Source organism: Electrona antarctica (genome assembly GCF_951216825.1).
Source record: "Electrona antarctica genome assembly, chromosome: 17".
NCBI classification, from domain to species: Eukaryota; Metazoa; Chordata; class Actinopteri; order Myctophiformes; family Myctophidae; genus Electrona; species Electrona antarctica.
Genome location: NC_136798.1, coordinates 30,930,772 through 31,165,560, shown reverse-complemented (window position 1 = coordinate 31,165,560; position 234,789 = coordinate 30,930,772). Strand labels below are relative to the sequence as shown.

Here is a 234,789-nt window from a genome sequence, read left to right as displayed (position 1 = left end):
AATATTGACGAATACTGGACAACTCATGTCACTAAAGGGCTAGTTCATTACTGTTATGGAGGGGAGAATGACTGTAATGAGGTTGAGTGCACTTTTGACTCTGAGGTGGAAAAGGGGTGAGTTGTCCTGTTACCATATTGACTAGCCTACCATTTTTTCATTTATTTTTCAGATTTATAGATTAATTTTCTACCATTCATTTTACACAGTGTGTTGCTGTTTCATAACCAATGTTCCTTGTACCTTTCCTTGTACCTGTAACTCTTGCTTAATGGACCAATGTCTGGTTGGAAAACATGGAATCATTTGCTTTGTTGTGAGATTTAATAAACTATTGTGTGGAAGGCATGCATTGGTCATATTTTGTAGTAAAAACAACTCTACCAGTGGTCCTTGAGGGGTTCCAACTTCCAGGTGGTCCCCACTCCCCAGTTAAATTATGGAGAGTTGGTAACCAAATGGACCCTTATCGGATCTTTAACTCGAGTGTAAAATGAAACCAAATGGACCCGTATTGATTGAGTTAAACATCTTACTTAATTTACAAGAAGTCTACACACCTGTTATCTCTCCTATGGTACCACATCAATAGGGTCATAAGTTTTGGGTCTGAGAGGCTGGTCCGTGGCTCAAATGGTGAATAAATAATGGACCTTGATATGAAAAGGGTTGAAAACCAAGAGGTCAGCAAGAGGAAAGCTGATAGGAAAGCAATGCAGGGGTGATAAACAAGTTTACACAGAGAGTAACACACAACTCATCTTGGTGGTCACCTCTTCACCCAAAACTGGACTATGAATAGGCCTTAAGGAGTAGTGAGAATATGGCTACATTATAACAGTGTGAAATCTACACCAAAGCACACAAATAAAATGTTCTATAGTATAGCTACAATAGCTGCCGCATTACCACCCTATTTCTTCCTTTTAGGAAGTCTTTGTCTATGTCTATATGTGGCTGTTTTCTTCAGCCTATTGCCTAATGGCTGATCTGATGTCATACAATGTATGACACGTACTTCCCACTTTCACATGATTTCATGTGATTTCATGTGAATCTCAACACAAAACAAGACAAAAATAGCATAAAATAGATGTAATGACAAGGATGAATAGTCAGCTAATAGGGAAGTACATCTGTGTGTTTAAGAGGCAGTAGATCAGAGACAGCAGAGATTAACAGAATAGAGTGTAGAAAGTATGGCCAAATTCAAGTGGACTGAATTATTATTATTGACAGCACTGCTTCATCTGCCTTCATATACCCTTAGTAAAGATGATTTGATTCTTTACCGAAGAGTTGGAGAAGAAGTCACTCTGTCTTGTGACTCAAGTCACTGTGAGGACGATGAATGGATTTTTCATGGGCACAAGGTTGAAACACTGGGTTTAGTTCATAGAGGGAAGATTGACAATGAAGGGTTGAAAATGGACATGGCAAGAAAACAGAGACTGAGAGTTGAAAGCTGTTGTTTGGTTATAAAGAACTTCACGGTTGAGGATGTTGGTCAGTATGTTTGCCGACATGAAGGCGAAAGTGTTTTCAAAGAGCGTTATTCTCTCCATCTCTTCACCAGTGAGTATCTTCTTTTCCGTTTATTAATCTCAATCCACTAAATTTGGTTTAGACATTTTGGTTGAAATCAAACGTGTCTTTGGCCAACATGTTGAACTAATATTCACTATGTTTTCTCTCTCAGTATCTCAGTCATCTTCACCAGTAGGGCCAGATCTCGATCCTAGCAGCAGTCAGTCGGTGTTATCCTGCTCTATACTGATATATGACCGGTCTGCAAGGTATAAACCTACTCTGAGATGGCTGGATAAGGACGATAAACTATTGAAGGAAACCGGTGGAAAACAGCAGAATCAATTTAGTGACACAGTGACCATTCACATCCCCGAGAAGAGGAGTAACAGTGAGGTGTTCAGCTGTCAGCTGACTGATGGAAATGGACGAGTGAAGCAATCTATTGATTTTACAGCCGTGCCCTCAGGTGGGAAATGCTTTCAAGTCGGAGTGGTTAAACCAGCCTAGGAAATACTACTTTAATTATGATGAAAATGCTGTCTGTAGGTGTTTAATATCTTTAATGATTCAAGGATTTCATAGATTAATACTACTGACAGGCAGGGGGGCATCGGTTATGGGCTGCTATAACAAAACAATGTGAGTAATGACTAAATTAACCACAGCATCAGAGAAAACAAAACTACTAAATCAGTGACGAATTTCTATCTGCAATGGCATGAGAATAGCATTCTGCACACCTCTCTCTCGTAAGATAAGTGATATATATATATATATATATATATATATATATATATATACACACACACACACACACACATTTTAGTCAACAATACATTTTAGTCAACAAAATCAACTGTAGATTTAATGCTACCATATTTAGCAGACTAAAACTAGACTAACACTAACACATTTCAGAAGACTTCTTCGTCATCTGAAAGTTTTAGTGTGTTTAGTCACCTAGTCGTCTTACTGAAAAGACTAAATCAAAAATCAAAATCAACACTAGAGCCATGAACAGGGACATTCTCTAGAGAACAACACATAAACTAAAAATAAAATGCATTTGATGTGCTGGACTGCACAACACAGCAAAAATATAAATAGAAAGCAGTGGCATATAAGTTGCAGTTTTACATAGGGAGGGATGTCCTGATCTGATTTGATTTTGAGTAACTGCCGATACCGATTTTTCCCGATCCGATATTTATATTTTATAGAACATGTTTATGCCATATCACAATAGTACAATATCCCAAATCACAGATAATATCATCTAATATCATGATATGGATATAATTTTTATATGTGGGATGTTCCGATCACGTTTTTGGCTTTTATCTTTCGTTTCTAGATCCCGATCTGATTCCGATCATTTGAAAATGACATGGCCCCATTTTCCGATCACCCGATCCGATCGGGACAACCCTAGTTTTACATTTTGAAATAATGAGTGTCGCGCCGTCAGACATGCGCAGCGCAGAGCAAGTTCCGTCAGGAAACTTGCTGGCGTTCGTTCATTGGGCCGCCTCAGCATCACGTTCTCATTCACATGATTCACTCATCCAATCAATCACACACTCATTCCATCTTCATACCGGCTTTTTAAACTGGAAGTTTGCACCGCTCATCCTGCTTGCTTGCTGCTGCACTCTAATTCTGCTGCGCTGCTGAGTGCTGTCTGCTTAAACCTTTGCTGCTCACCCTCCTCCACCCCAGCTACCACCTGTCGTTTTGGATCTGCTGTTTAGGTATGGGCGATTCGGAGTCCCTATGGTTGGGACTGATGCGATTGATCAGAGTACCTAAAAAGCAGATCCAATTCTTCGCCAAACCATAATAAATATATATTGGTCATTTTATATTCAATAAATATATATTCCATCCATTCATGAGTAGTATTCAAGTATAGTAGTTTATTTTAAATGCTTGCTCGTTTGCTTGTATATGTGTACTTTCATAGTTATAAGTTATCCATGGGTACATGTTTTGGGGACGTTTTGTTTGAGTGTATCGGTGATATGTGAGTTTTATTGAGTGGCAATGCAATCTCTAAAAACTATTAATAGTAATAAGGCACAACACTATATCAACTCACTGTATCACACCACCTTCAAACTCCATATATTAGATATGTAACTCAATATCTAACATAAGGGGACATTCAGAGGTGAAAGGTCAAGATCAAGATCAACTATGTACACATTGGGCCCGATTCACTAAGCAATTTACGCTCATATTTTGAGTGTACCGGGATTTCCGACCATTTCTACGTTACACTAAAACAAAATACGCAAGCCGCAACTACTATTATTCCCAAGTGGACATACAGTTGGAGGCCATCGATATTGTCCTTTTCTTTTTGCTGAGGTTTGCGTGATCTGCACAAAAGGACAGTTAACCCATTTTGGGCGGGAACCCCTTTTGGTGTTTTAAACATTATGTTATAATTTAGCTATTGAAAAATAGCAGATCTACAAGCTCATAGCGCGCCACCGAGTGGCGCGCTACGAGCTTGTAGGTCTGCTATTTTTGAAAAATCGTGAAAATATTTATTTCAGAAAACTGGAGGATTTAGAAGATTTTTTTTAAAATTTTGAGGTCAGGCCTAAATGGGTCAAATGATAAGGGACAATATCGGTGGCACCCAACTGTAGCAACAGAGGTCCTGTCATTGTGTTTGTCTTTGTCCTGGACTTGTTATTCTTGTTTCCTCATTTCAACCTATAGATAAGACAGCTCCCCCTGCAGAACCCCACACATATCTGACCTTCATCCTTGTGGCTGTTGTTGGTGGAGTTGTGTTGTTTTTCCTGGTCGTCATGGTAACCATCATGTACAGGAAGAGAGATAAAGGTGAGCATGGTCTCAAGTCTGATTCTGTTGAATTAAAAACATAACAATGGATTCTGAATTCTAATGTGATTTTGATTTCCCAGGGAGACAGAAACCAACTGATGGCAAGAGAGTGAGTAATACCATTGTCAAAGTCTGCAAACCAAATATATACAGTATATAATGCTTCAGCAAACATGATTATTTGGTATTTTATAATAGATAAATTATCACGTTAATTAATTTACACGGTACTGTGTAATAAAGTGCTGTGAAAATCTAATAGAATTCTATCCAAACATAGAATATAATCCCTTATGCTCTTTGGACAATTACAATTTAGGCATTTAGCAGACACTCTTAATCCAGAGCAATTTACAGTAAGCAAGAACAAAACATGGTAATACGTCAAATACATAAAAATAGTCAAGAATCATACATAAGCTAAGAACCTAGTTTAAGTCTGCTATTGTGCCAAATGCCATTTGGCACAACAAAACCTAACAAACTAAATGTGTTGCTGTAACGGCACAGTAAAATCCTCAGTGTTCATTTACATATACAGAGTTAAAAAATAACTGAAATGAAATGTCTTTGAGTACCAATAAAAGCACTATATATTATAAGTTTGATATCGTCTCTGTCGGGTGGTGTCCAAAACTGTTACTATTCAGGATTCAAAAATACAGTTAAAATATGGAGATAAGGTTGACAGCAACAATACATTATTATTTTATACAGGGTCTGGGGCGGGCACGTTAACCACATGATACAGCAACACCACAGTGAATGAGTCACAAATGGAAACTATTTCTCCATCAATATTGTCCAACACATTGTATTACGTCTGTTGGCCTTCATGCAGATTACTTTTTTTTTACTCTTTCCAGATGGAAACACAAACTATATCTTGCTCTGATACAGTATTTGTTTTCCCTAGATGGAAAATACAGTAGAATATAATAGAAATAAGAGTTAACCTCATGTCAACCATGTTGTCATTAGTCTGTGCAGGCTGATCCCGATGAGGGCCTCACCTATGTGTCAATCAACCACTGTAACAAGACTACTAGGGCACAGGTAAAATGACAATATTAGCTTCTTCTTTTTTAACTAATGTTTACAATCAATGTTTCATGTGCTGCATTACTGGATATCATTTAGGTTGTGTTGTGTGATGCCATCATCTTCAGTTTATCAAGATGTATTAGTTTGCATCATATGTTGTTGTTGAATGTTACACTTGTGTGTTAATTGTGTTGTTGTGTGGTGTACAGGTACATGTGAAACGTTAAAGTTAAAGTGTGTTATTGTGTTTGGATACATTGCTTTAGTTTACATTTTACTGTGTATTTTTTATAGGGTCAAAATAATTCTTACGATGGTACAGTGACTTACGCCACCGTAAAGGACTACATTGCCTCTGCTGGACTGTGACACTAACACTACCACCACCAACCTCTTCAACAATACCTGTTGGATTCAGAAACACAGAGAGCAAAACCATTGTGTAAACCCCATTTATACATAAAATAACATTTTTGTAATAATATTTGATTACAGATAGATCTTTCGAAGTTGTAACCAAGGATATTTTACGAAAATGTTATTTAATTGGAATAGAAGATGTAATAATCCAATCTCTTTAATTTTCTCACTTTGAAATGTATATTTTAACATACAAACATAAATTGTCATCGTTACATCAGGAGCAATGGAGGATGGACATTTGGAAAAAATGCGGCCTGGGCACCATGTGGTGCAGGACACTAAAATAAAAATCTACCTAACAACCAACTTCACTTCACTTTTTTGTAATATATTTATGAGTAAACTCCACCACACTGGATCTCATCCTCTTAAAATAATAACCATAGGTTGATAACTTGTTTGGTGTGATATTGGGTACCTATTGGTTTTATCAGTGCAAAAAACGTTTTGTCCACTAGGGTGCGTGGTAAACCAACTGGAGAGAGAAGTGGATTGACATTGGTGTATGTATCCTAGCCCTGAAACATGACTAGTACAAGCATCATGTGAACCATGGCTAGTATGATCCAGGCAGAGTGCATCCATTTATTATACTCTTATATTATTATGACCTGTTCTAAACTCATCTTTTCTCTCAAATGTTCTTTCTTTTCAAAAGTCTTTTTATTTTGGTTTTATAACAGTATGGATGTCAAGTCCCAGGTTAAAAAAAACATCAGATTTTAGTGTCAGTGACTCAGAGGTTAAAACGTATAAATCACAGAGATCATAGGCAGACATAATGAAATAAATGACTGTTGTTGTGCAAAACATGCCCCTTCAAGACAAAAGAAAAACATTTTCTCCCCTTCAAGTCCCAATTCCCCAGCCTCTCTACAAGTACTCCATCTCTTCTCTCAAATGTTCTTTAATAACATTGGAATTTGATGGGAGTGTTTGTGACATGGCTAGCTATGGTCAATGGTAACATATGGATATTGGAGTAAAACCGTAACAGTGTAAACACATCCAATAGCCTTCCACTGCAAAATAATCAAGTTCCAAATGTGGTTCACACTGTCACACATCTAATTTGCTTTGGAACATGGTTTAGTATCAAGTCAACAGCATTAATCATTGCAGGACTCACATATGCTGTATAATGCAACAAAGAAAAACCCCAAATAGTAACTTTTTCCATCTATGTCTAATACTAGAAGATGGTGAGTAGGTAGCAGTCTGTCTAGCAATTATCATGAGATACAGGATGTGTCTGTAGTTCATCTCCCACCACCAGCATCCTGTGCAGGAAATGAGACGTTTTTGATCTCTCTCACTCACACACACACACACACACACACACACACACACACACACACACACACACACACACACACACACACACACACACACACACACACACACACACACACACACACACACACACACACACACACACACACACACACACACACACACACACACACACACACACACACACACACACACACACACACACACACACACACACACACACACACACACACACACACACACACACACACACACACACACACACACACACACACACACAAGAGAAAGCTTTTATTCGCCTCAATCATTAGATTATATCGCAGCAATAGCAGGATACAACTGATAAATATTACTGTGTTTTAGTAGAATAGGCAAGCCTTCACAAAGTATTCCTTCATGTGGCGGAAGGAATAAAGTTGAAGACTGAGTGACTAATGAGTTTGACCTATGATTATTCATGAAGATGCATCATAAAACAATCAAAACACATCCAACATCTTAAAATATCAGCATACAAACTGTTCCCTGGCTTAAACCATGTACATACAACACCAGAGTTCAACAAACCACGTGCAACGCAGATTCTGCACAAACAAGGGACTAAATTAATTTCGCTCCTATGAAACCAAAATGTGGAACGCCCTACCAACAGTCATTAAGACATGCGAATCCCTTGACTCCTTCAAAACTGCTCTCAAAGGGCACCAGACGGCTGCAATTCGAAACTGGCCCCTGTAAAATCTGAATCCCCCCCACCCCTTTTCCCCCTGACTGTATGTTTCTGTTCCCTTTCTGTTCCCTCTATGATGATTTCCTGTTTTGACTATATAGTTGTGTATATTCGTACGTCTCTTAATGTTTTGATGAATTGAAAATGGTGGGCCCAATGCTTCATGGTGTCGTCCACTCACAGTTAACAGTTTTTGTATTGAGTTGTACTTGAAATGTACTGTAATTCTGCAAACTGTTCATAAATCAATCAATAATCAATAAGTGCATAGCTTTAAAGGACCACTTCACTTTTCAACTTATCTTCATATAATTGATCTTCACTAATGAATAATGTATGAACATTATTCATTCATTATTCATTCATAAAATACCATATAGGCTAATTCCTACTCAGTCTGTGTCTCATAAGCACGAGGGCTGTGGGCAGTTCAGAAACCTGTCCACCAGTGACATCATCGTTAGGCTAGATTTTTTTTAAACAAGATTTTTTAAAGAAAACATTTAGCTTTTTATTATGTGAGAACGGTGGCTTTTATGCATTGCAACTTTTCAGGAAAGCCTGCCGTTGGCCTGTGTCTATTAGCTTGGATTCCCCATCGATGATGTACTGGTGGACGGGTTTCTGAACTGCCTACAGCCCTCCTATGAGACAGCCCCGAGTAGAAAAAAATGTGGCATTTTATCATCATAATAGTGAGGACCAATTACATGAAGATAGGTTGAAAAGTGGTGAAGTGGTCCTTTAAAAGTTTAAACCACCTTGGCAGCTTATCAAAATTCTATATGAAAATAAACCACAGGAAACCTACAGTAACAATAAGACCATCGGACCATAGCCTATAGATTCACCTTGTCCCTCCCAATTCTCCTTCATGTTTGTACCGGTAGGCTACGTTCCATCGCCTTTCTATGTACTTTAATTCCTGTAAAGGGGGAATGACACTGTTTCATCCGTACGTTCAACAAACAAACTTGCCTAGTTGTGTCTTCCTGGCTTGCAGCTCCACAGCTGAGATTGGTCCCACAATTATTTATCACCCAATTTTCCTCAGCTGACCCAATAATGTAAAATTAAAGGGCCAGTAAGCAGTAATGCATGTCAACAGTTGCTGAATATCAAATGAGGTCGGCATGCCTGCGAAAGACCTGGTTAGTGGTAGCCATGGTTCACAAACTTCACATCATGACGCTCGTACTTCACAGTCATGTTTCAGCCAGGGCTTATAGGTTAGTGGTTACCACAGCCACACTGCGCCGGGTAGCGCACCCCTCGCGCCTCCGCCCCCCAGTTCTTCTGCGTGTGCAATTTGTGCACGTGTAGTGCACAAATTGTCAACTGTCAACCATGCCTGGTGTAACACACGCAGAGATGACAGACCAGAATCACACACACATCTGTGTGTGTGTGTGTGTGTGTGTGTGTGTGTGTGTGTGTGTGTGTGTGTGTGGACAAAGAGGAAGTATATGTGTGTCAAGAGGATGTAGATCAGAGACAGCAGAGATAAGAGAGAGAACAGAATAGAAAGTATACGGAAGGTGAAGTATGGCTGCATTCAATCTTCATCTGCCTGGTGTTAATACATTTAATGCGAGAATACATTTAATGAAGTATGGCTGCATTCAATCTTCATCTGCCTGGTGAGAATACATTTAATGCGAGAATACATTTAATGAAGTATGGCTGCATTCAATCTTCATCTGCCTGGTGAGAATACATTTAATGACATTTAGTCAATAGTATAGCAGATTTAAGAATACCATAACTACAGAGAGAGAGAGAGACACAGTGAATCCCTGGAAAAATGTCCCCTCAGCCAACTAGTTCTGGGACTAACACAAGCACAACCACCAGACAGAAAACAAACGGGACTACACCAAATCATAAGAAAACAAAAAGAAAGCTATCTCACACTGGAAAAAATCTACTCAAGTCAAAACCAGAGCAAAATGGAATGCTATTTAGCTCTAAACAGGGAATACACAGTAGCAGAATACTTGAGCACAGTAACTGACCCAAAACTAAGGAAAACATTAACTCGATATAGACTCAGTGAACACAGTCTTGCGATTGAGAAAGGCCGCCATAGGCAGACCTGGCTCCCAAGAGAAGACAGACTGCACTCACTGCACACAAAACGAGGTAGAGACTGAGCTACACTTCTAACCGTCTGTCCACTGTACCAAGACATCAGAGACATATACTTTCCACAGATTACAATCACCCAAAGAGAGTTTGAAAACATGACTAATGACAAAAAACTCCATATCTGTTGGGTGAAGTACAACAATGTGCAAACACAGCAGCGAGATTTGTGAGCTGCTGTGACAGGAGGATGTCAAATGGAATACAAGCACCTTAAGGAATACAAACCATATGTGTACACTGTTTATCAAAAGTATAAAGCTAACTTATTCTATATGGATGTATATTGTATAACTATCTCTGACAGAAAATGCACAATGTTTTTATAGTTTCACATAGTATCACCCAAAGTGCTAATATAACACAGCTCTGTTTAGGCCTTTATTTGATTCCTATTTATATCCAATATTTATACATTGTTCTATTTTGATTGTCTTGTCGTGTGTGTGTGTGTGTGTGTGTGTGTGTGTGTGTGTGTGTGTGTGTGTGTGTGTGTGTGTGTGTGTGTCAGTGTTGCCAACTCGTGAGACGAATAAGCAACCCACCTAAAAAAAAGCCAATAATATGGCCATATTCCTAATTAAAAATAATAGATGCATCATTATAATTACTGTAGGTCTATAATAATTAGAGATACTGTATCGGTATCGGAAAAGATCGGCCCTTATTTGGTCATATCGGTTCAACCACAGATCCGACACAGGGGTAAGGGGTTGACACTATAGGTAAATAACACCAGATATAGAGCTAGATGGCTATAAACACTATTCCCGGTCGGTGGACTTCAAAATAAGATCTTTTTTCTTTTTGTATTATTATAAATATTATTATCTGGTATCGGTATCCGGTATCGGTATCGGCTAACACAGAAATTGTGGTATCGAGATCGGATTGGAAACGAAAAAAGTGTATCGGGACATCCCTAATAATAATTTATGTTCTGGTTATTACCGTTATTTATTATAACATACATTACACATAAACTTTAGCTAGGGCTTAATAACTAGAGACACCAGACCGATTCTGTCACTCAATGAGATTCACACTCCCCCAAACCTATCAAAGAAATGTTGGCTTGCTAGATTTGCCAAAGAAGCTACAGTTTTTAAAACAAGCCCAAAAAAAACGCAACCCGCAACTCAGCATTTTTTCCCCCAACTCTGGGCGGAAAAAAGAGCCAAAAGTTGAAGGAAGGAACATGGTAACACGTGTGTGAGAGAGAGAGAGAGAGAGGGGGGGGGGGGGAGTAACTCCTTGAATTACCATGTGCTCACTGTGTGCCCTGATTGGCTCCTTTAGCATGAAATTACAATACTATGTACTCTGTAAGATGCTATAGGCTGAAATGAAACAAAACAGGAGTGGTCGGATAAGAGAAAATAGGAGGGGGCTCCACCAAAGAGGATAAAAGGATGCTGAAAAGAAGAAAGTACAGAGATCTTTCAACTGAATGCCACCACAATGATGCCTGTCTTATCTCAGACAATGTTTGGTTTTATTATTGCCATGATCTTAACACAGAAAATGCCTGTTATCCTTGCAGGTAATGATGCACAGAAGACTAAATATGTGGGCACAAGAGGAGCCACTTATGAGTAAGTCTTTTAATTTGTTGTCTGTAGGCTTTTCATGAAGGGCAAACGATGCAGAGCTACATAATCTTTCTGTGAAGAAAAAAAGTCCACAGCCTACCTACTGAGCGAGCAGCCGAGATGACTTCAAATGTGATGATTAGTGACACTCTGAGACAGACCAGTCCTGCATTGTTGGATTTATTCTATGTGTTCATTGCCCTTTTTATGATAATAATCTGATGAATCGTTTGTCCCCAGGCTGCACACACAAAACCAGGGTTACTGATGTGGTCTACAGTGAGCTGGTGAGAACCAGGTCTCTGGTGAAGAATCCTCCTTGTGGACAGCCTGTCAGCAGTGGTATGAGGCACACTGCAACCCTCCAACACAAGAACAGACAAGCTGGTATGTGGAGTAGGGTTGAAAATATTGATTATTCTTCTTAGTGATTTAGTCTATTGATTACTTGTTAGATTAATTGAGAAGCACATTTTAAATATGTTTTAAAGATCAACGCATTGACGCAAAAGGAGATTATAATTTATAATATAATCGACAAGCTGGCGTTTTGACCTTGTAGATCTGCTATTTCCACAATTTTGTTGGGGGGGTAAATCCTCGGGTTACCATGTACTCAGAGGACCCTTTTCCTCCCGGGTTAAACCAGTTCGGTTCTTTTCCCCGCCTAATATTGAACCAGTTCAGAGTGTTTCCACTGAAAATGAATTGGTTCAGAACAAGTTGATTCGGAAAAAATGGCCGTCGGTTGAAAGCACCAAGGATCCAAGAATGTAGAACGGAGCCAGTTCTAGAACCAACGTTCTTTTGGTGGAAAAGGGGTCTTTGTGTGCCATGTTTGGCTGCTTTAGCATGAAATTACAATACTATGTACTCTATAACAGGGGTTCTCAACGTTTTTGGCCGGGGACCCCCGGAAATGCTTTGGCAATGTCTCGGGACCCCCGCCCCGCCCCCTCCCGACCCCCAATATAAATTGACTGCTACAATAACCTTAAACCATTTTGGGCGGGAACCCCTTTTGGTGTTTTAAGCATTGTTATAATTTAGCTATTGAAAAATAGCAGATCTACAAGCTCATAGCGCGCCCCTGAGTGGCGCGCTACGAGCTTGTAGGTCTGCTATTTTTGAAAAATTGTGAAAATAAAATATTTTTTTTTAATTTTTTAATTTAATTTTTTTTGAAAATAATTTGGGGACCCCCTAAAATATTTTGGCGACCCCCCGAGGGGTCGCGACCCACGGGTTGAGAACCCCTGCTCTATAAGATGCTACAGGCTGAACTGGTCTAAATGTAAACAGGATTGGTCAGAAAGGAGAAAATGGAATGAGCCACCAAAAAGGATGGAGGATGCTACGAATTCCAAAGTACAGATTTATCAACTGAATGATAACTGATTATGATAACTGATAACTGATAACTGATAATGATAACTGATTTATCAACTGAATGCCACCACAATGATGCCTGTCCTATCTCAGACAAAGAGACTTGTGCCTAATGTTTGGTCACCGCAATAATAAATACAGCAAATGCCTGTTATCCTTGCAGGTAATGATGCACAGAAGACTAAATAGCCTACTTGGGCACAATGACAGAGGAGCCACTTATTAGTAAGTCTTTTTATTTGTTGTCTGTAGGCTTTTCATGAAGGGCAAACGATGCAGAGCTACATAATCTTTCTGTGAAGAAACAAAGTCCACAGCCCCTTCTGAGCGAGCAGCCGAGATGACTTCAAATGTGATGATTAGTGACACTCTGAGACAGACCAGTCCTGCATTGTTGGATTTATTCTATGTGTTCATTGCCCTTTTTATGATAATAATCTGATGAATCGTTTGTCCTCAGGCTGCACACACAAAACCAGGGTTACTGATGTGGTCTACAGTGAGCTGGTGAGAACCAGGTCTCTGGTGAAGAATCCTCCTCGTGGACAGCCTGTCAGCAGTGGTATGAGGCACACTGCAACCCTCCAACACAAGAACAGACAAGCTGGTATGTGGAGTAGGGTTGAAAATATTGATTATTCTTCTTAGTGATTTAGTCTATTGATTACTTGTTAGATTAATTGAAAAGCACATTTTTTATATTTTTTAAAGATCAACGCATTGACGCAAAAGGAGATTATAATTTATAATATAATCGACAAGCTGGCGTTTTGACCTTGTAGATCTGCTATTTCCACAATTTCTTTGAAAATGTGTGAAGATTTTTCAACATGGTAACGATTATGACGATTATGCGAAACATAATTGTGATTATTGCAGGTAATGATGCACAGAAGACTAAATAGCCTACTTGGGCACAATGACAGAGGAGCCAATTATTAGTAAGTATTTTAATTTGTTGTGTGTAGGCTTTTCATGAAGGGCAAACGATGCAGAGCTACATAATCTTTCTGTGAAGAAACAAAGTCCGCATCCCAGTTTCTGAGCGAGCAGCCGAGATGACTTCAAATGTGATGATTAGTGACACTCTGAGACAGACCAGTCCTGCATTGTTGGATTTATCCTGTGTGTTCATTGCCCTTTTTATGATAATAATCTGTTAAATCGTTTGTCCTCAGGCTGCACACACAAAACCAGGGTTACTGATGTGGTCTACAGTGAGCTGGTGAGAACCAGGTCTCTGGTGAAGAATCCTCCTCGTGGACAGCCTGTCAGCAGTGGTATGAGGCACTGAGACACAACTTCACAAGAAGCTGCTGCTATGTGGAGTAGGGTTGAGACTACAGGTTATTTTCTTAGTGATTAGTGTATTGATTACTTGTTCGATTAATCGGATAATTGAGAAGCACATTTTTAATTCAATGATTTAATGCAAAATGATAGTTTGATTAAACACTTGAGCTTTAGTATGTTTTGTTAACTGTTAGTACCCTATGTTTGGTTGCAAACTGTTTACTTCTTGTGTTATAAAGAACCACTTGTAGTTTAAGAATGGGGACAACAAATGGGGACAAGTCCTAAAGCTACTACTTTAGACGGAAGTTAATTAAAGTGGGTCATGTTTGCATGTTTGGAATTGTAACAGCTGAAATCAATAAAAGGAGACTTTTACAGGAAAAACTGCTTGGTTTCTGCTTACCTAATCATTAAGTGACATCATTGTCAGCCTCCCCCCTTTTTCCCTTTTTTCATAATAACATGTTAACTTCTGAACTGTCCACATAGAACCTTTTTTGGGGGGCCGGGTGAGTGGGGAACATAGAACCTGTAGTAGAATTTTGTAGTAATTGTTCAACATAAACATTACAGAGACTTTAGTTGGTACTGTACAATACTTTAAAACAGTTGGCATGTTGCACACATGGCTAAAATTGATCTTATTTGTGCCTCCCTCGTTGACAACAATGCATGAACAGCGCTCGAGCGCTTGGTTTCTGCCCCCTCAATATCGTAACTCTTCTATTAGATGGCTCTGCTGTCTACATCACCCTTTTTAAGCTCTGCTCATCAACCAACCATTTGACAAAATCCAAAACAAAACTTATTCCGGTACTGCATATAGAAAATAACCTGTGAAAGCACTTATTACGAGAAACATTTTTCAAATCTTTCTCTCTACATGAACACTATGGTAATCAGGAACAGATTGTCATGGGGCATCTGTTCCTGATTACCAGGATGTCCAGTTAATTGCATGTTTATGTGACCCTATAGTCTCGCATGGCCTCTTCACAGCTCTGCCTACTCTCTGCCTGATGACAGTGTTGCCAACTCTTGTTTGAGACATAAGCCAACCCACCTCCAAAAACAAGCCAAATAAGCCAAATCTCACCTTGAAAAACAAGCCAAAACAATTACATTCCTAATGAAAAAGGTCGATACTAGTTTATGCTTTGGTTATTTATTATGGAATTACACACATACTTTAGCCAGGGCTTAATAAATAGAAACACCAGACCGATTCTGTCACTCAATGTGATTCACACTCCGCCAAACCTATGGGGAATTATAGTAGGCCTATATACATCTAAAACATGTTTGCTTGTTGATTTGCCAAATAAGCCACAGCGGTTTTAAAACAAGACCAAAAGAAAAAAACACAACTGGCAACTCAGCATTGCCTGAGGAGAGTCTGGGAAGGAACCTCTATCCAGGACTCCGGTTTCCATTGCCTTTCTCTGTGAAAGGCCTGACCATGCCAGACTAATGACCTAAGGACGATAGTGACCCAGGCCAGGCCGGAGTAAAGGTCATGGAATGTGAGGGTCTCACAATAGGTGTTCTGTATAGGAGGGGGAGTTTGGGTTGATAACTGGCCATAGTGAAACAGATTTAAACCTCTTTGCCCAGCGTTGTGCATAACATCTTTTGCGAACCAATGCAGGCCTGATTTAATAAACCAAGCCAAGAGGAAGAAGAGTTTCGTATTATCAGGCTTACTTTGTTTGAAACGTCAATACAAATCCAAATGTCACATCATGCAGTTTCCAGTTTTTGGTGTTATCTTCTAGTATAGGAAAAGACTTCCTTGTATTTGAGCACACTTTGAGAATGTATTGTTAAATGGTTCATCACACTAATGGTGTCACACAGCAAAAACAGCTGATTTACAAGCTCAGTGGATTGTATCGTGACCATTTGTGAGCTTGTAGATTTCAGAATCATAACAAAATACAATACATTCACACATATATTACTAATGAGTGCCAAACATAGGGAAAATGTTTTTAGTGCTGGAGGAAGTGACATACCAGTAGCCTATAGCACAGGGGTGGGCAACTTTGACGATGGAGAGGGCCACTATATTTCCACACTCACTCCCTAGGGCCATATATTACTGTCGTCGCAAAAATAGCCGATCTACAAGCTCAAAACGCGTCGCGCTGCGACGCGTTTTGAGCTTGTAGATCGGCTATTTTTGCTATATTCGAATTGAAATCTTGAATTTTTGCTATTTTTTAATTGGAATCCTGAAAATTAACATTTTTATGTAATTTCAAATGCCTTTAATTATACTTGTGTTGAGCATTGATGAGCTACTAATTTAGACTGAAGTAATAACAGCGGGTCATGTTTGCATGTTGTGGAATTGTAAACAGCTGAAACCAATATTATAATCAGTATTCTGACATTAACCTGAGGGCCACATTAAGTGAAGGTGGGGGCCGCATGTGGCCCCCGGGCCGCCAGTTGCCCACCCCTGCTATAGCCTATATGCCTGCTTGTGTAGTCAGTTATTTTTCTCATCAGACCACTATTATCACACCACAATTGTATGGGTTTACAGACAGGCAAAAACAGGCAAAGAATAGGTATGGCTATATAAAACTGGCTATGCCAGGGGTGGGCAACGTCTTTTATGCATTTACTGTTTCCAAGGCTGGCATAATAACCCAGCCCCCTGTTTAGTATGTCGGAATTTATGCCTGTATCGTCCCAGCTAGACAATGAAAACCATGGCTTTTACATCAATATAAACTGCCTAATCCAGTCATTTCACAATACAATCTAAAAAAGACTCAGGCAATAATTTGATATATTAAATACATTTTCTGCCTATGAAATAATAGTTAACAATGGCTCTTTTCACCAGCCCGATCTGATCACCTGGCAGATCAAAAGCAGTCAGCGCCATCTGCTGGCAAAGTATGGTACAAACATTCTCCCTTTCTTATATTTTGCAGTGGACAGACTTCATGCTTAATTTGTCAATAGTTCATTTGATAAAGTACTTATGCACAATTATGTTTAGAACAAAAAGGGGTAGCCTACTAGTATGTGGATAAAATAATGTTAAAGATTTAAAATAGTTTGGATGTTAAGATATGCCATCATGCCAGCCTTTTTCATTTTTGAAAATGTGCAGAATATTTCTGGATCAGTAGCATAATGGCAAATCATTTTCTTAGATTCATATATATAAGATAACTGTATATGGATGGACATATTTTATCATGCTATTAGTGGTAACCTCTGGTAAGTATCAAACATTTCCATTAAGGACCCACACAGAATTGTATTTGGAGAAGGGCCCTCGTTTGAAAAGCTCACACTGTGATTCATTTGAGCATGTAAATCGGCTATTTTCCAAGATTAGGGAGCATTTACTAACGAATGTCCGTTAGCAATTAAGGTACTTTTTTGTGGATGAGTTTAATTCTTGATCTACCAAACACATCATGAAATGCACCAAACAGATTTCTTTAAGTTCAATTTAATATTCAGTACAACATATTGCGCAGATCATGTTTTAAATCTCAGTCAACTATTAATAATCTATGCCATATTTGCCATCTCTCATTAGTTCTTATATACCCAATAGCCATGAGAGAAGACTCTCGTGAGCAGCAACCAGCAGGTACTTGTTCCAGGGGTTCTTTATCATTTTTGTATTAGATTTTCTTCAGTTAGGTTTATAGGCATAGTGTTTGTGATGTTAGGGTTAAGGCTGTGTTTAGGTTTACAGCCATGTTGTAGACCGGGATCCCCCTGGCCTGGGCTCTATAGCCTATTAGGTCTGCTCCTTTCCCCCCCCTCTGCTTCAAATCTGGTCATCGAAAAAAGTAGCCGTCCTACAAGCTTACAGCGCTTCACATTGCGAGCTTGTAGATCTGCCATTTCCGTGAAAACGTTTGTCCTAGTAGAATAGGGATGCTGTAGGCTTCATGTGGTTAAACCTAATTAATTAGCACTGCGTGGGGCTGTAGTCATACATAAAACCTTTCACCACATTGCTCCAACTCTCACCACCACATTGCTCCAAGAAGTCCAGCAGGGGAAAAAAATGATCACAAAACAGCAGGGTTAAAAACATAGATCATTTGTTTTATTACAACAACACATGCTTGATAAAAAACAAACTGTAACAGTGGGAGAGGGCCACATATACTGCAACAGCAGGAGAGCTAGAACTATCCATGGCTCGTGCCCTGTCAGACCCTCCTTCATTAGGTTCCCATAAGAATACAAAAATCACACCATTATCCTCGCACACACAATCTGGGACGGATTCCACAAGGCTCAATTCAGAAAAAAGTGGAATGGATTCTTCACGTAGTAAATCCAATAGTGGTTTATAGTGTGGGTAAGGAAGCCAGTTCTCCAAAGCCCTACAATGAGGTGCTTCCATGTTTTCCAGTGCTACAATGAACAAACCAAAGTTTTGCTCAGTCTCATTCATTTGGCTCCAAACTAGCCCAGGGTTGTCCGATTAGTTCGAAGTGCCATGGTGGGAGCATTTGTTTGCAGTGGTTGTGGGTTTGATTCCCACTGGCCTGCACCACAAATACAGAATACATTACACTGCGTTTTTATTCACCTCCGCCCACGCCAGACTATGGACTTTGACAAAGAGCCGGGGGTTGTTGCGTTTTCACAGAGAGTTTCTCTACATTATGTAGGAGCATAGAAAATAGTCATTTTCGGGGGAAAGAATAAACAAAACTAGGCGCCAACATCAAAAATAACTTTGTTTGGACAGTGATTCTCAAACGTGATCTTGTGATCCATAGTACGGTAGGTTTCCGTTAACTATTTTTGTATTTGCATTTGTTGGCGTAGGCCCTTAGGGCCTCACCTTGGATGTGGGTATCATGGTTTAAACAGATTGTCTTTCTTTTTTGCCCAGAAATCTGCTGTGTGCAGTCAGTAGCACCACCTTTAGAATTAGAGCACTAAAGATAATATCTAGCATTAAGAGGAAGCTGGGAAACCAACTGACAGCACTAAACAAATCAAAGGCCTTCAACGAGACAAGCTGCTACAAGGAGTGAATGTGCTTTTGCATCATCATACATAGTACAATCAATGAATCAAACAGAAATGTGACTTTCATCAAAAGAAGGAGAGTTGACCACATCACCTCAAAGAATAAAGGAATAGGTAAACAAAAATAAACCACGTTTTTCACTCAAAAGAAACCCCAAACAAAGCATTGCATTAAAGCATGAACGTCAAGTAAAAAATGCTACATTGCTTGAGTGTTGAGTGCTGCAGACCATTCCCATAAAAAATAAGTTCACCCTGGCATCATACAGTGTGGTAGCCTGTGTCAGTACAGACAATGCTCTGTGATATTGGACACAAGTTTATTACAGTACTGTAAAAACAAAACATCCGAGTATTACAGTAAAATTACACGTCATCTGGGTGTAGCATTGCCGTTCAAAAACAGGTACAGCCCTCTGAACTTGGGAGTAAAATCAATTTCAAATCTTATTTTCATATTTGTATAAAAAAATGTCACGCTCATTTATCATTTAGACATTGAGGAAACCGTGTGTCCCTCTTGTGCCCTTACAGTGTGTTTTATCATTTCAAAAAGCACATCAGTAACCAGGCATCAATAAAAACATTATCATTACTTTTCTTCATTGGTGAAAAAAAGTGGTGAAAGTAACGCTCCAGTTTACTATTAAGTAAGCTGACCGCCAGGTATTTGTAATGTACAGTGGTGACTAAGGACCATGTAACCGTAGATGATATACAAAATACCGTAAAAGGTCCTGGCCGACTGGTTGCGTCTTTCGGGGAAAATGGCGAAAAAACGCTGCTAAAAATCAGAAAATCGCAGCAGTGTGCACTGTTGTGCAGACACCTTAACCCTAGTTCCTTGTTTGGCTGGTTATTTTGTGCCAGAGTTAAGAGACCGTCCTACTTGATCATGCGTGTGTGTCTCTGCATTGTGCTATGGCTGGCTGCAGTCCAAGTCCCAGAAACATGCATCAAGCATGGTCTGCTGTTCCTACCGCAGTGTTACTGCGTCAACCCATAAACATTCTGACCTTTATTCTGCAAGTGTAAGCCAACGATATGTCTAAGTTAGTAAGTTCAGTTGATATGTCTTCAATGTCTGTCTGCATTTACTGAACTTGGTGAGTAACAGTGATGTTCTTTAGTTTTGTTAGTTAGACTACATTTATCGTGATGACACAGAATCTGATGCAGTACCTTTCCTTGTGTACTTCTATACTGTATTTAGGATGAGAACCCACATTGAATCATAGAGGGTGAGTGGGGGTGGGGGGGGGGGGGGGGGGGCGTATATTATTGGGATTATCAAATATGCAATTATTATGCAATTATTATAGTGTATGCTACTAGTAACCAGAAACAAGCTCAATCTAACACCTCAAGATGCAATGCATCAAGACGTGTGGTCAGTGAGCTTATAGATCTGCCATTTATGCAACGTTTTGGAAATTCTTTGACATTTAAAAATAAGAACTGACATTTGTTTTTTCTAAATTGGGAAGCGAAGTGGTTAAATATATACTCTTTTACAAAAGTATGCAAAGTATACAATATACAGTAAGTTAAAAACGGATCCCCCCCTGTGTACTGTAAATTAATCTATGGACCCCTGCACCCATATGATTTATCATTCCTTGTATTTGGCTTGTGGAAGACTTTAGATTGTTATTTGTTTTACCCCCTCCATAAACGTTGATTAGCTCTTTGCGTGCATAGCTTGTTGTCAAACCAAAAAGCTACAACAACAACAAAACATCTGACAGCATAATTTTCAGTTTCAGATGGATGGACACAACCTGTCCGTGAGGTAAAAGACACAACCGAACATTAAACAACAACTAAACAGCGACAGACGCTTGTCAGCGCCTGTCACAACCGTCCTCGACACTCATTCATGTGGAAGCGAAACTGTTGACAGCGGATGAGACATCGGCGTGTGCGAGTCTTCATCTCAACGTTCAAACTAATAATCCCATACATTCTCTGGATTTTGACATGTTGATAATGTAACGCAAATACGCGTACACTGCCTCGCATATCGTCTCTGTCGGGAGGAAACCTCATTGTGTCCGAAACTGTTACTTTTCAGGATTCAAATTCAAAAAGAAATTAATTTACAAAAAAACCCCCACAAAAAGTTAGAATATGGAGGTTTCTGCCCGACAGCGACGACTTGAAGGTCCAGAAACTAAACGGTACGTGTCTGACATGAGATTCCAAGCGCGTGAATCATTCAAAAAAGGCCTCAATAGGAGAATCTAAAAATAACCGTAATATTAATATATCTTATCTTTAGGAACAACCCCTATCATAACTTGCTCAATGCGCCATGTGCAGCGCAGGACACACTGGTATAGGCCACTGGGTACTTCATCAAAGCCTCACAGAGCTGAAAACAGACAAGCAGGGGTCATCGCCATGTTGGCTTGGTGATGGAAATTTTTTGGCCAAAACTCAATTCTTGCCACGGACATATAAAATGAGTAATATTACCAGAAACACATAAAGAGATAGCCCTGAATGACCATAACAGGTCTGTAACTCTGAGAGTGTACATTTGTACACTCTCAGAGTTCTGGGGGTCTTTGCAAATAAAACGTTTGAGAACCACTAGTAGTAGTGGACTCATAACCTATGTGCCATAATATCGTAGTACATCATTGTCATACATATTTCGAATAAAAACCGGAGACTTGACATTCAGTAATTGGGTATTATAATGAAAGAAAATCTAAACTTTCCCAGGGACAAGTCTTTGCCATGGACACACATATGGACATATTGATGACCCCTGCAGACAAGACAACAACCCGCCTCTGTGAGTGAGTGCCTTTTGCTTTAATGTCTTCAATGACATGTACAGTATCAATGACCTCTCCCAGAAGGATATCGCTGATAATAATTGAAAAGATCAAACTAGCCAAGTCATACGATACGAAGCTTCCCCTTGATTTCAGATCGAGTAGAAAAGGAGAGAGCGAGCGAGAGTGAGAGAGGAAGAGCAGAGTTTTTGTCGCAGTATCAGTTCTAATGATCTCTGCTGAACTCTCCCACTGTATCTCGCTCTCCTCTCCTCCATTCCTCTTCTCTATCTCCTTTCATCCCTCTCTCTCTTCCCTTTCTCTCCCGCTCCCTCACGTCTTCGCTCTCTCGTATTCGCCCTCCCCTCTCGGTCTTTGATTTCTCAGCACGCAGCACCGATCATGTCCTCCACATTTCATTTCTCAGCATGCCGCAACAATCATGCCCTCCACATTCTAAACAGGCCCGCTGTGATCCGTTACGATCTCATTATGCGATGCCGGCACTTTTCAAAGCCCTCTCTCGCTCCCTATTCGCAAAGCCCTTCAGGAAGATGGAACAGACATGGTCTTCGTTCGTTAGCTTCTGTTTGTAGCTCATTTGGTATCGTCGCCAAGCGACAGCACTGGGAGCTCAGCATGGCCACTTGCAGAGCAACATGGCCTCTAGTAGGCTAATGTGGCTTTTAAACTTTAAGCCCACTTTCGCACTACAAAAACCTTGGCATCCTGCAAGGTTGGGCGCAAGGGCGAAAACACAGGCCTCAGGGGTATGTGGTGATTGGAAATACATACATTAATTATAATAGTGGCGAAAAAAGTTACACAACAGGCCCTCTGTGTGGCACAAGGTTGAGCAGCTGTTTTCAGTGCTTTGGCACAGACAGACATGTCAAGTGAGGGGGACCCTCACTTGACGGGGGACCCTCCAAAGAGGGGACCCTCCAAAGATGTTTGCCGATGTTCACCGGCGGTGGCTCAGGGGTAGAGTGGCCGGTTGCCAGTTCGAACCCGGGCTCCCCCAGAGTTAGTGTCAAAGTGTCCTTGAGCAAGACACTGAACACCTAATTGCTCCTGATGTGCTGGTTGGTGCCTTGCATGGTTTCCGCCGCCATCGGTGTATGAATGTGTGCGTGAATGGGCGAATGTAATGCACAATCTATGTAAAGCGCCTTGGATAAAGGCGCTATATAAATTAAAGTTTAATACGTCATAATAATTTGACATATAATAATTCCCCTGTTCCCCTCTTTTTCTTCCCTCTACATGAAAACAGACACGAGATGCAGCCTAAGAGAAAGAGATAAGAAAACGTTCGTAACGACAGCGATCTTTCACTGGAGGTCACTCTGAATAAGAAAGAACATCAGCCCCCTTTCACACACCTGCATGGCTTATACGGCCTTTTCACCCGGGAAGCGACTAAAAATTAACTCTCATCGAGAGGCCTGCGTTTACATAGGGAAGCGCGTGGTGCAATCTGACACTCCCGCGAAACTGTCGCCCGTTTCGTCTCGCGGCACGTGTGTAAACACGCCTGTTCACGCGAGGAGCGCGCAGGTCCAACTCCCCACGTGAAAGACCCTTTAGACTCGTCACAGACACACTGGCATACAGGAAACGTTCAGCTGGTTTCCGCCGCAATGGATCTTCTCATTGGAAGTGACTCCCTGTGTTCCATTTCCCGTCTTTCCCGTCCGTTGTTGCAGTTTGGAGAGGAGAGGAGAGGCTAGCGGAAAAGAGTGACCCAGTGGATGGACAAGGACTCGTCAGGGAGGCTGGTTTACCAAGGTGGAAATGAGGAAGAGGATTCATAGAGGCAGGATACGAACGCAGAGCGAGAGCTCGGAGGTTCAGATCCGGATCTGGTAGCCGTCGCTGAGCATGCTGAGCTCTGGGGGTTTCCTCTCCACCGAGGCGGGCCTGGTGGGACAGACAGACAGAGAGACAGAGAGACAGAGAGACAGACAGACAGACAGACAGACAGACAGACAGACAGACAGACAGACAGACAGACAGACAGACAGACAGACGCTGTTAGATACATAGCACAGTAAACAATTTCCTGCATCACTTTCTGATTTTTCATTTCTAGGGTGTCATAGCACTCACTTTGAGAAACCTTGCAGTAGAGAGAGAGAGAGAGAGAGAGAGAACAGGTGGAATGGAATTGAAGACAATGGGGCGATGGCCAGCGAAAGGGAAAGCAGTTCAGAGAGAGATATAGGAGGAGAGAACGAGGGACAGAGCTACAACGTAGTATACAGAGAGAGAGAAAGAGAGGAGCCTCTGCAAGAAAGTCATCACTTTTTAATCTCACTGTCAGCCCCCCCCCTACACAAGTCTTTTCCTTCTAGCACAAGCGCATACTAACTGTACAGTGTACACACACACACACACACACACACACACACACACACACACACACACACACACACACACACACACACACACACACACACACACACACACACACACACACACACACACACACACACACACACACACACACACACACACACCTCTCTGAGCTCGCACATCAAAGAGAGTGTGACTTCTTTAAGCTGATCTACTGAGAGGACAGGACATTAGAGGAGAGGAGAGAAGGTGAATAGAGGAGAAAGAAGGAGCGGACAGCTGGGCAGCTGACAGGTTCCCTCCTCCCTTATTACTTCTCATTCCATCCTCCCTCTCTCTCCTCTTCCTCCGTTAGCCTCCTTCCACTCTCTCCATTATTCACCCTTCTCTTCTTTCTTCCGCTTGTGTATTCACCTTCCCTAGTCTAATCACTCTCTCTCTCTCTGATTTAGTGCTATTGATTCCATCCTTCCAAAGACACCTGTAGACCTCACAGCCTTTAGCCAGCTCATCACTCACTCCTTACTGTGTGTGTGTGTGTGTGTGTGTGTGTGTGTGTGTGTGTGTGTGTGTGTGTGTGTGCGTGCGTGCGTGCGAGCGTGCGTCAAATGATGACAGATAAGGAGGTAAATTGGACAGATACAAAGAAATTAGAAAAAAATGAGGATGAGAGAGAGAGAGAGAGAGAGAGAGAGAGAGAGAGAGAGCGAGAGAGAGAGAGAGAGAGATCCTGAGTATCCATTTCACTCTGAGAGGGCAACTATGGACTCGTAAGGGGTCGGTTTTAAATCCGAGATAAAGTAACACATAGGCTTTTACAGTGCAGGAGGAGGATAAACATAGCATTGTGAGACACAGATGGTGCTAGCTAAGCTAACAGAGCCTTGTGTTAGCACAATGTTGTTGCAGCCACTGCATTCATATTGCCCTGCCTGCGCTATAGCGTCAAGCTTATCCACTTGAGGTGATTGAAATGTACTTGATCTGGTTTGTTGTGGGCTGACGAAATCAGTAGATAGGATTTTCTGAATCGTGGATGAATAGAAACAACATGCATCCTGTAAAAACATTAAAAGCTTCAAAAGGGCTGTTCACACCAAGCACTATATTTACAACAATAAGCATTAATCTCAGTCATTTGTAAACCACAAATGCCCGAAACTGTTACTTTTGACTTGAGGATTCAAATGAAAGAATAGCAAAACTAGTAGATTGACAAGCTCAAAACGTTTCCAGCTTGCAGATCTGCTACTTTTGTGTGACGCTGTACAATGGTATGATCAAGTAGGGCAAGAAAAGTTATAATATGGAGATAAGAGGTTTTTGCCTCGACAGCAACGACATCTATAACGATAACTATACAATTCACCGTTGTATTTCTTGAAGTTGTGGCGTAAACTCTGCCATCCACTTGACAATGATTCTTAAAACAACATCCCTTCATGTCACTTTCTGTAGGTACTGATTTACATTTACATCTAGCTGAAAGGCTGGACAGTGGACACACTCAACAGCATTAGCATGTCATTTTCACAGCCAGCTCTGCTCTGCTCTCACAAGCCCTGGCTGCTTGAAGCTAATGTCGACAATGATTATATAGAATCTTACGAGACTGCTCCAAGCACACACACAAAAGTGTGTGATACTTTGTCTGCTGTTTTTTCCCTCTATCTACACCAAACCACTTTGCCAGAAATAGCCAATCTGCAGGCTCACAACGCACTGCATTGTGCCCCTCACTCAGAATAGGGATGCGGGGCGCCCGCTGGCAAAGTGGTCCAGGCGCATGCCGCATATTAGGCTTTGGCCTGACAGCGCGTCGCCGTCGCATGTTCCGAGTCCCGTTCATGACGACCTTTGCTGCATGTCTCTCCCCTTCTCTCTCTCCCTCTTTCCTGTCAGTCTTCACTTGATACTATCAATAAGGCAGAAAAGCCAAACATCTTTTTTTAAAAAAGGAAAAAAAGAATAGGGATGCTGGGGTTCAAGAAACACAAAAAGTTTGAATATGGAAATAAAGAGTTTTCTGCCCGAAGATGCCAATGCATGTGAGAACTATTGGTCAACCCGCTGAGGAGAAAATGGATGAGGACGGATAGGCGGACGGACAGAGGTGTCTTCAATTCTGAGTAGGATTAGAGTATGTTATTAGGATAGGTTTATAGTAGGGTTAACACTGTATGGCTGGAACTAATATTTGACTAATCAGCTTGTTCATCCAATGATTGGATGCATAGGCTCTGCCTTTTAGGTTCTACTGTCAACTGATACGAGTTTGCTTGCGCGTACACGTACACACACACACACACACACACACACACACACACACACGTTTCCCCCCCAGTGTTGTCAGCTGTGTGCTAGGCTGATACATGACCTGCATTAGATCAACAGCTGCAGACTAGCTCCACACACACACACTAACATTGCCATCAACTGGTGTCAGCTTAACAGAACTGTCTTTTCTGCCCTGTGATACAACAGATGACACACACACTGCACGCTCTTCTTCAGTGTCAGCTGTAGGTCGATTTAGCCCATGTATGTAACACTAGTCTGCTGCAGTGTTTCCTTGCACGCACGCACGCGTGCGCCTCACACACACACACACACACACACACACACACACACACACACACACACACACACACACACACACACACACACACACACACACACACACACACACACACACACACACACACACACACACACACACACACACACACACACACACACACACACACACACACACACACACACACACACACACACACACACACAGCAGGTCTTCTACATGCCCTGCAGATGTTACACCACTAGGGGGCAGTTCTGTGTAAAATACGCACACAGGTGTCATATTGCTAATTTCCAACTAGTGATTGGCTCATCTCATCCTGCCAATCAGAAATGAAATGAAATGAAATGATTACTATATTTACCCAGGGTATCTGGGCTAAGCTCAAGAACTTGTTTCCAGCCAGGCCCTGCTCATAGAACATTTCATCGTAGTGGTTCAATGCCTTGTTCAAGGGCACTTCAGCGGTGGTAATTTTAACGTGTCGGACCGCTGATTCGAACTGGCGACCTTCCGGTATCAAGACCGCTCCGCAATCCGTTCGGCCACCGCTGCCACTTCAAAAGAGAACTAGGAACTCACATTGTGACGAGTTGTGAGCTTGTAGATCGCCTATTCTTTAATACAAATGGTTGAAACTTTAAACAGATTTTTCTGGGGACCCCGTGGAAGCCCCTCAAGGACCCCCGGTAGAGGAAAATGACACAGGAAGAGGATGATGAGAGGAAAGACCTCGCCAGTAAACATCAAAATTACTGAAGTATTTCCATTTTTCAGTATTTTTACAACATCTCAGAGGCAGTATTATACTTACTCCACTACAATTATTTGACAACTTTATAGTTGATTGTATTATTATTACAAAACATACATCAACCACTTCAGCTCTATACATTTTGGCCATTTGAAAATAGCCGATCTACAAGCTCACAATTGTGGCAATTATCGTCCCAATTATTTTCAAAAGATTTGTATACATTTGAAAGTTGTGAAATGGGACCTTCTGCACAATGAGACCAATATCTTTGTACTTTTGTACTATTTGTACACTGCAATATTGATGAAAAATGTGAGTACTTCTTACACACACACACACACACACACACACACACGGCGAGAAAACACGTACGATTTGTCTCTGCGGTGTCTGCGTTGGGGGCTGCTCTGTCGCCGCCGTGGCGATAAGGACTTCCCCCTGCTGCTGCGTTCTTTGATTGGTGATTGGGCGCTGGAGGATTTGAGGATCTGAAAGATAAACAAGCAGAACCAGAGACCGTGACGACGATGCCGAGAATATTTGGTCGACGACAGGCAGAAACCTCTCGTGTACATGTTATGTAGACAGCACAATAATTGCATTGTATGTAGTCATAGCACTTCATAGTATATATGTACAGCATAGTATAGTATATATGTATAGTTTATATGTACAGTGTCATTATATAGATATGTTCTAGCTACGTTCTTAGCTTACGCATGTTTCTTGATAATGCTTTTTATATATGTGATGTATTCCCATGCTTTTGTTCTTGCTTAATGTAAGTCGCTCTGGATTAAAAGCGTCTGCTAAATGCCTAAATTGTAAATTGTAAATTGTACAGGTTTTAACTTTTTGTGTTTTTACGTAAATTAACGTCCTACTTGATCATACTACAGCGTCACACAAAAGTAGCAGATCTGCAAGCTCGAAACGTGGCGCCAAGCGACACATTTCGAGCTTGCAGATCTGCTACTGAAACAAGGCTAATACTGAGTTGGTGTGTGCGATTGTAATGCCTAAGGCAAGGCTTTATTTTTATAGGACATTTCATTCAGAGTCAGTTCAAGGTGCTTTAAAAAAAAAAGCATAAAAAAAGCATTTAAAGACATTAAAGGGAATCCAGAAAGTCACTATGTACTGTATGTAGGGGCCTCATATAAAACATTTTGGACTTTTCAGGATTCAGATCCAAAAGCATCTAAAGTAGCAGATCGACAAGCTCGAAAGTCGAAACGTGTCGCTTTGCGTCACATTTCGCGCTTTCGTATCTGCTACTTTTGATGCTTTTGTGTGACGCTGCAGTAGGACGCCAATTTAAAAAAAGAAACACGAAAAGTTAAAATATGGACATGAGGTTTCTAACAGCGACATGATTATCATCTATGTCAGGTTGAAACCTTGTATGTCCAAAATCTACCTACAAGCACACATGTTGTGCAACACTCTTGAATTAATTAGTAATAGGGCATCAGTATATAAAAAAACATACGTTGAAATAGGTTTTTAGGCGGTTTCTGCACGGCAGTGACGATATGTTTTGGGAATTTGGGAAAGAAAGCCAGTGGAATGATACATTTAACCTGTTTCTTTTGTGATTTTGCAATATCCTGTGTAGTCAAGGCAACCCTAATATCAGTTTTTATGGATTGATGTACTCTCGTCTAAGCCAGTCTTAGATCCCTTTATATGGGGAGATTAAAAAGAAGAAAAGAAAAATAAGAAGCAATTTCCTGGAAAAGAAAAAGTAATTTCCTGAAAAATAAACCAGAATAATGTGTATATGTGTATATAATAATGGTTCCAATGTGGATCTGTGACCTCTGTCATCTACAGACCTCTGTCATCTAAAATATCTTTGAAGAATTTGTTTCTTGTTAGATAGATGTACTAAGTACATCTATCTATTTTTGTACAGCAATAAAAAATAACCCGTTATTTAGTTTCTGGACTTTTGTGACTCCAGCACCTCACAGAGATCTATCGGCAGATGAGCGGTGGCTTAAAAAAAAATCATATGTTTTGTCTGAACAGCCAATGTATAAAATATGGATGCAGGGGTTAATATGTATTCAAACATTTTCCTGGGGACCCCGTTGAACCACACCGCCTCTTAAATTAAGGACCCAGGAAGATGATTGTGCTGAAACTCAAGCCGATCTCCCTGCTCTCAATGCTGATTTGTTGAAAGCGCTTCAACTGGGTTTACTACTTGACATCTTCTTTGCTATTATTGTAGAGACGATAATGGACTGAGTTCGTTATTGACCGTTAAACAGAGAACAAAAACGAACCAGAGAGACAATGAAACAATGGAAGAGACAATATCCTCTCCAGTAGCAGCACAGACCACGAGGGTGGCTGGTGTGTGTGTGTGTGTGTGTGTGTGTGTGTGTGTGTGTGTGTGTGTGTGTGTGTGTGTGTGTGTGTGTGTGTGTGTGTGTGTGTGGCTGGTGTGTGTGTGTGTGTGTGTGTGTGTGTGTGTGTGTGTGTGTGTGTGTGTGTGTGTGTGTGTGTGTGTGTGTGTGTGTGTGTGAGTGTGAGTGTGTGTTAGAGACAATAGTAACTATAGTGGCTGACCTTGACCTGGATAATCCAGGTAAAAGACAAAGAAGAGGAGGGGAGAGAGAGAGAGAGAGAGAGAGAGTATATATGTGTGTGTGTGTGTGTGTGTGTGTGTGTGTGTGTGTGTGTGTGTGTGTGTGTGTGTGTGTGTGTGTGTGAGAGAGAGAGAGAGAGATACATCTTGTGGAAATGCTTGAGTTGCAGTAGTGCCCGCAGATAGAATGATGTCACTGCAGGTGAAACGCCTGCATGGCATGGCATGGCATGGCATGCATCGTAGAGTTACTGCACAGCCTCACACCACTGAACTGAACTCACATCTAATAGCATTTTCTTGCAGCGTTTCGACCTTGTAGATCTTCTATTTTAGACGCTTTTGCGTGGCACTGTAGTATGATCAAGTAGGACGTTCATTTACGAAAAAACAGTACTGATTGTTTTGTGTACTGTGTTTTGATTGTGTGAAGTTGTGTGGCTGTGTGTAATTCCCTCTCTATGCCAGTCTGTTTTTCATCGGTACTGTGTGTGTGTGTGATGAATACATCGGTTGAAGCTAACACAACTTGTGACTCAGTGTGCACACACACACACACACACACACACACACACACACACACACACACACACACACACACACACACACACACACACACACACACACACACACACACACACACACACACACACACACACACACACACACACACACACACACACACACACACACACACACACACACACACACACACACACACACACACACACACACGGTTTCCTGGACGGGGTGCAGGGCAGAAAACAGGATATAGCTCATATTCTACAGCTGGTCACATTACTCACATGCTTCTCATAATAATATGGGTCAACATGTTAGAGTGAGTGTGTGTGTGTGTGTGTGTGTGTGTGTGTGTGTGAATCTTATATATGGTTTCATGTTTTAACTATGGGTCTCGTGAGTTCTTCACATTCCATGTCTGCTACGGAAGCGCACGCACGCACGCACGCACGCACGCACGCACGCACGCACGCACGCACGCACTTCTATTTATAATCAATTAATTTTATATGGCTTATAACCAATTACAGTTTAAGTCCCAGACAAACCCACAGAACAGCTGACTAAAGGCTGTCACTGTGTGACAGCTGGGAGTGAGGACACTGACCCACATATCGTCTCTGTCGGGTGGAAACCTCATGTCACAAATCCTTCTCAGGATTCATATTAAAAAACAGCAAAAGTTGCAGAACTACAAGCTCAAAATGCGAGCTTGCAGATCTGCTACTTTTGACACTTTTGTGTGACGCTGATAGTATGATCAAGTAGTTCATTTAGGAGAACACACAAAAAGTTAGAACACGGAGATAAGAGGTTTCTGCCAGACAGCAATGATATCTTGCTGAATTGCACACACACACACACACACACACACACACACACACACACACACACACACACACACACACACACACACACACACACACACACACACACACACACACACACACACACACACACACACACACACACACACACACACACACACACACACACACACACACACACCCCCCTTAAGCCACTGTGAGGTGACGCTGTAAGGGTATTTTGGTATGTGTGTCAGTCACCAAACAGCAAAATATTCAGTGTTAATTTAACTCTGGCAGAAAGGGACCTGCAGATTTTCTATTTTTGTGTTAACCCATTTATGCTTTAGCTATTGAAAAATAGCAGCTCTACAAGCTCTCAACTTGTAGGTCTGCTATTTTTGAAAAATCAAAGAACGACTGACATAGAAACATAGCTTTTTCAGAAAACTGTCAGGAATTAGAAGACATTTTTAGAATCTGATCTCCGGTCAAAATGGGTTAAACCTCATTGAGATCTTCACTGTGTACAGTCATTCATATTCATAGTTTTAGACTTTAGACTTTCATATGGCTTTCACACATGGCTGTTCATGTGGAAGGAGGTTTCACGATTTACATATCTTCCCTGTCGGGCGGAAATCTCAGAAATGGTTACTCTTCAGGACTCAAATGCAAAAACAGCAACAATAGCGGATCAATAGCAGTTAAAAATGTGCCGTTTTGCGCCCCATTTCGAACTTGTGGATCTGCTACTTTTGATACTTTTGTGTGACACTGTAGTATGGGGTGTAGTGCTGCTCATGCTGTGTGTGTGGGGTTTGAGGTGTCATCCTCATGTTATGTGTGTGTGTGGGTTTTGGGGTGTCATCCTCATGTTGTGTGTGTGGGGTTTGGGGTGTCATCCTCATGTTGTGTGTGTGGGGTTTGGGGTGTCATCCTCATGCTATGTGTGGGGTTTGGGGTGTCATCCTCATGCTATGTGTGGGGTTTGGGGTGTCATCCTCATGCTATGTGTGGGGTTTGGGGTGTCATCCTCATGCTATGTGTGGGGTTTGGGGTGTCATCCTCATGCTATGTGTGGGGTTTGGGGTGTCATCCTCATGCTATGTGTGTGGGGTGTCATCCTCATGTTGTGTGTGTGGGGTTTTGGGGTGTCATCCTCATGTTATGTGTGGGTTTTTGGGGTGTCATCCTCATGTTATGTGTGGGGTTTGGGGTGTCATCCTCATGTTGTGTGGGGGGTTTGGGGTGTCATCCTCATGCTATGTGTGGGGTTTGGGGTGTCACCCTCATGCTATGTGTGGGGTTTGGGGTGTCATCCTCATGTTGTGTGTGGGGTTTGGGGTGTCATCCTCATGTTGTGTGTGGGGTTTGGGGTGTCACCCTCATGCTATGTGTGGGTTTTTGGGGTGTCATCCTCATGTTATGTGTGGGTTTTTGGGGTGTCATCCTCATGTTATGTGTGGGGTTTGGGGTGTCATCCTCATGCTATGTGTGGGGTTTGGGGTGTCATCCTCATGTTGTGTGTGGGGTTTGGGGTGTCATCCTCATGTTGTGTGTGGGGTTTGGGGTGTCACCCTCATGCTATGTGTGGGGTTTGGGGTGTCATCCTCATGCTATGTGTGGGGTTTGGGGTGTCATCCTCATGTTGTGTGTGGGGTTTGGGGTGTCATCCTCATGTTGTGTGTGGGGTTTGGGGTGTCACCCTCATGCTATGTGTGGGTTTTTGGGGTGTCATCCTCATGTTATGTGTGGGTTTTTGGGGTGTCATCCTCATGTTATGTGTGGGGTTTGGGGTGTCATCCTCATGTTGTGTGTGGGGTTTGGGGTGTCATCCTCATGTTGTGTGTGGGGTTTGGGGTGTCATCCTCATGCTATGTGTGGGGTTTGGGGTGTCATCCTCATGCTATGTGTGGGGTTTGGGGTGTCATCCTCATGTTGTGTGTGGGGTTTGGGGTGTCATCCTCATGCTATGTGTGGGGTTTGGGGTGTCATCCTCATGCTATGTGTGGGGTTTGGGGTGTCATCCTCATGTTGTGTGTGGGGTTTGGGGTGTCATCCTCATGCTATGTGTGGGGTTTGGGGTGTCACCCTCATGTTATGTGTGGGGTTTGGGGTGTCATCCTCATGTTGTGTGTGGGGTTTGGGGTGTCATCCTCATGTTGTGTGTGGGGTTTGGGGTGTCATCCTCATGTTGTGTGTGGGGTTTGGGGTGTCATCCTCATGTTGTGTGTGGGGTTTGGGGTGTCATCCTCATGTTGTGTGTGGGGTTTGGGGTGTCATCCTCATGTTGTGTGTGGGGTTTGGGGTGTCATCCTCATGCTATGTGTGGGGTTTGGGGTGTCATCCTCATGTTGTGTGTGGGGTTTGGGGTGTCATCCTCATGCTATGTGTGGGGTTTGGGGTGTCACCCTCATGCTATGTGTGGGGTTTGGGGTGTCATCCTCATGTTGTGTGTGGGGTTTGGGGTGTCATCCTCATGCTATGTGTGGGGTTTGGGGTGTCACCCTCATGGTGTGTGTGGGGTTTGGGGTGTCATCCTCATGCTATGTGTGGGGTTTGGGGTGTCATCCTCATGTTGTGTGTGGGGTTTGGGGTGTCATCCTCATGCTATGTGTGGGGTTTGGGGTGTCATCCTCATGTTGTGTGTGGGGTTTGGGGTGTCATCCTCATGCTATGTGTGGGGTTTGGGGTGTCACCCTCATGCTATGTGTGGGGTTTGGGGTGTCATCCTCATGTTGTGTGTGGGGTTTGGGGTGTCATCCTCATGCTATGTGTGGGGTTTGGGGTGTCACCCTCATGGTGTGTGTGGGGTTTGGGGTGTCATCCTCATGCTATGTGTGTGGGGTTTGGGGTGTCATCCTCATGTTGTGTGTGTGGGGTTTTGGGGTGTCATCCTCATGTTATGTGTGGGTTTTGGGGTGTCATCCTCATGTTATGTGTGGGTTTTGGGGTGTCATCCTCATGTTATGTGTGGGTTTTGGGGTGTCATCCTCATGTTATGTGTGGGTTTTGGGGTGTCATCCTCATGCTGTGTGTGGGGTTTGGGGTGTCGTGCTGCTTGCCTTCATCCTCATGTCTCGGCCGTGTTTCTCCAGCTCTTTCCTCATCTCCTGGGCTCCCAGCCTCGCCGCGTTCAACACCAGGTGCTTCCACTCGATTGGCTGGAAGACATGAGGGTCGTGGGGCACGTAGAGGCCTATCTTCACCTGGAGGGAGGGAGGGAGGAAGGGGGGGTGGGGGAAGAGAGAGAGAGAGAGAGAGAGAGAGAGACACCTTTATTTAATTCCTATTTATATCCAATATTTATTTGTAAAATAATTGTATTTTGTAAGTTTTCTCATGCCAATAAAGCTCCTTTGAATTGAATTGAGAGAGAGAAAGAAAGAGAGAGAGAGAGAGAGAGAGAGAGAGGAGGAGTTCATACATCTTGTGGAAATGCTTGAGTTGCAGTAGCGCCCGCAGACAGAATGATGTCACTGCAGGTGAAACACCTGCATGTCATGCGTCGTAGAGTTACTGCACCAACAGCCTCACACGAGTGATGAGTCTGCTATTTTCTAAACATTTTAAAACTTCCGCACAAGGAGTACTTTTATTTTGGTACTGTACATGTTGATGCCAACACTTTCATACTTTTACTCAAGTAAACTTTGAATACCGAACTTGTATACAGACTATTTCCACAATAGGGTACATTAAGTAAAAAATAATGTGAGTACTTCTTCCATCACCACACACACACACACACACACACACACACACACACACACACACACACAAACACACAAACACACCCCGCCTCTACCTTCTTCAGCGTGTGCTGGTACTTCTTGTAGGAGTTCTCGAACTCGGCCACCAGCTCCCCCAGGGTGCGGTGGACGAGCGGCTTGTCCATGAGGTCCCCGCGCCGGCTCATGCCCAGCGCGCCGTAGCGCCCGTTGAAGTACACGCCCAGCACCACGTGGTGGAAGCAGTGGCCAGAGAAGTGCGTCTTAAAGCTGATGGGGAAGCGCTCCAGCGACGTCAGGCCGTTGGTCAGGTAGCTGGAGGAGGGTCAGTTAAGGAAGGCAGTGCTTCTCAAATGGGGGCACGTCGTGTACCCCTAATCGGTGGTGGAAAGTAACTAAGTACATTTACTCAAGTGCTGCACTTAAGGTAGGTTTTGAGGTGTTTTTTACTTTACTGGAATATCTCCAATTTTCACTACTTTTACTCCACTACATCTCGTAGGAAAATATTGTACATTTATCTATTTTTTGAAAAAGTTTAGTTACTAGTTACTTCATAGATTTTATTATTACAAAACATACATTAACAACTTAATCACTATTTCAACTTTGGCTATTTGAAAATAGCCGATCTACAAGCTCACAACGCATCGCAAAGCGTTGTGAGCTTGTAGATCGGCTGTTTTCAAAAGATTTTAATACATTTGGACATTGGGGCGGGCCCGTCTAGAGTTTGAATGGACAGGCATCAGTCAAAAGGGAGACATCGAAGAGCAAGGACAGGTGGGGAGGGATCAACATATGTAATGTCAGAACAGGTCAGCTCCATATAAAGAAATCTAAGGGTTTGAGGTTTGAGGTCAGGTCGGCCGGCTCCATATATGCAGATCGAGGTGATGATCCAGTCTTCTCCATGTATGGTGGTTATCCAAGGTTTGATGAGGTCACGGCCATATATGGTGGCGTGTCACGAGGCATGACGGCAGGACGGAAGGACTGGTTTTCATCATAATTAAAAACAAAATGTAGGCATTGCAACAAAAAAAACGAAAGGGATCCATAACAACGTGTCAGTGACACACTGAATGTTTTTAAACGGTCAGGGTTGAATGTGTAGCAGTGCTGTAGTGGTAGTGGTGATGGATGGGTGGCGTTTCTCACTTGGAGATGGGTTGTTTTCAGCGAGCGGGGCGTTGGCGTGATGGAGTACGACATACTGTAAATGATCCTTCAGTGCTTCGACACTGTGGCTGCTCCAAGTGTAGCAATCTGTTCAACCTTGTGTTCCGTGCAGCGCCGCAGCCAATACAAGCTGTTCACGCACACACACACACACTTCGCCTGCTTGTCACCACCAGCCAACCATCGCGATTCACTCTCCCCACAGAGGAGCCCAGCCATTGGCCAGCGGACCTGTCCATCATCTCCACAGCTTGGATGACCTGGTCTGGCCCATGTGAATATTTGATGAAAACACAGCAGTACAAACAACCACAGGATCATCACAATGTGTGTGTCCCCATGGACCATTAACTGAGCACACTTAGATGCAGAACATTTGGAGGCAGATAACTCTGTATTTCTCTAGGAAACTCCTAATCTCTCTGATTAGGATTCGAGTCGAACCGACTCACAAAGCTGAACGCTCTCTCTCTCTGGTGCTGGTGGGTGGGTGCGGCAATGGTTGCCATAGAAACCCTGCAAAAAAGCACTGAGGTGCTGTTTACAACACTGTAGATTTGTCTTTTTAATAGCCAAAGTATAAAATATGGTTAAAATGGTTAAAATGATTGACTGGGGGTCCCGACCGGTCGGGGGGTCATCAAATTATTTTGGGGCGTCCCCAGATTATTTTACATAGTACATGGATTTCCTTTCCTTAATGATTATATCTGGTTTCAGTATTAATTATGTATTTTCTCTATTATTAAGGTTATTGTAGACTGGTCAATTTGTATCGGAGGTGGGGAGGGGGACGGGGCAGGAGTCAAAGCATTTCCGGGGGTCCCCAGCCAAAAGCGTTGAGAATCCCTGCACTAGAGCACATGAGAACTACAACAATGTAGCATCTGTCCTCTGTCATATCCCTTCCAGCTTTCTGCTAAAAGTACAACCAGCTGTCACTCAACTAAGCCAGCTCCTAATTCTAATCTGAGAGTTTGCGGTCCATTCCAGACAGTGACGCTAACATTCATGACTGCTTACATAATGAAGTGTGTTTTAGTTCAATTTAGTCTAATGGTGGCTTGCTCCAGCCCACATTAAAACCACTTTGATAAGGACGTTAAATGCCATAACATTAATCCACTACCATCAGGAGAACAATGATGTTCAACGCTGGTTAAGATTTCTGGCCAAAAGGAGCATGAAACCCTAGGCTGATTCTGTAGCTTGTTTTCCAGTTGAGGTTAAAAACTACAGCAGGGTAAAAACATGGCTAGTTAAACCCTATAGGCCCTACTATAGGGTTCAACCCTATACTATAGGGTTCAACCCTATACTATAGGGTCCCTATTCTGGCCATGTCATCATAATTGTTTCATCATAAGTGTTTCAGCTGAGAATTTGTCAACATTGGTGACAAGAGTTAATTGTGTTCCCTCTCAGGCTTAGTGGAGAGGTGCAGCATCCCATTATGTTAAATAAATAGAGTGTGAACGACAGAAGTGATGAAACATCACTGCGGTTTCGTAATGGTGTTCAGGAGCTAATGAAACGCATGTTTATGCTGTGACTGAGGACCAAGCTGTCTAGCAGACTGCTTCACCAACCTTTTCATGTCAAGGACCGCCAAATTGGCACCAATTAGCCCACGGACCCCCATTTGAAGAGTTATGCCAGGGACCCCCATAAGAGAATATTCTTTACGGCTCTAGCAGTGATTCTCAACCTGTTTAATTTCAAGGACCCCCAGTTTGACATGAATTAGGCTACGGACCCCCATTTAATGGCATTTCTATCTGAGACCCCAATTTATATTGTAAAATTAATTTAACTCTGAGAGTGTACAAATGGAACCATTTGGTTCCTATATATAATTTAGCTGGGGACCCCCTGGAACTCCCTCAAGGACCCCTGGGGGTCCCCGGACCACACTTTGGGAACCACTGGTCTAGCACAGTGCGTCACCAACCTTCAAGGACCCTGGAAAGTATTTGTATTTAGCCGCGGATCGACCTAACCTGACTCCGCCTGGATCGACCCCCATCCAGACAAAATGTTATGCCAGGTACCTTCAGTAGCAAGGATTTGAGTTAAAAAAATGTTCTCTTAAAAAATGAATTCAAGCTTCAAGTCTCACATCCAAAGACAATTTGTCAAAGATTTGGCAAAAACTAGGACAATATTCCTTTCCCCATCGTGTTCAAATTGCTGTACAGTGAGAACATGTAGAGCCATATAAATGCACATTGCTTGCTTGCCATTTTTGCCTAAAAGTATTCTGGGTTTTATTTTGAAGCACATCGAGTCTACTCCTATCATACAAAATGTGTCATTTAAATGTGACTCGACACGTTTCATCTCAGCCATTAGTGAGACTGTAAAGCACAAACTGTTTGTTGTAGGGACCCCAGGAGGACCATCTGGCATTCACGTGCCTACTAACGGGGATGCTAATGTATAAACAATAAACCCACAGGCTGTAAACAAACACAGCACATAAACAGTCCGTAACCAGGAAATGCCTGGGGAAGTGAAAGTTATCGCTAAGTTACAAAGAGACAAAGACCGCCACACTGGTTGACATGAAAACAAGCAGTTAGCAGCCTATAGTGTAGTGTTGCCAGATTTTGCGAGAGAAATAAGCAACCATGGTCTATGAAACCTACAGAAGCGTCACACAACCACAATGGAAACCTATAAACTGTATGTCCTTTTTTGGAAATAGCCGATCTACAAGCTTGTGACGTGAGCTTGCAGATCTGCCATTTGCAACTACCAATATTTACAAACCTATAATAAGCAGACGTAGAAACACTGTTCAGCAGTGGAGTGTGACTTAAGTGGCTTCTTTCTCAATGTGCACAAGATTGTATAGTACCTTCAATAGCTAAAGATTGGAAAGGTTATAAAAGACTAATCATTTAAAAAAAAATAATAATAATGTGTTTTTTCTACACAATAAAATAATTAACGTTTATTTTTTAAATAATGTGTTGTTGTTTTCCCTCTAAACTCACATGGTAGTTTACCAAGCTGAAATATATGAATATTTAAAGTATCCACTATCCATTTAATACAATGAAAGGGAGGCTAAAAGCACAGTCTGCACTTGAAGGTACACACAAATAGCCAAAACACTATAATGGGTAAGTTTAAACGGTACATTCCTTTTGGCATTTTAAAGACTTGTGAGGAATGGGATGGTGTAAGTTTTAGTTTTGGGGACCTGCAGCCGAGTGCTACTTCTGATTTGCTGATTGGATTGGATTTGAACTCTGGTGAGGGTGAATCCAGAAGGCCAAGGGCAGAGAAATCCCTACACACTATGCTTCTTCTGTCTTGAAGGGTGGGTAATAAGTCTGGTGTGCATCTACCTACGTAGATTCTAGGTAACTGAAAAGGAGATCATTGCCAAATTGCTCTCTCTCTCATAGCCAGGTCTGCCTATGGCGGCCTTTCTCAATCGCAAGACTGTGTTCACTGAGTCCATATCGAGTTAATGTTTTCCTTAGTTTTGGGTCAGTTACTGTGCTCAAGTATTCTGCTACTGTGTATTCTCTGTTTAGAGCTAGATAGCATTCCAATTTGCTCTGGTTTTGAGTAGATCTTTTCCAGTGTGTGAGATAGTGGGTGAGATAGCTTTCTTTTTCTCTCTCTCTCTCTGTAACTTTCTCGTCTGCTCCCCCCCCCCCCCCCCCCCCCAACCCTTCACAGTGACAGCACTAAGATAGAGGAGACAAACACAGAGGATCACTTTCATAGACTGTATGGGGTTCATTGTTTCACCGTTGGTCTTGCGCTGCTGCCTCCTCCGCCGTCAAGAGCTATAGCTACTGGAGCTGCAGGCTAAGTACTCTACATTCATATCCGTTTCCCAAAACAACAACTAGAAATGTGCAATTCTGGGAATTTCCCTCGAGCAGGCTCGCTAAGCACAGCATGATGATGATACATAATAATAATAATCTTTATTGTCCCACAGGTCTGTTCAACACCAACAACAAAAACAACACATAATACAGAAAAACATTACACCAAGACAATAGAAAAACACCAGTTCCCCACTGTGTACAGAACCATCCTATCGGCGGGGCAGTTTGTTTAATGCCGCAATTGGGTAAAAGTTGATACGGAATAAATAAATAAAGTCGGGCAATTACTATATTAGTCTGGTTGACCACACTAACAACAACAAGGCGACAGGGCCTTCTCTAGGGCTGCCCCCTCCCTCTGGAATGCAGTCCTCGAACATATCAGAGATGCTCCCTCTCCCTCCCTACGTTCAAAACCGCACTGAAAACCCACTTGTTTAGACAAGCCTTTCCGAGTTGACTTGATTTCAACTTACTTACTTTTAATTCTTATTTGTTTATTTTCCTAATAAAGTTGTCTATTTCTATGTTCTCTCCCCTGGCACCCCACATGTAAGCATCTCGGAGTACTAGTAGTAGTGAAAAGCGCTGTATAAATCCCAGATATTATTATTAACATCTTAAACTTGGAGGGAAGGAAGATGCACTAGCAAAAGGAACGTGCTGTTGATGTCATGTCGGAGTTCCTTTTAACCATGAGTTGAGAATGGTTCGGCAGCTAAACCTTTCTCAACTCATGTGCACCAGAACATGAGTTGGATCTCCATCACAGAACAACAGCAAAAGGGGAAAGCTAACTGAACATTATCTGGGTCAGGAGGTAGAGTGCCAGACACAATTTGGGAATCGAAAGGTTGCTGGTTCGATCCCCAGATACTCCTGTTTGTAGTATCCACTGAGCTTAACTGCTCCCAATGAGCAGGTCAGTGCCTTGCATGGTTTCCTCCGCTGTGTGAAGAACACGTGTGTGAAAATGGGTGAATATAACGCTATGTCAATGCACCATTTCAGGACTCTCAGTGCTGCACTAAATCATACAGATAGTCTCCGACAGTTAAGCCCTCTTCTTTGTATAAGAACAAATAACGAAAATAGCATGCCTGCTATTTCACTTATGCCCAAAATAGGGATGCCAGGTTGGAAAGTGGTTCACCTGTGACCTGATAATTAGTGCTAAATGAACTGCGTGAGACTAGCACTGTATGGAGTTGTAATCAGTTTACCGACAACATTCCAAGGATTCAAACCTTCAACCTTACAGAGAACCAAACTGGCTACCTCTAATTAGATAACGGCTCTTCAAGGAGCTCACTCAATCTGTTCAAACCGCCGTCGTCTTAAACCTCTGTAGCGATGCCTGGGGATTTGAACTCACGACTATATGGTCACATGCCTTCTAATCTAACTCTGCTCTAAATGGATTTTTTTAAAGCTCCTCAATGAACAACAAAAGAATCTCAGACTAGGCACTCACAACATTATCTATTCTACAGCAACCTTACACCCGCTGACAGGTTTATCTGAGCGTACACAAGGCTATGATAGTCCTATCTGCTCCTGCACCATTCCGCAAGGCTATTCACACAAGTGTTATCTGGAAAGACGCGCAACATTTCACAGGCCTGCAGCGGGCTATGGTGCCGCCGCATGCTAGCAGCTCGTGCACAGAAAATGCTGGGCTAGCTTGAGACATCCACTACACTAGACCTCTGTTTCCCAAACAGTGGTCTATTTTCACTAGCTTGGGTCCCGGGCAAACATCTAATCTCTCTCGTTTGTACTGTAAATGTACATAGTTACTTTACACCACTGCCAGGGGGTCCCCCAGCAAAATGAACAGTTTAATTTCACTAGGCTATTATTTCACTGGGTAGAAGTTAGCCCAATAACAGAATGTATAAGAAAGTTTCACTCTCTCCACTGCTACTGTATCTCCTCACCTACAGTATAGACAGTTACAATAGAGGTTTGTACTAAACTTAACAAAACAATGGTGGTGCAATGCATTTGTTGGTCCTCGACACTGATATAGTGATTCATCATACAGTATTAACTACAATAGAGCAAAGACTAGTGGAGGGTGAAATGGCTTCATGTTTATCACCACACAGGCTGTTATATCCATTTTTATGCTTACATTTTAAAGCTGATGAACAGGACAGTACCCTCACTACTACATACTGTAGTGCTCTCATAATAATGCTACTGTGACACTATAGAATGATCATGATTAATGCCTGGGGAAAGGACAGAACAGAGGGGGGACTTATAAAAGGGCTAGAGGCCGGGATTTCACATCCAACAGCTTATTGATTTGCTATACTAGTCAGTATGAATAAAACTCGTGCCCTCGAGTCAGAGTTAACTTAAAATGAAAAGCAGCAGACAAGCGAAATAAAAGCGAACAGAAATGCAAGCAGACAGCCAGGCAGTAAATGTAGGCAGACAAGACGAGAGGCAAAGAGAAAGAGAGAGAGAGTCGTACAGACAAACAGACAAGACACACTGACACAGACTGCTAGCTTTGTTTTTTACAGAATCTTCTCTTCCGAGGGTCCCTGGCACAAAACACTTTCAGATCCATATCAATTAGGGGGTCCTTGACATGGAAACGTTTGGGAATCACTGTTTTTTAGAGGTTAACTGAACTCAGAAAGTTAGAGGCAGCCCTTAACAAATTAATTATACCACACACCGTCACTCTCCTCCACTGCTCATCTCTCTCTCCAAATCCTCCCAGTTCCTCCTCCTCTAATTTGTGTGGATGTCTCTCTCCTCTGCCACTCCTGCACTCTCTCTGTGTGTGTGTGTGTGTGTGTGTGTGTGTGTGTGTGTGTGTGTGTGTGTGTGTGTGTGACAGAGAGATGAAGTGAAAGGCCCCGCGGGCAGCAGCCAGACAGCGCAGACAGTCTCTGGACACTTCTGCACACACAGAACGTGGCCACACACACACACACACACATATCGCCACTGTCTCTCCTCTATGGTTCTCAAACGTTTTGATTTCACAGACTCCCATAACTCTGAAAGTGTACAAATGAGTGTACAGTACACTCTCAGAATTACAGATACTAGAGCGGTGCCCATTGGGAACGATGCAAGTTGGAAATGAATGTCCCACCCAGTTATGTCTGTGTCCCTTTTATGCCCATATATGGAGTTCTTGGTCAGGCATGCCCAAATCTATGCAGATGTCAGAACATCATTGTCAGAACGGGCCAGCTCCATATATGGAGATGTAGGGGTGATCAGTCCTGGGCAGGGGCCAGGGGCCCTTTCCAGAGCCCGGGCAGAGGCTTCCCCCTGTGGGGGTGTGGAACGTGTGTCAAATTTGAAGTTGGTGAGGCGAATGGTTCTCGAGTTACGTGGATTACAGACAGAGACTTTGTGCATATATAGGAAAGTGAGGGGCGCTCTTGTCGTCGTTCATCATCCAATAAAAAAATGTATACTTCATGAATTCATTTGTCAACTTATGTTATTATCTTTTAACCATGATACAATGTTTAAAAAAACTCATCTTTTCACCATGATCATGTAAGATGACAACTGAATTTATGTGATTGGTTAGCCGATTTGCTCGTCTACATATGGCGTAAATCTTCCTTTCATTGTCAATAGCAAATGTGAGACGTGACGAAAAGCTTTATATAAGAGGGGCCCTTCAAAAAAACAGAGAAATTTAATCCATGTATGTATCAAATATGATCGTACCCTACAAACCCTCCCGCGCACAAAGATCAGCCAATGCAAGGACGCTGGAGGTACCTTCACTAAAAACGCCGGGACAACGCTCCACACGTCCCAAACTCTTCTCCCTTCTGGCTCCAAAACTATGGAATGCACTTCCCATCACAGGCAGAACTGCAGCCTCACTCCCAATCTTCCGCCGTGGAGTCTGAAAACCCACCTCTTCAGACTCCACCATGGCCCGTAGCACTTGCCCTAGCCTAGCCCCTTAGATAGCACTTTATGTAGACTTAGATAGTATTTTAAACAGACTTGTTACGTAGACAGCACTAGAATTGCATTTTATGTAGTCATAGCACTTTATAGTACACATGTATAATATAGTATAGTATGTATAGTTTACATAGATACTCCACGTTACATTCTTAGTTTATGCATGATTCATGATAACTACTTTTTATATATGTGATGTATGCCATGCTTTTGTTATTGCTTAATGTAAGTCGCTCTGGATTAAGAGCGTCTGCTAAATGCCTAAATAGTAAATTGTAATCCAAATCATCGTCTATGCAAAGTCAGAGATCCACTCCATTATTAGTGCCTGTGTCTCGTTTATTTCTTTATTTTAAGGGGGAGGCAGGTTTGGTCGTTTGGAGCGTGCAACCTTTGTTGAATGGCATGCCAATCAAACCCCTCTCTGCCCCTCCCCTCTCTAAACTGTCGCTATCAATTAGCGCATGGTGTCAGTTTACCACTACAGCCAGAGAAGGAAAATGAATGACTCATCTTCCTGGGTAAACTGGGTGACATGGTAACAGCAGTGGAACAATGGTTCACTGGCTGGTATGTGACTTTGGGTGTGGTCCCTCCCTTCTATTGGCTGACACCAGGTACACTATAGGCTACTGTAAGCATTGATGACAGTAGATACACACCTGATACGGCACACAGGGCCCCATAGCTCAGTGGTTAGAGCACTGGTCTTGTAAACCAGGGGTCGCGAGTTCAATTCTCGCTGGGGCCTATCAGCTTTTTAACCACAGAGTGGATGAAAACTGACACCACTCTGACACACACACACACACACACACACACACATAGCCTTTATCTTTAAAGAGAACTTTTACATTATATAATCCTATCCATTTCTCTACCGTTTTTTCCTTTTATCTAGACCGACTACATGTCACGGTAGAGAAGTGCGTCAGACGAATTGGGCTGACATGTAATATGGTGTTACCCAAGGTTCAGAGCAGCAGAAAACACCCTTTGACCTTTGGCTAGAAATGCTGGGCTAGCAGGAGGTGGGTATGTTTTGAACTGGCCTTGACTGCCAAGCAACAAGGGTCTTTGGGTTCTGGGGGGGAGGGGATTGCAACAACATGTCTCAACTGATTCCACTCACCAGGGTGCCTTCCAGCCCAGCCCAGCCCAGTTGTGTGTGTGTGTGTGTGTGTGTGTGTGTGTGTGTGTGTGTGTGTGTGTGTGTGTGTGTGTGTGTGTGTGTGTGTGTGTGTGTGTGTGTGTGTGTGCGACGTGCGTGTCAGTGAAGGATACATTCCCAGGATGACAGCTTCAAGGCATTTGATTGGCAGAGACTCCCTGACCATCTCTCTTGCTGTCTCCATCAACCTGCAGGAGGACAGGAGTGAAGAGGAGGAATTAGAAGAAGAAGAAGAATAAATTCATCTCGTCATTAATTCAGAGCTGTTAATTGAGCAATGGGATCAAACACAGATCAGCTCCGCTGCGTCTAATTATGTTTTATTTATCTTACAAATCGTTTTCACTGCGCTCCGTTTGTACTCACCCACACAGAGGACGACTCTTCTTGATCTCAAAGAACTGCGTTCCTGTGTGGTTGTATCTGTGACAGATTGTTAGGGACAATCCCACATTCTCTCTGTCTTCTGACTCGCCACAGTTTGTCCCTGTGGGTTATTTACAGACGGATGCATATTTTTTTTCCATCTATCCATCCATCCATCATCTACCCCCATCTACAGTACATACAACACATATCCATCTATAGTATCTATCTACACACTACAGGATTTTATCTACGTAGTACGTACAAGTCATACATTTCTACATCCTTATTCTTCGCCCGTTTTATTAACGTTTTACACCGAATGCCTTTCCTGACGCAATTACCCCGGCTTGGGACCACCACTAAGCACACTATAGTAGCTTGTGAGTTCACAATGGCAGGGTAATCTGTCATCAGGTAATCATAGCATCTACCTATCTATGATCTATGTATGCATCTAATTCTATATCTTTCTATCTATTATCTGTGATGCAGTGTCTGTCTGTCTGTCTGTCTGTCTGTATATATAGGCACAAACAACAGTGAACAGATGTGTCGCCTGGCCGCAGATACAGACAGTGAGTGTGAGAAGCAGAGACGCAATGTTTCTACTTTGTAAATGTTGACACCCGTCAAAACACTTTTTCTGAAGAAATGTTGACTGTCAAAACTCAACGGAATTCACCTGACATCTCGCCTGTGATCTCGGCTTAGCACATCTGTTGCCATGGTAGCATGCGCACGTGCCTGTGTGTGTGTGTGTGTGTGTGTGTGCGCTCGAGAGAGAGTAAAGGATACTGTAAAGTCTTCATGTAGTTCTGAATGGCCAGCAGCCAGTCTGGTACAGACATGGATGGCTTGAAATTGGGCACAGACGGCACAGGATGCTGCAGGTGGAGAGAGAGAGACAGAGAGAGAGAGTTAGAATTTCCTTGACATCACCATTATAAGTCTACAATATGAGGTAACATTCAGTTTTGTGAGTCGGTTCGACTCGGTTGGAACATTTCTTTCGCGTTTCCCCCCACAGGACTCTCTCTCACTCTCCACTTTAGCACAATAATGTTTTCCAGGTCATTTATTTGTGCTACAACTGAATAGACAAGACTAGGTCATCCTGCCCTCGCTTAAAAATGAAGGCACAGAGAGTGCTTTTTAGTATTCTTCAAAAAAAAAGGTATTCTTTATTAACACACACACACAGTAGGAAAGCTGAGAAGCCGTTAGTGTAGGGTGGAGCAGATGATACAAGATACATGTGGGAAACCTCCTATCTCCATATTTCAATTACCTTTTTACTCCTTTTTACCCTTAATTTAGTCGTTATGCCAATTAATTACTCCCCAAACACATTGCCGTATTGTCACTGCTGTTGTATCCTGCAGACTCACCTGCCAGTGAGGAGCCCTACTGGGAGTATTTGCTGATCGGTGCCACCCCCAGCCTGTGGTAGTACGCACAGTGACATATATCACCCTTCCCTTCCCGACCTCCCTCCCCCGAACATGGGCCAATTTGTGTTCGGGTCTAAACCATCGACAAAGCCAGACGCACCACGGTAGATTCAAACCCACAACCTCCGCGGCGGTGGGCAGGTACTTTATACTCACGCGCGCATTTCAACTTTTTGTTTCCCTTTCCCTGGCTCAGCTCTGACTAGGTGAACCATGGCCCGGGGAACTTCTGCCACTCTTTTGCGTACTTCCACTTTATTAGACAGGACATGACAGTAAAACAGTAAGACAGCTACGAGGACCAAGCAAGCAGATTTACACACATGATGTGATGTGACGGAACGAGTTGGTTGAGCTGAGAGCTGCCATATGAATCTGCAGTGATGGAAGAAGTAGGCTACTCACATGTTTTACTTAAGTAAAATAATAAATACTGCAAGATATAAATCTCACCTATAGGAATGGAATGTGATTCAAATTTGATTTGCGACAATCTGTTTCCATGTGTGTGTGTGTGTGTGTTTTTTAGCTATTCAGTTCAGGCTTGAAATAGTCCATGGAGGACCAGTGAGTCAGAGTGAGACGCAGACAAACACTTCCTCTGACACACACACTGGCTATGTGCAGCTGTGCGAGTGTGCGTGTATTTATAAGAGGCATTATATTTATGTGTGTGTTCGAAAGAAAGGTTGAATTAAGCATTATTATATGAGAGGATGTGCATTATCGTCATTAAAACACTTTAATTGCCCGGGGTTATTTAATCCATTACATTATAGCTCCCAGTCGATTTATAAACACGGACCCCTTTTCCGGACGGACCGGCGGAAGTTGTTGATGTGTGTGTAGCAGCTAACAATAGCCACACCACTCTAGAGTCGATCGACAACAACGGGAGACAAGAATAAATCTATCGTGACTAGCGACTGGACCACAGGATCTTTTTTCATAATTAGACGGGATGATTTAGATCGTGAGTTATGAACGTTTTAAGATTTTCGTTTTCATCAGCTAAACAGGGGAGGGAGTTTTTCGATGACGTCTCACTCTTGCGCGTCACCGAGGAGAGCCCAGCAGGCGCTCCTGGGCTATAGAGCCATGCGATCCGTTCTCATATCAATTTTGGACAATACTTTGTCCTGGGCGATTACGGTCTGGAGAGGCTCAATTGTACGCCCATTTCCTACACCAGAGAACTGGTGGCCAATTGGGACACGGTATGCAATATGGGCGGGCTTTGGTACAGTGACGTTCAATGCTTGAGCCCTTTGACTGACAGTAGCTCTGACCAATTGCGTCAAAGAGAAAATGTTTGAACCCGCCCCCCGGGAAACAAGATCCATACACAGCATCTCCAGACTCAAATACCACACGACGTGTGTGATTTGAGTCTGGCTTATTAGCCAGGCTACGTTTGAAGCACGGGTGGAGAGCTAGTTCAACCAATCAGATTGCTTCCTCGGAACTACCTGTTGTATAACAAGAGAGAGATGCGTGCTTATATGTGTATGTGTGTTTTTAACACAGTGTGGGGTGGGTGGAAGTCATGTCCGATGTGTTTGTGGGCGAGGGGCAGAGTGTGTGTACATGTGTACACAGGAAGGGTGCACCACAATAACAGCGCTCCCTATCATTTCCTGAGGTCTGCGTGTACACGTACACTAGCCCAGAGTGTGTGGAAAAGCAGGAGACAAGGCAGGCGATAAAGCTAACTGGAGTCTAACTGTGTAACATCACTACAGTTTACCAAACAAGACGAGGGAAGTTTATTTGTGTATTGGGACTGGTATACAAAATTAACAGCATGTATAGGCTACTGGTGTGACACCTCACACAAGACATCAGAGGGAAATATGTTTACTGATCTGAGCTCACACTTTGTGGGCACTAACAGAGGAACTGTGACAGCTAGCCTACATGCCTGCCTGTCACTTTTGGAACAGCAGAAAGCTCCTCTTGGTCAAGGGATTTTGTGTTAAACAATTGTCAATTGTGTCAAAGTAAGTAATTCTAACTTACATTACAACAACAAGAGAAGTGGTTTAGTTTTCACAAAATAAAATATGTGCAGTAAAAGCATTAAAACGAAAATAAACACCCAATATCCTTATTCTGGTGGAAAGGTTCGGCAAAAAAAGCAGATCTTGAAGGGTTTGTGAGCTTGTAAATCTGCTATGTTTGTCAAAGAGATTTGGTGGTAAAAAAAAGAGTGCACTTAGTACAGTGCAACGTTACTCAATTAGTATTAGTACTGCACAATTAATCGAAAAAAGATTCAGACACCTATGAGATCTCATTTTGTAAATAAATATTTTCATGGAAAGAAAATTGAATCGTGTGAAAATCGTCATTTAAATTCTTGTGGAGGAAAATCTAATTTCACTAGTCGTGCAGCACTAACTAGTATAGAGGGTTTAAGTGGTTAATACAATTTTAAAAGAGCCACCAAAATGTCACATAGGATATTTTAAAATCTAACAGGCACCATGAAACTTTCTGTGTACATACAGAAAGTATGCTCCGCTTTCTACAGATTTAGGTGACCCAAAATATGAAAATATGTCCACACAAGATTTACTATGTAACTTTCCTCTTCTACCCCGGATTTGAACTCTGTGCTGACATTTTCACCATTGAGCTAATAGAGCCTGCAGTGCTTGCTCAGGGGATAAATGTAATCTTGAGCACCAGGTCAAACTTTGTGTCAGAGCCTGTGTCTAGGTGAGACATGACCCTTGACACGATCTAAATGTCTCATTTCGGGAGACAAAATATAACCACCCGATTGTATAAGGTACAGTATATTTAACATACTCTACCATACAGATTGGATAAAATTACACTTTATTTATGAAAGGTAACATAATTCACATTATGAACATCCACCATACAGTACACATAGTAGGCTATTATGCAAACACAAAACTTTATGCAGACACACACACACACACACACACACACACACACACACACACACACACACACACACACACACACACACACACACACACACACACACACACACACACACACACACACACACACACACACACACACACACACACACACACACACACACACACAGTATATCCACACTGTATTAGAATGTATATCCACACATGCCCATGCACTCAGATAAGCTTCAGACTCAAAGTCACATTGCGTTCAATTTAATTCCCCATGAGAGCCGAGAATTAAAACTGTCATGTCAAAAAAAATATATATATATATAAAATAAAGGGGAAAAGGGATAAGTAAAAGCCTTCTCATCAGTCAGTCAAAGTAAGCAGCAGGTCTTAGTTAATAGCAAATAATCCAGCCCGTAGTCAAATCCCTGACAAGGCATAACACATACACAGACACGCAAAACCTGTGTGCTTATGTAACACACACACACACACACACACACACACACACACACACACACACACACACACACACACACACACACACACACACACACACACACACACACACACACACACACACACACACACACACACACACACACACACACACACACACACACACACACACACACACACACACACACACACGAGGTGATCTCTCGCTTTCATCATCATCCTCCCTCTGCTCTGACTAGCCCCCCATGCTGCAGTATGACAAGAATTATTCCCAAAAGAGCTTTTATTTCGTCGCAGTCTGTGGGGTTTTTTGGTAAATGAATGCCCGGTTTGATCATACTACAGTGTCACACAAAAGCATAGACAGATCTGCAAGCTCAAAACGCGGTTGCAAAGTGACGCGATTTGAGCTTGTAGATCTGCAACTTTTGCAGTTTTTGAATTAGAGTCCTGAAAAGTAACAGTTTGAGAAATGATGTTTCCACTCGACTGAGACGATTTGAGTGATGAACCGATTAAATATGGACAGGACAGCAATGCAACGTTAATAATCTAAGTACCTCAGTAGAGCATAGAACAGTGGGCTGCGATGGTATTGAAATTGGGCCCCCAAATAATTGGCAAAACACTAAGATTGTAATGATAATAGAGTGTCGCAGTCCAGTCCAGCCCCCTTTCAGAACGACGAGCGGCCCGGAAGAGAATTTCCCATTAATTTTTCCCATAGACGTTTCAAAAAGTATTTATTTAAAGACCTGTAAGCCTCGGACAAAGCCAACTCGACTCCTGACAAATCATGACAACAAACACACTTTTTGGGGCGAAAATGGTTGGAAAATGTGTCTTTCAACCAATCGGCTGATATCACTCACTCAACTTCTACAACAGCAAAACATCAATGCAAAAACGCAGCGTGTTCTGCAAGGTTAATGAGGCAACCGCTGTGGTGCCAGTGCTGATGGCTTTTCTCAGCTATAAGAACTCTGCCTGCCCCCCCCCACCCCCCCCCCACACACACACACACACACACACACACACACACACACACACACACACACACACACACACACACACACACACACACACACACACACACACACACACACACACACACACACACACACACACACACACACACACACACACACACACACACACAATGAGAGAGCTGCGTCTGTGTGACCCCTCCTCCTCCTCCATTAGAGGAGCTGAACAGAGTATCACTTCTTCACTCTGGCTACAGGCTGATAATTAAAGTGTCTCACTGTATCCTCCGTGGTCTCACAGCCACCCACTCTCTTCACTCCTGGCCTGCTGTCTTCAGTCATTTGGACCCGAGGACGATTCTACAAATGTCTTCTAAGTCCTGACAGTTTTCTGAGAAACCTTATGTTTCCATGTCAGTCGTTCTCAAACATTATCATGTCAAGGACCCCCAAAAATGTATGTAATTGCCCGCCTACCCCCATGTGAAAATATGTTGTTGCCTCCCCCCCCCCCCCCAGAAGCTCACTCGGAAAGAATATATATTCGTGGCACCGAGTGCCGCACTACAAGCTTGTAGATCTACTATTTTTCAATAGCTAAAAGCATAACATCGTGCTTAAAACACCGAAAGGGGTTCCCGCCCAGAATGTGTTAAAGCCTCAGTTACACTTAGTTGCGTGCCGGTGTCGTGCTCAGTAAATAGCACTAGAAGATCTACCACCTCACAATGCGTTGTGAGCTTGTTACAGTATTTATGGCATGCAATAACAGTGTGTTGCATGGATTAAAAGTAAAAATAAAAGACAGTGTGAAAGGAGCCCCTGAACAATTATCACAATTATGTACAATTATGTTTTAGTCTACAATCACAATTTTATTTTCGATGTATGACATGCTTCCATAGAAGACTCGCTGGCTTCTATGGAATCCAAATGAATCAAATCAGTCGTGGCGACGGAGAATGTTAATCCATGTACTCACCTTCTTCATGCATCAAAATCGGTCTGGTGTCTCTAAGCCCTGGCTCATATTTTCTTGTTTTTTGAGGTGAGATTTGGCTTGTTTTTGGGACGTGGATTGGCTTATTTCTCTCACGAGAGTTGACAATACTGATTCGTTTGTTTGCATCTCATCTGTGAGAGACGATCTGAAATTTGCCAAAATGTCCCCTAAACGTGACAATGCTTTAGTTTTTGGTCCGGGCCGTGTGATTAGTGTTTTGTTGATTACTTCTTTTTTTAGGTCTTCTTAAATTGTCACTTCAGTGTCATCTGGGGAGTGGGGACCCCCATGGGGTCCGCCGGACACACAGGTTGAGAAACACTGCATTAAAGCAAACCATCACCATGTTTAATATTGTCTCGACACCAAATTGCCTTGTCAATTCCACAACACACGCACCACAAAAACAATATGGCTGGCACCTGATAAAGTTTGTATATATATTCCACTTGGTCTCTGGACAGCATCCAGGGTTCCAGGCGATGTGACAACAGCAGTTGGTATTCATACCGTATACACCCCAAAGTACACTTCATTCCTCATATCTAAATTATCTATTATACACAGCTGGTGGAGTGAAGGGTCTCTCTCTCTCTCTCTCTCTCTCTCTCTTTCTCTCTTCTCTCCTCTCTCCTCTCTCCTCTCTCCTCTCTCCTCTCTCCTCTCTCCTCTCTCCTCCCCTCCCCCCCCCCCCCCCCCACCCAACTGAGGAAAAGACAGGAAGCAGAGCTGGAGGTAGCAGAGACTAAAAAAATGTTAAGGTTCTTTCTGGGAGTAAAAGGGATAGTGAGTATATCGGTACTATTCAGTAGAAGGATGTTGAGGTTGGAACTGCCAGGCAAGAGGCCTAGAGGAAGACCAAAGAGAAGATTTGTGGATGTAGTGAAAGAGGACATGAAGTTAGTTGGTGTGAGAGAAGAGGAGGCAGAGGACAGGGTGAGATGGAGGCAGATGATTCTCTGTGGTGACCCCTGAAGGGAAAAGCCAAAAGGAAAGGGAGAAGAACTTCAGAGTAGAGTCATATTGGAAATGTTCCGTATGACAGGAGAAAGAAACAGATGAGAGCGCGGCCGGGAATGGGGGAGGGAAGGAGAGAGCCCAAGGGAAGGAGAGAGAGCTGGGTGTCATATTTCCTGCTGATATCTTTAGAGCAGGATATCCCAGGCAGGGCTTGCCTCTCTCTCGTCAGCTAAAAAACAAATGATTCGGCCAAATTCTTCACAAGTGACGAAATACACCTCGTCTTGTCACCATCAACCCGGTGATTATGTGTAATTGTGTATAGCATCCTCCAAATGTTAGTTATCTGTCTAAATGTTGTGAGTTACTCAACTCTGTTCAGTCTGTTACCAGACAAAACAATTGCGTGCACTTCACTGGGCTAGCCTAGGAAAGATACAGTACAGACAGTGTGTTGTTGTTTATTAAGGTTGTCCCTTCAAAACAGTCCAAACGCAGCTCCTGCTGCTATGTGCATGACCTCACAAAACAGAAGCAAGCAACATGTACAGCCACAAAAGCCTGTAGTGTCTCGTGGACTGGTAAAAGTAGAAGTGAAACTTTAGAAGAGATGATGTATCTTCTTATGTTATTGGTCAAGTTAAGTATTTATAAAGATTGCTATTTGGACAAAGATTGGACAGTTGGTTCTCCTGAAATTATCCACTATTCCCAGATTGTAGAGGACGGATTATTTGGTATTGCTGTGCCAACCCAACCCTTCTAGTGTGAATTAATAGTTGCCTAGATTCAACTAAATCTACAGTTGATTTAGTCAACTAAAATGTATTTTGGCAGGCCTTCATGCCTGATTTTACACTTGGTTGCATGCTGAAAATAGCCGATCTACAAGCTCATAACGTGTCGATCTGCTATTTTCAGATCGAGCACAACCAAACATAAAAATACTTTTCTTTCTGTTCTACTGAATCTCTTTTCCACTATAGTCACTCCCTTACATTTTAGTTTAGTTTTTATTTGTTGTCAGTACATATATTTAGTCATATATTTAGTCATCATAGCTTAGCTTTTTGTTTTGTTTTTTATTTCATTTTCGTAGGTAGTCGACAGACATTTTTACTGTCTTAGTCGACGAAATCAACACTGGCGTACACCAACCAGTCCAGTCCCCACAAACACAGTTCAACCCAGGAAAGACCCCGCTAACGGCTCTTGCACCTGTCCATGATCCCCCACTCACCCTCCCTCTCTACTGTACCTTCCTCCTCTCTCTGCCAATTTCCTTCCTTCCCCTCTACCCCCCCCCCCCCCCTCTCTCAAAATGGAACAGTTAGCCTAACCCTAATCTAGGCCACTCTATCACCGACGCCGTATCTATGACGACCACTCAGTCCAAACACAACCCCCCCCCCCCCCCCCGAATCAAGTTACATATCAGCAATACTCCAATGGACACTGCACTGCGCACATCCAGCCATTTATCTCTAATACAGAAGCACGATGCCATACTCAAGATCCTATTCTACTTTTGATTTTAAGTCAAAATTCAATTTGATTTGAATTATTAGGCTATTGAAAAGCATAATAAAGTGTGCATATCCACTCACTGAAAACCAGGTTAGTTAGAATAAGATTTATTAAATGGTAACTACACCATGGACGTGACCGTAGGTCTTGAGCATGAGCCGCGGGTCTAACTATGTGGGACTCGGGAGTTTGGGATCTTTTGCTGGACAGGTGGGAAAATGAATGTTAATGCAGACAAATAAAAGGACACTCGCCCCAGGTCAAATCCTCAGAGCGGTCGCCAGGTACAGTATTGCTAAAATGTAACGGTAACCTCAGTAAAACTATACCCAAGCCTAACCTTATTCCTAACCTTGACCTCAATAAAACAAATACAAGAATACAAGAACCGCTGGGGGCGAGCGGTCCATTTTTTGGGGTGAGCTTTCCGGTAGTGCTCGAAAAAAGATTGTGATCTAGATTCAGAGATTTCAGACACCTCATTTCATTTCTAAATTTGAACAAGAATCGTGCAGCACTAGTTGGCCGTCCAATTCATTTGAGTTAGACTTATGTTTTTGCTACAAGAGAGAGACTTTAAGAAAGGTTTAAGTCAAGCACTTTGATGTTGTCTGTTTAAAGCCAAAGTAGTTGGCTCCAGGTGCCACATTTTGAATGGAGTAATGTTCAGCAACTACAGACTAAAGACAATAAATATTTTCATGGAAAGAATTAGAATCGTGTGAGAATCGCGATCTCAATTCTTGTGGAGGAAAATCGAGATTCACATTTGCGCAAGAATCGTCAGCACTACTTCCGGTTATCATGCAGACTGGACTCTACAATGCAACACTACCAGCGGGTTCTCTCTCTGTCAACTCGTCTGTGGCTCCATCTTTCCCCGTTGAAAGCACGCCTGTGCGGAATGCACAGAATAACAACAGCGCCCCGTGGCTTCCCTTGGACTTGCATGTGCAGGAGTAACATAATGAAACTAAAAAGATGCAATCCTGCGGAATTGAGAGTGTAGTTGCCTATCTCTATAGGAATATTGTTCAATTAGAAGAGTTGAGTCGGGTATGTCACCACATACTGTCCAATCAGATGAGGGCTAAAGCGCACAAATATCTTGGAAAGAATTCCAAATCACTGGCTTTTAAATGATTTAAACATTATTTTCAACAATTTAAAGCTGCAAAAATATGTCAACATTTGAATTGCCTTTTTCTCCCCAGCCAGGGACGGACATTGCTGTTCCTTGGAGTGGCTGCACCACTCAAAGAAAAAGGGTCATTCAAATTTTGACATATTATTGCATATACTGTAGCAGCTTTAAGCGCTGGAGTGCAATAACAATAGTCAGTTTGCCTATAGGCAACCACACTAATTACGTCTGGTAATTTTGATGTACACTGTATCGAACGTCAACTCCATAAAATAACATTCACACCTGGACCAGTCTGCTACTCATCCATACAATAACATTTACACCTTGGAACTGCTCAGTGCAACACACTCTGTACTGTTTGCACCTACTCCATTTCCTAAAATAAAGGGCAATACCGATACCATTGGTGTGTTTTAGGTTTTTTCAAAGGGCATACGATAATAATTCCCTGCACGACATGCGCAATTGCGCATAGGCTATACACTCGCGCGGTCAATGGATGACATAGGCCTACTTAGCAGACAGTATGCACTTTTTTTCTAAACTTTCTGCATGGCATACTACGTGTATACATAATACATATTCGTATTCCTGACATATTGTGGGCAGTAACGTGAAGTACACTGTGACTGAGTTTTAGTCAGTTGGACTAAACATGCCAAACCGCAATTTACAAATGACATCCTTGTAGTGTCTTGGTCAACGGCAGTGTAATGGTAATCACCAATATACACTGGCGGCCTGGACATTGAGTTCAGTAAACACAAATTTAATTAGATGTGTTTTCAACTCCAAATTAGAGACAAACTGTTACTGAACTTACTGAAGTCATCTTGGATTTTCCTCCTGTGTGTGTGTGTGTGTGTGTGTGCGTGTGTGTGTGATACTGTATATGGCAATTTGTGAGGAGAAGTTGAGCAGTAGTGTGTCTGCATACCAGTGTGAGAGAGAGAGAGAGATAGAGAGAGAGAGAGAGACACACACACACACACACACAAGTCCCGTCTCTCTCTGTAAGAGGAAACCTTGACTCGCTCTCATCCATCCTGCCTCTGTTCTGTCAACAACAACCCTAGATCAGGGGTCTTCAACGTTTTTCAGGCGAAGGCAAGGACCCTCTAGCTGAGAGTTGAAGCAGGGACTTTTCCCTGCTTCATGACTTCATGACAGTGAACCTTTGACTTTTCAGACAGTGAACCTTTGACTTTTCAGACAGTGAACCTTTTAAACTGTCAATAATTTAATCAACTTGACCGTTGGCTCTGCACTTGGTCTGCTCCTTTTCCCTCTACACACCAACTATCCGAGCTCTACAAGCTCAATGTGAGCTTGTAGATCTGCTATTTTCGGCTCAAGTTCCCCATCACACAAAGATTTGTAAGACTGTAGTAACTCCCCCCAGGGGTCTCGAACCCCCTGTTGAAGACCCAGCCCTGCCCTCGATCAACGACATTGACCATGCAAGCCTTCTCTGTTCGGCTCGGTTCTGTTGTACCTAGTCTACACAACCATCTGTGTTCATCTTTTCTCAAAAAGCACTTCAAATATGGAATGTTTTAGTAAATAATAAATCAACACCATCACAGTTAGTTGTAGTAGTTGCTATTGGTTGCTTTCGGTAGCCTTCCTTTCAGTTGTCAAATAATTCACCTAGGACACACACACACACACACACACACACACACACACACACACACACACACACACACACACACACACACACACACACACACACACACACACACACACACACACACACACACACACACACCTGGAATGACCAGCTGAAATGAACAAACTCAGACGTCATAAACTCATTGTCCCTGACAAAGTCAGCATGTAAGTTACAAAGGAGATGATTGTGTGTCTGTGACTGTCTCTGGGTATTTTTGGCTTATCGACTCATCATACCTTCTAGTCAGTTGTAACAAAAAACAGGCTTGTGGTAACACATTCAACTGGTATGTTGTCCTATGAACTGAATATGAAGGACCCCAATTTAAGCCACATATAGGCTTTCTTAGGTTTTAAATCCTCTTAAGCAGACCTAGCTTTTTTCTGCAAGGTGTCAAAGTATTCAAAAAAAATCAATCAATCAATCAATGTTGACTTGGTGCTCAACTAACTTACCTTTGGAAGGTAGGCGGCATTCCTTATCCTGTCCACCATCTCCGGTCCCTCGGGGTGCACGACCTCCACATGGGTCCACATCCGCTCCCAGGTGCCACCCTCGATGGGGAACCCGGTCCGGTTGACGTAGAACAGAACCCCTCCGTCCTTCTCCTCCTCGTCGCCCGGCGACCTGGGCCCGTTGTTCGCAGGGGGAGACACCGGGGACCCGCGGGTCTCATCCCCGGTCCTCCCGGTCCCGGCGCCGGTGCAGCGGAGCAGGCAGTGGGAGCTGGTGCTTTTGGACCGGCCGTGCCTGCTCAACTTCACGGTCCCGGTGCCGGTGGTACGACTCGGGGAGTTCGGTCCGGTCATTATTTGGTACAACCAGAGCTAGAAGAAGAGGAGGCTGCAGCAGGGCAGGTGGTCCTCCTTGTGTGTTAACGGTCTGATCAGTACATGTTGATCTATAACAGAACGGTCCGCTTCACACAGACAGACAGACGTTTCCTTGATACGGGAGAATCAACACTTGGAAATAGCACGGGAACACATTCTGTTTTGCATCATCAAATGCTTAATGCTTAAATAAGGAGAGGGGACAGGGGGTTATATTTATATATATAAAAAGCTGGCAATGCAGCAGCAGAATAATTCCACCCGTGGAAGAAGCAGCAGCAGCAGCGCGTTCCTTAGTAGTCCTCTCCCCGGGGTTTAGATTAGAACAGAGAGGAGAGCCTGCCTGGTGTGGTCCAAAAGCAACCTGATGAGGACCGAGGTGATGTGTTGTTCACGCAGTCCCCGTTCATACATACCACCAGTGTCGTTCGTTCCTAGTGAGGGTTTAATCATGACACCAGACATTAAGTTCACCCTCCTCTCTCTCTCTCTCTCTCTCTCTCACACAGTCACACACACACACACACACACACACACACTGCGGGGGCTGCTCTCCCTCCTCCTCCTCCCACCAGCGACCACCAAACACAGCCCTGAAGATCAGCCGAGCTACAAAGCATTCCAGTGTCTCTGCTGCTGCAGCCTCTCCGTATCAACTGTCTCTTTAAAGCCGCCCTTCATGTTGATTACAAACCAAAGTGATTAGTAGTCCATGTTGATTGTTTCTCGGGTCAGGATGATTCAATAAAATCGATCCCTCAGTCACTACTACTACAACAATGTTATTCTGTTGTTAGTGATGTGAATTGATACCCTCGCCCCGGCAGCCAGCCACCACCCGCTGATGATTGGTCGAGCCAACAAAGAAGGGCGGACACGGGAAGTGGTGCTGCCGTGCCATTGGTGGCTTTGGATCGACGGAGGCGTCAACAAGATCTGCAACAGTATTTGGGGGAATTATATAGCTGTCTATTGTTGCTGCACACCGTTACTTACTATTATGAACATATTGAAAAGCTATATAATAGAATAATTGTGTTATTACATCCAAATAGCCTACAACATAGAAAGACAGTGTCGTTTATTCGGATTCATATGCTATAAACACAAAGTTCTGAAAACTGATGTGCCTTTTCGGCTAACTCTGGCCCTGGGGTCAAAAAACAAAACAAACAAAATAAAATAAAAACATTACTAAATTAAAATAGTTATTCTAATGCTAGGCTCAAGTAAAATAAACGAATTTAACCTTTATGGGAGAACTTTATGGATGTGATTAAAATATATAAGCTACTTAGATTGCTAGTGCATGATTAGGATACTGAAGTGAATCAGTTTGCAGCTCCTCCAGTTTGCAGCTCCTCCAAGGAAAACAACAAATTAACGGAGCTGAACGTGAATCCCCCCCACCGCCCACCCCTTTTTTCCCCTCACTGTATATGTTTCTTTTCCCTTTTTACCTCCTTTATGATGAATTCCTGTTCTGTCTATAGAAGTGTCTATTTGTACGTCTCTAAATGTTTTGATGATTTGAACATGGTGGACCCTATTGGAAACAAGTGTAATGCTTAATTGGGTCGTCCACTCACAGTTATAACAGCCTTTGTATTGAGTTTGTGCTTGAAATGTACTGTAATTCTGCAAACTGTTAATAAATTCTTCAATCAATCAATCAATTGCCTATTCCACTAAAACACAGAGCAATATTTACAATCAATCATTTTATGCTATCATGTAATGCTATGGCATGACAATGGGACATCAGTTGTACAATGTACAGTACTGTACAGAGCATAGAGGTACAGAGTCAGACCCTTAGTTGGTTTACTACGCACCCTAGTGGACAAAAAGCTTTTTGCACTGATAAAACCTTTAGGTACACCATATCACACCAAACAAGCTATAGTTACTATTTTAAGAGGATAAGCATTGATCCAGGGAGGGTTCTGGAGTTTACTTGTCACATAAATACATTACTGACTGCAGCTTACTGACTGCAATTATTGTCTTTATTTTATTATTGACATGTTCTACTTGTATTGCGATTGTCTGTGAAAGGTGCTCTACAAATAAACTTTACTTACAAGAGAATAAGATGAAATCATCACACAACACAACACAACACAACACAACACAACACAAATTACATGATGTAATAATTATTGCTAGAGTGGTTGATAGGTGAGGCCCTCATCAGGATCAGCATGCACAGGCTAATAAGTAATAGCATGGTTGACATGAGGTTAACTCTTTTATTTCTCTAGGCTACTAGATTAGTTATTCTCATTCTCATTCTATTTTTCACAAGGAAAAATAATGTGTCAGAGATGGAGTTTGTGTCTCAACAGAACAAGACCTGAAGGTCCAAATGGTACTTGGAATGCCTATAGCATGTTGAAATCAGACAAGGGAGAAGACTTTGCAGTATCCCTGTCCTACTCTTCCCTCTTTCATGTCTGACCCAATCTTGGAGCAGATGTGACACTGACAACTCAGGGCCAAGGTCGTCAGGGACTCTTGCTTCAAGGTTATTCAAATAGTCCTGCACTGTGGCCGTCCGTACCTCATGAAGGTACGGCCACAGTGCAGGTTGGTCCACCGACCATTGGTTGGTCGGTGGACCATTCCATGCTCCAGCAATGGGTGGTGTCAAATAAAAATACCTTGGAACATGTGGAGGTAGCTTTTCAGCAGTGTTGGAACTAACGCCCTTACATTAAGGTACTTTACATAAAGAAACTACTTTTTGCTGTAACTTGTAATGTAACTCTTTACATTTTCCCATTCAGTAATGCCATTATAGTTAGTGTGTTTTCAATGGGTGAGTTAGTAGTTACCCACGTTACGTAATGTAATCCAAAAGAACCGTCTCCTCCTCCTGCCAGTGCAGTCTGTCATGTAAACTGACATGGTGCACTGAGTGCGCTCCCAGGGTGAAACACATTCCACATGAGAAAGAGAAAGTGGCTTCCACAGGGCATAACATCATCATAATGGTGATTGGTCAACATAGGGTAACATATAGGGTAATTACTTTAGGCCTGTCTGTGCATCATGGGCAGGGCATCAGTATTATATCCATATCATTAGACTGGATATGGTCTGTGATTTTGGATATTGTACTATTGGCATAAGTGTTCTATTCCTGTTTTTTTGAGTGGTGTAAACCACTCCTACAACTGGCTTTTGTGTGCAGAAAAAAATGAGCATGGTTGCTATGTTCAAAATAATTTCTGACGTAATTAAATCACACCCGGGTGAACTGGATGACCGTAGCAACCATGCTCATTTTCTCTGCACAAAAAAAGCCAGTTGTGAAATCACATCCAGGTGTGATTTCATTACGTCAGATCAGAGCTGATCAGGCTATATAATACCTTACCTTATATAATACCTCACATCGGACAAAAACTCCAGCTGAATCAACTTCATGGTCACAAATCATCACATCAGAAGACGAGTCTACCTAGCCAAAGATCTTTAACGTCAGACATTACGTCAGACCACAGCTGATCATGCTATATAAAACCTTACACCACTCAGTTCACACGGGTGTGATTTTTTAGAGTAGAGCTTAAAAGAAACCACAACTGGACCAGTGACATTAGGGAATATTTTTTCCTTGAAAACAATGTGTATGAAAGTAAAGTAACTAGTTACTTTCATAATTTAGTAACTAGTAAAGTAATTAGTTACTTTTTCAGACTAGTAACTAACTAATTACTTTTAAAAAGTAACTTGAACAACACTTTTCAGGTAGTAGAGGCCATAACATCAGAAGATGGAGAAGTCAGTCATCTCATGTTCAGACTAGATGTATGATATCAATATTGCAATCTGACTCAAGGCTCTCATCAGGTCCTCTGCCTCTCGTCCATCTGCGATCACACTCTGTAGCACTATAGCTCAGCCATCAACTGCAGGGCACGCACGCACATTCTGAAGGAACTTCCCCATTGAACATCTTGGCAAAAACATGACAGAACACCAGAAAGCCCACTTTTAGCTAATAGTGAACCTATACTGTAGGCCTATATACTGTATAACAAAGTCATCAAGGCATGCATAGCAGGAAAAAGGTTACACGGTTGTAATCTGTAGCCTACAGCAATGAAGTGATCATATTCATAGCTGTAATGATTTACAAAATGGTACTTTATTCAGCTTTATTCATTTTGGTGGAATAATATTTGTGTTCTATAGACCTGTATTATTTAATGGGGTTAAAGTACTCTGTCAATTCAAAACATTGAACATGACCATATGTATGAATACATCTTTATTTTATTAAATAGTACATTTTATTGGTTTTCATAGTATCGTTGCATGACACCTCATAACTATTATTGTGGTGCAAGATGCTCGATAGATGGCCTGAAAGGGTTCATATGCCACCACCTGAAAATAAATATGCTACAGTTTTACTAATATAGATTGTAGATACATTTCACATGATTATTGTGCATACAATCTCAAAAGATATATTTTATGGAATTTTGGGAGTTTCGGGCAAGGTCTTAATAAGCATTAATTAATAATGCATTAATTTTTTTCAATTTACTTTTTATTGAATTTTAATCAAACATACGTACAATACACACAGGGAGATATCTGCCTCTCTTCTCTATTGATGATCATAATACATAAGTACCTCAAAAGGTGCATCTGTTTCTACAGGTTAAACAGATTTAACTGAATTTAAACAAAATCAGGTCTTATGGTAGAGGCATGAGTAATCCATCTAAACCAGTTATCTGTGAAGACTTCAACTTGACCTCTAAAGATGAATGTAATTCTCTCCATAATAAATATACTATAAATTAAATCAATCCATTCATTTATAGTTGGTATAACATTTGTAAGCCACTTTTTTGTTAAGGCGTTTTTGGATGCCAACAGCAATACCCTCAACTGATCCTGCTTTGAAAATTGAAGTCCTTCCAGATCTGCAAGATACTTGGTTTTAAAATCAAAAGGAATGTCAACACCAAAAACTGCTTCCAGGACACTGTGGACACTTTTCCAAAATGGAACCACAGAAGGGCAACTCCAGAAAACATAATGAAAATGGTTTGCCAATGTTTCCCCACAGAGTCTCCAACAGTCCGACTGATACGTGTAATGTCTTTTCTGGGCTGGAGTGCAAAAGAAACTACTCACATTTTTCCAGCTGAATTCTCTGCATGTGGGGGAACTACTCATTTTCCACTGATGTTTACATATTCTTTCCCATTCTTCTGCTGATATAGTAAGGTTGCCCTCTGTTTCCCATCTTGCTTTAATATTCAGAGTATTATCTCCTTTCATGTTTTGAAGAACTACATATTTGAAACTATCTTTTGATAAGTAGAGTCTGCATACGCATTTTGGAAAATCTTAATGATCTCTACTCCTGTTGCATCTTCTCTTCTTAATAGCTTTCTATTTATAAATTCTCTGATTTGTAGGTACCTATAAAAAGGTCCCAATTCTGTAAATTAAATTTGTCTTTCAGGTCCTGGAAGCTCATCATATTACCCTGTTTTAAAAGAGTACAATATGCAGAGAGGCCATTCCCAATCCAACCTCTAAACCTCATGTCATGTGTACTAGGTCTGAAGTCTGGATCATATGCAAACATTTTGAGAATTCCAATTTTGTCCTTCAGCTTATATCTCCTAATTATTTCACATTTATCATCACATTCTGAGGATCCGACAAGTGTTTGACCAAGGATGGGTCTCCCACCAACATATTAATAGGTAGACCCCTTCCCATTGAACCCTCTATATCTTTCCATCTTGATTTATAACTTGGCTTACACCATCCAATCAATGGTCGGATTTGAGCTGCTCTATAATAATCTCTCAAACATGGAAGGGCCAATCCCCCTCTTTCCTTTGGTAGTTGTAATGTCTTGAGCCTCACTCTAGGTTTTTTCCCTGCCCAAATAAATCTGGATATAACTTTATCCCACTCAGAGAAGAACTGTTCTGGTTTTGAGATAGGGACTGATAAAAACAAATATAAAAGTCTTGGCAATACATTCATTTTTACAGATTCTATGCGTAAACTCAGATTTAAATATGGAATTAAATTCCATCTATCAATATCAGCCATTATATCGGGGTGGGACGATATGGGTACCTCACGATACGATATATATCGCGATATTAGGCCCTCGATAATATCACGATATTCGATATATTGTATGTTTGCGCTATATCGATATATTGTATATAATTTCATCAACGATATATCACGATATCTGCAACTACAAAATACTTGGAACTGAAAAAAATGCTATTTTCGTGCTCGGACACAGGGAGGGACACACACATAGCTGTCTATAGTGGTTGCACCACTCAAACACTAAATTATACTCAATAAACTCCCCCATTGCCTCATACCCTCATCATAATACCTCACAAACACCACCAACTGACTATTATCACTGGTATCAACATAATGCCTCACAAACACCACCAACTGACCATTATCACATGGTATCATCATAATACCTCACAAACACCACCAACTGACCATTATCACATGGTATCATCATAATACCTCACAAACACCACCAACTGACCATTATCACTGATATCATAATACCTCACAAACACCACCAACTGACTATTATCACTGGTATCAACATAATGCCTCACAAACACCACCAACTGACCATTATCACATGGTATCATCATAATACCTCACAAACACCACCAACTGACCATTATCACTGGTATCATCATAATACCTAACAAACACCACCAACTGACCATTATCACTGGTATCATCATAATACCTCACAAACACCACCAACTGACCATTATCACTGGTATCATCATAATACCTCACAAACACCACCAACTGACCATTATCACTGGTATCATCATAATACCTCACAAACACCACCAACTGACCATTATCACTGGTGTCAGTGGACTTGTCCAATGCTGGGGAAATGCATTCTGCATTTTGTATTCCCACAATGCTGTTTGGACAAATCACCATCCAGTAATTCAGTACTTAATTTCCTCCTTTTCTAAACATGTTGTTCATCACTTCATTATGAACAATATTTCAAATTTCCCAAAACAAATTCCCGATATCGATATTTTAATAATCAATATTGATTATTTATCGCGGGAGGACGTATCGATATATATCGCAATATCGATATTTCAGCACACCCCTATATCCCTCCTGAGAGGGTCATAATTTAACTCTTCTAATTTGGTAGAAAGGTAATTTGATTAATTTAGACCAAGTATAATGCATGAAATGCCATAAAACTATTTTGGGTGGATTTTTAGTATTTAGGGCATTAAGGGGTTACTAACAATACATGCCCAAGGGATATTAGTGGGCACCCTCTTGAATTCTTAAGAGGTGACACCAAGCTACAAGTTCAGTTGAGAAAAAAATCAGCCTTCTGCTCCCGGACTACTCGTCGTGACCCATAAAAATTGGCCACAAACATATCATGCGTAGGACAACGAAACAGTCAGCGACGTCCCTGACCACTTCTGGTTTTACCAGTGCTACTGCCACTGGCAGCGGCAGGGCTCACAACTCTGCTGTGCTTTAGCAACGCGCTGTGCAGCTGTGCCACTGCCCGCTCGTTAAGTGGGCAAGTCAGCAGGCCAGAAGGCCAGTAGAGCACGTTGACGAAGTCCTCGATGTGCCAGCTGTGGAGCCTGGGGTCACCGCCCAGCGAACTGATGATGTCTGGGCAGTCGGCGTCGTCCGTGAGATGCATCAATACCAGGATGACAGGAGCTCCTCCCGGGAGGACTTCTAGGCAGAATTTCAGAAAATGTGCTTCTTCAAAGTGCTGACGGCAAATCGTGTTAATTTGTAACATACAGTACATGCTTTCCAGGGGTATTAACCCATTAAAACTGGGAAGGCCACTTTAACCATTATTTTTTGGCTATTCCATAATAGCAGATATACAAGCTTGACATTGTGGTGCAGAATCTCATAGTATTTGAGAAATTGAAATAAACAAATTCATCTAATTAGCTTTTAATCTACATGGACACAGTCACACATCAATATACTGTATTCTTTTACACAATACATTGGTTTGTGACTTTTTAACCAAGGTTCATGTTTTATTAAAAATATGTTTTATCCTACGATTTTGTAACCCATTTTTCACCCCTGTGTCAATTATCTAATGTGATCCTGGGCTCTACACACCCTCCGCCAACCTAGTCCCCATATATGGGGGACATGGGGAGAGCAACGGTCTTGAACTCATGCTTCCTTCAGGCCCTGAGTGTCCAAGTTGCTCCTTTACACCTGACAGGGGGGAGTTTCCCTGGTTGGACGTAGCGCGTGGAAGGAACACGTTATTCCAACCAGTTCCTTTCCCCTCCATCAGGCAGGCAGTTTAGAGACCAGGATTACTGCATGTTTTTTGTGAGGGTACCTACCCTAGGGGACACGGGGAGAACATGCAAACTCCACACAGAAAGGCCCTTTCGCCCACCCCGCCTCGGCTATGGGCACTGATGACGCGGAGGAGGAAACACGCCGCCAGCAAGGTTCATGTTTTAGGTTGTTAATTGAGAAAGTAAAAGATCATTGGTATTTATTTATTTTAATTTGCTGCTTTCTTTCGTTTAAAGGGGGCGGGGGCATTCGAACAAGTCGCTAAATATATATATTTCTTTATTATTATTTACTATAGTCCTACTAGACCCCAGGAAATTACATCTGGCCACAGTAGTTTTCCGTGTATCTGAACGAACAACCAGGTACTAGGGGGCTGCCGGCCGTACTGTGTCGTAGGCTCAATATGTCACCACCTTGGCGCCTTCACATTCAATAGAATCCTGTGATCTTTTGTGGCCAGATGTAATTTCCTGGGGTCTAGTAGGACTATAGTAAATTATAATAAAGAAATCGACGTAAAACGTTACTAAAAAAGACACATTTAGCCACTTGTTCGAATGCCCCCGCCCCCTGTCAAAAATAGCTAAAATCGCTGAAACTAAAGAAAGCAGCAAATGAAAAAACAAAACAAAAACACTGATCTTTTACTTTCTCTAATAACAACCTAAAACATGGACCTTGGTTGAAAAAAAACCCCAAAGTTGTCCTTTAAATTAACTCTGAATTTCGCTGTGTATGAGAGCGCAGGACTCAAACGCATGTGATACATGATGTATCACATGCGTTTGACTTGCCAACTGTTGATGTGCATGATGCACATCAACAGTTGGCAAGTGAAGTGCAATAATTCCATTCCTAATTGGATGGATTAAAAAAAAACAAAGCCTCCTATTACCTGTAACTTTGGTCATTGCTATCTCAATCTCTATCATGTATTCAGGCAGGCAATAGGAAATCGGAGAGAAGACGACAGTGACATAGCTACGGGAAAAGTCCGCCGAAACATCCTCTACTCGAAGCCCACCCTTCTGCCTCACACGTTCCAACAGAGTTTGGTCGGAGCCAAAGAGATCACCTCTTACCACCTCTTGGATCCTCACTGTGGGTTGAGCTGCAACATTTTATGAAAATGAAACACTGTTTACGGAAACATATTTAAAGGTACTATCACCGTGCATTTATATGTGTTTTTAAGTTTATAATTGATTTTACACTGGGTAAAAAGTTAAAAACCTCACATGCATATTATTTTTAGTAATTGAAGTGGAATACAATATAAGGTTGCATCTGAGATGTTAGTGTAGTAGAAGTAAACGTATTGAAAATTGTAAATACTGAAGAAAGTAAAAAATAATACCTAAAAAGTACAGTACAATTTAGGCATTTGGCAGATGCTCAAGAATAAAACATGGTGATACATCAAATACATCAAAACAGTCATCAATTTAAGAAACATATGTAAGCTAAGAACCTTACAGTGGAATATCTACAAGTATATAATTAAACTATACGTATACACTATAGAGTGCTATATCTACATAAAATGCTAAGTTACTTAAGTTTAGCCGTTGCATACGCTTGTAAGGTCGCTGAGGCTAGGGAAATGCTATGGGCTAAAATGGAGTCTTAAGAGGTGGGTTTTCAGATGATGGCGGAAGATAGGTTGTGAGTCTTCAGTTCTAATTGCAATGGGAAGTGCATTCCATAGTTTTGGAGCCAGAAGGGAGAAGAGTTTTAAATTGGGACATGTGGAGCGCTGTCCTGGCATTTTTAGTGAAGGTACTTCCAGCTTCCCTGCATTGGCTGATCTGAGCGTGCGGGAGGGCTTGTAGGATCCGATCAGACTTGCCAGATATGGGGGTGCCATACCTTTGGTTGCTTTGAAGTCCAGCATCAGAGTTATGTACTCTGATGCTGGACGTGTAAACTTCTTGTCTATATGTATCTGCCTGAATAGCTCGCAACGCCACACCACATGCATCACTTACAGAATGAAACCACAAAGAAACCAAAAAAAGGGAGATGAATATTGAGTTTGAGATTAAGAGAAAATACATACAAATTCATGATCTCTGCCCCTAGGTGCTACAAACAAACAGTCTGGAAATAGAAAAACTGGAAATAGCGGTTTGATTATAGACGATGACATTACCTTTACCACAATCATCTGGGATGAAATCCAACAGCTCCTTTATTGGCATGGCATTCTACAATAGAATATAAAACAGAACACACCACACACATAAAAGATATACGGTAGTATGTGTATGTCACAAGGAAACTGGAGAGAATATTTGTTTCCATTAGGACAGACTGAAAATAACTTGTATACTTGGTGTTTAACCACTTAAAACCCAGCATCCCTATTATGTGGGGAACATTCACCAAAAATAGCCGATCTACAAGCTCACAACATGACGTGTTGTGAGCTTGTAGATCGGCTATTTTTTGGCAAAGAGACTTGGTGTACTGTAGGCTGAAAAAGAACGCACCAAGTACTGTTTAATTCGGGTCCTTTTTACTAAGTATATTGGGTTTAAGTATAGGCTCTAATATTATCAAAGCATTCTGGACTTGCATCAAGGCACCCTAGGGCTTGATTGATTGATTGAAAATGGTATTAACAGTTTGCAGAATGAGTACAGTTCAAGGAAAGTAGCCTACAGGTCAATACAAAAATCTGCTAAGAGGCTAAAACCAGAAAAAGCACTAAGACTAGTTTGCATAAGGGTCCACCATTTTCAATATAGGCTAACCCTATACACTTATGCAAAACAATAAATCATCATACGGTTAGAAAAAAGGGGAAAACGTGTACATTATAGAAATATAGGAGGGGGGACTTTAACTTTTTTACAGGGGCCAGTTTCAAATTGCAGCCGCCCATAAGTGTTCTTTAAGAGCGGTTTTGAAGGAGTCTAGGGATTCACATTTCTTAACAGCTGTTGGTAGGGCATTCCACATTTTTGTGACATGAGCCGAATGTGGGTTGAACATGGTTTGTGGAACTCCCTCTGGTGTTGTGATCGTGGACTTTGTTTACATTAGGGTACATGCATGGGTATCTTAGTGGTGTTGTAGCGAATATTGTAGACCAGGCCCATTGCAAGTTGCTGTACTCGTCAACCCTAAGCCATTCCAACCTATCAAAATGAGCTTTGAGAAAGCTCTGCTCTAGTTGGTCACCAAAGCTAGATAACCGACAGACTGTCACCTGTATGAGGTCACTGATGGTCTTCCTCAGCCGGAGACGCTTTGCTCCAGGAAACAACTCGTTCAGGTCCTGTCTGGTCAGTGACTGGATGTCGGGGTCACTGTCAAAACCTGCCTCTACATCGCACGCACGCACGCGCGCACGCACGCACGCACGCACGCGCGCGCGCGCACGCACGCACGCACGCACGCACGCGCGCGCGCACGCACGCGCACACACACACACACACACACACACACACACACACACACGATTGAGATTGATTGATTATTATATTATCATTAATTAATTAATTATTATTATAGCAGTTAACAGTTTGCAGAAAAAAGCACAGGAAAGTACAGTTCAATAGGTCTGTAATACCTAGCTCTGGTCCATAGCTCTAATGCCAATTAGAACCCTAACCTAACCTAATGCGAGCAGTCCCGCTACTTTCAGAACGACAAAGGCACCAGGAAATAATTCCCCATTCATTTTTCCCATAGACGTTTCAAAAAGTATTTCATTAAAGTACTTTTAAACTTCACACAAAGCCAACAGCGGGTTCATAAATCATGTCAATAAACACATTTTTTGGGGGCCAAACAATTAAATAATCCGAAAGAAAAAAAAAAGTGTACCCTGCCCTTTTCTTCTTCTTTCTAATTATTTGTTCGGCCCAAACAAATGTGTTTGTCATGATTTGTCAACTCGGCTTAAAGGACCACTTCACCACTTTCCAACCTATCTTCATATAATAGGTCCTCACTAATAATAATGATAAAATGGCAAAAAAAAATCTACTCTGTCTGTGGGCGCGTTCTGAAATAGCCCACTGACCGCACTGTGCAATGCAAACTAATAGGCGAGTGCGCTCCCGGTGCGCATTTCCCATAGACTGTAATTCCGAACGCACCCTGTGTCTCATAGGAGGGCTGTGGACAGTTCAGAAACCCGTCCATCAGTGACATCATCGATGGGGAATCCAAGCTAATAGAAACTGCAGGCTTTCTAGTACTGAAAAGTTGCAATGCGAAAATGGAAGCCAGTTCTCACGCTAATCAAAATCTAAACATTTTTGTAAATAAATATTGTTTAAAAAAATTCTGTCACTGGTGGACGGGTTTCTGAACTGCCCACAGCCCTCCTATGAGACACAGACTGAGTAGAAAGAAATTGTGCCATTTTATCATGATTATTAGGTTGAAAAGTGGTGAAGTGGTCCTTTAAATAAATGGGAAAAATGAATGGGGAATTATTATTCAAAATGGCGCACCCCCCCCCCCCCAAGGTGCGAGGTTTGCATGCCTATTCACACACACACACACACACACAAAAGTAGGCTAATTAATAAATAATTTCTCACTCTCAGACTCAGTTTCTACTTACTTCCCAGAACGTCAGCTGCAGCCGGGGAAATCCCTCTTATTTCTCTCAACAACACTGACATATTGCCTACAGGTGACAGATGACACTCAAAAAGAGACAGTCACAGTGGAGATGACTCTGTGTGCGTGTGTGTCAGCGTGTGTGTGACGTGTCGACTTTCTAAGAAAAGGAAACCTAGAGCAGCTGTAATGTACGCTCCGTCGCACGACGGGTCGAAAATAGCAGACCTACAAGCTCACAAGGCGTCGCGTCCACAACGCCTTGTGAGCTTGTAGGTCTGCTATTTTCTTCTTCGTAGCAGTAGCCTGCTCTGCCTGCTGCCTATCCTGATAAGATCCTGATCAACCAGATATATGCCCCGCCCCTTTAGTAACATATTCATGTATTTGCCTCATTTTACTACTGACGTTGATACAACATAATAATAAAATAATAATAATGCCTCTTCTAGGCAGCACGCCGCCGCGCCCACTAGAGCCACGCTGTAAAAACAAAACAAAAAGTAGAAAATGAACATCCTGTTAAGAACAAAAACGTATACTTCGCAACACATTCCATCAACTCACAATTTTATTAATAAAAAATAGATTGTTAAAAATCTTCCCTTCATATAAACACACCATGTGAGGGAAATAATAGGCCTACAGTGTAAACATAAATTCCAGATATTTTTAAAGAGCTTGATGGAAAATAAAACCCTGCGATTTTCATCCAAAATGCTGCAAGCATTAACAATTTCTCAACCTTCTCAACGTGGTTGGCACGAGGTTGTAAACAACCTCCAAATTGATACATCCTAGACTGTGGAACCCCCTCCCCTTTTTTAAAGTGTTTTGTACCCCTTAAGAGAATTTTATTGTTAGTTTCAGATTTCTTTCCTAAACAGTTTCAGATTTAGCACAGAATTATACAGCTGCCTATACTGGTAGGTAGGGAGATAACAGCAGAGAGAAATCATCTGAGGTGTCATTCTTTCTTATACATTCTCTCATTGGGCTAACGTCTGGCCCATTATATGCAATAATGAAACAAAATCTTTCCTTATTTTTCTGGGGAGCCCCTGGAAACTCCTCATGGTGGGGAACCACTGGATAAGATCAACAGAAAAAGCTGTACCAGCAATGGTGGGGAACCACTGGATTAGATCAACAGAAAAAGCTGTACCAGCAAGTGGCTAGTGGTCATTTACCATGGACCCCCCCCATATATAGATCTATATGTGTGCGTGAGATGTGCATTTGCACACTGGTGTGAGTAGTAGGCTACATTTATTATGTGTGAAGGTGAGTGTGTTTGTGTTATGAGCATGGATGTGCTGTGCGGTTATAGAGCTCAACAGGGACCACACACTACTTATTAACACACTGACATTGGCGAGATATCTCGTCATTTGAAATCCAACGGTTCACTGCCATTGACAGGATATGTCGTCCTTCAAGTGTTTTTAATTGATTACGTTACATTGCGCTCTTCACCAATGGCTCCAGGATGCTAGGAGATCGAGAAAAAAACCTGAAATGAACCGCAGTTGAAATCTCCATCCGCCTCAATGTAAATAGATTGACTAAAATGCATTTATCGCCGATTCTTTCCCCAGATTGCGTTTTTGGTCAAAACAAGCTTTATTCATGGCCCATAATAACTAAAGATCTGATGATCGCGTTTTTTTTCGGGTGAAAGAATATACGATCGCACATCACTTTACACAGCCTTTGTTTACTTCTGGTTCTGGTTCAAAATAAAACATTAGATTATTAAATTTGTATTAAAAATGTATTAGAAATTAGAATCGCCTCAATTTAATCATGCCATTGTGCCTAATAAGAATATCATCCTCTATGCAGAATTGCAATGGGAGTGTTACTTTCGGAAAAATCTTTGTTGAGCTCTATTCTCTCTACAACCCATTCTTGTATTTGCCCTCGCCCTGGGTTTTTAGTTTTTCCGTAACTTAATGCCCGGCCCTACTAGATCATACTACAGTGTAGACAAAAGCATCAAAAGTAGCAAAACCGCAAGCTCAAAATGTGGTGCGAAGCAACGTAGCCTACTACTCACACCAGTTGTGCGAATGCACATCTCACACACACACACATAGATCTATATATGTGGGGGGTCCACTGTAAAGAACCACTAGCCACTTGCTGGTATAGCTTCTGTTTTGGACATGAGTCAGTCAGTGGAGGCGGAAGCGAGCGAGGAGGGGCAGGTGGTCGGAGGAGTGATGCTTATTGGGCAGGCGGCTGACGGCATCCAGCTCAGCCTCGCCCACCAATGAGAGCCTGCCCAGCAGCTCTAGGCCCCGCCCAACAGGAAGCGGAGAGTCAGCAGCAGGACCAGGGTCTTTTGTGGCGAGACAGGAAGGATGGACGGAAGGAAATAGATGAATGACACGGATGAGAGAGCGAGAGGAGAGAGACCGAGAGGAAAGAAATACAGAGGGAGGGAGAGAAGGGGAGGTGAAGAGGTGGGGGAAAGGACAAAGACACAAGACAAAGACGGCGAGAGAATGAAAGATAGGAAAGACAAAAGAGGAGAAAAGAGACAAAATGAGAGAGAAAGGAGTACGACGTGAAGGAAAGAATCGAGTTACGTCTACTGTTCATCAATGTTCAGCATCAAAGATCTTTCTGCACGTGTGTGTGTGCGTGTGTATGTGTCTGTGTGTGCGTACCTGGTGTGTACATGATGTAGTCCACGGTCATGGCAGTCTGGGTGTGGCAGGTGGTCACTTCAAATGTCCTGTCATGCAGCAGGATGTGTTGGTAGGACGACCGTAGCTTCACACTGTGGTCTATTCGAGGTCTGTGGAGACACACACACGCTGTCTGAGTGTGTGCGGGACTGTGCTTATGTGTTCATGTGCGTGTGTGCATCTCATTGTGTACCTGTGTGAGTGTGTGTGTGAACCACGTTTACGGCGCCTTTCAGTCACACCAGTACATTTCTCAAACCACACTGCCATTGCTGTGATTTTGACACTAGGGCAGGTGAGCCGACAGCAAGGCCTTGAGGCTGGCGAGATGCCCCAGAGTGAGCCTCTCCAGGCACGTGAGAGCTTCAGCCGATGATGGCCTGATTTGATATGTCATGTTGCATGTTTAAATCTTTGTATTTTGGAAGGCAGAGAGAGAGAGACTTAAGGTCAAAGATGTGTTACCTGTTTACGTTTAAAGCGTTGGCAATTAAGTCCAAAATAGTTAGATTGGAGATGGCTCCCTCTACACCTGAATAGACAGACAGACAGACAAGAAGGTTAATAAGGACACAGTTGGCTTACTAAAATTCAGAAATAAAACAAATTTGTTGAAGCTGTAGAACAGAACTTAAATCAGGAACACTAAACTAGCGCTGAAGAAAGTTGGACAAAGCAGTAATCATACTTAACCTAAACTGAACGAAACCTCATCCGACCTGAGCCAAAAGCAAACAACCACTAATGTAACCCATTAAAACTGGGAATTTTAGATTTTACAGTAACTATATATATCTATTACATGGCTTGGTTGAATGCTTGATTCTGATTGGTCAATCGCTGAATTCAGTGGTCTGGTATTTCTGGATAATGACCGCTCCGCTCTATAACAGACCGATACCTAATCAAACCCTCGGAGCACCTGCTGCGCTCCGCTTGATTTACTGCTGTTTCCAACATGACAGCCATGTAAACACACACACAATGTGTATACATTGCTCTCAAAAATGTTTTTGAAAACATTTGAGCGGGAAATAGACAAAGCAGTCTCTATTTGATCAACTCACTTCCTTGTTTTCCGACAGTGCTGTAGCTGGGCAGACGCCGACCAGCGCGACACATATGGAATACTTTCATTACCGCAAGCAAGGAAATATCTCGCTTTGTTGTGTTTTGGGTCAGTTTATTAATTTATGTATTAAGTAGCCGTGTAATAAGCAGGATAATGTGGTGGTGGTTAAACCCCCTGTCGGTGAATTATCTCCCGACAATGACCACCTAGGAAGACATTATCCCTTACATATATCAACATCAGTTTCTCAGAAAACTCTTGGGATTGGTTTGGAACAGTGGTTCTCAAAAATAGCAGATGTACAAGTTCACAGCACACTGCACAGGATAGGACCAGATGGAAGCAGATAGTCACAGATTTGTAGAATCGGCCTCAGGTCTTAATCTCAGAGCACAGTGGAAAACAACAAACAAAATCAAATGAAATATATCCAGTTCGACAGCAGCGTACCAGTATTATTACCAGGTGCTGTGGAGGTGCTGCTGTGTTGCTGGGTGGTGTCGGGCTGACTTTGTTGCTGGGTGGTGTCGGACTGACTTTGTTGCTGGGTGGTGTCGTACTGACAATGTGTGTTGATGCCCAAACTCATGGGCCACAGAGGAGCCGTGAGGACACGCTGTTGTCTGGGACTGATCTCCTGACCCGACACCTGGTCAAGGGAAGAGATTGTGATTATCAGATCTTTTTAGGCCTGTCACAATTATTACATCTAATCGTCTAATCGCAATTATTTGAGATAATCGTCAATTGTTTCCATTTTCAAACATTTTCCCAAAATAGCCAAAATAGTTGATCAACAAGAGTGTCTGGAATTGATTGTAGATTAACTATTTTGGGATATTTTACATTTTTACACAAGTATTAAATTATTAGATTTGTCAGTAATTTCTTAAAAAATGATTTAAAAAAATAATAATAATTTAATAATTTATAATAATAATTTTCGATGTTTCAGTGTTCGGTGCCAAAAAACACAATTAAATCGTTAATCACAATTATTTGTGTGAAATTGTGAAAATTTGTAATCGTCAACATAAATTTGTAATCGTGACAGCCCTAAATATTTTATTTATGGAGTAAACAGTGTTTATAGTATTATAGTTCTAGATTGTTTTATTTATTGTTGCATTGCCTGTTCTGTGTTTTTGCGAGAATCATTTATTTAACATGTTTTTCTTTTAATCATGTCTAATGAATCAAATCAAATCAAAAAGAGGACCACAGTGGAAATAAGCCCTCAGGCTTAATTGTGTTTTCATCCTCTGTGATGCTACAGTATGACTGTATGTCTGGAAAATGCTACTGTGCTCTTTTTATGTGATATCACTAAATAAAATCAATCAATCAATCAGTCAATCTCTCTCTCTCTCTCTCTCACACACACACACACGGTTCCCAGTTTAATCCTGGGCTCCCCCTTCCTTGAACAAGACTCTGAACCCCTAATTGCTCCCGATGTGCAGGTTGGTGCCTTGCTTGGTTTACTCCACCATCGGTGTGTGAATGGGTGAATGTAATGCCCAACAATCTAGATAAAGGTGCTATATAAATGCACCATTTACACGCCGAGGAATTATTGTTTATGAGTGCAAATGTACTCACTGTCCATACACTGTGTGTGAATGAATGCAAACGCGCGTGTGTGTGCAGGCACGCGCGCGCGCGTGTGTGTGTGTGTGAGTCTGTCCCTCACCCTGCCTATGGGCATGCCCTGGTACTCCAAAAAGCCTGTGGTCAAGAGGCTGTACAGCGGACTCCAAGGGGTGGAGTTGAAATCCCCGCACATCACCACCGGATTGGTGGAGCCGTCCGGGAGGCGGGACAGCCGGCTGACCTCGGCCAACAGGACGGCCAGCTGGGCCAGCTTGACGTCGCCGCGGCGGGGGTTGTAGAGCAGGTGGGTGTTGGCCACGCAGATGAAGTCCAAGGGGTCCCGGATCTGGACACCGCCGGCGGGCCTGGGGTTGGGCTGCAACAGGACCACCAGCCCCACGTTGTCTCGGTCCAGCACCGAGATGCCGGGCCGCAGGTACTCCACGGGGTGGGCCGAGAGCAGGGACAGGCGGGACGCCTTGAAGATGACCGCGCAGCCGTCGGGCCTTCCACCCGTGCGCTTCTTGTACTCGCACTGGTATCCTGCAGCGGAGAGAGAGAGTATTTCTATGTTAGAAATAGGATGGGACGGGAGCAGTGTTGATTTGATAGCAAATTTCTATTTAGTTTTAGGTTTTGTTAGGTTTTAGTCATATTTTAGTCATCTGAAATGTTTTAGCTTTAGTCTAGTTTTGGTTGACTAAATATAAGATTTTAGCCAACTAAATCTATACTTGATTAAATGTCAAAATTATACATAATTTGACAGGGGGCACCCTTCTAGGAGTCCCTGGTCCCCACTTTGAAAACCACTAGACAGGCTAGTGCAGCCATCTAACACTGTAGTCGAAACATTCCAGATTTGAATCAAGCTTCCTGCTTCCAGGAAATAAAACGTCTGGGTTTCCGAGGCTACCTGCTTCTATACACTTTCCAGTCTGCCTAAAAATTGTTTATAATGGACTCTGGCTCCACCTGCTGTTGAAACTTTATATTGCAGCACAGAAAGAGTGAACACACACACACACACCCATCTCCTGTAGAGCTGGTTTAATCTGCTTCTCATAATGGTCCTCTTGCACCTCCTGAAGACACAGAATCTAGAGGAGAGACCAAGAGAAATTCCAAAGGCTTTCAGTTGGGGGTTGACTGCCTTGCTCAAAGACAGCACACACATCACATCCTGTATGCCAAATTGCCAATACTGCTTAAGTATGCCAGTCTATGCCATTCCAATACCACGTCATTTATCACATGATGATCTTTCATTTACAGTTATATTTTGAATGGGTCAGTTGATGTTGCATACTATTTACATTGTTTTACTAACTTGTAGCTGCACAGTTATTAATTAAATTTTGATTTATTCCTAGAACATAACTCTGAGACTGCACAAATGGAACCGTAATAATATAAAGGCAACTTTATAATCAGTCTTTAAGGACAATTTAGGACAATGTAAGTGTCAAACGATGTTTTTGGTGTATGCTACTGTAACTGTATATGATTGATTGTGTATGTTTGGTCTTTGGTGTATTTTGTATCACTGTACTGTTTTTAGGAGTTTTCATGGGATGGGATCCCTCCTCAGATAGCCTAGTACCTATTGGGTTCATTATTGATTAAATAATGACACCCACTTACTGACATTATACTATATATATATTGTTATTGTTGTTTATATCTAACCTTTATATTTTACCATCACTTGTAGTACTTATATAATATATTTATGATGACATATTTGGTAGCCTGCAGCAGCCAAGATATCTTCGCTTGGCCTGTCAGCTATTGTTTTTGTTACATCTGTTATAGTTGAGCTTGTCCTTGTAGCAGCTATGTCTATGGCTATGGTATGACTATGGCCTGAGCCCTGTGCTCGTTGGCAAGACTACTGTACCATTGATGTGTGTCAGACTGTGTGTCTCATCAATTACTGATTGATCCAGAATTCCATGACACCTACTTAAGGGTTCTATAACAGTGGTTCCCAAACGTTTTAGCACAAGACCCGAACGAAAGATTAGACATGACAAATGTTCCTCATAGCATCAATAAAGATCTTTCTACAGTGCCTAAAATGTAGCATGAGCAGCTCAATGCTCACACAATACAAATCTAAAGTGAACTCACATCTGCATCATAGTGGCCGATCTCATCCAGTAGGTTGGGTAGCCTGTACTCCCAGGGCAGCACCATGGGGTGACAGTGCCTATACAGGTAGACGTTGTCATGCAGCAGGTCCTGAGACAGAATGTTGTAGGAGAGCACCGAGAATTCAAACGGAGCAACTCCGGGAGGTCGTCGGCTGGCAGGAAGGACTTCCCAGTGTCTCTGCAGAGCTGAAGGGAGTCTGAACCATGGGTTAGGGTGGCTGTGAGTTGGCCCGCGTGCTTGGGGCGGGGGCTGCCGCCAGGGACCGCCCCCTCGACCATGTCCATCTGGCACATTGATGCCCTTCCCGGCCGCCATCCCTTTTGCCCCATCCTTGAACCAGGGGTTGGGTTTGTGGCCGCCGGGCGTGGGGCCGGGGTCCGTCCCTGCATGGGGCTTTTTCTCTGAGGAATGAGTCCTGGGCGCCCGAGGCTGCTGTGAGTCCCAACGGCTTCCCTGGCTCAAAGCACCCTTTCCCGTGGGGCGGCCCCATTTGTCTAATTTGGCATCTTTCTGGGCAAAACGTGTAGCTTCGTCTTTCTGCCCTGAGTGCTGCTTTGAGTTTTTGTCTCTGTCTTTATCTCTGCACTGTTCTTTATCACTGCTCTCTCTTCTAGCACTGTTTTTTCTTCTGCCCACCGTCTCCCAGTCTTGGTCCCGCTGGTCTGGACCACCCTCCTCGTCCCCGTGTCGGGGGCCGCCCGTTACGCCCGGATCAGACCGCACCTTCCTTTGGCATCTCTCCTGGACCGTGACACGAGTTCTGCCTGCTGAATCTCCTCTGGGACTATGATGTCCTTCTCTCTCCTCGTTCGCAACACTACTCCGCTTTTCGTCCTCCGTACTTCGCCTCCGTTTGTACGGCGGCTCTCGGCCTTGGTCGGCGCTGTCCATGAGGCCGCCGGAGGTGTGGAGGCCAGAGCGCGGGACGGAACCGGCGAGCGGGTTGGTGGACCAGAGAGGCGGAACGCCACAGGTATAAGTAGCTGTGAAGACAGCAAGGTTATTATAGTTAACTAAAACTAACAAAATAACGAAAACTAAAATTGAAAAAACATTTTCATTAACTGAAATAAATAAAACAATAAAAAAAACAATAACTAACTGAAACTGCATTGTGTGTTTACAAAACTAACTAAAATTAACTGAAATGATAGACAAAAATATGTCCTTAGTTTTAGTTTTTGTCCATTTATTTATAAGCTTAATCTGTAACTGAATATTTGTTTTTAAAAATGCTATATTTTCATTACACAATAATTACTCTTGCCCTTTTCAATCCTGCACCTGAAATATAAAGCAGGATTGAAAAGGTATGAAAAAACTAAAACTAACACTAAAAATAATAAAAAATAACTAACATTATTAGCATAAAATAAAAACTAGTTATGGAAACTAATTATAACTAACTATTTAGAAAACAATTATTCTAAACGAGAAAAAAACACCTTGGATGACAGTACCGGCAACGTTTTGATCTCGCGCTCTCAGTTGGGGGCATGGGTGAGACGTCCTAACAGGGTGGGAGCGGCGGGGGGCTCGGTGGGAGGGAGGGAGGGGAGGAGACCACCATGGATGATGAGGAGGGACAGGGAGGAGGTGGTAGGAAGAGGAGGGGGTGGCGCTCCTATAGCAAGCAGCTCTGATGAGGACAGGCTGGCTCTGGGGGCGGGGGAGGAAGGAGGAGCCCACGGCACTCAGCTGGCGCAGGAACATGGGTTGGCTGGAAGGGAGAGCAGTGGAAATGTTTAACATACAGTACAACAAGGGTTACCAAACTGTCAGCCTGCGATCCCCCCAAATTAATCACATTTGAACTGGGGATCCCCCATCGGTAACCCGGAAGGCTCGCCTTAAGTTAAAACGCCCTCATTGTTTTCCGCCGACCTCGCGCCAACCGCTCGGTGGGGCGGTTCTTGTATTCTTGTATTTGTTTTCCTGAGAATAAGGTTAGAAATAAGTTTAGTGGTAGCCATAGTTTAACTGAGGTTACTTTTAGGAATATGGTTAGGTTTTGGCACCGTTTTACTGAGGTTAAAGATGGAGTGCCACGATTTCTTCCCACCCTAAAATGATCATCAGGTATTATTATAATATAAGGAGGAAAAACTTTTCCAAAAAGTGTACAGTATTTGTTAAAATCATGCTTTTATGTGGACACGCCCACCAGTTCATTAAGTATGCCTGGTTTGCCTGGTGGGTGGTGATCCACCTGAACTGAAGCCGCACCCACAGCTGTAGTTGTATGATAATGATGATTGTATGTGATGTCACTATATTACTGTTTATTTCATTGGCCCATTTGACTGTCAAGGGTTCAGCCTCCAGGAAGAAACCCTAAATACAAAGTTAATACACCGTTGCACATACAAATGACTCCAGGGTGTCTAATGAAGTACTGTCACCTCATAGACACATGAAAAACTGGAAAAAATGCAAAAATTGTGGCACTCCATCTTTAAGGTTATATTAGGAATATTGGTTACAGAAGGTTTAACCGTTGAGGCATAGTTTGCTGAGGTTACGTTTAGCAGAAACCCTTCTACAGTTCTGCCGAATTTATGCCCAAGGGGACTGTGTTTTGAGGCGAGTGTTCTGGTATTCCGTGACCCCCCCAAAATAACCACATTTGAACTGGGGACCCCACCACCCTCACAAGCACTTGAAAATGTAGGCATTACATTTAGTTTGACTCAGTTCTACAGATAAATATTGTGAAAGCCAAACTACAAGCTATTTTCACATTGTTTGCCTCTTTCTTGCGTAAAATTTCACAATTTGGTATTAAGGGTCTTAAAAGTCATTACATTGTTGCTTTATAAATGTGAAGATACGCTGTATACACTTACTTACATACTGTATGTTTAGCCTTGGCCTTGACTGTCATAGAATAATGTATTTTATCGATTTTAACAAAATTGCATACGGTATATGATTATAGAATATTTAGATACGAAAGTATAAGTCAGACTCGATCAAATACATCTATGATAGTCTTGATTGACATGATGAGTGACAAAACACTAATGTGACAAAACACACACCATAATCATGGGGAATGGGATCCCCATCCCCTACCAAAAATAATCTTTTGGGGACCCCCCCTGGTGCCCCGACCCCCAGTTTGGGAACCACTGCAGTACCGGGCAGAAGAGGAGAGAAGCGAATGAATCAGAATGACTCTCCACAGCACATTTTGTCTGAGCTGTGAAACTGTCTGACAGCGAATGTCATGTTTACTACCAGTTAGCAATGTTAGCTAACGCTAGCCTATACTGTTTGTCTCTCATTTTGTCTGTTAAACTCCTCCTAGTATTACTTACTTCCCACCAGTGTTGCAAGAGACATGTCTTATACGTCGCTGTTGATACATAGCATGTTGACTATAACCATGACGAGGCTTTGAATTGTTTATATTCTACGATGAACTAAAGAGATATAATGTGAGTCGCCAAAATAGCACGACACACTGACAGAACAGAACGTCATTGTGTGAGCGGCGCGATTGGCTGTCAGGGATTTGTAGTTTTATCATGACGTATTCATTGCAGTAGGTGGAACGAAATGAATCGAGGGAAAACTACAGTGTGTAAGCTAAATAAGTGTCCGTATAGAAACGTAGCCCGGTGGTTTATGTAATGTGACAAAAGCGCCGAAAAAAAAGCAAATACAAAAAAATGTCACGCAATGTTTACCTTATTGTTAATAAATTAGGACTGAATTATGAAGTAACTAAAAAACGCCACCCCATCGCGTTGTTTTGACTTGCTTCTCATCAATAACCTATACATGACTAGTTAAAAGGTGCCACTGCCTGCCATTACTTGGCTTTCACTTACCATAAGAGCGAACCTCCCTCAGCACAACAGGGGAAGAAAAGCGTTTTGAAAGCCGAAAACATCCAAGCTAAAGCATTGTCCGCTATTCCGTCAAGTTAATGTTATTACTGAGCCCATATATGAGTGACTGAGTCACTGGTTTAAATTAAATGGGTTCTTCTGACTTGCAGAGCCGGGGTACAGACAGTGACAGGACTGAGCATCTCTCGCGTTCCATTGGCTGAAGTCCAATCAATGTCATAAAACATTTATTACACGTAAGCCGGGACATCAAGTCGGCTTAGTTAGCTCAGCTATCAGTTACTTTTCGTAGAAATATTAGACCTATTGTCAAATGTTCAATCATGTTCTAATAAATGTATAGTTTACAATTTACATTGCTTACAACAAGTTACAACCATTTTCCAAATCATTTATTTTGTAGCCTTTTGAGTAAAAAAAAGAAGAGAAAAAAAAAATATATATATATATATATATAATTTGAATCTTTATTTTTTTCAAACAAAGATTTTTCAAAAATGTCCAAAAATAGAAGATGTACTTGTAAGCTTGCAGCGCGGAGACCAAAGCAGCAGATCTACAAACTCACAAAAGGGCTTGTAGATCTGCTCCTTTTCCCGGGAATTTAAAATCCCCCACGCACGTGATACGGTGACACCGTCCTCAACGTCACGACGGAATGGCCAATGAGCGGCCACATGTGCGTTTGTGACGGTCTTTGGCGGCCAATCAGAGGCGGAGGAGCGGTTTGTTGAATGTTGACGGTGGAAGCAGCATGCATGCATGCTTTTGCAGCATTCTGTCTCAGCTGTTGAAGAGAACACACACATCTCTCCATCTCAAGCGATCTGAATCATCTGGTAGTTACTACATTCAACTCGACACACATTCAAGCGATTATCAGTTGCATTTCATATTCATTCAACGTTTTCATCGACTTTTCGGCGGAGTTCATTGTAAGGTGAGTAAAATAACTGGAGTTTAAGCTTGTTATATTCTACCATTAGCGTTTAAAGAGTACGGTACGTGTGTTGTCGGACGTTGATCAATGATCACTGCGGCTGGTTGCATGATCTTCCGAGGTTACAACGCGACGTTTTGTTAGTCGGCAAGCTACATTGATTTAGTCTTTTTGTGCTTATGTGACTGATATTATTTGTATCCAGTTTTGGTTTGTGTTCATGACATGTTGGCTGATTGTTCAACGGTTTATAAATGCTGGTTGTTGTCGAATGCATTTTGAATCTGTTGAACGTTAAGTGTATTTGGAACCTTCTAAACGTCAAATAAGTGCAGTGCATTGTGAACTTTCCTTAACGGTTTGCAAGTTATTTTGTTTAATTTGTCGCTTGTCGCCGAACACGATTTTACAACTCGACGCTTAATTCATTTGTTAGCTTATTGAAGCTCTTCAGTCCTATAGTTGGTCCGACTTGGTTGATTTTGACGTTATTGTATTCCAGTCACTCCATTTTTGGTTGGTTTTATGTTCACGTTGGCTGGTTGACGTTTAAAAAACGTTCAACAACCAGTTTTTTAAACGTTGGCTCCATTTAGATTTTAGAATCTTTTAAACGTTGCGTTGGTTAAGTGTATTTTGAACCTTCTAAACGTAAAGTGCATTTTGAACATGCTTTTTTTTAAAACTAACGGACAGTTTTGTTTTTTGTTTTCTGCTTTTGAACGTTTGTAGGGCCTAACAGTTGAACTGATGGAGAGAAAGCGAACTGGCAGCTCCAACTGGAAGGCCAAGCAAAGTTGGAAAGAAGACATCAAGGTAATGTTTAAACCAAACTTGTGTTCTCAACCTTTTCAGACCAAAAGATCCCTCAAATAATCATATTTTAACTGGGGACCCCCCAAAATCAAAACAATCATATTTGAATTGGGGGCCCTCCACCCTGACAACTACTTGGAATTGTAGGAGTTGAGGCATTACATTTAGTTGGATCGGTTATTCAGAAATATTGTGAAAATAGCCGATCTACAAGCTCACAGCAGCTCTCGTTGTGAGCTTGTAGATCAGATATTTTAAAAACGTTTGCCCCTTTCTTATTTATTTCTTATATTATTTGACACTTTAGACAAAGTTTGACCAGTTTTTATAGTATAGTTGATTACTTTTGATGCAGTAATGTTTTCTTTTATTTTTTTATTTTTAGGGTATTAAAACTGACACAGATTCTCAACCTGCCCTAATGGAATATTTGTCATTTGGTTGTAACCAATTTTTTTTCCCTGTTTTTTTCTGTTTATAAATGGACAGATGGTGGAGAAATGTCCACACTCGGGGAAGGCCAGCGGCTGTGATCCTCCAAAGAGAGCTGCCATGTTTCTTTGGAAAGCCAAGCTTTCCAAATTTTCCAGCAAGGCGGCTAAATACACCAAGGTAATGTTTAAACCACTGATTCTAAACCTTTCTAAACTCAAGGACTCCCAGTTTGAAGCCTTTTTGTTAAAATGTCTAACGGTTTTTAACGTTTTTTATTTGTATCTGAACAGGTGAGGAACGTGGAGAATGGTAACTCTGCACACATGATGGGGAAAGCCAAGGTCTGCGCTCCAAAGAGATCTGCTCTTGGAATGCTTCCCAACTTTCACAACAATGCAGCTAACACCACCAAGGTAATATTTAAATCACTGATTCTAAAACTTTTTCATAACAATTTGAATAACCACTAGTTTGATATAATGTTTTTAACACTAACATTTCCAGTGTTAATTTAAACAAATGGAACCAAATGGACACTTATGGGTCCACTCCATTTGGTTCCATTTGTACTCATAATTGCACACCTCTAACCTAAGCGTCTATTTGTACACACTCAACAGGACATGGATGATGGCGTAATGCTACATATGGCCAATGACATACCCAGGGTGGACCACAGAAGAAACGTGGACCTCGACAGAGTCCTCCCGGGTGTTGGGGACAAGGTCAGGGAGAGAAGTATGATGATGGCAGGACACTGTGTCACTGAGTCATTGACACTCGTGACAAGCAAGCTGGCACAGTGGGAGCCAATCCAAGGCACACCTAGGAGAAGAAAGAGGCGCACCGCCTCCAACAACACCGCAGAGCTCCTGATGAACGAGAGGAAGGTGCGGAGAGCAGCCATCCTGAAAACCAGAGTGAGTTTTTGGCCAGTGGCTCTAGAAGTACTCAATAGTATTGAACTCAACTAAAGTAAAGAATTCTCAACATTTTACTTAATTACAGTACTTTAGATTAAGCTATATACAGTACAAATTAGCTAAAGTTTAACCCAGAAGAAGAATGTCTTTTAATCATTATTTATTTATTTTCTTCCTTCTCAGAGGACTGGAGTGACCAATCCTTCAACTGAAACAACTTTGGACCAGAAACACAGAGTAGCCGTTGTCAACTCACCACAGCTGGCCAGCGTTCAGGCACCTCCGCAAGTTGCTCCGTCCACAGTTCCTGAACAACCCGCAGAACCTGTGATGGACATTGATGCAGGGGACTCAGACATGCCCCAGCTGTGTTCTGAATATGTCAAAGACATATATGCACATCTAATGGATCTAGAGGTAAAGTGATGCCAGAGGTAGGATAAGTGCTATGGCCCATAGCACTTATCCTACCCCCTTAGATAGCACTTTTTAGACTTAGATAGCATTTGAAACAGACTTATAGCATGTCATGTAGACAGCACAATAATTGCATTGTATGTAGTCATAGCACATCATAGTACACATGTATAGCATAGTATATATATATAGTTAATATGTATAGTGTCATTATATAGATATGTTCTAGTTACGTTCTTAGCTTGCGCATGTTTCTTGATAAATGCATTTTATATATGTGATGTATTCCCATACTTTTGTTCTTGCCTAATGTAAGTCACTCTGGATTAAGAGCGTCTGCTAAATTGTAAAATTGTAGAGGCATGTTTCTTCACTACATGATGTGACCTGTGGTCTTGCAAGAGTGTAATGAATTGTTTTGTTTGTACAGGTACAGCAGTCTGTGCGACCCGGGTACTTGAAGGGCTGCGACATAACGGCGCACATGCGATCTCTCCTCATCGGCTGGCTGATCCTGATCCGTTCCAGATTCCACCTGATGCAGGAGACGCTGTTTCTGACAGTTGCCATCTTGGACCGGTTTCTGCAAGTAAGTGCAACTTCTGAATGTGTTTGCCATTTGATCTGCTCTAGTGTTTTGATTTGTTCAGTTTTTAATAAGTTGTTGTGATGTATTACAGGTTCAGCCAGTTTCACGAAAGCTGCTCCAGCTTGTTGGTGTCACTGCCATGCTGCTGGCCGCAAAGTACGAGGAGAAGGCGTGGGGCACAGACACACCAAGCATCCAGGACTTTGCCAACATCACAGACAACACCTTCACGCCCGCTCAGATTAGAGATATGGAGCAAGTGATGCTGACGTCCCTCGACTTTGAGCTGGGGCGCCCGGTGCCGTCGCACTTCCTCAGGAGAGCTTCCAAGGCCGCAAACGTGAGTCTCTGTTCACCGATATAGAATGTGTAGTTATCACACTGTTCACATACTTGCTAACATACACAGTGTAGCGATCAGACTCGCCCCTCTGCACTGACGCTTTATTCCTCTAATCGGATATTTACCACTGACACTGTTTTGTATTCAGACAAATATAGAAGACAACTTGCCTCAGGCTCAGATCTTAAAACACTTCACAAACCTCAATGTGACATGTAGTGAGATTGGCTAGATTTGGCAAGCGCCATGGTCGTGCGAAAAAAAAGTATGAATCAGCCTTCAGTGTCAAGAGTGTCCAGACTGAAAGACTAATCAGATTTTAATGTCAGTGTCAATCTGCCTTAGAATGTGGTTCATAATCTGATTAGCAAGTACTTTGAATTTTATTTGCAAGCCGGTTTTCAATAATGTTGTTTGTTTGTGTATTCTAGTTGACTATGAAGACGCTCGCGCTGTCCAACTACCTGATGGAGTTGACCCTGCTGGACTATGACATGGTTCACTACCGGCCCTCTGAAATCGCCGCTGCTTCACTGTGCCTCTCCCAGCTGCTGGATGGCCTGCCATGGGTGAGTTGACTAGAATCAATGGGGCGATGTTGGCGTATATTCAGTGGTGGAAAGTACAATTTTCATGTATTTGTCCTTTACTTGAGTATTTCCAATTTCCAATACTTTTACTTCTACTCCACTTCCACTACATCTCGGATCCAAATATTTACTTTTACTCCACTAGATTTATTTGAAAACTTTAGTTGAATATGTCAACTTTAGTACTTTGTAGATTTAGATTATTATTACAAAACATACATTAACCACTTCAGCCCTTTTACTTGTAATTTTTTCTATATTTGCAGTATTAATATTTTACTTAAGTAAAACATTTGAATACTTTTTCCACCACTGCTTAGTACAAATATTAGATATTATTTATTACATAGCTAGCTTGACATTTTGTCTTTTGGTTCTAGTTGTTTTTGCTTTGTGTGTTACAGACTCCAGCAGAGCGGCACTACACAACATATGATGAGACTCACCTGGTGCCAATCATGCAACACATCGCCAAGAATGTTGTTTTCGTCAACGAGGGGAGAACGGAGTTCCAGGTGAGTTGGCAAACGAAGGCATTTGGAAGTCGGAGTAAGATGGGAATGTTTAAATAGATACTAATGGTAATTTTCCCTCTCCACTAGGTCGTCAAGAGCAAATATTCGGGGACCATGCTGATGAGCGTCGCCCTCCTTCCGGAGTTGCATTCCCCCGTCTTGGACATGCTGGCTGCTCCTCTGCTCGCATGCTGATTGTTGTCGTTTTCCCCATCCACACTTTCACCCCACAATGTGGTCTCATTTGTAAATATTTGTAAATATCCATGTAAATAATCTTTTATTCATTCATTCATTCATATTCATTAAAACTATATTTTGTGTGATTAACAGTGTTTGTTATTGTATCATCAGCCTGTTAGCTTCTGTTGACCAAGGGTTTCAGCAGTTGAATCTTTGCTCTAGTCTAAATGGTACGACTTGTTGGTGTTGAATGTCTGAACTAAGTACTGTCTATCCAAACCTTAGACTTACGCCTGTTAAATGACAATACTAAACTTTTCACTCAGTTTATTACTAAAATGGTTTTCTGCTGTGTTAATGATTATTTTAAAGGCACTTGGCTCAGAGGTAAAAGCTAGTCTTAAATGTGTTGAATTGTGGCTGACAAGCAGAGATGATTTTAATTACTTTTGTTTCCAGGAACTCAGAGCTCAGACAATGTCAGTAGTGAACTAGCAAAGGTCTCATGTAAATATCCATGTAATTATTTTAGGCATTCAACAGTCGCCCTTATTCAGAGCAACTTAGCAAGGTAAAAAAGGTACATTTTACTCCACTTCTACTTGACTGCTTACTTTGGCTACCAGTTTTAACATACCATAAATTAATCAAGTCCTATTTTATACTTTGTCTATTTGAAAATAGCTGATCTACAAGCTCATCATGTGATGATAGATATAGAAGTTTGATATTGAATTTTGATGAATTGCTTGGCAATTGGACTGCCTGGGATTAGCATTCTGTATGAGCTCTTATGTGTAAATATAAAAGTAGCCTAATATCAGTATATTACCAGTATATTAAACAACAGTGGTTTTAACAGGTAGGCTTATTTAAAAGTAGTCCTGGTACACTGACAGTTTATTAACAGTGGTATTAGTAGGCCTTAGTCAAAGTGGAAGTGAAAGCGAGGCTAGTAAGCCTAAATAAATAATATATCCACATAACCTGATCATATAGCCTACTTACTAGATGAAATCGTATGGCACTGCAGTTTCTTTACTTTGCCACAAGATGGCGGAGTTCACCATCAAACCAGAAACCACAGATGTTGCACATCAGCTTGTCAACTTGGAGGTTTGAGGAGCAAGTGAGCAGAGAGCAATACAACTAGCCTAGTTGGTTCACTTATCGAGTCAGAGATCAGTCTAACATTTAAAGAGCATTTCACACATTTTAAACCTTACCTTCATATAATTGGTCCTCAGTCACTAATGCACAATATAAGACAGGCAGCAGCATTTGTCTGCTCACTTGTGTCTCACTCTCTCATTTGTGACAGGTCAGAAACCTTAATCTAATATGACATCACCAGTGGTCATTTTAATGGATTTCATATATTAAAATAATAATAATAATGAATGAATGAATTGCAATTAAAGTAAAGCTTGCTAACTTTCGAGGAAGAGAAAGGCTGTAGCTCCAATTAGTTTGGAATCCTCATCGATTATGTCACTGTAATAAGCAGGTTTCTGAACCGTCCACAACCCACAAATGAATGAGTGGACAGAAATGGTGCCATCTTATGAGTGTTAGTGAGGACCAATTAGATGAAGATAGGTTGAAATTTGGCTTCTGTAATTTACTCTTTATAATGCTCCAGGTATTCAAAAATACAACAATTATTTCCTTTAAAGATTACACATTTTATTTTATACATCTCATAGTAAACAATGAGAGACAAAGTCTATGGTTTTTACTCCTTGAACACAAAAAACAAAGAATATAAACAATACAGTAATCCATAGCATACTATGATGTGTTTTGGAGGTGCCGTGTTTATATCCATGGCAAAACGATGGTAAACATGGACTTATGGTTGTGGGATACCCATTCAAAGTCAGCTCATAAATTACCAAGTTGTCACACAGAGCCAGGAGAATCAAACGTGACATTGATGAGCGGAGCTCCAATCCAGAAGTTGAGCTATTATCTACTTCAAGCGCCCAGGGCGCTCAAACAATAAATGCACTGAAACGCAATGCTCAGTGCTGGGAAGAGAAGCGCTTAATTGTGTTTTTTACCATAGCAATGCATGGCAGGGGAGCCTGGGATCTAACTGGGAACCTTCGGTTTCTCAAGTGGACGCTTTACCTGCTGAGCCACAATGACGTCCCCGTCAAAAACGTTGAGGGGGGTTCTAAGTGGCAACATTAGTTAACATAGCATCAAAATCAGTTAAACCACTTTAACTCTATATACATCGGATATAAAAAGAAAAGAAAATCTTGACAAATTTCAGACAAACGTGGAATATAAGGGGGGTCCCTGACACAAAATGTTTTCAGATTGGGTGTCCATGGCCAAATGTACTTTAAATTTACATTAAAACCGGGAAAGCATACGTTTACGCTATGTGTCATTTAAATTTTAGAGATTAGCGTTGGCTATTCAAAAACAACATTTCTACTAGCTCATAGCTTGTACTGCCCTTTTTTTTTACATTATTTTTTAAATCTTGAGAAAGTGTTTTTTTAACACAAATCTTCTCTTCTGAGGGTCCTTGCCAGAAAACATTTTCAGATGAGGGGGTCCACGCCACGGACGAAAAAGTTTGAGAGCCACAGTCTGATTTACAAGGCATCTGTAGAATTGGCCTCAGGTCTTAATAATGGCTGTAATTTTGTGGGATCGTTCCTCGACATGAAAACGCTTTGAGAAGCCACCGCTTTTAGAAGCGTGCGTAGGGGCTGCGCTGCTGGGGAGCAGGCTGGGCCTGTTGCTGCTGTTGCTGCTGCTGCTGTTGCTGCTGTTGCTGCTGCTGGTGCCGCAGCTGCTGAGAGTAGGGGTCCTCCAGGGACTTGACCGACACAGTGGTCCTGGGCCCAGTCTTCCACTCCACGCCGCTCTCGTCCACCACGGACGCCTCCACGGTGACGGCGTGCGTGCCCAGCACGGAGAAGTTGAGCAGGAATTGGGTGCTGAAGTAGTCGTTGTGGGGTTCCACCCGCTGCTCCATCTCGTTGGTCTTGGTGTCCAGTGGAATCTGGAATGCAGGGGTGGTGGGGGGAGGTTGTTGTGAGCTTGCAGAACGGCTATTTTCATTACTTCTTAAACAGATTTGTTTTCTAATTCTTTGATTTTTCTTGGATTTCCTCACAAGATTGCTGAAAAATATTAGCCCTGAATTTTTGTTTTTAATTCATGAAAATCTTTTTGGGATTTATTTTTATAATTAAAAACAAAATGTAGCAAACAAAAAAATATAATGGACTCATAAAAATGTGTCCGTGACCCACAAATGGGTCCCGGTGTCCCGGTGTGTAGTGTACCTTGAAGTCGGGCTGGGTCTTGCTCTGCAGAGTTGACGTGGCGTTCAGACACACTGACTGGATCTTCCTGAAGAGTCCCGGGGTGGATCCATGCTGCACCACCCCCTCCACCTTCAGGGTCAACTGCTGACTGCTCTGCACGGGGATGGGCTCGCTGGGGGTCCGCGGGGACGGGGACAGGGCCAGCTAAAAGCAAAAACAATACTGAACAATGGAGTCACCCAAGCCTGACATCACTGCCACTTTTTTTTGTAAACACAGTTCTTATATGACGCAATCTAAGAAGAGAAAGGGTAGAGGGAGTGATGTCAGGACTTTGTTACTCTATACTGCAACCTTTTAGCATTTTATGCTTTACTTTGATGGTGACAGCGATAGAGAGAGACAGGAATGGCAGACAGAGGAGAGAGCAAACAATCGGGCCGGAAATCATACCCAGGACACACTGAGGAAGGCATTTGTTTGTGGTATGCACCCCAAGCATTCAACTATTGGGTCTACCCCCGGTGTAAACTTTTATTTTATTTTAACCTCATCCCGAACCATTGATACAAGTTCTGCACGCACGTGGTGCACCTGTGGCCTCTGGCGTGGCCCCTGGAGTAACTAACTACTGCCACGGCAGGCCCCTGACCAGTGTTGGTGCCAAGTTTGGTGAGGATCGGATCAATGTAGTGCCTCGCGAGTATGCATGTTACGTTTGTGACGTCCACCGCCCTCCTAGGCAATTTTAATATAAAGGGTATGCACATGCATAACGTGAGTGGCAAATCGAGTGGCAAGGTGAGTTTAACGTTGTTTAATGCACGGATAGGACTTTTCTGTTTAGATGTATGGGCTGTCAAGGCCAGAAAGTAGTTTTTTGCCACTCAGTAGGCGTTCCCGCATAACCTCTGGGTATGATGATGCCACGCGCATACCCTCTATAGATGGACTTTGAAATAAGTTACCTTAATGCTGGTTGACTGGAGCTTCTGGAAGAAATACCTCTGGAATGACAGTGGCACCTTGAGCAAGGCTATGACAGCATCACACAGGCAACCTGTATGCTGAATGATAAGCAAACACATCACACTGACAATTAGGTGTGCACCGGTTGAACAAACGTATCAATTTTAATCAATTACAAAAAATAATCTATTACAATAAAATAATCGATTAATTGAGTAGTGTAGACTGTATGGACTGTGAAGTCAACCACTTTCATCCTGGCATCCCTATTTTAGGCATGATCATTCATTATAGGAAGAAATCAATTATTTTGGTTGATTATTTAAAAAAATAGAATTTGTATTTTATTCATGTCAATTTCTTGTTATTTATTTAAAAAATGTTAGACAAAAACCCTGCCCATCTCACATTTAAAAAAGTAGGCAATGGAATATACAGTAGTGTAAGAAGATAATGGACAGTGTGAGTGGTAAATGATACATGTACAGTATATAGCGCCTTTATCCAAGGCGCTTTGTTGTTTATATTCATTATGATAGCAGAGGAAACCATGCAAGGCACCAACCTGCTCATTGGGAGCAATTATGGGTTCAGAGTCTTGCTCAAGGACACTTCGACACTAACTCGAACTAGGAACCTTCCGATTCCCAAGCGGCATCTCTACACCTGAGCCACTGCCGCCACATAGTGGTTCTTACCAGGTAGGAGACAGGAGGATGCTTCTTGCTCAGGCCCTCCACCTCCTCCAGAACGTGGTTGAACACAGACATCATGCGTCTCTCATACTCGCTCTCCGTCTGCACTGAGCCCAGAGTGCCGCCCAACTCCTGAAAACTACATCACAGGGACAGAGGAGACCATCCGTTTTCAACCACGTCATCTATTTGTACATGCATGACACTGATGACACTGCATTGCTGATGTCTCACACAGATCATCAGGGGTTGGCACCAACATGCTGTCCTGGGCAAAACAGGAGCTTCTTTAAAGTTTTCTTTAAAGCCTAACTAAAATTTGCTTCTGGGGGTCCCTGGAACAAAATAATTTGAGATGGGGGTAGCTGCCAAATACATTTCATTTTGGGGGCCTTTGACTGACATGAAAAAGTTTGAGCACCACTGACATAGGAACATGTTTTTGTCATACTAGGTTAAGGTCCTATAGATGTTGTGTTGGCAGGATTCTCACAGAGATTAACTGGCTCCCTGTGGAATCAAGGGTGATTCTAGCAAGATTGACCATGACTCATAATATTTTCATTATCATTAGAAAACATACATTAACTATAATAATGCTGTATGTGTATGTGACACTAAACACCTTGGCTTGAACCCAGAACCTACACTGCCCTACAAAGCCAAAGTGCAGTAACAATGTTTTTGGACACACCGACTTATTTGTCTATCCCAAAGGTCAAATTAGCCATCGGAATTCTGGGGGATACACAATTACATCTCTTATAATGGCGATAAGCCATTTGGCTGACCAATTGAAACACTTTTAAATCCGTTAAACTATTTGTAGTTACTGTACTTTGACTTTGTAGGGCAGTATAGGAGTGCCACAGCACTGTTTCTCAATGTCGGGTCCAAATGGGACTGTACCTCTCAGGGGGTACAGTACAAATGCAAAAGGGGGTCCGGAGGCCAGATGCATATCAAACTGGGGGTCTGTGAAATGAAAGAGAATGTGCTACGGTCACTCAATCTCACCTGGCTGACTGCGGGTCCAGGACCAGAGCTTCTATGACATGAGAGACAAGCAGGCAGCTCTGCTGTTGTCTGGACAGGTGGTTAAGGACGTGGTTCTCAAAATGGTGTCCGGGGACCCCAAGGGGTCCTTGAGGGAGTTCCAGGGGATCCCCAGCAAAATGAGTAAATATACTGTAAAATCAGTTTAACCTCTTTAAGCCTATAATATAGCCCATGTATATTATACATGGGCTATTTGAAATTTCCAGTGTGACATTGTAGATCTATTGATACGCAAGTTCACAACACAGCCACCATCTGGGCTCACTCAGGCGCTGAACTGAACCGGCCTGGGTCGGACCAGTCAGTGGCAGCTAAGGGCGGGATCTGTCAATCACCTGCCAAGTAGCTTGAAAAACAAAGGGCCCGCCTTCTTCAGCGATTGGGCTACACTGTAGCCCAATCGCTACAGTGATCCCAGATGGAAGTAGTTGACTGTGAAACGAGTCTGAAGCAAACTTCTTCTTCAATCTGGCGGAGTCAGGTTATTGTATATCACCTATATTCAGAAATTTGAGTGCCTAGTACAAACCTTTTTCAGGTGGGGTTTGCAGCCAAATACATTGCAGTTCCATGACATATATATTTTACAATAATAACAACAACAACAATATATGTAATAATAATAATAGCTTGATTTTATATAGAGCCTGGATATAAAGGATGCGTTACATCAAACACGTAAGAGCTACTGTTCTAGGTAAACCAGAGGATACAGCTCTACGTTGCGGAGGGTGGCACAATCTGCGTCGAACGATGAGCGGTGCAGGTCAGCGTAGCGAGTGGCCAGACTCCTGAACTCATCCATACACACTTTCATCTGGAGAGGAAAAAACAACATGCAGAGGACAGGGTAATTATGTACAGCAGTGACAACAATAACCTGTTGGAACGTTGCGTGCGCATGCGTGTGTGTGTGTGTGTGGGTGTGTGTGTCTAATAAATCTGTTAACAATGACACATAGTCAACGCGCCAATGGACAACATATTGACATTTGACAAAAACGTCAATTATATGTGGGAAATGTCCATACTGGCTCCATTGCATGTCTTCATTGATTGAATACTTAATTAGGCATAAATGTAAACAGTACAGAGTACAGTCAAACACTTAGGCCCTCATTTATCAATGGAGTGTATATTCTACCTTAATTTCAAGCGTGGGTTTTGGCGTACGGCCACGTCAACGTGGCATTTATCAAGTGATCCTATACAGCCGATTCTAGCGTGAATTTGGTCGGAGCTTTGATAAATGTCACGGCTGAAACTGTCATTTACATAACACGCCCTGAAATATTCTCGAAACGAATTAACAACCTGAATACGACCAAACAACGTATGGAAAGCAGTTATATGATGAAAAGCCAATAAAAAAAAGTTACCCCCACTCCCCTTGCTGCCTGTCATGTCCACGCAAGTGCCCCCACCACCCTCACCCCATACACAGGCAACTTGCAAGCCTAACTGTGTGTTGTACTGTAAATTAAATAAATAATATATTGGCAATGGTTGCCCAGGTGTAGCCTGCAGAACCATTGCAGCTCAAGAATCCACCACTCCTGAATGAAGTGTCTGGTGCTGGGAGTCTGGTGCAACACACAGCAGGTCCTGGACCTGGTGAGAGCAGGAGTGGACCTGGTGAAACGTAGTAGGGGCCCAGACAGGAGTCAACCCACAGAGCTTAGTCCTTCCACGCGCCAGATTGATCTGGCTCCCAGTCCCGGCAGAGTAGTTCCGGAGCAACGGATTGTGTGGCCCTGGTTTTTCCCTAATGGGACTGATCGTGGGTAGCTACTGGGACGTAAGTCGGGACTTGATCACCCCGGCTGGGTCACCTGAGTGAGGGGTATGATGTTGCAAGACCCGAAACCCAGATGACCTAGGGATATATCACGGAGGATACGTCCCAGGTGCATCCATGCAATGTTTTTTTGTTCTAGTTATTCTATTTATAGTGATACATAGTGTGGCGTCTCCCGGCGACAACCACCGGCATACACAGGCCTACGTTGCCATGGCAACCAGTAGCACGCCACTCAGACCGGCGCGCCGAGTACAGAGAGCCGCTCTAGGCATCGTAGCAGAACACGCCTATCTGCCCAACCTCCTACTCGGCCAGTTGACACTAATGCAGCCGCCTACTCGTCAGGTAACCACACACACCTGCGCGTCTGAACCACCGCTATATAAACGCCGGCCGGCTCGCGGGTCAGAGCAGGTTGATTCACGCCACCATCTACCACACATGTCTGTAAGGCTGTCCGCATCCTCACTACTCTGTCCGTTTACAGGCTTTATGGAGCAGCAGCAGCAGTAATAGCAGCAACGCGAGCAGCAGCAATAGCAGCAGCGGCAGCGGCCCGGACGCCGAGGCGGAGGAGGAGAGTGACTAGAGGAGGATCCCTCGTTCCTCCCGGCTGCCTACCTGCCACTCAGGTCATAAGCCCACCTTTCTCTACTCTGGCATATAGAAGATTGTTGAAGATCACCATAGCAACTGGCCACTGAACTGTCCTCTCAGACTGCCTGAGAAACACTGAGAAAAGTGAGGCTTCCCCTCACTTCTGTGAGGGGAAGCCCAACAACCTCGCGGTCAGGACTTTAGGAGCCAAGCCGCAAGCCAAGCCGCAAGCAGAACCTAATTCAGTAAATGTAAATGACTCACATAGCGACATTTCACAACCTTCAGATCAGGTTGTGAAATGTAAACTGTAATCTGCCAATGCACTCTACTACACAAGAGGATAGGAGCTGAGCTCAAGATGCCACTAACTATGTAAGTGATCGAATTCTAGTGTCCATTATTTCCTCCTTTTTTCATTTAGAGAGATGAAGATATTCATTAGGCTGCATCTAAAGGAAAACTTAATTGAGATGAGATGGGAGAATTATTGTACTTTTATATGACTTATATTAGCCTAATATGCCATTGATGTATGTTGTATTTGTTTTGTCCTCAACAGAAATGTAACCATCATAATCTACTACAGATTTGATTGGATTTTGTAGTGTTAAAATGATGGCACTAACTGGAAGTATTGGTTGGAGATCTCCTTGATCAGAGCAGGGCTGTAACAGTTAATTGATCTTATCAATTTAATCAAATTATAAAAACAATTGTTTATTGACCATTTAATAAAATAATAGCTTTAAACCCCATTTTGGGCATGACATTGAAGTAAAAAAGTAAAGAAAAAAAACGCACCATTGTGCGACAAAGTATACAATGAATAAGCAGTTAAGTAGTTAAGTAGTTAATCAATTTGTATATATAATAGTTAAAAAACTGCTTCTTCATTTTTTGATGAATCAGAAAAGTAATCAATAATTGATAGTTCCAACACTTGATCAAAGCGTTTTATGAATCTGATACGGATAAAACATTATGAAAATAACATAATAGTTACTTCCAACATATACTTTAAAATGGAATGATACATGCATTATGATTCATTAAAGGTGGTAATCTTCTCTTCCCATTTTTACAGGGAGAGTGTGAAAGCAAAGCTTACTACGACAGAGATTGAGGTTGAACTGTCAGGTTTCCAACTCTCTACTGGTTGTTTGATCGCAATGGCAGCCTCAGCAACTGTGATAATAGGGGCAGGAGTTCTGTACAAATCTAAGCATTTCAGATGATCTACTACTGTACCTTTCTATGACTCAACTTGTGAGTCATGGATGCAACTAAAAGTTTTTATTTGTTTATTTCAGTGCTAACAAATACCTAAATAAGGAAGAACTGCGTCAGTGAATGCTGCTCTGACCATGGATGAGGTTGACATCTTCACATAACATCACTAATCATATTCAGCTCCTCATGTGCAAAGGAAATGACAATTTATGAATTTATGAACATAAATTCTAATAAAACTTTTGCTGAAATATGTTGTTGCATATTTTATGAACACCCCACACACACACACACACACACACACACACACACACACACACACACACACACACGGCTTGTACAGTACAACACCACTCTTCAGACACAGTCTTGGAACACCAGTTCCAGATCCCCACATTTTATTGTTTTATTGTATTGTTACAATGAAACTATAAAAGGAAAGTAATTGATTGATTACCTGTGTCAATTTTGACAGCAAATTTTGATTTAGTTTTAGTCATAGATTTTAGTTATCTGAAATGTTTTACCTTCAGTGTAGTTAGTTGACTAAATTGAATTTTGGCGGGTCTTGGTGGCACCGTAATGCCTGATTTATACAAAAGTGTGCTGAAGATTGCCAATCTACAAGCTCACAACACGTGTTGAGAACTGCTGATTTAGAAGACTATTTCTTCGGCACTGATTATGTCATCCATGGATTAACGGATTCTCACCTGCATGGAGATGCGTCCGCAGCGCTGCAGCTCGTTGCCAGAGGTGAGCGCCACGGTGGTGGCGATGGCGGGAGGCGGGCTGGTCTTCAGGCTGTTGCACGTGCACAGCAGCTGCGACAGGGCCTGCAGCGTGTCGATGCGCAGCTTCACAAAGTCACACTGGAACGCCAGCGGGCTCAGAGGGGTGCTGGCAGCCTGGACGGGAGCAGAGGGGGGAAGGGGTGTTAGTGGGCAGTAGGCAGAATGTAACTAAGCAAATGTGCCCAAGTACAATTTTTACTACTTCTCAGAGGCAAATATTGTACTTTTTAATCCACTGCAATTGTTGTGAAATCTTTAGCTACAGTCTTAAGTTTTATAATAATATAAATTGTAGATTTTGATTATTGTTAACACAATCATTCTTTCAAAATTCCTTCAAAATAGGAGCTCTGGGGTGCCGGAAAGAAAGGGCCGCTTTTACTCTGAAACCCCCCCCCCCAAAAAAAAGCGTTCATATTTTGTGGGAGAGACGGATGACGAGCAGAAATGAAGCGCTAGTATATCCATCAGATCAAAACCACAGAGAGCGCCCTGGATTAGGAGAGACGAGGCATTCTTTCTGCCGTGCTAACAGCTAAATCAACGGTAAGCTAATATGACTGCAGAGTCATACGGTACCCATACGGTGGCCAGACTGAAAATTTTTAAAAAAAGGTAAAAATTCAGAATATTCTTCTCTCGCCTGGTATCATTGAGGATGTGCTAGGACGTGTACACACGTCCAATGCATGCGTCGGTTGGAATCCCTAGGACGTGTGGCCACGTCCTACGGACTGAATGTGTTAAGGCGACCACCGTTTCGGTGGTCACCTACCTCATCACCTAATACTGGAGTATGAAAAGGTCTTTAGTCTTTACTGACTGTGAGCGAGGCGATGCCCTTCTGGTAGGAGCGCAGGGCCTCGGCGATGGCGGTCATGGCGTCGCTGTAGTCTCCGTCCTCCACGCGGCTCAGGCAGTGCTCAGCCTGGGAGAACTCCTTGAGGCTGTTGAGCCAGAAGTAGAAGTGTTCCGAAGCCACTCGGGTGCGCAGGCTCTGGTACAGCTCGCTGGAGAACTCGTGGCAACCCTGCAACATCCATGACGTTATTAGTCATAATGCACAGCCAATGCTGCCTATATCATATTTAAAAAAATATATATGTTTCATCAAGTCAAATGTTAAGTACATGGAGGTTTGGTTGACATTTTTATTGTCTTTTTTATGTCCAATGTATTTGTATTTAACTTTAACATATGTATAACAAAATGCATTTGAAATTAAATAAACTCTTACTTTTCAGGTTTCCAAAAAAATAGCAAAATAAATTCAGGATTCCAATTTTTTAAAAATAGCAAAAATAGCTTACAACTTTTGTGTGACATAGAATGACGAAGTAGGGCATTCATTATGAAAACAGTTCAAATACGGAGTTAAGAGGTTTCTGCCCGACAGTATATGCAATGTGCCTGTGGCCCTCTGGAGCGAGTGTGGAAAAATAGTGGCCCTCTCCATCATCAAAGTTGCCCACCCCTGGTTTAGTCCAACTGGTTAGATATATTGCCGAAACAAAATGCTTTTGTGATGTTCTTTTCACCCTTTTTTTCTCCCCAATTTAGTCCTTATGCCAATTGATTCCTCCCACACATATTTGTGTGTTGCTGGTAGATCGGCCATTTTCAAATAGCCAATGTACAGAATACAGATGTGCTCATGTGGCCTTTTGATTGATTGACTGAATAGTTTATTAGACAGAATCTATAAACAGCAACAGAGTACAGTCAAACACTGTTGTGCTATCCAAAAGGGATAGCACCAAAAAAAGTCCTTGCGGTCTTCTTCGACCAGAAGGACTATAGTCGCTTCTTTTGGGCTCATTTTACCTTTTATTTCAGTTCGGTGTGTTTGGGGTGTTATATAATCACCATGCGAGAGGCTTGGCGTGCGATGCGGTACACTGTCCAGCCATTGGCCACGCTCTCCAGCTGCTGTTTGATGACCAGCTTCACTTCGGCCGACAGAGACGACTGGCTCGCCACGAAGATCACCGTGGCCAAGGAGACCTGCGGCCGACAGGAGAGAACAATGAAGACATGCTGATCGTAGTCAATTTGGATCTGTACTTACCCTACAGAGTCAAACAACCAAGAAAAAAACCTAAACCTAAAACCAAGCCTCTTAAAACTCAAACTTACAAATCTTCTTTAAAAACAAATGAAAGTAAACTAAACTGACGAACAAAGGGAGTCTACCAACGTGCCTCGAGCCTGAAACGGCTGGTCCGGTGCACCACAGGAACAAGGACAACAGATGCAGGAGGAGGAGAGGACACTGGAGCAGCACAGACATTTCAAGCCTTTTTTATTAGGTGCTAGTACAAAACATAGTATGTGCTGGCAGAGTGGGGTTACTACCATGTAACATGGCTGTTGTTCATTGGCTCATTGAAAGCCGAGCCCATACCTACCGTATATTTAAACACTGCCCAAATGCTGCCATTCATGACTCTGATGAAGACCGTAAGGTCACTTTATTTTACTAGCACCTAATAAAAAGGCTTGAAATGCTCCAGTGTCTCCTAAACTAAACGGACATTGAAAACAACAAAAGAAATACACATGACCTTGCAGCCAAACTTAAAACTCAACAAGTTAAAAGACATTTGTTTTACAAATTGTCGCTGTCTGGCAGAAACCAGTTAACTCAATTTTAGGCTGACAGGAAATGGGGAGAGAGATGGGGGGGAAGACATGCAGTGAAGGCCGTCGGGATCGGGAGTCGAACCCGTGCCACACTGCCAGACTGGATTACCAGCCAAGGTGCCTGGACCATTGAGCCATGTTAATTGGCAGTTAACTCAATTTTTTAAATAATATTGAAGCAATGAAAAAACAAAAGTATCTAACACCACTGGATCCACCCCAAACTAAACTGGCTAACTCCAACCCCTCTGCCCCTCTCAAGCAAATATGAAGTCACAATTCCTACTTTGATGAGGCAGTATTAGCCTCATAAACCACCCCCTCCCGGAAATCGCCTGCATTTATTTTAAGGGGGAGTGGTTAAACCAGGCTAAGGCAGTACTGCTATGTTTTAAAAAAAATAGTTTTCTGCTCGACAGCACCCCATCTGAAAATATCTTTCTGATCTATATGACAAGCTCAATTGAAGTACAAAATAGAATCGAAGTAAAAAATAGGGTTAAAGTGTTTTTAACTGATTGAAATGTCCCCCTGGAACCCCACAAAGCACTCCTTGTTCCGTAACATGGGTTTCCCTGTCTCTCTCCAGCTCTTTAGTAAACACAAAACACATTTTCATGTAACAAGACCCACTGGCGTATTATTGAGCCTCTCTCACCAGGAGTTCTTGCTGCTTGTCGGTGGACGAGTGGCTGGCCACCCGGTAGAGTTCCACCAGATCTCCCAGCATGCCGTCTCCCAGCACGGGCAGGTGGCTGGCGATGGCCGACAGGGCGTGGCACATGAGGACACGGGCCGAGTCGCAGGCCGAGTGCAGCTGGCACAGTAGGAAGTCCACGGCCGCCTGGCTGAGGTGCGGGCGACTCTTCAGCAGCAGGACCAGGGAGGTGAGCGTCGTCTGACAGGAAAGGTTGAGAAGTGAAGCTGGTATCGTTTATTTATGCCGTTAGCATGACGAGTACACGAGTAAAATGTGACAGAAGTAGCATGTGCTTAAATTCATATTTAGAAAATGTTTCAGATGTAAAATAAAATGGTCATGGAAGGGGAACCTTCTGAAAGCTAAGATAATCAACTTCAAAATCTCAATAAATAGGTCAAAATGACCTCTCGGTCATGCTAGTGCTTTGTTTTGATGTAATCGAGTGGATGTACAGGTAAACAACAGTACATCTTGTACAGGTTTTCCCAATGATGCTACTTAAGGCTCTGTTAAAGTGCGACGTGTTGTGAGCTTGTAGATCTGCTATTTTCAGTGTGGGACGTATTATCAAGTATATCGTCTATGTTGGGTGGAAACCTCATATGTCAAAATTGTTACTTTTCAGGATTCAAAAATGGCAAAAGTAGCAGATTGACAAGCTCAAAACATGTCACTTCACACCACTTTTCGACCTTGCAGATTTGCTACTTTTGTGTGATGCTGTAGTATGATCAAGAAGGGCGTTAATTTCGCAGACTACAGAAAAGAAATGGACAAAATGACGCCTTTGTGTCTCACTGTCTCTCATTTGTGACAGGTCAGAAACCTTAATCTAATACGACATCACCAGTGGTCATTTTAATGGATTTCATATATTAAAATAATAATAATAATGAATGAATGAATTGCAATTAAAGTAAAGCTTGCTAACTTTCGAGGAAGAGAAAGGCTGTAGCTCCAATTAGTTTGGAATCCTCATTGATTATGTCACTGTAATAAGCAGGTTTCTGAACCGTCCACAACCACAAATGAGTGAGTGGACAGAAATGGTGCCATCTTATGAGTGTTAGTGAGGACCAATTAGATGAAGATAGGTTGAAATTTGGCTTCTGTAATTTACTCTTTATAATGCTCCAGGTATTCAAAAATACAACAATTATTTCCTTTAAAGATTACACATTTTATTTTATACATCTCATAGTAAACAATGAGAGACAAAGTCTATGGTTTTTACTCCTTGAACACAAAAAACAAAGAATATAAACAATACAGTAATCCATAGCATACTATGATGTGTTTTGGAGGTGCCGTGTTTATATCCATGGCAAAACGATGGTAAACATGGACTTATGGTTGTGGGATACCCATTCAAAGTCAGCTCATAAATTACCAAGTTGTCACACAGAGCCAGGAGAATCAAACGTGACATTGATGAGCGGAGCTCCAATCCAGAAGTTGAGCTATTATCTACTTCAAGCGCCCAGGGCGCTCCAACAATAAATGCACTGAAACGCAATGCTCAGTGCTGGGAAGAGAAGCGCTTAATTGTGTTTTTTACCATAGCAATGCATGGCAGGGGAGCCTGGGATCGAACTGGGAACCTTCGGTTTCTCAAGTGGATGCTTTACCTGCTGAGCCACAATGACGTCCCCGTCAAAAACGTTGAGGGGGGTTCTAAGTGGCAACATTAGTTAACATAGCATCAAAATCAGTTAAACCACTTTAACTCTATATACATCGGATATAAAAAGAAAAGAAAATCTTGACAAATTTCAGACAAACGTGGAATATAAGGGGGGTCCCTGACACAAAATGTTTTCAGATTGGGTGTCCATGGCCAAATGTACTTTAAATTTACATTAAAACCGGGAAAGCATACGTTTACGCTATGTGTCATTTAAATTTTTAGAGATTAGCGTTGGCTATTCAAAAACAACATTTCTACTAGCTCATAGCTTGTACTGCCCTTTTTTTTTTACATTATTTTTTAAATCTTGAGAAAGTGTTTTTTTAACACAAATCTTCTCTTCTGAGGGTCCTTGCCAGAAAACATTTTCAGATGAGGGGGTCCACGCCACGGACGAAAAAGTTTGAGAGCCACAGTCTGATTTACAAGGCATCTGTAGAATTGGCCTCAGGTCTTAATAATGGCTGTAATTTTGTGGGATCGTTCCTCGACATGAAAACGCTTTGAGAAGCCACCGCTTTTAGAAGCGTGCGTAGGGGCTGCGCTGCTGGGGAGCAGGCTGGGCCTGTTGCTGCTGTTGCTGCTGCTGCTGTTGCTGCTGTTGCTGCTGCTGGTGCCGCAGCTGCTGAGAGTAGGGGTCCTCCAGGGACTTGACCGACACAGTGGTCCTGGGCCCGGTCTTCCACTCCACGCCGCTCTCGTCCACCACGGACGCCTCCACGGTGACGGCGTGCGTGCCCAGCACGGAGAAGTTGAGCAGGAATTGGGTGCTGAAGTAGTCGTTGTGGGGTTCCACCCGCTGCTCCATCTCGTTGGTCTTGGTGTCCAGTGGAATCTGGAATGCAGGGGTGGTGGGGGGAGGTTGTTGTGAGCTTGCAGAACGGCTATTTTCATTACTTCTTAAACAGATTTGTTTTCTAATTCTTTGATTTTTCTTGGATTTCCTCACAAGATTGCTGAAAAATATAAGCCCTGAATTTTTGTTTTTAATTCATGAAAATCTTTTTTGGGATTTCTTTTTATAATTAAAACTCATAAAAATGTGTCTGTGACCCACAAATGGGTCCCGGTGTCCCGGTGTGTAGTGTACCTTGAAGTCTGGCTGGGTCTTGCTCTGCAGAGTGGATGTGGCGTTCAGACACACTGACTGGATCTTCCTGAAGAGTCCCGGGGTGGATCCATGCTGCACCACCCCCTCCACCTTCAGGGTCAACTGCTGACTGCTCTGCACGGGGATGGGCTCGCTGGGGGTCCGCGGGGACGGGGACAGGGCCAGCTAAAAGCAAAAACAATACTGAACAATGGAGTCACCCAAGCCTGACATCACTGCCACTTTTTTTTGTAAACACAGTTCTTATATGACGCAATCTAAGAAGAGAAAGGGTAGAGGGAGTGATGTCAGGACTTTGTTACTAGTCTATACTGCAACCTTTAGCATTTTGTGCTTTACTTTGATGGTGACAGCGATAGAGAGAGACAGGAATGGCAGACAGAGTAGAGAGCAAACAATCGGGCCGGAAATCATACCCAGGACACACTGAGGAAGGCATTTGTTTGTGGTATGCACCCCAAGCATTCAACTATTGGTTCTACCCCCGGTGTAAACTTTTATTTTATTTTAACCTCATCCCCAACCATTGATACAAGTTCTGCACGCACGTGGTGCACCTATGGCCCCTGGCGTGGCCCCTGGAGTAACTAACTACTGCCACGGCAGGCCCCTGACCAGTGTTGGTGCCAAGTTTGGTGAGGATCGGATCAATGTAGTGCCTTGCGAGTATGCATGTTACATTTGTGACGTCCACCGCCCTCCTAGGCAATTTTAGAGGGTATGCACATGCATAACGTGACTGGCAAATCGAGTGGCAAAGTGAGTTTAACGTCGTTTAATGCACGGATAGGACTTTTCTGTTCCAGAAATTAGTTTTTTGCCACTCAGCAGGCGTTCCCGCATAACCTCTGGGTATGATGATGCCACGCGCATACCCTCTATAGATGGACTTTGAAATAAGTTACCTTAATGCTGGTTGACTGGAGCTTCTGGAAGAAATACCTCTGGAATGACAGTGGCACCTTGAGCAAGGCTATGACAGCATCACACAGGCAACCTGTATGCTGAATGATAAGCAAACACATCACACTGACAATTAGGTGTGCACCGGTTGAACAAACGTATCGATTTTAATCAATTACAAAAAATAATCTATTACAATAAAATAATCGATTAATTGAGTAGTGTAGACTGTATGGACTGTGAAGTCAACCACTTTCATCCTGGCATCCCTATTTTAGGCATGATCATTCATTATAGGAAGAAATGTTCCCTGATCAATTATTTTGGTTGATTATTTAAAAAAATAGAATTTTATTCATGTCAATTTCTTGTTATTTATTTAAAAAATGTTAGACAAAAACCCTGCCCATCTCACATTTAAAAAAGTAGTCAATGGAATATACAGTAGTGTAAGAAGATAATGGACAGTGTGAGTGGTAAATGATACATGTACAGTATATAGCGCCTTTATCCAAGGCGCTTTGTTGTTTATATTCATTATGATAGCAGAGGAAACCACGCAAGGCACCAACCTGCTCATTGGGAGCAATTATGGGTTCAGAGTCTTGCTCAAGGACACTTCGACACTAACTCGAACTAGGAACCTTCCGATTCCCAAGCGGCATCTCTACACCTGAGCCACTGCCGCCACATAGTGGTTCTTACCAGGTAGGAGACAGGAGGATGCTTCTTGCTCAGGCCCTCCACCTCCTCCAGAACGTGGTTGAACACAGACATCATGCGTCTCTCGTATTCGCTCTCCGTCTGCACTGAGCCCAGAGTGCCACCCAACTCCTGAAAACTACATCACAGGGACAGAGGAGACCATCCGTTTTCAACCACGTCATATTTGTACATGCATGACACTGATGACACTGCATTGCTGATGTCTCACACAGATCATCAGGGGTTGGCACCAACATGCTGTCCTGGGCAAAACAGGAGCTTCTTTAAAGTTTTCTTTAAAGCCTAACTAAAATTTGCTTCTGGGGGGTCCCTGGAACAAAATAATTTGAGATGGGGGTAGCTGCCAAATACATTTAATTTTGGGGGCCTTTGACATGAAAAAGTTTGAGCACCACTGACATAGGAACATGTTTTTGTCATACTAGGTTAAGGTCCTATAGATGTTGTGTTGGCAGGATTCTCACATAGATTAACTGGCTCCCTGTGGAATCAAGGGTGATTCTAGCAAGATTGACCATGACTTAAACAGCAGACTTGAAGCAGAAATCATCAGGATTGGATATGCACTGAAGCAGCAATGGGGGAAAGGGGCACCGAGAGACGTTGGACTTTCTATAGGGTGAAAGGCCCACATGTATTTTCGGTTGCCTGTGCATAGGGCACCACAACCAGAACTGTGACAGGTGCTTACTGTTCACACCGACACTACACAGCACTGCAACACGCAGGAAAGGACAGTTTTTCCAGACAGAACTTTCATTGGTACGCTGTCAACTTGTAGCCATACAGGGGCTGGCATGCAGGGGCTGGCAACTATGCTGTTTTGCACAAAACAAGTTGGAACACCAAGGACTTGAACTAAAATATGCCTTTATTATGCGAAGCCATTAAGCTATAGGCTACCAATGAAATAATTTTAAATTGGATTTTGAACAATGACACCTGAGTTAAATGTGTTTTTGTATGTGTTTATGTATTTTGAATTTGTTTTTTGTTTTTCTATATGGCTCTTTGTACATTTTCTTGTCATTTTCTGCCATAAGCAATTAAGGGGCTGGTGTAAGAGCCATACGATGTCTACTGATTTTAAATGGTATATATATATTGATGACATCACAGCAGGGCATGGGCGAGGCCAAAGTTGCCATGGTTACCCAGGGTATTTAAGCCTAGTCCCGGATTGAGCACAGGTGTTGCAGAGTAGAGGCACACTGTTTTAAACTGTGTTGGAGGAGCTGTGGTCTGACTCTATAATATCTATGTGTTTGACGGTTTATTTATGTATTCATTTCTTACTGAAGTATAGGACAACGGTGAGAATAAATATCATTTATCAACTCAAAACGTTTGGTCTGCAGGTAATAGAGAGCACACGTCTGAACAACCTCCCAGCCGTCAGTAATCAGTTGTGCCAGAAGTATAGGGCTTCGGGCACTACATGCAGTAACAACGTTTTTGGACACACTGACTTATTTGTCTATCCCAAAGGTCAAATTAGCCATCGGAATTCTGGGGGATACACAATTACATGTCTTATAATGGCGATAAACCATTTGGCTGACCAATTGAAACACTTTTAAACCTGTTTATCCGTTAAACTATTTGTAGTTACTGTACTTTGACTTTGTAGGGCAGTATAGGAGTGCCACAGCACTGTTTCTCAATGTCGGGTCCAAATGGGACTGTACCTCTCAGGGGGTACAGTACAAATGCAAAAGGGGGTCCGGAGGCCAGATGCATATCAAACTGGGGGTCTGTGAAATGAAAGAGAATGTGCTACGGTCACTCAATCTCACCTGGCTGACTGCGGGTCCAGGACCAGAGCTTCTATGACATGAGAGACAAGCAGGCAGCTCTGCTGTTGTCTGGACAGGTGGTTAAGGACGTGGTTCTCAAAATGGTGTCCGGGGACCCCAAGGGGTCCTTGAGGGAGTTCCAGGGGATCCCCAGCAAAATGAGTAAATATACTGTAAAATCAGTTTAACCTCTTTAAGCCTATAATATAGCCCATGTATATTATACATGGGCTATTTGAAATTTCCAGTGTGACATTGTAGATCTATTGATACGCAAGTTCACAACACAGCCACCATCTGGGCTCACTCAGGCGCTGAACTGAACCGGCCTGGATCGGACCAGTCAGTGGCAGCTAAGGGCGGGATCTGTCAATCACCTGCCAAGTAGCTTGAAAAACAAAGGGCCCGCCTTCTTCAGCGATTGGGCTACAGTGATCCCAGATGGAAGTAGTTTGTGAAACGAGTCTGAAGCAAACTTCTTCTTCAATCTGGCGTAGTCAGGTTATTGTATATCACCTATATTCAGAGATTTGAGTGCCTAGTACAAACCTTTTTCAGGTGGGGTTTGCAGCCAAATACATTGCAGTTCCATGACATATATATTTTACAATAACAACAACAACAATATATGTAATAATAATAATAGCTTGATTTTATATAGAGCCTTTCATGAACCCAAGGATGCGTTACATCAAACACGTAAGAGCTACTGTTCTAGGTAAACCAGAGGATACAGCTCTACGTTGCGGAGGGTGGCACAATCTGCGTCGAACGATGAGCGGTGCAGGTCAGCGTAGCGAGTGGCCAGACTCCTGAACTCATCCATACACACTTTCATCTGGAGAGGAAAAAACAACATGCAGAGGACAGGGTAATTATGTACAGCAGTGACAACAATAACCTGTTGGAACGTTGCGTGCGCATGCGTGTGTGTGGGTGTGTGTGTCTAATAAATCTGTTAACAATGACACATAGTCAACGCGCCAATGGACAACATATTGACATTTGACAAAAACGTCAATTATATGTGGGAAATGTCCATACTGGCTCCATTGCATGTCTTCATTGATTGAATACTTAATTAGGCATAAATGTAAACAGTACAGATTACAGTCAAACACTTAGGCCCTCATTTATCAATGGAGTGTATATTCTACCTTCATTTCAAGCGTGGGTTTTGGCGTACGGCCACGTCAACGTGGCATTTATCAAGTGATCCTATACAGACGATTCTAGCGTGAATTTGGTCGGAGCTTTGATAAATGTCACGGCTGAAACTGTCATTTACATAACACGCCCTGAAATATTCTCGAAACGAATTAACAACCTGAATACGACCAAACAACGTATGGAAAGCAGTTATATGATGAAAAGCCAATAAAAAAAAAGTTACCCCCACTCCCCTTGCTGCCTGTCATGTCCACGCAAGTGCCCCCACCACCCTCACCCCATACACAGGCAACTTGCAAGCCTAACTGTGTGTTGTACTGTAAATTAAATAAATAATATATTGGCAATGGTTGCCCAGGTGGAGCCTGCAGAACCATTGCAGCTCAAGAATCCACCACTCCTGAATGAAGTGTCTGGTGCTGGGAGTCTGGTGCAACACACAGCAGGTCCTGGACCTGGTGAGAGCAGGAGTGGACCTGATGAATCGTAGTAGGGGCCCAGACAGGAGTCAACCCACAGAGCTTAGTCCTTCCACGCGCCAGATTGATCTGGCTCCCAGTCCCGGCAGAGTAGTTCCGGAGCAACGGATTGTGTGGCCCTGGTTTTTCCCTAATGGGACTGATCGTGGGTAGCTACTGGGACGTAAGTCGGGACTTGATCACCCCGGCTGGGTCACCTGAGTGAGGGGTATGATGTTGCAAGACCCGAAACCCAGATGACCTAGGGATATATCACGGAGGATACGTCCCAGGTGCATCCATGCAATGTTTTTTTGTTCTAGTTATTCTATTTATAGTGATACATAGTGTGGCGTCTCCCGGCGACAACCACTGGCATACACAGGCCTACGTTGCCATGGCAACCAGTAGCACGCCACTCAGACCGGCGCGCCGAGTACAGAGAGCCGCTCTAGGCATCGTAGCAGAACACGCCTATCTGCCCAACCTCCTACTCGGCCAGTTGACACTAATGCAGCCGCCTACTCGTCAGGTAACCACACACCTGCGCGTCTGAACCACCGCTATATAAACGCCGGCCGGCTCGCGGGTCAGAGCAGGTTGATTCACCACGCAGGGCGGCTAGACAGACAGCATGCTCGTAGCGAAAGCCTTGGGTGGTAAGTGAACAGAGTTACGCCACCATCTACCACACATGTCTGTATGGCTGTCCGCATCCTCACTACTCTGTCCGTTTACAGGCTTTATGGAGCAGCAGCAGCAGTAATAGCAGCAACGCGAGCAGCAGCAATAGCAGCGGCGGCAGCGGCCCGGACGCCGAGGCGGAGGAGGAGAGTGACTAGAGGAGGATCCCTCGTTCCTCCCGGCTGCCTACCTGCCACTCAGGTCATAAGCCCACCTTTCTCTACTCTGGCATATAGAAGATTGTTGAAGATCACCATAGCAACAGAGCCTGGCCAGCTCTTGTTTGAGTGTCGCTAAACGGGCACCGCCCCCCTTTGTTTATTCTACTGCGCTCTGAACGAAGAGAGCGCACCTTTGAAGAGACTTTAAAGAAGCCCGTTGGTTCTTGTTTAATTTGGCTGAAGAGTGATATGTGAGAACGCTGGGCCTAGAGCCCCCTACCCGCTGTCTGTTGGCCAGAGAGTGCCACCCAGCGGCTCGCTGCCGTTATTGCCGCCCAGAGAGAGAGAGAAAGAGGACAAGAAGAGAGTTTAATTCCAAAATCTGGTAGGCCCCAGTACTATTATTTCTGTGACTTATACAAAGTGTCTAACCGTGCATTCTCACCCCTGCAGCCTGGACGGACACCTGGAGCCCGAGGACAAAGAGCCTCGCCCCACGAACTGTCCACTGAACTGTCCTCTCAGACTGCCTGAGAAACACTGAGAAAAGTGAGGCTTCCCCTCACTTCTGTGAGGGGAAGCCAGACAACCTCGCGGTCAGGACTTTAGGAGCCAAGCCGCAAGCCAAGCCGCAAGCAGAACCTAATTCAGTAAATGTAAATGACTCACATTTCGACATTTCACAACCTTCAGATCAGGTTGTGAAATGGCCGGTTTCTTACAGTGCGTTACTGTAATCTGCCAATGCACTCTACTACACAAGAGGATAGGAGCTGAGCTCAAGATGCCACTAACTATGTAAGTGATCGAATTCTAGTGTCCATTATTTCCTCCTTTTTTCATTTAGAGAGATGAAGATATTCATTAGGCTGCATCTAAAGGAAAACTTAATTGAGATGAGATGGGAGAATTATTGTCCTTTTATATGACTTATATTAGCCTAATATGCCATTGATGTATGTTGTATTTGTTTTGTCCTCAACAGAAATGTAACCATCATAATCTACTACAGATTTGATTGTAGAGGGAATCAAATATTTTTTTGTAGGTGTCTTTCTGAACTAGTTGGATTTTGTAGTGTTAAAATGATGGCACTAACTGGAAGGATTGGTGGAGGGGATCTCCTTGATCAGAGCAGGGCTGTAACAGTTAATTGATCTTATCGATTTAATCAAATTATAAAAACAATTGTTTATTGACCATTTAATAAAATAATAGCTTTAAACCCCATTTTGGGCATGACATTGAAGTAAAAAAGTAAAGAAAAAAAAACGCACCATTGTGCGACAAAGTATAAAATGAATAAGCAGTTAAGTAGTTAAGTAGTTAATCAATTTGTATATATAATAGTTAAAAAACTGCTTCTTCATTTTTTGATGAATCAGAAAAGTAATCAATAATTGATAGTTCCAACACTTGATCAAAGCGTTTTATGAATCTGATACGGATAAAACATTATGAAAATAACATAATAGTTACTTCCAACATATACTTTAAAATGGAATGATACATGCATTATGATTCATTAAAGGTGGTAATCTTCTCTTCCCATTTTTACAGGGAGAGTGTGAAAGCAAAGCTTACTACGACAGAGATTGAGGTTGAACTGTCAGGTTTCCAACTCTCTACTGGTTGTTTGATCGCAATGGCAGCCTCAGCAACTGTGATAATAGGGGCAGTAGTTGTGTACAAATGTAAGCATTTCAGATGATCTACTACTGTACCTTTCTATGACTCAACTTGTGAGCCATGGATGCAACTAAAAGTTTTTATTTGTTTATTTCAGTGCTAACAAATACCTAAATAAGGAAGAACTGCGTCAGTGAATGCTGCTCTGACCATGGATGAGGTTGACATCTTCACATAACATCACTAATCATATTCAGCTCTTCATGTGCAAAGGAAATGACAATTTATGAATTTATGAACATAAATTCTAATAAAACTTTTGCTGAAATATGTTGTTGCATATTTTATGAACACCCCACACACACACACACACACACACACACACACACACACACACACACACACACACACACACACACACACACACACACACACACACACACACACACACACACACACACACACACACACACACACACACACACACACACACACACACACACGGCTTGTACAGTACAACACCACTCTTCAGACACAGTCTTGGAACACCAGTTCCAGATCCCCACATTTTATTGTTTTATTGTATTGTTACAATTAAACTATAAAAGGAAAGTAATTGATTGATTACCTGTGTCAATTTTGACAGCAAATTTTGATTTAGTTTTAGTCATAGATTTTAGTTATCTGAAATGTTTTACCTTCAGTGTAGTTAGTTGACTAAATTGAATTTTGGCGGGTCTTGGTGGCACCGTAATGCCTGATTTATACAAAAGTGTGCTTAAGATTGCCAATCTACAAGCTCACAACACGTGTTGAGAACTGCTGATTTAGAAGACTATTTCTTAGGCACTGATTATGTCATCCATGGACTAACGGATTCTCACCTGCATGGAGATGCGTCCGCATCGCTGCAGCTCGTTGCCAGAGGTGAGCGCCACGGTGGTGGCGATGGCGGGAGGCGGGCTGGTCTTCAGGCTGTTGCACGTGCACAGCAGCTGCGACAGGGCCTGCAGCGTGTCGATGCGCAGCTTCACAAAGTCACACTGGAACGCCAGCGGGCTCAGAGGGGTGCTGGCAGCCTGGACGGGAGCAGAGGGGGGAAGGGGTGTTAGTGGGCAGTAGGCAGAATGTAACTAAGCAAATGTGCCCAAGTACAATTTTTACTACTTCTCAGAGGCAAATATTGTACTTTTTAATCCACTGCAATTGTTGTGAAATCTTTAGCTACAGTCTTAAGTTTTATAATAATATAAATTGTAGATTTGGATTATTATTAACACAATCATTCTTTCAAAATTCCTTCAAAATAGGAGCTCTGGGGTGCCGGAAAGAAAGGGCCGCTTTTACTCTGAAACCCCCCCCCCCCAAAAAAAGCGTTCATATTTTGTGGGAGAGACGGATGACGAGCAGAAATGAAGCGCTAGTATATCCATCAGATCAAAACCACAGAGAGCGCCCTGGATTAGGAGAGACGAGGCATTCTTTCTGCCGTGCTAACAGCTAAATCAACGGTAAGCTAATATGACTGCAGAGTCATACGGTACCCATACGGTGGCCAGACTGAAAAATTAAAAAAAAAAAGGTAAAAATTCAGAATATTCTTCTCTCGCCTGGTATCATTGAGGATGCGCTAGGACGTGTACACACGTCCAATGCATGCGTCGGTTGGAATCCCTAGGACGTGTGGCCACGTCCTACGGACTGAATGTGTTAAGGCGACCACCGTTTCCGTGGTCACCTACCTCATCACCTAATACTGGAGTATGAAAAGGTCTTTAGTCTTTACTGACTGTGAGCGAGGCGATGCCCTTCTGGTAGGAGCGCAGGGCCTCGGCGATGGCGGTCATGGCGTCGCTGTAGTCTCCGTCCTCCACGCGGCTCAGGCAGTGCTCAGCCTGGGAGAACTCCTTGAGGCTGTTGAGCCAGAAGTAGAAGTGTTCCGAAGCCACTCGGGTGCGCAGGCTCTGGTACAGCTCGCTGGAGAACTCGTGGCAACCCTGCAACATCCATGACGTTATTAGTCATAATGCACAGCCAATGCTGCCTATATCATATTTAAAAAAATATATATGTTTCATCAAGTCAAATGTTAAGTACATGGAGGTTTGGTTGACATTTTTATTGTCTTTTTTATGTCCAATGTATTTGTATTTAACTTTAACATATGTATAACAAAATGCATTTGAAATTAAATAAAAACTCTTACTTTTCAGGTTTCCAAAAAAATAGCAAAATAAATTCAGGATTCCAATTTTTTAAAAATAGCAAAAATAGCTTACAACTTTTGTGTGACATAGAATGACGAAGTAGGGCATTCATTACGAAAACAGTTCAAATACGGAGTTAAGAGGTTTCTGCCCGACAGTATATGCAATGTGCCTGTGGCCCTCTGGAGCGAGTGTGGAAAAATAGTGGCCCTCTCCATCATCAAAGTTGCCCACCCCTGGTTTAGTCCAACTGGTTAGATATATTGCCGAAACAAAATGCTTTTGTGATGTTCTTTTCACCCTTTTTTTCTCCCCAATTTAGTCCTTATGCCAATTCATTCCTCCCACACATATTTGTGTGTTGCTGGTAGATCGGCCATTTTCAAATAGCCAATGTACAGAATACAGATGTGCTCATGTGGCCTTTTGATTGATTGACTGAATAGTTTATTAGACAGAATGTATAAACAGCAACAGAGTACAGTCAAACACTGTTGTGCTATCCAAAAGGGATAGCACCAAAAAAAGTCCTTGCGGTCTTCTTCGACCAGAAGGACTATAGTCGCTTCTTTTGGGCTCATTTTACCTTTTATTTCAGTTCGGTGTGTTTGGGGTGTTATATAATCACCATGCGAGAGGCTTGGCGTGCGATGCGGTACACTGTCCAGCCATTGGCCACGCTCTCCAGCTGCTGTTTGATGACCAGCTTCACTTCGGCCGACAGAGACGACTGGCTCGCCACGAAGATCACCGTGGCCAAGGAGACCTGCGGCCGACAGGAGAGAACAATGAAGACATGCTGATCGTAGTCAATTTGGATCTGTACTTACCCTACAGAGTCAAACAACCAAGAAAAAAACCTAAACCTAAAACCAAGCCTCTTAAAACTCAAACTTACAAATCTTCTTTAAAAACAAATGAAAGTAAACTAAACTGACGAACAAAGGGAGTCTACCAACGTGCCTCGAGCCTGAAACGGCTGGTCCGGTGCACCACAGGAACAAGGACAACAGATGCAGGAGGAGGAGAGGACACTGGAGCAGCACAGACATTTCAAGCCTTTTTTATTAGGTGCTAGTACAAAACATAGTATGTGCTGGCAGAGTGGGGTTACTACCATGTAACATGGCTGTTGTTCATTGGCTCATTGAAAGCCGAGCCCATACCTACCGTATATTTAAACACTGCCCAAATGCTGCCATTCATGACTCTGATGAAGACCGTAAGGTCACTTTTTTTTACTAGCACCTAATAAAAAGGCTTGAAATGCTCCAGTGTCTCCTAAACTAAACGGACATTGAAAACAACAAAAGAAATACACATGACCTTGCAGCCAAACTTAAAACTTAAAACTCAACAAGTTAAAAGACATTTGTTTTACAAATTGTCGCTGTCTGGCAGAAACCAGTTAACTCAATTTTATTTTTTTTAATGTTTTTTGTGGCTTTCGCATTTATTTTATATATTTTTATGGAGGGACAGACCCTAGGCTGACAGGAAATGGGGAGAGAGATGGGGGGGAAGACATGCAGTGAAGGCCGTCGGGATCGGGAGTCGAACCCGTGGCACACTGCCAGACTGGATTACCAGCCAAGGTGCCTGGACCATTGAGCCATGTTAATTGGCAGTTAACTCCATTTTTTAAATAATATTGAAGCAATGAAAAAACAAAAGTATCTAACACCACTGGATCCCCCCCCCAAACTAAACTGGCTAACTCCAACCCCTCTGCCCCTCTCAAGCAAATATGAAGTCACAATTCCAACTTTGATGAGGCAGTATTAGCCTCATAAACCACCCCCTCCCGGAAATCGCCTGCATTTATTTTAAGGGGGAGTGGTTAAACCAGGCTAAGGCAGTACTGCTATGTTTTTAAAAAAAAATAGTTTTCTGCTCGACAGCACCCCATCTGAAAATATCTTTCTGATCTATCTGACAAGTTCAATTGAAGTACAAAATAGAATCGAAGTACAAAATAGGGTTAAAGTGTTTTTAACTGATTGAAATGTCCCCCTGGAACCCCACAAAGCACTCCTTGTTCCGTAACATGGGTTTCCCTGTCTCTCTCCAGCTCTTTAGTAAACACAAAACACATTTTCATGTAACAAGACCCACTGGCGTATTATTGAGCCTCTCTCACCAGGAGTTCTTGCTGCTTGTCGGTGGACGAGTGGCTGGCCACCCGGTAGAGTTCCACCAGATCTCCCAGCATGCCGTCTCCCAGCACGGGCAGGTGGCTGGCGATGGCCGACAGGGCGTGGCACATGAGGACACGGGCCGAGTCGCAGGCCGAGTGCAGCTGGCACAGCAGGAAGTCCACGGCCGCCTGGCTGAGGTGCGGGCGACTCTTCAGCAGCAGGACCAGGGAGGTGAGCGTCGTCTAACAGGAAAGGTTGAGAAGTGAAGCTGGTATCGTTTATTTATGCCGTTAGCATGACGAGTACACGAGTAAAATGTGACAGAAGTAGCATGTGCTTAAATTCATATTTAGAAAATGTTTCAGATGTAAAATAAAATGGTCATGGAAGGGGAACCTTCTGAAAGCTTCATGGGCAAAGATAATCAACTTCAAAATCTCAATAAATAGGTCAAAATGACCTCTCGGTCATGCTAGTGCTTTGTTTTGATGTAATCGAGTGGATGTACAGGTAAACAACAGTACATCTTGTACAGGTTCTCCCAATGATGCTACTTAAGGCTGTGTTAAAGTGCGACGTGTTGTGAGCTTGTAGATCTGCTATTTTCAGTGTGGGACGTATTATCAAGTATATCGTCTATGTTGGGTGGAAACCTCATATGTCCAAAATTGTTACTTTTCAGGATTCAAAAATGGCAAAAGTAGCAGATTGACAAGCTCAAAACATGTCGCTTCACACCACTTTTCGACCTTGCAGATTTGCTACTTTTGTGTGATGCTGTAGTATGATCAAGAAGGGCGTTAATTTCGCAGAAAAGAAATGGACAAAATGACGCCTTTGTTTTTTACAGACCGTAAATGAAGCCTATTCAACGCTCATGATGATGATTTAAAATACTTTAAACTAGCGATTGAAAACACAGCGTGTTTATGAAAAGGTTTACTACGGTAATAAAGTCAAGTATAAAGTTCGCCCAAAACCTCATTGATACACATTGAGATTATAGATGTATTGCAAAGGGTAGAACTAGAAGGTGAAATAGTGACTTCTGCTGGGCCATTAATGGAAACAGCAGGCTGAACAAGAACCAATAAATGGGCTTCATTTCCAGCGAACAGGGTTTCAAAATAAAAACACAAAACGTTAAAATAGGGAGATGCCTGCCAGCAACGACATGTAAACAGTCCTCACCTTGAGTGTGGCGTGTGCACTGGCACTGTGGTCCTGACTGCAGAGCACCAGCAGACACTGCACTGCCAGGAGGCTCTCCTGTTCCAACTGCACGATGTCTGGAGACAAAAATTAACTTTCACACACTGTATAATACAGGTGTGTAGCCTAGTGAAACCACTCCCCCTGCTGGACAACATTTGCATTCTGCCAGCAGGGAGAGTCTGGGAACTCTCAGGCAGAGATGATGTACTCCGGTCCAATTCTGGCCGGAGTGATATGCGGCTGTATGAGGCCGCTAGAGGCGGGATCAACGCGAGACTTATGACATATTGAAGCTGTGCCACAGCGCAACGTAAACACAACCTGACTACAACTCGAAATTATTATGGAGATATCAAATGTTTGTCCCGCTGCTTCCGGGTTCATCGTTTCTGCTTGAGAGATCCCAGATACAGGCAGGAGGGAACTGGTGAACTCAATACTGCCGCAATCTGGCAGAGTCAGGTTAAAACAAGTGCACATCTATAATAAAATAATACACCCCCACACTGCCCAACTGCACAGTACAGGAGTAGATTTATTTAAGAAGAAGCAATGTTTCGGTCAACGTGTTCGGTCTTCATGGTAATCAAATGTAATCGATCTACCAGCACAAAACGCCATGCGATCGATGACAGATCTGCTATTTTCGCAATATTGTTTTTATATCTCATGCGACGGATAGCGAGGATAGCTGCTCAAATAGCTCTCAACGAGTCACCTGAGCTTGTAGAGCTCCTATTTTTCCAGGACTCTTTAAAATGGTAAAAACGTAAAAACGGGTTTGTTGCCCTGAGTTTTCTTTTTTACGGTGTGTGCGCGATGTGACATGCGATCTTGTAGATCTGCAATTTTTCTTTTAAACATTTAAAATTTTGAAGCTCTTTCCAAATTCTTGAACTTCAAATTCTTGTAATGACATGCCCAATATAAGACTGCCAGGTTTAAAGTGGTTACACGGTGTGTGCTGTACGTATGTAGCCAACCTTTGTCTTGACAGGAAATGGTGATGTTGGTGAGAAGGAGGACGCCGTGCGCTGCCACCGCCAGGTTGCTATGGTAACAGCATTCCTGCGCCAGCTTCACCAGGTCGGTCTGCCGAGGAGGAACCGATGTGCTGCCTGAGGAAGAGGAGGAGAAGAAGCAGCAGCAGAAGACGAATAAGAGAAGAAGAAGCTGAAGAAGACGAAGAAGAAAAGAAGAATGCGCCTGTGTTCTGCTTGTGGATCTGCCATTTCTGAATTTGAATCCTGAAAAGTATGTATTTTTCCACCCGACAGAGACGATATAAAAACAAGTATGTTTCATTTTTGCAACTGCACTCTCTACCTACGGTACCAAGGTTAGGTTATATTATTATAGTTAAAAGACATACCGTGTGACAATTTAAATTAAACAAAAGTTAGTTTTGATATAAGACATTATCAAGTTATAGTTATATTTATTTTGTAGGTCGGGGGGTTCAATCCCTTGCTGAGTCATTAAATTGTAACTTTATAATGGGGCAGATACCCTACATACATTTCAGAGGTGTTAAAAAGGTTTTAAAAGTCCTTAAATTGTCACTTTAGAAATGTGCAGATACTTTTTATACACACTGTATGTTTGTTTACTGTTGAGTGAGAAAACTATGTTGAACATTAAGCTAATCATCCCCCCCAAAGTAATTTGGGTTTGCATCACAGTACCTGTAACAGGGCTGAAGTACTGCTTGATGGCGATGGCACCAGAGAGCTGGGAGAGGACAGCCAACATTCCCAGCTTCAAGCTGATGTATGGGCTGGTCAGAGCACACTCACACAGCGTCTGCAACACAAAGGTTCAAAACATCGCATTCATTAGTATTACTAGGGTTGGCACAAGGCAGTGTTGATTTCGACGAAATATGTTGGCGGACTACCTTTTTCCACTGACGAAAACTAAATAAAATCTAAGCTATGACGACTAAAACTAAGACTAAATACTGTATATTGACAATTTTGTCAACAAATAAAAGCTAGACTAAAAGAAGAGATTCAGTAGAACTAAAAGACGAGTCATTTTATATTTGGTTGTGTGCAGGAGTCACTCTCCAAAAATAGCCAATCTACAAATGGTAAATGGTGCATTTATATAGCGCCTTTATCCAAGGCGCTTTACAGAGATTGTGCATTACATTCACCCATTCACACACCGATGGCGACGGAAACCATGCAAGGTACCAACCAGCACATCAGGAGCAATTAGGGGTTCAGTGTCTTGCTCAAGGACACTTCGACACCAACTCTGGGGGAGCTCGGGTTCGAACTGGCAACCTTGCGGTTACCATCCAGCCACTCTACCCCTGAGCCGCCACCGCCGCCCCGAGCTCTGCAATTTTTGGCACACAGCTGAGTCTGACATTTCAACACCATCACACCAACACCATCCACCAGCCAAAATGTTGGCCAACTTCTCTCTCCTGATTGGATTAAATTGTTATCCTGATCTGAAAATGTATTATGTTCAGGTTCAGGTTTATTTTCTTTCTAAATAGGAGCTTGGGGTGCCAGGCAGATATGGCAGCTTTTACTCTTAAAGCCCCCCCCCCCCCCCCCCCCTTTACGTTCCGTACAAAAAACGGAAGGCTCACAATGTCACAAATAACGTCTCTCTAGAAGCGTTAATATTAGTTAAGTTAATATTCCAAACACAACATGTGTTGTTCTGTAAAGGCCACCTGAGTGTTTCCTCTGAGCCAGAGGTGAGGAGCCTTCTTGGCCAAGAGCTTCAGGTCCTGGACTGCCAGTCTCTTCACAGCTCTACGGGGGTCGTCTTTCAGGTACTGAAGGAGAAGCTGCAACTGGAAGGGGACAAATCAAATATACTACAAGTTAAACAAAAAAACGAAATAAAAGTATCAATATTCCAATGTAGAAATACTCTCTTACAAGTAAAAGTCGGGAACTCAAAATATGCTTGAGTAAAAGTACAAAAGTAGAAAGTATGCATTATGTAGAATGTCCCGTTTTTTTCAAATGTATACAAATCTCTTCAAAATAGCAACTCTACAAGCTCACAATGCTTGTTTAAAAATCAAGCATTGTGAGTCCCCCCCCCATAGTCTCCCTGCGGTCCTCCCTACCCCCGTTTCAGCCAATCAGGAGCCGCGTCTGCCTAGCTCATCCTAGGGACCCAACCACCGCGTCCCAGTACCTGCTTAGGGATGTCGATGAGAGAGGAGGCCGCCAGCTGGGTGAAGGTGTGCAGGGTGACGATGACCATGCGGGTGGACGGGTACGAGTTGACCAGCCGCTGGAGCAGCTCCCTGCTGCTGGACGCCAGGCTGGCATCGTGGTACATGTGCTGCATCACTGGGATCAGCTTCAGCTTCAGGTCCACGGGGGTGTCCAACCCTGGGGGTGGAGGAGGAGGTTATTATAGTTAACGATAACTAACAAAGTAACGAAAACTAAAATTGTTCACTTGAACAACTCAAAACCAACACCTGCATGTCTGTCTCGACAGTAGAGCTCCACCGCTTTTTGGGGGATTATACTGTTTAGACTGATGGTAGGTCCTTGATTTACCTATGATCCTAGATCTATGCATTTGGTGTATTACCTTGTGTTTCGACTTGCTAAATGCCTAAATTGACATTTTCAATGACTTTGTGATGACTTTCAGTGACTAAGTCTTGCGGTAAGTGATGGTGGGTGTTACACTCCAACTCAGCAATCCATCTCCCGGGGGTCTCTAGTCTAGACTAGAGCATGAAAAGGCTTGGCCGCTCCGAGATTATTCTATCAACGTAAACAATGTCAGGAATGTTTCCTTTTTGTATTTACCTTGAATCATCTCACTGATCTTGTTGCAAATGCCAGCTGCAAAGTCCCTAAAATCATTGAAAAAAAAATAAGACAACATAACAAAAGCCTCTTAAAAGATTGCCAACAGCAATGATACAGAATTAAATTAAATGCAAGAAATGGATTTATACTCCGTCACACTACGGTGTTGCATGCCAAAAAGAGCCGATATATAGGCCAACAACGCGTTGCGGGTTGCCCCAGATGTTATATACACATTGAAAACGTTGAGCTGTACACTTTACTTTGACTGTGCAGAGAAGCTGGCAGCAGCGAATATGGCCGCCTCCACTTCTACGTTGTCGTGAGAATCCAGACTTTGGCGAATGCTGTGGTGGGCGTTCTTCCTCTCTGGGATGATGGAGGCCAGACTGCCAAGCATCCTAAATCCAACCAACACCAAAGGACAAGATAAAGAGATTCTGTAAAAGGATACTTATACACATACACAGTACAGTACTGTAGCGTACACACACACACACATGGATAACATTTAGAAGTTGGATGGAACCGTACACACAGCAGCACCTTCAAACACCTCAATCAAATTGTGACCAATGCATGACAATGTTAATAAACCGACCTGAATAACCTTGATGGAATGTAATTTCATGGGTTGCTTGTTTTCAGTAAGACCGTTACATGTCTTTATTTTGTTGTGTTATAGGCTATAATGTTCACATGATATCGACCTACCTCAGAGTGATGGCTCTGGCCACGGGGTCATTGCTGTGGATGACAGAAAACACCCTTTTGACAAACTCATCCACGTTTAGGATCTTCTCCAAGTGCTTCTCGCTCTGCTGGGTCACCTTCAACACACACAGGCGCAGGAAGTTGTTCCTAAAAACAAAACAAAACAAAAATTATCAGGAGGTCGCAACTCTATCTACAGCAGGGGTTTCCAAATTTTGTTCGGGACACTGATGGTGTGGTCGCGAAATTAATTAATGGGTTCCCACTGATTGAACTACAGTACACCCTACCCCGAGTGTGGAAGGCACAGTGGCACACCCACACCTTTCCCACAAAGCACATTTTCTTGCACCTACAGTATGGGTGATTGGACTGACATGCACAAGGAGGACCGTTTTTTTTTCTTCTCTCTTTTTTGTTGCACCATTGGTTGCGTGGGATTGAGTGCGAATACACACACATCATCATTGGAAATAAGCCGCTGTTTTTTTGTGTGGCATTTTATCCTTTTGACAAATATGTATTTTACATATCGTTTCTGTCTTTTCAGGATTCAAATTAAAAACCAGCAGAAGATCGACAAGCTCAAAACGCGTCAAGCTTGCAGATCTGCTACTTTCAAATGCGTTTGTGTGACGCTACACAAAAACATAGAATATGGAGATGGCAGGTTTGGTTTCTGCCAGACTGCGACAATTATGTGTATTATCAATTGTATTAAAGAGGTCAAACTTTAAGGCAAACATCATCAGTTTCCATTTCCATACCCGAGTCTGAAGATGTCTGCCAGCTTGAGGAAGGCCGAGTTGATGAGGATGGGGAAAGGATACTTGTGGAAGAGTTTGGGGAAGAGCACCACCGCCTCGCACTGCTCTCCCAGCTTCCCTGATCTCAACCCTGCAGTGGACAGTCATTCATTAATTCATTCACAATTCATTTACCAGTAGTCACACAAACCAAACAGTTGTACATGTTGTGCCATAAACCTAATTATTAACATTGATGAATAACAATAACAAAGGGCAAAGGCTAATGAATGACTACGTATATAATAAAGGCAAATCACAGAACAATTTGTACATAAAATACGGTATTTATTTCATATTTTCAAAAAGCATCTCTTGTAAATTAGATTTTGTGCAGAAATTCAGGGGAAATCGAAACATTTTAGCAGAAAAAGTGAAACAATTTGGTAGGTCGAGACTCGGGGTTTTAAGCTTGTCTACCAGATGCTCCACACACACACACCTTTGTCCAGCTCCATAAGAGCAGAGTTTGCGTCCAGTTCTTGTTCTCCATAACCAGCCTCTGACAGGAAGGATCGTGCGGTTGAAAGCGACATCACTGTGTGTATGTGTTTGTTTGGTTTTACGCCACAAACAGTTTATTGAATAGTAGTTAACACATCTAATCTGCACTGCAGTGTGTATGGAAGCGGCTATACTTGTGTGTACTGTGTAAACTCATTGACGTTTCCGTTTACCACAACAAAACTAAAAGAATGCTTCCTTCCGATTTTTCAAAATATTAGTAATGTCTGTGTGAGTGTGTGTAACTAATAAACCTGTTATATATCATAATAACTTTTTTATGATGACAACTAAGATAAAATACACAATTTTAATTTCACCGAAGAGCTTTTAGTAGACAGGCGTGTAGTCCACGACTACACCGGACGTACTATGTGCGAAGAACGTTGGTTAACTTTACAGAACTACAAAGGAAAAAAGGAAACGGAAGTCGCGTAAAGAAAATAGCAGATCGATCTACAAGCTCACAGCTGTCGTGAGCTTGTACATCTGTTATTTTCGACGTGCGACACCGTCGTGCTACGGAACATACATTAACGCTAACTTAAAAAAAAAAAACATTTCCCCCCATACACAAATGGCACGCGCGCACACACACATTATATATTAAAAAAACGCTACCTTGGTATTAATTTAATATAGTTCAGTATTTTGGATATTCTGTTTAATACAGGTCTGTGCGATTAACCTAAACAACATAGACCCACAATGTTGCTGTCAGACTGCTTTCACTATTCAATCACAAAATTACCCAAAGCATGTAATTGTCTCCACCAGGCCGAAGGCATGGGGAGAGAGTATGTTTTGCACTCCGTCCGTCCGTCCGTGTGTCCGTCTGTGAACAGCTAATCTCTGGCACCGTTAACCCGGTCGATGCCACATTTTGCACACACACTCCCTGGATGCCAACGATGAACCTCTGCCCCAAAATTTCCAGAACGGCCTGTTATAGCGCCACCAGGAGGCCGCTTTGTGCAAAACAAGTTTTTGGACAGTACACCTACAGATTTTGTCCAAACATCACGCAAATTGGTACACAGTCTCTCTAGAGCCATTCAACGAAACGGGTCTTTCAGATTTCTCAGACTCCATCCTGATTGGCTAAGATTGGCTTCCAAAGTTCGCAGGAGTGCTCAGTTTCAAACAAAATGCTGCAAATCATGAACACATCGTGTGATTTCCGTGAAATTGCGCACGCACATTCCCACTAGGCCGAGGAAGAAATGCCACGTGAACATTTTCAACTCAGCCTCATGGTGGCGCTATAAAAGTGTTTTTACCTCCAACTGCACGGATTTGTGGATAACTTTGTATGCCAACTCCCTAGAGGCCAAGGAAAAACCTTTGCCTGGAATTTTTCACATCTGCTCTTTATAGCGCCACCAGGAGGCCGACATGTAAAACACATTTTCTAATATTACTCCTTCAGATGTTATCCAAATTTCACGCAAATCGGTACACATGCTCTCCATAGTCATGTGATCAAGACGGGTTTGTTTGATTTCTCATAATCCACCTTCATTGCTTACGATTGGCTTCTAAACTTTTCAGGAGTAGCCCGCTTTGTACAAATCGCCACAACGACTCAACGCAGCATCCGATTGCGGTGAAACTGTGCATGCATATTCCCACTAGGCTGAGGAAGAAATGCCACTTGACAGTTTTCAAATCAGCCTAATGGTGGCGCTACAACAGGCCAAGCCATGACACACACACACACACGTTTATATTGCTCCTAAACATTTTGCCAAACATCACACTCACTCCTATCCTCCTGGTGGAGACCTGTGCCCAGAAGGGCACTTTTTCTAGTTTTAACATTTTTTCACTCAAGTAGGCCATTTGTATTAGAAGATGTTGTGCCTTGTTGTTTCATGTAGGCTATGCAAGGTATACAACATCATCGGCAGTGTAAAATAAAGAATCTAACATGTTTGGTCAGAATCGCTAGGTAAGACTAAGATATAGGCCGATGCTGTTAAAGCCTCAATGTAGCATTACGGTCCTCGCCAAAAAAGAACAGATCTAGCAATGCATCGCAAAACCACCTAACTCAAGAGTGTATAAATATAACCAAATGGACCCTTAAGCCTGGCTTGTAGATCTATATATTTAACACTTATTGTTATCAAGACAATCACTTACCCTACCTTTAAATGGCTCTTCTGCATTTTCACACATTTTCAACATTTGCTTTTAGTTACAGCCAACTATAGTCACAATCAAAGATGAATTAACTGTTCCAACTACTACTAGAGTTAACTAGTCATCATAAGAACAAAACAACTTCCTGGAGGAGACACAATATGGACCATCAAAAATATTTATTTCACTGTAAAAGAATTCATTTAACAATGACATTTATTTTATAGAAAAAAAGAAAAGTACAAAAACAAACTGGTGTGAAACATCAATATCAACCGAGAATGATTCCTTTGGAATCATGTTTTAAACAAAGACTCCCCAATCTTTATTTACCAAAAGCAACAGATTCACAAAATTATGGAGGGAAATGTTTTTATGTTTGTGTTGTAGAAAAAGTCTGATTTTGTTCACACTGACAGTGTAGATGTTAATGAAGCATTACGATATCATATACTTACATCCTACACTTAAACCAAAAATCTACATCTTTAAAGGCCAGTACATGCTCCTCTCCGACATCCAAACCTTTGGACATGGGGGCGATATAGAACTTAAAATTAACGTCATTCCGAACTTCTGACGGTCAGTCTGTCCGAAACGGAAGAAGCATGTCATCCCTGTCGGGGCAGAAACCTTAAATTAACACCCTACTTGATCATACTACAGCATCACAAACAAAACATCACATGTAGCATATCCGCCAAGCAATGAGCATTGAGCTCGTCAATCTGCTACTTTTGCTACTTTAGAATTTGAATCCTGAAAAGTAACAATTTTGGACTTATGAGGTTTCCACCCAACAGAGACGTATTGTGGTCTTATGAGCTCAAATAGAAAAGGTAGAAAAGAAAGCTCTCCCTCTCTTTTCCGGGTCCGAATATGGCGATGGATTGGGAGGGGTCTCCATCGTGTCTGCTGGTCAGATGACGGGGTTGAGGGCGTCGTAGAGACGCTGCACAGCCACCTCCACCATCTCCTTGAGAGACTCGTCATCAGCACTGCCTTCCTCATACTCCACCGCCTACAAACACACAATACTGGTTACTATCACTGCTACCATCTCTATTATTTACTTTACTATCATACATGTACTTTATCAGACTTTTTTCTCCCGAAGGGCCTAGGGTCCCTCATTGTATTTGTATGTTTTTTTTTCTTCTTCTGCCAAATATTGCAGTTCTGACTTAACCGTGCAGTCGGTTTTTGAGAAACTTGGCAATATGGTAGAGGTCTATGCCAAACGGTGAAGACACGAAGCCCACAAGTATTGGCCAAAGGGTGGGCTCTATAGCACTCATTTGAATATGCAAACTTTGACGAGGCATAGCTCATGAACCGTTTGTGACCGTTTTGGGTCCATTTGTACACCCTCAAGCTTCCCAGCCTGGAGAATAGACTTTCACCAACACGAAACAGGCTTTGTTTTGGTGAGTAGTGAAGTGGTTTAGGTTATTTTTGGTAAAGTTGAACACCTCGCACGGGAGTGGAATTTTCACCCGTGTGCACTGTGCACCCCTGGCAGGGTGTTAGTGAGAACTTGCTAACGCCAGGGCTAGGTCCTGAGAGGATTCTCAGGACCTGAATATGGATATAGATAGGTAAACACATTATTCTCTGGCAAATACAAAGACATTATATTTGAACACATATGGACAAACCCGATACAAAGTCAATGTTGCCGTTTACATTTCAATATACTTCGATTCTTGAAATAAAAAGATTTTTCGAGGCAGTTGCTATATCATTATAGTCGTAGTATATAGCCACATCTACTCTGAAGTGTTTCTTACCCTGGTCAGTGGGTTGATGTAGGCCGTGGTTCCATCCACTGTCACACTCAGGCCCTTGTTTTCTTTTAATTGAACACATTCCTCCCCAAACATGTCCCTGATATGAGAAACACACACAGGAGAGAGAGAGAGAGAGAGAGAGAGAGAGAGAACGAGAGGCCTTATAGATCTGAATTCATTGTACATTTATATAGAAAGTCATGTTTACATTCACAACAAGATCCTACATTGACCACATAAATCATAAAGCGTAAAATAGCAGGCCTACAGGTCACGTTGCATGGAGCTTGTAGATGTGCTATTTCTGCCAATCATAAACATTACTGGAAGGTTTGTAAATTGGGGAAGCAGCACATACTGTAGCATGAGCGCCAGTCTCTGAATAAATAGATCCAAGTCCACCTCTTCCTTCTTGGAGTCTAGAACTGCAACACAAATTACAATTTACAATTTAGGCATTTAGCAGACGCTCTTAATCCAGAGCGATTTACATTAAGCAAGAACAAAAAGCATGGGAATACATCACATATGTAAAATGCATTTATCGCGAAACAAATCATCATCATCCTCATCACCACCACATTAACCCATTAAGACCTGTCCTATTCTACAAATGCCTTCTAAATCAGTGGGTTCTCAAACCTCCAAGGACCCCCAAATCGATGTACTTTTGGCCACAAATCAATTTTGATGGGTCGCAAGTAATTATCCCCGGGTCTTGAAATGTGTTTAGCATGACTGTACTATGTTTTCATAGTGTTGCGTTACAGTAGCTGCTACTTTGGTGGCAGCTAATGGGGATCTGAATGAATAAAGCAGTGGTTCTCAAACATTTTTGTAACCCCTGTAAATTACCCTTTCATCCACGGCATTCCTGAATTACATTGTTACTCTATAGCACCTATTGTCATATTAACGGTGCGTAGATATACAATTCTTTCCCCCAAAGATACAGTATGTCAAGAGGAAAACTGGAGAGAATATTTGTTTCCATTAGGACAGACTGAAAAATAATACTTGGTGTACTGTAGGCCGGTACACTTGAACTCAGGTCTGTTTTACTAGAGGATCTAAAGCGGTTAAACTGAAGTGATTAACCGTTTATTGATACATTCCAAATATCAAAGTATTCGGAGGCATTCCTGGACTCGCGTCGAGGCACCCACTTTGAGAAACCCTGGAATAAAAGAAAAACTGAAGAAAGAGCGCAGTGTGCTCGTTAGTGTGTACTGACACTTCTGGGCCTTTGGGTTGGACTGGACCTCCAGGATCACCGTGGTAACAGCATCAGCGTACATGTCATTCAGAGGGTTGGCCATCCACTGGAGACACACAATGAAACAACCAACCAATCAGATTTGGTTATGCAGTCTGGTTGTCAAACCTTTTTTCATTCCAAATCCTCCGGTTTGGTATGCATTAACAGGTTCAGTCCATCCAACGTGCCCACACATCATAAGCAATCCAATCGACGGGTTGCAATGACGTGTACACGTCCTAGCGCATCTTTAATAATATCAAACGAGAGAAGAATATTCAGATTTTTATTAATTTTTTTGAGTTGCACTCTAAGGCCACCATACACTTCGCTCTTCGTTCATGTCCGGTCACTTCCTAGTTTACCGCGGCAGAAAGAATGCCTCGTCTCTCCCAATCTAGGGTGCTCTCTGTGGTTTTGATCTGATGGATATACTAAGCTCTTCATTTCTGACTTCTCACCTGCCTCTCGTTCAAAAATATGAACGCGAGGGATCATCAGCGTTTTTTATCGGATTCTTAGCGAGGTAAGCAAGCAAAAAAATATCTCGTTTTTTTTCCGGAACAGAAGGGGGGGGGGGCTTTACAGAGTAAAAGCGGCCATGTCTTCACGGCACCCCAGAGCTTCTATTTTGAAGGAATCCCGGCGCTGATTGTGTTAAGGACGTGGTGAAATGAAAAATACAATGTTCACACTTTGACCATGTAGATGCTAAACAAAATTCGTTTTAATTACTTCATGTAAACGCAGACATACTGCGTGATGAAATAGATAGACCTTTATGACTATAAATGAACCTTGATTTTTTATTACAGAGCTACTGCGCTTTGAATCTTATTCAAGATGACGTCCAGAGCTCCAGACGGTGCATATATTACTCTAGTTTTTCAACAAAAAACTTGTTTTTCATTTTAACATGTCTTTAAATAACGAATTAGAAATGTTGAATAGTTAGTAAATGTTCGAAACATATTTAACACATAAAGAGTCTTCAGCAGTGCATTTCGTAAAGTATACTAGAAGGTTTTCTCACCTCCAGAAGCACCATGCCAGCTTCATGGATCAGAGTGATGCTTTTAAACACCTTCACTGTGACCTTCTCTGTTCCCTCCATCACCTCCACATCCCCTGTACACACACACACACACACACACACACACACACACACACACACACACACACACACACACACACACACACACACACACACACACACACACACACACACACACACACACACACACACACACACACACACACACACACACACACACACACACACACACACACACACACACACACACACACACACACACACACACCCCAATTTAGGCATTCAGCAGACATGACACTCTTAATCCAGAGAGGTTTACACTAAGCAAGGAAAACATGAGGTAATCTATCTACCGTATCTATAAATGCACCATGTCTGTAATCCAGGTAACTCGAGAACTGCTCACCCACCGACTTCGAATTCGACACACGCGTTCCACACCACCACAGGGAGTGCAGTGCAAGGCCTTGGGATACACCGTTGTCCAGAACCAGCACAAAAGCCTCTGCCCAGGCTCTGGACAGGGCCCAAATTAGCCAATTGATCCCACCTGATCACCCCTAGACCTCTACATATGGAGCTGGCCTGTTCTGACATCACAATGTGTTCTGACATCTGCATAGACTCCATATTTGGACATGCCTGACAAAGAACTCCATATACGGGCATGAAAGGGACACAGACATAACTGGGTGGGGCCTGCATTTCCAACTTGCATCGTTCCAAGTAGGCCGGTGCCCAACGGGCACCGCTCTAGTACATCAAATGCATAGAAATAGTAATCTAGTAATCTAGGATCTGTCTACATAACATTCTATCTGACATTTTAGCCTTTGCATAAGGCTGCAAGGTCGTCGAGGCTATAATAGGTCAAGTGCTACGGGCAAAGGTGGAGTCTGAAGAGGTGAGTCTTCAGATTACGGCGGAATATTGGGAGTCCATTGTGTTCTCATAGACGCTAGACAAAGCCGGACGCCGGATTGGAGCCAACAACCTCCATGGTGGTGGGCAGGGACCTTTCCACTACGCCACCCGAGCACTCGAGATAGAAGTGTTCATCATTAACACCACCACCACCGCACAACCAACACTCCCAGCTGAACACCCGAGGGGAGGGCGAAAACCAACTAACCTGCTAGGTTTTGCAGCTGGCTGACCAGTAGAGAGATGGAGCAAGAGGAACTAACCTGCTAGGTTTTGCAGCTGGCTGACCAGTAGAGAGATGGAGCAAGAGGAACTAACCTGCTAGGTTTTGTAGCTGGCTGACCAGTAGAGAGATGGAGCAAGAGGAACTAACCTGCTAGGTTTTGTAGCTGGCTGACCAGTAGAGAGATGGAGCAAGAGGAACTAACCTGCTAGGTTTTGCAGCTGGCTGACCAGTAGAGAGATGGGACCAGTGAAGGGAACCGCCTGGGTCTGTTTGACTGTTCCCATGGCAAGGTCTGTGTAGTCTATAGGACAGACAGACAGACAGACAGACAGACAGACAGACAGACAGACAGACAGACAGACAGACAGACAGACAGACAGACAGACAGGGTTGTGAGGATCATGAAATGTTACTTGATGATTCATTGTCATCATACAAATAACTGCAATTAACAATTGAATTGTGTTTCTGGCATCGGACATTGGATCATATAAATACAAATTACATTTATACGTTTGCCTTTTAGGCTTTGTAAATAAACATTTCACAGGGCAGATCTGACAAATAAAAATAAATAACGCACTGTGGCTAAAATAGGCCACCTATACTATGTTTATTCTTTCAACAAATGTAACAAAATAGTTAGTGGTTATAGCCATAATGAATACGTTATTTTTATCGCAAAACAACCATTCATCTTGTGTGGACACACACACACACACACACACACACCACCCTTACTGGAGAGGTCGGAGGGAGTCAGGATGTGGTAACTGAAGTTGCGTTTAACGAGGATCCCAGACACTCTCTGACCCTGAGCAGTCTTCTTGTCGGCCAGGGAACCCATCACCTGCAGCAAAGGATCATGAGAGTCGGTATGTTTTGTGAAGCAGTGGTTAAAATAGGGACACATCTGCTGTATACATGGAATAAAGCAGAATTATCTCACGATAATTCTCAATTGAGGTTCATGCCGTTATTTTTTTTTCTTCTGTTATTTGCTTTGATTATATTCTGTTCCAAAGATAAATGTATTTCTTTTGCAGCGCAACGCGTTGTGAGCTTGTAGATGGTGTAGCTGATGTCGTTAAAAAAAAGTCCAATAATGGCCAATATATCTGAAACTCAAAAAATAAAATGTTATTTTAACCAATGGTAGAGTATGTTGATACAGTATAACTGGCACACATAGGGTTCATAAGCCTATTATCTACACCCTCCAGAAAAACGCGATTATGCGATCGCATAATTCATTGCATAATCAGCCATTATGCGCTGATTATGCGGGGATCCATTTATTTCTAAAAGGGCGCATATTTCCCGCGATAATCGCATATGTCCGCGCTAATATGCGAATTATGCGGGGCTCGCTTGATTTCACAATCCCCGCATATTTTCGCATAATCGCAACTGTCCGCATATTCCGCAACTTTCCGCATATTCCATAAATTTCCGCATATTCCGCAACTTTCCGCATAATCGCAACTGTCCGCATATTCCGCAACTTTCCGCATATTCCATAAATTTCCGCATATTCCGCAACTTTCCGCATATTCCGCATAATCGCAACTGTGCATATTCCGCAACTTTCCGCATATTCTGCAACGCTCCGCAAATCCCGCAATTTACCGCATATTCCGCATAATCGCAACTGTCCGCATATTCCGCAACTTTCCGCATATTCCGCAACGTTCCGCATATCCCGCAATTTACCGCATATTCCGCATAATCGCAACTGTCCGCATATTCCGCAACTTTCCGCATATTCCGCAACGTTCCGCATATCTCGCAACGTTCCGCATATTCCGCAATATACCGCATATTCCGCATAATCGCAACTTTCCGCATATTCCGCAACTTTCCGCACATTCCACAACTTCCCGCATATTCCGCAACGTTCCGCAATTTCACCGCATAAAAGCGCAGAAAAACCCCGCATATTTAATCGCATAATCAAGGATTTTGGCCCGCTAAATCAAGGATTTTAACCCGCACAATCAAGGGTTTTTGCCCGCGCTTTTCTGGAGGGTCTAATTATCATGTTCGTTCAATAACCGCCTATCTTTTAGGTTCTGTCCTATGAGGGGGATTTATAAATCCATTATCATGTTAATTTTAATAAGCATGTTTCTGACAAGTGGTGCGAGGCTAGCGTTGTGGTGTCACTGTCACCTTGGCCAGTTTCTCTCCTCGGTAGTTGAGCGTGACAGCCTCGGTGTTCCTGGGGCTGTGCACCTCGATGTGCACCTCGTCGTTGTCCTCATACTCTCTGATGAGGGCAGCCTTCAGGCGGGCCATCTCGTTCTGCTCCCCGTGTACCAGGATCTGAACACACAAGGAAAGGCAACTGGATTTGTATAGCACACATTTCAACATGCGATCCAATGTGCCATCAAAATGACATTGGGATGCATAAAACAAAATATTAAGTAAAAGTGAATGGATACAGTTACAGTGCAAAGGAGAAAAGAAAAGAGAAAAAAAGATAAAGAGAAATAACTCAAAGCGGCAAACAGAAAGGTCTTCAGTTGAGTTTTAATCCATTTAGACCTGAGGGCAATTTTTAAAGGGCCTTCTAAAACCTGAGGTCTTTCTGAGAAAGTACAGAAAAAGACAAAACTACATATAAGGGGAAAGTAACGTGGCCGCCCGCGGCAGCCCGTCTAAAAGAAATAAGAGTGGCAGCAGACTTGCTCCAGATTATGTGGTGCATAAATCCTGCTTCCCCCACGTTTATTTATGTTTGTTTTAGGGGCAGAAAGCAGACCTTTTCCCAGAGGTCTGGATGGTTCATGATATCGTACAAGATCGGAAATGTGTTTTGCAAGCTATATAGACCAACAGTAGTACTTTGACACGCAGGGAGCCAGACAGAGGAAGGCTTTAACAACTGGAGTGATATGCTCCACTTGCTTGGTATTAGTAAGGAGTCAAGCAGCAGCAGCGGCATACAAATAGTTGTTCCGATACCAGTATCGGAAAAGCTGCCTATATACTGGTATCGGTGAGTATACCAGTCTATACCATTCTGATACCATGTACCGTAATGTTTCACATGATATGTCTTTTACAGCCATCAGGTAGTCATAAGGTGGCTACCGTCTTTTTACAAGTCATCAGAAGCGTGAATATTGTAGCGGCGGTGAGCCACTAACATGAATGTTCTGTTCAAACAACACCTGAGTCTGAGAAAGGTTTCAGAGAAAAAAAAGCGTTTTAAGATTGCAGTTAACATGGCGGTGGACGGCGGGGAATCGTTTCATCGACAGATCACAGGCGAGCCGAGCGTTACCTAGTGACGGGAACGCTGCTAGACGGTGGATATCAGCGAGGCCATTCTGAATCAATAAACCTAAAAAGACGTCAAAGACGTTCTTAGTAGTAACTCAATAACCACTGATGTAGGGACACACAATATTGAAATATTGGCTGTTGTCTGACAACCGATTAATTATGGTGATATTGATAGTCCGTACAGATATTGCAAATTTTGCAATGCAACTTTCCAGTGCGATTCACCATGCACTATTTTGTTTTCCCCATGTGGTTTGGGGAGCGCTTGTTTTTGTTACTTCAACAAAGGCAGCTGTGCTGAAAGAAAGGCCTTGAGACGCCAGGCGTATCGAGTGCCCACGGCGAGCAGCTGACGGAGTGTCCGAGTTGACACGCCACAGTGGACGGAATAGTTTATCGTGAAGCATAAAACCGTCTCAGCCAATCACAGGACGAGATACATAAAATACGGTAATAAAAATGTTTGGCTTATGACCAAAAGAGGGAGGGCAGGTTTGTGGCGTGTTCTTTTTTTAAGTGTTGTGAAGGTAGAAAGGGTATTATTAGGTATAAGTTACCACATGAGGAGGCTTGAGGGCTCTGATGAACTCGCTGGTCTGCTGGTAGTCAGTGTGAGCCGAGAAGGAGATGTAATCCACTGACATCTTCAACTGTAGCTTCTGACCCGACATGGTGGCGATCTCCTCTGGTTCTGTCATGATGTGCTATAACACACACACACACACACACACACACACACACACACACACACACACACACACACACACACACACACACACACACACACACACACACACACACACACACACACACACACACACACACACACACACACACACACACACACACACACACACACACACACACACACACACACACACACACACACACACAATTAACACTATTAATATATGATGACAAGATTTTAGGCCATTGTGTTTTAGGCCATTTTAGCCGTTTTTAAACATTTCACAATGCGATGCATGATTGTAAGCTTGCAGATAGTCTATTTTTGGCGGCCGGCACACAATTAACTATCATCAAAATGTCATATCCTAAACCTCAACCCGAATATTTTCCAAACTGTAAGTAACTTGTAACTGTTCTTCAACCATAAAACAACGGTTATCTTGTCAAAATTGTCAGTTTCTCAAATTCTACTATACTTACACAAGTATTGCAATACAAGACAAACACACATACTGTACACACAGAGAAGTCACATGTTGATTAAAGCGAGAGTACCATGCAGAGTAAAAGCCCAAACCGACTTAAACCCTTATGGTTCACCTTATGGAGTCTCTCAGGGCTTTATACTAGTGTCTTTTCGGTTTTCGCTCTACATCGACAAGGGGTTGACATGGTTAACAGGCTCAGTAGTACCGGGTTCCAAAAGATGGAACACCAGTTTGCTGTTCCGGTTCATTTTCCCATACCTTTTTGGGGGGTGCTAGCCCCTCCTATATTCAGCTATAGTAGATTTTTGTCCTAACACAAACATGAAATGCCATTGACAATGAATGGCGAATTGACATCATGTGTCTGAGCAAATCGGCTATTATGTCCTATTAAATGCCATTGACAATGAATGGAGAATTAACATCATATGTATACGAGCAAATCAGCTATTTTGTTGTAACACAAACATTATGTGATGATAAGAGCACCCCTCACTTCATACGGGTGTGATTTTTTATTATTGGCTCAGCTGCAGATTTGACAGATTCCTCCGCAATCGGTGTATGAATGTGGGTGTGAATGGGTGAATGTGATGCACAATCTATGTAAAGCGCCTTGGATAAAAGCATTAAATGCGGCATTTACCATTTATTAGTCTGTACTCTGTAGACTCACGTAGGAAGATGATCAGCAATCTCTGCCTACTGAGATATGTCTGGAGAAATCTAAAATCAATTCATGGGTTTGGACACTGGAGTAAAACAGGGATAAAAAAGAACTACACCCTATTTTGTACTAGTGATATAACAATGTATAAAATGCTGCCAGTCAACTTCTGTCTTGTGACTCTTGTCCACACTGGGGAAATTGGAGGAAGCGAAAAAAAAAGGACAACTTCCGGGGAAGTTCAAATGCTGGAAGCCTTGCTTCCGGCTAGACACAGTCTGTCTCAGGTCGTAAACCTTTTCTCTTCACAGAGGAGTAAGGCTTGTGTGTGACTCTGTAGTATGATCAAGTAGGGCATTATTCATTTAAAATATGGTGATAAAAGGTTTCCGGCCGACAGTGACGATATGTGAATTGTGAATGTGTCCCAGACGAGAGGTTCTCATAGTTGGGTACAGGAGACAAGACAAGTCTGTAACTCTCCCCAGACAGTTAAGGACAGGAGTGAGTCTGTGTCGATCTAGTCTCGCGTGGCCAGACAACCATTTCACAATCTCCAAATGCTATAATAGTCTGGAACTACACCTCCTGTAATCCGAGACGAGAAGCTGTTCTTCGTTCATCATTTCCATTCACGAAAATATCTTAAAATAAATTTAAATTACTTTTTTGAGCAGTGCTAACCGCTCCAACATGTGGCTTTGTATGCATGTCCATTCCGCCCCCTGTGATGTCGTGTGTTATATTATTCTGCCCCCAATTCCCATTCAATGGCATAATAAATGACTATGACATCAGTACTTGATGCAGCAGATCTCCTCATCAAGGGCACAACTCACTTCACATGAGTGTGATTTCAAGCTAAATTATGCTTAGACGATTTATATGGTGATAATGTGTCCGCGACAGATAGGACAGCTGTGGTTCATGTCGCTCAGGTCGTCGATCAGACAGGGAATGAAACAACAGGCGTAGAGCTCCGCAAAGCAACACAACAGACACAGCAGCGTGTTGACGAAGCCCGGCTGGCAGCAGACGCGCGTTACCACGGTCTGCTGACAGTGGGGACACACCAGGGACACCGGCTCCCTCCCAAACACCACCTCCTGTGCATACGGAGGACACGGAGGGTCCCTTTCTGGCAGGGATAGGGCTCCTTCGCACGGAGGGCAGGTGTCCCCTTCTGGTCCTGGGACATGATGGTAGGAGGCCTCGTAGGCGGGTGGGGGACCTTCAGGTGGGAGATCTGTTCTCACAGGAGCTGTTGCTCCAGATGGAAGAGGTTGACCTCTGGTGGTCTTCTCGTTGGGAACTCCAGGGTGAGGAGGAGGGGGGTTTCCTGACATGCTGGAGAGTTAGAGGAGAAACTCTAAACGGCAGTGGGGGGGGGGGGGGGTCTCAGGACTCACGAGGGGTCTTCTTCGAGATGACACTGTGTCTTTGCTTCTTTGTAGCTGCTGTTCCTGCTGTAAACTGTAAAATCACGGCTGCTTTTTTGCTATGTCGTTCTTCTGATGTATTCAATATAGATGTCATCACCTTATACGGTATATACACACAGACCAGAGAGCCGAGTGACGACACACAAGACTAAGCGTTGTCATGAATGTTTAGCGACGACTCGTTGCATGAAGATACCAATACCTAGCCTGAGAAGCATTCCTTTTCGGCTTTATGATCCGGTCGGGAGCGGATGGTAACTTACGTCATGTTGTAGAATGTAGTCACTGACTGGTAATCATCAGGCAGGACACCACAAAGCGTGCAGAATCAGAGGTACCCAGAATTCCCCGTGATCAAGGGCATCGTAATTTTAGGGCCTACCCAATAAAAGCCTTGATGTGGCGTATGAATCCGACACGTTGGAATAGTTTGTTTGGTATAATATACATGTTTTATTCCGAGATGTATCCCAGGTAAAGTAATGTCACTTTGCAAGTTAAACTAAAGTTTTCCAAATGTCCAAAGAAATTTCTCATACAGACATTTTAATCACCCTGACCCTATCCTAATAATATAACATTATGTAGTGATATCTAACTATTTATCTATCTATCTATGAATACATGTGCCACGTCTCTGTATGTCTGTAATCCACGTAACTCGAGAATCATCATGTGGCAGCCAAGTCTATGGACTTTTTATGGAACTTTTTATTCTGTAATACGTTTTCAGGTCATGTGGAGCTGAAAAGGAATGTATGATCTTTCCATTTCCGCTAAGCAGCAAGCTCAATTATGCTTGGACGAGTTAGATCTATATGGTGATAATGTGTCCCCGACAGATAGGACAGCTGTGGGTCACGTCTAGGTCACCGATCAGACAGGGAAGGAGACAACAGGCGTAGAGACCCACGAAGCAACAAAACAGACACATCAGCGTGTCAACCAAGCCCGGCTCGACGCTGACGCGCGTGACCACGTGCTGCCGGCAGTGGGGACACTCCAGGGGCACCGGGTCCCTCCCAAACACCACCTCCTGTGCATACGGAGGGTCCCCTCCTGGCAGGGACAGGGCTCCTTCGTACAGAGGGCAGGTGTCCCCTGGGACATGATGGTAGGAGGCCTCGTAGGTGGGTGGGGGACCTTCAGGTGGGAGATCTGTTCTCACGGGAGCCGTTTCTCCAGATGGAAGAGGTTGACCTCCAGGTGTCTTCTCGTTGGGAACTCCAGGGTAAGGAGGAGGAGGAGGGTTTCCTGACATGCTCTGTCTCTTTGCTTTCAGCTGCTCTCACTGGAACCTTTGGTCCAACTGTAAAGTCGCAGCAGCCTCTTTGACGTTCTCTGACGTGCGTCCAATGTATTCAAGATCATCGCGTCACCTTATATTAACAGACCAGAGAGCTGGCATGATGTCACACTAAACAAGGCGCCGTCATGCATGTTTAGCGACGCATCATACATCACATTCCGTGCTCAGCCAATCAAATCATCACTATGGGGTACACAGTACACACAAAGCTGGGCATAGGAGGGCCTAGCGCCCCTCAAAAAGGAACACTTCACCCATTTTCAACCTTCATATAAATGGTTCTCATTAATGGTCATTAGAAGACGGAACCATTTCTGTGTGTATTTACTCACTGTGTCTCAGAGGAGGGCTGTGGACAGTTCACAACTTCACAAACCTGCCTATCGGTGAAATCATCGGTAGGAACTGGTTTTGTCAATTTGAAGATTTTGTATAGCCTACAAGAGTCTATAAATCTAGATTATTTCTATTATCTTAATTAAAAGTCTTACATTTCCAACATTTTCGGCCCATTTGTCGTTGCATCTACCCAAATTGCTCATATATGGAGATCTCTATCTGTCTGTCCATGTCCATTTTATGCCCATACGTGTATGTAGAGATCCCTGGTGTCATCCATATATGCCCTTAATGCCCATATATGGGCATATACTGATGACATCAGGGATCTCCATATATGGACATGGGTTATGGACAGCCACATAGCAGAACTACTCGCCGGCGGGCACCAGTCCCTTGAGCCGATGCCACGCGGCAAGTTTGAAGGTCAGACCCACATATGGAGCGGACTTTGTTGCGCACATGGGCATACCCCGTTTTGTGTCCAGCTCAAAGTGCATTGCTTCACACCACGTTCCAAGCTTGTATATCTGCTACTGTTGATGCTTTTGTGTGACGCTGTAGTATGATCAAATATATGGCATTCATTTAAAAAAGAATGTGAAGTGAACGGTGTCTTTTAGCATGATGTTGATGTATGATGGATGTATTAGACCCACATCATCTCTCATGGCGGAAACCACAGTTAGCTGCTACCGACTAATAGACACCCAAACACACAAAGTCACATGTTGGAGAGGTTAGCGCAGCTCAAAAGCACAAAACGTTAAAATATGGAAAGGATATACATGTTTTATGTCCGACAGCAACGATATATATATATATATATATATATATATATATATATATATATATAGGATTTAGAGGTCACCAAGCCAAGTCAGTAGATCTCTGATGGTCTGCTTACGCAAGGCTACTGTAATGGGCTCTATGCACACACGCCATGTTGGAAAGAATTTGGGCCCATTCCCTACTTCCTTCATATGCATTACCGATGATACTAATGAAGGCTCTGTTCCATTCCGGTCAAACAAAGAGTCAGGGTGCTGCTATTGTGCATATTGGCTCACTGGAAACATGGAACGGAGCCTTAATTTAGTATCATCGGTAACACAGACGACAGAGTACAGCATCTTGCAATGGGTCTGGTCCACAAGATTCGATACACCACCAAGATACCCATGTACCTGTCTAAATACTTCCTTAATGTTAACGAAGTCCACACCCACAACACCAGAGGGAGTGCAACAAACCATGTACAACCCAGATTCGGTACAAACAAAGGACTAAATTATTTTCGCTCCTATGCCACCAAAATGTGGAACGCCCTACCAACAGTCATTAAGACATCTTGAATCCCTTGACTCCTTCAAAACCGCTCTCAAAGGGCACCTACGGACGGCTGCAATTCGAAACTGGCCCCCGTAAAATCTGAATCCCCCCCCCACCCCTTTTTTCCCCTCACTGTATGTTTCTTTTCCCTTTTTACCTCCTTTATGATGAATTCCTGTTCTGTTCTTTGACTATATAGAAGTGTCTATCTGTACGTCTCTAAATGTTTTGATGAATTGAACATGGTGGACCCTCTTGTAAACAAGTGTAATGCTTAATTGGGTCGTCCACTCACAGTTAACAGTCTTTGTATTGAGTTTGTGCTTGAAATGTACTGTAATTCTGCAAACTGTTAATAAATATTTCAATCAAAAAAATCAAAAAAACTGTGAAGGAAGTAGGAAGCGTTATTTTGAGTGCATAGAGCAACATTCGTCTGTTGTATACCTTGGCCAGAGTTCCCTCCACACTGTACCCGGCGATGATTACGCCATTCCTCTTGTCAGTACACCAGCTCTCAAACAGCTCCCTGGACAGTCCGCTCTGCATCATGCCGGGCGACGCCATCACCACGCTAGGGCCGATGTCGTCGAAGTGGTCCATGCTCTGTCACACACACACAGTACATGACACACAGGTGGAACGGATGTAGGTATTGTTTTTTTGTTGTTTTTTTTAGTTGTTTTTTTTTGGCTTTTTCTGCCTTTATTGATAGCTTGAAAGTAGACTGACAGGAAATGGGGAGAGAGATGGGGTGGTGACATGCGGCAAAGGCTGTCGGGATCAGGAGTCGAACCCGTGGCACGCATTCAGGCTGGCTTAGCAGCCTAGGTGCCCAGACGGTTGAGCTAACCGTCCGGGCCAGGATGTAGGTATTGTTGACGCATTCTAAATCCTAACAGTTTTCTGAAAATGTCCATGTCAGTGGTTCTCAAACATTTTCATGTCAAGGTCCCCAAACATTGTATTATATATTTTGTTCCAGGGACCGCCAGAAGCAAAGATTTAAGTTAAAAATGTTTGCTTTAAAGAATTTGTATATCCAAATTTTGCACAAATGTTCACAACTTAGTGGTTACAATCTAAAATGACACAGATGCCTTCACGGTTTTAATGGATCAAAGCAAAAACAACTGAAATCACAATCACGACTGAAAATGTGTCATTAACAGTGTGAAAACAATTAGCACAATATTGTAGAATAATGACGTTTAGGTATTACCAAGTTATTTGAATTACAGTGGAGATGAGACTCACCTTGAGGTTGCTGATGTGTTTGAAGACAAAGGGGTTGTTGATGTTGATGGCCTTGCGGATCTTCTCGTTCATGGCGTTAACGTATGTCTGGTAGACGGCCATGCACTTCTTAGCCAGTGCCGAGGCGTAGTAGATGGGGATGTCGTGTAACTCCGGGTGGTTCTGCCAGTACTCATCTGGTATAAACCCCGCCAAAAAAACACCACTTTTAATTTAGGTTGGGTTTTCAAACAATTTGATCAAGCCTTATGTTTATGGGTTCTCGTACGTGTCTTCAATCCCCACGAATAACCCAATTTTGAACAATCAGGTTTTCTCATCATATTTGGGTTTTTATGTAATGTGGTCTGAAACATGTTATCAGGGTGGACCATGTTATTTGCTCTGCGGCATACTATGTCAACTGATTAAAAGAATAATTAAAAGTGCCTTAAAACGAGAGTTCCGTGAGTGCTGGTTTTCTCTTTGAGAAATGTTCTTGTTAATGTACTGTGGTCTCACAACAGGCCAACTGATTTGGTGCTACTCTCGTGATGTCATAGGCATCTCCCTACTTTGTATAATCCCTCCCCCTCTTCAGTTCTAAATTTGCATTTCGTCTTTGGAGACTGTAAGAGGGGAGGGGGAGGTGGGCCTTATTATAATGAGTCAAAGATGTGGGAGGAGAGTAGCTGGGATGAGGGTGTGGCGGAGAAAATTATTTGCATACACAGCACCCCCACCACATCAGGACGGTATTGCAACTAAAACTGTTTTAGAAGCCAGACAGAAATGACATTAACTGGTGTGGTGATTTAGGCTCAAACCATTAGAAATACGTTTGAGGGACATAAACAATATGATATTAAATATTAGCTTTAAAATGCATGTTGTAGTTCCTTTAAATCAGAATTATTTTGATGACTTTTAGCTTTTTTGGTTTTTACACTTAGTCTAGAATCTAGATTGTTCAAGCCCCAGTGAAGCGGAACAAGGAAATTACGTGGTCGCAAAAATCGTACCCTCACAAAAAACATGCTCTAAACTACTTGGACTCCTCATGCATTGAAGGAAGCATGAGGTCAGTCCGTTGCTCTCCCCAGGTTGACAGAGGGAGTGTCGCGCCCAGAATTACATTAGACAATTGACACTGGGTTAAAAAAAATCGTGGGATAAAAAATGATATATAGAAATGGAGGGTATTTAACCCATTCAGGCCTGACGTCGAAATTTAAAAAAAAAGTTTTCTAAATCATGACAATTTTCTGAAAGATTTGAGGCACATTTTAACGATTTTTCAAAAATAGCAGACCTACAAGTTAGCTTAGATCTGCTATTTTTCAATAGCTAAATTATAACATAATGTATGTAACCACCAAAAGGGGTTCCCGCTCAAAATGGGTTAATAATAGTTGTATAAATTGTGAAGATCATCACCCAGAATGAGCAGTAGTTCCTGGGCTCTGCCCAAGGCAAACACGGGGATGAGACATCGGCCTTCTCTGTTGACGATGTCATGGACTGTGTTACAGAACCGAGCCTCTCTCTCCTCTCTCTTCTCGTGGATGTGCGTCCCATAGGTCGACTCCTACACGGGTACACACACACACACACACACACACACACACACACACACACACACACACACACACACACACACACACACACACACACACACACACACACACACACACACACACACACACACACACACACACACACACACACACACACACACACACACACACTTTACAATTTAGGCATTTAGCAGACGCTCTTAATCCAGAGCGATTTACATTAAGCAAGAACAAAAGGCATGGGAATACATCACATATATAACTAGAAAGGTCGCAATTTAAAAAAATTGCAAAGTGTGGTTGCCGCAATGGCTTACATATGCCCCTCCCACTGATATTGCCAGCGAGTTACAATGTCACGTCACCCCTGCGATCATGCGTAAGTAATTCGGAGGGGATTTATCCCCCAAAAATCATGTTTTTGCACCATACGGTTACATTTTTGGCATTTGCGGTGCCCCCTATGGATGAAAATAGAATTGCTTTTGGAACTTGGTTGATTGGCGTTTTTTGTAAAGTAGGCCCCTCCCACTAACTTCGGAAGCCGATTACGGCCGAACGATACGCACTATCAAAATTTTGCCGTTGGTATTTATCGGAAAAAAAGACTACTCCAGAAAAAAAAAGAAAAAAAAAAAAGTGTTCCAATTACAATAGTCTGGTTGCCCTTTTAGGGCAACCACACTAATAAAGTGTTCCAATTACAATAGTCTGGTTGCCCTTTACTAATAATAAAGTGTTACAATTACAATAGTCTCGTTGCACTAACTAGCTTTGGGGATGCGTCAGAGCTGGATTCCTGAATGGGAAATTCTGGGCACAAGCCCTGCAGGGCCCAAAGAGCAGGGTGGCACTGTAGAAAATTAGGCCAATTAAGTCAGAGGCATTCACCCTGGAAATCTTAATTATAGCGGCTCTCATAGCGGCATCTCATGTACTTAGTTACTTATATAATAAGTAACTAAGTACATTTACTCAAATACTGTACTTAAGTACAATTAATAATGTTATGTATTGTTACATATACAAATACTAAAGTGGTGAAAGAACATAACCAGCTGATCAGTCAGTCTATCATATGATTCTAAAGTAAAGGGCCCCAGCACGAAAAGCTACTATAGTGTACCCGCATACGGCCTGTTTTGAAACCGAATATACAAAAGATATTTTGACACTACTTTTCTTTCACTTAAAAGGAGGAAACTGATGACAAAAAGATACAAAAAGAGAGAACTATGACTCATTTCGACTTCATGTTGACATATCCGTGGTGCAGTAGATCATATCATGGAGATGCGGTCCGGTACGCTCTTAACCAATTTAGACCTGAAGACGTTTCTGCAAATGTCTTCTAAATCCTGACAGTTTTCTGAAAAGATATGATCTGGACAACAGATGTCAATATGAAGTTGAGGATAACATTGACCACTTCTGTGTCTTAGTCATACTTCTCTCTCCTTTCTTTCCTAATCTTTTTTGTCATCAGACGGCCAGCTTGGTCATATACTTCTCTTTGTTGACGTTTTGTTAACTCATCCTCCTGCCGTTAACCCAGTGGTGGAAAGTAACTAAGTACATTTACTCAAATACTGTACTTAAGTACAATTAATAATGTTATGTATTGTTTCATATACAAATAATAAAGTGGTGAAAGAACATAAACAGCTGATCAGTCAGTCTATCATATGATTCTAAAGTAAAGGGCCCCAGTACGAAAAGCTACTATAGTGTACCCGCATACGGCCTGTTTTGAAACCGAATATACAAAAGATATTTTGACACTACTTTTCTTTCACTTTAAAAGGAGGAAACTGATGACAAAAAGATACAAAAAGAGAGAACTATGACTCATTTCGACTTCATGTTGACATATCCGTGGTGCAGTAGATCATATCATGGAGATGCGGTCCGGTACGCTCTTAACCAATTTAGACCTGAAGACGTTTCTGCAAATGTCTTCTAAATCCTGACAGTTTTCTTAAAAGCCTATGTTTCTATGTCAGTCGTTCTTAAAGTTTTTCATGTCAAGGACCCCAAAAATATATGTAATTGGCCGACCGACCCCCATCTGAAAATATGTTGTTCCAGGGATCCCCCATGAAGCAAAGATTGAGTTAAAAACGATCGCTCTGACAGAATATATATTCAAAGATTTGCACCACATTTTCTCGATTTTTCAAAAATAGCAGACCTACAAGCTCGTAGCGCGGCACTCGGTGCCGCGCTATGAGCTTGTAGATCTGCTATTTTTCAATAGCTAAAGTATAACATAATTCTTAAAACACCAAAAGGGGTTCCCGCCCGTCACTACACCATTGGTTCTCAAAGTTGGGGTCTCAGCTAGTCCTTAGAAGGGTAGAAACTAAAACCAGCCAGAGAATGTATCATTCATATACTGTACAGTACTATAAAAAAAGTAAGTAGCCTTGCCGAGCCATGAGGCCCATAGGGCAGGAGCCTATCTCCTGTTTCTGTAGCGTGAGGCAGCTTGATGTACAAGTACACCCCCTGGACATGACGCTAGTATGTCGCAGGGACTTGCCCCCAATCCAACCCTTGATGCTGAGTGTCAAGCAGGGAGGCACTGGGTCCCATTTTTAGAGTCTTTGTTATGACCCGGCCAGGGATCGAACCCCGACCTCCCAGTCTCAGGGCGGACACTCTAACCACAAGGCCACTGAGCTACATAGTACAGTACTATGCTGCGTGAATAAACATACAATTTGATAGCATACAGTAGATCACGCAGGTTTTATGGTTTTTCAATCCCCACACGTGTATGTATAAGTGTTGCAACACTTAAAATGCAGAATATGAAATTTTAACGGTAATATCATATATCGTATCGATATCGCAATATTTGGCATAAATACAGAGATATGAAATTTTGTCCATATCGTGCAGCCCTACTTGTAATCCAGAGCCCATAGAGTATAGACAGAGTTACGACAACTCCGTTCACTTCATGGGGCCAGTCCTCTTCTACATAGACTTCTATTGGCGAATAGGGACACCGGAAGTTTACAGAATCTATTGTAGTCGAGGGCTCGCGCGAGTACATGAACCACGTGACCGGGCTGTTTTCTGCCCCCTCAATGTCGCAACTCTGTCTATACTCTATGGCTCTGTTGTAATCCAAACGTACATGCGTGTGGGTATAGGGATAGGGTGGCCTGGCTGGGTGTATGACTTGACTACCGCGGCCTGAATGATTCAGCCCTGCAGCCCTGGTGTGAGATATGATCTGGACAACAGATGTCAATATGAAGTTGAGGATAACATTGACCACTTCTGTGTCTTAGTCATACTTCTCTCTCCTTTCTTTCGTAATCTTTTTTGTCATCAGACGGACAGCTTGGTCATATACTTCTCTCTTTGTTGACGTTTTGTTAACTCATCCTCCTGCCGTTAACCCAGTGGTGGAAAGTAACTAAGTAACTTAAGTACAATTTTGAGGTATTTGTACTTTACTTGACTGTATTCCAATTTCCAATACATTTACATCTACTCCACTACATCTCAGAGCCAACATTTGTACTTTTACTCCACTACAATTATTTGAAAACTTTAGTTACTAGTTAATTTGGAGATTTACATTTTGATTAGAACCACTTCAACCCTATATACATTTCGACCATTTGAAAATAGCTGATCTACAAGCTCACAATGCGTCGCGTCTTCGGACGACGATTACGGCCGAACGATACGCACTACCAAAATTCTGCAGTTGGTGTTTTAATCGGATGGGTCCGGAGATCATGTGTGCCGATTTTTGTGAGATTTGGACAAAATATGTAGGAGGAGCCGCCAAAAGTGTGTTTTGGAGAAAATTCAAAATGGCGGAAAATCTATCATGACGCAAATGGGCGTGGCTTATATGGGGAGATGCGTCATGACCCAAGGAAGTCAGGGAAAAAATGATTTTGATTTTACGACCTACGGTTCAAGAGTTATAAGCCAAAATGTAAAGTGGGCTGTTATAGCGCCACCATGAGGCCGACCGATAACATTATAAGTTGATTAATTTTAGTAATTATTATGAACCTACCCACCAAGTTTTATAACTATAGTGCTTACAGTCTCTGAGGAAAAAATACTTGAATGTGAGAAAATGCGAAAAATCGCATTTTCCCATTCATGTCAATGGGGAAATTTTATTCACTAATAAATTAATATCAATTAAACTATACAACATTTCTCTTAAAAAAATACAAGCACATCCTTCCCGATGAAGCCGGTCAATTTGAGATATGGCTCAAGTGCGTACAGTCAAAACTGTGGGAGGAGTAGCGTGTCAAAAAAAGTCTTACTCCAGTAAAATAATAAAGTGTTACAAGTACTATAGTCTGGTTGCCCTTTGGGCAACCACACTAAAAAGCATTTATCAAGAAACATGCGTAAGCTAAGAACGTAGCTAGAACATATCTATATAATGACACTGTACATATATACTATGAAGTGCTACGACTACATACAATGCAATTATTGTGCTGTCTACATAACATGCTATAAGTCTGTATCAAATGCTATCTAAGTCACACACACACACACACACACACACACACACACACACACACACACACACACACACACACACACACACACACACACACACACACACACACACACACACACACACACACACACACACACACACACACACACACACACACACACACACACACACACACACACACACACACACACACACACACACACACACACACACACACCTTTCTGAAGTATGCTGGTGCTCAATAAACAGTTAATCTCCGTCGTTTTAATCAATCTCCGTCTTGGGCAACAGACCGTACTAAGTACCAGCACGGAGAATTCCGTCTGGGGCCCTTAAACTGTTAAGTAAAGCGCTCAGGTGGCACTGTGGTAAAGTCCCTAGCCTGCCACCACAGAGGTCATGGGTTCGAATCCACCGTGGTACATCCAGCTTTGTCGGGTGTCTATGTGAACACAATTGGCCCGTGTTCGGGGAAGGGAAACCGGGCAGGGTGAAATTTGTCACTGCATCTATTCCTACAGGCCGAGCGGGCACCTGTTAGCAGGGGGTGTCGGGCGGGAGGAATGGGCGTAGGGCAGGCCCTATGTCCTCCTGGTGGGGGCTGCTCACTGACAGGTGAATCAGTAGGATACAACAGCAGTGACAACACAGAAATATGTGTGGGAAGGAATTCATTGGCATAACAACTAAATAGGCGAGAAAAGGGGGGTAAAAAAAAACAATCGACTACTCTAAATAAATATATATTTAACTGAACCCTAAACTCACGGCACGTCAATGTGATCTTGTAGATCTGCAACTATTGGCAAAGAGATCTGGTGTAGAAGGAAGGTACAAAAGAAACGTGTGTCTACTTTAAGTAAGTGTTTGAGAGAGACTCACAGTGATGAGGATGTCTGGTTTCACGGAGGGAATCTCGGCAGCCATCAAATGTCTGTCCTCCTGGCGAGAGAAGTCTCCTGTATACAAGATCTGAACACACACCACAGAGATGATACATTAGTGTGACACTGGTACTAGTAGGAGACACTCACACTGTAGGACAGCTGAGAGGGGGACAGACAGTAGGAAAGTTTAGAGACAGTACACGAGAGAGGCTGAGAGGGAGAGTGTAGGAGAGACAAGACAGTAGGAAAGCTGAGAGGGAGAGTGTAGGAGAGACAAGACAGTAGGAAAGCTGAGAGGGAGAGTGTAGGAGAGACAAGACAGTAGGAAAGCTGAGAGGGAGAGTGTAGGAGACAAGACAGTAGGAAAGCTGAGACGGAGTGTAGGACAGACAGGCAGGCTAAGGAGTATAGGACAGAGACAGTAAGAAAGCAGAGCGAGACACTGTAGAAGAAGCAGATTAGCCTCTAAAACAGTGGTTCAGAAACCTTTCTGATCGAGACCCAAAAAAATAATTTGATGTCTTCCACAGGACCCAAACTAGTGAAGCTAGCCAATCTACAAGTGGTGTGCTGTGAGCTTGTAGATTTCCTATTTTCCACTACTTTTTGTTTTTAGGAAACTTGCGCCCCATACAAATTGATCCACGTCCCGACCCACTGTTTGGGAAACAGTGCTCTGTTAACCCTTAGACTACCATTGGCGTAATTGACGTAATTAATTAATCCAGACCTCCCGTTGACGTAATTGTTTTATTCCCTATAATCGGGGGATTATTTTTAAATTAATTCGCATCTTTTAGCATTTTTTGCTAACGGCCGATCTGGTCCACCTAAAACCGGTTGAAATCCTCGCATGCACACTCACGCAAGCGGTCTTTATGTGCATAGTAGGGCTGTCAGTTCACCTCTATAATCCCATTCAAATTTCATTGCTTTATTATTTTTAATATTCGAAAATGTACATCATTCATTTTAGCTCATTATAGCCTACTGAAATACCCCTCTATACACAGAATATCACGTTTTTTTATGCATGTTCTGTCCACTAGAGGGCCCCCCATCCAAACGCCAAAGCTATTTTTTCAATGGTTGGCACAGGAAAAAATGAATAGCTTTCATAACTCATGTGTGTTATTGAGCACAGTGCACACTCAGCACAGATTAATAATGCACTTCACTAGAGCACTTAGACAGTGAACTTAGAGTATACTTTCTTTCTTAGACTGTAGACAGTAACAGTAGTGAGACAACTCCAGACTCCAGACCACCAGCAGCAATACAGAAATTGTTTCTCTATTTTAACAGAATGATTGGCTATCACGATGAGCAGGCCAGCAATGAATAGATTACGTTTTCTCTTGATGTTATTTTCCCGTTTTTGGATGGAAATCCAAAAACCTTCCACTCATCACCGCGTTCGGAAATAGCGCACTGGCTGCACTGTGCAATACAAACTAATGGGCGAGTGCTCTCCGGTGCGGTATTTCCGAACGTAAATGTTCAGGAGTGGTGATCGATCCATCTGATCCTGTTGCTTTCTTGAGCCTCTGTCATGTTTGTCTGCCTTTGTTTACGTGCTGCTGCTTCCTGCTTGTAGTCTGACTCACGCCCAACTATCCCACTTGATGGTTAGCGACAGCCCCACCCCCTGCTATTCATTTCAATGGAAGTTGCTCACTCCTCTATATGGCTGGAAGGCAAGTAGCGGCCGGGCCGATTCAACAGTGGTAGATTCGTTATTCAATACATTAAGCGATCGGGTAAAATAAAATATAAAACAAAATAAAAATATAAAATAGAAGCTAGCAGAAGTTTACATCCGTTGAACCGGAAATGATTGACGGCCAGATTCGGCTAATTTCAAAATCGGCATAATGGTGAAGTTACCGCCACCATCAGGACTGGGTGTCTAATGATATACTTTATAGCATTAAAATGAGATATGTTCTATTGGCATTCAAATTAATTAAAATCATGGCAGAAGGAACTGAAAAGCTACTATTAGGGCTGGTAGTCCAAGGGTTAAGACAGATTAGCCGATCTACAGGCTCACAGCATGACGTGCTCACACTGTGAGCTTGTACATCTGCTATTTCTAGTGAGGAGATGCAGCGCAGAAGTAAACAAGGGCAGGTTAAGTACAGTGGCACCCTCAGGTCTGTTTCACTAAGAGTGGTTAGTTCACCAGTGTTGATTTCATCGACTAAAACTACGATGAAAAAGGTTGGACTACGTTTTTTCCACAGATGAAAACAAAATAAAGACTAAGCTATGATGACTTAAATTAAGACTAACATATTGACAATTTCGTTAACAAATAAAAACTAGACTAAAATGTTAGAGAGGGACTAGTGGAGAAGAAATCCAGTTAAAATCCAATCCCATTTAAAGACGGTTGTTGCGCTTTGAAAATCTAACAAGCTCACAACAGATATTCTTTTACCACATGCAACCAAGTATAAAATCAAGCGTTACGACGCCATCAAGGCCCGTCAAAATAACGTTTTTGTCGACCAAATCAACTGTAGATTTAGTCGTCCAAACTAGACTACAACTAAATGGATTTTTATTCAAAAGTCTATATAAACATCTGTCAAAATCAACACTCTGTTCACCTTGACTCCTGCGATCTCGATCATGAACATGGCGGCTCCGAGCACGTGGCCGGCGTGGTAACACCAGAACTTGATGCCGGCCACCTCCTTCACCTCGTGGAAGTTGATGGTCTCAATCTTGTCCATGCTCTCCTCCAGGTCCGTCTCCGTGTACAGCATGTCATCTGCTGAAATGTTGCTGTGGGAGGCAGCGCACACACATTTCTTTTTATAGTAAAATGGTAAGTCAACTTCCCTTTGTAATTTATTTTAATTTTTAACATTTTTCAACATGGACACGATTATGACAATTATAAAAAATATATAATTACGATCATCTCAAATTGCGATTAGACAATCATGTAGTAATTGTGACAGGCCTATAGTCCTTGAAGTGAAAAGGATTGGAGGCGGAGCATCAGTAGTATAAGCTGTACAAGCTGAATCCCACCTGATTTTGACACAGTCTGACAGCAGCCAGCGGTAGATGGCCTTGGTGGCATGAGTCATGAACGTCCTTCCTTTAAAACTGGTCTTCTGTAAAAACCACGGCAACGCCCCACAGTGGTCCAAATGGAAACTGATGAAAAGAGAGGGATAATCATATTGAATCAGAGCATGTGAGCGGAGCGGAGCGAGGAGTGGTGCGGGTTGATTTTGAATTGAGCGCGGAGCAAGTTTTAAAATGGGTCAGAGCGGCTTCCGGAGCGAGAACTGTCCTTCCGCTCCCAGCCGCCCCGAAGTGGTCGGTGCTCAGTGCACACGGAACACGTGTTTAGAACCTAAACACGTTGATTTAGTCACAGTGCAGAGCGCATTTACCAACATTCATCAACGCGTGATTCGTGTGGTGAGTCGACTGAAAGTGCCAGCAACATGATCAAGGTATTTATCATCATCCCCGACGTTGAAAGAGAAGTGGAGAAAGATGATGATGAAGTGAAAGAAAGCCACTATGGCCATTGGCCGTGGCGCCCGGCGCCGTGTTTCAATTGTTATACAGAGAGAGCGTGTGAGAGAGAGAGAGAATGAGAACAGACTTATAGTCGCAGAAATAAAGAATTTTATGCAACTCACGTTCAACACGTTGGGGTAAGTAAACAAGGGGTAAGTAAACAAGTAGCTCCCTTTTAATTCCTCTGAAGTGACGCAGAACTTTATTTCCAGTCCCCGTTCGCAGTGGAACAGTCCCGTATTATATTATTACTTATTAGGCTATCAACTGCCAAGCTTGGCTATAGTAGCCTTGTGGAGTTTACATCAATCATTGCCTAATGTGCGTCACGGACTGTCCATGAGAATAGACATACAAATCACCAATGCACTGCTCATGATGTGTCAACAGCTTGCAGATCTATTCTTTTGGACATATGAGGCGCGCTGCGTGATGACGGGTACAATAAGCATTTTAGAAACAAAATAGCCTGTACAGTGGACTGTAGGCCTAACATTGCGTGGTCATGACTCATGACATCATGTAACTTGCCTGTATCTTACGTGTATGCAGTCTGCAGTGAACATTAACGTTTACGTTACAGTATATGGAGCGTTTACCGCGGTGACTTTGATTGATTAGGTCAGGACGAGGTTACTTATTATTCACCGCACCCAGCTGGGTCAACGAGACAGCAGTGCAACATGAAACCCTGATGTGTTTTTAAACACATAAATATTTATGCTCCGAATAGAATAATACTAATATAATAGAAGGCCTTCAGGCAAAAATAACGATGTGTTTAATTAGACAATATCAGGAAAACAGCATTTTCTTTTCCTTTTTTCCCCCCCGTCATTTTTTGCTGAGCGGGTGTATCTGAGCGCCCGATGCACAAATGAAGGTGAGCGCTGAGCGAGCGGAGAGCGGCTTGGGGGGGGATCAACACGAGCGAATAACGAGTGGGACAAAAGCCGTCGAGAGCGAAGAGCGGAATTCTCGGCCGCTCCGCACCGCTCACATGCTCTGTATTGAATACATACATGCACATATGTGACGTTTAAATAACAATTATAAGAATTGAAGCTGAATGGGCTCTATACATACAGACCATTTTGGAAAGAACCTCCCTACTGCCTTCACAGGTGTTACTGCGGCGATGATACAAACAAATGAAGGCTGTGTTCCAATTTCCATACTGGTCAAAGAGTCAGGGTCAAGAGCCAAATGGCCCTGTACATGTCTGTAACTCAGAGTGTACAAATGGAACCACATGGACCCAGAGTTATGGGGGTCCTTGAAATGTAAAAGTTTGAGAACCACAGTATGAGTTTAGTATCATCGGTAACACCTTTGAAGGAAGTAGGGAAGCGGGTCGGAAGTAGGAATAGTTATTCTGTGTGCATAGAGCCCATTCAGATAGCAAGCAATGAGTAGAACACTCCCAAAAAATGTAGTCTCTGTGACACATCTAGGGGCCGCAATCTGCATTCAAAGATGTTCCTAGAAGCTTTGTCATTGGTCGAAAGAAACCTGGTCGCAATGACTAACCAATCAGGACGTAGACAGGCAAATCGACCAATGACAAAGCTTCTAGGAAAATCTTTGAATGCAGATTGCGGCCCCAAGATGTGTCACAGAGACACATTTTTTGGGGGGAGCGTTCTACCCATTGCTGGCTGGCTGAATACAAATTAAAATTCATCATTAAAATCATTAAAATGTTGACATATTATTGCTTATAGCAGCTTTAAGGAAATTCAGTGAAAAAATACTGTACATGGTGGCACACAGGACAGGAGCAGCTAAAGGAGTTCAGTGCCTTGCTCAAGGACAACTCGGCAGTTCACAGGAGGTATACTAGCACCTCTCCTGCTACCAGTAGTCCAGCACTGTGATTCGTGCTGGACTTGAACCAGTGACCTTCCAGTTCCCAAGTCCATACAGACTGAGCTACTGCTGCCCCAATATCCACAAGATATATTTAACCCAATTTCCAGGCCTGTATAACAATCATTAAAGGACCACTTCACCACTTTTCAACATCTCTTCATATAATTGGTCCTCACTAATGTTCATGATAAAACACCACCATTTTTTCCTACTCGGTCTGTGTCTCATAGGAGGGCTTTGGGCAGTTCGGACACCCGTCCACCAGTGACATCATCATTAGGCAGATTCTTTTTTAAACAAGATTTGTTTTAAAATATATTTAGATTTTTATTATCGTGAGAACGATGGCTTCAACTTTTGCATTGCAACTTTTCAGGAAAAGAAAGCCTGCCGTTTCTATTAGCTTGGATTCACCATCGATGATGTCACTGGTGGACGGGTTTCTGAACAGCCCACAGCCTTTCTATGAGACAGGAAAAAATAAGAATAAATGGTGGTATTTTATCATGAACATTAGTTAGGACCAATTATAGGAAGAGAAGTTGAAAAGTGGTGAAGTGGTCCTTTAAAAGTTTGAGAAAAATAGCAAAAGTAGCAGAACTACAAGCTCAAAACGTGTTGCTTTGCTACTTTTGTAACATTGTACTGTTGTAGCATGGTGAAGTAGGGCGAGATTATGCCCGACAGCAACAATATAGTTAGAAGTTAGACAGGTGAAGAAACAGCGAGCCAGATGAAATGAACTTACTGGCTTATAAGCAGCAGGTCTATCTCTGCTGGATCGATCAGGTCGATGTAGGGCAGCGCGTCCATTCCCTCCAGTCCTGGATGGATGCCGCAGTCTAACTGCACAACAGCAGCACAGTACAATCCTTACAGTCTGCTTTACAGCTAACAGCTTAGTTTAATGGATAAAAGGTTATTGTAACCAATCTGTATGCAAGGTACGAATATGGTAACACACTATAAACAGTATCTCCAATTTGGTCAAGGTAACCCTATTAGAGCCCCATTTTATACCATTCCAGATTCCATTATGAAATTAATTATGAACGTAAAAAATATTGCAAAACATAAATATTGCAAGATGGATACACACGCATGCACCATTTTATAGATGACTAGCCTCCTAGACCTAGAGTCTAGTAGAGAGACACGTCGTAATTATTATTATTTATTTTTATTCTGAATTATTATATTCATATATTTTACCATAATTTTTCGTCCTTTGAACTCCAGGATGATACACGATCTCCCGACCTCCTGACCTGCTCCTCTGCAGGGGACAAAACACACACAGAAATTAAAAACAGAATTAATCCAGGTACACCAATAAGATTAAACAAGGTTTACCCGTGATTTGCAACGAGCGATTCTAAACTCAAACATAATCGCCTGCACGGAATTTATTGACAGAAAGTTACATTGTAATTACAATGTAATGGGTCCCAGGACACAGGGGTGGTCTTTTAGATGAGTCCCACTCCCAGGGACATTTTATGAGTCCTACTTCAACAACGTTAGCCCATTTAGACCTTAGGACAATTCTACAAATGCCTTCTAAATCTTAACAGTTTTCTGAAAAACCCATGTTTCCATCTCAGTCGTTCTCAAACTATTTCATGTCAAGGACCCCTAGAATTATATGTATTTGGCCGCCGACCCCCATCTCATAATATGTTGTTTCAGGGACCCCCCAGAACCAAAGATTTGAGTTAAAAACATTCACTCTGAAAGAATATATATTCAAAGATTTGCACCACATTTTCACGATTTACGTCTCTGTGGGGGCTGGGGGTTGAAAACAGCCGACCTACAAGCTAGATAGTCTATTCTCAAAAGGTTTTTTGAGTGGTGCAACCACTCCAAGGAACAGCAATGTCCCTACCATAGAGTATTAAAAGGATAGAGACTGATCTGGCGCGAAGGTCCGCCCCCTCCGCTATTCATGTCAGTGGAAGTTGCTCAGTGGTGTTTTGAAGCACCCGGAAGGACCGTCTCAAAACGTCTACTTCCGCATTGGACCACCACATTTTGGTGGTCCAATGCGGAAGTGCAACAGAGCGCTCAATGTTAAAGCCCAGCTGCACGGGGTTTCCCGGTCATGAATCCACGGGTCCGCCTGTAGTCCCTCCTCTTACCACTAGTAGGGCCCAGTGCTTCAACATTGGAGTGCCTCACTGGCCCCTTGGTCCCTACTCCCTAGGCTATGTCTACCAACAGGGGGCGCTGTTGCACCACTCAATTCAGACTGGTCTGATTTCTTTTAATACATTTGACTTGTGAAATGAGACATTCTGCATAATGAGTACTTTTGATACTTTAAGTACATTTCGATGCTAATACTTTTGTAGAGTCTTTCTACATTGCAGTATTGATACTTTTACTTAAATAAAACATTTGAGTTATTTTCCACCACTGACAACTTGACAAGGGCATTCCACTCATTTTCAACATTTTACTATGTCATTAATATACCTTAGAGCTGTTGTGTTGAAATAATAAAAAGTCCCCCCATTCTGTGTTTCCTAGAACTGGAGGTCTGTAAAAAATCATTAACATGGTGAATCACATCTTGATGACATCATCAAGATGTGATTCACCATGTTAATGATTTGTTATCATTCTTTTTTTACACCTCTAAGGTATATTAATGTCATAGTAAAATGTTGAAAATGAGTGGTATTCCCCTCAAATGTAATAAGTACATTTGATGGCAGATACAAACTTTTACTCAAGTGAAACACTGAATGCTTTTACATGTAACGGAGTACATTGTGGCACTTCTCCTGAAGTAAACAACGTGAATGTACTTTGATGCACTTGTTGAATGGACTTGAATGAAGCTATTGAGCTAAGCTAGCTGCGTGCATGTTGGACTCACAGGGGACGGATGAGCAGCTGGTCGCTCTCCTCCGCAGGGACTGTTGCATCTGTTTTGCGCTTGGCCGCCATGTTGTTTCACTGCGATAGCCTTGTCTATTATTAGTATCGGTGTTTATTAAACAATTGAATCATTCATAACTACTTCAGGGGAGTTTTGTCCATAGAGTATATAAAAGGCTTCACGGCCAGAGAGATGTTTTCCAATTTCCAGTCGCAGGCCTACTGCGTCACATCCGGCTGACCGGCCGGTCCTTGTTAAAAATATGTCCGTGTTAGATAAAGTTAGATACATCTTTGGTTCCCTTAGTATGCACTCAATAGTACGTGAAATGCATATATACATTTCTGGGAAATATTACAATCACTGGGCAGTGGGCACTACCCACACCCTTATCCCAGAGCAACCAAACCTGTGTTGTAACCTTTATAGCTCTATGGCTGTAACCCTAACCCATAGCTGTTGAAAAAGAGGACATGGGTGTCCTGACTATCATAAAGAATGTTGAACAGACTGCTCAAAACAATACTGATAATGTATTATAATAAAAATGTATCTGTATTATTGTTATGCATGCATTATAACTACAATTCTATAAATCCTTTGAACTGTGTTGCCGTTAGCAGGACAGTAGTGCACTGCTTTTATCTGACAAATAAACTCTTTTGATTCTTTCATGAAACAGGCTTTTGAGACTTTAAGCTGCTGAAAAGTTAACATTATGATGTTAACATTATATGTAATTGAATGACATAAAAAATTAACAGGTTGCGACATCATAGTTGGTGTCAAATTCACTGTAGGTCACAGGCCAGATTGGGTAAAATGTATGTGACTCTAAGTTGCGTTCGTAGCAGTAAACTAAAGGTAAAGAATTATGAACTTCAACACTTAACTAGGATGCATAGAAGATCAATCCTACTAGACCAAACCAATGTATAACTAGAAAAAGTGCCCTTCTGGGCACATGTCTCCACCAGGAGGATAGGACTGTGTGAGATGTTTGGCAAAATGTTTAGGAGTAATATAAACATGTTTTTTTGTTTGTTAGTTTTTTGCAACAATTTTCTTCATTTTGTTGAGGAAATGCAGAGTGCCTGGTGACGCCAATTGGATGATTTGAGGCATTTTGTTCCAAAAATGTGTTTTGCAAAAATCAACCTGTTGGTGGCGCTATAACAGGCCAATGTGAGAAGGGTGGGATATATTCCTCAGCCTAGTAAGAAAATGTGTGAAAGATTTCACGTAAATTGCATGCTGCGTTCATGATTTGAGGCTTTTGTTCAAAACGGGGCAATCTTGCAAACTGTGAAAGCCAATTATAGCCAATTAGGATGGAATATGAAATATCGGACAGATCCGACTTGAGCACATGACCATAGAGATACTGTGTAACGATTTGTGAGATTTTTGGACAGAATCTGGAGGAGTAATATCAATGTATTTTACAAAAGTCGGCCTCCTGGTGGCGCTATAAAAGGCAGATGCGGAAAATGCAGGTCAAAGATTTGTCCTTGGCCTCTAGGGAGTGTGCATGCAACGTTTCACGCAGATCGGTGCAGTTTTAGGTAAAACATGTGAAAAGCTGCCTCATGGTGGCGCTATAACAGGCCGTTCTGGAAAATGTGGGGCAGAGGTTCATCATTGGCATCCAGGGAGTGTGTGCAAAGTTTGGCATCGACCGGGTTAACGGTGCCGGAGATTAGCTGGTAACGGACGGACGGAAGGACGGATGGACGGACGGACACACGGACGGAGTGCAAAACATACTCTCTCCCCATGCCTTCGGCCTGGTGGAGACAATGACTCAGACATGGGAACTTGAAATGAGGCTTGCAGAAGTGTGTGTGTGTGTGTGTCTGTCTGTCTGTCTTGCAGATCTACACCATCAGCTATTGTACTTTGAAAGAAAAGTGGAGATGTTCAGTCTTGCAATTTCTTGTAGTAGTATAGTAATAGAAAATGATCCAACCGTTTCATGTGTGCATCCTGTAACAGTAACTTTACAATAAAGAACTCAAATGAGAATTACTTTATTGTCACATCACACTCAATCTTCTTAAAGAAGTGGGGAAGGGGGGGCAAGGGGGTAGAGAATAAGAAACAACCAAATTATCTACATATACACACTTGTGCTGGCATCTGAGGTGAAACAGCAGACTTCATTATGATAAGAGAAGAAGTCATTGCGTTGTACATGGGATTAAGGTGGAAAGAGTTAGCTGGTGTCGACCACATAAGGTAACTGACACTGCCTGGTATAATCAAAAGTCCAAGTCACTGTCCCTGGTAGTCTCAAACGACCGAAAGTCAGTTTTCTGCTGTTGACCACTCCTGAATTATGAAGGTGCTGTACATTCTGTAAAGTGGAAGGTGAAATCATCATTCATGCCTTTGGGTTGCTGCCACACACTTCTACTGCTTGGGACAAGCAGAGTGCTTCACTCCTCTTTTGCGTGGCTGTAGCGATGATCCATGCTTAACAGTTTTCTTTCGCCTCCCTGGCCCTTTAGGGATCCTGTATAGCTTTCCAAGCCTGAACTCTGGGCAGGCAATAGAGGTCACCCGTGCTGCTGTACCTGGCCCAGCACGGTTAGTGACTTTCCGTAGAGCTTGTGCACGCTGTGATGCCAGCCTGTTGGTATCACTGTGGCCAAATGTGTGCATGGCTGACAGCAACATAGAAGGCGCCAGCAGCATGGTACGGTGGCCCACCATCTTGTCTATGTTCTTCATCATGACTTTGAGTCCTCCTTTGAGTAATCTTTTATTCATCAGCAGTGTTTCCGTAAAATTTCTCATCTTAGAGCGGAACTCCTCGTCATCAACATCTGGAGAAAAGAAAAAGACAAGAGTATATTTTTCTTTTATGCACACATGCACACACATCTGCTGTAGGCCAGTCAATTAGATCTGTCCCAAAATAAATTGCAATAGTAATCATTCAAGGTTTTTTATGATCCTTAGGGTCATCCAAATAACATGAAAAATTGAGAATTATATAAATTTTGGATCATGGTAAATTCAGTGGTTGAAAGTTGGGGCAGTGATGGCCGAACGGTTTGCGGAGCGGTCTTGTTATTGGAAGGTGGCCAGTTCGAATCCCCGGACCGGCACGTTAAAATTACCACCGCTGAAGTGCCCTTGAGCAAGGCATTGAACACCTACCATGAAATGTTCTATGAGCAGGGTCTGGCTGTAAACAAGCATCTCGAGCTTAGTCCATTCACCCTGGGTAAACAATGAACTTTGCTTTGCTTACCATTAACATGCTACTGTATATAAAGGCAAAAATGTCTAATTTTAATTATACTTTAAGTAGCATTTAACGTGTCAAACTAGGGGTTATTCATGATTCTGAATCCATTGCAAGCAGTAGTTTTGCATGAAAAACACTCCTTGGGCTAAAAACGGCCATAGCCGTCATCACAAATGTGATGGGCTCAGCACATTTGGGAACATTGGGCACATGAAGGGCAATTGGCTATGGTCGTTTTTAGCCCAAGTAGTGTTTTTCGTGCAAAACTACTGCTTGCAATGGATTCAGAATCATGAATAACCCCTAGTTTGACACGTTAAATGCTACTTAAAGCATAATTAAAATTAGACTTTGGGTCACGAACGCCCCTTTTTAGCTTAGATTGACTGGCCTATTGCCCGTGCTTCTGTTTAGGACAGAGCTGATTTATTCTGTCTGCCATTTTTTTTAAACTGACCTGATTCTTCATCACCCACAACCCCTTCAGTGGCTGCCATTATTGATCTCGACACCTGTTGTTCGACTGTCGAGAGGGAAAAAGAATAATCAATTACAAAGAAATTTAAAACCATTTGTATGTCGAAATTGTGCTCATCCTAATCTCATTCTCCAATAAACAAAAAATATATATTTTTTAAATTAACTGACCTGATGTTTGAGCATCATCAGACTCTTCACTGACTGCTATGGCCATCTCTGGACTCTGGACTGGACTGTTCGAATATTGCCTGTCTTTCTGTGCTGCAATACTCAGACATGAAATTATGTGAATAGAGCCTGCGAAATTAAGACATTTCACCAATAAAACCTAAAATACAGCAACAAAACTCTAGGTAACTGTAGTAGTTTTGTACTACTTCCCATTGGTTCAATATTTTTGATTTATGGAAGAATATCAAAAACCTCAAAAATGGAGACAGCAACGATATAATATTTAAAATAAAATAAGAGGAAATAGCCGATGTACAAGCACGTTGCGACACGTTGTGAGCTTGTAGATCTGCTACCTTACTTCAGTTTTTTGGAAAATGTTTCAAAATGGACTATGGCAAATTATTGTGATTATCTCAAATAATTGTGATAAGGGGATTATTAATAATTCTGACAGACCTAGTCACAGTGTTGGCAAGACCCCAAAGCCCAGTGTTCCCAATGAGCAGACTAGCATCTTGCATGGAAGCTACTGTATCACCAGTCGTGTGTGAATGGGTGAATGAGAGATCACTTTAAAGTGTATTGGATCATCTGTATAAATGTAAACATGACCATAGCTCTAATAGGTTATTGTTTAGGAATGTCAGCTCTGAACTGTACAAGAATCATATTTATGCATTGTGCACTATAAACGTGATACGCCAACTTTTGTTAAGGTGAACAACTTGACATAAACCGTCACTGTACCGGTAGCAGAACTTCACGTCAGGGCAGATGGAGCGGTCTGCTGACTTGTACAAATAATCGCCTCCATACTTGACCTGCAGGTCATACTTAAGCGCATCTAGCGCCGAGGGTGGTGAGTGACCAGCCTTAAACAGCTTGATCAGCTTCTCCACAGTGGCAGCGCCCACATCCCGACGTCATGGATGTTGTGATTGTGGTTGTGGCTTATTTCCACAATGGTTGGGTAGGCTGGTAAGTGAGGATCAGCGCTCCTGCAGAGAAAAGAATAAGGCATACCGTTATGTACAGCAGTGGATGAAATCAGATGCCAATGATGTAGACATTAAAGCATGCATATTGGAATTTAAGTGGACCTGCTCCACCTCCGCCCATCCACGGTGGGTAAAATGGTGACTACGAGTTTATCACTGCAGTTTGTGTTTTTAGACTGCTTGACAGGAGTTGCTGGATTCCTGGTCTTGTGCTGGCACCGGTATACTTTCTGCAGTAGAATATGAAAAATACAAATGAGAGCAAGTTCTGTCAGGAAACTCAGTGCCGTGTTGGCGGCCATCCATTGGCCCGCTTCAACTCCACATCCACTCATTCAATCACACACGCATTCTCAGACCGATCTATTTAATCTGGAAGTTTGCACTGCTCATTCCTGTTTGCTTTTGTTGCTGTCAGGCTGCTGCGCCCACCAATGCTGCTGCTCAACCTCCACCACTGCAGCTACCACCTGTTTTGGATCTGCAATTTACGTACGTGGGATTTTGAGTCCCTATGGTTGGGAGATACGCTTTCTCAGAGTACATAAAAGCAGATCCAATTCATCACCAAACCATAATAAATATATTCCTCATTTTATTTTATTTATTATTCATTTTTTCATTTATTAACATTTTTTCCCCCAGTGTCAATTATCTAATGTAATCCTGGGCGCTAGACTCTCTCCTTCAACCTGGGGAGAGCAACGGAGTCGGACTGACCACATGCTTCCTTCTATGCATGCCGGATCCAAGCCGCTTCTTTTCACCTGACAGGGGGCTCTACGTCCTACTGGGGAAACGCTTCCCCAGTAGGACATAGCGCATGGAAGGTACACGTTATTCCAACCAGTTGCTTTCCCCTCCATCAGCTGCGCCCTGACCAGGGGGAGGCAGTTTAGAGACCAGGATTACTGCATGTTTTTGTGAGGGTACCTACTCTATACTAGGGGACACTGGGAGAACATGCAAACGCCACACAGAAAGACCCTTTTGTCAACCCCACCCAGGGTATGGGCACTGATGATGCGGAGGAGAGAACATGCTCCCAGAGTCCCCAGCCGGAATCGAACCCTAACCCTTCTAGTTGTGAGGCAACAGTGCTACGACTGCGCCCTTCCTCATTTTATATTCAATACAAATATATTTGATCCATTCATGAGTTGTCCTGACTCCTGACTGAAGTGCATTTTCAATAGAATTGTCCTCCAAAATGTTGCTTTGCCATGAACCTAAGTGACAACATAGCATCCATGCAAATGTAGTTGAATCACTATTAGATCACCAGGTTCATTCAAAATGTAAAAAAAAAAAGAAAGAAAAGAGACTAACTTTCATGATGGTCTTTTTGCCTTTACTAGGTTTGACTGTTTCCACTCTCCACGTGTCCGGCATTGACTTCAGCCACACCTGTACATCCTCCTTCGTCTTAATAGTCATCCGTAACGTGGCCTCGAAACTAATGTGGTCCCTTGGGCTTGGTTGGCTCACATGCTTGTAGCTACACACATGGTACTGATAGTCCTTTGGTAGATAGTCCTTCAACACAAAGACAACAAGATGTACACGGTTGTTTCTCAGATGAATACTGACATACTTGTCATACTAACAAAGAAAGTGTAGAATCATTTGATAAGCATTTATCGACATCCCATAGCCATAGCACATACCATCTGTTCAGGCCTTCAGGGTGTTGGTCCATATTATTTAGGCCTGTGGATGGGCCACGGCAGTTCAGCCTCATTGCTTTCCTGGCTCCCCCCACAAGAGGCCTGGGCGTGAGATCATTTTTAGCTATCAAATTCATACAAGGGCTTTCCAAATATTAAATTTGAATGTACACTTTAATGAAATGATGACTGCTAAAAAGATGAAAGAACATTTACCATTTCTTCTTTGTCTGCATCTTCAGCAGACACACAAGCAAAACAGTGCAATCAGAGCTTCTGCAGCACAGGTACTGTAGAAAACAGGCACACACAGGATTAACATAACGTAAGCTCTTCATGAAAAAAACAACACGGTTGTTTAATATGAACACATTAAATATTCACACATTAAATGCCATGTGTGAAATGTGTGACTACTCCTGTAACCCCTTTTGGAACCATATACCTTTTTTGTAACGTCACCAATCCTTTTTGTATTTGGGATGTCTCTGGTCTCTGAAAAATATAACGTCGCTAAAGTGTTGCATTCAAGAATTCAAAGATACCCTGAGCTGCATTAGGGTCCGTGGAAAGTTTACGTGTGTTGTCTCTTAAATCAACAAACCTTGCTGGCTGCATACAAAGGAGTCCAACAAATTTAAACCAAGTGTCCACAGACAGACAGCTGCACACAACTGTAATGCATTGTGTGTAAAACAGACGAGTTGATATGTATTATCCTTCAGAATCTCAAACTGAAAGAAAACAATCTTCAGGACAGGTCCTCAGTCAAAGCATAGATTTGCTTCAAAGGGAAGCGTGTGTGACGGCTAACTGTGTCCTCTCTGGTCCTCCGTATGCACTAGTTGAGTTCCAGTACGTGTGACTGACAACACACAAACCAGAGCCTGACACAAACAAACCTGAAATAAATAAATCACATGAACAAAGAAAATACAACAAAGATGAACAAAAATAATTGAGGTGATAAAACATGACAGCTTCCTGTGTGGAACTTAAATCTTAAAGGGCTTATTACAGTTTATTAGACTTTTGATAGCCGTTGAACTTGAACTCAGTACCGACGCATCAGTATACACAGTTCAATGAAAGTACAGGCCAATACAAAATCTGTCAAGAGGATAAAACCAGAAAAAACACTTCATAGGACCAGTTTACATAATAGGCATTCTATGGATAATAAGGGGTTAACCTCAAACAAATTGCAACAGAAACTCTTTCAAACCATTTGGTTTCGTGAACTCTAAAGCACCATATTGCATTGTTGGCAATAGTATATTAGTTATTATAAGTCATAATAGGCATAAGTCATTATTTTGTTCCACCAATAGTCTGGTGGAACAAATGAATTATGCCCTAAGAGTTCAATGCGAATTATTAAATGTATTAAAAGCTGGAGTCCTGTATGCCCCTCCTCCCTCTCAGCAAGGGCGAACAGGATTAAACTGTTTAATCCCTTAATTGCTGAACTAACTCCTCTGGGGCACAGCAGGATGTATGATTAGTGACTCTATACTTAATTTTCCCAAGCTTCTGAAGCATGACATGAATTATACTTATACTGCAGGACAGAATCGTAGAAGCAGTAGAAGGCTATGGACCAGAGCTAGACATGAATTATGATTATTGACTGTATACTTATTCAAACAGCTCCTTGGATGAACACACATTCCATAGGGATCAGCTGCATGTCACGTCAAACACACACCTGAGGTGACGGACACCGGTTTACATTTAATGTTCAGTCATTTATTTTTGATGGAGAATGATTATACGCATCACATTAAAGCACTTTGTTTCCTAGAACTGTAGGTCTGAAAAAATCCTTAACATTGTGAAGTATATCTTGATGTCATGATGTTCTGTGGCTCAAATGCCTAATAAATAATGGACCTCGTTATGAATCACTACACTAAATGAAGGAGACGACCGCTCCCGAGAATGGTTTAAGCCTTCGATGGGATCCAATGACATGAGGACGTAGCATGTATGGATAGAGGAAGAACTGCAGCCTCCCTGCCACTCTCCCCTCCAAAGACAACAGAGGCCATCCTACGGACGCCATGCGTTCTGTCTCGGCCCGCAGCGAGTCACTACCCAGCTGCCAAGAGGATGCTGGGGATTTGTCACACTGCTGAACAGGCCAGCAGGGTCACAAGACGCATGGCCTGTCACTATCCATCCATGGTGGCGTTGAACCATTCACTAATCAATGCATGTACCTGTAGATAGAGTGTTGTGTGCTGACTTGGGTTTGCAAACGTGTCCTTCAGATTCAGCTTTTCTTACAGCTTGCTTGGCTCAACCAATAAAAGGCTAAATGTGAATCCTGTCTGATTTCTTGCCAACTTTGTGCTATTCACATTGCTATGCTATACTCAACACTGCAGCCTTGTGCATTTTCATTATTGTCATAGAAGAATGATGATCTATGGAAAACCCAAACCATGCCACGTCTTGATTGATTTCTGATAACATTTCAAGTCATTGAGGTGTTGGATAGTTAGTTGTTAGAAGTACTTGGAGAGAAGAGATCAGCCTCTTGGGGAAAACACACACGCCATAGGGATCCGCTGCATGTCACATGCCATAAAAGTAAAACACACACCTGAGGTGATGGACACAATGGCGCCATGGATGCAGGTGCCTTGTCGGATGCCACATGTTGTGAACTTTTATACCGTTTTCAGACAGAGGATGAAGTAGGTTTAGACTAAGCACTGGTTCCCAAACACTGGGACCCATAGTAGGACCCATTTGTGGGTCACAGACAATGTGTTACGGGTCCCTTTATTTTTTGTTTCCTACATTCTATTTTGAATTATTTCAAAGCTAACTTTTCATGAATTAATGTCCTGACATTTCAAGTCATTGAGGCGATAATAGTAAAACATACACACAACAAACAACATTCAAGACACCAAGACTAAAATCTAAGAACAGGGCACTAGAGACAAAGAATTCATGACATTCAATAGTAGCAAAGGAGCGTTAGTTGGATAGTTAGATAAGTACTAGCATTAGTACAAAAAAATACATGAAAATGTATGCCTCCGTTTTAACTGGGCATTCAACCGACAACCACAATGATTGACTTGCTCCAAGTCTATGAATTTGTTTGGCAGTGTAGGGCCTATGTACTTTGTGTAGGGCTCAGTGTAGGGCCTATGTGCTTTGTGTAGGGCTCAGTGTAGGGCCTATGTACTTTGTTGACCAGTCCCCCCGCCTGCGCCTTTTTTCCCTCTACACCAACATCTCTTTGCTAAATTGCACATTGCAGAGCAACGGATTCGTATGAAAACCAACCTATAATCATTGAGTCCTCGCTTGCCGTGTGCTATATAAATAAACTTGACTTAATCACCAATAGGTTACTTATCACTTGAATGCAATCGAGCCAGCAGCCTCGTCTGGAGCAGACTGGCTGCGATTAGGAAACTTCAGAGTCTCATAATCAGGATAAGGAAGTGGAGCGTGTGTCTAAACAACATCTGGGTGTGAAGAACACTGATGAACACCAAGTTGTGGAGTAAGCAGTACGTAAGGTTTATTTCAAGGAGGAGTTTTAAACGTACAGCACTCAAACACGTACACTGAATGTAAAAACATATAGTGAAAATGTTTTCAGAACAAAATATTCATTTTCTAAGCTGCCATATAATCTTTTTTCATTACCTTTTTTCTTTTTTTAAATAGTACTTTAGGACATAAATCAAGTTACGCAAGTTATGCAGTTTTGATCACTGTTAAGTGATCGGAAGTTACGGATGGATGGACATCATCTAATCAGAATAAAAAAATACACATTCGGTTTTATTGTGAGAGGTCGACCAACTCCGCAATGAGTTTGGCCTCCTACAGCGGTACCCTTTGCATCTCCATTTCCTCCTCAGATATCTGGAAACGACAGCCCAGAGACGACACTTTCGCCTTTTCAAAATGACAAATGTAAGCTAATTTCACCATGCTGTAATTAAGAGCAGCAGAAGGCTAATAAACACAGGAGATGTTTTTCTTTGGGCAGTGCAGCAGTTTAGTAACAGGATACCAGAGGTTACAGTAATTGACATTTGTGCGTACAATAAGAGTGTGGCTCATAAATACATGAGCATTTAAAATGTTGTTAAGAAGTGTATAACAATAGCAACATTAAAAGAGTAACATTCACATTGCATTTCAAACAGACATACAGTATATTAGAAGTTTGCCGGACACACATTTTACATCAAGTTTAAAAACATTGGACCTCATCAAGGCTTGTACGACACAGATGCTTTCTTTGTAAAGTCAGTACAACAATAAGCTCTAGTTTGGTTAAGACTTAAGCCTGGTTTATACTTAGTAGTGACGTGAGCTTGTAGATCAGCTATTTTCGGTGCGTGACACCCGTGCGCAACTAAGTATAACGCAGGCTTCAATACTGCCATTTCACTCCCGGAAAGAAAACAGAGATGTTTTTGTCTTGTCATCGTATGGGATGGATGAACTGGAAGGCACAGCACCATTTAAATGAAGATCTGAGGCTATCACTTCAGAGAACCTATAAGAAAACACAGAGATCATGTGTGTGTGTGTGTGTGTGTGTGCGTGCGCACACACACAGCACGCGCACGCATGTGTGGGTGTCATCGTCTGTGTGGTTACCTGTAGTTGGAGCATGCTCAGAAAAGCCCAGTGATCTCCTCAGTAACAGGGTCAAGGTCAATGTCATAGAAACAAGGTCGTGTAGGAAGGCCAGGCATAGTGCTCATCTGAAGGAAAGAGAGAGACACATTAATGGAGGATGGCAAACTATTTTTGGTGAAAAAAAAGGAAGAACACGCAAAAAAACATAACGATAGCACAGAAGACTGTGCTGTTGTGCTTGTACTACTCATGTACTTGTACTACTCATGTACTTGTGTGATGTTGTCAGAAGGCACTCAAACATGAAGCCATGACTCCATTGATTGGGATGTCACCCTACAGACATTGGAACATAATAGGCAATTCACACTGAGACGGACTGAATCCGTTTCATTGGAACCGTTTCCGAATGGCCATTATTCACATTATTCACATGGTTACAGATTCAACAGCGCACCCGGGTACACTTGCATAACACACTTTAATCCTCCAGATAGCAGTGTGCTTGATGGCTGGCGCGCCTGGACACTGACCATCAACTCTGCGACATTGTCTCCAATAAATCCAGACACACATTGCATTGCCTCTTTGGCTCTTTGCCGTTATACTATTTCACTGTCAGCCTGCCTGCTATTCACTGTGTCAGTCAGTTCTGTGCTCCAGTGTTGTGTTTGATATTAGTTTGCTATGGATTCTACTTTAGCATTATTATTTTGTTTTACTTTGGAAACTATGCCAAGCAAAGCCAAAGAGCCACGTGTAGTCCGCAGAATAAGATCAGCGCGTACTGCGGTGCTGCGCGTATACGCAGATTCAACAGGAGACGGGCGGCGTTGAGAAATGCGCTGGTGTTACGCGTCATGCAGCGTCTGTGTGTTTTTTTTGTTGACGCTTGGCTCGTCGACTAGAGATTATGTCACGTTTCCCCAGGCTTTCATTTTGGAGACGAATGCGAACGAAGTCTACCCTTGGCACGACACCTTAATCACGCTGCTTAGGAACTGCTGTCAACCACTCACCGTGCCCACTAGTGGGTAGATGAAGCCAGCCCCGATGCTGGCACGAACATCCCTGATGGGCAGGGTGAATCCGGTGGGCACCCCCTTCTTGTCCGGCATGTGGGACAGGGACAGGTGTGTCTTGGCCATGCAGATAGGCAGTTGCCCATAGCCCTGGGTGTTGTAGCACAAAATAAAACTCAATGGTTTTTGTTTGCGAAGGAAAGAGAAAGAGGGAGAATGAATGTGGAAAAACAACTGCTAATCAGCGCGACTCGTCATCCGTGCAGTGGCAGTGATCTCACCTGTTGGTTGTAGTAATCTATCTTGGCTTTGGCCTCTGTGGACAGCTCAATGTCATCAGCGCCATACACTTTCTGGGCTATCGTCCTGATCTTCTCCACTATGGGTATCTGGGAACGGCAGAGTCAATCAGATACAGCTTTATTCTTTATTCATTTGGATCCCCATTAGCTGCCACCAAAGTACCAGCTACTCTTCCTGGGGTCCACTGTGAAACATAAATCATCACATAATTGTTTACAGGATCACAGCACACCTTGGCTTAAAACTGATTCAGTACATATTGACATAGAAAAGTCCTGTTTCTCTCCCCTCGCCCTATAGGGAAATTAAAGTATATCCTAACTTACTTTAAACCTCAATCTGAACTTTGAACATTCACTGGAGTTTCTGTGGTCTGACACTGGGGTTTTATCTGTGTGTTCTGAAGCCTTTTGAGCTGCAATAACAATTTGCCAGCAGATGTCACTGTTGAGGGATTTTGCCTGTCAATCATCGCCTCTCCCCCCTCCCCCTCACCTCTAGGTTGTAGAGGAACTGGAAGTCACTGGGTCTGCTGCTGGCCTCCTTCACGGCTTGCGCCAGCTTCACTGAACCGCGTCCGCCCAACGCCCAGTGGTGGCATGGCACGGCATTAGAAGCTCCGGACTCCTTGGCGATCTGGCACACAAGGTCAATCTCTGCCTGGGTGTCTGTCCTGTGGAGTCAACATGGCAACCGTTATATACATACTGAGGTGGCGGGTTATAAGCCAGTTGACACAAAGGTGCTATTTGGATTAGCGCAGTGTTTCTCAAACTATGGGTTGGGAAATATTCTTTTGGGACATGCTGCTATAGTACTCTAGTACTACAGCGACAACACAGAACTTGTACTGCTGTAGCACCCTACTGGCTCACCCGCCAGAGTGAGGAGCACCCAGGGTGCCACTCCTCCCACCCACCCAGCCTGTAGGACCACATCCAATAACAAATACATGGATTAAAGCAAAATGTTTGTTAGGCCAAGTCCTGATATGCGATAGGTGAAACAGTGTGAAAGGAATCGAAATGACTGAAATTTTAAACATTATGTTATAATTTAGCTATTGAAAAATAGCAGATCTACAAGCTCATAGCGCGCCACCGAGTGGCGCGCTATGAACTTGTAGGTCTGCTATTTTTGAAAAATCGTTAAAATGTGCCTCAAATCTTTCCGAAAATTGTCATGATTTAGAAAAAAGTCGTGGCGACTTGAGTACTTTAATCCAGTGGTTCCCAAACTTTTTCATGTCAAGGACCCCCAAATTGACACTAATTAGCCTGTGGACCCCCATTTGAAAAGATATGCCAGGGACACCCATAAGAGAAGGTTTTTACGGCTCTAGTAGAGATTCTCAACCCGTTTAATTTCAAGGGCCTCCCCAGTTTGACATGCATTACTCTACGTCTACGGCATTTCTATCTCCTGGACCCCCAATTTATATTGTAAAATCTATGTTAATTTAACCAAATTAACATAGATTTGGACATAGAATGGAACCAAATGGACCCTAATGGGTCCATTTGGTTCCATTTGTACTCTCTCAGAGTTACAGACCCATAAGGGTCCATTTGGTTCATTTAACTGGGGACCCCCTGGAACTCCCTCAAGGACCCCTGGGGGTCCCCGGAACCCACTTTGGGAACCCATGCTTTAGTTTAATCCATGCAAATATTCCACTCCCAGTCCCCGACCCAGCTTCCCTCCACAATCCCTCTGCGAGTTATTCATCATTTTGGTGTCTTACTTGAACACGTTGAGGGCGACCACCACCGGGACACCAAAAAGATGCGCTATCTGGATCTGCTTCTTCAGATTGCTGTGGCATCCACCGGCCACAAGGCCCAGGTTCTGGATGAGAGTTATGCGAGGAAACACACAGCAGACGCACAGCGGGTCAACCCCAGATGGAAGTTCAATAGTATGGAAATGTCTTTTAAATCCTGACAGTTTTCTGAAAAACCCATGTTTCTATGTCAGTGGTTCTCAACCTTTTTCATATCAAGGACCCCCAGAATTATCTGTATTTGGCCGCGGACCCGCATCTAAAAATGTGTTGTTCCAGGGACCCTCCAGAAGCAAAGATTTGAGTTAGAAACGCTCGCTCTGAAAGAATAAATATTCAAAGATTTGCGCCACATTTTCACGATTTTTCAAAAATTGCAGATCTATAAGCTCGTATCGTGGCACTTGGTGCCACACTATGAGCTTGTAGATCTGCTATTTGTCAATAGCTAACAGGGTTCCTGTCCAGAATGGGTTAATGTGAAACTCTGACTGTATGAATCCCCTCATCAAGAGGAATATAGTCTAGTCACCACAGCTGTATGAATCCCCTCATCAAGAGGAATATAGTCTAGTCACCACAGCTGACCAAGAAGGATATTACCCATAATTAATGTTGCATGTTGGACTCGGTATGTGTATGTGTGAGTGTGCAGCGAGATAGAGAGAGGATCAGAAGCAGTCCAAGAAGGTTGTAATTGGGTTAGAGTCAGTTTTTTTTTGAACACCTAAGTGCCTGTGTTCCCATCTTCTATGATATAAAATGCAACCCAGAGCGAATAAATAAATAGCTATTTGAAAGATGAGATGCAGAGTCTGACATTGATATCACTACCAAAGACAATCCCCATCATGGCTCATCCTATGTATCCATCTACTCAAGCCCCTGCTTATGAAGTCTTATAGAATTAGGAAGTAATAAAACTCATGCCATTGAAATACAGCAGCTAGTCCATAGGTACTAGCTGTATTATATAAGAAATCACACCCGTGTGAAGTGAGGGGCGATCTTATCATCGTACATCTTCATACATCATCTCATTCCGGCCAGTCAGAATTTGCGTCCTCACCATCATCTTCAATGTTTGTGTTACGCAATGTTTGTGTTTACAAGAACACTCAATGTCAATGGGAGTTAATGTTTATGTAGGACAAAGTTTGTGCACATACACCAAAAGCTGGACATAGGAGGGGCTATCGCCCCTCAAAAATAGACGTACTCAATGTCCATACTGTATGTTAAGGAGTGTGATTACAGCAAATCATTATGCATAATTATTAGAGTATGCCATTAGTCTGTTAAAGTCTAAATGTTGCTTCCATGCCTGGTTATGAATAGCTTGCAATGTTCTTTAGTGTATTCTTGGTAGATTGTTTCATGGTATTGTGTCATACAGTAAGACTGTGGTACACTTAAGACTCATCTATTCATTATTTTGCATATTATGTGCATACAGTGTGGCTGTGTGGGTTAACAGCATACACATACGTTTACGAGTCCCACCTACACAACCAGAAACCACATGTAAGGATTATCTGTGTGTGTGTGTGTGTGTGTGTGTGTGTGTGTGTGTGTGTGTGTGTGTGTGTGTGTGTGTGTGTGTGTGTGTGTGTGTGTGTGTGGACACACGCGGACACAGTATATACACAGTATATACACCCAAATGTATGTCTGTCGTACCTCATCTATGTACTCCTTGGGAAGAGGTGCACCTGCAGAGACCTAGAAAAACAAACAAGCTTAATTACACACTATAATAACATCAGGGGTGTAATTCTTCATTCACACCTAAAGCTAATAATTAGTTGGACTCAATAGGCTAGTGGAATGGCCTAGAGATTAACATTTCCTTTGTGTTTGATCATGTCTGCATGAGTCATTACTGTTAATGTAATTACAAACTATAGACTTCTAGGTTAACTGGTAGGTGATTTCCAGGAGGTGGGCCATTGGCGAGAACTATTAAATAGTCGCTTTGTCCTTAGATGCCCTCTGTCAACTAGGGCTGGGCAATTAACTGAAAATGTGTGTATCAAAACACTTTTGCTTACAAAGAATCTAACCACTTAACTCTGTATCATAGCTCATAGTATAATGGACGCGTGTACAAATCTACAAGGTTGAGCTGGTAGAGCTCCTATTATTCACTATTACAATGTTTTCAGACAGAAAGAGTAATGCGTAATGTGTGAGATACACAGTCAAGTGGGCGTTAACTTACACTAGGTCCACCACCGTGCATCTTCAGTGCTCGGACAGTAGCAACCAGCACTACCACGTTAGGCCTCAGGCCTGAAGCCCGGCACTTGATGTTGAAGAACTTCTCCATCCCGATGTCTGCCCCAAAACCGGCTTCAGTTACTGTGGCAGACAAACAGCGAGGGGGTTCTTACTCAACGTAGGGAAAATGGTCAAATATACAGTGACAAATACCACAACTACTAATACTGCAAAACATGCGACATCATTGGAATGTATGACTTCTACTGTTTGTGTGTGTGTGTGTGTGTGTGTGTGTGTGTGTGTGTGTGTGTGTGTGTGTGTCCATCGGGGACTCCCAGACTCTACAGTTGTCAGGTACATCTGGCTGTCTTTTCCAAAGCATGTAGTGCAGAGCAAAATAGTGAGTGTCAATTTATCTCTGAGAGATTGGACTCATACGCTTCTGTGTTAAATGAACACTCAGGATTTGACTGTGTGCTTTGGCCTTTACCCAGTGGTCAAAGTAGTGCGATTGTTTTGAAATAGAAGTAGCTGTTACAAGTGAAAAGGCCTAAATTAAGTCAAATTGATGATCATCATCGTCAATTTGACTTGGATAAAAACAATATTGGGATCAAAATATACTTAAAGTACCAACGTAAAACTATTAAGCTCACAATGCGCAACACATTGTAAACTTGTACATTGGCTATAATCAAAATGACAAAGCATTAACCATTCAGTGCCACCTGGTGGACACCAGGTGTTGGCCCTCGTTGCCAAAAAGCCCATTATAAACAAATTAAATAAAATGAAAATCCATTGTGCACGTCATGTGCATGTCGTCACGTGGATTAGAGCAATTAAAATAATAATAATAATGTTTAAAAAAGGCGCCAAAAGGCGCCATTGGCACTGAATGAGTACACATCCCCTCCCAGCCCTCCAGGCCAGAGCGTGGCGCTAGTGCCAGAGAAATCCTTGATATAAGCATAGCAGCATAGCAGTCTTGAAAAAGGGACTCAAGTTAAGTAAAAGCACCTCAACATTTTTACTGAAGTACAGTACTTGAGTAAATGTATTTGCACCACTGCCCTCCACAACAGTGGGCCTCTTACCGACAAAGCCGTCCTGTCCGACCAGCTTCAAAGCCAGCTTGTCTGCCAGCACCGAAGAGTTGCCATGGGCGATGTTGGCGAAGGGCCCGGCATGGACAAACACCGGCGTACCCTGCAACAATTAGAAGGGCACACAAACATACAGGAGGGTTTTGAAACCAACATGTCATCCCACAGCGACCCACGCCCACCCATACAGTTGGGTGCCACCGATATTGTCCCTTATCATTTGACCCATTTAGGCCTGACCTCAAATACTCCAGTTTTCTGAAATAAATATTTTCACGATTTAAAAAAAATAGCAGACCTACAAGCTCGTAGCGCGCCACTCGCACTATGAGCTTGTAGATCTGCTATTTTTCAATAGCTAAATTATAACATAATGTTTAAAACACCAAAAGGGGTTCGCGCCCAAAATGGGTTAACTGTCCTTTTGCGCAGATCACGCAAACCTCAGCAAAAAGAAAAGGACAATATCGATGGCCTCCAACTGTATGTTCAACTATGACATAACCAAACTAGAGACACCAGGTTCAAAGTGAGGAAACCAAACAAAAACAAAGCTATCTTAGCTGCTTAGCTGCTCTCCACTGGTAATCTATAAGTTTCAGAATTGATTTTAAGATTTTGCTGATGACTTTGAAAGTCCCTCAAGGACAGGCCCCTAGTTACATTTTTGATATACTGGCCTTAGATCCTCAGGTAGGGCCCTCCTGGTTGTTCCTAAAACTCACCTCAATACTCAGGGTGATCAAGCTTTTGTGGCCCAGGCACATAGGATTTGGAATGCCCTACCCGAGGGGCTACGGCTAGCAAAATCAGTGTCATCTTTTAAATCACTTTTGAAACAATTTATCAGTTATTGTGTGAATTAATGTTATTCAATCTTCTGATAATACTTTTCTGTTTTATCTATTCATAGAACTCTGTCTGGAAAGAACACAATATACAAATTATTATCATTAACAGATTTCGTGGTTTTGATCAGATCGGTGAGGTTCAGAGCTCATTTTTGATTTTGCGGTCATCGCGATTGGAATATTGGTGTTTTCTGGAGAAAGGATGGACGTCGCCTTAGTTCGCTAGCATTGGCGCTATTGCTACCAGTATTTAAGATGGCGACAAACAGGATGAGCGTCATAGTAAAATTGCCTCCGATCAGGTGGCACTCAAAGTGTTAGGTGCGTAAATGGGTTAGTAGGGCTGCGTGAACAAGTAGGTAGGACTCACTTCAAGTGTCTGCATAAGTGTGGGCTTGATGGCATCTTTCATCAACACTGTCAGAGCTCCACTTACACCCTGAGAGAGACAGAGAGAGAGAGAGAGGAATGGAGGTGGAGCGGATTGTAAGCACCGAGATACTAGATCTCAGAGAGTTAAACCACTATCCACACTACCACCGAGACTAAAGGTCCACAAACAAACAACACACCAGGTCCTCTGCGGTGACGGGTTGTCCCGAGCGGCTGGTGCCCACCACCATGCGGGCCAGTCTGTCTCTCATGTCCTCCAGGCTATCGGTCAGAGCCAGGATGGCCATAATCTCACTGGCCACTGCAATGTCAAACCCAGACTGAAACAAGAGGAGAACAAAAACATACGCGTCACATATTGGCAGGGGTAGCACAGCAATTTCCATTACATTGTAAATAAAAAGGCATTTAATCATCCAAGATGCTCTGGTGCTATATTCTGTTGGGAGGCATTCTGATATGAACACCGGGAATGTGCTTCGTTACATCACATCACATCACAGAGCGCACAGAGTGTGGCTTATTTATGAACGACCAGTTCTTAACAAATTAAAACATGGGCCAAGGTAAATGATGAACACTTGAATGTTCCAATCCCGTCTACCTCCGTAACATACATTAAATACACATACGCATATCATCACAAGTGGGGCTCTTGAGGATAGATGACAAGAGAGAAAGATTGAGTGTGTGTGTGTGTGTGTGTGTGTGTGTGTGTGTGTGTGTGTGTGTGTGTGTGTGCGCACGTGTGGAAAGGAGTGGACGACGAGACTATGTGAGCGTCTCTGAGTATGAACAGATCACTGACACTGACCTGTCAATCAACACATGTGCAACAGTAAGCCACGGTGATGATGGAACATCAAGCGCACTACCTACCATCGGCGTGCACGTGCACCTTCTAGTGCTCAGAGAGCAGCAGAGAAAGCAGCTCTGGACAGGACTGTTGCTGCAAGGGAAGCTTGCTTGCTTGTCTCCAGTCAGCTGATCTCAGTTGGATACTGTTTGTCCCTAACATTTCCCCATATTTTTTGTTTATTGAAATAATGTATGTTTTTCCAGTGCAGAAGCTTCAGAGTCTGATAATCAGGCTACAGCTTGCCAGTCCTTGGTCTGGTAGCGTGGAGTGGGTGGGGCTTAGCAAAGGGTCCATTGAATGCGATATACAGTATTCTCAATGGGGGATGCTTTGAATCAAGCATATTTAGTTTTTCATAGACGTACACAACGTGAGGATATTGCACAAGAGAAATGAAGAAAAAATACAGACAGGCAGATACAGTATCATTTTGTTGGGAAAGGCCCGGTTGTTTCTGACATGGAGCCAACATACCTCTCTCATGTGTCCTTTCTCGGTGCTCGCCTGCCCCACTGTGATCTTCCTCAGAAAGCGGTCATTGGTGTCAAGAACTGCAGAGGAAGATACACCAACCAATCGTTTTTTTATAGATTGAAAGTGAAATTACATAGATTTGCCTGCTTGACATTTTGTGATTTTTAAACTAAGCACAGTGGATTCCAGTAGCTCTGGACACAATGGGGGATTGATAGTTTCATGGCACAGAGTATGACACTAAAGATCCGTTTGCACATGTGTTGTAAAAACAGATCAAACTGCACATGTATGGGCTTGTAAATGACCGCAAGGACCATAGGCCCGATAAACTGACGAGCATGATCTTTGTCTCTTATTGCGAGTTTTTGTCTGGGGACCCTCGGAAATGCTTTGGCCATGTCTCGCGACCCCCGCCCCACTCCCCCTCCCCACCCCCAATTCAAATTACAAATTACAATAACCTTAATAATAGACAATACATCATAAATGAATAGCCTATACTGAAACCAGATGTAATCATGAAGGAAAGTGTTGTACTTTGTGTTCTATGTAAACTCTTAATTTCCATTTTCCAGCCGTTCAGTTGCAATATATAAATAAATAATAATAACAATAATAATAATCAAGTCCTTATGCCAGAGGGGATTTATTACTGTACTACTCATCAGTTTGTCGTGAGGTCGTGTTGCTAAGCGTCAACGTTTTATTTCACATTAACAAAGCAGTGAAAGTTGAAATTCAATGGAATTCCCCTTAATTGTTATTATTTCAGACAGCCCAATGTTGTTGACGGCAAGCAGGAATGAGAGACAGAGAGAGAGAATTCCAGTGATTCCACTCCTACCTCTCTGCCAGGTGACCTTGGAAGGGTCAAGGTCGAGGCGGACGAAGGAGCTGACCTCCTGGGCCGTGAGAGAGCTGGGATCTGTTTTATTGATGCCCAGCCGCTGAAAAGAGAGAGACAGACAGATGATGTACATGTTATGTAACATGGGTGGTTTGGGTTGTCCTATGGTTTGTCTTAGGTTGATCCTACAGGAGATTGTAGAATGTATTTGTAGTGTATACTTCATTACTCTAAGAACAGTACAGCTTGACTCCATTTTGCTTTTGAGTAAATCCTAAAGCCTGAGATAGTGGGCCATATTTCCGCTAGTGCTATACCCCTTATACCCCTTTACTTCTTTGCCTTTTTTACTATTTTGAGAAATATTTCAAACATTCAAATAGCCAATCTACAAGCTCACAATGTGTTGATGTAGATCGTTAGTTGAGCACTTTTAAAATGTTTTCAAAATGGTGAGAAGAAAAATAGGGATAAGGGGGTATAGCATGGCGAAAATAGGGACTGTGGTGCACCGGATTAGTAGATTTACAAGCTCACAACGCAACACATTGCAAGCTTTTAGAATGTAGATCATCTATCTTCATTGTGTGACACCCGCGCACAACTAAGAATATCCAGGCTTAATGTTTTCCTGAATCCTTCCAGCACCGGTGGCATTTTAATGACGACGGCAGCACACCACCGATGAATGAATGTGCAGACGGTGCAGGAAGACAAGGCCGCTGACCAATCATGCTTGATGAACTCCCTGCGAAGTTCAAAAGGTTCACTTTGAGAGCTCAGTTTAGAAACGAATGATTCTCTTTATCTTTCACTCCATCCCATTTTACACGCCTCTGAACTCCTCGACTCAGCAGCAAAACTCAGACATTAGTGCTTACCTCCGAACCACATAACCTTTGCTGAATTTTATTTGTTAGGACTTAACATCGGGCATTCTGGTATCAACGCTCAATAAATTGTCTTGCTGGCCATCACATAAACAGATATGAAGTCTGACGAATAAACATGCAAGTGTTTGTAGTTAGGGGGACAGATAGGAGTCTCTTAGAAAGAGACGTGTTTACTGATTTCCCCTAGTGGACGATTTGAACGAAGAAAGAAGCAACACAACGGTATGCCTGTGTGAGCTAGTTAACGGTTGTTGACATCCTCAGTTCTCAGGCACTCTGCTGTGTTTATGACTTACATGTAGCCTGGCGATCTGTATGGGAGAGAATCGCCTGACACCATTCACAGAGGGAACCAGTCTATTGTATAAGGCCTGGTAGGGGAACAAAAAAGAAAATGTCAGATTTACTATGGTCACACATCGTCTAATATAAGACTGAAATTGTGACCTTACATTACACTCATTTTGACACTAAAGACCACGCTGTGACATTCATGGATTACTAATGAAGGACCTTATTGATTGATTAAACATACAATAAGACAATGTAAGCATTTTCTTCATGCACAAGGACCAGATATTTTCATGTATTCAGCGTAGTGTCAAATTGAGTGAACAAAGTGCTGACACCGCTGTGATTGTCACCTTGTCTGATTGGGTCGCCTCGTGAAGCATTCTGGCATCAATGGCAGCTGCTGTCAGGTTATTGGCTGCTGTGATGGCGTGAATGTCCCCTGTCAGGTGCAGGTTGAACTGGAAGGGGGTGGGCAGAGCGTACAAACAGAGAGGCCATGGTGATAGACACAAAACAATAATCAAAGCGTGGAATAACTACTTGAAAATTGTAAATGAGTGTAATTAAAGTGCTTTTAATATATTAGGATACATTTGTGTGACTGTAAAGACGGGGAGAAGGCGTCGCATCCGCTTTATTGTTTGCTCATGATCAGAGCTTCCGTGTTCCAGAATTTGAAAATTGCAGTCCTGCCACGCGAGACTGTTATGGTAGAACTATGAGGTGTGTGCAAACGTGCTTGTCCGTCTATTTCTGTGTTTGTGTGTGCACACGAGTGTGTGTGTGTGCGCGTGTATTGGCATTAATATGTGAGTATTGGTGTGTGTGTGTGTGTGTGTGTGTGTGTGTGTGTGTGTACACGTCTGCATGCATCTCTGCATGTTTTCATGAAGCCAGTGCATGTCCAGCTGAGAGGTCAGTGAGGGTCTGTCTCAGTGTCTTACCTCCTCCATAGGGATGACCTGGGCATATCCCCCTCCCGCGGCTCCCCCTAGGACAGGTACAGAGACAAGCGGCAGCACCGTCAGACAGAGACAATGGGATGGGGACAGGGACGGGACTGGGCTGGGGGTACACAGAGCAATGCTGAGCTGTGGACTTTGAGTGAGGCGCTCCACCCTGTTACAAACCCACAGGAATGCGGGCAGGGTGCCGGCCCGGTTCCGGCGAGCCGCCACGCGTCCGGAACGGTCGAGAAATGACAGAGTTACCATGTGGGGGTCCCCAGGGGGTCCCCGGAACATCCAGACCCCCATGAACGCGCCCAGGGGGCCGGCCCGGTTCCGGCAAGCCGTCCCGCGTCCGAAACGGTCTACTGTACTGTACTGTCACTGTACTGTCACACCCGAAATCATCATATATACAGTTAATATGTGTGTGTGTTAGGCTGCGCAACAGTGATACTTGGTTGTGAAAACCAACCAAAAGCTATTTTCGTGCTCGGACACAGCCAGCCAGCCAGAGACACACATAGCTGTCTATAAAAAACACAGAAGCCAACCGGAGTTCAAAGGAGAGAAAAGTCTAAAAACTATGCTGAAGGTGCTTCCAAGATCAGCAGGAAGAAGAGGAGATATGAGCACTCAAAAAACGGAGAGGATATAACGTAAACTAAATTTAATAAATAAACAAACAATTACAGTCTTCATCAGGGCAAATGCACCCTGGGCAAGACCTACGCTGTAGAGGCTATCATTTGTTTTGGCGGATTTTAGCGGAAGTATCGACCAAGGTAATGACGTTGATGCTTTACAAATCAGTTTACATTCTCCGTGAATGAAACAAGTGTTGTGATTGGTCGGGAAAATATCGTATCCGGGGGAAATATATCTGACGGATGTTCCGGACAATACATCCGCCGATAGCTTCTCTGCCTTACGTTGTGACCAGGCTTTTCTTTTCACAGATAAGTAAGCCTGGGACCGAGGCTAGGGCAAATGTGCCACCAAGGTACTCTGTAACTTGTCGAGTAGGGCGTGTGCCAATTAGTCTGACCTTGCACATAGTACTTCGCTCCAGAAAAGAGCAACATACTTTGTTTTTTTTTAAAGCAAAAGACATCAGGCAAAAATATTTAAAGCATGTATTACAATGTAATAGAAAAATATGTTAATCATGTTAAGAGTGCATTGTAACAGATATTTCACTTTCAAAAATACTTTGTCATTTCATCGTCTACTCAGGCTTATGTGAACACTGAGACCCGCCCCCTTCCTATGCAAACCCATTGTAACTTCAAACTCCATTTTAACCATGATAGAATGCAAGTTCTATCCTTTTTTCTGGTAACTCATACTGCCCTCCTAATACGTGAGGTGCCTGTGGTTTTCCTTTTTATGTTTTTCATTTTCCAAAGAAATTATTAAAAATAAATGAAAAAAAATTAAGAAACACGGGCACCTCACGTACTAAGAGTCACCAGAAAAAAGAATGGATGTTTTCGATGAATCTAAATACTGAATCGAGCAATTGGGGTGTTCACATAAGCCTGAATAGACGATGAAATGACCAAAGTCCTTGATGAAGAAAACTCATTCACACAAGCGTCTGCTTCTCCATTGCTGACCTTTGACTCCAAAGGTGGGTCCTTGGGAGGGTTGGCGGAGACAAGCGAAGGAGTTGAGCTTGAGGTGGGCAGACAGGGCCTGGACTAGTCCGATGGTCACAGTGCTTTTACCCTCACCGAGTGGAGTGGGCGTGATACTACAACAAGAGAGAACCCCATATGATTGATTGATTTCATTTATGCACTAAAAGGTGCATAAGGACACTACATTAAAATCATTGCATAGGTATATACACCTATGATAGATGTATATACTATGATAGACAAAATACATTTGCACTGAGTTTGTAAAACACTGTTTTACAAACTCCAAGCAATTACTTTTTATTTTTTCTCCCCCTGCATGCGTTTGTAGAGCGATCTCAAACAGAATCAATAGAAATCCTTAAATTACGAGAATCTCGTCTTTGACATTCTGGACGAAGTAGCTAAAGATGAGAAATCTCGTCTTTGCCACGCCGCACAAGGTGCCCTTTTTTCACATGAGCACCTGCCCCTCTAAATGTCTGTGCACGGTGAGTGGGGCTACCCACAAAAATAAAGGACCCAGTGAAGTGAACCACTGTGTCAGACTTACCCGGCCACCAGCACATATTTCCCATCAGGCTGTGCATCAAGGCGGTCTAACAGGGACAGTCGGACCTTGGCCTTGGTCCTACCATAAGCCTCCAGCTCCTCAGGCAGCAGGCCGATCTCCTCGGCCAGCTGGTCCACTGACTTGGGGATCTGGGCTCTGGAAATTTCTATGTCGCTGCAGGAACAAAGACAAGACAACATGACAGTTCAATGGGATATAGTAATATGTATATGTACTGTACGTCGTATACATTGTAATATGTCACGTAAGAAAGTTAACAATTCAACACCCCGGGAAACGGTGGCATACATCATGTTTAGTAATACTAAGTCTTTCTGTGTTGGACTATGGAGATGTCATTTATGGGAATGCTACTCCTTTTGTCCTCAAGCCCATGGATAGTTGGATACAGTTTAGCATTTCTGCTCTGTGATCTATATCTGGTGAACATTATAACCTGTATAATAGAGCGGGTTGGATTTCCTTGACCGACAGACGAAACAAACACTGGTACTTGTTTATTTTTGAGGCAATTGATTATTGATTGATTATTGGAATCCTGTAACATATAGGACACGCTCCAATGACTGGCTCACACTAAAAAGGTACACAGAGCAATGCTGAGCTGTGGACTTTGAGTGAGGCGCTCCACCCTGTTACAGACCCCCAGGAACGCGCCAAGGAGGGCGGACCAGGTCCAGCAAGCCACCCCGCATCCGAAACGGTTGAGAAATGAGGGGGTCCCTCTACTGTACAGCCTTTTGTTTTAGTGCCCCAACCACTTGGAATAAATAACTTCTCCCATAACATACGGTCAATTAAAAGCTTTGATTGCAGACTTACCCACAGATGTCTGCAACTGTTTTTAAACTTGTGTTGTATCACATGATATGGTAAAGTTTGTTTTGTTTTGTTTTATCGTTGATGTTAAAATGAAATTGTACCATGATGTATCTCGACAACACTGCAAATGAGGAAAACATCTGAACTTCAGTCTTTGGAGAATAAATAAAGGTTTGAATGAATGAAAAAAGAACATCATTGGACAACTATGAGCACTGTCAGTCTGTCAGACATTTGGCATTAGGATGAACTTCAGGCAGGGTTTTAGTCCATTACACATACCTTGGTACAGTAGAGAGGGGCTGCAGCTTGAGACTCCGCAGCCGCCATGCTCTGTACTGCTGCTCCTGGAGCCACCGGCAGCTGCTACGCACCACATTCTGGTTGAGTCGGAGGCAGGGAGAACAGACAGAAGACAGAAAGAGACTATGGTCCATCTGTACGCTCTTAATTATCACACTGTTTTCCTTACTGTCGTAGGAAAACAGTACAAACAACTAAAACAATGCATACAGTAAGTGAGAACACAAAAGTAGTACTGGCCGCGATGAGCATGACTTTCTGGGTCGCAGCCAATGTAATTATTTCAAACGAGTTTGCCTCATTGTATTTCTGTGGTGTTGAGCTGGTTACGATGACATCTCGGGTGACATTTTGTTTTCCCATCTAAATACTGTACTCTAATTATCAGTATGACATGCCAATGTTCTATGGGTATGCAAATATAGAGAGGTGGGTATAATTGTAAATAGTTCTCTGACACCTGTGTTCTTACACTGGCAGGTGTTTTCTTGCATACCATGTATTCCTGACTGTGTCCGAAACAATGCATTACGTTTTAAGCAAGCTGCGGCAGTGTCAGGGCTCCAGACTAACTTTTTCACAGGTAGCACTGGTGCCACCTACCTTTTCATTTGGTAGCGCCACCACAAATTAGGTAGCACCATTTTTTTCTTTGTATAGCGTGGTATTAATACATGATCTTATCATGCCCCCACATCGGGCACCATTTATTTATGTAGTGGTTTCCACCATTAAAGGTTTGAATCATAAAACCCCCTACAAAGGTCACTGTGTAAAAAACAGCAACCTACCTGGTTATACTTCAAAACACTGTAGATGGTTTCAACCCACCACAAAGTCACTCAGTCAATAAAGGCAATATTTATATTCCACACACAGAAAGTCAGTTTAAGGTTTTGTGTTGAAAATTAAATGCAGTCCAAACCTTTTGGATTAATAAAGTGACAATTTGTACAATATCTCCATTACCATTATCCAAATTAATTCCTTATTATAATATTTTTACATTTTGGAAAAAATCTTTTGCAATGTGAAATGCCACCAAATTCTTAATCCTTTTCCTTGTCTTTATGGGCCAACTTGTGAAAGCTGCATGCTTTTATTGTGAAGGCAGGTTTCTGAATGCTCTCAGAGCCTGCATATCTCCGTGTGCTGAAAATAGCTGATCTACAAGCTCACAACGTGTCGCGTCCGCGACGCGTTGTGAGCTTGTAGATCAGCTATTTTCAGCACGGAACACGAAGAATAAATCAGGCATCAGTGCTCTTCACTCACTGGGAGGGAGATTAATGTATTTTGTTGGCCGATCATCATGTATGGACCTATGGACACATAGGCTACCTCCTCGATGCAAACATAACAAGCTTTGGAAGCTATTTTTCGTGGCACATTTCGTGGCACATGTTTAATCAAACAACACGTTTACTAAGTTTCACTCAGTGTTTGGGTCGGGAGTCGGCTGTCTGTGTAGATCATGACTGATCATCATGCAGTTAGATATGCGCGCTGCGCGCTCCAGTGAAATTGTACAGCTGAGAAAGATTCGTTAATTTGTGTCGGATAAGCTGCGTTCAGACCTGAATATATATTCGCCTCGGTTCGTCCAGTTTGTACCGCGGCAGGTCGCGCCGCCGTTTGCGCAATTCTCGTCTTTGAATTGACTTTGTATGTAATCGCGCCGCTCTGACCATCCAAGTCTGAAGGGCTTATTTGTGCGTTTTCGTGAACGATCGTTCTTTGAACACTGGGCGTCAGGCGAACGTCCAATGTTTTCAATCAATGGAACGGGCAAGCACTGCGGGATGTTTTTTTTCCTCCACTCATCCTTCCAGCAAGTCGCACCTGTGCGACCTCATTACATTTTAAGTATCACCCTTAATAAATTAAGTCACATATGCGACCTAATAGGTCGCACGCTGGAGCCCTGGGCAGTGTGCATGTGCAAAACTCAAACCTAGACTACACGTTTCTTTCCAGGAGTGCAAAAAAACGTTACTTATTTAGACATAAAGTTCAGCCAAGTTGACACAAGACGGTAAGAAAACAGGTACTGTAACAGGCCAAGAGACACACCTGCATTCTGTATGCTGCAGAGAGGCGGGCCGTGCCAGAGTGGGAGAACATCTCAACAGCATGTTCATCTAGGACAGTGACACATTCAACACACCCATTCATTAAAAGACATTGCTTCCCAGTTCATGGATGTAACATTGTACTGGGGGTCTATTGTTTCATGATTTTAAAAAATGTTCAGAATTTATTTCTAAAAAAGTTGATTTTCTGTGAAAATACCACAGGCTCACAATGTGTGAGCTTGAAAATATTATAATTACATTTTGTTTAATATAGGTTTGAGTCCAGGGCAGTGTTAATTTGGTTGACTAAGATAAGACTAAATAGGAGTAATACTAATTGGTGTGATATTGAAAAGACTAAATCAAAATTGCTGAAAATAATTAACACTGGTCCAGGGGAGACACAAAATGTCTCTTTTGGGTCTCAGGCTAAAATGTTTGGGAAGCCCTGATGTAACAGCTGTGTCTACCATACCTGCCATTGTGTCAGGGTTACAGTGGATGACGGCAGCTCCTGGTCTCAGCCAGGTGGGAGGCAAATCCACGTGTCCCTCCCCTAGCAGGACCACAGCATCCGCCTGCATCACCTACACAATGTAAATACAGCACATACGTGAAGAGAGAAAGACAACAGAAGGGTACAACATCACAGGCTTACAGGTGTAAAACAATGGGTGACATTTTTTTTTTGTGCAAGTTCAGCTTGCGTTTTTTTTATAGCACAGCTCAAACATGTGGAAAACAGATTCTACTATGCTGCTGCCACCAAGATATGGAATGACCTACCAAAACATTACAGTTCTCGACTCCACAAACTCAAAACTAACCTAAAAGAATACAATTTAAAATAGCTTTATTGTAGAATCCCCTGCCCCCCTCCCCCACACCTCCTTTCTCTGTAAATATACCATGTGATGCTACTGAGTTTTATTCTAATATGTACTGTATTTATATTGCATGTACTTTATGTATTGCTGATGAATTGGGTACGTAGGACCACAATGGAAACAAGTGCCCTGTTGTTGTTTTGTGTTATCCTTTTAGCATAACCTTTGACAGTGCTACCTGTACTGTCAACACACTTGTTAATAAAGTATTCAATCAATGAATCAACGTTGTGCTCAAGGGCTGTCCTTTCTCATTTCACTCCTTAGTGTTAGATCTTGAGTCATTTGTTCACACAGTCCATCTAAAGAAAGAGAAAGACTGCCACTATGTGGTCAAAATATAAAACTGCATGCAACACACAAACACCTGTTTCTGTAGATTCTCAAAGTTTCCGCAGTTGAGAGGTACCATTCCACTTCTCTGTATCAGGCATTGCATCGCCAGCCCTTGGGGTCCTTCACTGCCAATGAGCAACACAATCTTCCCCTCCAGAGAAGCATCTGTGAAAATAAATGAATGTACTTACTTATTTTGTGGATTGAACATGCCATTTTACCCACAAGATCATATTTAATCTGAAGGAGATCAACATACTGCATGCCATAGAGTCTGCAGGGGTTGGTTGCTGGAGTACTCAGAATAAATCTGCTGAGTCCAAGGGCACTTTGACCTCTGAACCCTGACCGTTGACCCCCAAACTCACCATGTCTCTCCAGAAGCTCAATGACAGCACTGGCGTAAGGTGGCACAAAGCCCTCACTCACATCCCCTCGTATCAGTCGGCCCATGTTCAGATCTGTTACCCTATTGCAAGATGCAAAACATACAGACAATTTTATTCAAAGAACAATTTCGTATACATAACACTATTACCATTACTAATATACTATTTGTATATTATCAGTTTGGCCGGCTATTGTGCTGACAACGCGCCACGTCAGTGAGCGTGTTCAGGTTTCAGTACCCAGCGTTGGCCAGGATATTGCATGGAACAAAATTGTCTCTCTCTCTTCCTCTCTCCCCAACGCTCTCTCTCTGGCCTTGTGGATATCTTAACACAATCAATCCAATTTGTTCAGCTCATACTAATTATGCAGGGTCCCTCACCAATTTCTTCACTCACGTGTCTTTGGAGAGGACATTTGCTAAATGTACTCACTGTTACTTTTAATTAATTGTGTGCAGGACGATACAGATTTGGGCCAAATTTGACACGTGCAAGTAAATGCATTTACCTCTGCCAGGCAGGCAGCAGAAGTTTTCGCTGAATGGCTGCTTTGGAGAAAAAAAAGGAGCCATCTTGTGCATGTCCAAACTAAAGGGGACCATTCATAATGAATAGTGGCTTCTTGATGGGCATCCACACAAGTCATCTTAAGTAAGAGATAATGCAATCCACCAACTGAAAGTGGGAGGATTGGACCAGAAGAAACATCTCCCAGAAGAGATGGACCAGAAGATACACTGCTTCTGTTCCATCTCTAAAGAAGTCACCAATCCACACTCTGCGTTTCCCCGTCTCTGCATGTCCAATAAAGCCCCTTACCCATCAACGTCCTTTTCAGGTTTGAGTGCGCTGAGCACGCGGCTGGTGAAGGAAGCAGGGGGGAGGTAGAGGTAGATACCATGCACCCTTGAGTCCTCATTCAGCTTCAACACCTCGTCTAAAATCTATGCATATGCGCACACACACACACACACACACACACACACACACACACACACACACACACACACACACACACACACACACACACACACACACACACACACACACACACACACACACACACACACACACACACACACACACAGAGAGAGTGTAAGGGAAAAAACAAACCTATCATCGTACATCATCTCATTCTGGCCAATAACACTTTTGTCTTCAATGTTTGTGTTTTACGCAATGTTTGTGTCACTCAAAACAAGAGGTGGTGGTAGCAAAACAAAGATTGTGTTTACACAAACCCTCCAAGCTGGACATAGGAGGGGCTAGCGCCCCTCAAAAATAAAATTGTCACACTCCAGCCTAAATGCAAAAATATCTAATATATTGTGAGTCTAAAATAATTGATAGAAGAAGGCATGGCATCTATTTTCTTATTAAAGCACTGCAATCCATAAGACTTGGGATTTTAACCCAGTTCTCCTGCGCGGGAGTTAAAACTACTAGCAGTGAGCTAAGACAAGGCGCCCGCTTGGGCAGGGGAGCTACAGCCATAGAAAGGTGATGATTTGATTGGCTGAGAAAAGTAAATATTGAAGATAAAAGTGATGGCAGAAAAGTGAAGACGCCTAAAGTGATTGGCCGGAATTACATTTGTGATGATTTGATTGGCTGAGCTGAGCACGGAATGTGATGTATGATTATGTATGATGATAAGAGCGCCCCTCACTTCACAGAAGTTGATTTTTATATCTATGGCTGCAGCACTTGGAGTTTCAGGCAATAGCGCTTGTCAACCACTAGTGTTCCTACCCAAACACATGGTCTACATGTATCAATGGAAGAACAAGTCTGTCTCCAACTGCTAGTTACAGTTTATTGTGCAACTTTCTGATTCAATGTTGCTTAGGGATGCTGAACTTGCATGGCCCCAAGAGAAAGAGGTGTGAGAGAGACTGACACAGACAGACAGACAGACAGACAGACAGACAGACAGACAGACAGACAGACAGACAGACAGACAGACAGACAGACAGACAGACAGACAGACAGACAGACAGAGCAGCAGAGGTCTGTTGAGGCCACGCTAGTAATAAATCAACCTCGTAGTCATCTGAGGAATTCCATACATCCGTAAGCCATGAGCTAGCTAGGAGATCCTTACTACACAATACACATACACCCATGGGATCAGGGGTGCCCCTTCCAGCTGGGTAAAGGTTTTCCCTTCCTCATGCTATAGGGGTTACATAATGTTACACACAGCACAGTAGAGGAAAACTATTCTCCCTCACTGGGTGGGAGAATATCATAAAATAATAGGTAATTCGTACAATTGACCATTTGGAGTAGAGACTGATTAGCTATGATTATGTGAAAACAGCACCCCCTATTGGTACTCTAAACATCGGGACATAGGGACATAGGTTGGGACATAGCTGTTCCTTGGAGTGGTTGCACCACTCAAAAATAATGCCAGCCACAGTGTAGAGGTAAGCGGACTCTGTCTGAACAGGAAAACAGACATGAGTCATGGGTTAAGTGCGACTCTCACTTACTTCACCCTCTGTGCAATCGTTTGGAAGGCAGATCCGAGTGACATTCAGGCCAATCTGTGGAGAGAAGTTTATAGAGAATGATTATTATTTTATTTTGTTAACATCCACCTACAGTAAAATAGACAATATATAGGCCTATAAGTGATGTTAGTAGAGCAAACTAGTTTACCTTTCCTGCCATTTTCTTGTTGATCTCCAGCCAGCCATCATCCTCGCCTGCCTTTAGGGTAAAACCATTTAATCACACAGAAGGACGCACGCACGCACGTCACAGAAAATAAACACTATCTGCTGCAATGATTACAATCAGAATATAGCGCTTTATAGGAGAAAACTGCAAAATCAGCTGGGGAAGTATGAGCAGGGCATCAAGTTCACTCTGGCTCCAGGACTTATCAGTTTTTTGAGGGTCAGAAAGACAAATTGAGGGGCCATGGCCTTCATGAAATTCCTGCCCTGATCACAACATCACAGATAAGATAACCCACCCAGGTCAAAGGTAATTTAGACCAAATGGGTTATAGACTTCAGGTTATAGTCATCTTCTGCACTGATGCAAAGCAGAGACAAAATGCACACTGAGCCACAGCTCAATCAAATATACGTTATTTTAGGTGTATGTATCTATACAGATTTTCTTACATTGCCTTTTCTCTCCACATCAATTCCACCTCCAAGGCAAATTCCCAGTAATGTGTATCGTTACTTTCGGGAGGAAACCACCCAACTCTATTTTTGAGGTTTTTGATTATTTTTCCCCCGCATAAATCATTGCTACTGAACACCCTTTACGTCTGTGCGTTGGTTAAAAAATATTGAAACAATGAAAAGTAGCAAATAGCGCTTCGGACAAAACCTCTTAACTCCATTGGACCCTCAAACTTCACCGCGAAGACTTGAATTGCACACGGATACTGAATCCGCAGGATTCAGCGTTTTAGCCAAAGCGATAATTTAAGCATAATAATATAATTTGAAAATGTATAGATGTCTCTTCAACAAATGGGAGACAGTGGCAGGGCTTTTTCCAATTGCGGTCCTTTTCATAATTCAGTGTTTTAGGCAAAGCGATACAGGCCTAATTACTATATTATGTTCATTCCATACCAAAACTCTGTCGCGTGCGCGCGAGTGTGTGTGATTCTGATCTGCCATCTCTGCGTGTTGACACTATACACACACGCAGAAGATGGGAGGCGGAGGCGCGGGGGGTGCGCTGCCCGTATCAGTGTGCAATTCAAGTCTTCGCAACTTCACCACCTCTCCCCCTCTCATGCATATAAAGTCACAATACCAACTTTGATGAAGCAGTATTGCTTTGTTTCAAAAATATATTAAAGGTTTTCTTAATTTCCTGAATTTTTTTAATATTTAAGTTAAGTAGTTAAGTGGTTTCTTCCCGACAGCAGAGATATTCAAGTCTGTACTATCCCTACGACTGCAGATGATGAAAACTGCAGATGAAAATGTGCTACCTAATCAGTGAGAGATGGTACATGGTACTTTTCTCTTCTGAGTTCAGTGTTTTTGTACAAGATCCCAGGTGAAATAAACATAAAACAAATGTACAATTCAGGAATTTAGCAGACGCTCTTAATCCAGAGCGATTTACAGTCAATAATAAACCCTTATGGTACCTGTATGATAGCCAGCACAGGTTGGAATGCTGGGTTTTTTCTCTGTAAAGCCACCATCTCCTCCTTGGTGCTCTGAATTACATCCCTACAATGAAAGTAAAGTATTTCACACAAATACTACATAGCAGGGGCATGTGATGTAAGTTGTTGAAATAATAATACACAATAATCAATCTCCACAATTTAAGTGTGAGCAAGTGTGACAGATTAATAACACCTGGACAATATAGGCCCTATATGACCCTATTATTGTGCAGACAGATGTTTGTCGCTTTTGTTGTTGCCACGTTGCTGTGCCTCTGATTGGGGAGGAGCTATGGTGCTCGTCATGGCCATGGGTATTCGGTATGGCTAACACACTGACATACATAATATACAAATGTAAACAAATAAACATTAGGCATTAGCCCATCCCTTGATAGTTGCATCATTTAACGTGACGTCTCTGTTTAGCCAACTACATTTTACGATTTAACCAAGCATGCCACGGTGTTGTTCGCTACAAATGACATGTTCAGACAGTTCAGTTTAATGCGAAGTAAGGGAAACGGGAAAGAAAGAATAGAGGAAAGTTACATCAGCTGGCAGGAGTCCCTTTGAAGACACCGGGGACACGTGGGGAATCGGCAAGGCAACAAAAGAAAAAGTAACACCAAGCTCGCATTTTTGACAACAGCTTGTGATGCAAGCCTTGCTTTCGACATTCCATTGTCTCATATAAGCAGAGCAAAACGCTTCTTATTGTACCAGGAAATGTGTTTGCCAAACAAAAGGTTAAAGTTACGAAAACCACAATATATTGATGATCTTACCTCACAGCATTTTCGTAGCCGGTCCCGTGCTTTTGTGATTGTTTCCCAAACTTGAGGGCTGTCTTGGAGCGGGTGCCACTAGTCGTGCTGGCCGCTGCCCGGAGACCTCCAGTACCCGGAGCTGGCAGGCATCTCTTTCCGAAGACCCTCGACCCTGCCTGATGCGCTTTAGACGCCTGAAGACCTCGACAAGCACCGCGAAGTACAGAGAACCTCATCACAATTCTTCTCGGATAGGCTATAAAGGGGATAGGGTAGTGTAGTGGGTTGTTGGAGCAACACACACAGTCAGTGAGTCAGGAACTTAGTAGGGTGAGGGTCCTGATCTGATGGTGGTGAGACCTATGAGACCCGGGTGTGAGAACGAGGAGGAAGGCGCTCTAGTCTGTTCGCGGTTACGCGCACGCGCGTTCATTTGCCATCATCATCTAGTCGAGGCAAGGTTCGTTTTGCAGATTAGGTACAGATCCGGTTTGGGGGTTCTACAGCGGATATGGAAATGGTGCTTGCTTGCATCTATGGCCCAATCCCAATCCACTCCCTTGCTGACTCAATGAGCCCTTACTGATTTAGCTGCGCGTTCATGTGAAGTCTGCGAGGGCTTGAGGGATGTCCCATTTGAAATCGGTAAATCAGTGAGGGCTCAGCCCCGCCCCTTTATGTGCCCTTTGCCAAAGTCAGCATCAATGCTGATTTTAGCTGACTTTGGCAAAGAAATTACCCACAGTTCATAGCGTTACCAGGGGAATGAGGGGGATCCTCCGAACGTCAATCATTTAAGTATGCAAATTAGTTATGTATCGCGGTTAGAATGTCAACAAACACAATAGTGCTTTCTCACTGTTCTCAAAGGGAGACGGAATGGAAGGATAGGCTATATATTTAATAACAATAATAATAATAAGGGAAATATGATGACAAATGACTAATGAGCAAAGTAAAAGAATATGGAAATGCAATGTATAATGAATATTATTATATATGAATATTACAACCCCTATCACACAGGAAAGTGTATTTATGAAACTAATAATAAAACGATCAGCTTAAATACTAAAATAGACATGATAGACATGTCATGTAGGCACTGGCTGTGAATAAGGACAGTTTTTATAAAGTGATGCAAAGTAATGGCGGACTCATCTTCAAAGTGCTGTCCCATTCCTTTCACAACAATTTGGAGCCCTTGCAACCTCTCACCCTCAAGCACTTACAGCTGACGTCACTAAAGTCAATGAGGGTTCAGGGCTCAGGGATTGAGGGAGGCAATTGGGATTGGGCCTGAGTGTGTTGGGGAAATTACCGGACACAGTAGGCGGAATCTAGAACAGATATCGACGTAAATCTGGCTATTTTGTCCAAAATGTAAATATATATTTGGAAAATGTTTTTAACTAGGCTAAAGTATAGTATACATTATTAGAACGTGCTTAAACATTCGACAATAAAGTACTATAGACAAATAACAGTTTAAGTTATTCTGACCCCTCCACGAAAAGGCCTAGTTGACTTTAGCCATCATTTATACATTATGGATAATTAGTGTGGACTTAAACTGTAAAGTGCTATAAAACATATGCCTATTATCCAATCATTTTGGGGCATAAACATCGTTTTACAGTCAATGGGCATAAACAAGAAGTTGAAGGATAAATGTAAGCCTACCGTGCATGATCACATCATGAATACTTTCACACACACACACGCACACACACACACACGCGCACACGCGCGCACACACACACACACACACACACACACACACACACACACACACACAACAATAGTATTATATATCTGCAAGGACGTTAACAGTTTAGGAGCACTTGTAAAGGGTTTAGGACGGCAATTTTATACAAATTAATGCCATGCATTTTGAACCCTAACCTGTAGGCTATTAGTTGCACAGCAGTGTCACACACGATACAAATAATTAATTTCTAATATATTAATATATGGTGCGCGACACCAGCATGAAAAATAAGGCATAATTCCAACCCTATAAGTCTTTTCCTAAGTGTAAACCCTAAAGATAATTTTGAACCAACACACAGCCATTTTTTCTCGCGTGAACCAAACTGTCCTCACAACAAAATTACACTTTGGGGAAATTAGGCATTTGGTACTTGACTTGAATACAAGTAAACACACCTCCTGGCATTCGGGTGTTTCCTTGTTTCTTGAACGTCAGAGAAGGACCAAACTGACCCTGCTTCATTCCTCCTGAGTCACAAGCATTGTCGCATGCATGACGGTGGCGCAATTCACTGCCAACACACTACTAAACTAAAGTCACATTCCATTCGCACGCCAAAAATAGTAGGACTGTGTTTGGAAACATTTATCGCATCCAGTCAAGCCCATCACACCCGGGTGCAGTCGCGCTCGCCGCTCAAATCACAGAAGTCTGTATGTTGCTGAGGTACCACGGCGAGCTGATCTTGAAGAAAAGCGATCGATATTGGTACTAGAGATTAAAGAACGACAGGTAAAGTGCACCGAATAGTGCGAATACCCATGACTTTGTATGTTTGTTGCTGGTATGGGAATGACTGACGCTCAGAGCAGTCTGCTAAAAAATGCCTAAATTGTAAATTGATATAGGGCTACAGACTACAGTTGATATGAAGTAGACTAATGAAATGGTTTTCATCGGCTGTATCATGGTGTTGGGTGTTTACTTTAGTGCTTGTGAAGTTGTGTAGGCCTGCAGATTTATGTCTAGCATTTTGGCAGGTGCCCCACTGCACACTAGTCTAATTATACTTGTATGTTTCGATCCTTTTGATTTTTGTCAGAAGACGATTGAAAGTTGAAACAAATGTTTGTAGTGATTCATGCAGTTCTGACATTGGCTATTATAAATTATAATAGGATATCTAGTGGAAGCCTAGACTGTTCCTAGCTTTTAAGTTAATTTATTTTAAGTTAATATATGCAAAACATTTGATCAGCTTCTGAAAGAAAATTTAAACTATAGGAAGTCTTGGCCTGCTAAGTAGCCTACTGTAGCTCAGTGAGAAGAACTTGTTAGGCAAGGATTGCAATTGTATTCCTGTTCTGAGAACTAGTTAGACATGTGACCAGTGGTGCCTGCCTGGGTGTGATGGAAGGGAATCTCAGAACAGGTGAGACAGCTTTTTCACAATTTGGTCATTTAGTTGATGTCATTGACGACAACGCAAGTCATGTTTGAAAGCAGTTTCCATTTGTAATGGGGCTGTTAATAGCTCTTATTTGTCAACAAACAGTAGGCTACATGTACAATGTGTTTTTGTTTACGAAAAAAGGTTGTGACCTCAAATGTTATTCTTCTTGTATATAGGTGAGAGAGAGGAGAGACGCAGAGAGAGACAAAATGAAAATTCCCTGTATCTCTAACCCCCAGCATCTACCCGTCTCTGTCTCCTATAGCCAGGCCATGAGGGACAGACTGAGCCACCTGCAGGAGCTGTCCAATGGCCACGTGGAGCAGATGGAATACGCAGAGTCGGCAGTCTCGGACACCTTCAGCAACGTGGACCTGGAGGAGGAGCTGCCTCACGAGGCTGTGGTATTCGACAGCAGTCCTGCCCTGAAGGGTGTCTTTGACCAGTCCCAGGACATCCACCGGGAGGTCCAGCTCATTCGGCTGGATGTCAATCGACTCCGCGAGCAGAACTCCCGTGTGCTCACCGCCACCACCCGCATGAGCACCATCAAGAGGGACTCTAATGCCATCGCTGTGGATATCAAAGCGCGGGCCGAGGGCGTCCTAACGAGGCTACGGGACATGGATAGCACAGCCCAAAACCTGGAAGAAGAGCACGGTTCTAATGCTGCCGCTACACGCATTGCCAGAACGCAGTATGCCTGCCTCAGCAATAGTTTCCGTGATGCCATGTTTGACTACAATGAGGTGGAGATGAACCATCGAGAGGGCTGCAAGGCACACATACAGAGGCAGATGGAGATTGTGGGGCGGGAGGTGACTGGAGACGAGGTGGAGGAAATGATTGAGACAGGCCAATGGAACATCTTCAATGAGAACATAGTGATTGAAGGTAAAACGGCTCGCTCAGCCTTGAACCAGATAGAGAAACGCCACCAGGATTTATTAGACCTGGAATCCCGTATTCAGAACATCCATGACATCTTCCTGGACATTGCAATGCTGGTGGAGGAGCAGGGCCCCATGTTGAACTCGATCCAAACCAATGTCCAGAACACTGACATGGCAATACAGGAAGTTCTGGTAAAACTTAGCAAAGCCAAACGCCATGACAAGAACAACCCCTTTAAGAAGATGTTTTGTGGCTGCTTTCCGTGTTACAAATGAGACTGATAGAGTAACGGCATGGGTTAAGGGAATGCCAGTGCTGTCCGGAAAGAGAATGAGGCCTTTAGAAGTATCGCATAACAAATCTGCAACGTAAACTTTACTGGAAGCATATAGTGAAAAGACACAATAATAGCTTTTTCCTGTGAATAAATCTGAGAAGTGAGTAGTGACCAGATGTTTGGTTGCACTTTACTCAAAAATCATGGAGTCATGCTATGTTCATTATATCCTGAGATGTGGTACAGATTTGGGTCAAATCGTATTTGAATATACCGTAACCCACTTCGTAATTTGTTTTAGCTTAAAGTTCTTACTGGGTGGTGGTAGCTAGCTGTACAATTCAACAAGTATGCAATGTAAAGTACACGTCAGCTTTAAGAGATGATATCTGGATTGTACAGTGAGCTGTAGAATTATGAATGGGTCTATATTGTCATTGCATGTCAGAACCTAAAATTGTTACTTGGGAATATGAGACTGAAGGTAAAGAGACATTGTGTAGATGAAGTTGTTCCTGCAGAAATGTTCTACATTTATATTGTCGTTGTTGGGTGGAAAATCTTGTATCTCCACAACTTACCTTTCAAATCCAGTGTTCCAATGGATCCAATGTAGTTAGTCACAAGCTTTTGTTAATACGGTACGTTTCATTGGTTAAATATTTATAAAACCCTCAGACACACTTAACCACTTTCACTTTAAAAAAAATATATATATAGCAAAAATAGACTGCAAGCTGAGCTTAGATGTCTATTTATGCTACTTTTGTGTGACACTAGTATTATGAAAAGGACATCAATTTACAGGAAAAAAATATGGTTAGATATAAGATTTCTGCCGGACAGCAACAATATACTTGCATACTTCCAAAGTATATACTCAAAATCCCTCACAATCACAAGTGCCATTCCCTTTTGAGGAATGCCACTGATGATGCATATCAGTCTTGATATTTTGTAGGGATTGTATAATTGTTTCTTTGGTATTATCCGATCGTATTATTGCACTCATGAATATATTTGCTGTGGTGTGTCAGCTGCTATATAAGAATAATGCAATTAATTTCTCTTGGATTGAATTCTAAAACCACATCTACATTTGTTTTTCTATGAGTTTTTTTAAATTCTGTTTCTGATTTTGCTTTCTAATGGGAGAAAGCCATTCAAGCTTCTTCAAGACCTGTACACATTATCATGTTCCATCTAATGACTAATTTATTGTAGCATAATGTAAACTAAATAAACTGATATTAACCACTTTATACTTTGTTGACCGTCTAGGGGTCTATACTAGGACACCTAGTTTTTTTCCCTCTACCAAATCGTGTCTGCGAAAATAGACGATCATTCTACAAGCTCAAAATGTGTCCTGTTGCAATGAGCTTTTTCGAGCAGTAGATCTGCTGTTTTCGCTGAATGATTATCACAGAATAGAATCTGGTTAAACAAAAAAACGTCTGTACTTCCTTGTGCTTTTGTAAGTGTGGGAAGGTTCATGGTTGTTGCCTGGAAAGGGGCGGTGATCCGATACCACAAACACTGCACACAGCAACTTGCTGTCAGTGAAAAGATGCTTTTTGAAGTGCTGTGGACTGAATGAATCAGACACGAGGGGATATACTATCTGTTTTAATTTTTGGCTGTCTTTCAATTGAGGTAGGATATCAGGGGGTTTTTTTCAACTTCATATTATCCCTATTGAATTTAATTTCAAATAGTACCATGTGTAGCACACCTGGGTGAAACTACACAGGATTACTATAGGTCCCTAAAGAATTATTGTCTTGTGTTTATTTGGTATGGACAAAACAATCACATTGGATTGCAAATGCATTGCTTACAGTGTATTAGCACGAGTGCTAGTTTTCAACACCTGTCCACAGGTGACTTTTGTAAAATACGATAACTATAGTCTAAAACACAATCAAGTACAAAGAAATTAAAATACATTTTACATCAACAAAATCATACCCAATACAGTAACTTGTGAAACAAAAACGTAGACAATTATTCATGTAACCAGTCAATTGAACTAGGAACACATTTCACTATAGGCTTCTCTTTACTTTTACTTTAAAATACTTTAAAATAGCTTCCACTGAATCTGTTGTGCTGGCTGAATCTGTTTCTCATAGCATGAGAAAATGAATTTCCACCTCTGTCCTCTTCACTTGAAGACGGTAAAAGATGAATCACAGAGAGATAAGCAGCCTCTTATGAAAGCTATTTCTATAAAATATATTTATAGACTTAATTTACATGTACAGTATAGTCTTTTCTAATGTCTCTGAGGAATGTCATTTCCTGGTGATGCTTCCTTGTTCCTTGTTTTAAAGGATTCCTGTGATCATATCAGGTAGAACTGCTGCCATTGATTCAAATCACAGACAGGCGGAAACATACACAGACAGTCCAGGTTTCATGTGTCACTATATCATGACATAGGCAATCAAATGGCACTGTAATCCGGTTCCTCATACACGCGTGCGCACACACGCACGCACACACACACACACACACACACACACACACACACACACACACACACAGTTATCATTCATTGGGTATTAGGGTATGCACATGCATAAAGTGAGTGGTAAATCGAGTGGCAACGTGAGTTTATCGTTGTTTAATGTCATTTAATGCTATCCGATAGGACCTTTCTGTTTGGATGTACAATATGGGCTGTCAAAGCCAGAATGTGGTTTTTTGCCACTCAGTAGGCATTCCCGCATAACTTCCGGGTATGATGATGATGTCATGTCGCACGCATACCCTCCATTGCAACTCATCCCTCCAGAGTTATTACATAACATGCATTAACTAACTAATAAACCTGTCTGATGGACAGTGGGACCAGCGTTCCAATATTGCCTCCTCCTCGTTTTCTAAGCGGGAACACTTGAATGTTGATTCGACGAAATTCCTAGAAAATCTATAATTGACTTTGTATTTCACTGGTGTGTGTGTTTCTGTTTCAACAACTTCAACACATTTATACAACTACTGTTTTTTTTCCTCATCCCCATGTCTCCTATAAGCAGGATGCGAGACAGGCTGGTGACACTGAAGGCCATTCGTGAGGAGGAGGAAGAGGACGAACCAGACCTTCGTAGACCAGAGTGTGATGAGGACAATGAGAGTCTCTCCCACGAGGCAGTGGTGTTTGATCAGGGCCCCTCTGTCATTGACCAAGTCCTGGTGGAGGCCCACTCCATGCGCAAGGAGATCTCCCTCCTCCGCCTGGAGGTGGAGCGCCTGCACAGACACAACGAGCGCTTTGGCACCAGCGTGCGTCGCCTCACTCTCCTCAAACAGGACTCCGACTCCATTGCCAGAAAGATTCACCACCGAGGCGAGGCCCTTTACTCCCGCCTCCAGGCCCTGGGAGAGCAAAGTCACCAGCTGGAGGATACGGAAGGTCCCAGCTCTGCCACCAGCCGCATCGCCCGCACCCAGCATCAGACCCTGACCCATGACTTCCATGCCGTCATGGCAAACTACAATAAGGCAGAGGAAACTCAGAGAGATACGTGCCGCGAGCGTATCCAGAGGCAAGCGTCCATTCTGGGGAATGACATAAGTGATGAGCAGCTAGACATGATGGTGGATAAAGGGGGAGAAGGCTGGGCTGAGCTGTCCACCACGGTGCAGACAGATGGCGGCCGCACGGCGCGGTGGGCCCTGTGTGAGATTAAAAATAGACACAAGGAGCTGGTGGAGCTGGAGGCGAGGATCAGAGACATCCACGAGCTGTTCCAGAACATGGCCATGCTGGTGGAGGAACAGGCATCCACAATTAACAGTATTGAGGCTAATGTGTGTGGCACACTGGATTATATTGAGAAGGTCAATGTTGAGATTAAGACGGCTCTGCAGTACAAAAGGAAAAACCCATGTCTGACGTGCTGTCCCTGGCTTGCATGTTGGCGAGAGGGGGATCAGTCTTTATTATAGGCAACTAAGGTCAGGCCTGGGGCCTCAACAGTCAGGGGGCCTTTTTAAGTATAAATAAACTGTTCATTAATTCAAAACTTTTTGTGTGTGCAGGGTTCGCCTAGGGCCTCCAGATCCCTATAAATCCGGAGACGTTAAAGAAACATGCTTATATAGGAGTTTTATTTATTCAGCTGTACTGTCAATGAACGTAATTTAATCAACACACTGAAAATAAATATGAAATAAACATTGATCCTAAGTGGAATAAAATTTGGGAATTGAGAGGAAATGTGTATGCAATTTATTTTTGTAAAAGAACACAGGCGCATGCCAACACAATTTTATGAGATTTGTATTGTTTGTTGTTGTTTTCTGAACATTTGTGCAGACTAAGTACTCAGAGAAGGTCAAGAGTTTGGGCTAATTTACATATACAGTGAGTAGCCTATTTAAAAAAGAAAATCTTGAACAACAGATTAGCAGATTTGTTCTTGAGTGATAAAATAAATATGCCTACAAAAGTGTAGAGCGAGTGGGAGAGTCAGTAAATAATGATGAAAAGTGTGGATGAGGACAGGAGGGAAGAGAGCAGACGGAGAGCGAGTCTTAAAGTGTAGCGAATGAATGCAACTTATGGTCACGACTTTAAATGGATGTGTTACTTTGTGTCTCAAAAGAACAGAAAGTAGAGACTAGATGTGGAATTGTGGATAGAAAAGAAAACGTCACTGTCAATGGGCAAATTAGGAAAAAGGATTATAAAAAGGTTCAGAAATGAGAAATTGACACTGCTGTCCCATCTTGAGAAAACTAAAGATGCCCTTTGAGTTGACCTGGCTGATGGAAAAGGACGACGTAAAGAGCACGGTGAGATAAACACTCAGGAAACTGCAGTGTGAGAAAACGTAATTACGTTCCTCTTAAGATGGTTTGTTCAAGGATCGAAGCACATAACATTGTCTACAATAGGAAAACACACCATTCAACAGGTTCCTCCAGATTCTTTCTGAGTCACATGAGGAACTGTCAAAACTTTAGACATTAGGGGAGATGCGTCATGTCTATTCTTAGTCTTTAATTTTAGTTATAGAGAACAATACTGTTAGAAACACTGAGTGCAATGCTGAAGAAAAAAATACAGTAGTTTAGCATTTTGTCTTCCACATTTATTGAAAGTTTATCTAAAAATAGATGAATGAATGACATTTATCAAATTAAAATCTGAATTCCTTTTCTCTCGTCCATCCTACCTAGCCTCGCGATACTATTCACTGGGTGGATCGTCCCTCAGTATTAGATTTCCTTTTTTGCAATGTCCCGCCCCGTATTTGAATACTGGGCCCTGGTTGGTATATATATATAGCCTGGTTCTGTCATTTCAAAAAGTTGACAGTAGGCACAGACCTACTCGGGAATGAACCAAATTGGAAATGATGCAAGTTGGGAATGTGGATGCAATAGCCAATTTATCCACTGTTGTACCCATCTGGGCAATAATGATTATCAGACTGAAGCTTCCAACCAAGCAGTTCAGTGGAGTGGACGGGGTCTATGGTGTGGACCTGAACTCATTTAACTTTAATAGCCTTTTCAGGTGTCCCAATACACACTAATGGTGTATTGCGACCACACTATGGAATCTAGCATTTCCCGTCAGTGTGTTGGTTGGTTGGTCACCCCAGGCAAGCCCCCCAGGTCATCGTGACATCACGTGACATCAGCCCCCTGGTCACCCCAGGCAAGCCCCCAGGTGCCCAGGTCGTCGTGACATCATCAGGGATGGATATATAGTAAATGCGACCTGCTGTCGCAGTTTAGCCCATATATGGAGATCCCTGATGTCATCAATATTGTCCAGAAACTCATCTGACCTCAAACCTCAAACCCTTAGATCTCCATATATGGATATATCAGAACCTGTTCTGACATTCCATATGTTGATCCTTCCCCATCCATCATTCCTTTATGTCTCCCTTTTGACTTAAACCTGTCCATTCAAACTCTAGACGGGCCTGCCCCAAAGTTATTAGTACAGCTGCACCTGGCAGCCGTCGAAAACTAGTTCTCAACAGGCCGAAAATTAAGGCCCGGCCCTACCTGGGCACCCATCAAACCCTGTACACTGAAAAGAATGTCCCCGCTACCACCATTAGATCTCCATATACTGTATGGAGCTGACCTGTTTTGACATTACATATGTTGATCTGACCTCATCAAACCCTGTACACTCGAGACATTCTCCTTATATGGAAAGCTACAGAATTCATTCCATGTTGATCTGACCCCCCATGCCAAAGCGCCAGTGCTGGCCCAGCAGTCTGTTGTCAACAAGGCGGATGCGTGCTTGCGACCTCTGTCGCTTCTCGCCCTCAGGCGTCTTACTGGTATTGACCCTATAAACAATTTAATGTATGGTTTTGCCCACTCAATTCATAATTAACGTTCCAATTTTGGAGCTCTGGCTCATGGACTAAGAAGCGGGCCGGTTCAACCCTGGTGGAAAAGGGGCCATGATGTCGTAGTAAATCAGTGTCCTACATATTCTGAAGAAAACCTGGAGACTTGATATTCAGGTCTTATGATCAGAATAAGAAAATTATAATAGTGTGTAAAAAAAGAAAACACAGATATACTGTAGTTACATCAAAGACACAGAAGGCAGTTTATAGCTTCTCCTCAGACAAGCTGGGCATTTATGGCACGTATAAATACATTTTAAAAGCAGTATAAATACTTTTGTAACAGAAATGCATTTTAACAGTAGAAATAACGGTGTGTAAAATGTCGGTGGCCAATCCGGGTGCAGGCATTTGTTCGAACATACCAAGAGGCCGACAGTCATTAGTCCGACACCCTACCCAAACACTAACGCCACAAGTGATTTGTAACCCGCAGCACGGGTGATTTATAACCCGCAGCACAGGTGATTTATAACCCGCAGCACGGGAGATTTATAACCCGCAGCATGGGTGATTTATAACCCGCAGCGCATGGCAGGCTTTTGGTATGTTGGATAAACTTCTGCACCCCGGCCAATCCGGGTTGGTTTGCATAAAGTTACGGCTCACAGCTTTAAATCCATTAATACCTGGAACGTACTGTATCTGTGTCACCTTATAGCTTTAAACCAGTTTTAACCATTATTTTATACTTTAGCTGTTGGAAAAATAGCAGATCTACAAGCTTGTAGATGTGTAGGGGGGGGGGCCCTCTGGGACAAAATATTCTGAGATGGGGACGGGTCAGTGGCCAAATACACATAATTCTGGGGGTCCTTGACATGAAATAGTTTGAGAACCACTGACATAGAAACATGAGGTTTTTCAGAAAACTTTAAGGATTCAGAAGACATTTATAGAATCGGGTCCTCAGGTCATAACACTTTGAGAGCTGCGCCCTCTAGTGGTCTAATGGTACCTCGGCACCATGCTTCACATCAACATCAAGCCCCGCTTCCGTGTCACACGCTTCACAAAGACGAAATCGAAAGCACATTGTAGTCTAGCAGCTGGCGATGTTTATCTTTCACCAGAAACAGTAATATGTCGGCCGCAATGGGATCAAAAATCACTACTAATCTGAACGCCGGACGGATCTGACAAAGACACAGATTTTGGAGTATCTTTCAGAGAAAACATGCAGGAAAGAAATCATGAGTGGATTCCAATGGGGTGCTCGTGCATTTCGCCTTGTGCCTGGAGGGACATAGCAACCTGCCTAGCAACCTGGGCGCAGTAGAGGTACATGTTTGGCTTCTGCCGGTGGATTTTGATATAAAGCGATTACCGGCGGCGCTGCGGGTTCGTCTATCAAAGGGTAATTATGATAACGTGCAGTGCCGTGGGTCATGGCGACAACAGGCCACGCCTGACACACAGGCCACGCCCACATGACCCACCCATCCTAGGTATACATATTTAGCATAATAAACAGGTCACATGGTTTTGACTTGACACTTTTACTGAATATTGACGAAATATTCCGTCATTTAAGTTTATTTTTTTTAATTAAAAAGTTATGTGTTTATGTATTTGTTTGCTAATAAGTTAAAGCAGCACCATGCAGTTTGGGTTATCATCAGCGGCCACGTTGGACACAAAACATGGCAGCCAACCGTCTTTGGACTTCATTACCCAAGAGTCTCTGCAAGCACTTCCAGCGAGGATGCACTGTGATTGGCCAGTCTTGGCTTTGACTGGCAGACAGACAAGGACCTTAATGGAAACAAGCCACAAAAACCTAAACAAAACAAGTCAGGGTGTGGACTTGTAGATCTTATTTCAGAGCCAGGGTGTGTGATCTTATAGATCACGTCGGTGGCCAATCCGGGTTGGTTTGCATAAAGTTACGGATCACAGCTTTAAAACCACTGAGACCTGAAAAGCATCTGTGTCACCTTAGCTTTTAACCACTTTTAACCATCATTTAAACCATTAACAGCAGATCTACAAGTTTATAGCACGGCACTTGTAGATCTGATATTTGAACATTTGTGGAAATGTGGCGCACATCTATGAATATACTTTCACTGCGAACGTTTTTTTTTACTCAAATCGGGGTTTTTTTTTAACTCAGGGCCAGCGTGTGTGATCTTGTAGATCTCCTATTTCAGAGCCATGGTGTAGACTTGTAGATCTCCTATCACAGGGCCAGGGTGTAGACTTGTAGATCTCCTATTTCAGAGTCAGGGTGTAGACTTGTAGATCTCCTATTTCAGAGCCAGGGCGTAGACTTGTAGATCTCCTATTTCAGAGCCAGGGTGTAGACTTGTAGATCTCTTATCTTAGGGCCAGGGTGTGCACTTGGTAGATCTCCTTGGGGAAGTCCGTCTGCTGCTCTTCGTGGACGATGCGTAGCCCCGCCTCCCTCACCAGGGTCCGCACGATGTCCAGGTCTCTGCAGACGCTGCTGTCCGTCTCGTCAGGGACGACGCCCTCGAACGCCACGTTGTCCTTGATGACCACCAGGCCATTGGGCCGCAGTGCCGAGCCGCAGCGACGCAGGAACGCCACCAGGTGCTCGTCGGTCAGGTGACCTGGGTGGGGTGGGGTGGGCGGGGGGGGGATTAGAGAGGTGGAGGAGGAGTCAAAGGTTAACACTTTTACTGCCCCAGAGGGAGATCTCCTTCTTTTAATGCTTTATATTTATTCGATATCAGAGCGCGCTATACTAGAGCACTGCACAGTAGTGTTTTATTAATCCCATTAAGGCCCGCAGTGACCGCCTGTCCACCGCTCCCGCCCCCAAAACAAAAAATGTACTCACTCTGTGCCGAGATCGCCTTTTGACGCCTCCCGGTCTAAACGCCCTCTGCGTCCTCACTTTTTATCCTCAATATGTACTTTGCTCAGCCAATCAAATCATCACTATGAGGTGATGAGCCAATCAAATCATCACTATGAGGTGATCAGCCAATCAAATCATCGCTATGATTCACACAAACACAAAACTGGGCATAGGAGGAGCTCAAAAACCTCACCGATGACCCACTGGACCCAGATGACGTCGTAGCGCCCCGGCTCAGGGACAAAGTCCTGCAGGCCCTGGCAGAAGTAGTGTCCGACCCGCTGGGCCACCTCGGGGCCCAGGTAGGCGGGAGCCTGGTCCAGGAACTCCCGCGTGACGTCCACCATGTCCACGGTGGAGAACAGAGGCAGCAGCAGACGCTTGGTGATGCGACCGATGCCCGCTCCGCAGTCCAGGGCACATCCGGTCCCCGTTTTACCCTCTCCCTCCTGTCGTTAAACGCAGAAGACAATTTACAATGTAGACGTTTATCAGACACTCTTAATCCAGAGCGATTTACAGTAAGCAAGAACAACGCATGGTAATACATCAAATGCATAGAAATGGTCATCAAGGATCATACGCAATAGGGTTGTGTGGTTTTACGGTTTAATGCGGTTTCATGATCTTGGCCATCTCGTCGGCCAAACCGCGCCACGCGACATGTGCGTTGGGTGCCCGTGATCATCGTTTCCGGAAGCAAGTAGTAGAGAGAATGGCAGCGTCACATAATAGCAGGAGATTGGTCTCAAACAAACCCCCCCCCCCCCCCCCCCCAATATGGGAAGACTTTGGATGTATTGTCTACTAAGGTTGAGAGCCAGCAGCCAGGGTACTCTCCACCCAATATTGCCCCACCCAATATGCCAAAACATTTCATCCACTGTCAGCCGCAAACTCGGCGATCACGCTAGAAAATGATGTGAGAACAGCTGCGCTCCCAAGCTGGAGTTATACCTCGCCGTACAGTTGACCGTGTGTAGAAAGTAGCAGATCTACAAGCTTACAGCGCATCGCGCCCACAAGTTGAACGAAAGTTGCTCTATATGGTAGATATAGGTCAACAATATGAATGAATGTTTTGTAGATTAATTCATTTTTAATGCGTGGCCCCCAGTGCCCCTCGGAACTACTTGATATTCCCCAAAACCAGAGCAGTACTCCCAGCACGGCCAGTCAATAAATACCTTTGCAACCACGATATTAAAAGGAGAATTCCATACTAGAAGGCTTTCTTAGCTTTATTTGTAGTCGTTACGTCCCCACCAAAGAGCTCCAGGTATAATTTTGTGCAAAAGTGCATTATTGGCTATTTCCCCTACCATAAGCCCCCAATGGGGGTTGGGTTTTTCTGCTAATTCGCTTATTTCCATCGAAATAAGTAGTAAAGTGTGCCGCTTGGGATACTATGAAAATAAGCGAATTAGCACAACACCCCATAGCCCCATTCAATTCAATGCAATTCATTGAGGGCTTATGGTAGGGGAAATAGCCAATAATGCACTTTTGCACAAAATAACACCTGGACCTCTTTATACTACAAATAAAGGTAAGAGAGCCTTTTAGTATGGAATTCTCCTTTAATAGTAAATATTTCATACAGCTTTATGTCAAAAAATCCAAACTAACCCTTTAAATACCTCATAATGTATCTAAATTTGGATCACCAGGAAAATGTTATCAGGTATGATTAAATATATAACTGAATTAAAGACGCTACAGGAAACAACTACCACCAACTCGACACATTAATGAGACCAGAAGGTGTGACTTACTCCCAGGAACTTCTGTAGGAACATCTTGGATCCGTTCAGGTCGACATTGGAGATGCTGCCGTAACCTCCCAGCATGCCATCTACCGTGGGGGGGACGTCCCTCCAGTAGTCCTCTGCCTGGAAATGGATGAATGAATGGATGGATGGATGGGTGAGTGAGTGAGGAATTAATTTTTATTTTTAATTTCTCATCACAAAGACACATCCCTTATGGGATTATAAAACAGCAAAAACACAAACAGTATCACATTAACTTCCTGAATACAGAAACTACACAAAACGAAAAGAAAAGAGAAGAGTTGGTTAATACCTCAAAACAGAAATAAATATATATATCACATAGCCTATATGTATACTTTGTCCCACGCTTTTGGTGCATTCACATGGGCAGATGCAAAGACGAATGGGAGTATAATTTGGAGCAGCTACATGCATCATAGCGTCTTTGCATCGTCATGTCGCTGGCTTCCATTGACACTGAACGGTAGACTGCGTCGTCGTGTCTGACCGTGTGAGCGCAAACGCAAGTGCAAATATCTTATTATATGTTTGAAAATGCAAACCTGGGTGTAGAAGCTCTGTGGCGTGGGGGTCTCCATCTCTGAACCGCTTGTCCGGATGTCTGGGGACAAATAAACAACAATTACACAACATAGTCCCTAAAAAGGGACAAGACATATGTGGTATCATTTTGTTCTTCTGACATCCAGGAGTGCTAAATTGTGTGATAGCAGTTTCAGAAGGGCAGCTGAATATGATTTTAGGGGTATAATCTGATTATGCAAAACCATATAATTCATTGTTATCCAAACTCCAAAATTATTCACTTTTATGCACATTTCTGATGTTTGTACCATGGATGGGCATGGCCAACATCATAATAGAACAACAAACATGCTGAATTATACTTCTTGTAGCCATACCGGGAAAATCCACAATAACTTCCTCTCTGAAACAGGGTACATCTTAAACTTCTGAATGATACGTCTTTTTATGGGTTTATGAGGATGTAGAAACCATTTAGTCATTACTTTGAAGAGTCAGGAACTCTCAAACTCAAGGTTGTACCCCAGCACACAACGCAACTCAGGAAAACATGTAATAAATGAGGACCACACAACTAGACTTAACTTAGAGATTCTCACACACACACACACACACACACACACACACACACACACACACACACACACACACACACACACACACACACACACACACACACACACACACACACACACACACACACACACACACACACACACACACACACACACACACACACACACACACACACACACACACACACACACACACACACACACACACACACGTTACTTCTGGAGATACTGATGAAATGGTTCTCTGTTTAGCATTCCAAAAACACATCCCTTGTCCCATCTATCAGAAGTGTGGTACACAAAACCGCACACGGTTTGTGGCCTTGGTTTTGGAGAGAACCTCTGTGAGAGTCTGTCACATATTTACAGGATATGACATTGTGAGTGCCTTTGCTGGTCATGGAAATCTGAATGCACTGAGGTTATTGAAGAAAAACCTTGGCCAGACTTGGGATGTTTCAACAGAGCTCTTTGACCGACTGCAGTAGTTCACTTGTAGCTGGTACCTGTCTGGGACCACCTCCAGTGACGTGAACAAGATCCGCTACCATCTTTTCTGTGCCAGGAGAGGGGAGTTGTTCCAGTCAACTCCCACCATATAGAGAATGTCTATTTCTCCATGCCCTCCATGCCAATTACCAGACTAGAATATGGAGATGCTCTCTGCAGACTCACGCATCTGCACCAGATCCCATACAGAGTGGATGGACAACTGTTGATGGTGGAGAGTTAGCAATTCAGTGGATGCGCAGTTGCGCACAGCCCCTGCACCAGATGTAGTCCTTGAGTTTTTGGCCTGTAAATGTGCACAAGTATGCAAGCTTCCTAACTGCAGTTGTCTCATCAATGGTTTGAGATGTACAGACCTCTGCAAACTCCAGAACTGTACAAACCAAGCACCTGAGGAAGATTCAATGCCTACAGTTGAACAGGACAGTTCTGATGAGGAAGAGGTTCCATAGTTCAATACAGCCATTGACATCTATAGACGTAATTTGGTGTTTTCAGTGTTTACGATAGAGGGCGCTCTTCCACAACCTGTGCAACATTAATCTACGGCTTCCGAATCAGAGGTAGACAGGAGAAAATGTGATCAAAACCAATCCAAGACATGTGTAGTATTATAGGACATTTTGGATCCAAAATGACCTTGACATTGACCTTTGACACATGACCCTGAACTTGAATTGCTTCAGTCACCTCTTAAATCAACTCAGCACCCCACAAAATGTATACTTTGATGTCAGAATCATCCAAATCGGCCCATTAGTCGTTGAGTTATGCCTTTCACTATATACCATTTTTTTCATCATATATCAGATATAAGGGCCAAAAGCAAGTAATCAGCTGCCATTTTGACATTGCTATCACATAATTGCATAAACTACAGACATGTAGCAATACAAAAATCACATTGTCGTTTTGTCCCTTTTTATGGCAACAATATCCGATAATAAGGCCTCTGGCCTAAGGACTAATTGTGGATTTTCCCGGTATGGCTACAAGAAGTATAATTCAGCATGTTTGTTGTTCTATTATGATGTTGGTCATGCCCATCCAATGGCATCCATGGTACAAACATCAGAAATGTGCATAAAAGTGAATAATTTTGGAGTTTAGATAACAATGAATTATATGGTTTTGCATAATCAGATTATACCCCTAAAATCATATTCAGCTGCCCTTCTGAAACTGCTATCACACAATTTAGCACTCCTGGATGTCAGACGAACAAAATGATACCACGCATGTCGTACCAACGCATGTCGGGAGCGACGGGTGATTTCCGCATGTCGGACCTTTGGTGTGTCGGATCTGCGTGTGCACCCCCACAAGAGGTAGGTTCCAGCAGTGGTCGTCAACACGCCACAAATGTGTTCCTGGCAAGACTAGGCCTCGGAGTCGTCCGTGGCAAATTATATCGTTTTTACACACCATTATCATGTTCTTATTTTGATCATGAGACTAGGGTGACCAGATGTCCCCCTTTGCGTGGGAGTCCCTCATTTCCAAGACTTTTCAGGCGTCCCACAAATCGAGACCCTGCTGTCCCACATTGTGACTGGCAGGCATCAGTGTTCAAATGCCCTAAATATATAGTTAGTAGTTGGCTATCTGTTGTAAAGCTCTCATTGTCTCTTTTCCTGCAAGATGTGTTTTTATGCCTGTTAAAATAACATGAGAAATGTTACAGTACCAAGTTGGCCATATCACCCATGACCAAAATTAGCATTTTAAAACAAAATGTGAGATGCCAGAGGGGTTTAAAAACAAAACGATAGGCCAATGGTCGAATATGACATCAAGGCATTTAATAGCAATTTAAGTCAAAAGTTTCTATGCCAACCCCGTCCCCGTCTCATCCCCCCATCCCACGTGTCCCACACAAGCAATACTCCTGTCCCTCAAATGAACAGTTTGGATCTGTCACCCTATGAGAGCCCAAATACTGAATGCCAGTCTCCAGTTTACTATGAAGTATGACACATACATTAGAAGTCCAACTACTAGTGGTTCTCAAATGTTTTACTTGCAACAAGGACCCCCTTAACTGTGTGTACAAATGGAACGAAAAGGACCCGTATTTGTACACTCTCTGAGTTACAGACATGTAAAGGTCATTTAGAGCTAGGTCTTTGCTTGTGTACTCATTTTGTGTATGTCCGTGGCAAAAATAGAATTGACAAATGTCCACCACAAGCCAGCATGGATTGGTGATGACCCTGGTTTTGACTGAGAAAGCAACCTGATTGGTTGAAATATAGCCATCTACCCGTTTCAAACGTGCATGATGGCACACCTAATCAAAAAACAAAATCAGCTGTACTGATGAGACCCCTAAACCTGACCTCTAAATGTCTAATGCTAATCTTAACCCCAATGTGAATGTGTTTCTAATTGTAAAAAATCTGCTTTCGACCACGAAACAAAAAGGAATAGTTTCTCACGATGTCCATTCCTTTACATTCCACGACACTTGTGGGGACATTTGTTCCTCACAACAGTAACACACCAAGCACGCACCAAATGTGTCTCCGCGTGACATGACGACACCTCTAGCTGTCAGCTGTCATGTCAATCACCCCCCCCCCCCCCTGCCTGCCTGCCCGCCCGCCCGCCCACCCACCCACACAAAAAAAATAAACTGAAACTGAACTGATTTAGGCCAGATTTAACTATTTTTATGCCTAGAACGACTTTGGACAATTAATTAGGTTATTAATCCAGAATAGCCTCTTTCATATTTACCATATACCTAGTAGCGTTCCACATCACTAGGAAGTTCCTAGTCCGGGGGTATTTCACAGTGGCAACTACTACACAGTTGTGTAGTGAATGAATGCATGGGACCCGAATGGAAACAAGACCGCAAGGTCTTTTTTCGGTGCCATCCTTTTGGATCAATGTGCTTCGACTGTACCATGTACTGTTTTGCATTTGTTATTGTCTAATAAATAATCAATCAAGATGGCCACTGCATAGACTCCTGTAATGGATCTTTAGCAGCGTTTTTCTCAGAATTGAGGCTCAGATTGAGGTGATTGAATGCCGATGCTAGGAGTTCAATAAAAAGTATGCGCTAACTCACGGTTACAATATTAACGTTTAGGATGAACACTTATGTGGACATCCCACAGTACAGTTGTAAAGCCAGATTACTACTTCCGGTCAATTTGGGCTGAATTTCGGGGTTTTCAAAATAAAAGACACCTTTCCTACAGCCGGCGGCGAGGGACATTTGACTGAATTGTGGTAGCAGTCAAACTTCAAAGTGTTAAGCAATTGTTTAATTCAGCACGCTCTAAACATTTTTACTTTCCACTCCTAATTCTATCATCTGTAGCTCTCAGGAAATACCTTTACTTTTTTGGATACGATACTGTGAAAAGGGTTTTCTCCACTGCTCTTGAAGGGCTCGACCCATTTCTACCTATGCAGGGTATCCTGAGTCCTGACACGGAACCTCTTCTCTGAGTTTAACAGCAGAGGGTGAGGTTCCGTGGAAAGTAACTACCGGTATACGTATATTTACTCAAGTACTGTACTTAAGTACAATTTTGAGGTCCATGATGAAGTCCATGATCACATTCACACATGATCACAAGTTCACAACAACCAGAGCAGAGGGAGTTCCACAAACCACGTTCAACCCAGATGTACTCAAGTAGCCGCCTACATTTTGAATTCCGGACATTTTAGTTCTAACAGTATATTTCTAAATCCCAGTATTGTACTTTCACTTGAGTAAAACATGGGGGAGCCTACATGCTTCCTCTCTCCCATTCATGTGTGTTGGACGTGCGTTGTTGACATGATCACACACACACACAGAGCTAATTACTATAATTATAATCCTATATAATGACGTTGTGAACTAATAATATCAATATAATAATGACACTAACCTTATTTTCGTCTCGACGTCGTCACTAGAGACAGATCCTCTTCTAGACGCTAGTCCATGGTGCGACACGCGCGCAGGCACGCCAGTGACAAGGCAGCAAATATTAGCTAGCAAATATAAGACTTCCGGTGCCCGAGCTCTTCAGAATAAAAGTATACGCTAAAGTAAACAAAAACGATTAATGCACATTAAAACAATAAATTAAGTATTTAAACGAAAATATGCGACTAATTATGTTTGTGTATTTCATTAACATTTGCATATAAACATAATTTTAATGTTAAAAAAAATAATTCTGGGAATTATTTCGGGTACCCCCTGGCTATGCGTCGCGTACCCCTAGGGGTCCGCGGACCCCACTTTGGGAACCGCTGCTCTACACCCCACTCTCCGCTAAGCGGGAGAGGTGTAAAAAAAAAAAAAAAGGGTGGCTGGCCTTCCATTGCAGAGTTAAGTCTTAAAAAGACAAAAAAGACACACACTGATAGCCAAAGTGCCGATTATTTATTAGGATGCAGAGTAAAAACTTCGGCAGTACAACTGCCTTCTTCAGGGACATGTCCTCTGCCTGGTCTAGCACACCACACTCCGCTAAGCGGGAGAGGTGTAAACAAAAGTGTGGTGGGCCTTCCAGTGCAGCCACAGGTCAAAAAAGTGCCGTTTCCAGACTATAGTGGACATTGGACAAAAAACGGCTCTTCGAGGCAGCTGTTCCTGTTCCTGTTTCAGTGTGGTGTGGTAGAGGACATCTCCCTGAACGTGTGCGTATGTCAACAGCTGCCTCGAAGAGCCGTTTTTTGTCCAGGGTCCTATTTGCAAGGCACATGGACTCCAGTGAACAGCATTTAGGCTATGCATTAGGTCATTTCTTAATGCTATTAACTGTTATAAATGTTAATAAAAATACCACAACTATAATTTGAAAAGGCATTTTAAATAAAAAATGTTACTTTTCAGCATTTGAATTCAAAAATTGAAAAAATATTTAGGATTTCAATTCAAATATAGAAAATATAGCTGATCTACAAGCTCAAAACACGTTTTGAGCTTGTGGGTTGGCTATTTTTGCAACCCTATTGAGTAGTAGCCTGGCTAATAAGCCAGACCGAATCAGCCGTTGGCACAAAAACAAATTGCCTGCCGGCGGATTACGGTCTGGAGAGGCTCAATTGTACGCCCATTTCCTACACCAGAGAACGGTATGCAATATGGGCGGGCTTTGGTACAGTGACGTTCAATGCTTGAGACCTTTGACTGACAGTAGCTCTGACCAATTGCGTCAAAGAGAAAATGTTTGAACCCGCCCCCCGGGAAACAAGATCCATACACAGCATCTCCAGACTCAAATACTACACGACAGTGTGATTTGAGTCTGGCTTATTAGCCAGGCTAACTGAGTAGTACACACACACACAGACGGGCGATTCAGATTTTACGGGGGCCAGTTTCGAATTGCAGCCGTCCCCGTAGGTGCCCTTTTAGAGCGGATTTGAAGGAGTCAAGGGATACACATGTCTTAATGACTGTTGGTAGGGCGTTCCACATTTTGGTGGCATAGGAGCGAAAATAATTTAGTCCCTTGTTTGTGCTGAATCTGGGTTGCACATGGTTTGTTGCACTCCCTCTGGTATTGTGGGTGTGGACTTCGTTAACATTAAGGAAGTATTTGGACAGGTACATGGGTATCTTGGTGGTGTAACGAATCTTGTGGACTAGACCCATTGCAAGATGCTGTACTCTTTCTTCGACCCTAAGCCATTCCATCCTGTCAAAGTGGGCAGGGGTGAGGTGGGTTCGGGGGGTGAGGCCAAGTAGGAGCCTGACAAGTTTGTTTTGGGAAGTCTGGAGCCTTGTTTTAAGGGCCTTTGAGGTGCTGTGGTACCAAGAGGTGCATAGTCGAAGAAACCTTGTACGAGGGCTCCTGTTAGGGTCTTCAAGGTGTTTTTGTTGACCAGTGAGGAGATCCTGTAAAGGAATCTTGTTCTTTGGTTGACTTTTTTGATTACGTTGGTGGCCATTTTATCACCGGAAAGATTAGACTCCAGGATGGAACCTAGGTAGGTAATTTCATCTTTTCGTGTGATAATATTGTCACCCACTCTAACCAGGAAGCCATCTGCCTTGCTGAGATTACTATTAGATCCAAAGAGAATTGATTCAGTTTTTCCCAGGTGTAAAGATAGTTTGTTATCAGCGAGCCAGGTGCAGATTCTACCGAGTTCAGAGCTGAGGGCCTTTTCAACCTGCAGTTTGTTCTTGTCCGAGACCAGCAGTGCTGAGTCATCTGCGAACAGGAACAAGTTGGTAAATGGTAAATGGTGCATTTATATAGCGCCTTTACATAGATTGTGCATTACATTCACCCATTCACACACACATTCATACACTGATGGCAGCGGAAACCATGCAAGGTACCAACCAGCACATCAGGAGCAATTAGGGGTTCAGTGTCTTGCTCAAGGACACTTCGACACTAACTCTGGGGGAGCCCGGGTTCGAACTGGCGACCTTGCGGTTTCCATCCGGAAACTCTACCCCTGAACCACCGCCGCCAAGTTGCAGTCACAAGCTGATCTGATGTCATGTCGTTTACATATATTAGGAACAGTAAATCCCTAGTATGCTTCCTTGTGGAACGCCACAGCTCACTGGGAGGGGAGGGGACAGTGTTCCGTTCACCTCGACCATCTCCCCTCCTATAGGGAAATGTGTTAAGTGCAACAACCTTTTAGGGCACATACTCTAATATATGCCATTTAAAAATACATATCATAAATGCATTTTTAAAATGAATGTATGACTTCTAAAAATCATTAATTACGAGGCCTTATTCTGAAGTCCTTATATTTGCTAGCTCACAACCCGGAAGTAAGCTGGAAACCTTATATTTGCTGCCTTGACGGGGCCCGCAGGCGCACACACAACTGTTTTGTTCCGTCTATGCACGGACGTCACTTCCTTATTTGGTTACTTTAGTCGGCAAGGGGGAGGAGTCACCCGTTGTTTTACTCTCGCAAATCTTTATTGAAAACGGTGAAGACATGCGTACGGTACACACACGCACGCACACACGCACGCACGCACGCACACACACACACACACACACACACACACACACGAATAAAAAATAATGCGCTTGTTTTAATTAATTGTAATACTTTCTAAATATTGGACAGAAAAGGACAGTTCTTGCAGCTTTCTTAATGTTTTTAATTTAAATAGGAAATTGTTCTCAAACACTCACATGCACTGATTGCACTCACACACACAAAACGACGGTTTCGAATGACTTGAGACATTTTGATTTATGTATATTGGAATAATGCATTAATTATAATTATGATGATGATCATCATCATACTAGAATAATTAATTAATTAAGTATGCTTCACGTCATACTAGAATAATCGGTAGCACTTTATTGCGACTGAAAGTCGCATTTACTATATGGAATCGTGCATTTACCGTCACTGTGTTGTTTGGTTGGTTGGTTGGTCAACCAGGCCGGCAAGCCCCCATATATGGTGCCCAGGTCTCGTGACATCACGTGACATCATCAGGGATGGAGATCCCTGATGTCATAGTAAATGCGAACTGCTGTCGCAGTTATGCTCATATATGGAGATCCCTGATGTCATCAATAGTGGCCAGCAACTCTACATCTGACCTCAAACCCTTAGATCTCCATAGGCTATATGGATATATGTCAGAACCTGTTCTGACATTCCATATGTTGATCCTTCCCCATCCATCCTTTCTCTTCAATGTCTCCCTTTTGACTTACCTGTCCATTCAAACGCTAGACGGGCCTGTCCCAAAGTTATTAGTGCAGCTGCGCCCGGCAGCTGGCAAAAACTAGAGTTCTCAACAGGCCCACCTGTCCATTCAAACTCTAGACGGGCCTGCCCCAAAGTTATTAGTGCAGCCTAATAAAAATAAAAAACTTGGCCTAACTGCCCTACCTGGGCCCTCATCAAACCCTGTACATCGGCTATTTTTGAGGGGCGCTAGCCCCTCTTATATATATGGCTTTAATGTTTGTTTTTCCACGATGTTTGTTTAAGAAAACGCCATAGACAATAAAAATAAATCTAATGTTTGTTTTGAGGACTTTACATTAGCACCCGTTGCTTAAACAAACATTATGTTGTAATTGATGTTGTAAGATGATAAGAGCGCCCCTCACTTCACACGGGTGTGATTTTTAAATAGCCAAAGGGCTGAAGTGGTTAATGTGGTATGTTTTGTAATAAAAATCCAAATATACAAAGTAACTATAGTAATTAAAGTTTTCAAATAATTGTAAAAAGTATATTTGCCTCTGAGATGTTATGTAGTGAAGTAGAAGTAAAAGTACAGAAAAATGGAAATACTAAAGTAAAATCGCCTCTACATTATACTAAGTACAGTACTTGAGTGAATGTATACAGCCTATAAGTTCTCCTCACAAGGAACACATTTGGTATGGTATGGGGACCTATGACCTGTGCTGTGACCCTTAGATCTCCCACCATTTTTGAATTATATGAAAAACAGTTCAAATCGATCTACACCTGGGATTTGTGTGCAATTTGCTTGAAACTTTCTACACACAAACTTTGGTTTTTAAATGAAAACAATTATGCTTTTATGAGCCAATGAATATTGCAGTTTTATGACATTATTTCCTCTGCCCCTAATAATACATACATGCAGAGTAGAGAAGAAATAGAGAAGAAAATCATGCCAAATTGTGCTGAAACCAGTCTTACTCCAATTGGCCAAAGGGGGACGCTATCGTTTGAAAATGAAAACTTTGAACAGGCATAACTCGTGCCTCATTTGGTCAAAAGCCATGGATCTCGTTTACACGTGTCTTGACTCATGCGGAACACATCTGTCACTTTGAACAGTATGGTTCGCCCTCATATTGAGCAGCCATTTTGAGCAGTTTTATGTAAAACGTTCTACACACAATCTATGGACCATTATCTGAAATCCCAATTGAAGAGAAGTTATCGTACATAATGTGCCTGTTATGTGCGATAACAGGCACATTGAACAGGCATAAGTCATGCCTTGTTTGGCCAAAAGCCGCATGGAACTTGTTTACACATGTTACTTGAATCATGCAGAACACATATGTCACTTTTTACATGAAGATACAGCTGCAACTGCAAGCAGCAATAAGAGGGGCCAAGGAATGCAGCAATAAAAAAAAAGATATGCAATACGCACAATAAGCAGGCGCACTTCCAGGGCTGAGGGGGGGGGGGGGGGTATAGGGGGCTGTCGCTCGGCTGCTCGACCTATTCAAAGGGCCACCCTTCCTGGGTACCAGATGGGACGAGTAACACCCTCCTAGCTTTTTTGAGGGCTTTTTGGGTTAAGGTTAGGTTAAACATAGTTTTACTGAGGTCAGGGTTAGGGTTAAAGTTATAGGTTTAGGTATACAGGTAGTTTTACTGAGTTTAGGTTAGGTCAGCTATTTAAAATGTTCATTTGTTAATTGTATGGTCTCACAACTTAATTGTGTTCTATGGCTTATTGTGCGTATTGCATCGTTTCTTTTCCTTATTGCTTGGCCCCTGTTATCACCGCTCACAACTACCAGTAAACTGGGTTAGGGTTACGGTTAGGGTTAACTGTCTGTCTGTGTCCCACATGGAGATCTCTGTATCTGCCTGTGTCTGAAGAGGGCAAACTGACTGACTGTGAAAAGTGGACTGGTTAAGAAATCAATTGTCAGGTGTGGGGTTGCCATGGCAATCAATTGGCTGAGGCAGAGGCTGGAAATTGCACAGGAGGGATTTAGGCTGATTAGGCCCACTGGCAGAGCCTGACCAGAGCCTTTTGTGGTGGTTCTGGAGAACCGTTGGTCCGACCGACTCGATACCGGGCACTGCACTCCCTGCGGGGGTGTGGAACGCGTGTGTCGATTGTGAAGTCGGTGGGGCAAACGGTTCTTGAGTTACGTGCATTACAACCGTACACACGCAGACAGACACACACACACATGCAGACACACAGAGACGTGGCGCATTAATTGTAGGATTATTATTATTATTATTATTATTATTATTATTATTATTATTATTATTATTATTATTATTATTATTATTATTATTATTATTATTATTAAAAGGTTACAGTCCAACACATAGCTAAAATGATTCTGAAATATGGCTCTGGAAAAGTGCCAAAAGTGCCATTTCATTAACAATCTGTAATTCACACATCCAATCAATAGAGGGAGCCTTTGTATTACAAATATATACCTCACACCGTCACACCTGCAAAAAGGCTTTCATTTTAGGATTCTAAAATAACTAATTAACTAACTAATGAATTAGGTAATATGTGATGTATATATTTTTTTACTTACATTTTTTTCACTATATTTTTACTAATTAAACACTATCCATATAGACCCATTGTTTGAAGGTTGCAGGTGATTGGTTAATTGCCCCTGCACAATGAAGATATTTCAGGTTCAAGTTCAATCCCTTCTGGATAGGAACTAATGTCTTAAAATAGAAACTATAGAGTTTCTATAGTTCTTGAAGTCGTTTCTTAAATTCTGTGACATAACATAATAATTTAAGCTCGCATTTTCAGTGAAGATGAGGAGAGGCTGCAGGGAAAACAATTAGCCCTGATTATCAGAACCAGACTATCTGGACCCATGCAGGGCCAAGAAGTGGATGAAAGAGTGGACCAAGTAAGGGGCCACGGCCACCAAAGTATATTAGGGATTATTATTAAGAAGTCATTAACCATCCATATACCGGGGTAGTGCCAGTGGGGTTAACATTCGGCGAAAATAGCCGATCTGCAAGCTTAGGTGCTATTTTAGAATAGGTGAAGATAGCGCAAAACAAGAGGATGTGCATGTATATTGGCCATATAGGCTACTCATGTTTTATAGGCCTATATACAAGAATTGTGAAAGGAGAAAGGACAGCTGATTAATATTTGTAATTAAATTCCTAAAATATTATTTTAGACCTAAATAAGGCTATAGCCTATATAGCTATTTAGTTTATTTCTAAAGTCATGCCGTTTAAAGTTCTTTGGTAGCCTACATAATTGTTCTCTGTAATAAAAATGCAAAAGCGAGCTCACATCAGGCAACAGGCCTGCTCGGGGGGAACGGACGACGACATTTTAAAAGGATGCCTTGATCAAATGCAAATAGGGCCTGCTGGCTACAACAAGTCAGGGCGTTTAATCATGAACAAATAAAATGTTATGCCAACTTGCCAAGTGAAATTATATTTTTTATAGCGGTAGGCATGCGTAGGTTATAGTGTTGAATATATTATAAGAAAAGAGGAGGCTTTGGACACCAGCACAGGCAGAATTATTATACAAGGTAAAACCAATTTGGACGCATCGCATGAATGCACCGAATCAGTTTTCTGAATGGATATAGCCAGGCTACTTTTGCAGATTTAAACTATTCAAAACGGCAAAGAGTGGTCCGAGTGGTGAGTCGTTACCTTCAAATTTTGAAATGAAATGAGTTTTGAGTGAAACTACTTCAAATTGTTAATGCAACAGACAAGCCTATATTGTTCACCAATCACAACGGCCCTCAAACCGCTCTCAAAGGGCACCTACGGATGGCTGCAATTCGAAACTGGCCCCCGTAAAATCTGAACCCCCCCCCACCGCCCCCCCCCCCCCTTTCCCCTCACTGTATATGTTTCTTTTCCCTTTTTACCTCCATTATGATGAATTCCTGTACTCTTTGTCTATATAGAAGTGTCTATTTGTACGTCTCTTAATGTTTTGATGAATTGAACATGGTGGACCCTGCATGTTGTAAACAAGTGTAATGCTTAATTGGGTCGTCCACTCACAGTTAACAGCCTTTGTATTGAGTTTGTGCTTGAAATGTTCTGTAATTCTGCAAACTGTTAATACAATTTTCAATCAATCAATCAAAAACCCTCACCCCACCACCCGTCCACCCGGCCCGCTTGTTTGACAAATCGCCGTCGTCAGCAACCTCTATAATGGCCCTGGCCCCTGGGACAGGTTAGTAGACTATTAGACTATAATGTAGGCTCCGCTGTAGCGACACCGCGGTACGGCGATGTTTAAATTATATTTAATATATATGCCACATCATGGCATGCATGATGCATGCAGCCGGTTTCTTCGAAGTTCTGACATCAATCCATGATGGAGAAGAAGAAGGAGAAGAAGGGTGGAGAGAGGACTCAGAGTCAGATGAGACCCATGCGAACAAACAGACTTTAGCTCATCCAAACGCCACTGACGTAAAACAGAGGACGCCTCAAATTAAAATCCATCGTCTCGTATTGCCTCCAAGCTCCAGGATGGACATTCATTCAGTCTCCATGGCGAGGAGCATTTCAGTCCGTGCAAAGGCGTCGTCGCTTGGACTTTAATCTACCGTCTAATGCAGAGTGTGAATGTTTCTCCGGCACTGCTGGCAAAGCGGAGCCAATGGGCAAGTAACCGTATAGTAACCTTATAGATGTGCGTAATTTAACCGCAAGATATACTGGAAAGAAATATAGCCTCCTTTGCACTGCGGTATGGCTATACAGAGCTTTAACGGGGCGTTACGCAGCAGGCGTGGTTGGTTACAGGCTGATATGTTCCATATCGCATTTTACGCATTAAAATCCACTAATGCCTAAATTGTTTGCATGCCATGTGTTGCACTGAAAAAAGCGGATTTACAAGCTCACAATGCTTTGCAGAATCGCAGAACGCATTGAGCTCGTAGGCCTATACGTCTGCATGCTGTTATTTTATTATACAAAAATACAACCAAGCCTGTTAGCCTATATATTTTTTATGTTTATGCATGTCTGCCTGCAATTATAGTATGCAGGTGCTTTGGTCGGGTGAACAAAATAGCCTATAGTTAAAAGATTCGTTGTAAAAGGGCTACTTATTAGGCCTACATTTTCTGGTTATCACAATACCAAATTAATATTTCGACGTGTGGAGACTGTTGTATTGTGTTGTGTTGTGTTGTGACATATACCATTAACCACGCCGCGGTCCTCCTGGCTGCAGATCAGACCTATGGAGAGGTGAACCAGCTCGGCGGTGTGTTCGTGAACGGCCGGCCTCTCCCCAACGCCATCCGGATCCGGATCGTGGAGCTGGCCCAGCTCGGCATCCGACCATGCGACATCAGCCGGCAGCTGCGCGTCTCTCACGGCTGCGTGAGCAAGATCCTGGCGCGCTACAACGAGACCGGCTCCATCCTGCCCGGCGCCATCGGCGGCAGCAAGCCGCGCGTCACCACGCCCAACGTGGTGAAGAGCATCCGGGATTACAAGCACGGCGACCCCGGGATATTCGCGTGGGAGATCCGCGACAAACTGCTGACGGACAGCGTGTGCGACAAATACAACGTCCCGTCGGTCAGCTCCATAAGCCGCATTCTGAGGAACAAGATCGGGAGTCTTTCCCAGCCCGGTCAGTATGAGAACGGCGGCAAGCAGACTCATCCTCCGCAGATGCCCTATAACCACCACATGTACCCGTATTCCTACCCGGGGGCCATGTCGCCCACGGGGGGTAAGATCGGTGGCAGCCCCGGTGGTGGGCCAGTTGCGCCGGGACACGTCGGCCTCTCCCGGGCCTGTTGGCCCTCGGTGCACACCGTCAGTAACATCCTCGGTATCCGCGCGTTCATGCAGGACCCTGCAGGTTGGTGTATATGCATTCGTTATATTTGTATAACAAAATAGATGCTTTTTCTACATGTTTGTTCTTTGCTTGATTGGTTTTAAGTTGAATTCCTATTCCCACTCATTTCATGTTACATGTTGCCAAAATACTTGAACTTGGAAGGTTTATATGCAATTCGTTTTCCTGAGCTGTAGGCTGTGTAGCAGCCTAGCCTACAAGTTCAAAACATATAAGAGATGTATGAAATAAATCGTTATTTGCCGTGGTTAGGTGGTCTATAAAATAGAGCACAGAAACGTGAATCAAAACTTATTTGACGTTCAATTAACAAGCAAATGATATATAGCCATGGAGTTTGGAGACTGACTGCAAAGGATTTGAACTGTTTCGTTATAATAATCATAATAATATAGTGATGATAATAATGAGATAAATTGTTATAACAATTGTATAATAATATAACAATACCAATTATTATTATTATTATTATTATTATTATTATTATTATTATATTCCCGTGGTCCTTGAGAAATAAAGCTTTTTATGATTAACCATTATTACTTGACTATGGAAGACAACGTTTTTTTTGTTATCTTTCTTTATCTATACGTCTAATGTTCAGAATCAGATAACACAAAGGCCAGAGACACAGCTTTATGCAACATTATTTTAACTTGGCCGACCATATAGAATTTGGATTCTCATTTCTCACGATTATATATATCTAAAAACGACTAAAAGCAATAGGCTTATACATTAACATTGCATGCATTCACAAGATAGCGGGATACAATAATATAACAGCTTCCATAAGAATATATGACACATTTAGAATACATTCACACAGTGTTTACTATTTAGTATAGTAATGTTTAAAAAGGTATGCCGTTGAGATTCGCTCATCCGATAATGCCGACATATAGCCTATATATTATGTTATGTCGGCATTATGAGGCGGATGAGCGAACACACCTTAATATTGACTAGACACTATAAACTTCAGGTATATGGGATTTTGTTCGATGCCTAACGTTTTGCATACGTGTTGTTAACCTAGAATCTCCCCCGTAAATTCTTAAATAAAAACATCTGTTTAACATAAAACGCACTGCAGGCTGGCTGAGTCTGAGGAATTTTCAACCTCAAATGCAGTCAAGTGGACCCAATGGGTCTAACAATAGAAGCGCCATAGTTTTAATTTCTATAGCTAAACATATAGCATATACACTTCAGTGTAATTTTCAGTGAACATTAAATTCACATCTAACCATTTTCATTTTGATATGACTACATGGCATGCAATGCAGTCTCTGAGAGAAGTTGAAATCATGTTTTGTTATAGCCTAAATATTATGGTATTAAAAGCCACATTTTCACCATTAAAATGCCCTACATATTTTCCCCAAGCAGCCGTAGCTGGAGCCGAGGGATACTCTCCCAAAATGGAGGAGTGGGCCAACGTTAACCGAGCACCGTTTCCTACCAGTGTGAATGGAACGGACAAATCATCCACAGAAGACATAAAGTACTCCCAGGTAGGTAGGCTACAGTTTCAGTTGAGGCATCGAAGGAGCCAGTGAAGAGTGGAATGTTTGTTGCACAATGAGTCAATTAATGACAGCCTGAATAACAACTTCACCACAAGCCTATTTCCTTTCCTTTAATTTCAACAAAGAGGCGTTATTTTTATGAAATAAATAAAGGGCTTAAGTGGTTAAGATTTTATGTATATGTTCCATAAGTGACAATAGGCCTATTTATAAAACCCAGAGGCAGAATTAACCTGCCCTTGACTTTTATAATACATGCTTAAAAAATGTCTTGATGCTACATGCATTTTTGCTTTATCGGCTAATTTAGTTACTTTTTGTGACACACTTGTATGATGACAAAGTATACAAAATGCAAAGGTAATTTCCAGCTGTGGTGAGTCAGGTCCACTGGTCCAGGTAGGAATATAAGGAGGAAAGAAATAAATGTCTCAATGGATGGAGGGATGAAAATGAAAGACAAATTAATGTCAAGGTGAGATTAAAGAGAAAGAGAAAAAATAAAATAAATAAAAATGAGCAATAGCTCTAGAGTGTTTGTTAACCCTAGAACACGAAACCTTAATTTTGTCACACCATCACTTATATTTTATCCGATATAATATATTCCATAAAATAATTTCTCATCAAAATATATTAGGCCTACAACAATAGATGACAATTTGAGCTATACTTCTCTTCACCAAAAAAAAGAAAAACAGATATCAGGAGGCAAGATCGATGAACAATATAGGTATTAAATTATTCCTAAAAAAAATATTGAGCTTTGGAGTTTTTTCTTTCTTTTTTTTTTTTTACCCTTTATCAGAAACCCTGGGTGAAATTCAATTGCCTGTAGGAAAAAAATCAATAAACAGGGATGAAGGCAAGGAAACAAACCTATACCTTAATTCTTGTCACTGAGCATCATGAAGGTATAGGCTATACTGAAAGACCCTGCACCACCTCAGACATCAGCATTGGCAACATTATGAAAATTACAAAAATATAATTGTCTGGGTGAAAATCACCCAGGTATAGTGTTTTATATAAAATCAATCAACCTTTATTTATATATACACATTTCACACAACCGAAATTGACCAAAGTGCTTCACAGGAGAAAATAAAACAAGGCAAATTACATCAAGCATTACATATACATTTAAAAAAACAACAAGGAACAATTTAACACACAGAAGACATAGACACCAAGAATACATAACCATTAAAATCAAATAACATTAAAAGCCAGAGAGAAAAGGTGAGTTTTGAGAAGGGACTTAAAATCGATTATTCCACAGCTTTAGTATAGTATATAAAGTATAACAGGTCTCATCGTCTCTCCTTAACCCTCCTTCAAAACCGTCATGAAAGAGCACCATGTCTGCGATTTGTAAATGGTCCTATAGAAAAGCCCTCTAAGCTTGTGCATGTTGATGTATATATTATTGACATTATTGTATGTCTTAATGAATTGAATACACATTGTGTTATCCTTTTTACAATCATTGTAAACTGTACACTGTATATATTATTGACAGTATTGTATGTCTTAATGAATTGAATACACATTGTGTTTTTTCCTTTTAACAATCATTGTAAACTGTACCGATTTGCAAACTGTTAAAGGGTACGACCACTTTTGTAGAGGTTTGGGTTGTGTGTAACTCCAAATGTGCACAATAATAAGAAATACAAAATAATTGCTCCAGTGATTAGAAATTGATAATTCAAAATATGCTCCTCATTGACTTACATTGTAGCCTACGCTGAAACAGCTCTCAAAGTCACTCTTTTAGTATGTAAACAAAAACAAATGTTGTTGATTCTGATAATAAAACTCATACTCTTACTTTTTTATACTACTTTTCTTTATAAAAACATTAACTTCCTGTTGATTTTGCCATTTTTATTAGGAAGAAAACACGGACTGCAAATAGTAAAATCAACATAGGAAGTTAATATTTTAAGAGCTGGAAGGCCACTATAGCCACTATATTCTGTTACTGAATAAGATGACTTTAAATTCATCGACCGTTCTTATGTGTCTCAGTCTTCATCTAATCTCAGCGGTTACGTCCCAGCGTGTGCCTACTCCTCGCCGAGCCAGTACGGGGTGTATGGGGCCTCGGCTGGGGCTTACTGGTCCTCCCCCCAGCCCCAGAACCAGGGGTTGAGCCACCACCCCAGTGCTGCTGCAGGAGACATCCTCGCACCCATGTCTTTTAAACATCCTGCTAGAGAAGGTACGTCTGGATTTATGCAGCAGCTTTTCCATTGTTTGTTTTTCTCTGTAACCACATGCAAAAAGTGTAAACTATATATAGCCGGTCATTTTGCCCATTTTGCTACAGGAGGATATTAGAGAAAAACGGTGTGAAATGCAGTGTTATAACAGCACACCCTCAATTTAGACAAAATAGAAGCATCTCCAGTTAAATAGTGTTTATTGTTAAAGATAAATAGATATTTAATGCATACAAATTCCTCATTGTCATATATCCAAATGTGCAAATACAATACACTCTCCAAAGTTAAATTACCCTGGATTTTATTGTGCAGGAAAGGTTGCTAATTCCTTACTCATACTTTCCAGTTTGTTAATTTATCTAATATAAAAGTCGCCTCAACACGCCTCAACACCAAGAGAGAAAATATAGGGGTTTGCAGTTTTACTTTTATAGCATAAAGAAGAAAAGGTCAATGTATTATTACAAATTCATTTGTTAAACTGGCACTGAGGATTTAGCAGTGTTTCCTAAAAAGAAGTTTAAAAGCACAAGGATTCACTGATGAGTGATGACAGAAGAATGAACCCGCATGTCATAATTATAATGATTACATATTTAAACACGTAAACCAGCATGTGTAACTTCAACGGAGATTAGCAAGGTGTAGTATATCATTATAGAATTGTCTCAAATCACACGCAAACTATGCACACATTTGCACACATTTGCACACATGTGCACTATGCACACAATTTTGAATATTGAATTGTTTCATGCCTGTGTGTGTGTGCGTGCGTGCGTGCGTGCGTGCGTGCGTGCGTGCGTGCGTGCGTGCGTGCACGATGAGGATGATTTTAACAATTGTATTGGCCTTTCTTGTCTTTGCCCACAGGCAGCATGAGAAAGCCCCCCAGTCCTTTAAACAAGCACCACCATCACCATCATCATCATCAGGACACTCTGAACGGTCTTCATCACCACACTGCCCTGTCTCTGTCCACTATAGCGTCCTGACCATGAGCCGAACATGTCTCTGTCCACTATAGCATCCTGACCATGAGCAGAACATGTCTCTGTCCACTATAGCATCCTGACCATGAGCAGAACATGTCTCTGTCCACTATAGCGTCCTGACCATGAGCAGAACATGTCTCTGTCCACTATAGCGTCCTGACCATGAGCAGAACATGTCTCTGTCCACTATAGCATCCTGGCCAGCAGAACATGTCTCTGTCCACTATATCATCCTGACCAGCAGAACATGTCTCTGTCCACTATATCATCCAGACCAGCAGAACATGTCTCTGTCCAATAGCGTCCTGACCATGAGCAGAACATGTCTCTGTCCACTATATCATCCTGACCAGCAGAACATGTCTCTGTCCACTATAGCATCCTGACCAGCAGAACATGTCTCTGTCCACTATAGCATCCTGACCAGCAGAACATGTCTCTGTCCAATAGCGTCCTGACCATGAGCAGAACATGTCTCTGTCCACTATATCATCCTGACCAGCAGAACATGTCTCTGTCCACTATATCATCCTGACCAGCAGAACATGTCTCTGTCCACTATAGCATCCTGACCAGCAGAACATGTCTCTGTCCACTATAGCGTCCTGACCATGAGCAGAACATGTCTCTGTCCACTATAGCATCCTTCCTGACCAGCAGAACATGTCTCTGTCCACTATAGCGTCCTGACCAGCAGAACATGTCTCTGTCCACTATATCATCCTGACCAGCAGAACATGTCTCTGTCCACTATATCATCCTGACCAGCAGAACATGTCTCACATGAATCACACTTGGACCATGGGACGCTAATGCGCAAAGTCATGGCCATGTGGTCTTCCCTGATTCTCCACTTTTCCAATTTCAAGGACCCCCCTTTTTTATCTCTGGGACGGTGGGACCCGAACTGTTAAATTCTCTTTTACAGACTAATTTGGACTCCTGGTGCATGGTCCCCAAACCCGACGTTGAGAAACAGTGTTTTATTTAATTTATATTCTTATGATGTATGCAGCTCCGAATTTTGGGAGCAACTGAGAAACATTTGGTTTAATAAGCTTGGTTGCCATGGTTACTTCTAATAATTTCAAATCACGTTTGCATTTCCATCAGACTCTAGTTAAACTGGAGACATTTTCCACGAGATGACTTGAAAGGCAAAACCTGAAATCGCAGTGGAACGTTGTTTTTTGTAAAGGCTATATCGGCAAAGCTAAGTATATTTTTCTATAACTGTGCTTAATAAAGAGCATGCAAAAAAAAGTATACGTGTTAAGGAGATGGAGGTGCGGGAAAGAGTTATAGAACCACTTCGAGACAGACAGACAGACAGACAGACAGACAGACAGACAGATATACCCTATTGGTCTGAATATAAGACGGGGTCGTGTTATAATATTTGACATTCAATGTACCTTTTCCACAAATGAGTCTTGAAAAATGGGGCTCGTCTTATAATCAGCGTCGTCTTATATTCGGATTGTGTGACAGTGTGACTGATATATAATATAATATATCCTAATTCTTTAATTATTTTCCGTGTAATGCTCCAAGCATGCAAGTTAATCATGCGAATGCAAACTCACTCTCTCTCTCTCTCTCTCAGTCTCTCTCTCTCTCTCTCTCTCTCTCTCTCTCTCTCTCTCTTTCTTTCAGAGGCTTGACCTTGCAAAGGACGTTTTCTTTTCATACCCGAGGGTGTCGCTTGCCAAAAATAACTGATACAAACAAGCTAAAAACGCGCAATAGGCCAAATAAACTGTCCTTAAATTGGACGTTATAGAAGAACTAATTCATCAAAATGTTATGCCAATTAGCAGAATTTATATCCACTCGGAGTTTCGGAAATAATAGGCCTATTCCTATATAAACTGATTAATTTATCTTGAGTTACAGACAGTGAATCTTTGGACAATATGTGAGAGCTGGGACGAGTTGAGATGGTAGGCCTATATGCCCGGCCAGCCTTGGGGACTCAATGTATCAATTTATAGCCTAATGACTGGCAGTATAGGCCCGCCTATAGTCTAGTCTTTTCAAAGAAATGGTTGGCGAATGTCATTTCACCAACCAAGGCCACCAGTGTTTCAGCTTGGTCAAAAGAATGGCATATAGGCCTACATTTATTTTGCAAAGGTCTTGCAAAGGATTTATTATACTAAAAAACTAAACGTTTTATTAATAACTAGAAAAAGTGCCCTTCTGGGCACAGGTCTCCACCAGGAGGATAGGACTGTGTGTGATGTTTGGCAAAATGTTTAGGAGTAATATAAACATGTTTTTTTGTTTGTTTGTTTTTTGCAACAATTTTCTTCATTTTGTTGAGGAAATGCAGAGCCAGATCACTCATAGCATCTCTGAGGATAGAATTCTGGATGAGCAGGACATGTGCAGCATTTTGAACGAAACAGGCCACTCCTGAAAACTTTGGAAGGCAATGTTAGCCAATCAGTGTAGAATCTGAGAAATCCAACAGACTCGTCTTGATCACATGACTACAGAGATTGTGTGTACCGATTTGCGTGAGATTTGGATGAAATCTGTGCGACTAACATAAGCAATGTGTTTAGCAGAAATCGGCCTCATGGTGGCGCTATAACCGGCATATGTGGAGGGATACAGGGAAAATGTTTTTCCATGGCCTCTAGGGAGTGCGCATACATAAGTTGTATACAGATTGATGCAGTTATAGCTAAAAACAGGAATTGGCCTGTTATAGCGCCACCATGAGGCTGATTTGGAAAATAATGAGTGGCATGTCGTCCTCGGCCTAGTGGAAATGTGCGTGTATAATTTCACGGAAATTGCACACTGTTTTTGTGATTTGTGGCATTTTGTTCGAAACGGACCATTCATGTGAGCTTTGGAAGCCAATATTAGCCAATCAGGATGGAAGATGGGAAATGGTGCAAATCCGTGTTGATCACATGACTATGTAGATAGTGTATACCGAATTGTGTGATGTATGGATAAAATGTGTACGGGTAATCTACAGAAATGTGTTTTGCCTAAATCGGCCTCATGGTGGCGCTATAACAGGCCGTTGAGGAATATTTGGGGCAGAGGTTCATCGTTGGCATCCATGGAGTGTGTGTGCACAGTTTGGCATGGATCGGGCCAACGGTACCGGAGATTAGCTGATAACGGACGGACAGAAGGACGGACGGACGGACGGAAGGACACACACACACACGGACGGAGTGCAAAACATACTCTCTCCCCATGCCTTCGGCCTGGTGGAGACAACAATGACAGAAACAGCATCGTGTGTGTGCATGCGGTCAAAGATAACGTCTTCCTGCAGTGTCCTCCCAAGCTTTGGACAATAAATAATAATAGGCCTTAAATTCAAAATCATTTGCCAATAAGTTATTATAGCCGCGGCCCGCGTGTGCACTTGTGTGTCTAGATCAGTTAAATTAGTGCATTTTATAATTGCATACAGGCCTCATATATAACATATAACTTCCCATAGTCTATTCAACGCGCTTAAACGAACAATCAAACACGCACGCGTGAGCAAGGCTGCAAGAGTGCAAGGCATCAACCTGCTCATCGGGGAGTGTGGGGACTCTGGGAGCTGTTGTTTTGGCAAGCGACACATGTGGTAAACCAAACTACTATGGGAAACGAGGCGTGACGTGAGTGTCCAGGTATAGAGGTGCATGTGTAATGCGATCCGTTTGCAAAACAGCCGTTAGAAAAACCAAAGTAACCCAGGAGGCCATTATGTCTGAGGCTTTCCCTGAGCTGGAGACTGACACATGAGCAAACATTAGCTCAGATTGGCCATCAACATTGTTGGGATAGTCTTTTACAAAGGGCCGTCTGACTTTGAGGAAATCGCCAAAAGACCCATTTTCTGACTTCCATTGTCTGTTGTGTGTTTTCTGTTTGACAGGGATATAATAGTGCAGAGTGGCAGCCAGGTATCCAACTAACAGCGAAACGAGATCGGCATATAGCCTTATTATTCACTGCACGTCAATTAAACCCACGTGCAGTTCTCAAATGTTTTTTTTTCATGTCAGGACTGGGACACCCAAATTAATTAATAAGGCTACCTGAAAACATTTTGTGGAAGAGACCCAAGTCCAAGATTTTGTTTAATAGATAATCTTCACGTGTATAGTTTTTTATTGTTGTTCAAAACGCTTATAGCCTATAGCCTAATTATAGGCAACCAAATACAGGTGTGGAGGTAAATATGGAATAGGGTAAACGGGATTATTGCAGGAAGTGCATTTTAATAAATTCATTATTTTAGAAATGAAAGGATTTCAGGGAAGGCCAGCTAAGTTTAAATGCATTAGGCCTATCAAATATCAATTGGACATGCAATCCATTGGCATGCATGTCTGCATTTTATTATACGTTAAAAGTACGCACACACACACACACACACACACACACACACACACACACACACACACACACACACACACACACACACACACACACACACACACACATTACTCCTCCAGATTCAGTCCAAAAATCCCGCAACTCGTTTAGGCTACACACTATCTCTATAGTCATGTGTTCAAGACGGATTTGTCCGATATTACAGATTCCATCCTAATTGGCTAACATTGGCTTTCAAAGTTTGCAGGATTGGCCCGTTTTGAACAAAAAGTCTCAAATCATGAACGGAGTATGCAATTTACGTGAAATCTTTCACAGACTTATACTAGACTGAGGAATATATCCCATTTCATATTGGCCTACAAAAAATAAATAAAGGGACCCATAAAAATGTGTCCGCGACCCACAAATGGGTCCCAACCCAGCTGTAAACAGGGCTGTATCAAACATAATTATATGTCTGTATCTAACCTAACCATAGACACTAACGTAATTTAGATACTAACAAGGAAGATTAAAAGGCTGCCGATACCATATAGAAACATTATGGAAAGTATGTATGATGTTTCCATTCATAATTCGTGCCTTCAATATTATTAATACAACCAGATGTTATACTGAACTTATACTGAAGCATCATATGATTTGTGGGTGGAAAAAACCTGACCACACCATAAGATTATATAAATCTGTCTTGCTGAACTCCGGTACATTAAACTATCCCTCAGGCAAATTCACAATCCAACTAGATAAAGTGCCCCTCGGGGCACAGGTCTCCACCAGGGCAGGTCAGGTTGTGGCCTCCTGGTGGCGCTATAATAGGCCAATTCTTGGATGGCAATTTGATGGCGATTTGAGGCATTTTGTGCCAAAAACGTGTTTTGCAAAAATCCACCTGTTGTGAAAAGGGTGGGATATATTCCTCAGCCTAGTAGGAAAGTCTGTGAAAGATTTCACGTAAATTGCATGCTGCGTTCATGATTTGAGGCTTTTTGTTCAAAATGGGCCAATCCTGCCAACTTTGAAAGCCAATGTTAGCCAATTAGGATGGAATATGAAATATCGGACAGATCCGGCTTAATTGAACACATGACTATAGAGATAGTGTGTAACGATTTGCGGGATTATTGGACAGAATCTGGAGGAGTAATCAAAAAATGTGTTTTTCAAAAGACTGCCTCCTGGTGGCGCTATAACAGGCCGTTCTGGAAATTTTGGGGCAGAGGTTCATCGTTGGCATCCAGGAAGTGTGAGTGCAAAATTGGGCATCGACCGGGTTAACAGTGCCGGAGATTAGCTGCACACAGACGGACGGACACAGTCACACACAGACACAGTCACACACACATACTCTCTTTGATTGATTGATTGAAATATTTATTAACAGTTTGCAGAATTACAGTACATTTCAAGCACAAACTCAATACAAAGACTGTTAACTGTGAGTGGACGGTGGGGGGGGGGATTCAGATTTTTACGGGGGCCAGTTTCGAATTGCAGCCGTCCGTAGGTGCCCTTTGAGAGCGGTTTTGAAGGAGTCAAGGGATTCGCATGTCTTAATGACTGTTGGTAGGGCGTTCCACATTTTGGTGGCATAGGAGCGAAAATAATTTAGTCCCTTGTTTGTGCCGAATCTGGTTCGTTGCACTCCCTCTGGTGTTGTGGGTGTGGACTTCGTTAACATTAAGGAAGTATCTAGACAGGTACATGGGTATCTTGGTGGTGTATCGAATCTTGTGGACCAGACCCATTGCAAGATGCTATACTCGTCGTCGACCCTAAGCCATTCCAGCCTGTCAAAGTGGGCAGGGGTGAGGTGCCTTCAGCCTGGTGGAGACAATTAAAAGCATGATTCCCTGCTTAACTTTGTATCTTATGAATAGGCCTACAAATAAGATGAACTTGTAACAACCCCATAGATGTT

The 234,789-nt window shown here is 42.6% G+C and overlaps 11 protein-coding genes and 1 long non-coding RNA gene across 17 annotated transcripts; 3 read left to right on the top strand and 9 right to left on the bottom strand.

Moving 5' to 3' along the window:
- Positions 1–18,369: 18,369 nt before the first annotated feature.
- On the bottom strand, positions 18,370–21,851 carry LOC306941457. The gene is made up of 2 exons (XR_013792153.1): positions 19,475–21,851; positions 18,370–19,426 (listed from the first exon to the last, which is right to left on the bottom strand). It is a non-coding gene; the product is annotated as an uncharacterized lncRNA (long non-coding RNA).
- A 47-nt stretch (positions 21,852–21,898) lies between these two features.
- On the bottom strand, positions 21,899–59,714 carry vash2 (vasohibin 2). Its single transcript, XM_079526940.1, has 8 exons — positions 58,581–59,714; positions 46,807–46,895; positions 46,009–46,065; positions 45,756–45,830; positions 35,550–35,787; positions 34,807–34,950; positions 28,184–28,299; positions 21,899–24,041 (listed from the first exon to the last, which is right to left on the bottom strand). The coding sequence occupies exons 1-8, from the start codon at positions 58,932–58,934 to the stop codon at positions 23,972–23,974; spliced, it is 1,143 nt and encodes a 380-aa protein (XP_079383066.1). The 5' UTR covers positions 58,935–59,714; the 3' UTR covers positions 21,899–23,971.
- A 13,516-nt stretch (positions 59,715–73,230) lies between these two features.
- Positions 73,231–83,415, bottom strand: LOC306940917 (protein angel homolog 2-like). 3 transcript variants are annotated; one of them, XM_079526179.1, is made up of 9 exons: positions 83,282–83,415; positions 80,906–81,165; positions 79,422–80,428; positions 78,319–78,388; positions 77,389–77,831; positions 76,146–76,344; positions 75,089–75,155; positions 74,603–74,733; positions 73,231–74,271 (listed from the first exon to the last, which is right to left on the bottom strand). In XM_079526179.1, the coding sequence occupies exons 1-9, from the start codon at positions 83,341–83,343 to the stop codon at positions 74,105–74,107; spliced, it is 2,406 nt and encodes an 801-aa protein (XP_079382305.1). In that variant the 5' UTR covers positions 83,344–83,415; the 3' UTR covers positions 73,231–74,104. The 3 variants fall into 3 exon arrangements, with proteins under 3 accessions (XP_079382305.1, XP_079382307.1, XP_079382306.1); XM_079526181.1 differs by having other exon boundaries at positions 76,158–76,344; XM_079526180.1 differs by lacking the exon at positions 83,282–83,415 and adding an exon at positions 82,766–82,904.
- A 706-nt stretch (positions 83,416–84,121) lies between these two features.
- On the top strand, positions 84,122–89,082 carry LOC306940902 (G2/mitotic-specific cyclin-B2-like). The gene is made up of 11 exons (XM_079526149.1): positions 84,122–84,242; positions 84,975–85,058; positions 85,548–85,670; positions 85,784–85,906; positions 86,114–86,413; positions 86,600–86,833; positions 87,264–87,422; positions 87,514–87,762; positions 88,197–88,334; positions 88,760–88,870; positions 88,958–89,082. The coding sequence occupies exons 2-11, from the start codon at positions 84,993–84,995 to the stop codon at positions 89,063–89,065; spliced, it is 1,611 nt and encodes a 536-aa protein (XP_079382275.1). The 5' UTR covers positions 84,122–84,242; positions 84,975–84,992; the 3' UTR covers positions 89,066–89,082.
- Positions 89,083–90,714: 1,632 nt separating this feature from the next.
- Positions 90,715–104,528, bottom strand: LOC306941074 (integrator complex subunit 7-like; the record flags this gene model as incomplete). Its single annotated transcript, XM_079526379.1, has 11 exons — positions 90,715–92,078; positions 92,365–92,550; positions 93,315–93,413; positions 94,014–94,149; positions 95,028–95,096; positions 95,783–95,886; positions 99,414–99,608; positions 100,318–100,524; positions 101,361–101,498; positions 102,796–103,035; positions 104,469–104,528. The coding sequence occupies 11 exons, from the start codon at positions 104,526–104,528 to the stop codon at positions 91,764–91,766; spliced, it is 1,749 nt and encodes a 582-aa protein (XP_079382505.1). The 3' UTR covers positions 90,715–91,763.
- ints7 (integrator complex subunit 7) lies at positions 103,997–124,913 on the bottom strand. Its single transcript, XM_079525478.1, has 20 exons — positions 124,494–124,913; positions 124,013–124,142; positions 123,246–123,392; positions 122,795–122,932; positions 122,529–122,575; positions 121,897–122,096; positions 121,421–121,543; positions 120,411–120,528; positions 119,709–119,843; positions 118,702–118,799; positions 117,513–117,752; positions 116,001–116,138; positions 114,956–115,162; positions 114,050–114,244; positions 109,798–109,901; positions 109,064–109,132; positions 107,247–107,382; positions 106,544–106,642; positions 105,618–105,803; positions 103,997–105,362 (listed from the first exon to the last, which is right to left on the bottom strand). Exons 1-20 carry the CDS (start codon positions 124,585–124,587, stop codon positions 105,048–105,050), a joined length of 2,919 nt encoding a protein of 972 aa, XP_079381604.1. The 5' UTR covers positions 124,588–124,913; the 3' UTR covers positions 103,997–105,047.
- A 1,951-nt stretch (positions 124,914–126,864) lies between these two features.
- On the bottom strand, positions 126,865–158,293 carry LOC306941312 (cleavage and polyadenylation specificity factor subunit 3-like). Its single transcript, XM_079526711.1, has 18 exons — positions 158,035–158,293; positions 156,363–156,426; positions 155,899–155,996; positions 152,775–152,903; positions 152,345–152,522; positions 149,725–149,814; positions 144,187–144,337; positions 142,771–142,946; positions 141,961–142,119; positions 135,804–135,950; positions 134,125–134,277; positions 132,694–132,802; positions 132,155–132,253; positions 130,782–130,876; positions 129,725–129,812; positions 128,849–128,915; positions 128,491–128,587; positions 126,865–127,721 (listed from the first exon to the last, which is right to left on the bottom strand). The coding sequence occupies exons 1-18, from the start codon at positions 158,103–158,105 to the stop codon at positions 127,620–127,622; spliced, it is 2,073 nt and encodes a 690-aa protein (XP_079382837.1). The 5' UTR covers positions 158,106–158,293; the 3' UTR covers positions 126,865–127,619.
- Positions 158,294–160,117: 1,824 nt separating this feature from the next.
- Positions 160,118–165,429, bottom strand: LOC306941263 (uncharacterized protein). 2 transcript variants are annotated; one of them, XM_079526609.1, is made up of 10 exons: positions 165,217–165,429; positions 165,058–165,107; positions 164,829–164,902; positions 164,613–164,714; positions 164,275–164,481; positions 163,048–163,175; positions 162,695–162,945; positions 161,942–162,070; positions 161,751–161,816; positions 160,118–160,865 (listed from the first exon to the last, which is right to left on the bottom strand). In XM_079526609.1, exons 8-10 carry the CDS (start codon positions 161,985–161,987, stop codon positions 160,450–160,452), a joined length of 528 nt encoding a protein of 175 aa, XP_079382735.1. In that variant the 5' UTR covers positions 161,988–162,070; positions 162,695–162,945; positions 163,048–163,175; positions 164,275–164,481; positions 164,613–164,714; positions 164,829–164,902; positions 165,058–165,107; positions 165,217–165,429; the 3' UTR covers positions 160,118–160,449. The 2 variants fall into 2 exon arrangements, 1 of the variants encoding a protein (XP_079382735.1); XR_013792118.1 differs by lacking the exons at positions 161,751–161,816; positions 161,942–162,070 and having other exon boundaries at positions 165,058–165,429.
- A 2,715-nt stretch (positions 165,430–168,144) lies between these two features.
- Positions 168,145–195,436, bottom strand: mthfd1l (methylenetetrahydrofolate dehydrogenase (NADP+ dependent) 1 like). 3 transcript variants are annotated; one of them, XM_079526577.1, is made up of 29 exons: positions 195,367–195,436; positions 193,216–193,453; positions 192,404–192,488; positions 190,936–190,986; positions 190,767–190,820; positions 189,088–189,212; positions 188,245–188,345; positions 187,908–188,041; positions 187,129–187,240; positions 186,652–186,719; positions 184,558–184,655; positions 183,433–183,606; positions 182,856–182,992; positions 181,234–181,280; positions 180,640–180,747; positions 180,292–180,366; positions 179,100–179,202; positions 178,253–178,329; positions 177,099–177,239; positions 176,897–176,965; positions 175,667–175,778; positions 174,568–174,707; positions 174,027–174,068; positions 172,308–172,411; positions 171,059–171,236; positions 170,542–170,649; positions 170,258–170,410; positions 169,257–169,363; positions 168,145–168,542 (listed from the first exon to the last, which is right to left on the bottom strand). In XM_079526577.1, exons 1-28 carry the CDS (start codon positions 195,431–195,433, stop codon positions 169,274–169,276), a joined length of 2,991 nt encoding a protein of 996 aa, XP_079382703.1. In that variant the 5' UTR covers positions 195,434–195,436; the 3' UTR covers positions 168,145–168,542; positions 169,257–169,273. The 3 variants fall into 3 exon arrangements, with proteins under 3 accessions (XP_079382703.1, XP_079382702.1, XP_079382704.1); XM_079526576.1 differs by lacking the exon at positions 168,145–168,542 and adding an exon at positions 168,659–169,152; XM_079526578.1 differs by lacking the exons at positions 168,145–168,542; positions 195,367–195,436 and adding exons at positions 168,659–169,152; positions 194,881–194,886.
- A 126-nt stretch (positions 195,437–195,562) lies between these two features.
- Positions 195,563–201,568, top strand: LOC306941073 (uncharacterized protein). The gene is made up of 4 exons (XM_079526378.1): positions 195,563–195,703; positions 196,630–197,522; positions 199,018–199,033; positions 200,580–201,568. Exons 2-4 carry the CDS (start codon positions 196,637–196,639, stop codon positions 201,490–201,492), a joined length of 1,815 nt encoding a protein of 604 aa, XP_079382504.1. The 5' UTR covers positions 195,563–195,703; positions 196,630–196,636; the 3' UTR covers positions 201,493–201,568.
- A 3,899-nt stretch (positions 201,569–205,467) lies between these two features.
- On the bottom strand, positions 205,468–214,173 carry LOC306940912 (N-terminal Xaa-Pro-Lys N-methyltransferase 1-like). The gene is made up of 5 exons (XM_079526172.1): positions 214,063–214,173; positions 209,099–209,157; positions 208,536–208,652; positions 206,954–207,209; positions 205,468–206,509 (listed from the first exon to the last, which is right to left on the bottom strand). Exons 2-5 carry the CDS (start codon positions 209,132–209,134, stop codon positions 206,253–206,255), a joined length of 666 nt encoding a protein of 221 aa, XP_079382298.1. The 5' UTR covers positions 209,135–209,157; positions 214,063–214,173; the 3' UTR covers positions 205,468–206,252.
- Positions 214,174–222,230: 8,057 nt separating this feature from the next.
- LOC306941072 (paired box protein Pax-1-like) lies at positions 222,231–228,526 on the top strand (the record flags this gene model as incomplete). The annotated part of the gene is made up of 5 exons (XM_079526377.1): positions 222,231–222,273; positions 223,101–223,742; positions 225,135–225,259; positions 227,309–227,501; positions 228,379–228,526. 5 exons carry the CDS (start codon positions 222,231–222,233, stop codon positions 228,498–228,500), a joined length of 1,125 nt encoding a protein of 374 aa, XP_079382503.1. The 3' UTR covers positions 228,501–228,526.
- Between the last annotated feature and the right edge of the window lie 6,263 nt (positions 228,527–234,789).

Coding starts and splice junctions, on each gene's coding strand:
- LOC306940912 (XM_079526172.1), bottom strand. CDS start 209,134: ATGGAGACCCCCACGCCACAGAGCTTCTACACCCAG. Junction 208,653..209,098: donor CACAGAGCTTCTACACCCAG/GTTTGCATTTTC, acceptor ATCCATTTCCAG/GCAGAGGACTACTGGAGGGA. Junction 207,210..208,535: donor TCCTACAGAAGTTCCTGGGA/GTAAGTCACACC, acceptor GTTTAACGACAG/GAGGGAGAGGGTAAAACGGG.
- ints7 (XM_079525478.1), bottom strand. CDS start 124,587: ATGTCGCTTTCAACCGCACGATCCTTCCTGTCAGAGGCTGGTTATGGA. Junction 118,800..119,708: donor CATTTCCTGTCAAGACAAAG/GTTGGCTACATA, acceptor TTTTGTCTCCAG/ACATCGTGCAGTTGGAACAG. Junction 109,902..114,049: donor GCGGACGCATCTCCATGCAG/GTGAGAATCCGT, acceptor TTTCCTCTCCAG/ATGAAAGTGTGTATGGATGA.
- LOC306941263 (XM_079526609.1), bottom strand. CDS start 161,987: ATGGCCATAGCAGTCAGTGAAGAGTCTGATGATGCTCAAACATCAG. Junction 161,817..161,941: donor TGATGATGCTCAAACATCAG/GTCAGTTAATTT, acceptor CCCTCTCGACAG/TCGAACAACAGGTGTCGAGA. Junction 160,866..161,750: donor TGTGGGTGATGAAGAATCAG/GTCAGTTTAAAA, acceptor TCTTTTCTCCAG/ATGTTGATGACGAGGAGTTC.
- LOC306940902 (XM_079526149.1), top strand. CDS start 84,993: ATGGAGAGAAAGCGAACTGGCAGCTCCAACTGGAAGGCCAAGCAAAGT. Junction 85,059..85,547: donor GTTGGAAAGAAGACATCAAG/GTAATGTTTAAA, acceptor ATAAATGGACAG/ATGGTGGAGAAATGTCCACA. Junction 85,907..86,113: donor ATGCAGCTAACACCACCAAG/GTAATATTTAAA, acceptor CACACTCAACAG/GACATGGATGATGGCGTAAT.
- LOC306940917 (XM_079526179.1), bottom strand. CDS start 83,343: ATGTTTTCGGCTTTCAAAACGCTTTTCTTCCCCTGTTGTGCTGAGGGA. Junction 80,429..80,905: donor GCGAGATCAAAACGTTGCCG/GTACTGTCATCC, acceptor CTGTCTTCACAG/CTACTTATACCTGTGGCGTT. Junction 77,832..78,318: donor ACCAGCTCTACAGGAGATGG/GTGTGTGTGTGT, acceptor TCTCCGCTGCAG/GATACCAGTGCGAGTACAAG.
- mthfd1l (XM_079526577.1), bottom strand. CDS start 195,433: ATGAAGCAGGGTCAGTTTGGTCCTTCTCTGACGTTCAAGAAACAAGGA. Junction 188,346..189,087: donor CCTGAAAAGGACGTTGATGG/GTAAGGGGCTTT, acceptor ATCTTGCAATAG/GGTAACAGATCTGAACATGG. Junction 187,241..187,907: donor TTGAGAATCTACAGAAACAG/GTGTTTGTGTGT, acceptor TACATTGTGTAG/GTGATGCAGGCGGATGCTGT.
- vash2 (XM_079526940.1), bottom strand. CDS start 58,934: ATGACCGGACCGAACTCCCCGAGTCGTACCACCGGCACCGGGACCGTG. Junction 35,788..45,755: donor GAAGCTGTCATCCTGGGAAT/GTATCCTTCACT, acceptor ACCCTCCTCCAG/CTACCTGACCAACGGCCTGA. Junction 24,042..28,183: donor AGACACCGCAGAGACAAATC/GTACGTGTTTTC, acceptor CTGTCCCACCAG/GCCCGCCTCGGTGGAGAGGA.
- LOC306941073 (XM_079526378.1), top strand. CDS start 196,637: ATGAGGGACAGACTGAGCCACCTGCAGGAGCTGTCCAATGGCCACGTG.
- LOC306941312 (XM_079526711.1), bottom strand. CDS start 158,105: ATGGCGGCCAAGCGCAAAACAGATGCAACAGTCCCTGCGGAGGAGAGC. Junction 142,947..144,186: donor GGAACTACTGCTCATTCTGG/GTGATGATCTTC, acceptor GGTTTATACCAG/ATGAGTACTGGCAGAACCAC. Junction 142,120..142,770: donor AACACATCAGCAACCTCAAG/GTGAGTCTCATC, acceptor TGTGTGTGACAG/AGCATGGACCACTTCGACGA.